At 38.0% G+C, this 280,314-nt stretch overlaps 2 protein-coding genes and 1 non-coding gene across 5 annotated transcripts; all 3 read right to left on the reverse strand.

The window, feature by feature from the left end:
* Window positions 1-28,084: 28,084 nt before the first annotated feature.
* On the reverse strand, window positions 28,085-161,725 carry PRMT3 (protein arginine methyltransferase 3). Of its 2 annotated transcripts, none has more exons than XM_027072993.2 (16): window positions 161,476-161,725; window positions 161,070-161,205; window positions 159,387-159,469; window positions 157,643-157,692; window positions 156,891-156,993; window positions 149,642-149,801; window positions 147,752-147,896; window positions 143,836-143,901; window positions 133,241-133,362; window positions 113,534-113,633; window positions 87,293-87,371; window positions 73,726-73,913; window positions 71,679-71,765; window positions 42,066-42,116; window positions 41,784-41,871; window positions 28,085-28,555 (listed from the first exon to the last, which is right to left on the reverse strand). In XM_027072993.2, the coding sequence occupies exons 1-16, from the start codon at window positions 161,501-161,503 to the stop codon at window positions 28,446-28,448; spliced, it is 1,596 nt and encodes a 531-aa protein (XP_026928794.1). In that variant the 5' UTR covers window positions 161,504-161,725; the 3' UTR covers window positions 28,085-28,445. The 2 variants fall into 2 exon arrangements, with proteins under 2 accessions (XP_026928794.1, XP_053059356.1); XM_053203381.1 differs by having other exon boundaries at window positions 161,070-161,228.
* A 2,759-nt stretch (window positions 161,726-164,484) lies between these two features.
* HTATIP2 (HIV-1 Tat interactive protein 2) lies at window positions 164,485-178,821 on the reverse strand. 2 transcript variants are annotated; one of them, XM_027072994.2, is made up of 6 exons: window positions 178,696-178,821; window positions 177,956-178,151; window positions 175,524-175,631; window positions 167,690-167,827; window positions 165,587-165,648; window positions 164,485-164,863 (listed from the first exon to the last, which is right to left on the reverse strand). In XM_027072994.2, the coding sequence occupies exons 2-6, from the start codon at window positions 178,148-178,150 to the stop codon at window positions 164,638-164,640; spliced, it is 729 nt and encodes a 242-aa protein (XP_026928795.1). In that variant the 5' UTR covers window position 178,151; window positions 178,696-178,821; the 3' UTR covers window positions 164,485-164,637. The 2 variants fall into 2 exon arrangements, with proteins under 2 accessions (XP_026928795.1, XP_014931609.2); XM_015076123.3 differs by lacking the exon at window positions 178,696-178,821 and adding an exon at window positions 178,493-178,665.
* Window positions 178,822-231,222: 52,401 nt separating this feature from the next.
* LOC113603512 (U6 spliceosomal RNA) lies at window positions 231,223-231,329 on the reverse strand. The gene has a single exon (XR_003425112.1). It is a non-coding gene; the product is annotated as a U6 spliceosomal RNA (small nuclear RNA).
* Window positions 231,330-280,314: the final 48,985 nt, after the last annotated feature.

Genomic DNA, 280,314 nt, shown 5'->3' on the forward strand with positions numbered 1-280,314 from the left:
GCAGAGGTGGGAAGCTGAAAACATTAATACTAGCTGACACAGGGGCTCCTGGGTGGTGGAGTCGGTTAAGCGTCTGACTCTTGATTTTGGCTCAGGTCATGATCTCAGGTTCCTGACATGGAGCCCAGCATCAGGCTCCGTGCTGCTTAGGATTCTCTCTCTCCCTTTTTCAGCCCCTCCCCCACTCATGCTCTTGCTTTCTCTCAAAAGTAAATAAACTTAAAAATTTTTGAAAAATACTAGCTGGTACAGTGTGCTTTCTAGCTGCCAGGAGCTCTTCTAAATACTTCCGTGCATTAACTTATTCAATCTTTATAATAGCCCTACTATTACTACCACCCCCATTGTAAAGATGAGAAAACTGAGGCATAAAGAGGTCATTCTCAGGTAACAAGTGGCAGAGCCATGACTTGGACCCAGACACTCTGGCTTCAGAGTGTATGCTCTTAACCATTATCTTATCCTTTTCAACACACATTCTTTCCCCACCTTGGAATATGCTTTTCTGCTCCAATCCTCCCGTTCCTCACACCCACACATGTTTTGGGAATCAGGTCCCAGATGAAATAGCATTTCATCACAGAGACCCTCTCAGACTCCCACCCTCGCTCGAGCCCCAGGTCAACTCACAGCATCCGAATTTTGTATTCACAAATCCTGATTGGTTATTTCCTCCTGGATTTCAGGGCATGGTGTATTTATCTCTGGACCCTCTGTAGCAACTAGTACAAGGTTCAGCATATAGTAGGTGCTCAAAACTTGGTTATAATGGAGTGCTCCCATGTCCTCAGACGCTAGCTGTTAATAATACTCACATCTGGTGATATGTCATTACTTGTGAAAATTGCTTGCATGAACTTGATCCAGCTATCCCACGTGTAGAAATTTACCCTAAGAAGATAATCATGCAAGTACAAAATAATGTTGATGCAAGTATTGTTGATAATGGCAAAAATCAGGAACATGGTGATCAAGGGAGGACTAGCTAAATAAATTATGTTCTCTCCACATAATGGAGTCCTATGCAGCCATTAAAAGGATAAGATAAGCAAAGCTATATTGGTGAGTGTTAAAAAAAAAAAAAAGCAGATTAACAGGCCACTTTACTGAGAGCTTATTGTCAGGCAACATGCTAAGCCCTTTTACATACGTTAGCTCATTCAGTCATCACAACAGTCCTATGAAATAGGTTTGATCCATTATAATCCCCGAGTTTATAGACAAGCAAACCAGAGCAAGTGGCTAAGCCAGATGTCAGCCCATGGCTATCTCCAGAGCTTGTAATCTGTATTACACTGTCTCTTTGATCCTGTTACGTAATACTGCATGAACCCTATGACAGAGACTGCCAGATACCTTTGGATATTCATTTCTCCTTTCTTTCATGGTAATAGGATTTTTAGCTGGGCATATGGCTGTCAAAAACAAGGACTACATTTCCCAATGCCCTTTGCAGCTATGTAACTTAGTTTGGGCCAATGGGATATAAGCAGAAATATTTGTATTCCTTTGGCCTCTCTCACAACCTCTCTTTTTTTGTTCCTTCCTCTGTTTTCTAGAATGCAGATGCTGTCCTCGGGACCATGAGGTGGAAGCCACATACAATACACCAACAAGACGGGATGAGCCGGGGTGACTGATAGCTGGGGAGAACCTTGCCAATCCTGAACCACCTATGCAGACTTCCTTGTGAGAGAGGAATGAGCTGGTCATGTTTGCATCATCATTATTTTGGTCGTCTGTCATTTGTAGGTGAATGTAACCTAACACATGCAAACATGTGGGTGTGCACACGCATACAGAAATTCCTTCAAGGATGTTCATCATGTTAACAGTGTTTCCCTCAGGATTGCAGGATTTGTACTGATTTTTACGTTATCTTCATAATCTCTGGGTACATGAGCCACTTCTTACAAAAGCAATAAATCAAAAGAAAAATATACCACAAACCCCACTACCTTCTGCCCTACAGTTTCAGTTCATTGGCCAGATTCTCACCTGCCCTCCCTCAGCCCATCTATAGCACTGTGTTTCTGGATGACTGCTCACCCTGGCTCTCTGGGGTGCACTTCTGGCTTGCCTGACATTAAGGTTCAAGCTTACATCTGCAAAAATGTATCTGCAGTACACTGTTTTGTTGGGAGGGGGAAGATTAGCTCCATGCTCTCTTCCTCCCTGGCCGGGGGGGGGGGGGGCGGAGGGAGGAAAACCAGAAAATCAAGACCATTAGTGCATCCAGAGAGACAACAGATGGAAATATATCTATAGTTCATTCATTTATTCAATAAATATTGATGGGAGGCATATATGTTCCCAGCTCTTCTAGATATGAGGATACAGCAGTAAATGTGAACTCTTTGTTTTCATGAAGCATACAGCCTAGAGGAAGGGACAATCAACAAGCAAGCATTTAGACGCCTCTGTGCTACCCTGCCTTGTTGCCTTGTTGAGCTGGTCTGTATCTGAACCCAGCTGTTAGTGATAGTTCCACTCCCCAGAAGATCTCAATGTATTATTGCCTTATTCATTCACTTGAAAGACATTTTCTGAGTGCCTAGAAGTGCCAGCCTGTAAACTGGTAATTTAAAGGCAAGCAAGACCATCTGTTTTCAAGATTTGGCCAATGTGGTAGGAGTGTCAGCACTATAAATGATTGCAACATAGTCAGACAGGAGTCAGATCCCATATAGGGTTCTGTCTGATATCAAAAGGAACTCTAAACCTTGCCTGGAGGAGGGGTACAAGGGCCATAACAGCTGAACCAAGTCCCAGTGAATGAAAATTACCAGGTATGTCTCAGGCCCAGTGAAATGATTCTCTCTGAAATGCAGACATCAGCACCAATAAAATGCTTGCAGCCCTTCATCTTTCAAGTATACCAGAGGTCTTGGCTATAGTCTGAAATGGGGTTCAGACATCTGTGAGATAAACAGATGAGTTGGGGTTCCTAATCCTGAAAAGTGGTTGTAGTTTAGGGGAAAAGTCAGGGTTGGGGAGGGGAGTAGGGTATCTTCCAGACTCTTGGTCCCCAGCCTGGTCCCAAAGACTTGTGTCTGAGCCGTACAGAGGACAGATGGAGGCTGGAGGAGCCATTTTCATGAGGGACTGTGTGAGACCTGGGGACTTTAGCGGCCTGCTGAAGTCATCTCGACAGGTGACGAAAGTTTCAGAGGGCATGTCCTTCTTCCCATATGTTCTTGTGGTTCCACTGAGGGAGCATTCCAGGAACAAAATGGTGCCTTCATTCCTTCGGGCTGAGGTCTGGGAACACCAGAACACAGTGCTTTAAGGAGGAATGCATCCTCACCAGGCACAGGCAGGACCGGAAGGGACAATATAGTGCCTTAAGTGGCTTCTCAGGCAGTGACCATCAGTGAGGGTCCTCGGGCAAAGAACACATGAGGGAGACTCATGCATGGAAACAAGTGAGCTGACCTTGAGGATTCCCAGAAATATTGCAGGACGAGGAAGGTGCTGGATTAGGGGGCTGAGCCTGAGGTCCTGTGCTGGAGACTGATATGTGACAGATACCTCTATCCCATTACGTCTTAGCCTGGGCTCCCTGAAGGTAGAGCCTGAGATAAAGGCCTACATGGAATTAGTTTATTTGGGAATGTGATCCCGAGAAGCAGGAGGGAGAGACAAGTGAAACATAGAAGGATCACTATAGAAGGATGTATTGTTGGGTCAGCCACCCCATGATGCATGGGAGCTTCTGTGAGTCCAGTGGCATCATCTCAGGACTGTCTGCCCAGGGAAGAAAGAGGAAAGCTTCAGTCCCCCATTGGTCACAGTGACCCATGGGTTTTAATTACCTAGCACTTCCAGCAACTTCTCAGGACTCTCACCCAGGGAGTCATAGAAGGCCTGGGGCAAGAGAGGTGGCCCAAGGGGAGGTACTGACAGATGCACCTGCTCAAAGCAGGCCAAAGTCTATGTTCAATTGGTCACCACACAGTGGCTGGAGTCCAAAGTGGGCTGGCGGGATCTGGAAGAGTAGAAAAGAGGTGCCCAAAACAGACACCCATGAGCCGGTGAGGCCTCTCTCGGATTTAGAGAAATTTCTAGAAACAAGCAAGAATAATGATACACTGTCATTGCTATTAATAAATAATAGCTAGTATTTACTGGACATGAATTACATGCTAAATCCTTATGGATAAATCATTTCACTTAACCTCACAATACTCTTTTGCCATATGTGTTATTATTGGTCTCTACCAGGCAGACAAGGAAATTGAGGCAGCGTGTCACCTCTTCAAGGTCATGCAGGTTGTAGGTAGTGGAGACATGCTGAATCCCCATAACAGAGTAGATAGGCAGCCTGGCTCTGGGGAGGGTCTTACGTTTCCCCCAGGCCCTTTGACCATCTGGTGCCTGGTGCCGATTGTAGTGGACTGCTCTCTGTCAGAGGCCTCTCTGTGTGAGCTTGTTCAAAGTCATGGTGGATGCATCAAGGACAGATTTAGAGTCACCTTCCTTGGGGTCTGAACACCTGGGCTGGGGCCTGGCTCCATCACTTGGCTACAGGGTGGTGGCATGGTATTGTCATTACACACCCCATCCCCTGCTCATGCCTCATTTCCTCAGCTTTAGACTGCCACATTTGTAAGATCACTTTTGGCTCTACAACTCACTGACATGAAAGGTAATTCACGTAGGTGGGTCCAAGATAGTTGCAGATGGAAATAAAGACCCTCTTAAGCAAGATGCAGAAAGCAAAGCCCTTAAAAGGAAAAGGATGATGAATTTGACTACTTCCAAATTAAAACTTCTCCATCCTAGAAGAGATATCCATAAACAAAAAGTTAAAATGAAAACACGTGGGCAAAAGTATTTGCAAAACACACAGAGACAAAAGATTCATGTTTACATAAGGAATGCCTCCAATCAATAAGAAAAAGTTAACCCAAAAGAAAGATGAGCAGATCATGACTAGGTGATTCATAGCTAAGATAATCAAGTAGACAGTTGGAATATGAAAATATGCTCAAATTCACTACCAATGAAGGGAATGAAGATTAAAACACAAATGGAATACTGTTTTCTCGCCCACCAGGATGGTGGCCCGAAAGACATTTGGGATTACCAATTATTGGCACATGTATAAGGAAGCCAGTGACCCCTGTGGGTGCGACTAGGGACCCAATCTGGCAATTATCTGTTAAAACGTGAAACAAATACTGGGCCTCAGTGGTTCTCCTTCCCAATACGTGCCTTCAAGGAGCACCCACACCTGCCTATGGGGAGGCACATGCAAGAATGTTCGCTCCAGCATTGCTTGTAGCTACTAAAAAACCAGAACAAAATTGCAACAAAATTGGCAGAAGAGGAAGCAGCTTAAATGTCTGTCTATAAATGAACTTCATTAGTTCTGTATTCTGCAGAAATATGCAAAAAGAAGAGCATGGTGGAGTTATGTACAGACATGAAAGAATCCATAGGACATACGAATGAGTGGGAAAAAAACAGTAAGTTGTGGAACAATGCAGAGTATGACACCTTCACAGGAAACCACAATCAATTGTTCCCATAGAAACTGCATACAAGAGGGTCTGAAAACATAAACGCCAATTGACAACATAAATTAGTTCTGGAGAAAGGAAGAGAAGAATGAGCACTGAGGAGGCTTTATCTCTACTGCTTTAGTTTGTTTAGAATGGCAATATATTCACGTATTTCTTGTATGATGTTGTTGTATTAAAATATATCAGTGTTGATGGTTGACAGTTTTTCCTTTCCCCAGCCTCCAAGGAACAGAATTCCTTTGCCATGAATGATAGGATCATCCCAAACCAACCCACTCCCCAGCCAGCACACCCCTCATCTGGGTCTGCGCCCACTGCCATGTTGGAGGTCAGGCACTCATCTTCCCCTTCAAAGGTTCCATTAGCGTTGTTTACAGGGCTTTGACATTTGTTCACCCAGACCTAACTGCGGGGCGAGGCTACAATTACAGTGGTGTTTTTTGTTTTTTCATTTTTCAATAAAGAGAAAGGTTGAACACGTAATGTTAACATTCAACCTGGTGTAAAAACATTTCAACCAAAAGACTTTGGAAATTGATTTTTGCGGTAAGCAACCTGGAAAACATTTGTTAGAAGTTGCTCGTGTTTAGTTCTGTTAGTTGGCAAGAGGTAGTATGGGTGTTAATTTACAGTAGTGCTTCTCAAAATGTGGCCCCAGATCAGCAGCATCAACATTACCTTGTAGGCCCCAGCCCAGACCCTCTTAATCAGAGGCTTTGTGGGCAAGGTGCAGCAGGGGGTGTATCAGCAAGCCCTCCACGTGACTCAGGTGCACACTCAAGTTTAAGAACCTATGATTTACGTGACCAAATATAAACTGCCTCTCATGGGGCGCCTGGGTGGCTCAGTTGATCATCTGACTCTTGATTTTTTCTCAAAATCTCATGGTTCATGGGTTCAAGCCCTATGTTGGGCTCTACACTGACAGTGCAAAGTCTTGTTGGGATTCTCTCTCTCTCCCTCTCTCTGCCCCTCCCCCCTCAACTAAATAAACTTTAACAAAATTTAAAAAAGTAAACTGCCTCTCAGAAAACTGGTCACACATCTGCAAAATAACAACCTGAACTAAATTGTTTAAATTTCTTTTCATCCCCAGATCTCATCTGAATCATCACTTTCTCTGGAAACATTTTCCAATTCTTTGTTTTCATAACCCCATGTCCCTCTTCACTCCACATTGATCACAGGTGCATTTTGCATTTATTTGTGTGATCTTTGTTCCCCACCACTGCCTCACACCATAATGTGATTGACTATACTACAGTGCCAGGCACACAGCAGACACATGATAGATATTTGTGAATGGGCCAATGAACATATCCTTCATAGACAGCTTTCACTGCCACAAACTGACTTTTCAACACATTTTTCACAAATCACTAATGAAGCTGTCTTCATCAAGATCATCACTATTTTTCCAGATCTGAAACGTTCATGATGTTTTAAACTTGTGACGTTTCATTCATCTGCAGGTGCCAGGCAGCTGCAAAGTCCTGTGGATTCCCGCATGGGAACGTCTCCCTGCCTGACCTTGCATCCCCACTGCCAGCCCCCTGGCCAAGCTCACGAGGGCACTCTGGGGCAGGGCAGGCAGTCTCTCAGTCCACTCTAACCGCCCCTCAGCCCACGTGGTCAATTTCCCTTAAACATCGTGTTTAGGGAAATTGTAGATTGCAACTACTAGTATCTGATTAGCAATTTACATTTTCCAAAGTGCTTTTACTTATATTAAAATGCTAGCAACCATTTATTGGTGACTTATGTGCCAGGCATTGAAGTGATTCTCATGACTATGAAGGAGGTATTTATTATTTATTCTATATTTTCATGGAAGGATAAAGCTAGGGTTAGAGGGGCCTGAGGAACTGGTGCACAATCACTCAGCTCCTAAGTGCAGAGATAGGTTTGCACCTTTGATTCTGGCTGATTCTCCGACCTATCCTCTGTGCTATCCTCCGCCTATTCTTTATCAACAGCCCCTCAAGTTGTAAGAGCTCAGGTATTTGGATTTCATACCTTGTGCCTCCTTGTCACTCCTCCCTTTCATTCCTTCTGCTCAAAGCCCTGCAATAAGAATAAGCATGTATACTGGAAGGAGGATGGGCTCTGGAGACAGACCTGGATTCAAATCCAAGCTGTGTGATCCAGAAAAAATTAGTTATCCTTGCTGAAACTGTTTCTTTTTCTGTGAAATGAAGAAAATTAAAATTATGACCTTATGGGGTTGCTACAAGGACCACATGAGATCCTTCACTTCCCAGCATACACAGGGTGAACACTAATCAATGCTATTATTATGTCGACATCTGAACTCTGTCCGCCTCTCAAAGGCTGCATGTAACCTGGGCTCCTCTTTCCCTAACTGCATTTCTCTTTATTCTAAAAAGACTCATCTTTTTATTCTCTCAGTACGTGTCATAATCACTACCATTGCCATGTTTCCAATTATAAAAAAAAAACCATGGATGCTCTTTGAAAAATAAAATCAATACACAAAACTCCAGAGAAAGGAAAAAAAAATCCTGATTCCCACCCTCGAGAAAGAACCATTGAAAAGCATCCTTTCTCACATCTGTATGTGTATAGTTGTGTAATTGTACCTAGATAGGTTGTGTTCTGAAATCTGATTTCTTTCACTTAACAATATTGAGTAGCCTTCTTTCCGTGCCAGTGAGCATAGATCGTACCATCATTTGTAACAGCTGCATAGGATGGTATTACATATATGCTCTGCTGATGGGCTGTATTGGTGAACTAACTGCTGCTTAACAAATCACCCTGCGATTGCAGTGACTTAAGAGTGATTTATATATAATGCATAATGTATATAATTATAACATATCCTATATAAATCCCACATATAGATACAGATGGATGCATACGCATGTTATATATGTATCACATGTCTAGGTTGGCTGGAATTTGGCTGACTAAAGCTGGCCTCAGCTGGGCAGTTCGGCTTCAGTTTGTAGCTGCACTGTCCATAGGGGCAAGAGTGGCTCTCCTCCACGTCTCTCATGCTCTTCCTGAAGGAAAGAATCCGCCCACGTGCCACTGAAAGCACACTACGTAGCCAAGTCCAAAGTCAAGAGATGGGGAAATAGACTTTGTGAGTACAGATTGTGGTGAAGAATTGAGGCCTATAGTTCAATCTACCACATACATAATTATTCTTGTTTCCAATTTTTTATAATTATGAGGCTCTTTGAACATATACTTCTGTTTACTCATCCAATTTTATCTTCTTGTGATAAATTTCTAAAGTCGAAGCTGTGTCAAAAGACATACACATTTCAAACATTGATTCATATTGTTTAAAACACTTTGTCAATGTTTATTTATTTTTGAGAGACAGAGACAGAGTGTGAGTAAGGAAGGGACAGAGAGAAAGGGAGATACAGAATGCGAAGCAGGCTCCAGGCTCTGAGCTGTCAGCACGGAGCCTGATGCAGGGCTCAAACCCAAGAACTGAGATCATGACCTGAGCCAAAGTCGGAAGCTTAACTGACTGAGCCACCCAGGCGCACCTGATTTGTATTGTTTAATAGTATTCCAAAAAGATTCCATAGTCTCTAATAATAGTCTAAGAGAGTGCTGGTTTTCTCACACTTTTGCCATTACTAGGTTTTGTCAATTAGAAAAAAAAAATCTGTCCCAATATAAGAACTATGATGCCTTAAGTTTATTACATTTCTTTGATTATTATTAGTGAGGTTAGAAATATTTTTATGTTGGTCTTTTAAGTATTTTTTGAGTGACCTCCTCATGCCCTTTGCCTATACTCACTCTTTTTCAAATAAAATAAGATTCCTAGAAAACTAAGTTGAAGTAAAAACTAGCTTCTCCCAACCCAGCTTTGTGGAATCTGTATGCTGTCACCTCATCACCATCCCCTTTACTCAGGCAGAATGCAGTTGACTAAGTTGGCAAGAAAGCAAAGCATCAGAGGGGTTCATGCCCTTCAGGTGACCGGGGAGAAGCCATGGATGTGACAGAGCTAGGAAGGCCAGAACCTGGAACCAGTCTTCTGTGAAGGGTGGCAGTCCCTGTTCCTGACAATGCTGACTCAGAAGGAAGAGGCCTGCTATAAAGTCACCATTATTTTCTTGATGGCAAGAGAAAATTCCCCTCTAATCAGTGTGACAGGATATCTAAGTGGTTTCTAATTAAGAGCATTTTAATTTAAATGTAAAATCTAAAATCACAGTCTGAGCTGGCAGCTTCTGGGAAGAAAATGACAAATCCTAAGTCCTTCTAGGGTGGCTAGAAATGCTTTGAACTCAGGCAAGAATGTCAAGAGATGTTTTCTTCCCCTTCTGTTGCCTTCTTCCATACCACTTGCTGGGAAACTTGAGAGGCGGGGTGATGGAGGATTTGGGGAGACGGGATTTGGCTGGAGGCCAAGGGCAGGAGAATAATGATAACCATGGCATGTACCCAGGTGGCACTTCTCAGGTGCCTGGCATTGCTCTAAGCACTTTACATATACGCTAACTCACTTCATCCTGGGGACGACCATATGAAATAGGAATTATTATTATAAGGAAACGAAGACAATTTATATTTGCCCAAAGACCTACAACTAGTAAATGGTGGAACTAGGATTCAAACTCAGGCTGTCTGGCTCCAGAGCTGGTGCTTTAATCACTTGGCTAGGAGTGCCCCAGATGTATAGCATGTCCCAAAGTGGATTCAAAGGAGCAACCATCCCGCAGGATGGTGAATGATGTCTCATGCAAAGGGAAACTTGGGGTTGAGGTTAATAGGTCTCTTTACTCCAGCACTTCTTAGGGACTACGATACACCAATCTAAATGGCAGATTTTCAAAAAAGCAAATCAGGGGCGCCTGGGTGGCCCCGTTGGGTAAGTGTCTGACTTCGGGTCAGGTCATGATCTAATGGTTCATGAGCTTAAGCCCCGCATCAGGCTGTCTGTCGTCAGCACAGAGCCCTCTTTGGATCCTGTTTCCCCCTCTCTCTCTGCCCTCCCTCCACTCATTCTCTCTCTCTCTCTCTCTCTCTCTCTCTCTCTCTCTCTCTCAAATAAATAAAAACTTAAAAAAAAAAAGCAAATCAACTATGCAGCACTTCCCAAACATATTTGACCTTTAAAATCTTGCTTCAGAAGAGATTTTAAAGAACTTGTATTCCACAGACCGCATGCTGTTAAACACTAGTACAGAGGGCTTTTGAGTCAGGCATACAGACTTGTGTCAGCTTGTGAGAGCCAGCTGTTAGATTTTCAGGTGATTGTGAAAGCCAGTGGCTCAACTCACTCATTGTTAAAAATTAAACTTACAATTGAATAAATTATATTACACAGGTAATGGTTACTCAAGACTTACCACTTCCTCATTATTTTACTACACTTTACTATAAACTAGGCTCTTAAGATTATGGCTATACATCTACTTAGATCATTGTGTCTAGATGGTAGAAATATTCTGGTGCTCTTGAGCATCTCTTCCCAGCTCCATGTTCACTGATGGCATGCTGGTAACTTGAAATTAGCTGCAGCAAGGGTATTGACAACACCAAAATCAACAAAGCCTCCACATCAGGGTTCTTTTGAGGGGAAGAGGTCTATTTTGGGAAGACTGGATGTTAAACATCTACCAGCACACCACTGGAGGCACATATGCTTAAAATGCTGACTTCACTGTTAAGTATGATCTGGGGAAAATGACTTTGTGCTTTTGAGCTTTGGTTTTCTATTCCTTAAGATTGTTGTGTGCGGACTTCAAGCTGTATTACAAAGCTGTAGTCATCAAGACAGTATAGTACTGGCATAAAAATGGACATGCAGATCAATGGAACAGAATAGAGAACCCAGAAATGGACCCACAAACGTATGGCTAACTAATCTTTGACAAAGCAGGAAAGAATATGCAATGGAATAAAGACAGTCTCTTCAAGTGGGAAAACTGGATAGCAATATGCAGAAAAATGAACCTGGACCACTTTCTTACACCATACACAAAAATAAACTCAAAATGGATGAAAGACCTAACTGTAAGACAGGAAGCCATCAAAATCCTCAGGGAGAAAGCAGGCAAAAACCTCTTTGACCTTGGCTGCAGCACCTTCTTACTCAACACGTCTCCAGAGGCAAGGGAAACAAAAGCAAAAATGAACTATTGAGACCTCATCAAAATAAAAAGCTTCTGCACAGTGAAGGAAACAATCAGCAAAACTAAAAGGCAACTGGCGGAGTGGGAGAAAGTGTTTGCAAACGACATATCAGATAAAGGGTTAGTACTCAAAATCTGTAAAGAACTTATCAAACTCAACACCCAAAGACCAAATAATCCGGCGAAGAAAGACATGAATAGACACTTCTCCAAAGAAGACATCCAGATAGCCAACCGACACATGAATAAATGCTCAACATCACTCATCAGCAGACAAATACAAATCAAAACCACAATGAGATACCACCTCACACCTGTCAGGATGGCTAACATGAACAACACAGGCAACAACAGATGTTGGCGAGGATGCGGAGAAAGAGGATCTCTTTTGCATTGCTGGTGGGAATGCAAACTGGTGCAGCCAGTCTGGAAAACAGTATGGAAGTTCCTCAAAAAATTAAAGACAGAACTACCCTACAACCCAGCAATTCCAATACTAGGTATTTATCCAAGGGATACAGGTATGCTGTTTTGAAGGGACACATGCACTCCAATGATTATAGCAGCACTATCAACAATAGTCAAAGTATGGAAAGATCCCAAATGTCCATCGATGGATAAAGTGATAAACAATGGAGTATTACTCAGCAATTAAAAAGAATGAAATCTTGCCATTTGCAACTACATGGATGGAACTGGAGAGTATTATACTAAGCAAAATTGGTCAGAGAAAGGCAAATACCATAGAACTTCACTCATATGAGGACTTTAAGATACAAAACAGATGAACATAAGGGAAGGGAAGCAAAAATAATATAAATACAGGGAGGGGGACAAAAACATAAGAGACTGTTAAATATGGAGAACAAACAGAGTGTTACTGGAGCGGTTGTGGGAGGGGAGTGAGCTAAACGGGTAAGGGGCATTAAGGAATCTACTCCTGAAATCATTGTTTCACTATATGATAACTAACTTGAATGTAAATTAAAGAAAATAAATTAAATAAAAAATTTCTAAATAAAATAATAAAAATTAAAAAATAGACACATTAAAAAAAAAGATTGTGCGGGTTACATAAACCAGACTGGATTAAAGCAGTGGCTGCCACATCTGACTACACACCAGAATTCCTACAGGTTCCTGATGCTATTCAAGACCTCCAGCAGAGAATCTCCTGGGATGATACCCAGAGATCTGCACTTTCTATAAAGCTCCCTGGAACATGCAGATCTGCATTTGGGGACAAGTGGTTAAAGCTACCAGTAAAGAAGCTTTCTGAACCGACAAGTTGTGAAGAGCCATGTATCTGTTCCAACTCCAGCATAAGCAGCAAGCACAAAATCAAAATTTCTTTTTCTGAAGTATGACTTGTTATGGGGCTGAGGCAGAGAAAGGGGGCCTACTCTCTCCAAAGCTATTTCATGTCTAGAATCCTCCAAAGGTAACTTGGCCACGATAGGACCATTTCCTTAGGCCATTTGAAGGATGTGGAAATAACTGAGTTTTGAAACTGCACTTCATAATGGTCTTTACCATCATGACTTTTTTTACCTGCCTTGCATCCACATCTGGACAGGAAGTCCAAGATACCAGGACTACTGCAGGCCCGCAAATCCTTATGCTCATCATCCGCACCTGCACGACGCCAACAGCAAAAGTGGATATACCATACCAGCCCCTTGGCCAGACATCCCAGACCCTGTTCCTTCTCTCTCTCCAGCCCTAAGCTGACTACCAAAGTCAGATTTGCTACCTATTTCATTTTTACTATATCTATTATACTATATATAAAAATATATTTTTTATAAAAATGTTTATATATATGTATATGTACATATATATACATATGTATATATGTATACACACACACACGGTGATAAAATCAAAGAGTACAAGAGATTATAAAAATAATAAAACAAGATTCCCTTGCTCCAGTCCTCTCCAACCCAACCCCTCCTCAGAACCAACCTCTTTAAATTTATTAAATAATTTGTTTAAAAATTTTCTTGTGGTCACTTTTGCCTTCCTAAATAATGTATTTATTATCCCTATTTTTTGATTCATTCATTTCAGACATCATCTGTTTCCTTTCTCTATGACAGAAGAGGATTTCACTTACTTCCACTGCCATAACCTTCCCAATTGCTCTAAACATTTTACACATATACTTTTATTGCTTGTTCCATCGACCCTAGATTGTTTCAAGTTATTTCATAAAAAGAATTTTAGAATTCCTAGCCTCTCCTCGGCTCTTCTGCACTCCACCCCAGACACCTCCCAGCTACTGTCTTGTCTTTCTACATTAAGACCAAATAGACTTCTGTGAGATGCAGTCTGTCTAGCCATGGCTGAGATTTTGAGATTAAGTGGCTACGGTCATTTTCCTGGCTCAGAATACTCAAGATTGCCATCAAATGTTGGTCACATAAAATGACAGCAAACAGAGAACATAATTTTGAATTCCCTCAGCTATCCTTTTGTCCATTTAAGGAAAAGATAGGCTCTCTCTCTTTTTTTTTTTTTTTTTTTTGCTCTGGATCACAGGAGTTATCTCATTAAACCAAACACCATATAGCAGCATGAAGAGCCAGGGCAGACAAAGGTGTAAGGGGAATAAATCTCATTAGGGTCCCAGCAGGAGCATCATTGGAGACACACACACTTATGAGAGAAAGACCTGGGGCTCCACTCATGTTCACATAGTCTCAGCTCCAGTTCTAAAAAGAAAACAACATATCCTGCTTGCTTTCTGAAAACACTTCAAAAGCACTCCTTAAACTATGCAAAAGGTTTTATTCTTTCAAAAACCTTTAGGAGAGAGATGGGAATAAAACCACCACTTTAAAAGAAATCCTTGCTGTCACTATTGCTATAAAACTTCATTAAGGTTTAAAAAAGTTTTCTGGTCAAGATTTCTCATTAAACTATTCCTAATTATTGATATTAGTTTATGTAGCCATGTGTTGAATAAATTTTTGGAATTACTCTTAATTTTTCCTCGTTTTCTTACCTATTAATAAGTGAAATAGGGGCGCCTGGGTGGCTCAGTCGGTTAAGCGTCAGACTTCCGGTCAGGTCATGAGCTCACGGTTCGTGCGTTCGAGCCCCGCGTCGGGCTTGTGCTGACAGTTCAGAGCCTGGAGCCTGCTTCGGATTCTGTGTCTCCCTCACTCTGTTCCTCCTCTGCTCTCACTCTGTCTCTCTCTCTCAAAAATAAATAAAAGATTAAAAAACTAAAATAAATAAGTGAAATAATATTATGTTTCAGAAATAATATATTTGATCTTTTTTTAAAGTTTATTTAGGGGCGCCTGGGTGGCGCAGTCGGTTGAGCGTCCGACTTCAGCCAGGTCACGATCTCGCGGTCCGTGAGTTCGAGCCCCGCGTCAGGCTCTGGGCTGATGGCTCAGAGCCTGGAGCCCCCAGAGCCTGGAGCCTGTTTCCGATTCTGTGTTTCCCTCTCTCTCTGCCCCTCCCCCGTTCATGCTCTGTCTCTCTCTGTCCCAAAAATAAATAAACGTTGAAAAAAAAAAGTTTATTTATTTTGAGAGAAAGAGAAAGCATGAGTGGGGGAGGGGCAGAGAGAGGAGGAGAGAGAGAATCCCAGGCAGGATTCACGCTGTCAGTGCAGAGCCCGATGGCCGGGGGTGGGGGTTCAGACTCATGAACCCGTGAAATCATGACCTGAGCTGAAGTCGAGACACTAAACCTACTGAGTCACCCGGGCGCATCCCCCACTTTTTAAATTTATTTATTTTGGGAGACAGAAAGCATGAGTGAGGGAGGGGCAGAGAGAGGGAGAGAATCTAGAAATAATACATTTGATTTTTTAAAGGAAGTTTAAACTATACCTATGAGTTTTCACACACTTAACTAATACAGCAGAATTAGCCTCTGCCAATATACCAAATTATCTACTTTTTGAAAAGGATCAACATGCAAGCAAATAAAAAAACATTTAAATTAGGGCACGTGGGAAACACAGGCTTCTGGCTATGGAATGAATAAGTCAGGAGAATAAACGGCACAGCATAAGAAACAGTCAATGATGCTGTTGGTGGTGAACACAGCATAATGTATAAGCTTGTGGAATCACCATGGTGTGCATCTGAAGCTAATGTAACATTGTGCGTCAACTATACTAAAAACCCCAAAGTCATTTAAACGTGTATATGCTGCCTAAATGAGCCACCCATATGCAAATTAAGGGTTTTTCTGTGGGCTCAAAACCGTTTGAGGTTTTAGGCTCTGAAGTTTTAAAACATCACTGTGGTTGAGAAAAAAGAAACATTTAAACGTGCACTACTGACACCTGAAAGGTTTCCTAATTCAGAGAAGCAAAATAAACTACTTCATAGATAATAAGTAATGGAAGAGGAAAAACTGCCATGGTATCACTGATTAAGTATAACAAATTACCAGCCTAGATTATTCGTCATTAGAGGCTGTATTCATTTTGTGAGAAGTGAGAGGATTAATTTTGAGAAATACCAAATAAAAGCTGTGCTGTCTAGTTAGCAATGAGTTTACAGCCTATTAGAAGTATGTGCAACACTCCCCCTGGCCCGGCCCGCCCCGCCCACCACAATGGAGTCCCAAACCCTTAGACACTTCGCTTCTGGTTCTTCTCCCCGACGTATCCATGTTGCAGGCTTATTTTTCGTGGGCTTTGCAACGAATATGCCAAAGAACTGAAGTCTCTGCGGTACCTCCCAGATAAGGCTGTAACCTCTGTAGGACTCAGCCAATGAGGAATCAGGGGAGGGACTTCGCCTAGGACATAAATTGCGTGCTGTAACTGCCCCCAGTGCGCTTGTCCATCACACACCTGCCGTTGCAAGAACATTGATTAAACCCTGGTTTCACTCAGAGTCTCCATGTTCGTCCTTTGATTGGGGGCAGTGGGCTTATTTCTCACAATTGCTTTCATTCAGCAGATAGAGGAGGGAGAAAGAAAAATAAGGATGAACTGATAAAACAGTATATTAGATGGCAATAAGTACCATGAGAAAAATGGAGGGAAGGGAATTGGGAGTGTGGGCATGTGTTTTTGCCAACTTTAAATTGGCCAGTGAGAGAAATCTTGTTGAGAAAGTGACTCTTAAGCCCAGACCTGAAGGAGATGAGGGAGTCAGGTGACCATCTGTGGGAAGAGCTTTCTAGGCAGAAGGAACAGCCTCAGATGGAAGTGTGCCCATCAAGAGTGAGGATGGACACGAAAGCCAGCAGGAATGGAGATGAATCAGTAGGGCTTTGTAGGTGAATGTATGGACTTCAGCTTTTACTCTGAGCAAGATGAGAAGCTTTTTAGAGTGTTTGAGTAAGTGAATAACAATCTGATTCCTCTTTTAAGAGGATTTCCTTGGCTGAAGTACTGGGGATAGGAGAGGGAAGGCTGAAATGGGTCAGAAGCAGAAAAGAGGCTCTTAAAAGAATCTAAGTCAGTGGTTCTCAAACTTTTTTGGTTTTAGGACCCCTTTACAAATTCTTAAAAATTATTAAGAACTCCAAAGAGCTTTTGCTCATGTGGGTTACGTCTATTGGTATTTTACCATAGTAGAAATTAAAACTGAGAAACATTTATATTTGGTTATTAATTCACTAAATAATAATAAACCCATGTTAACAGAAATAACATATTTTATGGAAATAAGTTTTCTATAAATTTTGTATTTTTCAAAACAAAAAATATTTAGTAACATTTTTACAAATCACCTTATTCTCTGGTTTAGTAGAATACACCCGGATTCTCATAGTTGCTTCTGCATTTAGTCTATTACAGTATGTTTTCTGGTTGAGGTATTTGTAACATTATGCATTTTGGGTGGGTGGAGGAATATTAGTTCACTGAGTTATGAAAATCTTTCAAATATTCACACATTTCATTACATAGTATCAAAACCCACAGATGTTATTACTACTTCTAATCAGGTTCAGGATATGCTACCCCAAAATGCAGCATCCTGGCATATTCAAGCTGAAGGAATTTGAGAAATGGCATGTGAAGGAAGAATTCTCCCTCCCTCCGTTTTTTCTATTTCATTAGTTCTGCTTGTGACTTGTTGCTTGTCAGTACACAGGTGAACCCAGTGTTCAACAGTGGTCATTAGAGCAAACATGTATTTCATCTGTTCTTATGATTTCTTCTTTCAGAAAAAAAACTGACTTTCCTCCAAAATAGGTCATAAAACCCTCATGTGAGAGGGGCTCTTCTGTCCTGGGAGAAAAGGAATATAGTATCTCCCAAAATGGAAGGAACACAGAAAAGATAGCCCTCAAACAAACAGGCCTTGCTAAGTTTCCCTAGTTAACTACACTTAGCTTATCTTTGTCCGATCACATCTTCCTACAACTTTCCTTTCTTCATCAAACCTCACACAAAAACCTCAGGTGTGTTTCTTTGGGTCTTCATTTACTTCCTTATGAAGGCTCCTGTGTCATGTAAAACTTACAGAGGCATACCTCAGAGGTATTGTGGGTTTAGTTCCAGGCCACTGCAATAAAGCGAGTCAAATGAATTTTTTGGTTTTCTGGTGCATATGTTATGTTTACACTCTACTGTAGTCTGTTAAGTGTGCAATAGCAGCATGTCTAATCCTTTTGCTGGTGGAGGGTTTTGCCATGATATTGATGGCTGCTGACTGATCAGGTTGTGGTTGCTTGAGGTTGGAGTGGCTGTGGCAATTTCTTAACTAAGACAACAATGACGTATGCCACATTGATTGACTCTTCCCTTTACAATTTTTCTGTAGTATGTGATGCTATGTGACAGCATTTTACCTATAGAACTTCTTTCAAAATCAAAGCTGATCCTCACAAATTCTGCTTTATCAGCTAACTTTATGTAATATTCTAAATCCTCTGTTGTCATTTCAACAATCTTTACCAGGACCAGATTCTATCTAAGAAACCCCTTTCTGTGCTCATCCATAAGACAGAAGTCCTCAGGGGCGCCTGAGTGGCTCAGTCGGTTAAGCATCCGACTTCAGTTCATGATCTCACGGTTTGTGAGTTCAAGCCCTGCATTGGGTTCTGTGCTGACAGCATGGAGCCTGGAGCCTACTTCGAGTTCTGTGTCCCTCCCTCTCTCTCTGCCCCTCCCCCACTCTTGCTTATACTCTGTCTCTCAAGAATAAATAAACATTTAAAAAAATTAAGAAGGAAGTCCTCAGCCTAAGTTTTAGAATGGATTTCAGCAAGTCACATTTTCAGACTCCACTTCTAATTTTGTTCTCTTGCTATTTCCACTACATCTGCAGTTACTTCCTCTTCTGAAGTTTTGAACTCCTCAAAATCATCCGTGAGGGTTGGAATCAACTTCTTCCAAACTCCTGTTCATGTTGACATTTTGACCTCTTCCTATGAATCACAAATGTTCTTATTAGCGTCTAGAATGGTGAATCCTTTCCAGGTTTTCAATATACTTTACCCAGATCATCAGAGGAATGACTATCGGTGGCAGCTAGAGCTGTACTGTATTTCTTAAATGAAATTTGAAAGTTGAAATTACTCCTTGACCCATGGGCTGCAGAAGGGATGCTGTGTTAGCAGGCATGAAAACAACATTCATCTCATTATAGATCTCCATCAGAGCTCTTGGGTGACCAGATGCATTGTCAATGAGCAGTAAAATTTTGAAATGAAGGTTTTTTTGAGCTGCACATCTCAACGGTGGGCTTAAAGTATTCAGTGAACCATGCTGTAAACAGATATGCTATCATCCAGGATTTGTTGTTGCAGTTACAGAACATGGGCAGAGTAGATTTAGCATAATTCTTTAGGCCCCTAAGATTTTCAGAATGGTTAAAGAACCCTAGCTTTAACTTAAAAGTCATCACCTGCATTAGCCCCCAGTAAGAGAGCCTGTCTTCTGAAGCTTTGAAGGCTGGCACTAACTTCTCTCTAGCTATGAAAGTCCTAGAAGGCATCTTTTTCCAATGGAAAGCTGTTTTGTCTGCACCGAAAATCTGTTTAGCAGTCACCTTCATTAACTAGCTAGATCTTCTGAATAACTTGTTGGAGCTTCTGCATCAGCACTTGCTGCTTCATCCTGCACTTTGATGTTATGGAGATGGCTTTTTCCCTTAAAACTCATTAACCAGCCTCTGCTGTTTTCAGGCTTTTCTTCTGCAGTGTCCTCACTTCTCTCAGCCTTCATAGTATTGAAGAGAGTTAGGGTCTTGCTCTGGATTAGCCGTTGGCTTAAAGGAATATTGCCTCTGGTTTAATATTCTATCTCGACCACTAAAGCTTCCTCCATATCAACAATAAGGCTGTTTCACTTTCTTACAATTTGTGTGTTCACTGGAGCAGCACTTTGAATTTCCTTCAAGAACTTTTGCTTTGCATGCACAACTTGGCTAACTGGTACAAGAGGCTTAGCTTTCAGCCTGTCCCTGCCTTAGACCTGCCTTCCTCACTAAGCATAATCATTTCTTGATTTTGATTTAAAGCAAGAAATGTGTGGCTTTTCCTTTCACTTCAACAATTAGAGGCTACTATAGGGTTATTAATTTGCCTCATTTCAATACTGTTGTTTTCAAAGGGAATAGAGGAGGCCCAAGGAGAGGGAGAGAGGGGAATGTCTAGTCAATGGAGGAGTAAGAAGAATCACACTTAAGCTCATTGTCTCATATGGGTGCAGTTTGTGGTGCCCCAAAACAATAACGGTAACACCAAATATCACTGATCACAGATCATTACAACAAATACAGTAACAATGACAAAGTTTGAAATATTGTGACAATTACTGAAATTACAGACACAAAGTGTCTGTGGGAAAATGGCACTGACCCACTTGCTCATCAATGCAGGGTTGCTGCAAACTTTCAGTTTGCGAAAAATCTGTGAAGCACAATAAAGCAAAATGCAGTAGGGGTGCCTGAGTGGCTCAGTAGGTTAAGCATCCGACTTCAGCTCAGGTTGTGATCTCGCAGTTCATGGGTTCGAGCCCCACGTCAGGCTCTGGTGTTGACAGCTCAGAACCTGGAGTCTGCTTCAGATTCTTTGTCTCCTTCTCTTTCTGCCCTTCCCTGTTCACGAGCTGTTTTTCTCTCTCTTTCAAAAATAAACATTTAAAAAAATTTTTTAGCAAAGTGTAATAAAACAAAGTATGTCTATGTTAAATAAATTTGTTAAGTTTTTCTCTTGTGAATTTGTCTTTTGTTACATGGGTCATAGTCAAGAACTTAAAAGTAGTCAAAAAAGGTATTTTTCTTCCCTTATACCATTTATCTTTAAGTCTTTAAGAACTGGGAAGCCCTCAAACTCATAAGGATAGATACAGGCTTTCTAAAATTACAATTTTAGCTTGAGAACTAGTATTTTATCATTAGCAACAAATTCTACCAGTTGTTTTCTTTGAAGTGATAAGCTCAATTTGTTCTTTTGCAGGACAATGTCTGCCATAGTTCGCCATTCTTTCAAATAAAAATAATATTAAATGAAAAAAATGGCTAATTTAGCTCACAAATCAATTGCACCAGTGCATTCCCTGGAGAAAAATATTGTATTTCAGCATGAAGCAGAAGTGTTTTATTAGTATCATACACAATATTAAAAAGACATGTACTCAAGGGTCAAGATCTAGTGAAATTAATACCACTTCACTGAGGACATTTTAGAGTATGTGTCAGGGAAGAATAAAATGATTACTTCAGTATAGTTTGATGCCTTGATTTGTGCTAAAGGTCCAGCACTATTATCCACAATTGCTTTTGCATCATTAGTGTAAATGCCAATACAGTGAAAAAGACAAACAATGTGTTAGTATTGTTGCAAAAATAGTTTTGAACTCCTGCAAGAGTTTTATTTTGGAGTCACTAGAGGTCTGCTGTCTACATTCTGAAAACTAATGACAAGGTGAAAGATGATGCTGGTTTGGACCAGCATGGCAGTAGCGAAACTGTTTTAGTTCTGGATAGATTTTAAAAGTAGATCCTCTAAGGTTTGCTGGCCAGCTTGGATGTGGAGTCAAAGAGAAAGGGGTTGAGGACCCTCATGTTTCTGGCCTGAGCTACTGAAATAAGAAATTCTAGTAAGTGAAGTAGAGAAAGATAGCAAGAGCAGGGTTTGGGGAAGATCAGAAATAGTTTGGGGAAATGCTAAGTTTGAGCTGCCCAGTAGACATGTCATGTAGGCAGCTGGATACAGTCTGCAGTGGAGGATAGATGGCTAGAGATACATTTAAGAGTCAACATCTAAGTATCTAAAGCCACAACACCGGATGAAATCACCAAGGGAGAGAAGATGGGCAGAAAAGAGATCCCAGGACAAAGGTGCCAATATTTAAAGGTGAAGAGGCGAGGAATAGCCAACAAAGGAAACCTGAAGAATGGTCAAGGAGGAAGGAGAGTGGGGAAGGCCAAGATCAATGTCTCCAGGAGTGTGATCATCAGCATCCAATACTGCCAGTAGCTCAAAACGAGGGCTGAGACTTGGTCACTGGATTTAGCAACATGTAGTTCACTGGTGACCTTGATAAGAGCAGTTTCAATGAAGTGGAGGCAGAAATCCTCATGAGAATGGGTTCAAAAAACAAGATCTGTACACAAATGTTCATAATCGCTACAGCCTGGAAACAATCTAAACGTTCATCAAGAGGTGGATGGATAAACAAAGGAGTAGAATTCCATTTATAAAATGGAATAATATTCAGTAATAAAAGGGAATGGACTGTTGACACACAACAGGATGAATCTCAAAAACTGTGCTAAAGGAAGCTGGAAATGAAAGAGTACATACTATATGACCCCATTTACATGAAGTTCTAAAACAGGCAAAACAAATTTATCTTTATGGAAATCGGATTAGTGTTTGGAAAAGGGAGTGGGAATAAATGTTGACTGCAAAGTAGCACAAGAAAACCTGTTGGTGTGAAGGAAGTGTTTTAAATATTAATAGGGGTGATGAGTACATGCATAAATTTGTCAAAAGTAATCATACCGTACACTTAATTTGGGTGCATTTTATTGTATATAAATGATACCCCAATACAGTTTAAAAAAATAATGGGAAGAGAGGCAACGCTGACAGTGAACATGGGCAAATCTTTTTTTAACTAAAAGCATTTTTAAAAAATGTTTGTTTTTTGAGAGAGACAGAGCGTGAGCAAGGAAGGGGCAGAGAGAGAGGGAGACACAAAATCTGAAGCTGGCTCCAGGTTCTGAGGTGTCAGCACAGAGCCTGATGCAGGACCCAGTCTCATGAACTGTGAGATCATGACCTGAGCCGAAGTTGGACGCTTAACTGACTGAGCCACCCAGGCACCCCATGGACAACTTTGAGTGGACTCAATGTAAAAGGAAAATTAGAAATGTGGCAATAGCAGAAAGGAGAAGTGGAGTTTTTTTTTTTTTTTTTTAACCTTAGGTGAAATAGCCCATTTGTAGGTTAATAAGAGTCAGGGAAGGAAATATGATAGAGGAGAGATGCTGAAACAATTAACTACTGAGAGAGTGGGATGTGGGACACAGGGAGAAGCTGGCTTTGGCTAGAAGTAGTATAAGTTCACTCAGCGGGAAGGCAGTATCTGGGCACAGGTAAATGTTGGCTGGGGGGTGTGCTATGGAAACCTGTGGAAGTTCTCAGATTGGTTCTATTTTCTCAGTAAAATAGGAAATAAGGACCTCAGCTGAAAGAATGAGGGAAGATGCTCTAGAGGTTGGAGGAGAGAAGGTATAAAATAATCATTGATGACAGTGTGAGACAAATGGACTAGGGAAATAAGGACGGACTCTGGACACTTGAGATTAGGGCTCATGAATTTAAGACTAGACCATCAACATGGTTGAGTGTTTTCTTCCAGTCTCACTGAGCTACACATGTGGAGTCATGCATTTGGATTTGAAGTGGAACTGTGGTATACCCACGAGTACAGAAAAGTGAAGGAGAGGCAAAGAAATTGCAGCTACGTGAAAGGGAGTGTTTATAATGAGGGACTATGGATTTTAAACTGATCCAAGAGGGAGGTGTAAACATGAAGAGGTGAGGGACAGTGAAAATGTGATAGGAATTAATGGATTTGGTCTTGATGGAGTTGAAGGATTGCTGAAATTCTCAAAAGAGAATGAGCTGAAAAGAGAAGTAGTTAGAATGATACTTAATGTGGAGATTTACAGGAGAGTTTGAGTTCTGGTATGGCCAGTTCCAGAGGACGATCATAGTGGTGAGAGGCTGAGGTAAGGTGGAGGGCAAGATCACTGGTTGAGATCAATGAGCCAAAAGGTCAGGGTATAAAAGGATCATCCACAGATCTTAAACTCACTGATTAAGCAGGAGCACTGTGTGGCAGTGTTGGCAGCTAAAACTTAAGGAATGGAGACTGATCTGGAGGTGGGGAGTCAATAGCAACAAAATAAAAGTGTTTGTGTTACAGTCTTGACAAGAGATAAAAATGAGAGGGGGTGGAAAGGACTCTGGGGGAGAATGATGTATAGCTGGCAACCAAAAGCACGGAAGTCACCTATCTCACACCCAAGTCTAGGGAGATTGGTGGTGTTGGAGAGGACAGTCGCAAAATGAGGTCCACAGGGTAAGCAATATCCTCAGAAGGGCAAGGGATTTTAAGAGAGAAAAGAGGAGATATACAGAACTGTAGTGGGGTAAGAAATGGGATGCAGAACAATCTGGGAGGCAGTGGCTTCATCTTCCTTGACTATTTAAGTTATTGTTGTTTTCATTTTAAACAATTACAATGAACTCAATGATAGACAATTTTTGTATATATTTAGCTACACTCTAGAGATAAATGAATGCTAACCATTCCACATCAGCCAAGGTGTTGCGGCAATATATGAAAACCGTTTATTTTGTAGGCTTTTTAAAAAAAATATTTTATTTTTGAGAGAGAGACAGAGTATGAGCAGGGGAGGTGCAGACAGATAGGGAGACACAGAATCTGAAGCAGGCTCCAAGCCCCAAGCTGTCAGCACAGAGCCCGACATGGGGCTCAAACCCAGGAATCGAGAGATCATGACCTGAGCTGAAGTCGGACGCTTAACCAACTGAGCCACCCAGGCAACCCCCCCCCCACTTTTTTTGCACCCAAAACTTTATTGGAAAGGACAAGTGAATTGCCAAGACACTTTAAAAGTACTTTGCTCATTCATCATTCTGCTTGGAAAAGTTCACCCTAACTTTATAGCAAGGAAAGAAACACAGAATCATTAAAAATACATGCACCTCCAAGGCAACATGGTCTCATTTGATAGGTGGGCAGGGACTTTACACACCTTCCCACGGGGCCTAGTGCATGGGAACTAGGAACACCACATTCTATGGTGAGAACCCAGCAAGGAAGACGCCAAGGCGTGCTGAAAAGTGCTGATATAAAGCAATTTTCCCAACTGTCTCTCCTAATGTCGGCAGCTGGTTTTGGATCCAGAGCCCTCTTAAAAACCCAGAGGTTAGCGAGATTCATAAAAGTCCTTCTTTATTAGTTGAGTTTGTAGCTGTGGGCGGGGTTCATCCATCTCTAACTTTGAAAAGTTCTTCTGTACCCTTTTCTGGTCTTATTAAAACTTTCTAAATAAAATTGATTATCAGCTATAAAGTTTTAGTGTATGGATTCCCTTTGCACAATTACAACTGTTACAATTCCAGACACCAGTCTCAAGTATGTAAATACACACACACACACACATTTTTTTTTTTTTTTAATTACGGTAAGTCTTTGTTAGTCCTCTAAGTCTCATAAATGAAGTACATCTAGTTGCTTTTAGCTCCATGTTTGTAAACACTGTAGTCTTCGTAATGTGCTCTATTGGGTGTATATTCTCTGCCATGGCCATTAATGAATCTTGTGAAGAAATATTCTTCCTTCAGAATTAGCTATCTCTGCTCCAATAAAACTTTATCAAACTGGGCAATGGGGTGGATTTGGCCCCAGGCTATAGTTTGCTAACCCTACGGCAGGTAATGCTTGACCTCAGCTATCTCACTGACCTTGCCTTTCATCATAGATTCAAACTCCATGACAGTATTGCATGCTTAATATGTTTTGGGGATATTCTCCACAGAAAAATCTGAATCCCTAGCTGTTTTGGGTGTGTGCTACAGCCCAGTAGCCTAAGTGATCATTTCTGGCATGGCTGGCAGGAGCTAAGTAATGTATCATCCGTATCATACTGTTTTAATCTCTCCTATTGAATATTCTTAGCAGTACTGTTAGCATACTTCCTTCACTTGATAGTATGATTGGTGAGATCGGTATGGGCTGATCTCAAGTCCTTTACTTCACACAATACGTTTTAGATATTTCATTTTAAACAGTGAGAAAGGTAGAATGCTGAAAGACACAGGTGGACCACCAGGTTAATCCAGATTAAGTGGTAAGAAAGCAATTAACTCTGTAGGACCAGAATTACTTGCCCTTCCCTTCAAACAGGGATTATTTCAAAGTGAAATGACAGTTTCCTAATTTATTTTAAAGTGTGTTCTTAGCAGTTGGGGCTACTTCTTGGACCACTTTGTGCAATGCTGTACGCCCTCAAGAGTTGTTTTGTTGAAACGGTCCTTCCAAATGCTTGTTCAGAAAATACTGTTCCACTGAACAGAGATGATGATTATATTTGGATGAACCCCACACATTACAACATAACAATGTTAATTTTCACAATGAAAAATAGGAGGAAAAATGTATCTTCTTAATTGAAATAAAATCTTTGCAACAAAGTAGTTTGCTATTCATAAATGTGCAGCTGTCACAGCATGAAAGGACACTGTATTTATCATTGTTAAAGAATATGAAGTACTTATTTTTCAAAGTACTTTGACAGCTGAAATTCCAATCAAAGAGCTAATATTTGGACTCTTGTATTCTCATAAAATGTTTAGGTACATGCATTAAAATGTTCTACCCTGAAAATGGAAACTGAAAAGAACAGAGATCTACCAACTGTGGTTGGGCTATTTATAACTGGGAGAAACTGAAGAGAGCCACTGGATGAAAATCCCATGTAAAACAAACAAGAGTTTTGAAAAAAAAAATTCATTGTTAAGAAATACTTTTTTTAAATAGTAAAAAAAAAAAAAAATGGTTATGCACTTACAAGAAAGAAAAACAAAGCAAAAAAAAAAAAAAAGATGGTTTTTGGTTACTTTAAACATCCATTAAATCTTATGGGGGCTTCCTTACTTTCATCACCCCAACACACTCAAATTTCTACATGAGGCCATTCCAGACAAAATTTGAAGTACTTTGAACTATACTATTAGCACCACACATTTCCAGTAATGTTCTGAATTCAAATGGTGAAAACAAGCTGGCTTGTTTAACCCAGTGAAAACAGAAATCATGCTTATGTAAGAAGACTTAAGAGACTATGTATGGTCTGAAATACATCATCTGAAGGTGTTAATTCTCCCATTGCTAGAACTCCAATTCTCTAATAAACACCAAAAGACAACTTTTTGATAGTTTTTGCTATATTAAACATTAAGTTTTGCTGAAATCTTCCCATGCATTCATGTACTTAAGGGTAGCATTGAAGTGACAGTTCCTAATCTAATGTAGACACCACATATTCCACGGAAGGGATCCTTGACTGCATAGTTATGATACTACCACCCAGCATTTACTGTCTTCTGTGTGCCACACACTGATCAAAGTAGTTGAAATGTATTAACTGATGAACTGGCACGTTATAGTGGGGGAGAGAGGTTAGGAACACGACTAAGATTACACAGCAAGTACGAGCGGGCACCAAAGCTTGAACCTAGGCACTGACTCCAGAGCTCATGATTCTCAACACTATGCTATGCTGCCTTGTGTGTGCCTTATTTTGAAAAAGAACCAGCTTTTGAACTGAAAAGAAACTGTGACCCAGCTGTCCTTAAATCCCTGTTTTCTTAAGGATGATTCCTTTAAGACTTGCTTTAAATGTTTCTGATTGTATAAAAGGCTTTAGTATGTTAAAATATCATTTTATAATGCTAGCGGTTATTGTATACATTCTATTGAATGTTTTCTACTCTGCACTTCAAACTGTGTAAATAGCTGTAAGCGACACAGTTGTACAGAGTGACAGAAGTATATTAACAGTTACATGTTTAACTTTGCACATAAATCTAGTTTGAAAAAGATATATTAGTAAATAAGTACTTATTCTTCCCAACCTTTGAAAACATACATGAAACCTAGGATAAATGTACTGAAATTAGACTTCCTGGGCAGCACTAGAAAACTATGTGTTTGCAAAGAGGAAAGCAGCTACGAAATGAGAAGTTCAGACCTAGAGGATAATCAACTAAGCTGTCCTTTAAATGTGATTTGTGTGACGCTCTTTTCCATATATCGGTCCCTTCCACTTGCTGATATTCTTTTAAACAATACAATTAAAAACTACTCCTCAGAGCAGAAATCTGCAATAAAATGTATAATAGCTTGTGTACAGTTGCTAGTTTAATAAAACATTATCCAAATAATCAGTTACTAGTGTTTAAAATTTATAGTAAGAAACATTAAAAACAACAAAAGAATATCTCTGTTCCAAATTTAGGCCTATTTAAATGATCTTCAATGCAGCTAAACTCAATGTAGGGGTTGTATCTAGTAAAATCTTGCTGACCAGACTCCTAAGACTGTGATTATGTAGGCAGTCCACTAGGATCAGTTGGTTCCCCTCAGCTGAATTATATTAGATTCCTACCATGTGTTTCTGGTACTGAGGAGAATCATTAGGGAAGGATCATCCACATGCTCAAACAAAGCCCCTCTCTCCACCCCCTACCCATGTCCCACCCTCCATAATAAAAACCGCAAGTTAGTTGTGCTTTTGTGGGCTTTTCACTGGAGACCGTAAGTTTGAGTTGAATTATTCAATGTGAGGGTCACAATGAGAGAACGTGGATCTTTCTTATTCTTGTGGACTGTGATCTTTCCTTTCAAGGCTTCACCTATAAAAGAAAGGCAAAATATGTGTTTGAGAATTCAAGGGATACAATCTAGCAGAAAAGTAATAATGTATACCTGGTACTTCTTTTTTTGTTGTTGTTGTGAGATGTTTCATTATTTAAAAAAAATTAACATTTAATTTTTAGGGCAATTTTATGTTTAATTTTTTAACAAAGTAGATCTACAATACAGGTACAGCAATATTTGGGGAAGTGAAATTTTTATAATAATAGCTCAAAGGATTGGAGCGTGTAAATGACAGTATCATACTGAAAGAGTCTTAAACTATAAATGAAATTGTGTAATAATGTGTGATGGTAGTCTGTGGTAAGCTACAGATGCATGCTGGAACTCTAGAGCAACAATTACAAAAACAAACCCAACACGTATAGTTAATCAGGCAAGGGTTTAGATAAAATGAAATAATAGAGAGTATTCAATCAAAAAAAAAATGCAAGAAGGAAAAGAGGAATAAATGACAGAGGGGATGAATAGAAAACAAATTAACAAATGACAGAATTAAATATATCACACATAATAACATTATATGGAAATGTGTTCAATATACTTTAAATAGAAAGACAGGGTCAAACTAAAGGAAGGAGAAAGATATTCTATATAAACATTAATCATAAAGAGTTTTAAATAGAAGTATTAATCTTAGACCAAGATGACTTCAGGAAAAAAAAAACATAACCAGAGATAAAGAGACACATTTAAAAATGATGTGTTCAATTCATAACTGAGACATAAGAAACTTTTATGTATGTATGATTACAGAGCTTCAAAATGCATGATGCAGAGCTGACAGAACCATAGGAAGAAAGTGATAATCCATAATTATCACTGGAAATTTCACCTCTCCTTTTCTAATAATTGCAATAACATTGCAGTAACAACTACACAGAAAACCAGAAAGTATATGGAAGACTTAACACCCTATTAACCAACTTGAGCTGGCTGACATCTACAGAACCAAGATCGATTACATCTATACATGCCAGGTCATAAAACAAATTTTAATACATTTAAACATAAAAATACTTGAATAATCCTAAACATTTAGGAATTAAAACAACAGACTTCTAAATATTCCATAAATCAAAATAAAAATCAGAAGGAAAATTAGGCAGCATTTAATCTGAATAATGAATCACAAAATACAAAAATATGTGACCTACAGCTCAAATAGTGCTTAGAGGAAAAATTTATAGCTTTAAATGTTCACATTAGAAAGCAAAGAAAACAAGCATAGAGGTCTTCACTGGTGAATTCTATCAAATGTTTAAGGAAAAATAATAACAAATTACATAAATTCTTAGAAAAAAGAAAGGAGGGAATACTCCTCAACACACCTTGGGAGGCAGCACCACCCTGATATTGAAACAAGATAAATTCATTACATTACAGCTAAATATCCCTCATAAACAAAGATTTAAACATCCTTTGAACAAAAGAGAAAAATCATATTACTGTCTCATAAAATATAGAAAAACCATCTGACAACATTAATTTGTAATAACTTTCAGCAAGCTAGCAATAGAAGGAATCTTCTTCAAGTTGATAAAGGGAATCTATGAGAAACTCCTGATAATATCATTCATAATGGTGAAGGACTGACTGCTTTCTTCCTAAGACTGCGACTGCGGTAAGGATGATCATTCTGACCACCTCTAATCAGTATTCTATTGGATGTACTAGTGAAGGTATTAAGGTGCGGGGGGAGGAATAAAAAAAGGATATAGATTGGAGAAAAAACAAAAGAAGCGAAACAGTCTTTATTTGCAGAACACATGATCTTACAGAAAATCCTAATATGCGGGATGCCTGGGTGGCTCAGTCGGTTGAGCGTCCAACTTCAGCTCAGGTCACCATCTCATGGCTTGGGGGTTTGAGCCCTGCATCGGGCTCTGGGCTGACAGCACAGAGCCTGCTTCAGATTCTGCGTCTCCCTCTCTCTCTCTGCAACCTCCCCCACCCCACCCCCGATTGTGCTTTGTCTCTCAAAAATAAATAAACATTTTTAAAAAATTAAAAAAAAAAAAGAAGATCCTAATATGCAAAAAAAGCTACTAGAACTGTAAGATGGCTTAGCAATCTTAGGATGTAAGGTTAATATAAAAAAATCACATTTCTATATGCTAGCAATGCAGAATTAGAAACTGAAATAAAAACCCACAAGAGCATTTACAATAGCATCAAAAAAAGCATATCATACTTAAAGATAAATGTAACATATGTGTACTATTTAGTCACATAAAACTATAAAATAGTGCTAAAGATGATCACTTTACAGTTGACCCTGGAACAAAACAAGTTTGAACTGCACAGGTCCACTTACATGTGGATCTTTTAAAAATAAATATAGTACAGTACTGTAAATGCATTTTCTTGTGATTTTCTTAACATGTTCTTTTATCTAGCTTACTTTATTGTAAGAATACAGTATATAATACATATACAAAAAAAGTATTAACTGGCTGTTTATGTTTTTGGAACGGCTTTTGGTCAACAGGAGGCTATCAGTAGTTGAGACTCTGGGGAGTCAGAAGTTATATGCAGATTTTCAACTGTATGGGGGGGGTTGGCCACATTGTTCAAGAGTCAACTATAAATGGAGGGATACATTTTGCTTGTGGATGAAAGACAAAAGACTGTGAAGATGTCAGTTCTCCTCAAAGTAATCTATAGATTCAACACAATTCCAATCAAAATCCTGGCAGGTTTTTTGTGTAGAACTTAACTAGATTTTAAAATGTATATGGAAATTTAAAGAATCTAGAATAGTGAGAACAATTTTGAAAAAAACCACAACAAAGTGGGAGCTCTTACATCATCTTATAAAGACAGTGTCTAACGGCCACAAAGATAGACACAAACCAATGGAACAAAACAGAGCTCAAAAATGGTCATATATATGTATGGTCAATTAATTTCTGACTAAGGAGCCAAGTGTTTAAATTGGAAGAGGACAGACTTTTCACGAAATGATGATGAAATAACCTAATATATGTTTGGGAAAAGATGAACTATGACTCTTAAAATTACCAGGAGATACATTCTAGACCTAAATGTACAAGGCAAAACTGTAACAGTTTTCGAAGAAACATGTAAGAAAGACTTAGGGTAGCAAAGATTTCTTAATTAGGACACAAAAGTACAAACTTCAAAAGATGTTAAGACAATGACAAGACATGCCAGGGATTGGGATAAAATATTAGCAACACATATATATGACAAAGAATTTGTACCCACATATATAAAGATTCTTTTAATTCAGTAAGTTGACAAACACCCGATTAAGAATGCAGCAAAACATTTTCACAGAAACCTCAACACCCACAAAATATACAAATGACCAATAAACGTATGAAAAGACGCTCAACATTGCCAGCCACCAGGCAAATGCTAATTAGAAGTACAGCTATTGCTCCACAGACAACAGAATGACTTCAGTTAAAATGACTGACCTTTCCTACAAGTGCTAATGAAAGGGCGGGCCTACGCCAGCCGACTCCATCTTGTTCTGTGTCCTTCACCTTGACCACACCTCCTCCCCTTGAGTAACCCCCCCCTCACCTGCCTAACAGGACTCGACCCTTCCCCAGGACCCTTCCCCAGCCAATCGGCTGAGGCCATAGCCATTACCTCACCAACTGCCCCCAGGCCCCAATAAAACCTTTGTCCTTTTGAAACTCGCTCTCTTTCCCTGGTATCTCACCGCTGCGTCTGTGCAGGTAGGGGACTGAGCTCGAGCTAGCTCGAATAAAGGCTCTTTGCTTTTGCATCGGACTCGGCTCCCTAGTGGTCTTTGGGGATCACGAATTCTGGGCATAACACTAACAAGGATGGCGAGCAGCTGAAATCACAATGGTGGTAGGACTGCTGAATAATGAGTGATTTTGAAAACATTTGCTAGTTTTTTATAAAGTTAAACATATATTTACCATTAAGACCCAATGATTCCACTTCTAGGTATTTACCCAAAAGAAATGAAAACCTCTGTCCACATGAAGAAATACTTTTACGTGAATGTTTGTAGCAACTTCATTCATAATGAACTTCATTCATTCATAATTCATAATGTTTCCTAACTGGAAACAATCCAAAGTCTAGTAGCAGGTGAATGTGTAAGTAAACTGTGGTGCTGCCATATAAAGGAATACTATTTGAGAATAAAAAGGAACAAACTACTGATACACAGACGTAGCTCAAATATGCTAACAAGCTGGAGTACATTCTGCAGAACTACTTTGATTGTAAAATTCTAAAAGAATACTAATACCTTAGTAGTAGTAATAATACTAATACATAGTGACAGAAAGCAGATAAATGGTTGTCTTGGTCTGGGGATTGGAGCTGGGATGACTAACCGCACAGGGGATCAAGGAAGAAACTTTTTGTATTGACGTCAATACTCGTTATCTTGATTAGACAAATGGTGCCTACCTTTGTCAGAACTCATCAAGGCATACAATAAAGATATATGAATTTTTATTATATGTGAATTATAGAATAAAACTGTTTAACCACTGTGGTGACTTAGGAATAAAGTGACTCATAGATAAATGGAATATAGTAGAGAAACCAAAAGATCCATTATCGCAATGTAGTACACAGTAAATACAGTAATACAATCTTTTTCAATAAGAAGCCGGTCAGAAACGAAAAGGAAAAGTTTGAAGATTTGATTACATAAAAGTAAAAACAAAATTCTATAAAATAAGATACTCTAAAGAAAGAAAAGCAACTTAAAACACTATTACTTTCACTTCTTTGAATCACAAATACTTAAAGTGAATTTTGATTTGATTCCTTAGGAAGAATGATCAGAAATGGAAAACCTTCATAGAAGGTATAAAGTATATTCCAGTTTTACATTCCTGCCACCTTTATCAACTCTAGGTGTTACGAGAAACCAAACAAAAGGGGAACCTGGCTGGCTCAGTCAGCTAAGTGTCCAACTTTGGCCCAGGTCGTGATCTCACAGTTTGTGAGTTCAAACCCTGTGTCGGGCTCTATGCTGACAGGTCAGAGCCTGGAGCCTGCTTCAGATTCTGTGTCTTCCTCTCTCCCTGCCCCTCCCCTGCTCATGCTCTATCTTTCAAAAATAAATAAACGTTAAAAAAAAAAAAAAAAAGAAACCAAATAAAAAATGAGTGAAAGAAAACAATAAAAATATTTTTGTTATTTAGATAAACAACCCCCAGAATCTGCCCGCTTTGTTTTGCATTTCAGTGATTATCAGTGATGAAGGGTATTATCTCAATTATTTCAAATGCTTAATCACCACACACAAAAAAATCCTTTGTGCATTCCTGTGAGTGGTTTTGTTGATATATATGAGGTATTGCTGCAATTATTTCTTTTTACTGCATGTCCTGCTGTTTCATTTAATTCAGAAATCTAGCACAAGTCAAAATAAACTAGTAATGGATACCTTCGTTACATTTTCACAAAAAAATTTAAGCATCAATATTAAACAAAACATCTGAATAATTAAAAAGTCTTAACAGTAACTGCCTTATAAGCTGATATGGTAATTTTAATGTCTTAAAATGAAATACAAGCAAGACAACTATTTCTCTAATAATCTTAATTTCAAAATGAGGGTGCAAACAGCACTTATTTAAGTTAATTAAATAGCACGAAGGGTCACGGTAATAAATACATAATTCACACTGCTGAACTCCCTTCAATTGTTTAGGCCTGACAAAAGTGCCAAGACAGTGGCTGTAATACGAGAATAGATCGTAGTCATTTATCAGTGTCAAATAGATATAAAATGACTGATGTTGTTAAGCATGCATACTGTGGTGAGAGCTGGAAAGGACACTCTGTGAAGCTGAGCTGTATCACCTTGTTTTTATCATCGGCAGACGGCTATTAGAACCACAAAGCAGTGTTGCGTTCAGTAAGGAACAAAATTGATTTCATTTCAATTCTGTTCTTGTGTTTTTTTAAAATTAATTTCTTCTAGAGCAATGAAATTTCATTTCCCCAGAAAGGAGAAAAACTTAAAAATCATTATTATCACTATTAAAGCTTAGAGGTAAAGAATGAAAGAAAAAAATAAATGGATTTTTCTATCATCAAGCTTACTAGATACATATAAAGAAAGAAAAATAAATAGACTGATTTTAGTCATGTTTTCAAAGCCAAATTACATGAAAAATATCTGTATTTTAAAAGTAAACAGTGCCATCATTGGCAGTGAAATGTACAAGTACTGTACATTTAATGCACAATAAAACTGCACATTAAAGCAAAGAGGAAAAACATGGTGAATTTAAAATTTAAAGCTAAGTGTTAAAAGTATTTATTCTGGGAGGCTAGTTTGTTACTCCCAGAATGCTGGAAGGGCTCAAATGTTGAGAACATTTTTTTTCTGAATTATTTTTAAATCTAGGTTGTAAATAAACACCAAAAACAAAAAATAAAAACAAACACAACAAAATAAAACAAATTAGGCTCATTACTTTATGTTCCATTTTGCTTTTGGCCAAATGCACAATTCTTAATCTAAGAAATTCCCTATTCACAATGCTTTTTCTTGCTTTCTAAATATCAAGGCTACCCTGAAGGGTAGAATTACCATTACCATTTACCATTCACTGAAGATATTTACTGAATGAGATTTACCATTACTGAAGACATCCACCCTCCCCCACCCCCAATCTAGGCAGCATAACTCTATAGGAATATTTATGTTTTTATTTTAAAAATATTATATTACTTTTTGGACACTAAGATAAGATTTACATATATAGTAAATCATTCTGATTAGACTCTTGGCTTTATTTAATTTTATCTAATAATTTTACAGCAGAATAATGAGTCAAAAACTACCTTTAGTTTAACTAAACCCAACTATAGAGAACTCTTCAGTCATGCCAAGGCAAATTTGAACACCAGCCTATTCAAGGGCAATAGTATGATGAAATTTTTAAGAACATCAGAGTTGACAAAATGGGACCACCAAATAAAAGTTAGTAAATGCCTTTGGCATGATATCACCAAGGTGATTAGAGGAAATTAAATTTCAATGACACTGCATATTACTATACTTATTTGTATATTTTGCAGAATATTTACAATATGGCAAATACTACATCAGATCAAAATGGAGAAAGACAAACAACTCATCTTCTATGAGGACCCTTTATCACAGCACACTGAGATGTGATAACACAGATGTATGCATGAAATGATCTAGCAGAACAAAGACAGCAATTAATTTTCTGAGGACAGTGAGTAAAGATTTACAAAACTAAGCTGGGCAATAAAGAGAAAATTGAAATTTATCAAGTGAAAGAGGTCAAAACAGCTTTCTAGGTAGACTATCTTAGACAAGACAAGGACTAAGAAAGAAAGTTAGCTAAAAAATGAGCAATGTGTCTAAGACCATATGAGCTGGAGCATATGATGTGTTTATTATGTGGGGCTGTAACAGAGTAGGGCTGGAAATGATGAAAAATGGTCAGATTGTAAAGGGCCATGGTAGGGAATTTGGGTATTATCCTGGAGATATTGACAATCCAGTGAGGGTTTTTGTTTAATTATTAACTTTAGTAAGGCATAATTTACAAACAGTAAAATGTGCATATTTTACATGTGCAGTTCAATGAGTTTTACCATTATCTCATCTTTGCGAACTTTTGCCTACTCCAAGTCTCAAAGATTATGTTATCTTCTAGAAATCTGGCAGTTTTACACTTTTATATTTAGGTTTATGACCCATGAAAGAGAGAGAGAGTTGGTTTTTATATAAGGTAAGCAATGAGATTTTTTTTCCTATACAAATATTTAGTTGTAAGCACTTCTTGAAAAGATTATCATTTTCCCATTGAATTACACTGACTCTTTGGAAAAATATAATTAACTATACAAAAGTGGGTCTATTTCTGGGTTCTCTATTTGTTACATCAATGTCTACATCTATCTACAGTATAATACATTACTGTCTGGCTTAATATAACTTTTTAGTAAGTTTAGAAATCACATAGTGTAAGGATTCCAATAGGATTTTTGGAAAATTGCTTGGCTACTCTAGGTCTTTTGAATTTGCACACAAATTTTAGAATCAGCCTATCAATTTCTACCATGCTAAATTCACTTACTAATTCTGGTAGGTTTTTTTTGGAGATTCCTTGGAATTTTCTGTGTATACAATCATGTTATCTGTATATAATGACACTTCAATTTCTTCCCTTCCAAGGGCTTTTAATTCTTTTTTCCTTCCTTATTGCACTGGCTAAGACCTCCAAAATAAGAGAATAGGAGTGATGAGAGCGAACATTCTTGCCCTATCCCAAACAGAGGGAAAACACTCAGTCTTGCTCCAGTCAGTATGATGCTAGCCATGGACTTTGTGTGGACACCTTTTATCAGGTTCAGCAAGTTCTCTTTTTATTTCTAGTACGAGTATTTATCATGAATAGATACTGAATTTTGTCAAATGCTTTTTTTGCATCCACTGATGTGACCATATGGTTTTTCTTCTTTAGATGGTTAGCATGGTTGACTGCATTAAAAGATTCTAAAGTATTAAAAAAATATTAAATTATTCAATCAGTCTTGTATTCCTGGACCAAATCCCACTTGGTCATAGTGTGCTGTTTTTTTTTTTTTTTTTAAATATATTGCTGGATTCAATTTGCTAGTATTTTGTTTAAAATTTGTGCATCTATATTCATGAGAGACACTGTTCTGTAGTTTAATTTTCTTGTACAATTTTTATCTAGTTTTTGGTGTCAAGGCCCTCATAAACTTAGTTCTCGTCTACTTTCTGGAAGACATTGTGTAGAATTGGTATTATTTCTATTTTAAGGGTTGGAAGAATTTGCAATGAAGCAATCTATACCTGGAGATGGATTTGAGGCTGGCCTCCTGTTTTTGTAAATAAAATTTAATGGGGCACAGCCATATGCACTCATTTACCTACTGTTCCCCACAGTTTAAGTTGTCTTTGGGTCCCCATTGCTGCCACTGTTACTTTTGCTACTACTGTGGGGTTAACTGGGGGTTGGTGTATGAGAGAACAGAGAGAAATAGAAAAGAAAAAGGAATTTCCTCCATTCTCTCTGAGCATTAATTAGAAGACCCTTTCCCCATTCCTTAAGTTAGAGTTAGAGGGCTCTGTTGGGAGTTCTTGCTGTGCGAATGCCCTCCTTTTGGGTTTCAGGCTGTCTGGAGTCCAGACTGGGGGATACTGGAAGCAAATAAATCATATATTTACCACCACTTCGGGGTACTCTGAATTCGGGTCTTCTCCAATTTATCTGCTATTATTTACTTTTCAGAGATGTCAAGTAGCTGTTCCATGCATTCTGGTATTGAAGTTGCATTCAGTGAAAGAGCTTATTTTCACTGCCATAAAAATCCTCTGTGCTCTACTCATTTGTATCCCTTGTCCCCGGTGACCACTGTTCTTTTCACTGTCTCCGTGGTTTTGCTTTTTTCAAAACGTCCTATAGGTGGAATCACACAGTAGGTAGCCTTTGCGGATTAGCTCCTTTCACTTAGTGATATGCATTTAAGATTCCTCCATATCATTTCATAGCTTGATAGTTTATTTCTTTTTAGCACTCAAAATATTCCATTGTGTGGGTGTGCAGACCATTCATTTTTAATATAGTTATTAATGTTGGAATTTAAGTCTACCATCATACCATTTGTTTTTTATTGGTCCACCTGGTTATATTTGTATCTTCTTTTTTCTCAAAATTCCATTTTATCTTCACTACTAGCTTATTAGCTATATTTTGTGGCTTAATTTAAATTTTCAATCTGTTCCTCTGGCATTTACAATGTACATATTTAATTTATCATAATTTACCATTAAATTGCTTCATGTACCATGTAGGAACTTAATGTATTTCCATTTTCTCATTAATGTCTTTGATCACTGCCATACATTTTATGTCTCCATGTTTTTAAAATTATTTATTTTTTTTTTAGAAAGAAAGCAAGAGGGGGGAGAGGGGCAGAGGGAGAGGGAGGAAGAGAGAGACAGAAAAAGAATGAGAATCTTAAGCAGGCTCCATGCTCAGCGCAGAGCATGATGTGGGGCTTGATCCCACGATCCTGGGATCATGACCTGAGCTGAAATCAAGAACTGAATGCTCGACTGAGCCACCCATGTGCCTCAGTCTATGTTTTGAAACCCATAGTACATTATTTTTGCTTTAAATAGTCAATTATCTTTTACCAAATTAAAAAAAATGAGAAAACAAAGTCTTTCTGATTGATGAAAAGTCACTGATGAAAAGTTTTTGCCATGATGAATTTCATGTTGTGCAATGTCTGAGTTTTTTGTTTTCCTTTGTTGCCATTAAAGTCACTTGGGTCCAGTTTTTTTTCTTTTAAGGCTTGTTTTTAAGCTTTGTTAAGGAGCATGCAGGTTAGCCTTTATTCTAGGGACAGTTTATTTCCACTATGAAGCTATGGACTCCCCACTCTTGCTGGTTGAAAGTCAAAACCCTAAACAGCCTCCTGTAAACTCTGGGAACTGTCTGGTTCACAGCTGCCCCAGATGTTCTGCCTAACCTCAGGCATTTCATCCTACACATATACATCTTAGTACTCATCCAAAACAGAAGGGGACATCATGTGTAGATTTCTGGAGCTCTTTTTCTGATTAATGTGTCCTTTTTAGTACTTGGCCCTGCAACTTCCAGCTTCTATTCATTGAGTACTACCACCAGAGGCTCAGCAGGGTTTAAAAAAAAAAAAAAAAAGTGTTATATTTCTTTGTATAATTGTTCCTTTATACTTCCATAGCTGCAATGACCACATTTTCCTCACTTTGAAATTTCCCTTTCAAGACTTTCCTGGTTGTACTTTAAAAGGGGATTCTAATATTTTTGATGTATTGGCCTTACTATTTAAATACAAGTACATATACAATAGCAGTGAAAGAAATATAGAATGTAGATGGTGCCAGAAGGAAACATTAAAATCACACACCTCCTTCATAGTATTCTAAAACAGCTGAAACAATTAGTCTAAGGATTACTAGGTAAAGCGTAGTTAGGATATCAAAATTTCACTAGACATCAAATAATATTTTGTTATAATTAGGTAGGAGAAAATGAAAATATGATCTTAAATCTCCTCTAAGATTAAAACATGAATGAATTAGTACTGTATTTAAAATTCTAGCATTAAGGGGTTCCCAGGTGGCTCAGTCAGTTAAGAGTCCGACTCTTGGTTTCAGCTGAGGTCATGATCTCACAGTTTGGGGGTTTGAGCCCCATGTTGGATTCTGCGCTGGCAGTGTGACGCCTCCTTGGGAATCTCTCTGCCCCATTCCCACTTGTGCTGTCTCTCTCTCTCAAAATGAATAAATAAACTTAAAAAAAAATAATACAATTCTAGCACTGAAACAATAAAATGGTTACAGTAAAGAAGAAAGCAACATTTTCAAGTTTCCAAATATCATCCAAATACCAAAGGTATATAAAAACCAACCAACCAAACAAAAAGAAAATGCAATAAAATTTCATTTGTGCTTGCTTCACTTGCTTTGCTGTGTTCAAGCTTTTTGGAGAAAGAGAAAATGATACTATCAAGGTGTTAATTCCATATCATTGCGATCTTAAAGTGAAAACAGGGCAACAAGGTGCTGCTTTACTCTAATAGTGTTTATTTGCATCTACTAAATTCAATTTATGCATCAACAATGAAATCAAAGCTAGAAATGAATTTTATGAAATTGTATTTTAAACATACAGAGAACAATATAATGACCACCCGGGACCCAACACTCGGCTTTGCCAAATCTTACCATCCTCCCACAGTTCCCTCAATTTCTAAAAGGAATGATTCAGATATATGGCACCGAACCCTCTTTATAGCCTTCCCTGATCCTACTTCTACCCTTCCCCAGAAGTGACCACTCACTGAATTCCGTAGTTATCATTTTTAAGTGTTGCTTCTTACTTTTACTATGTGTTGTGTGTATGTATAATTGTTTCACATGTTTTCAAGCTCCATATAAACAGTGCATTATAGGAATCCTGCAACTTCTTTTGTTTAAAGTTGCTTCTGACAGACACGCATATATGATTTATTACAGAGATTTTATTGTATGTAACTACCATATTTATCTTCAGTTAATGGACATTAAGGTTGCCTCCAACTGTTCACTTCTACAAACCATACTGTTGTCAAGATACTTGTACACAGGTTGTGGGGGAGACCCTTCAGAATACATGCCTAGGGAAGAAAACTGGCTGTAGTGATGGATACTTATACATCTATACTTCACTTGATGGCAGCAAACTGTTCTCTAAAGTTGTACCAATCATGACTATCAGCAGAAGAATTTAAAAGTTCCATTTGGCTGCATTATTGTCAGCACTCAGCATTGTTAAATTTTATGTGTTTTTTTCCTGTAGTGATGTTTAAAACAGAGTCTTTTACATAGTTTTACCTGGCCTCTCCTGAGTTACTAGTGATGTTGAGTATCTTTTCATCAAAGTTAGTTGTACGTACAGCTCTGTATGTACAGTTAGTTGTACATTCAGTTGTACATTCAGCTCTGTACACGAAGGAAGAAGATAGTCAGGAAGGTTTCAGTGAAAGTGGGACAGGACAACTTATATGTAATGAGTAATGTAAATAAAAGAAAAGATTCTATAATCAAATTCGAACTTGTGGAGTTAAGGGTGTAGGTATATCAGAACTATAGGTGCTCATCTAAGTGAAAAATCAATGAGGTGTAAAACAAAAGAATGTAGAATTGGACCAGTCCTTGAACACTTTAAGATTTGAGCAGGTGATGACAGTGGAGAGCATTCTAAACATATATATTGAATACAATAACTACTGAATGGCATTCTCTTTAATTTATACTTCACCTCTGTTGGTGATACTTCTCTTTAGTCACTTTGGAAACGAAAATATTTTTAGTTATAGTTGCAACTTAGGAAATACTACTTATTGCTTAAAGAAACGTTTTCTGAATTATTTGTGGTACTCAAAAGCCACATAGTAAGTCACATACATTTTAAATGGTGGGAACTAGATTTAAATAAGAGTTTTCTTTAAATTACTACTTTAATGAAATAACATGCCATCTAAAATTCATGTAGCTCTGAGAACATCTTATCTTAGATCTGTTGTTACTTAAATACAGTGGGCACACAAAAAATTGTGCGGAATGAAGGGATATTGTTAACTTCAAAATGAATAAGACATTTCTCCCCTTTTACTATTACTTCTCACCTGCTTTCACTGAAAATGGCTTTTCCAGTAGAAATACTGTTTGTTTCCAGTGTGTTTTGGCACTCTGGGGGCCCGTGGAGAACACAACCTGCATTGGTAGAGTTCAAAAGTACTGATGAAGTACAAGATTTTTAATATCATGCTACATTAATCTACGACATCAAATACAAACTCCAATTGCTTACAACATCAAAATGCTTATGATCAAACACCTGGGGGCACAAAAATAAAATAAATGTATTTCACATAATTAATTCTTACGAGAAAACTCAGGATACTTACCCTCCTGTGACAATTCTTCTCAAAATATATATCGAAGTAGCCAGCAATTGCCTGTTTTTAAGAAAAGAGATATAAATAATTATTAAACTAATTACATGACATAATAATTATTCAGTCTTTCAAGACTTGGCAAAAAGAGGGGAGCCTGGGTGGCTCAGTTGGTTGACCGTCCGACCCTTAACTTCAGCTCAGGTTGTGATCCCAGGGTAGCGGGAATGAGCCCTGTGTCAGGCTCCTCACTGAGCGTGGAGCCTGCTTGAGAGTCTCTCTCCCGCTCTGTCCCCTCCTCCATTCACATACTCTTAAAAACAAACAAACAAAACAAAACAAAACAAACTTAGCAAAAGAATCCATTTCAAAGACTAGATACTTCTTAAACTTATGATAGGTCACTATTTTTCCCGTAAAAGAAGTTACATGTAAAAATAAAGTAACGTAATTTGACTTTTCCCCACAGAAACAATATAATAAGAAGGGCAACAAGGCTAATCAAATAATCAACACATGTTTGATTAGAGAAATGACTGTGGTAGACTACTGAAAGGTGAGAGATTACACGAAGGAAGAAGGCTCAATCGGCCCCTAGCTGACCCACTGTCCCAAGGAGGCTGCTGAACAAGTTGAGCCATCTTGGACCCTTTTCGCTCCAGTCAAACCAGACAACTGCAGCAGCATGAGGGACCCAAGGAGGGACCGGCAGAAGAAATAGTAGATAAGTACAGTCTAGATTGCAGAATCATACACAAATAAATCCAAATGACTGTGATGTCAAGGCACTCAGTTTTAGGGTGGTTTGTTACACAGCAATAAACGTAATTTAAACATACTCTTGTATACAAAGATCTCATTTAATTTCTTCTGATCTTGTGCATCCAATCTTAAAGTACTATGACTATTTTTATGATGAAATCAATGGAATTTTTAAATGTCACTTTTTTTTCTGATGATAAAACATGTAATAGTATTCAAGTAAAACTTATGTTTAAGCATATACCCAAAGGAGAACCTCTGAAATAACTCTAAGGGTTACTGCAATAGTATAAAGAGGTCTCTAAAAGATGATTATTCAGATAAATATATATTTTTCATTTCTTTTTATTTAAAATTTAAGTGATACCATTTGTTTTTCTTTCACTAATAGACCTAGCATAATCTATTTTTAAAACCGGCATTAAAAAAAGCTTATAAAGTGTTAAAAACAGGACACTGATTACTAAAAAATCACTATAAAAATAATTTGTGTATCCTGCTGCTTTTGTTGAGAATGTGAAGTTAATTTATTGGTCTGTAAGGTTAATATGAACTGGGTCCAAAACCAGCTCACTATTCAATGTTGAGGTTCATTATATTTTAGATACCAAGAGGGAATCAAAATACTATTTATAATTCTGTCAAATAGATATAAATAAAGCAAACTAAACAAGTTAGTATAGAAAACTATGCAGTTAATCAGAACACATCTAAAACATAACTTTCTTCAGTTGATTTCCTCCACAGGTTAGTTCAAGTGTTTTCTTAAATTTATTCCTGTATGCCAGTCTTGTTCACCACTGTATCCTTAGTCCCTACAGCAGTGCCTGGCCCATAGTACACAGTAAATATTTGCTGAGAGAATGTGCTTATTATACACAGTACTTACCATATTATAGAGTTAGTTGTCCTACCAGACTGCAAACCATTTAAGAGGAAAGCCTATGTGTAACTCATACTGCTGTGCCCCTTACCTAGAACAAGTGTGTTAGATAACAGGTTCTCAATAAATTTTAATTAAAATTTTCAGTCTTCAGTTTCCTAAATATAGCTAGTCTTCTTCTGTAGTTGGGACACTTTATGAAATCAGTGAATAACTAAACTTAGAACTAATAATTTTAGACTCCAAAAAAAATGAAGAATGTGAGCTATGTATAGGGGAGGAGAGGATCCTCTAATTAATTCTATGCATGAACCTACAGAAGTTTCAACCTAACCTCTGAACTATGCAGGCTAGATCCAAATCAACATAACAAAGGCTGAGGGAATGGAACTAAAACCTGAATCACTAGCACAGGTCTCAGGATTAACTCTGAATAAAATGTGCATGGGAAAACCTTAAGTCAACAGGTAAAGATCTAGAGGACAAAACAAAGATTTGAAAAACCTGTACAAGTCAGACGATCCCTGAACAGCTTATGTGCAGGAGAGACCCAAAACAGCATAGCCAATGTTCAGAGAATAAAACTGAGATGTGAACCACCATCTACCCAGGCATTGTTGACAGAATTCATGTTTTGACTTTAACTGGTATGATTGCCTGCTTACACCAAACACTATTTTCCAGATGATTATAACATGACTGAGATTACACACAGCATAGCATGCACATCTAGAACATAATCCAAAATTACTCAACATACAAAGAACCAGGAAAATGTAGCTAACTTTCAAGAGAAAAGATGCCAACTCTGAGATGACCCTGAGTCCTAGGAGACAAAGATCTTAAGGCAGGAATTGTAACTATGCTGTTTTGAAGGAATAGAAATGACGTTATAGAAAACACACTGAAATGGAAGTGAAAAACAGGAATTCTCAGTAGAGAAATAGAAACCTCCCCCACCCCCCAAAAAACCCAAACCTAATGGAAATTTTAGAATTAAAAAATGCAATAACTGAAACAAACTCCCTGGACTGAATTGCAGAATGGAGATTACAGAGGAAAAAAAAAAAAAATCAGTGAATTTGAGGACCGATCAATAGAAAGTATCTAATTTGAAAAACCAGAGGTGGGGGTGCCTGGGTGGTTCAGTTGGTTAAGTGTCCAACTCTTGATTCTGGCTCAGGTCATGATCTTGTGAGAGAATCCCAATTGGGATTCTCTCTCTCTCTCTCTCTCTCTCCCTCTGACCCTTCACTGCTCGTGTGCTTTCCCTCTCTCTCTCTCAAAAAAGGGAAAAAAAAGGGGAAAAAGATTAAAAAAAAATGCAAGAGCGTCAGGGACCCGTGGATCTAACATATATGTAATTGGAAATTCAGATTGAAAAGAAAAAAATATTGGAGCAGGAAAGACTTTTAAACATTCTTTATCTGGCAAAATTATCCTTCAGAAATGAAGGCAAAATAAACACATTTTCTAGTAAAGGAAAACTAAAAGAATTCATTGCCAAAGGAGTTTTCAGAAGACATGTTAAATAAGGCAGTTCTTCAGGCTAATGAGCAACAGTACGGGGAGGAAACCTGAAACATCAAAAATAACAGAAAAGCAATAGAAATGATAAATAGCTGGGTAAATACAAAAGACTACCTTTTCCCCCTGAATTCCTTTAAAATACTTATGATTGTTTAAGGCAAAATTGTATCATCTGGTAGTATTTTTTCCATGTATGCTTATGTAATCAAAAAGACCAGGGCAGGGGGTTGGGGTTAGAAGGAGGAAGAGTAAAATTACACCAACATATATAAGTGTTTATAAAATCTGCAACTGAAGAAGGCTTTTTAAGCATCACACACAGGCAGAAACTAATATAATGGAAATTTAAAACTTTGGTATCAAAACCAAAATGAGATACTACCTTACATCTGTCAAAATCGCTAGAATACAAAACACAAGAAATAGTAAGTGTTGATGGCAGTGTGAAGAAAAAGGAACCCTTGTGCTCTGTTGGTGGGAATGTAAACTAGTGCAGACACTGTGGAAAACAATACGGAAGTTCTTCAAAAAGTTAAAAATAGAAATACTATATGATTCAGTAATTCCACTACTGGGTATTTACCCATGAAAACAAAATATTAATTTGAAAAGATATATGCACCTGTGGTTATGCAGCATTATTTACAATAGCCAAGATATGGAAGCAACCTAAAATGTCCATCAACAGATGAATGGATAAAAAGGATGTGTATATTTACAACAGAATATTACTCTGCCATAAAAAAGAATGAAATCTAGGGGCGCCTGGGTGGCTTAATCAGGTTAGATGTCCAACTTTTGATTTCGGCTTGGGTCATGATCTCACAGTTCGTGGGTTTAAGGCCAATGTCAGGCTCCATGCTGACCATGTGGAACCTGCTTGGGATTCTCTCTCTCCCTCTCTCTCTCTGCCCCACACCCTACCACGTGCTCTCTCTCAAAATAAATTAAAAAAAAAAAAAAGAAATCTTGCCATTCACAACAACATGGATGGACATAGAGGGTATTATTCTAAGTGAAGTAAGTCAAAGAAACACAAACACCACATGATTTCACTTATATGTAGAATCTAAAAAACAGACAAACAAAACAACCCAGACTATTAAATACAGAGAATAAACTGGCAGTTGTTGCAGGAGAGGTGGGAGGAGGTGGGTAAAACAGATAAAGGGATCAAGAGGTACAAACTTCCAGTATAAAATAAATAAGTCATGGAGATGAAAAGTAGAGCATAGAAGATATAGTCAATAATATTGTAACAATGTTCTATGGTGACAAATGGTAGCTACATTCATCACAGCGAGCACTGAGTAATGTATAGCATTGTTGAGCCATTATGTTGTACCCCCAAAACTAATATGACACTTTATGTTAATTATACTTCAATAAAAAAATAATAAAATTTTAGCGTAAAAATTAAAAGCTGAATAAATCTGAGAACATTTGCAATATATATTACAAAGAGTCACTGTCCTTTGTACATTAAGCTACTACAAAATTAGTAAGAATATGTCAAAAACTAAGACAAAGCAGGAAATTTATAAAAGAAAAATCAAATAATAAAGCATATATAAAAAATATTTGACCTACTTAGAAAAAAAAGTAAATTAAAACAACCAGATACAGGGGCGCCTGGCTGGTTCAGTCGGTTAAGCGTCCGACTTCAGTTCAGGTCATGATCTTGCGGTCCGTGAGTTCGAGGCCCGCGTCAGGCTCTGTGCTGACCGCTTAGAGCCTGGAGCCTGTTTCGGATTCTGTGTCTCCCTCTCTCTCTGACCCTCCCCCATTCATGCTCTGTCTCTCTCTGTCTCAAAAATAAATAAACGTTAAAAAAAATTAAAAACAAAACAAAACAACCAGATACAGTTTTCTCTGATAATGATGAGGAAAACAAATTTTTAATAATATCCACAGTAAATGGGGAAAGTAGCATTCATACTGGGAGAACAAACTGAAATAACCTTTCTAGAGAGAACTCAGTTAGCAATACATATTAAAAGGCAAGACATTTGCATTAAAAAGAAGTCAGACACAAAATATATGATTCTATCCATATACAGAAAATTCAAAAATAGTATGACTAACTTACAGTGTTGTAAGTCAGGATAGTAGTTGCCCTTGCAACAGCAATAGAAACTGGAAAGACTCAGATGGAGGGCTCCTGGCTGCTGGTAATATTCTGTTTCTCCAGCTGAGTGCTGGGTACATGGTAGGCATTCACTTTGTTCAATTTTTTCAAACTACATTTAAGATTTGTGGACTTTTCTGTTGTGTATGTATGTGTTGTAGACTCAATCAAATGCATATACTCACTGACTCAGTAATTCTAAACTTAAAAAAAAATTCCATGGAAATTATCAAGTATGCTTGCAAAGATTTAGCCACAAGAGGCCAATTTTAGCCTAAATTTTCAATAACAGGTCACCAGTTAATAAATCATAATACTTCCATATCATGGAATATTTGTCCATCAAAAGTAATCTTGTAGGTAAATATTTATCGATTTGGATATTAGGTAAAAAGAATAGTACATGTATTATGGGCACTTATTATATATTATACAAACGTAAGTATTTATGTACATGTCTGAAAAGATATTCACCAAGCTACTGAAAGTGGATGACAGATTTGGGAAGTTCATATTCTTAATCCTTATCTATAATTTACACTTCCCCCCCAAAAAATAAACAGCTTCTGTGATAATAATAAATCATTTTTGAGCTAAATGGTCTACAGTACTGCATGAAGATGCACTCAATTCAACTATTACCTTTGTATCAGTTCCCTTATTGACACCCAAAAACTACTCATATCTGCACTCCCAGGGCTACGGCAGTATCTAATACGTAACAGGAACTACATGAATTTGAAAATAAAGACAATTTCCCCAATTACAATACAATAACATTTCTATAATAATAACAATATACATGATCAGAAAATGTGACCTAAGTCTGAAATGTATAAAACACACAAAGTAAAACATCCTATATTTAACTCTGGTAAAAGACAGACTGGCAATATTATTATGGTAGAACAATTGCAATTACAATACACTACAGGTCATAACAAAGAGAAGAGGTTGATGCATGACTTTACAGTGAAATTAAAAAGTCAAAATATTTGTGAATACAAAGATAATTTAAACTGTCTTCCAATCCTCAAACTGCACTACCTATGAAATTTAGTTCAAAATCAAAAAAGAAACTAACTTTCCCCTAACCCCCCAAAAATACAGTGAAAGAGATACTACATAGTTTGGCGTAACAAGAAAACAGGTTTTATGTCTCAAGATGAATAAATAGAAATGAAAAGCATAAATTCATTTTGGTTTTGAGAATTTGGCAGGGATCTATGACAAAGATAGATCTGAAATCACATCTAGCTTACAGTTCCCTTTGAAATGGAGTTTCTTCAACTCCTCAAGCAGATTTACCTTCCTAATGATGTCTGGTGGAGGGTAGTATTAAAATCAGTTCCATAGCATACATTAAGCAGAACCATGAGAAGTTAGGAAGAAATTCACCTATGATAAAAAATTATGTGCAAATAATCTATCTACTCATCAGGCTTTGAACATTCCCCTAACTGAGCAAGTAGAAAATTCTTGCTCTGAAAAAACCAAAGGGAATTTCTGATTTTAAAATGGGTGTTAACCCTCAAATAGAATGCCACTTAAATAAAGGGAAAGGGCTCCCTCTACCACCATGTCCCCCCACTCCCCCCCGCCACTTTATAAGTGCTCCTTAATAATTAAAATAGGTATTAGAAAAAAGAGGAAAAAATCTTAAACTTGAATCACAGTCCTAAAACCCAACTGAACCATGATTAGTGTTTTTATTTCTGCAAAGCCATTATAACCAAATACGGCAGCTGACTTGAAGACAAAGTTATTTCTTTTGCTGCAGAATGTAAACATGCCACACTATTTTTCAATTAGTTTCACCACCTTGTTACCAGCACTTTGACAGACTATCTCTAGGTCATTCAAATGTTAATTTCAATGAACTTACACTCTCTCTGTTAAAGTCATTCAAATGTAAGAATAAACAACAACCACAGGAAATTGAAAATGATGACTAATAGGCGATGGTTATAAATAACTGGAGCACAGCTTGACACGTGCTTGAAAAAGATCAGATAGGTTATAAGGCCTGAGCACAGAATAAATTTCTCTTTTGTTCCACATGTATATCTTGTCAGGAGCAAAGGGAGCTGCTGAGGGGAAAAATAAGCATTAAAATAAAATATCTGTAGGAGTTGGGTTAATCCTCGGAGACAAGGTCACAGTTAAATAAATAAAATTTCACTGAATTGTACCACTGTCAGAAAAATTTTAGTTAAAACGTCCTTAGACTGAGAGATAGGAGAATCTGTGCTAATTAACAAGAAGGATAACAGAAGAAAACAGAATAAAAGGAAAATACATGCACATACGGTAAACTTCTGGGCAGTTTGATCACATTTGTAATTTGGTGGGAATCCTCCACAATTCATTTGAAGTATATACACGAAAATAATTCAGGCAGATAGCTTTGTTGTGCATCTTAAACATTCCTAAGCATTAGAATACGGTTTTTCAAAATGAGGTCTTTGTTCTTCTTTGTGGGTTTCACAAAAAGGAAGAAAAGAACTGACAATATTTGTAAACTGAGTATTTAAAAATCTGTTTTAAGCCACATTTTGTTTGTTTATCCTATATACACAAAGGTAGATGCAGTTCATTTTACACATGCTCGTTTGAAGAACAATGACTTGGAATAAAAATAAATTATTTTCTCATATATTTTCGTGTAGTGAGTATTTCTTTAAAGAAAACGTATCGTGTGTATGTAACAGGATGGCAGCCAATGAAATAAGACCAGACTAGACCTTATGAGGAAGAAGGAAATTAAAAATTATCATTATCACTATCACCTGCAGGGAGTAATTTATCATTTCTGTTCTTCATTGGTATCATGTTCCAACAGCGTGTGGTTACAGCAGATACAATTAGGCAGCTGGCCACAGAAGTAGGAGGATAATGTGCTTTTGATGGAGTTTATCCAAGCATGGAGATAGAGTGTTTGTAATCCATGCAGCAGAATCACTATGACAAAAATACAATTCATTTTTTGTTGGAGTATTTCTTTCAAAATCTTAATACAGAACTCAAAAGCCTACTGATGATGAGTCTGAAACAAGTAAAGAAAGAGTAAGAAGATAATGCCTACGAATGATTACACAGCTTACATTAGTGTATACAAACGAGATGAAAATACAAACATAAACCATGCAAGCTGCTGCATAAAGACTACAAACATTGCTAGTAATAACTGGTAATTAAACTAAGAAGATGTAATCAATCAATATGAAAATTATACATTATGATTTTATCACAATATTAACTATAGCTTAAATTATGGACTCTTTCTTCTTCAATTAATTTTCTATTTTATCCCAAGAGAAAATTTGCATCTTTCTTTTCTTTCATGATTCCTCTAGGGAACAATACACATTAAGTGCCATATAACTCTCAAGGGATACTGCCAAATTGAGTAGCGTTTAGAAATAGACCAAGCAATATGGGAAGTAGCAAAACAGACGATAGGTCTAAAAATATTTTTAAAAAGGTACCTTTACTGAAAACCTTAATGTAATTAATTTTTGATCTACATACAATAGTCCCAGATTATAACTGAAATTTCTTTTAAATTTACTTAGTCTGCTTCCCTTGTAATTTCAAACTTGCTTATTAAAGTGACTTTAGGGGGCAGAAGGGATCACCTCTTTAGAGCCTAGAATAAAAGTACTTTCCCTCTGACATTTCATAAATTGATATTTGACATGTCCTAACTGCTCTACATTTCTTCCTAGCTATAAACACAAGATACTGTTTTGTACACTCGAAACTCACTGACATTTATTAACATTTTCATTTTTAAAAAGCTTTTGTCTTACTTTTTTAATGTCTATTTTTGAGAGAGAGAGAGGAAGAGAGGGAGAAAAGAGAGAACGAGCAGGGAAGGGGGAGAGAGACAGGGAGACACAGAATCCCAAGCAGGTTCCAGGCTCTGAGCTGTCAGCACAAAGACTGGTGGGGGGCTCGAACCCACGAACCATGAGATCATGACCTGAGCCCAAGTCAGACGCTTAACCGGCTGAGCCACCCAGGCGTCCCCTATGCATTTAGTTTTTTTTAGATTGCACATATATAAATGATAGCATGCAGCTTGTCTTTGTCTGACTTCTTTCATTTAGTGTAGTTCCCTCAAGGAGTATCCATGTTGTTGAAAATGGCAATATTTCCTTCATTTTATGGCTGAATAATATAGTCCATTATGTGTGGACACACACACACCCCCCCATATCTTTTTTATCAATTCATCTATCGATGGACACTTAGGTTGCTCCCATAGTTTGGCTGGTGTGAATAACACTGCAAAAAATATGGTAGTGCATCTATCTCTTTGAGATCCTGTTTTCATTTCCTTTGGACAGATATTCAGAAGTGGGATTGCTGGATCATATGCTCGTTCTATTTTCTTTTAAAGTTTTTGTTTTTTATTCATTTTGAGAAAGAAATAGAGAGCAAGCAGTGGAGGGGCAAAGAGAGAGGGAGACAGACAGAATGCCAAGCAGGCCCTGCGCTGCCAGCACCTTAACCAATGAACCTGAAGTTAAGATCATGACCTGAGCCAAAATCAAGAGTCAGATGCTTAACTAAGACACACAGGTGCCTGTTAGTTCTATTTTTAATTTTCTGAGGTACCTCCATAACTGTTTTCCATAGTGGCTATACTAATTTACATTTCCACCAAAAGTGCACAAGGGTTTCCTTTTCTCTACACCCTCACCAACACTTGTTACCTCACTACTATACTGATTTTTAAGAACACAGATTCATTTTCCTGATTATATACTTCAGCATAAATGGAATCATACATCAGGTAGTGCTTGTCACTGGCTACTTTCCTTGTTGCTTTTTTAGATTCACTTATACTGTTGTGTATTACTTAAACTGTTATATGGCTGTAAGGCATATGTGACTATACAGTTTATTTATCCAGTCTACGATTGACAGGCACTAAGTAATTTTAAGTCGGGGCTTTTATGAGTAGAGCTATGAACATTCTCTTATGACTATGTCTTTTGGTGAACATATGTATTAACTGTTGTTGGGTATACACCTAACAGTGGAACTACTGGTATGTGCGTACGTACCATTTTTGTTAATCTTTATTTTTTCCTATATACTGGCCTTCCATTGGGGTCGTTCTCTGTTTGCCTGAATACCTATTCGTATCTCCTGAGTATAGTATAGGTTAGTACAGGTTGTCTGGGACAAACTGTCTTTCCCTCTTTTTATCTGTTCATCTGAAATTTTTTAAATTTCAGATTCATTCTTTTTTTTAATCTTTTTTTTTTTTTATGTTTATTTTTGAGAGAGAGAGAGGGAGGGAGACACAGAATCCAAAGCAGGCTCCAGCCTGCCCAACGTGGGGCTTGAGCCCACAAACCGCCAGATCATGACCTGAGTTAAAGTCGGATGCTTAACCAGCTGAGCCACCCAGGCACCCCTTTTATCTTTTTGAAAAATATTTATTTATTTTTGAGAGAGCGAGCACGCAAGTGGGGGAGGGACAAAGAGAGGGGGACAGAGGATCCAAAGCAGACTCTGAGCTGACAGCAGCAAGCCAAATGTGGGGCCTGAACTCACAAACCGTGGGATCATGACCTGAGCTGAAGTTGGACGCTCAACCAAATGAGCCACACAGGTGCCCCCAGATTCATTCTAAAAGATATTTTAGTTGTGTAAAATTCAGGGTTGGCAGCTATTTTCTTTTAGTACACTGAGAATATCATCACTGTATTATCTTTTTAATTCTGTTGTTTCTGTTAAGATAACATTTATTGGTCTATTTACTGCTCCCTTGAAGATAATTCCAGCACTCTACTCATAGCCCCACTGACTGCTTTTAAGATTTTCTCCTTGGGGCATCTGGTAGCTCAGTTGGTTAAGCACCTGACTTCAGCAAAGGTCGTGATCTCACATTTCGTGAATTTGAGCCCCGCATGGGGCTCTGCGGTGATGGGGCAGAGCTTGCTTGGATCCTCTGTCTCTCTTGCTCTCTGCCCCTCCCCTGTGCGTGCGCTCTCTCTCAAAAATAAATAAACATTAAAAAGAAAATTTTTTTTCTCCTTGAATTCTATACTGTTACTAGGATGTCCTAAGTGTAGGTTTTTTTCTTCCTCTTTCTGATACAATTCACATATCATAAAATTCTATTTCAGTAAGCTGTATAATTCAGTTTTTAAAGAATAGTCAGACTTGTGCAACAATCTAATTTCAGAACATTTTTATTACCCCAAAAAGATATCCTGTATCCCCTTCTAATCCCAGCCCTCTCTACAGATTTGCCTATTCTGAACATTTAACATAAATGGAATCCTTCTGTAGTTAGCACTTGCACTTAACATACCGTTTTCAAGCCTCATCTGTGTAGTATTATGTACTAGAACCTATTTTGTTTTATGGCCAGATATTACTTCACTGTATGGATATAGCACATTTTGTTTATTCATTCTTCAGGGGATGGACATCTGGTTTGTTTCTACTTTTTAGCTATTATGAATAACGCTGCGATAAGCATTGATGTACAAGCGTTTGTGTGGACATATGTTTTCATTTCTCTTGGGTATATACCTAGAAGTGGTAAAATCAGTCTTATTCATAAACACAAAATGGATTAAAGACCTAAATGTGAGACCTGAAACCATAAAATTTTTAGAAGAAAACATAGGCAGTAATTTCTCTGAATCAGCTGTATAAACATTTTTGTTTCTATGTCTCCTCTGGCAAAGAAAACAAAAGCAGAATTAAACTATTGGGACTACACCAACATAAAAAGCTTTTGCACAGTAAAGGAAACCATCAACAAAACAAAAAGACAACCTGCTGAATAGGAGAAAATATTTACAAATGATATATCTGATAAGGGCTTCAAATCCAAAATATGTAAAGAACTAATGCAACTGAATACCAACCCCCTCCCCCACCCCAAATAATCTGATTAAAAATGGGCAGAGGACCTGAACAGACATCTTTCCAAAGATGACACACAGACGGCCAACAAACACATGAAAAGATATGCAACATCACGAATCATCAGGGAAAAATAAACTAAAACCATAATGAGATATCACTTTCTACCTGTCAGAATGGCTAAAATAAAAACACAAGAAATAGCAAGTGCTGGTGAGGATGTGGAGAAAAAGGAACACTTGTGCACTGTTGGGGATGCAAACTGGTGCAGCCACTGTGGAAAACAGTATGGAGGCTCCTCAAAAAATTAAAAATAGAATTTCCATATTATCTAGTAACTCTACTACTGGGTATTTACCCAAAGAATACGAAAACACTAATTTGAAAATATACACGGACCCCTATGTTCACTGCAGCATTATATACAATAGGCAAGATACGGTAACAGCTCAAGTGTCCATCCATAGATGAGTGGATAAAGAAGACGTGGTTTACATATATAATGGAATATTACTCAGCCATAAAAAGGAATGAAATCTTGACATTTGCAACAATATGGATGGATCTAGAGGGTATAATGTTAAGTGAAATAAGTCAGAGAAAGACAAATACCATAGGATTTCATTAATATGTTGAAGTTAAAAAACAAAACAAAGAAAAAAAGAGACCAAAAAAGCCAGACTCCTAAATACAGAGAACAAACTGGTGGTTGTCAGAGGGGAGGTGAAGGTGGGGGGAAGTTGGGTGAAATAAAAGGGATTACGAGTACACTGATCTTGATGAGCACTGAGTAATGTACAGAACTGCCAAATCACTATACTGTACACATGAAACTAATGTAACACTGTATGTTATCATACTTAAATAAAAACAAAATTGGGAAAAAAAGAATCTTATTCAAGTTATGTTGTGCTCCTTGAGTTGTAGCTCAGTGTCTGTCATCTGTTTTAGAAAATCCTCAGCCATTATCTCTTGAAATACTATTTGAAATATTCTCACCTCCTTTCCTTTGGTACTCCCATTTAAACTTATATTAGACCTTTTCTTGTATGCTCTGTATCTCTTGCCCCTCCCAAACCTTCATCCTTGTATCTTTCCATGCTTCCTTTTGGATATTTCTTTCTGACTTAAAATCCAGTTCAATAAACCTCTCTACACCAGTGTGTTAAGATCTGCTGCTAAATTCATGTTAAGTTCAGTTTCAGAATATCTGTTTGACTTTTTCAAATCTGCTATACTGCTTTTTAAATGTTTCTAACTCTTTGCTTGAAATTTGCACTTTCTTTTGTCCTTCAACTTAGTTGCACAGTTATTTTTATTTTTCGTTTTTTAAAGTAGGTTCCACGCCCAACATGGGGCTTGAACTCAAGACCCTAAGATTAAGAGCTGAATGCTCTACTGACTGAGCTAGCCAGGCACCCCACATAGTTATCTTTAAAGTCCATACCTGATACCTGGAGCACCTGGAGCTCTGTTTTCATTGCTTACTATTTCAGCTGGTTGTCTTGTGGCCTTGGGTGACTGATTACCTTTGATTATGCTCTGAACATTATGGCTGAAGCACTGTAGAAATAATTTAAGACCTATTATAATAATCTTCTAAAAAGAATTAGCTTGTGCAAGGAATCTAGGAGTGCTAGCAAACACTGAGATCATCTTAAATCTAATAATGGGGTTTGAGAATTTCCTGGGCCACCCAGATGATTTGAAGCTAGGCTGCAGTCCATGCAAAGGTTTATTTATCTCTAATTTTACTCTATTCTTCGGTGCAGTCTTTCAGGGTCACGTTGCAAACACTGAGAAATTGTAAAGGCCCTATTTTTATATTCTGATCCATGTGAGGCTATCAAAGGGCTACATAAGTCTTTTAACTGCTTCTTCTGAATTAGTAAATGCCTATGAGGCAAAAGCAGTACCAAACGTCAGTCTCATTTCTTTGGATTTTCTTCTTTTCTGAGTCTTAGCTTGGTAATGCTTTACTATCTTTGTGATGCCTTCAAACAGACAGTGTTTTATGTATTTTCTTTAGCTTCTGTAGTTGTTCTAGCAAAAGGGTCACTCCATTTTGTGTAGTCCACCATCACAGGAGGCAGATTCATTATTGCATTATTTCTTCCTACCTAAGGCTCCTGGCCTGTAACACTCTCCTCCATTCCCTAAACTAGCTTCTTCTCACTTACTATGTCTCCATTTAAATGTTACTTCCTCTGGGCAGTCTTCCCTAATCCCACAGAATAGATGTTTCTGCACTACCTGTAATAACACTTCCCATGCTGATAATGCTTTTTGTTTAATTACAGACCCTAATAGGACCTTAAGGGCAGTCTCACTATGTCTGTGCTCACTTCCGTGTCCTCACCGCCCAAGCTCAATGCCTCGACATTCTACCTCAACAGTGAAGACAACTGTGCAGTTACAAAGGCATGAAAGAGTGTGGGATGTGCAGGGACTATAGGAAATTAATAACGATTCACTAATTGAGTGAACCAAAAAATAAATGATGAAACGACATAATATGCTCAACTCCTATCAACCTTTGGGAAAAGAAAATCATGACGCTTTACCTCTTATAACTTCCTATTTTTTAAAATTCTAAAGTGGTATTAGATGTCAACTACTTTTGAGAAACAACCCTTGATGTCTGTACCAACAATTACTCACTCTCTACTAATCTAGTGCTATAGTATTAGGAAGGCTTCCTGAAAGAAGCCACACCTAAAGTATAATCTTAAATATGAGTAGGATTATTGAGGAAAAGTAGGTAGGAGTACACCAGGCCAAGGGCATCTTTTACATGCCTCTATTATTAAATTCTCTCATAGAATCCCGTATTACAATGATCTATTTATATGTTGGCCTCTCCTACTAAACAAAGGTCTTCGGGGTCAGAGATTATATTCTGTGTGATATTCACAGTGCCTAACACACAAGTCTGCTTAAATGAAAAGCTGTCTTGGGAAGTATTTTGTGTGTGTGTGCTTGCCACTTAAAAACTCCTGCAGCCCATTGCTTCTCTAGATTTCTGTTACCTGTTTCCTGATATATCATCAGTTTCTCACTATTTTATATCAGTGCTTATTATTTCCTTATATTCCTTTGAAATTTCCTTATATTCCATTAAAAGGCAGCATGCTTTCCCTAGAAACCATCGCCTAAAGGCTCTTTGGCCCATTCCTAATTCCTCAAATGGCAGAAAATACTACCAGAGGTAAGTAAATGTTATACATTTTAAGAACAAAATAGAAAATATACTGAATTTAAAAATCAATGCAGAAGAAAAAGGATACTAGTCTTGTGACAGCTGAAGAGTTTTAAAACTGAAAAATATTAATTCACTTTTGTGGCTAGGTGATCAAGTTCTACCAAATGCTACTTGTCTTTACAAGCCTTTTGTTTTACAAATGAAGGGACGGAACACTGAAAGAAATTCTGACAGAAAGTGTAAAGGGGTAGGCAGAAGATGTGATATACTTTACTTTCCAGAAACGAACAAGATATTTTCTCTTTTGAAACGTTGAGGTAAAAAGATGGTTTCCACTTCATCATGTGAGCCTTACTAAAAAAAGTATCCAGCATCTGAAGTGAGATCTAAAAACCTGGTAGCATTCATTTATGTGTGTCCTTTGAGGCTACAGTTTTTCAAAAAAGTTAATTGTACCAGTTGTCTTAAGTTCTGCCTTTATATTTGTAACTTCAGTGGGGTTTGTTTGTTTTGACTGCTACCTCTGCACACTGCTGGGTGAGACAATGACATACATCTCTGGGGCCCCAGGACTCACTCTGGCCCATCCTATATCCATGGGGTTGGATGATGAATGAAAGGATGAGGAGGAAAAGAGAAAAAGAAATCAGATGGAACACGATGGTACAGCCTTTGGGGACAGCCAGGACATATCACTTATTAAATAAAGCAAAGGGTATTCTGTAATAGTTATGTCACTGTCTTTGTGATCTAGAAATTTAAAATGTGACTCTTTGTAAAACTGCAGGTAGAAAAGAAGAGATTTTGCTTTGAGAAGCAGCTGGTATGCATAAATGAAGCATTCTGAAAAAAGGTCTCATTTCTCCAATACCTTAGCCATTCTGGTATATGGACAGATTAAAGAGTTTTCATTGCATTACCTTTGCCTGTAAAGAAACCAGTCTTAGTGAGGTGGTACTTCTAGCCAGATTAATCATGCTTACTCAATCCTGATGGAAAAAGTAAATTCCATCTATCAATTCTCACAATCTGAAATCCCCCTTACCAAATGGATGTTAAAAATAGGGGCACCTGGGTGGCTCAGTCAGTTAAGTATCCCAAAGCATTAGGTGCTTTAGGATTTTTAGAATTTCTGAATGCCAATATTCACGATGGCTTCTGCCAGAGCACAAGTCAAAGGAAATCTGAACTGAGAAAGATTACTTCCTTGTAGGTTATTACTCCAGGGATAACTGCCTGAATCAAAGAGGAAAATACCTGGTCAAACTCATTTACTATCACAGTCTAATAATGCTAATTGGCAGCCTCTAAGATAAGTCCAAGGAGAACTCCCCTGACATGTCTAATCAAGAGTCCACTATTATTGATTATTTGATAAATAAACCATTTTTATGCTTATTGCTGTGCCTGAGATAACTATTTCAGTCCTGCTTGAGTGTGATTATTTCTCTCAGATTTATTCTGCCTCTTGGCATTAATGATTTCAAGCATGACCCTATTCCCATCTAGAATTAAATTATGATTGTAATACAGCTTAAGAATTTCAACACTCTACTCAAATTATATTTTAGAACAATATGATGTGCTAATCCTTTTATAATATAACTCAACTGGCAGATTTAAAATCACCGTTAATGAATTTTTTAAAATGCCAACTCAGAGGCACTATTTATTCCATGGCTTTCAAAGGAGGATCAAGCAGAGGAATTTCTATCCACTCTAAGGACAAGTTATATTACTCAACTTCAGAGTTTTTTAATTTGTGGACTTTGGCATCCTCTTTGAGTAGGTTTAAATAATGTTTTAATACTGCAGGTGTTTCCCTCTACTCAATGAACATACACCTCGAAGTTAATAAGAAGTGGGAAATGTGTCTTTTTAAAAAATTACGTTTTCTTGCACCTGGGTGGCTCAGTCGGTTAAGTGTCCAACTCTTGATTTCGGCTCAGGTCATGGTCTCATGGTCGTGAGATTGAGCCCAGCACATAGCTCCGTGCTGGGTGTGGAGCCTGCTTATGATATTCTCCCTCTCTCTCCTCTGCCTCTCCCTTGTTCATGTGTGCTCGCTCTCTCTCTCAAAAAAACAAACAAACAAAAAAAATTCTTTTCTTATGTTTTCAAGGAGAGAGTACAGAAATAGATAGAAAAGCAACTAAACACGGAAAATGAGTTGAAGAAATCCAGATTTTAAAAAGGCTAAAATCCTCTGGGGTCCAATTCAGAAGCCTAGACTCTGTGGTTGGGAAAGATGAAAGATAAGGGCAGGGGAGCAGAATCAAGTGAAAGTATCCAAAATTTTATAGGCAATGCGTAGGGTATACCTGGACTTATATCAAATCTAAACAATATTAGAACTAGATAGAATATGATACAACACTTCCTTTTATAGGACAGTCCTATATTACATACAGAATTAGTCACATAATGGGAAAATCTCAGGTAATTTAAATTACTCTGGAGAATGCTTAATAAAGTTTTATACTAGAGACTCATGTATAAATCAACCCTCAGTAAGTTCAATACAACCAGTTCTCCTGGCAATGGCACAAATCACCATTTCTTTGGCTGGGCTCCAGAGGAAGTAGATGGCTTGTAATAGAGTGCCATGTTGTATTAAAACAAATACTTTTAGAGGTAAGAATCACATACACTCCACCAAGATGCTCATACTAGAGAAAGACTTGGAAGCTGATAATAACCGAAGAAATGGCAGATGTGTTTTCCACACTGTCCTCATTTGGGGGTACATGTTCACTAAATAAAATGGAAGGTAGAATCATCTGTGCCATTTAGACCATTATTTCTCTCTTGGGCTCTCTCTCTCTCTCTTTTTTAACCTTAATAGTTTATTTGGATCAAGTTATATTTACACAAGCTGCTACTCCACTGGATTTGCTAAACAAACAAACAAACTAAAAAACATTTTAGAGCCCATTAACTTCATGAAGTTGCACAAGTTAAAAAATACATCCTAAGTTCAAGAGCAATTTATGTAATTTTATAATTGCTTTTCAATGCTTTGTTAAACAGTGTCATTATAGTTGAGGGATATTTTCAAAACATCTTCCCACAAAACATCCTTTGGTTCTATTCTCATCCATCATTTCTGGACCAAGTGTGCCATAAGTCAGACCTGACAAGACAAGCCATAAATGAGTATCCCAATTCTCTACTGGATATCACTACTTGGATATCTTAAAGATATTTCAAATTCAACATATAATAATTGAGCTCTGATCCTCAACCTCTAACCCTGTTCTTCCAGTTTCCTTTGTCTTAAAAGAGAGTACCATCACTCTTCAAAATGTAAAAGGAAGAAACCTTAGAGTTACCACTGTCATCTCCTTTCCTCATCCTCCATTACCTATTCCATTCTCAAGTCCTGTCAATTTCACCTTCCAGATCACTCTTGAATAAGTCTACTTTTCTTCATCTCCACTAAAATTGCCTTTTGTAAAGCACTGCCATTTCTTGCCTGAGCTACTATAACAGCCTACCCACAGGTGTCTCACATCCATCTTGATCTCCATTTTTTCTCTATGTTCCAGCCACGATCTTTCCCAAGTGCCCTTCAGATACATCACTCTCTGCTAAAAAACTTTGATTATTTCCCACTAGTCTAAGGAAAAGGCCCAATAGCACAAGGTGCTAATGACCCAGACAGCTCTCCACCCTCCGTAAATACCATGGTCTCCATGTTCCAGCCTGGGCTTCTTTCACCAGCCCTTTCATTCATTATGCTTCTGACACTAGATGCCCTTCTTTTGGTTTCTTTTTTATAAACTTTTTAATTTAAATATTACATACATGCAAAAGATACAGACATTTAAATCTAATGTAAGAATTATTTTCTATTCTGAAAAAAAGTTTTACTGAAGTACACAAGTATATAATACACAACACACATGTATAAAAGTGAGCAAATCATTGTGATTTAGCTCAGTAAGCTTATACAAAGTGAGTACACTCAACCACTACTCAGACCAAGATACAAACCCCAGGGGGAGCCTGGGTGGCTCAGTTGGTTAAGTGCCCGACGTCAGTTCAGGTCATGATCTCACCGTTCATGAGTCTGAGCCCCATGTTGGGTTCTGTGCTGGCAGCTCAGAGCCTGGAGCCTGCTTCGGATTCTGTGTCTCTGTCTCTCTCTGACCCTTCCCTACTTGTGCACAGTTTCTCTTTCTCTCTCAAAAATAACTAAACATTAAAAAAAATTTTTAAAGGAAAAAAAAAGATACCCCAGACCTTTATCATTCTCTTTCCAATGATTAAGTACTCCCTACATTTTTATCACTACATTATTAGTTTAGCTTGTTTTACAAATTTAAATATTGAAACTTTTCTGTATCTGGCTTTTTCTTTCATGAAAAATTCATCCATGTTGTAATGTAATCCAAGATCATCTTTTTTCATTGATGTATACCACTCCACAAATATACCACATTTATTTATCCATTTTACTACTGACAATGTTTACCTTGTTTTCAGTTTGGTATTATAATGAAGTATACTGCAATGGACACTTGTGTACATGTCTTTTGGTAAACATATGAACACATCTCTAAGAGTGAAGACCTAAGAGTGAAATGGTTAAGCCATAGAATAAGCACCTGTTCAGCTTTGGTAGCTGTAGCAAGGAGCTGAGATGTATGGAAACAATTGAGCACAGTGCCCTTGCCTCATCACTCTTATGCATTTCTTAGAATGCAGTCATTAGTGTGATTCTTTCTTTCTTTCTTTTAAATTTTTTTTTAATTAGTTTTCTTTATTTTTGAGAGGCAGAGAGAGACTGAGTGCGTGGGGGGGAGGGGCAGAGAGAGAGGGAGACACAGAATTGGAAGCAAGCTCCGGGCTCTGAGCTGTCAGCACAGAGCCCGATGCGGGGCCTGAACTCACGAACTGTGAGATCATGACCTGAGCCGAAGTCAGACGCTTAACCGACTGAGCCACCCAGGCGCCCCTAGTGTGATTCTTTAAAAACATCCATGTATGAAAATTTTCAAGCATATATACAATTGTAGAACCTCTGAGTACCTATCCTCTATATTCAAGCTACCAGTATTTGGCACATTTACTTCATCTATTCTTCCTCCACCTCCTTTTTTGCTGAGCTGTTTTTGAAACAAATGCCTGATAAGTCATTTCTCCCTTACATATGTACTTCAGTTTATATCTCTGAAAAATATGGACATTTCTTATAAAACTAGAATGCCCTTATTACACGTAACATAAGGTGAATTTAAATATGTTTCCCTCATTTATGCTTCGTAAACTGTTTTGGCTTATTATTATATTCCCAATGCCTCGTAGCTCTTAGCACATAATACTACTCAAAAACAGTTTCTGGGACTACGTGAAGAGATTTAAGTATCCTCACCACCATCTAAAACTAACTACAAAGGTTCAGGTTTCAGAGAAGAGTACAAAGTTCAGGACCATGCCTTAGATCATATGGTCATTTATATCAGGAGAAACCTAGAACTGACTGTAGAGATGGAATCACATAATTACAAATGTTCTCCCCTGCACATAAAATTTACTTAATTAAGCCTATTAAAATATATACCAGATGTGCCACTAGAATCTATGATGCAAGTTCAAAACAAATCTTACTATTTCTAAGCAGCACAGATGTGTTTTAATAATTAGTTTCTCTAGCTGATTAGCTTTGCAAGGTCAAAATTAGGTCAATTTACACCTAAAAGTACTAAGAACTGATTTAAAACCCAAGAATGAGTTTGGAATTAGCAGGTTTCTACTGTCAGAGATTTTTCAAGAGCCTTGAAAGAAGATTTAAATACACAATTACAAAGAAATAGGTTCATCTAAAGTTTTTCTGTAAGCTATTAGAAAAACTTAAAGCTTAATTAAAAAGTAAAATAACAAAAGAGTACTATTCAGTAAGGAAACACTGAAGTTTGAATTTTAAACATTTTAAAGTTTTATTTAATAACACTTGCATTGATAGGGGTGCCTGGGTGGCTTAGTTGGTTAAGCGTCTGACTCTTGGTTTTGGCTCAGGTCATGAACCCAGAGTTGTGGGCTTGAGTCCCACATTGGGTTCCACATTGAGCATGGAGCCTGCTTAAGATTCTCTTTCTCCCTCAGTCTCTCTCCCCTGCTTGCTCACTCACTCTTTATCAAAATAAAATAATAAAATAAAATTAAATTAAATTAAATTAAAAAAAGTTTTTAAAAATAACACTTGCATTAGCCTTAAAAACCTTTAACCCAGAGAAGAAAGCAGGAAAAGACCTCTCTGACCTCAGCCGTAGCAATCTCTTATTTGACACATCCCCAAAGGCAAGGGAATTAAAAGCAAAAATGAATTACTGGGACCTTATGAAGATAAAAAGCTTCTGCACAGCAAAGGAAACAACCAACAAAACTAAAAGGCAACCAACGGAATGGGCAAAGATATTTGCAAATGACATATCGGACAAAGGGCTAGTATCCAAAATCTATAAAGAGCTCACCAAACTCCACACCCGAAAAAGAAATAACCCAGTGAAGAAATGGGCACAAAACATGAATAGACACTTCTCTAAAGAAGACATCCGGATGGCCAACAGGCACATGAAAAGATGCTCAATGTCGCTCCTTATCAGGGAAATACAAATCAAAACCACACTCAGATATCACCTCATGCCAGTCAGAGTGGCCAAAATGAACAAATCAGGAGACTATAGATGCTGGAGAGGATGTGGAGAAATGGGAACCCTCTTGCACTGTTGGTGGGAATGCAAATTGGTGCAGCCACTCTGGAAAACAGTGTGGAGGTTCCTCAGAAAATTAAAAATAGACCTACCCTATGACCCAGCAATAGCACTGCTAGGAATTTACCCAAGGGATTCAGCAGTACTAATGCATAGGGGCACTTGTACCCCAATGTTTATAGCAGCACTCTCAACAATAGCCAAATTACGGAAAGAGCCTAAATGTCCATCAACTGATGAATGGATAAAGAAATTATGGTTTATATACACAATGGAGTACTACATGGCAATGAGAAAGAACGAAATATGGCCCTTTGTAGCAACGAGGATGGAACTGGAGAGTGTGATGCTAAGTGAAATAAGCCATACAGAGAAAGACAGATACCATATGGTTTCACTCTTATGTGGATCCTGAGAAACTTAACAGAAACCCATGGGGGAGGGGAAGGAAAAAAAAAAAAAAAGAGGTTAGAGTGGAGAGAGCCAAAGCATAAGACACTCTTAAAAACTGAGAACAGGGGCGCCTGGGTGGAGCAGTCGGTTAAGCGTCCGACTTCAGCCAGGTCACGATCTCGCGGTCCGTGAGTTCGAGCCCCGCCTCAGGCTCTGGGCTGATGGCTCGGAGCCTGGAGCCTGTTTCCGATTCTGTGTCTCTCTCTCTGCCCCTCCCCCGTTCATGCTCTGTCTCTCTCTGTCCCCAAAATAAATAAACGTTGAAAAAAAAAATAAAAAAAAAAATTACGTTAAAAAAAAAACTGAGAACAAACTGAGGGTTGATCGGGGGTGGGAGGGAGGGGGGGGTGGGTGATGGGTACTGAGGAGGGCACCTTCTGGGATGAGCACTGGGTGTTGTATGGAAACCAATTTGACAATAAATTTCATATATTGAAAAAAAAATAAATAAATAAATACAATTAGTATCCTAAAAAAACAAAACAAAACAAAAATCCTTTAACACAAAGACTTGTTTTGACTCCATTGAAAGCGAAATATCAGTGCCTCTTAAATATATCTTTCTACCATTTATCAAGTATTTCATTTAAAAACAAAAAAGGGAAAAAACCAAAATGAGAATTGGGAAGCAACACACGATTTATTTTTAGTTCATGAATTTGTTTATGTTCATTTTCTTTTCTTAACTTCCAAAACTCTTCAATATGTAGGCCCAGATTTTCCAGACGGCTTTTAAAAACAACACATACTTCTGTTTCTACTTAGGATTTAGAGGTTTGCAAAAGATCCTCACTATGACATAACAATAACAAAAAAAATGCATTGGCAAAGCTAAATCATCATATTTTTCATTAACCATCGAAAAGCCGTGGATGCAAAGAAGTCTAGGTAAAGTATTTTCAGAGAGGAATGAGCCAGCTCTCCTAGTTGAGGAGAGAGAAGCAGTGGCTTCCATACTTAATGGCATTTACGCAATGCTAGGCCCTGGGTGGGAAAAGGAGCAAAAATACCAGAGGCACAGCAACTTAGCTGGGACAAGGGGAACCCAACCAATTTTAATGGGCAGGTCTGAGCTAGCATGGTGCACTAGAAACTGGAAGCCTGAAAGGCAGAGCTAGCAAACCAAGAAGGTGGATGAAGCTGGTGGTGGTGCTGCAAAGCTGGCAGAGGTTTTCTTGCAATGCTTGGATCACAAAGCCAAAATCATCTGCAACCACACAATTCACTGTCACCATTAACATGATATTACCATTCAACTCCTGCTATTCCAGAAACTCTTGCCCAGGAAGACGAGGTAGTTTCAGGCACCTCAAGAAAACCTGTTTATATGAACAACAGACCTTTCAACTAATCCTGAGAGCAAATACCCTCTTCTTAGGAAGAGGCGGCTCAACTAGACTTTATTCTTCAAGATTCACTTTGAAACTCACCTCTCACTGGGTCTACCAATTCTTAGCAAGGCCATGAGCCATGCCAAATCCATGTCAGGACCTTTCCTCTCCCTGGTAAACCCTTGCTCTGCATTGAGAGATCCACTGCAAATCAGATTTCTCAAACCTCATAAATATCCTGACTTTGTCTTCCTCCCTAAACTCAGCTGTATTTCAATGGCCTTCCCAGGAAGTTCGTGAGAGGAAGGGGCCTGATCCTGTGCCCAAGATTTTGGAAATTAACTGCAGTGATACCCAGCCCTAACCAAGCTCAATTCCAGATTAGATGAAAGGATCAGCCCCACCCCCCAACAATCCTAGCTGCCAGACAGAAATAAGTGGAAGACCTTCTAGAAGAAAATATTACCTATCTTAGTCTGTACTGTCCTTTCCTATAGTGACTACCACAAAATATAAAATTATGAAATATAAGAAGAAACAGCAAAATGTGACCCATAATCAAAAGAAAAAAAGCCACAGAAGTAGAATCACAGTTGGCTCAGGGAAGTAGCAAATGGACCTTAAAAGAATGATAAGTATGTTAAGGAAACATATCAACTGTATCAAATATCAATATCAACATATCAATCTTTACATGTCAAAGATTTATGTGAGTACGTAACCTGAAAAAATCATCCTAAAGTTTTCATTTTTAAAGTAAACAAGTCATTTGTATACAAAAGGCAAGATGAAAAGTCATTTAATGTATACTAGGGTTATGAAAAAGGATGCTTGGCTGTAACTTTAAGGAGCTTATAAAGACAGATGCCAATATAAATGCTGCTGGGATACGAGGGAGAGAATATTACACAATTACAAAAAAGACATTGAAAATAAACTAGAACTCACAACATAAACCATATTAGTTCTAAATTGTATGGCCTTAAACCATTTGCTTTTGAACACTTACAAACTTTCCATAAAATTATGGGCCTTACTGTTTATTTACTACAAGGTTAGGCAGGCTGCTATGATAGAAAGTCAGTTGCTAACTAAAGTTTATATCCCATCATAAAAGCAAAGGCAATGTGGCCTAAACTGTCAATAATATCAGGATACATAAAAAATGCTCAGAAAATTGCTATGTATGTGCTACTAGTATTCAGTGGAAAATTATCCTGTAACCAAGACCCAAGACATTTACGTATGAATATCATATCATGTTAAATTCCCCCCAAAACACAAAAACCGGTTTGTTAATGCAAAACACTACAATAAAACTGCTATCAAATTTCTTCTGTGGTATGTGTATGTGCCTGTGTGTGTTGGTGGTGAAGACCACAAAGAAAAGATGTTTTCTATTAAGGGTTCTAAGAAACTTGAGAAAGCCATCTAAAAACACTATCAGTCTACAGCACACATGCTTTTGAAATTAAATGCAAAGGGGGTGTTCTTAGCATCTTGTTAGTTTGAAAAATCCAATTTCCTCTAATATTTTAATTAGGCTACAATTTTGGAATCTCATTAGAAATACATGGTTATGCATTTATTTAAAATGGGCTTAACTACTCGGAGAGATCATCCATCTTACTTTCTGGCTATGCATTCAAGTTTTAAGCCCAAGAAAAGAAGTATGTATTACGTTTGAAGGTTTGTACTTAGCAGTATAAAACCAGATAAATTTTTCTTCATTCTATCTAAAAAAGCCACATCTCTTCCCTCCCCAAAGTAACTCTTTCCATCTTTTTTGCCAGGCATCGCTTTTCTTTAGTATTTTCACTAACTCTTCTTATAATATAAAGGAGAAACAAAGTTCCAATTAGGCACGCATCCTTTTTAATACCTTTGTTATGGATTATTCCCAAGTAACCAGGGGAATAATCTATCTATTCAAAAGTAGCCTTAGAGACTAAGCTTGCATAATAGCTCCAGATGGTTGGTAGCAAAAGAGTATAAGGAGCTGGCACCACCTCAAAGAACAGAAGATAGTTGGAGTAGATATGGATGGATAGTTGGGACTCTACAAATAATGAAAACGTAATAAAGGCACCAAAGGCCACAAAACCTTACTCGTGCCAGGCTCGTGTTAGGATAAGCATGCTGGGAAGGAAGGAAAGTTCCCAAGACATGTAGATGCTTGACCAAATAATGATACATTTACTCTGAAAGAGTGAAGAAAAAATTTCCAAAGATCTACTTTTTCTCTGCAGCAAAGAGGACGATGGGATATGTGACTTATTTTATCATATAAATCTGTCAGCCCTATCTCTGAGGAAGAGTGCATTTTGATCACACTCTCCTTCTCTCTCCCTTCCAAGAACTGCTAGACTACAGGCTGAGAATCACATTTTTCATATCTGTTTTATATGCAACACGGTGTAGATTTTACAGATCTGTTTCAAATGCAACATGCTACTTGGAATGCTTCCACATGTGGAATATCTCATTCCTAAGTTTCTTTATGTTCTTTAATAGTTTGTACAATCCCACCAAGGTGGTCTTCTGGGGTCAAGATATTTCAAAAGCAAAACATAGTGATTTATTTTTCTCCATCCATAAAATAGGAATATAAGTACCCACCTCAAATGGTTATGAAGAAGACCAAATGAAATAATGTTTTTAAAGTGATTAGCACATTGCCTGACATGCGAGTGTTCAAGGACTTAGACATTATCACCAAGACAGTTTATATTGACTAATTATTGACAGAATAATCTCAGCAGGGTTAACACTGAGTAAGTACTAGAATTTATATGTTTGGTACCTGGCATGCATCTAATACATATCATTTGAAACTATACATTCCTCTCAAGGTGAATTACAGACTATGTTTTCAGCAGTGATCAGACATATACAAGTCCACTCCAATCTTCTGCCACTTTCTCATTTCCAGACTTTTACATTAAAATCATTCAGGCAAGTTGGAAATAAAAATATAAATCTAAAAGGTTCTTTACAGATATAAGAGAACAGTTTATTTTTTATTCATTTTTCTTATGGAACACTGTACAGGAACAAATGCAGCAAATACATATTTGATAGATTCCTTAATACAAAAGTTTTGATTACAATCTTTGTGTTAAACAGACTTTACCAGCTTTTTTTCATGTTTTATTTCTATTTTACTCTTTTAAATATACGGAATAAAACAAAGATAATTAACAGATACATCTAAGTTCTTTCAACATAAAGTTTCTTGTACTCTATGGCAAATAATAGGAATAGAAAATAATTCTATATATGCATTGTGAAACTCTTTCTGTAGCATTAACACTACTGCAGCTAAAACTACTTTCTAAGGCTTTTTAATTGCTAGGGTACAACATGACCTATGTGTAGCCAAACAGATATGTTGACTGAAGATCTGTAAGGAGGAACTGGACAGCATGAGCTGGGCCGGGGGCACAGGAACAGGATGATAGTGAAGAGTTTTATTCACCTGGGATTGACAGTGGTGGCTACCACTTACTGAGTGGGCCAGGGGCACTAGGGCTTACAGGGCCTGAAGTGGCGGGGGCAGCTTTGTAGCAGGCTAATTCTCAGATGTGGTTTCAGAGTATTTTCTACTGAGGCACCTGGGTGGCTCAGTTGGTTAAGCATCTGGCTCTTGGTTTTGGCTCAGGTCATGATCTTACAGTGGTTCAGGAGTTCAAGCCCCTGTAACGAGCCCTGCTCTGGAGCCTACCTAGGATTTGCAAGATCTCCCTCTCTTGCCCTGCTTGTGCATGTGCTCGCGCGCTCTCTCTCTCTCAAAATAAATAAATAAACATAAAAAAAGAGTATTTTCTAGAAGTTCAAAACACAGTGTATTCCTTTACCTCTTCCAATGTGTCTGGGAATGATGTTATTTGACTCTTTAGTAAATCCCCTTCTGCTTTAACGAGTGATTTGGACTTTGTTGTCTGAAACTAAGAACACTGACCAATAACCCAAAAAATAGACAACATTTTAAAAAACTCAATAAACTCATCTGTCTACATAATGTTAAAAAATATGCACAACTGAAAACAGCTTTTGAGGTCTTCACTACAGTTTTACATTTGCTCTACTTTGATTCATGCAAAGGACACTGAAAGTAGATTTGAAATAATATTATTTAATAATATTGGTAATATGGCATTTTCTATCTAAGAATTCCTTTACAGATAGATCAAATGTCATTAATCTAGAGGTCTTTTTTTTTTTTTAACTCTCACGGATCACTAACATCAAAACACAGGGTAAATCTACGAGTTAAAGCCTTTAGCCTATAATGTCAATTGACCAAATCATTTTAGTTACTAAAACGGACAATTAGAAAATCTGAGAGAAATGAATGAGAAGAATGAAATTTTGTTTTTATCAGTTAAATGAACATAATGATTGCCCCCAAATCATAAATCTGTAATCTAGATATTTACCTTTTAAAATTGTAAAACCAACTTTAACAAAAAGAATTCCTCAAAACATCAAAGCACACTGTTAAACTCATTTGGATGTAAAATAATTATTGGATCAAAATAAACTGAGACAATTTTTAAAAAGCCGTAAAATATTTTATGTGTCAATGGTTCAAAAAATCAAGTTTAAGACTCAAAGTTAACAGAACTATAATCTGTTTCACACAGTTCCTAACTATACAGTTTTCAGTGAATTTTTGTTTTGACAGACAGAGAACGAGTGGGGAGGTGGCAGAGAAAGAGGGAGACAGAGGATCCAAAGCAGGCTCTGCACTGACAGCAGAGAGCCCAATGTGGGGCTCGAACTCACAAGCCGTGAGGTCATGATCTGAGCTAAAGTTGGATGCTTAACTGACTAAGACCCACAGGCGCCCCCAAAATTTTAATTTTGTATAGGTATGATTATTTCAAAACCTATACAATTTTTAAAATAATATATCAATATCGCCTATGTGAATTCATACTTTTTTAAGTAAAGGCCCACATTTTATTAATATTCTGAGTCTCCTGGAAAAAACAAATACTGTTATCTTAGTATTAATATACATTTACAAATTATTTAAGAAAAATATTTATATATTTTAATAACCCTTCTGGCTGCTTTTTAGGTGCTTCTACATATATTAACTCATTAATCTGTTTAATTAGTTTTTAAGATAGAAATTATTACCATTTTTCTTAAAGCAGTTGAGTAGTCTGAGGTATAGATTACTTAGGTAATTTAAATAAAGTAACAAACTAGTGAGTGGCAGAACCAAATGTGCATCCATATTTGTCTAACTTTTCTTATGCCCATACTTGTTCTGTTACACCATGATGCTTCTTTAAGGAAAGGTAAATCATCAGTTTATTATGTTTCACACAGGAATATAAAATATTATACCAAATAAACGTATTTTACTTCCATCTACATTGAGTGTTAAGAGTTATTAAGAGTTGTATGACATGAACTTCTGTCTATGAAGATAAAGATGCGTGTTCTCAATTAGTTACATGAGAGCCAATAAAGAAGAGTCTATAAAAAAATCATTATGCAAACATGACTTTCTCCTCTGAACTAAACTAACTTTTTTGAAGTCTACTGACCTATCAAAACAGATCTGTTCAATATCCTAACAAAGGCAAAGATAGACTGTCAAAGGCAATAGTCTTTTCCATTTATCACAAGTCTGGTAATTAATTCATTAGCCTGCCAATCAACTGTACTGCTAGTGAAATTTGTGAGAGTAGAATGAAATAGCTTACCGTGCACATGGATGTCTTTGTAATTTTCAGGGTAAAATCCGAAGAAAACTCCAAAGCTGAGACAGAGGTTGTATGGCAATCTATTTGCTACCCATTAAAAAAGAGTAGAGGGAAGAATTTACTAAAATCGTGAAAACAAAACCAAAACAAACAGATAAATATTACTTCTTTTTTATGCAAAAAGAATTACTGTAAACAGATGTTTTGCAAGGTTTAATCATTCAAACCTCACTTCTGGGATTGTTTGCAAATTTAAGGGCTACTAGCACTATCATTTAGTTAATTTTTATTTAAACCAAATTAGTATTTTTAGTTAGACTTCTTGTAAGAATACTATATATCAAATCATGGCTCTGATGTGCTGTTAAAGTTTTTCTAAGATACATTCAAATACTTTTAAATACAAATTTTTTCCTGTGCTCCAACTAAAATCATTTTGTATACAACCAGTGGTACACATTTGCTATAAATTATGCATGATAAGAGTCAACATTTTCATAGGAAATGCCAACTTGAAAACATATGGTAATGAAAAGGATAAGGTGTTTTAGAATTCTATTTTGTAATTGGATTTGAAGTTTGTTAGATATTAGGAAAACGGTAACAGTTATAACCAACGAGCCAAACCAATTATGAAGGTTCCACTCAGGAAAAAAATGGCCAAAGAGCCTCATGTTCCTGTTCTGCCCTAGTTCAAGCCCTTCTTCACTTGACTATGGGGAGCGGACGGAGACAAGCCAGGGCAGTGAAACCAGAAGGGATGCTGTGGAGGCCTGACTTGCCATGAGCAGATTATGACACAGCATACACCATGCACAGGACTATATACTTGAGGCATCACCCTCTTTAAGAGAGCTTCAGAAAATTTAAAAGAAGTTACAGTTTGGTTGCCTGTTACTTGTAGAGGACTGTGGAACAGGGAACAAAATATATTTACTTAAACAAATAAATGATTAATATTTAAAAAACAAAGAGAAAGGGTATGTGTACCTTTTAAACATCTTTGTTTCCAGTCTAAAAACTTCTATTTCAACTATTTATTCATAGTAGTCTTTGGCATTAAACAGAGAGATCACTGGAGACAAAAATTAGCCCCTCCCCCTAACAACTCTCCTTTTTGCTTAGCCTTGAGGCTGAGTTGGCTATAACTGTACACTCCTACCCTGAACCAAAAAATCCAAATAAATCTCTTACTATCAGCGTACCACAGCATTGAACAATCCTATAATCATTAGCCAGGCTATAGTTTTTTTTCTTAAAAGCTGAAAGCAATTTTAATCAGCTTGCTCTTGTTGAGAAACTTTACATGGTTATTACTCTCTGCCAACTTTAAATATTTTACCTATTAAGAAAATTAACAAATATTTACTGAATATCCATTTTACACAGAGTACAATTATTGATGCTATGAAAGTAACAGTGTGACTATGAAAAGCAGACGATGTTCTGAACCTAAAACTGAACTATATTCATTTATATCTAATTGAAGCAATATGACTTTTCACTGAAAATTTACTGTTTAACCCATGTAAATTTGACACAGCAAAATTCACAATAAAACTAGAGACTGACACTGTGAATAATAAGATTTTAAAACAGAAAAGGAATTAACCGAGAAATCTGAAGACAGCTGGACTTTAGTTTCATAGGCAAATTCACTGTTATTACTTAATCTGAAAAAGTGGAAGAAACGTGAATGTGGGAAGTTAAGCTGTATAGAATATATGATATGAATGAATAATCTGGCTGTAAATGAGAAACCAGAATAAGGCCAGGGAGGTGGTAATGAAGCAGAAATGACTTTTTGTCTGTAAGCCCCTCAGTATAAGGAATTTCAATACAAACAGAAGTGATCCCAAAGGCTGATATAATCAACTCGTAAATATTATAACCTCAAGGTACATTAGACTGATTAATATAGGAAGAATAATCATAGTTTTGAAGGTCCAAACATAATATCAATATATTAATTTCGAATACTGAACTCATAAATGAAAACTAATAAAAACGGCAAGTCTGTTAAAATAAAATTGGTAAAAACACCTACCTTAATACTACAAGCATCGGAAATAATAGTCATTGGATCTAAAACTTCCACAACAGCTTCTGGAATAACTGCTTTCTTCATACAGGACATGTTGAAGCCATAAACATTATCCCAGAAAGCAATTCTATCAGCATGTTTATTCATATCACTTACTGCCACAAGGCTAATAGTGCAAATATCAGGGTACACTGTAACAGATAAAATACCCAACAATTTACCATTATCTCCCTTTATGGCAAGATATACTTTAAAAGGCTAAGTATAAACACCAAAATCATCAGTATGAATTATCAGCAATTGATTACTAGCGGTGGGGTATTAACATAGGTGTAGATCAGGGAAAACAACCAAGTTCCATCTTGTAATCTCTAAAAAAAAAATTCTGTTATGGCAATGGCAAAATTAAAATAAGGTTCCTATTACAATAGTTAAAACAAGATGGCAGAATTAAATAAACATGAAAAGAACAAATTTATTAACATTAAACTTACAATATGCTGACTTTAAAAAGATACTAAATCTTTATACATTACTCTGAAACATACAGAAAGAGACATCATTTAAAAATATATGGGACATGTAAAAAACATTATGATGGAATTTTACAGTTGTACAGAAGACCAGTTTATATTAACCTCTCTTATTTATTAAAAAAGGAAATATTTATGAGCATCAAGAATGTGCCAGATAAGTTATTCTAATTTATAGACTGTGGATCCATATCCATGTCCCTACTATCAAGAAACTTGTATTTAGACAATTTTGATAAATAAATGGACAATTATTCATGATGTAATAAATACTAAGAAAGGGGAAGTATAAGGTACGGGGAAGCTCACAGCAAAAATAGTTAATTCATATTTGGCTATCGCAGGGGTGCAGGGATATTATGTAAAATAAGAACTGAAAACCACATAAGTTAGGAGTGGGGGTGGGAAGCAGTGTTCTAGGTAGAGCAAGCAGTGTGCATATAGGGTCACAATTAATATATGCTCTAGTTTAAGAGAAAGAGACATAAGGCTACGAAGATAATAAGGGAGCAAAGAAAACATAGCTGGATAAACCATGTTAGTAAAATGGATTTTATCCTAAGAATAATAACAAGCCTGTGAAAAATTTTACATAGGGTAGAAACTTGAGCAGATGTTGGTTTTGGAAAAGCCAGATGGAATATAATGTGGGGAATGAATGGAGGTGCAAGATTAAGACAGAGACAGAATAAGAGATAGTTGTAATAGCCCAGGCGATCTGAAGTAGAGTGACAACTGTGGGAATGGAAAGGGGTAGATACATACAGCTGACCCTTGAACAACAAGGGTTTGAACTGCGCGGATCCACTTCTACATGGGTTTTTTTTGATAAATACAGTATTGTAGTGTAAATGTGTTTTCTCTTTCTTATGATTTTATTAATAACATTTTCTTTTCTCTAGCTTATTTTATTGTAAGAATACAGTATATAATACACATATCACACAAAACACATGTTAATCGACTATATTATTGGCAAGGCTTCCATCAACAGTAGGCTATGAGTAGTTAAGTTCTGGGGGAGTCAAAAGTTACACAGATTTTTGACTACACAGGGGGTGGGGCAGTTAATGCCCCTCACTCCAACATTGTTCAAGGGATCAATTGCATATTCAAGGGATATCTAGGAGGAAGAGCTCACAGGTTTTTAGTTTTAGTAGCTGGGCAGATTGTAGTAGTAACCATTACATTAGTGAATAAATAAGGTCAGATTCAAGAGGAATATGAAAGTCCAATGCTATGGGACAAATGGGTAAAAGTATCCAATAAGCAATTGAAAAGATGGGCCTGAAATTCAAGAGATGATCTGGGTTCAAGATATAAATTTGGGACCATCATCATATAAAGCGAAGTGTAAGTTATGCGAGCTCATGAGGTCATCTAGGGAGAGTACATAATACATACCAGAATTTAAGGTACGTATAGAAGAAAAGGAGACTGGTAATAAACAGCTGAGAAGCTGGGGCCACTGAAGTAGGAAGAAAACCAAGAGAGTAAGTGTTAAGAGAAGGGAGGGAAGAGAGTAATTCAGGAAGAAACTCTATTCCAAGAGTTAAAAAGTCTGTATAACACCAAATTTAAAAAATAATATTGATTTGATTTTTTTCTCTGATAAGTAAATAACAAAGTTAACTTTGTCCTTCAAGTAAGATTCAGGGGATTCATGAATTAAAATATAAATCAAATTTTCTTATATCAATAAACTGAAAGCAAGTACGTATGTACCAAAGAAATGCACAAAAATAATTTCATGATTATTAACCAGCCTTCGGATTTAAACAACAGAGAAATAACCCCTCCCTCCCCCTAAATTTTGTTTCTATCCACAGACTTAGGAATTTATTATTCAATGACAGCAGCATTAAATTATCTTCCAAATAAAGCCCATGATAAGAGCTGTTGGCATCAAAGCAACTGCTCCTTTCAAGCCTGACGTGAGACATCCAGACAAAATACTTGGTGCTATGTCACTGCGAAGTTTCTCAAGTCATCTGCAAGGGGGCATGGGAGTTAGATGTGACAGCTGACTGGGCTCCAGCCGACTGCCATGTAAGGTGAGTTACTTCTACTCTCCTCCTTCACAGACATGGTGAGCCTCTTGACTGGGTTTAAATTCCTGATAATACAAATTCTTCAAAGAATCTGACTTTTTGTTGAATATGCTGAACCAGTAAGACTATCAGCTACGTGGAAGTATGTTTACTTTCTCAAACCAGGTCCTTATATGAGAAACAATGAAGAGTTCAAATTTTACAGCAACTTTAGATATTTGGCAACTTCTTTAGATATCCTTTGGTGGACTTAATATGACAATCATACAAGTTTCCCACATTTTGCCCTGTAATTTTATACTTAAATAGGAATATAATAAGGGCACAGATCAGGGATCAGCAAACATTTTCTATAAAGTAACTATTTCAGGTTCTGTGGGCCATATGGTCTTTGTTGAAACTATTCATCTCTGCTGCTATACTGTGAAAGCAGCCCCAGATAATATGTAAATAAATGAGCTTGGCTATGTTCCAATAAAACTTTATCTACAAAAACAGGCAGCAGGCCAGATATGGATACCACTGATATAGACGTGGGAGAAATGGATGAGGGAGGTCATTATCAGGGCCACCATATTGTAAACCTTCAGGGAGTGTCATTCACACTATAGTCTATGGGAAACTGAATAGCCTTTGGAGTCGTGCAGTGCACAGACATTCAAATCACTACAGCCCACAGAGTTCTTCTATTTCAGGTATTATTAAAATCTTAGTGAAAAAATTTTAAATATCTTAAGTCTCTATATCAAGGCTGGCAAATTGTGGCTCATGGGTCAAATTCAACCCCCTGGCTGTTTTTGTAAACAGTTTAGTGGAATAGTGCCACCCTCATTTATTTCCCTATGGTCTATGGCTACACAGTGTTCTAGTAGCAAAGTTGAGTAGTTGAGACAGTGACTGTATGGCTTACGAAGCTGCAAATATATTATCTGGCCTTTTGTAGAAAAGTTTGCTGACCTCAGGCTCTGTATCAAGCAATAGGATATACTAGCAATACTACTGAGAAGTAAGGATAACTTTTTCATAAGGAAGAACTAGAATTTACCCCAATAAACTTGCAAATGTTTAAAAAATATTTTGGAACTAAGAAGAAGTAAAGAGAAATATGATTTTACTTTTCCTAGTATTGAGGTATATTTTTCAAGCTAATTATATTTCACAAAGGTACAGAAAAAATGTTTTTTGTATTTGTTAGCATTTGGAAATGAAATTATTTTTAATATTTGTTAGTAAGAGCTATGAATATTCATAAAGGACCTGTAATCAATGTTATAGGTCAATCTAGTTCCATATCCACCTCCTCACAGCTGTCTAAAATTTTGGGCCACCTGCCAGAATCCTGACTAACCCTTACCTTCACATCCTGACCCATTTGTCATTTGATTTTTGTCAGATAGAAGCATAATTGAATAATTACTCCTTCTTGTAGGTGAAATTAACAAAGTGCTGATTGGACAAAGCACCCTCTTACCAGACCATTTATAAATTCATGGCTTTGACATCTGTGTCCTTCTCGATTCACTGCCCAGAATTCATTTGTCACTAGAACAGCTCACATGGTGAACAGATAAAGATGGGAAATCCTTTATCCCTTAGAAATGCCTCAAAAACTTTGGGACACTAAAGGATAAGACTGAGATGCGTAAAGAAACAATTCCTAGTAAGCACTGGCATCACTGCATATATATTAAAACCAGAGAGTAAAAAGGTTTAGAAGGATAATAAGTCAAAAATAAACTATTCTTTTCACAATATACATCAACAACATGGAGAAAGATTTTAGTAAACTAACGGTCAATGACAAAATGATTGATATCCATCAAGGGACGTATACTACTAAGTTACTAAATGAGCAAATATCCTGGAGTTGAATAAGCTTAGAAATAAATTTCTAATTTATATAATATGGATATCTACATCCTAGCTTAGCTAGGCTAAAATGTAGCTGCAATATGCATTGAAAAATTATGTACTGAAAAAAGTAGAAAACAGTACTACTGTAGTATCACTGGACAAAAGAAAAGTAACAAATGTGAAAAACACAGATCTGAAGAGGAGGAAGTAGTGTATTATGGAAATACTAAAGGAAACCTCCAAACACTATGAACCATGGTCAGTGGCTGATTATGCTGAGATAAGCTATGTGAAAATCAAGTCTGAATAGTATGATGCCCAAATTCATTTTGAAACTTTTATAAGGTATAAACCTAACACTAACTTCATTTTACTAGCTATAGCTCATTTTACTATAAATCTACAGTTTACCAGATGTAACTCAGGAGAATTCACCTTTATTGAGCAACTACTTCATTTGAAGCATCTCATTTAGACTTTTGTCTGATTCTTTAAAGCTAGATCATAATCTTCATTTTACAGATAAGAAAAGTAAAGTTCCAAGGGGTAAAGTAATTTGCCCAAATTACTGGTCTTAATCAGCTAACTAGATAACAAGTCATCTGACAAAGGTGGGTCAATTTATGGTCTAACTGCAAGATCTATATGCTTTCCATTATGCATGATGCTACATTTTATGCTTTTCAAATGGAAGAAAGGGAAAGAGGAACCCTATTTTCCTTAGGTAAATGGATACTAGTTGGAAGAGAAAGAGGAAGGAGAAAGGAGTTGAAAAAGATTGGAGATTAATAAAATTTCAGGGCAAAGTGAAGAAAACGGAAACGTTCAGCTTTACTTATTCGAGCTGAGTTAAGGAAGGAAATCATGGGGCAGAAAGAAACACCAAAAAGGAAAGCAAACAAGTAGAAATGAGGGAACAGTGAATAAGCTGTACAGTTCAGCTTTCCACATACAGAAGGAAATATAAGGAAGATAAAGCAGCAAATCCAGACTTTGTAACAGAAGCAATTTTCTTAATTTCTTATTAGCATAGGTTAGGTTTCCAATGCAAATTCCAATGCAAAACCTTCAAGACAGATCTATTGTGGACCAATATATATTATGTATCTGCCACTCTATTTTGCTGCCCCCTTGTAAACTATTTGTGAAATTCTCTATGTTACAAGGCAGGGCCAGCTTTACCCCACAGAAGCTGAAAACGACAGAAGCTTGCTTTCCCTCTCTCCCTTGCAGGTTAGGCATGCACACATGACCTATGTCCACTAATGATAAGCACCTAAAGTTCTGGCTACTTTTCAGAGGCAGCAATACCTTCTGTTGGTAAGATCAGCAATGTAATATGTCAGCTAGTGCCCAATATCAGGGTAGTGGTATCACTTCTAAACTAGTCCTGTAACATAATTTTGGACATTACTCCTGGCTGCATAACCTTCCAGCCTGGTTTTCTAGTTCTCATAAAAACTTAGTAACCTACCCTACCTATCCTTTTAATAAAGTCCTTCCTTCTCTGTTGAATAGCCAGGGTAGATTTCTATTTCTTCCAACAATACCTTTGATTGATAGAAAGGAAAATGTATATTTTAAATAAATTTTTAAAACAAGACTTTCCTCCTACTTTTTGGTTCAAAAGCATCTTGATGTGGGGCCTGAACAGCCACATTTTTAACAAAAAGACCCCAGTGACGGTGATGGTCTGTCAAGAAGAGAAAACAGTGAGTTTGGAACTGGCTGCCTTAGTAATTGCGCATTCTACTGGATGCAATCCTCAACTCCCTAATGTTGATAATTACAACTCAAAGATGTATATTCTGAAGAACCCCATAAGAAATGTGAATTTAGTCCTGTGAGGGGGAAAAATCTTTCATTTTGCTTGTAATAAAAGGCAATGAAAACATTTTTTTCTAGTAATATGGAAGAAGACATCTCCTTTGATGAGCCCCTAACATTTCTATGCAACAATTATGATTTTACAAAACTATTACCAGTTTTGAGGAAGTTGCAAAGAAATGAATTATTTCTATGTGCTCCTATCAGACCACAATTTTAGTCTGACCCATTCCTGAGAATGTCAACCCTGATTAATGATGAAGGTGGAGACTGGTAGGCTTCTGGGCTGAAATTTACTCTTTTTGTAATTAGTAGATACTGTGTAGGGAGGTTCTTTGAAAATAGGTAAATATTCCAATCTTAATCAAACTTTCAGATTCTTTCTTTCTTTCTTTCTTTCTTTCTTTCTTTCTTTCTTTCTTTCTTCCTTCCTTCCTTCCTTCCTTCCTTCCTTCCTTCCTTCCTTCCTTCCTTTCTTTCTTTATATCTCAATAGACTTGTTTCCTATTTTATTCAAAGAGTTATGGCACCCCATCCTGCCCCCCAAATTTAAGGTAGCAAGTATGGAATGGTAGAAGTAAAAAACTGTCTCTACTTGCAAACAACATGAATGGTCACATAGAAAAACTTAAGGAATTTATTAAACAACTACTAGAATTATCATGTAAACTTAGCAAGGTCATAGGATACAAGGTTAATAAACAAAAGTCAATTGTATTTTTATACTTGCGGTAGCCAACTGAAAAATGAAATTTTAAAAATTTCCACTTGTAAGAATGACAAAAAATTGTAAATACCTAAGAATAAACTTAACAGAAGATGTGCAAGATCTCTATATTGCAAATTAGAAAATATTGCCAAGAGAAATTAAAGACTTAGAAAAAACAAAAGGTATACTGTGTTTATGGTTTCAAAGGTTCAACACTGTTAAGATGCTGATTATTCTCAAGTTGATCTATTCATTTAAGTCAATCCTACCACAATGCTAGCAATCTCTTTAAAATTGACAGACTGACAGATTCAAATTGATAAGATTCTAAAATTTAGTTTTAGGGGAGCCTAGGTGGTGCAGTTGGTTAAGTGTCCGACACTTAGTTTCAGTTCAGGTCATGATCTCACTCATGGTTTGTGAGCTTGAGCCCTGTGTTAGGCTCTGTGCTGACAGCATGGAGCCTTCCTGGGATTCTCTCTCTCCCTCTCTCTCTGCCCTTCCCCAGCTCGCTCTCTCTCTCTCTGTCTCTGTCTCTCTCTCTCAAAATAAATAAAAACTTTAAAAATATATATTAAAAATAAAATAAATTTTTTTAAACACACACACACACACACACACACACTGCCACATTGCCAAAACAAATTACAATAATTAAGATAGCATGCTAATTGGTGGAAAGAGAGACTTACAGATCAAATGAACAGAATACAAAAACACACCCACATATATGTGGCCAATTAATTTTCTACAAAGATGCTAAGCAACTTATGGGAAAGGATAGTCATTTCAACAAAGAAATGACTAGAAAATATTAACATCCATCCTTACTGTGTACCATACAGAAAGATTATTTTGAAATGAATCATAGACCTAAACGTAAAAAGTTGTAACTTCAAGAAAAACACAGGAATATTCTATGCAAAAAGACAAAGATTTCTTATATTGGATATTTTTCTTAATATGACAAGAGACTGAGCACATATTTAAAAGAGTCAACTGTATTTCCTTTTCTGGGAGCTGCCATTCAATTCTTTGCCCAACTTTTTTTTTTAATGTTTATTCATGTTTTGAGAGACAAAGACAGAGACAGAGCATGAGCGGGAGAGGGGCAGAGAGAGGAAGAAACAGAATCCAAAGCAGGCTCCAGGCTCTGAGCTTCTTGAACCCACGAACCACGAGATCATGACCTGAGCCAAAGTCAGATGCTTAACCAAATGAGCCACCCATGTGTCCCTGCCCAACTTTCTATCCAGTCTGTGGTCAGACCAATTTTTTCAGTTTGTACCTTCTTTTGTAACTTTCCATATGGCATATGCTGCCACTTAGAAATTTATTTATTTAGATATAACCGAATTTATCAATTTCTCTTTTAATACACGCATCTGAATGAAGTTCTTATTTACAAAGCCTCTCTCCCCAAGTTTATAAAGAAATAATATGCCTATGTCTCCTAGTATTTTTATCCTTTCTTTTTTGCACTTAACCTTGACTCATTTAATATTTACAGTGTGTGACTTTTTGTGTAGACTTATTACTTTATAATTAATTGTGTGGATTAAACATTACTTTTTCATTTTTTCTTATTTTTTTTAACACAGAGGGCTACCCAACTCTCTCAACATAATTTACTACAGTAAACTATTTCCTTAATTATATGAGATGCCATATATTGCTGGATTTATACCAGGATTCTCAATTCTGTTCAACTTATCTGTCCATTCAAGAATGAAATAAGGGGCGCCTGGGTGGCTCAGTCAGTTGAGCGTCCGAATTCAGCTCAGGTCACGATCTCACGGTTCGTGAGTTCGAGCCCCGCATCAGGCTCTGGGCTGATGGCTCAGAGCCTGGAGCCTGCTTCCGATTCTGTGTCTCCCTCTCTCTCTGCCCCTCCCCCATTCATGCTCTGTCTCTCTCTGTCTCAAAAATAAATAAACATTAAAAAAAAAAAAGAATGAAATAAACATTGTTTTAATTATTGAGGCTTTGTAATATGTTTTATATTTGGTAGCACTAGTCTGCTAGTCTGGTACCCTTCTATCTCAGTTTTCTTGCCATTAAAAAGTTTAAAAAGCCTAATTAAAAAAGAAAAAAAACCTGTATGTTGGAATTACCATTTTATAAAATTTATCCTATAAAAAATATCGAATACAGACAAAATTGAAAAAGCATAATTAACTCTCATGTACTTATTATCTGTCTTCAACAAATGTCAATGTTTTTGGATTACACATTTTCAATTAATTTTGGGAAAACTGGTATCTTTATGGCACTTGTTCTCTCCTTCCAAGAATATGGTCTATCTTTCCACTTATTTATCTTCTTTCTGTCCTTTAGTAGTAATGCTGTTTGCATATAAATTTTGCTTATTTCTAATTATGTTATTTTGTAACTCAATAATGTACTAAATTTTTATTGTTATCATTTTTCAGTTGATTCACTTGAGGTGCCTACTTTGAATCATAGAATCTACAAATAATATTAGTTTTATCTCCCTTTTTATTTATCTTCTATGTTCTTTCTCTTTTCTAGTAGCACCGACTAGTACCTCTGATAAAATATTAAGTAATGGTATAATATGAAGTAAATGGTATAATAGTGGCCATCCAAATCTTGTTTTGACTATAGGGCAAATGTTTTTAGTATCTCCCCATTAAACATGATGCAGGCTTTCAGTTGAAACAATATACTTTATCATGTAAGCTAGGGTCCAGCTATTCTTATTTTCTCATAAAAAAGACAAGAACGTAAATTGTATTTTGTCAAAAACCTTTTTAGTATCTATGAATATGGGCATGATTTTATGCCTTAGCTCTAAGCTTTATTCATATGATTGATTATATAATATTTTGTTCCAGTTCCTGTTGTCTGGTATCAATACCATGACTGCTACTTTCATTTTGGAGGGATTTGCTCACTGAATTATCTTTTTTCATCCTTTTAACTTTTCCAAATGATCTTGTTTTAAGTGTGACTCTATAAAGCATACAGAATTAGGGTTTTTTGTTTTGTTTTTTTTTTTTTGGTGGTCCAATCTGAAGTTTTTTTTCTTTGAATAGGTCAGTTTAACCCTAATTTACATTTATTGATAGGACATTTTTTGTTGTTGTTGTTCATACTCCACCATTTTATGTTATCTTTTCTGTATCTTTAGTTTTTGTTTTGTTTTGTTTTTAAGTAGTTGACTACATGGTCTTTTTGACTTCTTCCTAAGTATTAGTTCTTCTATTTAAGAATTTCTGTGTTTTTGTTTTAGTAGTAGCTAACTTTGTAATTACATTATAAAATACATTTTGTTCTCTATTTTCAGCACTATTTAATCTCCTATCATGAGTAATCATAAAATTAGTATATTTCTTTATTCTTCCTTCCTTGTTTTTCATTATAATTTTTTTTAATTAAAAGAGAGATGTATTGATAATACTAACAGCAAATACAGAGGTGGGCACAGAGTTAGTACACAGCTTTAATACGTTTTTTTGAAAAGTTAGAAATCAAAACATGTCATAATTCAATTGACCTGAAGGTGGGAAATGCCACTTCACTTTTTTCTTTTTAAACATCACTTTTATTAAGGTATAATTCACATGCAGTAATAAAACTCACTCTTTTTTGGCCTTTTTGGTGTATAGTTCTACGTGATTTGATAAATACAGTCACCACCACAATCAAGATATAGACAGAATCTATGGTCACAAACCTCAATGGTAAATTTTAATCAATAGTATTATTTTAACATTAACTTTGTAATGCTAAATGTGCTTATAATTCTATTACTTGATTCGTCAGCTTTAAATGAGATTCAATGAATTCCTATCAAAGATAAAGCAACTCAAGTATATATACTTCCTACCACCTGCCTTCTGCATTCTCTTTCCAATTTTTGTAAGATGCAGCATTTGACACTGTTAGAGTATAAAATATTTACATCCTTTGTAGTTATCCTAAAACACACATTTGTTTTTGTCTTAATTCTAATTGTAAAAATATGCATTGGTCATAGCAAATCATTTTCTCCTCCCCTCCCCAAGTTTTTATTTAAATTCCAGCTAGTTAACATACAATGCAATATTAGTTTCAGGTATAGAATTTGGTGATTCACCACTTATATAAAACAGCTGGTGCTCATCACAAATGTCCTCCTTAATACCCATTACCTATTTAATGTATCTTCCTTCCCTCTGATAATAAATCATCTTCTTAAGTTTTCCTCTTCATCTATAAGTTGGTTGAATGTAAAACACTACAATTTCTGACATACAACTCGTGCTTACTAAATCTTAGCTAAAAACAGAAGTAGTCTTTAGTAAACCCATTTTCATTAACTTTATAAAACTATTTTTATTAATAGCAATAGCAGTAAATGAATACCTCCAAAATACTACAGAATTTGCTTGTCAATGGCAATAACAGGGAGAATAAATACTCACTACTGGCTGACTGTGTTTTATACTCCATACCATTATATATATAGTGAGACATACACTGAACCTAAAGTCATGTAAAAATAAACTGTGGTTTCTTTATGCTTATATGAAATTTTAATATTTTCCCTCTCTCATAATTCAATAACTCTTTCCAAAGTCTTTGCACTACTAATTGCTTAGTAAATCTTTCCTTCAGAAAAACATAAAGAAAACTTTCCTTGCAACAGAAAAACAAGCACAATACATGACTGGTGATATTCAGGAAGGCACACTCAAACACAAAACACGCTAACTAGGCTACCTCATGTTACTCATTTCTGACTTTTCCTTCTTTTCTCTTAATTCTGTTAACAAGCAACATTCACTAGCACTGCCTAGGCAGTTGAATGCTGACCTGTCTTCAATATGCCTCCAGATTACCTCAATGTTAATATTAGCTATATAAAAATACAAAAAGAACTAGAGTTAGGAGCCTTCACTTCATTCCTGATGGTGGAAAATACTCTGCTATTGTTTCCTCAACTATAACCTCATTATATTCATGCTGTAAGTTCTTAATGAATTTCACCAAGAAGTCAATTTAAATGTATTAAATTGCTGTCAGTCCTTCAGTAAGATCAATGAATACCATTCAGGGAGGTATGGAAACTGAATCTTCCCTAGAACATCAAAACAAGAATCAGATTTAATAAAGTGCATTTTAATAGGGAAATAAAAAGGGATGCTGAAAAGAACATGAATATTGGAATTGACAGATCGCGATTTAAAAAAAAAAAAGTCAAGGCTTGACCACTTAATATGTATCCTCTAGGACACCTTTGGCTGTTGTGAAGACTACATTATGTAATAACATAAAAAAAAGTATAGTATTTGGCAGCTGGTAGACAATCCACAAATGGTAGATAATATTAGTTTCAGTCATTAAGTATAACAGTCATTTTAAAAAAAGCCACTGAAATTATAGAATATATCAGATATAGCTAATTTTTGTAGGGTAAAGTATATCTAAAAATTCTAGCCAGATTCATGGCAGAGATCAGGAACACATCTTGAAATGCTTGCAGAAAATATAGTGATAAAATAAATGAGAGCATTTTGAAAAAGAAAGGCAATCCATTTAAAAGCTATTATAAAAGAATTCTATTGTGCTGGAGAATTTTCTGTGCTTCATGTTTTGGTCTCACTGATTTTTACTGTATCATAATCGCCAAAGTGATTTCATAGAATATGGATGGGCAGGAGGCATAAGTATGATTAAGTGCTTTATGTCACTAGTTCAAAATGTCTCATTTTCATCTACTTTTATATAACAATTTTATCAACTGTACTCTGACTGTGGAAACCATTTGATGATATTGACATTTTGGAGAAAGTGAAGGTACAGGGAGAGGTGAATAAAGGGAGACAGATGCTATTCAATTCAGTTTTAATGATTTGATTCAATAAACTTACATGATGCTCCATCTACGTTCCAGGAGCTGTGGAGCTCGTTGAAGAATCAAAGATGAACAAAACATAATCCCTGCTCTGAAAGGGACTGTTTGTATATAACTGTTCACAGCAGAAGGCTTATAAAAACACAATTTCACTTTGTGTATACAGAATTAATATAAGAAAGATTTCCAAATTTATTGGGATCCAATAAAAATACTGATAAAAAATCTAATATATAAAGTATAAAAATACTGTTTGGATATGCTACACTTTAAAAACTTAGAAACCAGTCGGTTTTTAAATGTTCTCATTAAAACACAGAGATGACAGGTTTATATATTTAGTGAAGTCATGGAAAATTTGCCAGTAAAGTGTGTAATTTCCAACCTAGTATGAAATACTCTATTAGAAAAAAAAAAACTAAATGTCATAAGGATTAAGAATCAAAAGGAGTTTGTTAGATTTTTATTTCAATTATCAAATAGTTTCTAAATCTAGTCCTTAGTATTTTTTGAAAAAGCACTCTTGAGAATACCATTAACTTAGAGTCCTGCATATCTTCTATAATGTTCTACTATCAACAGTAAACGACTGCCTTCAAGCTTCAGCTAATTGAAACATCTTTCATTTCTATTGGGAACTTTCTCCGTCATGCATAGTTTATTTGAAATCCAAAGGTTCACTTGGTTCTGCCAGACTAAAATTACATTATTAAAACTAGAATTTTATACTCACCCGATCCTCCTTTTGCCAAGTATTTGTTCTTTGCATAAAGGACAGAATCTAACATAGACTCAAAAAGAAGAAAATAGCCCTGCATAAAAAAATGAAAAAAAAAAAGGATTTTAGAAATGCACAATCAACATCTTCATATGTAGAACATTTTAAATATCTGGGCTACTCTTTTTATAAAAGGCATTTTTTTTGTCTCTGCCATATACTTTTCTGCAAAGTTTGAAATTACTTTTTGCATTAAATTCTCCAAGTAATTATAACGTGGACACAGAAAGTTTATTATGGTTGAATGTACTGAACCTTCTTTATCTGTGCTTCCACTTTCTAGACTATTTATTTCTTCCTCATTAAAAGGAAAGTCTGAGACAGAAATTGTTAAAATACCCTCTAACTCCCCTTAGAGTATTGCAATATTAATAATCTAGACAGTGATTCTCAACTAAATTTTGTCCCCGTCTCCCCCCACCCACCCCCCCCCCCCCCCGCAGGACATCTGGCAACGTCTAGTGCCATTTTTGATTGTCACAACTTGGCGGGGTCGGGGGAAGGTAGGATGCTACTGGCATCTAATAGGTAAAGCCAAGAGATGCTGACAAACAGGCTACAACATGCACAGGAAGCCCTCACAACACACTGTCCCACCCCAAAAGTTGATAGGGCTAAGGTTAAGAAATCCTAGTCTAAAACACCATTTTCCAAAGAGCTTCCTGTCCAGTGACTTTCTCTGGAAGAGAAGGGAGGGAATCTTTAAGAAACACAGATGCTTCAATAGTTCTGGAAACTGTTAAAGAAATTTGTTGAACATACCTTAACCATGTGTTACCCACTTTTTGACTACAAACCTTTTTTTTTCACGTATTACACCTATCAACACCTTGCACAACTAGTGTTGTTCTATGTTCATGGACTACAGCTCTGGAGTACTCCAGATTTTAGAGACCAGTAATGCCTCTGCTATGAAAGGACAATTTCAGTACAGGTGAAAAGAAAATTTACCACTACTGGTATCATGAGTGAAGGGTAGATGTCAGCTTGAGTCAGTCCTTCTCCTTCTAGAGGCCACCGCCCCCACCCCCACACCGCCCCACTACCCCGGGGCGGCAGGGACAGTCAAGGGCTCAGCACAGTGCTTAGCACATAAAACACTTTATTACTGCTTAGAGTGAAACAACATGAATTCTGCCCTAATGACAGCATTCTAAATCAAAACTGCTCTTACTTCATTTGTTCTGTGCACAAATAACTGACAGGATAAATACAATATTCTTTAACCATGTGAGCAAAGACTTTTTAAAGGGGTCTCGAGAACAAGAAAAACCTGCACACCTGGGATGGATAATCTTCACAAAAGATTAATAAACAGCACATTTAAACCTATAGAATATATAGCGCTCAAGCCTGAATCACTTAAAACAACCTAATTAAACTGACACCAGCAACTCTACATTGATGTTTACCCGCTCCCAGCAACACACCAATTCACTGAGAAGAAAATGCTTGCCTACAAAAAAAAGACTAAGCAACAAAGCTCTTTTATTAATGTGTTAACGTTAGGAAAATTAAGGACTTGGTGAAAACTGTTCTTCTGGCTAGAGTATTTCAGTAATACGTCTGACTGTTACAAGTTAGTTCCCTATTAATATCATCTGTGTACTCAAAGAACAGGGAACTTTTGGAAGTCAACTAAGAAATCTTTATCAATCTAACATAATTCATGCAGATCAATGCACACAGATGCTTATAAATAAGCACTCCACTGCTGATTAAAGCAAATTATAATTTATGCCAAGGAATTATTAAAAAAGAAGTCTTCTATTTACCTTATGGGAAAAAGATCAGCTGGTAAAACATGTTAATAGGTGAGGTGAAAAATTGTCCGTATTTGTAAGATTATTGCATATTAAAACATTAAAATAAATAAAATAAATTCACATATTGGTAAAAATTATTCATTATAGTCTAGTCTTCTTTGGAAGGGGGTAAAAAAAATTAGTTTGTCATTGATTTGGCAGTGTGTCAAACTGTTTCTAGTATTTACTTTCGAACTGGTTGGCAAAATCTAAGTACTTTACTTCCCTATGTCCAAACTCTGTCTTAATTCCATGTACTACAAACAAACCAAAAGTCTTCTCCATCAGTAACTGAAAGTAGCTCCTTCTAACAACATGCTTATTTACTGCATTTATGACAAAGTTATTATTAGCCATCCACCAGAGATTAAATTGCAGCATATTTTAAACTGGTGCTGCAGTCAATACTAACAGTGTAGTGGCAAAGAGGGTACACTTCAGGATTTAAATCCCAGAGAAATTCTTTTCTCTATGTGACCTTGGACAAGTTAAATTAACATCATCGTGTCTCAGTTTCTTCATCTGTAAAGTGACAACTATGGTATTCTACTTTATATTGGCTCCTGTGGGGATTAAATATGTTAATACATGTAAAAGGTTGGAAAAATAAATCTTATTTATTTAGCTAAAAAATTAAGAGCTATTTAAGAACATATTTGTAAAGGCTAATCAATTTTTTTAAATTATGGGTTTTTTAAAATTTATTTTTGAGCGAGACAGAGAGAGTGTGTGCGTGCAGGGGAGGGGCAGAAAGAGAGGGAGACCGAGAATTCCAAGCAGGTTCCGTGCTGTCAGCGCAGAGCCCGATGTGGGGCTTGACCACACAAACTATGAGATCATGACCTGAACTAAAACCAAGAGTCGGACACACAACAGACTGAGACACCCAGCGCCCCTAAAATTATGTTTAATAAATTAGAGAATAAAGGCTTATCAGTCTGTTCAGAATCATATGCTTATTCAATGGTCCTATATTACTATCCATGAGTCAGAACAGAAATTCCTGTCTTTGCTTTTTCAGGGATCTATGAATCATTTCAGAGATCTTGTATCATTTCTTTTCTCAGACCAGGCTAGACTATGCATATCTGTGAACATACAAAAAAAAAAATAAATAAATAAATAAAACGCTCAAAATTTCTATACAATTAAGAAACAGAATTTTAAAACCCAGTAAAAATAATTTGGCCACATTCACCAAATTAGTGCCATGGAATTCCTACTTTAAGATTCTTCTCACAAAGATAATCACAGGGATTTTTCCCCCTAGGCAAAAACAAAAACAAACACAAAACAGTTACTTCAAACTTTGGTATTTATACTTATGACTCTCCCATATGTCTTATTCTATTGAAAATAACAAACATTAGGGGTGCCTGGGTGGCTTAGTCAGTTAAGTATCCAACTCTTGATTCCGGCTCAGGTCCTGATCTCACAGTTCATGAGATTGAGCCTGAGTTGGACTCTGTACTGACAGCACAGAGCCTGCTTGGGATTCCCTGCTTCCCCTCCCCCCACTTCTGTCTCTCAAAATAAATAAACATTAAAAAATAATAATAATATGGGGTGCCTGGGTGGCTCAGTTGGTTAAGTGTCTGACTTTAGCTGGGTTTTAGCCCTGTGTCAGGCTCTGTGCTGACAGCTCAGAGCCTGGAGCCTGCTTTGGGTTCTTTGTCTCCCTCTCTCCCTCCCCCTCCCCTGCTTGTGCTCTGCCTCTGTCTCTCTCTCTCAAAAATAAATAAACAGTAAAAAATAAATAAATAAATAAATAAATAAAATAACAAACATCAATAAGCATTTTTCCACATACCCTATAATGATTACCTTAGCAAAGCTTAAAATTCTGATCAAACAGTAAGAGATAGTTTCAAAAGTTCTAACTATTCAAATAACCTAATTTTCACATTATAGAAATCAGCACTAGACAGGTTAAACGATTTAAGTCATATGATCAGATGAATAATACCATACAAATTTTAGCTCCCCTTATAAAACACTGGCTTTAAGATTCAATTCCTACTGTTGTTAAACTCAAGCGCAAACAAAAGAAAGAAGACAATCATTCTTGGCAGTAAAAATATCCTTTTCTAAAAGCCATGCTTTTCCTTCCCATTTTTTCAGACAGTCATCATTATTAGGTCTGAGAATTTCTGAAAGCAGATGATGAAACACTTTTGTTGATACAGGTAAAGGATTTAGCACAGTGTTTGGCATAGGGTTAACACATAAAACCTATAAAAGGATGTATCACATGATTCTTTAGTTTGGCAGAAGGCACTATGTGGAGTCAGCTACCATGTGGTAGAACTGGGCTAAAATGGCTAGAAGCAGAAGGCTAAACCAAGTCTTTCTTCTTTCATTGTTCCCATTTTTATCTTTTTCTCTCTTCATTGGTATACAATTAAAAATGGTATTCTGAATCTATTTCTGGTATGTTTTTCACTTCAGCATCAAGGTATGCTTATGTAAGTATATGATGAGGCTTCTATTCTGTCAAAATAGCTTATAAACCTTAAGTTAAAGAACAGCTGAACTAGTAAATTAACAGAAAAGTATTCCTTCGAACCAACAACAGATTATACATTTCTTCATATTTAACGTACCTCCTAAATATGCTACTCAAAGGAGACTGACCATTTTACTGGCCATTCATTTCACTTAGTAGTCAGATTTCTGCTCAAGTATTACCTCCTCAGAAAGGTTTTTCCTGATATCTCCAAGTAAAATATCATCTTTTTCCTCCTCTGAGCTCTATCTCTTTACCCTACTTGGTATTTCTTTGTGGCACTCATGAATTAAAATGTTGTGTATTTTTGTGTTTAACTTCTGACTAAAATTAAAATGTAAGCTCCAAGAGGTGCAAGAACTCTATCTATCTATCTATCTATCTATCTATCTATCTATCCAGCTATCTATCTATCTATCTATTTTTATTTTTGAGAGAGAGAAACCGAGAATGAGCGGGGCAGGGAGAGAGAAGGAGGCACAGAATCTGAAGCAGGCTCCAGGCTCCAGCTGTCAGCATAGAGCCCAATGCAGGGCTCGAACTCATGAACTGTGAGAACATGACCTGAGCCGAAGTCGGACGCTTAACCAACTGAGCCACCCAGGCGCCTCTATCTATATTGTTTGAAGTTATATTACTAAGGCTACAAATGTGGCTGGTAGACAGAAGTAACTCAGTAAGGAATTTTTGAATGAATAAAAGAATCAGAGTTACTAATATCATACATCATTATATTTGTTAAAATGAAACTATCTGCTTTTTGCTATTTTTCTGGTACAAAATAAAACTGGTTATTTTAAAATGCTATTTTGCTTTCAAATTAAATTTCTCAAATAGTAATAGTAGTGATAGTGCTTTTTATTGTATTAAGTATCTTTATAAGGATTAACTTATTTAATTCTTCCCTAAAGCACATTTTATTGTTATTTCCATTTAACTGATAAGGCTTACAATGTTGAGTAACTTAAAAAAAAAAAGTTAATAGTTACAGAAACATCTGAATGAGCCAGAATTTGAACCTTGGTCTAACTGCAGAGTATGTTCTGTATAACTATTCTATGATGCTTCTTAAACTGATTTACCTAATTGAAAATAAGATTTAGTATTTACAAGGACTCAAGTGTTTTGAAATGAAAAATTTCCCACAGAGCATATTAAACAAGATTAGAATTTATAATAGATATATGATTTATAATATTTCAAAGTGATAACTTGGTTGGCAACTGGCTCTTAGCCACTGTCCATTATGAAAATTGTTTGGAAAATCAATGCAAACATTAGAATATATGTAGAACCGATACATGATGTCTATGAGAAAAATACATTTAGCTTAAAATATTAGCAGATGAAAAGATTCATATATGTATTGCTAACTGTTGACTTTTCCCTCATCTTTCCACTTTGCTAAACTTCATTCTACTATAGGCTCCCTATGTGATAGAATAGCCTTTAATTTCCTGGGAACTGTCCTTGGTTCTGAACCAAGTCATTTATTACTGATATCAGAAGGCGCTGCTCCAAATGCCCGGCTCATCTGCAGTGTAATTCAGACTGTAATTTCACAGGCTGCTGCCTCACCTGTAGGGGTGCCATCTGGAAGAGAATTATACCCAATATTTTCTCCCATGATGCTCATGGGGCACTCTTCTTTCCAAACTGACATTTACTTTTTAAAATTAAAATTTGCATTTACACTTCAAAAATTAATTACTACAAAAGGAACACACAGGATTAAATCTGGGTCTAAGATATTGACACTGTTCATTGAAATGGGATTCTTATTTTTAAAATGCTTGCTCATATCTTGGATACTTAATGGTAAAAGAAACGTGATACCTTCAGTCTAAGGTCTTCTCTAATTTTTTTTTTCATGCAAGTAACTGAATTACAGATATACTCCTAGGCAGAATTAACTTATTAAAAAAAAAAGAGGCAGGAGAGATCACAAATAAAATGAAGAGTTAATCTAGGAAGTCAAGTGACAAATACTCAATAATTGAATTTATCTAAAGATAAAAGTACAAGATTACTTCTAACAAGTAAGTATGGCTATCAAATCTAAACCCCAATTTTTAGTATATTTCTGAAGCATAATAAATATTTATGACATCTTTTTCCAATACTACTCTCAATTCTGTTAAGTTTACTGTAGACAGAGTTGTTATCAATGGTACTGGGACTATTAGTTTGTTGTTAATTGAAAACAGTACTTTTAAGAAAAAAAATACAAATACATATATAGTTTTGTTTATTAATACTCTTTGAGGGTGAATCTATGAATTAGAATCTTCACAATCTTCCTTGCATAAACCATATTCATAATGGATTGTAAGTAATCTCCAGTTTTGGCTATTTTAAAATAGAAAAAATAATCTAAGAGTACTTGGCAAGTGGAGAATCTCTGAATACAGTGACTCCCACCTTCCTGCTTCTAGTCTTTCACAACTGATTTGTTACTACTTTATTCAACAGGAATATTTTTTAAAATCTTGTTCAAAACCTTATATTAACTGACATAGTTAATATTAACTGATATTACATAAAGAAGCAGGGAAACAAACACAATAAGCTCTTGGTAAACATGTAATACAACTAATAGGAGCAAAACAAGAGCAGCACAATAAAAGGTAATTTATCAGCTTTAAGTGTTCAGTTAGGTATGGAATTTAGCACCTTACACAAAAAAAGAATTCAGAACATCATTAATTTGATGAACTAAACACAGGCTGGTAAAGAAATGTCTATTGTATATTCATGTGACAAAATGTATTAAGGAAAATTTTCTCTTATGTCCCATACTAGGTCAGGTGGGCTTTATAATATAATGTCGTTTAGAGATTGAATTATTATCAATGCATAGATATGAGAACTTTAAAGCAAGGGTTCTCAACCTTGGCACTGTTGACAGATTTTGGGCCAGATAATACTTTATTGTAGATGCAATCCTGTCCATTGTATGACGTTTGGCAGTACCCCTGGCTCCTACCTACCAAAACCACCGGCACTCCCCTCCTGTCTCTCTCCCTCACAAACCTCACATTGTAAAAACTTAAGATGTTTCCAGACATTTCTCATTGCCAAAATATCCCCAGGTGGGTAAAACTGGACACCCCTCACCACTGAGAACCATTGCTCTAGAAATATCAAAAAAAGTAATTAGATAAGTATTTTCTCCTAATCTACAGTGCTCTCTGCTAAAAATGTGCCAAACTTAAGTTTTTACAAGATATGATGTAACTTCTATTTATTTCACTGTTACATTCATAATAGTCTTACACACTGAATACCTGAACTGTGAAGTTTTTTCAATGATTCCCCAGTCTATCCCTTGACTCTTTTAATTTAAAATGTGCTAATGCTAATGAATTTATCACAAATGTGATAATGAAATTATATGAGATTTAAAAAATTATGTATAAAATCATTTTGGGTAAGGTACTTTCCTTACTGACAGCTCTAAAATCACTGAGAGAGATATTATGCTTACACACTTGGCAAATAAAAGGTAGCTGTTGATATTAAGCAACAAGAATATCTGTATCCTTTACATTAAGTTACTACAGAATGGGTAGGAAAAATAATGTTTGAACATGTATGCACACATGCGCGCGCACACACACAGATATCTTCTCGATGTTTTGTGTCTAGCTAAGAAATTTCTTAAAGCAGAATTTCTGGATTAAAGGGCAGGCACATTTAGGTTCTGATCTGTATCAGGGTGCCTGGGTGGCTCAGTTGGTTAAACATTTGACTCCAGCTCAGGTCATGATCTCACTTCAAACTCTGCGTCGGGCTCTCTGCGGTCAGCTCGGAGCCCACTTCAGATCCTCTGTCTCCTTCTCTCTCTACCCCTCCCCCACTCTCTCTTTCTTTCTCTCAAAAATAAACGTTAAAAAAAAAAAAAGATTTTGATCCATATCATCAAGCTGCCTCCAGAAAGACTGACAATTTTTATCCTCACAACTGTGTAACTGAATTAAAGACTTATATGTGGATAAAAAAGAGATAAAGTTCGTAGACAATATTTTCATATTCTGGAGTGGGGTGGGGGAGAGAACTAACTATAAAGAAAAAGACCAATAAGTTTGACTAGATTAAAATTCAGAACCTGTGTTCATCAAAAAACATAAAAAGAATTAAAAGGCAAATCCAAGTTTGAAAAGATATCAAACACACACACACACACACACAACCCCTTTACCTGCCAAAAGAAAACTAATCATTAAGAAAAACACAGGCAATTCAAAGGAAAATGGACAAAAGAATTATACACAATTTCTTCACAAGATAGGAAGTCCAAATAGTCAATAATCATATGTAGAGATGGTACATATGGTAATGATGAACTTCATTAGTAATTCAAACACAATGAGAAACTACTACTGATAACAGAGCGGCAAGAATTATGAAGTCATACAATGTTCAGTGTTGACAAGTATATGGAGTAATAAAGAAAAATTTTACTACTTTGGAAAAGTTTGGCATTATCTAATAATGCAGAAGAGCAGTGCACCCTGTTATCTAGCAATTCTACTTAAAAAAATTTTTTTTTAAAAAGTTTATTCATTTTTGAGAGGCAGAGTCAGACAGAGCACAAGTGGGGAGGGGTAAAAAGAGAGGGAGACAGAGAATTGGAAGCAGGCTCCAGGCTCTGAGCTGTCAGCACAGACCCTGACATGGGGCTCCAACCCACGAACTGTGAGATCATGACCTGAGCCAAAGTCGGACGTTTAACCAACCGAGCCACCCAGGTGCCCCTAGCAATTCTACTTCTAAAAAAGCACACTCGACTGTAATATCATACATGTACAAGTATACTATAACATTATTATTCGTCATTGTAAAAGAAATGGAAATGATCCAGTACCCACCAACTTCAGAATAATAAACACACTGTTGTATATTCACACAGGACAATATATAGAAATGAAAATGAACAAATTATGCATACTGGCAATATTGATGAAAGTGGCAAAAATGTAAAGAAAAGCAAGGAAATGATCACCATAGAGGTCAGGTGAGTGGTAACCTCTCTGGGGTAGGAAAGAAGTTGTAACAGATATAATTAAAAGATAAAAAGATACTGAAAAGACATTTGAAAAAATATATAAGAAAGACATTTGAAGATGAAATTAGAATATAAAGATATCTAAAGAAAGGTGAAAAGATACTTGGCAGCTGCTTTCTATATTTGGATCTGACTGGTGATTATACAGGTGTTCATTACGTAACTATTTCTTACACTGTAAGCTTAGCGAACCTTCTGTGTATGTTATATTTCACAACTTATTAAAAGAAAGATTTACATGCCTAGTTATATAACATGCAATAGTCTGGGAGAAAGCAAAAGGAACACATACTCAAATCTGTTTATAAATGCTTAGAACACATCTGGAATAGTACACAATTAATTAGAAAAATGCTAAAGTAAATTAAAGGACCAAGAATATTATCAGGGACAAAGAACAATACTTCATAATTATAAAGAAGCCAAACCTTATCAACAATACATAACAATTCTAATGTATATATATGTACCCCAAAACCACATAAAAATATCTGAAGCAAAAACTGACACAAGTGAAAAGAGAAACAACTCCTGAAGTACAGGTAAAAACTGTATTATTCTTTTAATAGTTAACAGAACAAGTAGACTTAAAATAGTAAGCATTTAAAAGACGTGAATCATACTATCAACCAACTTGATCCAATTGACAATTGTGTAACAGTCCATTCAATGACAGCAGAATCCACATTCACTCAAATTAATGTGGAACATTCAACAAAATAGACCATATTCTGGGCCATAAAGCAAGTCTGAACAAATTTAATGGAATGATAAAATACACAGTATGTCCTTTGATATCAACCAAATTAAATCATAAACGAGTAAAAGAAAGATACCTAAAAAAACCTGCCAAACACTTAGAAATTACACAACATACTTCGAAATAATTCATTGATCAAAGCAGAGATCCCTGGGTAATATTTTGAGTTGAATAAAAAAAATCATGGGATAAAGCTACAACAGTCATAATGGGAAATTTATTTAAGAGATGAAAAAAGCAAAGTGTAGAACAATATGCAAAATATGCTTACCCTACCCTAAATTTAAGGGTGGGGTTTGTCAGGTATTTTGTTCACTGTTTTATCCTACCTAGAACAGTGCCGGGCACCTAGAAGCCACACAATATTTGTTCACGGAATGAGTGTGCCAGAAATACACATTTTATAACTTATTATAATGTCTCAGGAAGGATACACTAGAAACTGGTAACAAATTTTGTTGGGGGATTCCGTGTAGGTCCTGAGTGGTAAAGACAAGATGAAATTTGGAACTTGTATGTATTATTAGTCAAAAATAAATAATAAAATTTTACATGTATATAACAAATAATTTGTCAGAGCAGCTATTTCATTATTTTACCTGATCACTATCTTCCATACAAGAGGAATAATTCTAGTAGCTACCATTTATTTAAAAAATTTTTTTAATGTTTATTTATTTTTGAGAGAGAGAGAGAGACAGAGCATAAGCAGGGAAGGGACAGAGACAGAGACACAGAATCTGAAGCAGGCTCCAGGCTTGAGCTGTCAGCACACAGCCTGATGCTGGGGCTCGAACCCACGAGCCATGAGATCATGACCTGAGTCGAAGTCGGACGCTTAACCAACTGAGCCACCCAGGCTCCCCACTACCATTTATTCATTTATTTTTTAATTTAATTTTTTATTTTTTAAAATTTACATCCAAATTAGTTAGCATATAGTGCGACAACGATTTCAGGAGTAGATTCCTTAGTGCCCCTTATCTATTTAGCCCATCCCCCCTCCCACAACCCCTCCAGTAACCCTCAGTTTGTTCTCCATATTTATGAGTCTCTTCTGTTTTGTCCCCCTCCCTGTTTTTTTTTTTGTTTCCCTTCCCTTATGTTCATCTGTTTTGTCTCTTAATGTCCTCATATGAGTGAAGTCATAATGATTTTCATCTTTCTCTGACTAATTTCACTTAGCATAATGCCCTCCAGTTCCATCCACGTAGTTGCAAATGGCCAAGATTTCATTCTTTTTGATTGCCGAGTAATACTCCATTGTGTGTGTGTGTGTGTGTGTGTGTGTATATATATATATATATATATATATACACCACTTCTTCTTTATACATTCATCCTTTGATGGACATTTGGGCTCTTTCCATACTTTGGCTATTGTTGATAGTGCTGCTATAAACATGGGGGTGCATGTGTTCCTTCGAAACAGCACACGTGTATCCCGTGGATAAATGCCTAGTAGTGCAGTTGTTGGGTCATAGGGTGTTCTGTTTTTAGTTTTCTGAGGAACCTCCATACCGTTTTCCAGAGAGGTTGCACCAGCTTGCATTCCCATCCCCACTACCATTTATTAAGCAACTATTATGTGCTTGCTACTCCCCTGCAGGATTACTTCCTGCCTCTTCTCATACCTTACAACATATAGTTGTAATAATTCTTTATGCATTCTCTTCTAAAGTTTGAAAAACTTTTTATCAGTTTAAAAGTCTTTCTCCCACTAGATGGCACTCTCATTTAATGAACAAAAGACTGACAGTTAAATTGGTTCTTTTCTTCAAATTGCAGCAAATGGTCCAATAAGCATATCAAAAGCAAAACTGAATCATCTCAAGATCTTTCCATAGGCACACGTGGGTCTCCCCCTTACTCCAGAGTTACAGAATTGGTTTCCCAGGATAAGGGTAGAATATCCATATTAATTTTTATTAAAAAAAATTATTTTAAAGTAATCTCTACACCTAACATGGGGCTTGAACTCACAACCCCGAGATCAAGAGTTGCTGTACCGACTGAGCCAGCCAGGCACCCCAATGCATACTGATTTTTAAAAGTGTTCCTAATCCCCATGCCAGATGAAAAAAATCTTTAATTATAACTGGATAGTCAACTTTAAAAATTGCAACTAAAATATTAACTAGCATTTTTATTAAAGAAAATTACATTAAAGTGTGTGTGTGTGTGTGTATATATATATATATATATATGTATGTACATATATATATATATACACATATAACAATGTATAAAGTATGCTATCTTTTGCATATAAGACATAAGGGTAAAAATATAAATAGATACATAGCTACTATTTTTAAAAATAAGTTAAAAGCTTTAAAAAGGTTATCTATTCACTTAGGGACAAAAGAAATGGAACCACATAATTTCCTCATAATTAAAACATAACAATTAAACTAAACAAAGGAAAAAGCAATTCCCCAAATTGGAGAAAAAGGAAATAAATAAGTCTGGTTGTATGTCAAGTTGGTTACATAACCAGTGAAAGTAATTCCTTCAAATGACTTTCAAACACAATATTTAGATTGGACATTTCTCATGAGATGTATTCTAGAACAAAATATAAAAGACCTTCAACTGCATTTAGAAGCCTTACTGTTTAGTAGTAAAGTTGGTGTAAAATTTGTGAAACCATAATAAAGCAAATAAATAATTAGAATTATCTTAGGAATCAAGATTTTCTGCATGGAAAAAATACAACTATAAAACTAAAAACTTCAAGTAAAAATTCTATAATCTTAAATTGGAAAAATCATTATAAACTCATATTTTTTATATTAAAAAATAGCTACATCTGTCCACTAAAAGACACACACAAGCAATGACATTCCAATGACAGTTCATTAATCTGAAAATGGTAAATAGAAAAGATTGAGAATTTATCCTAATTTTCCTATATAAACTATAGTTCATAACCAAATATTTGATGAGAGAATATACTTAAGGAATAATTTCGGCTAACACATGGAGAACAAATGATACATATAAAATATCAAAATTTTGCAACTTTTAATGAAATAATGAATCCAAGAAATCATTTTCACTGGCTTCTAAAACCATTAGGTAGGTTTATAATGAACAGATTAGGCTGACAACTCCAAAAGCCACTTATCAACCTTAATATAATAGAAAGAGACATTAAGAGTCCCTTGATTCAATGCAAGAGAAACAAACTACCACCACCCTCCATGAAGTATTCTAGAAAACACACACACACAACTTTAATTTGTTAATCCATTTCTAGACCTCCTCGTATTTATGGTTTACAAGAAATACAAGGGATAGAAAAACATTGTAAATGACACCATGAGGATGCAATCATCAAAATCTAGAACATGGAAAACCCTACAGGACAACAGACCCAGTGTCTTCAAAAAATGGCAAGAAAAAAAGAAGAGGTGAACCTATAGACTATAGATTTTACACTTGATACCAAAAGCATGATCCATAAAATACAAATGAATAAACACCGACTTCACCAAAATGAAAAATTTCTGTTCTGTGAAAGGCCTTGTTAGGGGACTGGCTAAAGACTGGAAAAAATATTTGCAAACCACATATCGAATAAAGAACTCACAAAAAAGAACTATCAAACTTGGCAGTAAATCAACAGTCCAATTAGAAAATGAGCAAAAGACACAAATAGATATTTTACTGAATAAAAGATACAGAAGGCAAATATGTATATGACAAGATGTTTAACATCATTAGCCATTAGGGAAATGCAAATTAAAATCACATGAGATATCACTACATACCTATCAGAATGGCTTCAACAAAAAACAGTGACAATATACAATGTTGGCAAGAATGTAGATGGATGTTGCCACTGGAACAGTCATATTGGTGGTAAGAATATAAAATGGTACAGCCCCTCTAGAAAACAGTTTGGCAATTTCTTATGGAATTAAATATGCAATTACCATATGACTAGCTATTGTACTCTTGAGCATATGAGAGAAATGAAAACTTATGTTTACACAAAATTATATACACAAATGTTCATACAGCTTTATTTGTAATAGCCCCAAACTGGATATTCTTCAAAAGTTAAGTGGTTAAAATACTCTGGTATATCCATACCATGGAATACTACTCAGAAACTAGGGAGACTATTGATATGTACAATAATTTGGATGAATCTCCAGGGAATTAAGCTAAGTGAAAAAAGCCAATCCAAAAAGGTCACATCCTATATGATTCCATTTCATTCTTGAAATGACAAAATTATAGAAATTGAGAACAGATTGGTGGTTGCTAGAGGTCAAGGCTGGGGACGGGAAGAGGGAAGTGTGTATGGCCATAAAAGGATAACAGGAGGGTTCCTTGTACCAACGAAACTGTTCTGTATCTAAATGGTATCAAAATCAATATTCTGGTTGTGCTGCTTCACCATAGTTAAGATGTTATCATTGAGAGAAACTGGGTAAATAGTACAAGGCATCTCTCTGTATTATTTCTTACCACTGCATGTGATAACCTACAATTATCTCAAAATAAAAAGTTTAATCAAAAAGATTTATGAAACAAATTAATCAAATTCAACATGTACACAGAACCCAGATCCTGATTCAAACAAATCAAAAGTAAAAATATATATAAAATTCATGCAACAATCAGGGAAATGAGAACAGACTGAATATTAAGAATATTTTTAAGGGGCGCCTGGGTGGCTCAGTTAGTTAGGCATCCAACTTCAGCTCAGGTCATGATCTCATGGTTTGTGGGTTCGAGCCCTGCATCGGGCTCTGTGCTGACAGCTCAGAGCCTGGAGCTTGCTTTGGATTCTGTGTCTCCCTCTCTCTCTGCCCCTCTCCTGCTCACACTCTGTTTCTGTCTCTCAAAAATAAATAAGTGTTAAAAAAATTTTTTAAAGAATATTTTTATAATATGGAATTGTGGCTACATTGGTAATTTTGTTAGGTTCAGTAATATAATGAATAAAGGCATAATAAGCACACACTTTTATAAGTACTTATCAGTTAAAGATAGCAAAAAAATATATAATAGCGCAAAGATAAATAAAACAAAAATTACAAACACTGATGATTGTTGAGGCAGAGTGATAGGTACAATTGTTCACTGAAACATTCATTCTAAATTTTTCACATTGGAAAATATCCCTAATAAAGTGTTTTTAAAAATCAAAAACAGTAAGTAACAGTGGTCTGCATATGTATATGTCCCAGGTACAAAGCAAAAACAAATACAAATCATTTGGGGTAAAACCCAAGCATCAAAGAATTTTTCACAGATAAAATAAAAGCCTTAGAACAATATATAGCAGAATATCAAACAGCACTAAACACTCAAATAAACAAGTTCTAAGCACCATGAATAAAGGCTAGTAGAAACAACAATCAGCAAAAGCAGATGTGCAAACTCTCTGCTACTGTTTATGATTCATGAGCTTAAAAGTGGCTTGAAGATCATAACAAGCAAGCAAAATTTTAAAAGACTCTAAGAGAATTCCTACAAGTGAAAAAAGATTAATTGAAATTTTGAAAACTCAATAGATGAGTTTAACTGATAATTAGAAAGAGTTTCAGAAAAAATTAGTGAATTGGTAGACTGAACTGAAGAAGTTATCTGGAATGCAACCCCAAAAGTCAAAACAATAGAAAATGCAAAGTCGTGTAAGAGGTATAGAAGATAGAGAAGTCTAATAAATGTGTGATAGCAATCCTAGAAAGATTTATTAAATAAGATACAAAAACTCAAATGATAAAAGAATTCTGACAACACATTAAATGTTAAGAATGTCTATTCATCAAATCACATCAAAAAAAATAGTGCAATGACAAGCCACATGCTGCTAACAAACAAGTGACAGACAATTATCAAGACAAGCTAGGTTATCCTACATTCACAAACAATATCCAAATTATCACTTAAAACAAAAAAAGATTTATTTCTTACATCACAGGCTGACAAGAGTCATTGCTTATTATAATTACCCAGGAGTCAGGCTGACAGAAGGTTCATATTAATAAATGCTTCCACAATCACTGATGCAAAGAAAGGGGATGTGGCAAATTGTGTACTGGCTGTTAAACATTCTGTCTGTATACGACTTTCACTGTCCAAAGTAATTCACAGGGCCACATCTAACTTCAAAGAAGATAGAGTAAAATTCTAATATGTGCCCAGAAACCAGGAGAGGCAGAAGACAGGAGAAGAGCTCTAATAAATTGGCAACTAGAATAAATAAGGAACTCTTTTCAAAAAATAATAAAAAGATAAAAAGCCGCAAGAGAAACACAGGCAAAAGAAATTGGCTGAAAATGCCAAAATGAGCCATGCACACATTGTTCTTAAACATTATTAAGTATTTGAATTATGTACTCCCTCTGAAATTCTTATATAAAATTGCACTCCAGAATTTCCCTCTGAATACAAAATGAAATAGAAAAAACTAGCAATTGAAATAGTCAAAGTATTTATTATTTTTTATCTTGGGAACATGCCTGTAATGCATTAGCTGTATCTTCATGGATATATACAAGATGAGATCTCTGTCTCTGCAATGTCTTAGCAATTGCCTGTGATGTCCATCACATTCTCGCTTAATGCTTATTTAATAAGAAAAGTGTGTTCATTCTCTTCTAAAACACAGTAGTCACATAGAACTGAACAAGAAAAGAGGAAATAACACCAAAACTAATATCCATAAGAAAAAAAATACAAAATGTTTGCTCTTCAGGGCTTATTGGTTCTGTAATAAGGGTTCCTTAGAGCACTTAGTCAACTTATGTGGAGGGCAAAAGTGCCAATGCCTTTATTTTTCTAATGGTAAATTATCTCTCAAATATGATAGTACTGGTGTGTTTCTTCTTTAATAATAGCATGAAGAATAATAATTCAAGAAAAAAGTAATAGTTAGAACTATTTTTAGAAATCACTTGAATGTGGGATTCAGCTAAATCAGTACTTACAAATACTGGCCTTGGGGCGCCTGGGTGGTTCAGTCAGTTGAGCTTCTGACTTGATTTCGACTCAAGTAATGATCCCAGCATCGGGAGATAGAGCTCCGCACCTCAGGCTCTGCACTGAGCATTAAGCCTGCTTAGGATTCTTTCTCTCTCTCTCCCTCTGCCTCTCTCCCCCATTCACACTCACACTTTCTCTCAAATAAATAAAATGAAAAAAAGTATATATATAAAAAAGAAATATTGGCTTCAAATGCCAAATATTAGAAAAAGAAAAGCTGAAAATCAATGATCTAAGCTTCCACTTTAAAAAATGTTTTTAAATGTTTTTATTTATTTTTGAGAGAGAGAGAGAGAGAGAGAGAGCGAGAGCATGGGCAAGTGGAGGAGGGGCAGAGAGAGGGAGAGAGAGAAACAGAATCCAAAGCAGGCTCCGGGCTTGGAGCTGTCAGTACAGAGCCCAACATGGGGCTCAAACTCATGAACCACAAGATCATAACCTGAGCCGAAGTTGTATGCTTAACTGACTGAGCCAACCACACGCCCTTAAGCTTCCATTTCAAGAAGCTAGAAAAAGAGCGGCAAATCAAACTCTAAGAGAAAATAAGGAAATAATAAAGATTGAAGTGGAAATCAGTACAAAAGAAAACAAATGTTGGTAAAGAAAAATCAACAAAGCCACAATTTGGGTTCTTTGAAAAGAGCAGTAAGGGACAAACCCTTAGCAAAACTGATCAAGACAAATTACATATTATTTCCTAATAACAGGGAATAGATTAAGCCTTGGGTTTGTCTCTGGTCATGGTACTTTTATTGGATAGTAGCACATATTAATAAAAGTAAGTAAGTAATAAAAGTCTTCCTGAAGACTGAATTCCAGGAAAGGTCAGCTAGCCTCACATTCACTCAACTTCAAGTTACTTTAAATTGGGTATTCCCAAATAAATATTCTAGTATTAAAAAAGGATAGAGGGAAGAGAATGGAAAATGGAGCAGACCAAATCAATGTATCACCACTACTGAAAAATTTACTCGAAGTAAGTAATCTACCAAGAACAGGTCAGAAAAACCATTCATAAGAACAGATCAACATTTACTGTAACTAACTCCTACCCTAAAATTCTCGCTTAACCTAAATAAACAATGACTTCATAGTCCTGCCATCTAAAGTTTGCCAATTTGGAGACTCTATTATAGATAGTATAACATGTGAAAGATCTATACTCAAAGAAAACCAAAGAGGACAATTATCTTCAGCAAGCCCTTTTGAGTCAGTTTCAAAAAGAACTGTAAGTCATGGTTTCTTAAACTTGTCCCTTGAAGTATCTCTAAAGGCAAAGGAGAATGAACTGAAATTCCCAAGGAACTAGGAAGGACTTACTAAAATCAGCACAGCAAGGGCTCAAATAGCTATGAAGGCTAATATTTTATCATAAAATTTTGTGAGAATTTTATATTCCACTCCAAAAATATATAAATAATGCTTTTTCCTCCCAAATCTTCACACCATATCTAACCTGTTACTGCTCAAACACATGATTGGCAGCTATCTAAATCCAGATGCAAGTACAGGAACAAGTTTTCTTTACTACAAATTGGTAGCATTTAAAGGATTACTCAAGTCTTGTGAATCGAATTATTTGTTCATGGATAATTTTTAAATAGAACCACTTCATATTAATCATCATAATTACAACTGCCAACTCAGTTACATAGGAAAATCTGTGTTTACATTAAATGCCCAAATATCTGAAAATGCGTATTGTAAATTTTAGGAGCTTTCTTTCATTATGAGGTAGAAGTAAACAGTATTACTGACAAATTCATAAACTGATACATAATTTCAGAGTTTGAGATCAAAACTAACAAACAGTTCATGTTCTCCGACTAGCTTGAGAAATTTTCATAAGGGCAACTGACTCATATTCCTGAATAACTTATCCTCTTTATCTTCATAATCAGGGTAATTTACTTAATGAACAAAAAGATTTACTAAAAAAGCAATTCATAACAGGCCATAATAGAAGCACCTAAAATGGAATATGGCAAAGGGAATTACATAGGGCCAAAAAAGCAAATAAATACAATCAAATCAATCACACATGATGCACTGAATCTCTTGGCAAGGACAATCTCCAGAAATTTGATGACAATAATACAAAACACCTAAAATAAAATTTCCCTATAACACATAATTGTTTCAATAGAGACGACTTTGCTTAAAGCACTAAATATTTTTACTTAGATTTGGTATCAAGCATAGGAAAAAAAAGAGCATATATTTGAATAATGTACGTTACTAAACTTGTTTATGTACCTGCAACTATAAAATAGCCTGAGTTCCACTTTAAGGATTTCTCAAAGGGTTACATGCTTTCTATAGATACCAAGGTCCTACTATTATAAAATATTCCCCTTGCGAGAGTATGAAATAAAATGGCTGCAGAGTGCGATCTGAATTCTAATTTAAACAAATATTACTATTCAATAAAGGAGAGGCTGGGGAGTAGTTAAGAGCTCAGATAAGTGTAAATATTATAAAACTAAAATAATTATACATAAGGGACATATTCTTAATTACATTTTTATTCTCTTAGTTTTCATTTTATTCTCAATGCAGATGTCAGCATATCTATGAAAAAAAATCTGATAAACCACAATTTTCCTTTCATTGTTCATTGTTAATACTTATAGTACTAAAAAATATTACTGTAAAATGTGCATTTTATACTTTTCCTTAAAATACTACATATTGTCAGTATTGCCTAGAAATTGTATACTAGGACAAACAGAAATTTGCATGAAACATACATATAATTTTAATTAACATTAAGAAAATACTAAAAGTATCCCAAGCCCTAATAATCCACATCTATCAGTTTATTTTCATACTTCTTTGCACTAATTATAGGCAGGGTCAAGGAGTAAATGCTAGCCATGAAAACAGAGGGTCATGTGCTTTAACAAAGGGCTCATAAACCAAGGGGAAAGCACCAAAGAATGTTCTTCAGCCATGTCCCTGTCATATGCTACCTCCCTGCCTTCATGTGCTGTACAGAAAATTATAAATAAGATCATATCTGTGGCCAGTGAATTTCTATGTGGGAAAGTTCTCTCATGTACATTCTGTCATCATTCACTAATGCAATACCCTGTGATAAAATCTGGCCGTACCAAATAAATCCTGGCTTCCCATCTTGAGAGAATGGAAAAAGGTACATGAACAATTAATTACAATACCTGTGAAAACCGGAAAATAGAAGCTTAAAATGAAGAATAAAAGAGAGAGAAAAGAGATTTTATATGTGATCAAAGAACAAATCAGAAAGCCTCATGGGGGTGGTGTCTGAGATGAGTCTTAAAAGAACTACTAAGAGTCTGCCAGACAGGGAAGATACAACACATTAAGAAAAATAAGACAATTTGCTAACACGTATTTTGTTCTCACTAATCATCATTATCTTCCATTAAGGGACAAACTGTTTCTGCTAGAAATACACTAACAAAAACACGATAATAGAAATAGGGGCTCAGTCAGTTGAGCGTCTGACTTTGGCTCAGGTCATGATCTCACAGTTCATGGGTTTGAGCCCCATATTGCACTTTGCACTGCCTGTGTGAAGAATGCTTCAGGTTATCTGTCTCATTCTCTCTCTGCGCCTCCCCTCTCATGCACTCTGTCTCTCAAAAATAAATGAACATTTAAAAACAAGAAAGAGAAATAAAAGACATTAAAACAACAATAATCTCTGTCATCAAAAGAACATTTTGAAGAGTCCATTTTATGTAACTTTGTCATTTATTTTTTTTTAATTTGGTGATATTTTTATTATTCATTTTTATTTTTATTAATTTTTTTTAAGTACCACAAATCCTGCAATGAAAAGGTGTCTTTTTCTCTAATGGAACAATAAAGGAACAAAAAAATGCAAGAAAAAAATGTTTAAGTGGTATAGAGTTAGGGAGGAAGTATATTTCTTATCTTGAACCACTGAACATTTGAAATTATTTTAGAAAAAAATTTTTTAACATTTATTTATTTTTGAGAGACAGAGAACGAGCAGGGGAAGGGCAGAGAGAGAGAGACAGGGAGACACAGAATCTGAAGCAGGCTCCAGGTTCTGAGCTGTCAGCACAGAGCCTGACCTGGGGGCTCTAACCCACTTACCAAGAGATCAGGACCTGAGCTGAAGCTGGATGCTTTATCAATGGAGCCACCCAGGCACCCCCAAAAAATATTTTTAGTAAGTAAACAATACATACTAAATTTGTAAAATTTAGTTAGCTTAAAGTTTTCAGAGTAATATATGTAAAAGAAGAAAAATATAAGAGTTTTTAAAAATTCTTAAATTTGGGTCATAAGCATATTTCTTGCCAAAAGAAGAAAGGCAAAAGTGCACCTGTATAAGTGAAAATTTGTGTTGTTAAAAACAGATCAGGAAAGGCCACCTATCCTCATGGCAGTTGGCTGAAATAGCATGGCTTCACTGTCAGACTAAAGTCAACAAAAACATCTCAACATCCACCAGTTTAAAATGTGACCTGTGACAGGCTTCATGGTCAGTTTAAGATGGTTGATAAGCCAAATCACAGCCATGTTTTCTAAATGATATCCTGAAACGCTATTCATCAACTATAAAGAGTATTAAATGTGAATAAAAGATATCCCATCACATGGGTGTAGGTTTGGGAATGCATATTACACAGATACACTCATGCTGGTGAAGGGAGGGAAGTTAATTCTTTAAATTTCAAGGACAAATCCAAGAAGTAGAAATTTTAGGTAGCTTCTGTGAAAAGCAGTCCTAGATAGAAACATTACAAGGGACTTCAGACAATGTGAATGTATGTCATGAATGATCATGACAATGAAATATAAAGTTCACCTAATGTGTAATTCTGCTGATAATCCTGATGACAGAAAAAAACAAAGGTGCAGACAAGAATCATCATAGGCAACAGTACCATATGATGTGAGGATCTTATCTATGTATTCCTAAGGAGGTCATAATGAAAACATAGATGGAAAACAGCAACACCAAATGAGTCAATCGGGCTTAACTGGTTTGTAGCACAGAATTGGGGACGTTTACTTTGAATAGTTTTTGTTTTTTTTTTTTTTTAAGTTTATTTTTGAGAGACAGAGAGACAGAGAGCAGGCATGTGGGGGTGGGGCAGAGAGAGAGGGAAAGTGATGATCCAAAGCGGGCTCCGTGCTGACAGCAGAGAGCTGATGTGGGGGTCGAGCTCACCAACAGTGAGATCATGACCTGAGCTGAAGTCAGACGCTTAACTGAGTGAGCCATCCAGGCACCCCACTTTGAACAGTTTTATTAGGCAGTCAGAAATAAGATGTCACAATGAATGGCTCTATAGGTACAGTAAAACATGAAAAATGAAAAGAGATACTCATAGGAATAAATATTAACATTTTGTAGAGATTAAACTGATTTAAATGATATTTACTTAATATCAGTTATTTAACTAATAATTTTATCAAATAGAAATCCCATTCAATAAAAATCAAAATGTAAAATTCAAGGGAAGCCTAAATCTGGAAATTCATAAACATAAGAGGCAAGTGATAGTTTATTAAATAATATGCCAACAGCAATGACCTGGCTTTTAAAATTACAGTCTTAACTAAGAACATCTTCCAAAATAAAGGCAAAGTTCATGAATAGCTGTAGACAAAAAGCATATCTAGATTAACATGGAATACTTAGTGGACCACAGGAGAAGAGAACAGATGGACATCTCTGCAATACAGGATGCCTACGGTGCCATACTGCATTACAAGTCCATTAAACATCTGTGCCCAACTATGTAGGGTATATTCCTTTTTTGTCCATCCTTGTTGAAAATACTTTTAAAAATGGACAAAAAAATGTAAGCTGTGGCTCAAAATTGTGTTTTTTTCTAGATTTTTGCATCCTTACCACTATATGTAAGAAAAAAAAATCAAAGACAGGATTCTATGCAGTATATTTTAATTTTAAAATGCTGGTTCATGAAAATGTGGCTTTAAAATGCATTTAAAATAGTCAGCCATTTACCATTTGCCCCTCATTTCAGCCCAAGTAGGAATATGTGAAAAATGTTGGATATTTTAGAAAGCATACCCGCTCCTTGTTTCATTACATACTTGGAATTTTCCAGCTACTCAACTCAGAAATCCTATTAGAACTACCCAAGTTAGGAGGCAGTTTACAGGATTTAGAAGGTACTATAAATGATATTGCCAATCCACAAAGTTGTCTCAAAACTTTCCAGCACAAGCCTACTTAAAAAGCTTAATGCAAATCTCACTAGAGAAATAAGGCTGTCCAAAGTTGATTGCCTTAGAATAACTGCCATAAATTAGTGTCTAATGCTCCACCCAATGCAATTAACACAATCTGCTAGACTTCAGTTCCACTGATGCTTAAAAGGAGGGTAGACGGTAAGATAATGCAAACTCAAGTTACACCTTTGTGAAGAGGAGTAACGTAAGTTCTTACTTAATTAACATTTCCTGAATACACTGATTTACTTCCCTGAGTGAAGGGCTTCTGAAAGCAAGTGGTCCCAAACAACTGGCTTACATTTTAGGTTCTATTGACTGAGTATTATTTGTGTTACAAACACAAAGAGATTACACCTGACCAATCTTCCAAAATGAAAGGTACCCTTTACATCAATTAAGTCTAGGAGAGCAGAAACCACAGGCTATGAAAATAGAGAAAAATTAACGCAGGAAGTTGGTTACACAAACGAAGTCATCAAGAAGGAAGTGAGACAACTGGACATCAATGACACCAGGAAATAACTAACACTCCTAGGCTAGAGAGATGGAAGGAAGAAGCAGTGCTGAGTCCAGGGTGAGTCACACAGTGGACACTGGGATTATGACATACCTGTCCAGCGGGAATTGAAGTCACAAGAGAAATAGCTTCTGTCAGCAATATAACTAGAGGCAAACAGAAGCAGAGAAATGCCCTGGCTTCTCCCTTTCTGAAATCTTCCATGTTTCCCAAACCCTGTGGAAGACAGCTGTCCCTGAAGCCTAGAAACTGTGGCCTGCAGCGTTAGCCCTCATTCAGTACAGAAGCAAGCAAGAGAAGAGTGTAAAATGCATCTGAGGGCAAACAAGTTCAAGACCAGTATACCTTTTCAATAAAATTCATATTGTAAATGTGACGATCTTATAAGTTCACTCAGTCAAGCCAATTTTTTGTTATTATGCCAACAGGCTCTAAGATTTCAACTGAATATTAATATTTCTAGATCATATTTTCAGATTTTAAAATGAAAATCCCTAGAATATCAGTATCTATAACTAAAATTCTGCTAGGTAGGGCAAGAATTATTCAAATAGTTATAGCCAGATATATAAAAAATGTTCAACTGAGGGGACAAGAATTTTAGTAAAGTCTATCTTTTAGTTTGTTTATAGCCTAATTTAGAATAATTTAAGAGATGCATTTTCTAAGAAAAGTAAAACGGTCCTTGGAAAAATAAGGATGTCAGCCAACATTTAGTATACAGTATTTTAAATTATTGCTGTGTAACTGTTTCTAATGTGCTTTCTCCAAAGAACCTTTTTGTTATCCTTAAGGAGATGCTGGGTTTTTATTTATTTTTTAAAATATTTTTGTATTCTATACCTTGAGATTTAATTTATTTGAGAGAGAGAAAGAAAGAGAGAGAGAAAGCAAGCACGAGTGGGGAAGGGGCAGAGGGAGAGGATCTTAAGTAGGCTCCACATTCAGTGCAGAGCAGAGCACCTTCAAGGGCTTGATCAAGATATGAGCAGAAATCAAGAGTTGGACACTTAACCCACTGAGCCATCCAAGCCCTAGCACACCTTGGATTTTTAATTACATGAACTAAATCCATACCTTTTTATTCAATTCATTAAAAAAAATCAGTGTTGATACAAATTCTTTACTATAAGACACTATGATTAAGAATTATTAAAAGCCGGGGCGTCTAGGTGGCTCAGTGGGTTAAGTGTCCAACTTTGGCTCAGGTCATGATCTCACGATTCGTGAGTTCGAGCCCTGTGTCGAGCCCAGCTCGGTGCTGACAACTTGGAGCCTGAAGACCGCTTCCAGATTCTGTGTCTCCCTCTCTCTCTGCCCCTCCTCTGCTCATGCTCTGTCTCTGTCTCTCAAAAATAAATAAATGTTAAAAAAAAAAAAAAGAATTATTAAAAGCCAATGCTAGGATAAAAAAATTAATATACTTTTTCATGTACAAAAGAGTAACTACCAACAACAGTGACCATCACTGACTCGAGTGAAATTTACTAATACATTAAATCTGCACATTTCAAAAGCTCCCTGAAATTCCTGCTAAAATATTGCTATAATTGTTACTGTTTATTCAAAATTTATACATAATTATAAATCAGAATGAATTCTTTTCAAAATTTTTAGATAAATTGATTTAGTGAAAATATATGCATCATATAATTTTTAAGTCTTAAAACCTCTCCAAATGGTTAGGAAATCTTTATCTATAAATACTAACTTGTCTTCATCAAATTGGCATATCAACAAGTCAAATCATCTGTTAAATACCATTAGTTTCACTTTATATACCTTTAAAAATAAACATTCTGTGCTTAACTTACAATTTCAAAAGCAAATTCTAAAGCTATATGACGTATCTTGATATTATTATCTTAATAATGCTAGTAAGTTCTATTTTTTGTGATAAAGAACACTGATTACATGACCAGACATAAGAAAGCACATTCAGTATGACAGCAATAGTGGCAACATCCTGTTAATTTTGACGAAACAGCACGAGTAAGTTATTACTAGTCCTCAGAGGCTTTTTAGCAAACATATCACGTCTTTACAAATTTAGAAAGTAGAAAAACAATAATTCTTTATAATGATTTTACAAGTAAAGAAGCTAATTTTCTCTTTTTAAAAAGATTATGAATGGTCAGTAAACAAGTGCCGTATCAGAATAAACTACCATAAAAAGATTGTAGCTGTTTTTAAAATAATCCCACCACTCTGCCAGTTGTCAAACAGAATTTAATGCAGAAAAACTACTTCCTCCCTGTTTTCTTTTTTTTAAAACCAATAAAAGTAGTTTTTTCTGCAAACACTTACCATCCACTCAGATATAATAACATCCACTTTTTCTACAGGAAGGCAAACTTCTTCAATCTTTCCTTTAATTAGTATAACAGTATCTTCAAGTTTATTTAGTCTGAAAATTATCACAATGAATTAAATTAGTACATTAAACAGATTCAGAAAACTAGTCAAATTACATAATTTCTTGGCAACTATTCGTATTCAAACTTTGTTTCATATTCAAAGTTTGGTTATTCCCTGGGCATTAGAATTACTTTTGATCACTACATGAATGTCCAAGAATGTTTCTCATTAATATGGCAATACTCTGAACAAATATTTAAAACTATAGCCTGAAAGGAAATTTGAATTTTATCAAGAAGACATGTCAATAAAATTACTGTGTTTTTTTTAAGGGAGGGGAGGAGAGAGACGTATAAACCAGACGACAAAAGTATATTTTAAAGGCAAGTAGTGTGTCACAGTGGAGAAAGAACTAGGAGCCAAAAGCTCTTTCTCTGAACTCCAGATCCTCTAGTAATTGTCAGCTAAGTGGTCTTCACCAATTTTAGTATATGTGCTGCCGAAGCAAGCACTAAGCGATCTTCACCAAATTATATCATAATCTCCCTAAGCCTGTGTGCTCATGTGTAAAAGAGGATGATACTTGCTCTACTTCATAGCCTATTATGAGAATCAAGGATTTGTGAAAGCAGCACATACATCCTCAGCACATATTTTCTCAAAATATGTGCTGCATAAAACCTGAATATCTACTACAATCTTAAATTATTTAACCTTGTCGAGTGATATTCATTAGGTATTTTTATATGCTCAATCTAAGACTAGCATATATTTTTCATCCTCCTTTTGCAATTTGAAATAAACAACAGAGTTAAGGAGATTATTTTAAAAAGCTAAAAGCAAACTACAAAGTTGTTATCTAGTTAAATAAATAAGCTCTCAATCCTCAGAGGATGTACATCTCAACTACAAAGGATTTTTTTCTGCTAACAAAGGATAGGGTCTTTCCTCAAACTCATTGACATATTTACATAAAATTAAATGCATTCATTTTAAGGGTAAATTTTGTTGAATTTTAAAACATAGATACTTGAACAATCACTATCATCAATATATAGAACATTTCTATCTCCTCAAAAATATTCATTAGCACCCCCTTCCCAGAAAATCATCCTGAAGAAGCAACCACTGATTTTCTTTCTTTCACTACATATTAGATTTGTGTTTTGTAGAGTCTCATATAAATGGAATCATAGCAAATGTACCTTTCTATGTCTGGTTTCTTTCAATAAACATACTTCTTAGATTCATGCATACTTTTGTGTATATCAGTAGTTCATTCTTTATTGTTGCTAAGTAGTATTCCACTGCATGGATAAAACAATTTTATTTATCCACACGTGGATGGAACTCTGGATTATTTCCAGCTTTGGGCTATAATGAATAATGCTACCATAAACATTGTGTACAAGTAAAATTGTTCCGTCAAATGAAAGTGTCTATGTAGCTTTTAAAGAAACTGTCAATCTGTTTTACAAAGTACATATAAATTTTTAAATTCCACCAGCAATATATATGTACATTCTTACTGTGTCACATCCTTGTCAGCACTTAGTATTATTAAGCTTTTAGATTTTATCTGTGTGATGAGATCTCATGGTTACCAACTGCATTTTTCTAATGACCAAGCATTTTTTTCATGTGCTTATTGGCCATATTCCCACATCACCTGTTGTTCCAATTTTTTGCCCATTTAAAAAATTGGATCTGCTGTATTCTTATTATTGCATTTTAAGAGTTCTTGACATATTCTAGATAAAAACTCTGTGAGATATATTCATAGTGAATAATTTCTAACATACTGTGGCTTTTTCATTTTTTAAAAAAATTTTATGTTTTATTTTTGAGAGAGAGAGAGTGCGTGTGAGCGGGGGAGGGGCAGAGAGCGAGAGAGGAGTCACAGGATCCGAAACAGGCTCCAGGCTCTGTGCTGTTAGCACAGAGCCCAATGGAGGCTCAAACTCATGAACTGGGAGATCATGACCTGAACCGAAGTTGGCGCTTAACTGACTGAGCCACCCAGACGCCCCAGGCTTTTTCATTTTTTAATGGCATATTTTGAAGAGCTTGTTTTTGATTTTGATGATGACCAATTAACCATTTTTTTTTCTTTTGTGGTTCATTTTTGCCTTCACCAAATCTTTTCACCTGTATTTTCTTTTAACATTTTTGTTTCCGTTTGAGTTAATTTTTCCATATGCTATCATTTTCATTTTTTCCCCATATCAATACCTATTGATATGGTGTTGGAAATCTCTCACAAGGGATAGTTTCAACTTTCTTGAAGAAAAAGTATCACTAACCCATAGGATTATTTTGGTATCCTTGTCAAAAATCAATTAACCATATATGTGTAAGTTTATTTCTGGACTTCCAATTCCGCCCCACCATTTAGATAAGCATCCTTATGCCAATAGAACACTTTCTTGATTACTATAGCTTTTCATTAAGTAATAAAATCTGACAGTGTACATCTTTCAACTTTATTCTTCCTTAAGAAAATTCTTTTGGCTATTCTGGGTCATTTGCGCTTCTATATAAATTTTAGCATCAGCTCTTGGTAATGTAATGTACTTTTCAGTGTTGATATCTTAGACATACTTTGTTAAATTTATCCCTACATGTTTGATGATTTTGGTTGTATTCTAAACAGTGTATATTTTTTAGTTTCAATTTCTAGTTGTTTGTGGCTACTAATAAAGAGAAGTATAATTAATTTTCATGTTTTGACCTTAAATCCCATGACTGTGATAAAGGTTTTAGTTTTAGCAGTTTTAATGGCTATTTTATAGATATCTTTAAAAAAAAATATTTTACTCATTTCTTTTTATAGTTAACACAGTATTATATTAGTTTCAGGTGTGAAATATAGTGATTTATTTTCTAGATTTCTTAGGACTTTACATGTACATGATCATGTCATCTGGAAGTAATGACAGTTTTACTTCCTTCACATCTTTTATTTCCCTTTCTTGGTTTATCGCACTTATTAGATTCCCTAAGACAACAGTGAATAGAAGTGGTGGGAGTGGACATCCCTTGTTTTGCTTCCAATTATAGGGGGAAAACATTCATTAAGTATTATTAAATATGACACTACTTATCTTTACCAGGTGAGAAAGCTCCCTTCTTTCCTAGTTTGCTGAGTTTTCCTTATGAATGATTTTCAAATTCTGACAAATAGTTTTTCTGCATCTATTAAGATGATTCTATAGTTTTCTTTTCTTTTCTGTTAATATGATAAATTATACTAATTTTCAAATATTATGCCTATCTTGCCTTTCTAGGATTAACTTCACTTGGTCATAGCTTATTATCCTATTTATATATTACTAGATTCCATTTGCTAATTTTTTTATTTAAAATATTTCCACCTCCTAGACTTACCACGGTGATTATTTTGTAATGTATATAAATGTCTAATGTGATTATTTTATAATGTATATAAATCACTAAGTTGTCCACCTGAAACTAATGTAATATTGTATATTAGCTTTTTCAATTAAAAAATGTTTCCATCTATGTTCATACTGTCTGTGGTTTACTTTTCTTGGAAACTCTGTTCAGCTTTAGTATCACTGTGATGCCAGCCTTATAAAATATGTTGCAAAAGATTCTGTCCACTTCTAACAGTTTAGTATTACTTCTTCATTAAATGTTATGTTTGTTATTTGAGACTGGAGTTTAATTTGTGGGAAGGATTAGAACTACCAACTCATTTTCTTTACTAGATCTAGAGATATTCAGAATTTCTAGTTTTTCTTTAATCAATTTTGATAACTTTCATTTTTCAGACAATTTCTCCATTTTAAACTGTCACATTTATTGGCATAAAGGTGTTCACAATATTCCTCTATTATTCTTTTTATCTATAGGATCTGTAGAGATTTCCCCTTCAATCCTAATATTGGTAATTTGTATCTTCCCTTTTGTTAATTCTAGTTAAAAGTTTATCAATTCTTTTTTAAATTAACTTTATATTCATTAATTTTCTCTATTGTTTTGTACTGCACTGATTTCTGTTCTTTACCTTTTTTCTCAGGTACATTTAACTTTTCTTTTTCTCTACCGTATCTTTTCAAAAATTTTAAAAGTTTTTTTTTTATTTTAGAGAGAGAGAGACAGGGAGAGCACAAGAGTGTGCATGAGCAGGGGAGAAAGGCAGAGGAAGAGAAAATCTTAAGCAGACTCCATGCTCAGTGCAGACCCTGACACAGGGCTTGATCCCATAATCCTGGGATCATGACCTACGCTGAAATCAAGAGTAAGACACTCAACCGAGCCACCCAGGTGCTCCTCTACCATATCTTAAGATGGAAGCTTGGGTCATGGATTTTATTTATTTATATATTTTTAACGTTTATTATTTTTGAGAGAGAGAGAGAGAAGCAGGGAAGCGACAGAGAAAGAGGGAGACACAGAATCGGGAGCAGGTTCCAGGCTCTGAGCGGTCAGCACAGAGCCCCACGTGGGGCTCGAACTCACAGACCACTAGATCATGACCTGACCTTAAGTCGGCCAGTTAACAAACAGAGCCACCCAAGCAATGGGTCATGGATTTTAAATGTTTGTTTGTTTGTTTCCCAACATAAGCATTTAAAACCATAAGAGACTCTTAAAAACTGAGAATAAACTGAGGGTTGATGGGGGGGTGGGAGGGAGAGGAAAGTCAGTGATGGGCACTGAGGAGGGCACCTGTTGGGATGAGCACTGGGTGTTGCATGGAAACCAATTTGATAGTAAATTTCATATTAAAAAAAAAACTTTAGATTTCCTTCTGAGTATGGCATTAGCTGTTTACCACAAATTTTGATACACTGTGCTTTTAGTTCAGTTCAAAATATTTTCTAAAATCTTTCCCTTGTTATTTCTTCTTTCAACCATGGGTTACTCAGAAGTATGTTATTTGCTGAATATTTTGGAATATACCAGATATCTTTGTTATGGATTTATAATTTAATTTCAGTAAGCTCAGAAGCTCTGTCTGTAAGGTTTAAATATTTTTCAACTTACTGAGACTTCTTTTATTGTCCTACAAGTAATCTATCTTGATGAATATTCTATGTACACTTAAAAAGTGCTATTTTTGGATAAAGTGTTATATAAATGTCAATTAGGTCTTCCATACTGCTATTAATTTTGTATCTAACTTGTTTTACCAATTATTGACAGAAAAGTATTGATATCTCCTAGCATGATTATAAACTTGTCTATTTCCCCTTTAATTTCTGTTTTTGCTCCCTGTATTCTAAAGACTTTATTAGATGATTATAGGTTTAGTATTATTATATATTCTTGATTATTTGATTCCTTTATAATTATGAAATATCCTTCTTTATTCCTGATAATGTTTCCTTTGTATGATATTTATATATTCACTTCAACTTTTTAAATGATTTTGTGTTTTCGTAACATATCTTTCTCCATTCTTTTACTTTCAGCCTATGGTATTTTTATATTTAGACTGGATTTTTTTGAAGACAAAAAACAGATGGGTCTTACTTTTTATCTGGTCTAATGATCTCTTTTAACTGGATTTTTAGAACAAGGATTGGAAAATTATGGCCTTTTTCCCTAGCCTATGACCATTTTTGTGTAGTCTGCGGGCTTAAGCACTGTAAAGAAAGAGGAAGCATCAGCAGCACAAGTGACAAAGACCACAGATGTCCCACAAAGTTTAAAATATTTACTATTTGGCCATTTACAGAAAAAGCAAGCCAACACTTGCTTTAGAACACTACAGAGGGGCGCCTGGGTGGCTCAGTTCAGTTAAGTGTCTGACTCTTGATTTCGGCTTGGGTCATGATTTCGTGGTCTCATGAGTTTGAGCCCCACATAGGCTCTGCACTGACAGCATGGAGCCTGCTTGAGATTCTCCCTTTTTCACTCCCCCTCCCCCACTGGCTCTCTCCCTCCCTCTCTCAAAATAAATAAACTTCAAGGAAAAAAAACCACTACAGAAGCATAGCTGGACAAAGAATAATGAGAACATGTAGAATAGAATTAAATGAGGTTGCAGAAAGAGAAGAAATAAAAGGAACAGAAAAATATTTGAAGAGATAAAGTATGAGAATTTTCCAGAACTGATAAAAAGAATTAAGCCACAGGCAAATGCAAAGGATCTCCAAAAGACTATTTTTTTTAGATCCATATATTACATAATGTACAACTCCAAAAAATCAAACAAAGAAAAAACCTTCAACAAAGACAGATTACCTCCAATAAAATAACAATTACTGTGACAGGTGACTTCTTAATAACAAAAGCAGACGCCAGAAGGCAATGAAATGATATTACCAATGAATTAGAGCAAAGGTGGGCAAACTTTTTATTAAACTGCCAAATAATAAATATTTTAGACTTTCAGACCATATGGTTTCTGCTGCAACTATTCAAATGCTATTGCTGGATGAGAACAGCCATAGACAATATGTAAACAAAAGGGTATGGCTGTGTCCTAACTTTATTTACAAAACAAATGGCTGGTCCATGGCTAAAGTTTATTGACTTCCATATTAGCGCATTATCACCACCAACCTAAGGTCTCCATGCAGAGAAAAACACCTCCAAGACAGAGCAAAATACATTTTCGAATGAACTAACATCATTGTTGTTTGGCTATGGGCATAAATGCACAATGAAAAAAATGTTAAAGAATTAGTTCAGGAAGAAGGAAAATGATCCAAGATAGTGAAATATGAAGGAATAAGAAAAGAGGACGGACATATATGGGTGAGTGAATACAAAGGATCAGACTGTGAAATCTAACTCACATGAACCCACAGATTTTATCCAAGGTCAAGCTTTACAAACAATTTTAAAAATAAGGGCAATTAAATGGTCCAGAGTAATCAGGGAGAAGTCTGGGACATTAAAGATAAAGGCAGCTGCTTAGGTCTTTCCTTCTCTATGTCAGGCATGTACTCTACTCTGTCACCCAGAGTAGACATGGTCTTTAAGTAAGAGGCTGCTCTCCATGTACCAGATCGCTCCCTACTTGTGAATCACTTGATTGCTAATATCTTTGAAATTATTAATGAAGCTTAATACTGGGTAACATCCCTGGGTAATCAGGTTTGTGGGAGTCTGACTGGAAAATCTGTTAGCTCAGGGTGATGTTATTAGGAGGACTCTCATACAGATCCATGAATCACAAAGGCTTAGGGTACTTTTCAAAGCCAGAAAAAGGAGGAGACTAAAAAAAAAAAAAAAAAAAAACACAAAAAAATCAGGAGGATATAGTCCTGGGATGGTTACCTAGACATCTTTGGTCTGAAATGGGAAAACTTAAGACTCTGACAAACTGGCCACTAGCCTGACAGGGATCAGTAGGCAGAGGGGAAGATAGTGAAAACTTCTATTGTCTAGCTGTTACTAGCATGTTTGATAAATGCCAACCCTTTTAGAGAGGAGATAATGGCAAGAGAAAAAATATAAGAACAGTTTTTCCTCTCATTGGAAGGCCTTCTTGTGCTTATATGGCTACTCTGGGGAGATGAAGTATCCACTAAGAAAGTAATGAACTTAAGGCTATAGGTTATCCCAAAGATACTATAGGTAGGTGGAGGTCAAGGTCAGAGAACGCCTGAGTGCTGAGAGTATTCTGTGAAAGAAATAGCGTATTTCTTGTCTGGTATTTCACAAACACATACCAGAAAAGCCTGGTGAATCATTATTGGCATGGACAATCAGAAGGATGCATCACTTATTTTACATACAACAGAGTATAATTACTTGGGTTGATGATAGATCTATCCCTATGTGGCAACAAACAGGTGCTACAACAGGCAACAAATAAACTGGGTGAAAACTGGTCTACAGCTGTGCTTACCTCCAAGAAGGTAACTGCTCTGCCCTCTTCCCAATGCACAGATAGTCCTCTAGAGCAGAAGGAATACTGTGAGTGCAAATAAACTTAGACTGGCTTTGCAAAAACAATATAATTGAATGCTATTAACAGAGATGATGATAGATGTGGGACTCAGTGACTCTTCATTCTTGACCATTTTATGTAACCTTGATACGTAATCAAGAGGGAGTATCTGATTACCTTATTTAATTACCAAGAATGGGACTGCCTGATGTTCTTGACATACAAAAGAAAGGGAGCATCAGTAAGAGAAAAAAAAGATGGAAGAAACAAACACCAGCTCATTGAGAAAAGTAGTTTCAATGGCTTTTGAAAAACAGTGGAGGAATTAGATGAGGTCTTTATTGAGGAGTTATTAACAAACTTTGTAGAGGATGGTTCAAATCATGGTAGGGTTGTTAGGGTCTTTACAGGCTTATTCTTAGCAGAAATTATTCCAGAAAATGTTATAATGTTACAGATACAGAATGTTACAGAAATGTAAGGCAATGAGATAGTGACCAAGGTCAGAAGGTAGACTGGGGAAGAAGTTAAAACAGCTGACTCATGACTCATGCACAGTGTTTACTGGGGGATATTCATCCCCTGGGTGAATTTTCCATTAAAAGTGACTTAATGTCCTTGCATTGTCTGGGAGGCTAGAAATATTAACAATATACTTTGATATATTTTAATTTTTAATGTCTATTTTATGTTCCTTATAGAAATAAAATTGATTTTTATGTATTAATTGTGTATTCAGCACCTTGATAATTTTATTATTGGAATTATTTATAGTTTATTTCTGAAGTTCACATTTGCAAACATATTGTTAATGAGTAAGGATTGTTTTCTTTCTTCATTTCCAATTCTTATAGCTTTCTTTTTATTGCCTTGCTGTACTGGGATCTTCTTTACAGTATTAAATTGAAGAGGTGATGGCAGTTATCTCTGGCCTGTTCCTGAACTTAAAGCAAATGCTTTCAAAGCTTCATCAAGATATTGGCTGTAGATTTCTTTTTGTTTGTCTGTGTGTTTTGAGATACTATATATCATGTTAGAACATTGATTTTTAGCTCTAGTTTCCTAAGAATTTTAATACATTGATGTACTGAGTGGACATGGAATCTTATCAAACCTTTTTTTCTGCATCTGTTGAGATGATCTCAATAGATTGTTCTGGTTGATTTTCTTGTACTTAACCAACCTTGTATTCCTGGGATAAACTTTACCTTCCAATATATTGCTCAATTAGTTTTCTAACATTTTGATGAAGATTTTTGCATAAATGTTCACGAATGAGTAACCTGTAATTTTCTGTTCTATTGCCTCAGTAGAATTTTGGTATAAAGGTTATACTGCCCTCATATATGGATGCTTGATTCCTGACAAAGATGAATGACACTGCAAAGTGGAAAGGAAAGAACAGTCTCTGTCATAAGCAAGACTGGAACAACCAAGTCATATGAAAAGGTTATAAAAAAAAGGAATAAACTGGATCCCTACTTCATGCCATATACTAAAACAATGCCCAATACGATGCCTAAATGCAAAAAAACCCACAACTATAAAGCATTTACAACAGAATATAAAAGAATTATCTCCACTTGATCTTAGCCAAAAGGCCGAGAAGCGAATAAAAGAATATCTCAATAAGGTTTTGAACCCAACTCACAAATAGTGGCCTTAAACAAGAATGTTGCTACGTGAAAACTGAGAACATCAGTACCTCAAGACACTATGAAAGAGTAAAAAGCCAAGCAAGAAAGAAAGAAGACATTTGCATTACATAAAACCTATAAATAAATAAAACTTTTGACTATATAAAGATCGCCTACAGATAAATTAGAAAAAGATTCAACTTAACAAAAATATGATAAAGATATAAACAGGTTATTTCACAGAAAAGGAAACTCCAAGGGCCAATATTCACATAAAAAGGTGCTCAGCCTCATTAATAATCACAGAAATGCAAATTTAAATTGCAATGAGGTGCTATAAGACCACCTGGAAAAATTTTTTTAAGGATAAGACAATGCCAACCAGAACTGTTATGTACAAAAAGTTCGTAACAGAATTGTTCATAATAGATTGGAAAACCCAAAATATGTCCATCAAGAACAGATCAGATAAATTGTGATATATTCATTAGTGGCTTTCTTTACAATAATAAACATGAATGAACTACAGTTAGACATAACATGAATGAACACTAAAAATAATGTTGAGCAAAACAAGCTAGACAAAAAGAATGCCTGACATATCATTTCATTTATTTAAAAATCAAAGTTTAGTAAACTAAACTATCTTAAATGGATGGCCATATAAGTGGCTAAAGTGTAAAGCAAACAAAGTGATTAACCATCAAAGTCAGGACAGGAGTAACCTTAATCAGGATGGGCAGCATCTGACTAAAAAAGGGCAATACAGGTGGGTGGGATTCGAAAGTGAGGTAATATTCTATTTCTTATTATTTTGTGCATACTTATGTATATTATAACATTACTTATGGTTTATGAACTTTTAATATGTATGTTATATTTCACACAAAAGTAAAGGATGCTTACATCATATTTAGGTTTTATCAAAGAAATAATAAAATTCTTCTTGATAGAACTGCTGTAGTTGCTTACTATTTACTGAAATATTTATTAAGGCTCTAAGAATTACAAACACTTCAAAGGAAACAAAAAGTGAGCTTCTTAAAAGAGCAAAATGTTCCCATTGCCTAGAAATACCTTCGGAATGCTAACGCTGCTAACGCTGAAACAAGATGTGTTTTGTAAGAGGCCATCTGCTCAGGCTGTTTATTGTCTGCTACAAGTCATAATCCTACTTGCATCAGTAATTACTTGTTCAAATATAAATATAACAGGAAAGATTAAGATTTCAGGCAATACACACACACAAAAAGACAAAGGCCATAATTCCCAGTAATTCTGTATTAAACAGCTCAACACAGATATCATTCACACAGATAACCTCTTTCATGGGACTGTTCATCTTAATCACCACCTGATTTCCCATTCATGAAAAAAACTATACATTTTACTTACTTTTTCTCAAGTGGCTACTCACTAAACCTTTCTTCAGCAAAAAAGCATTCCAATGAATTCTATCTCTAGAATTACTTGCTCAAAAACTAGCATAGCTTTAATCTACAGAAATATAACATTGTAATAAAAAGGGTATTTTAAGTATGTCTCTTAACTAATCCAATAAGCACTGAAATCATCTATTTTTCTGAGTGAAAATTTTGTTAGGAAATAAGACAGGAAAGTATAGGAAATAAGACAGGAATAAGACAGGAAAGTATAGTCTTTTCAGCTTTTTCTAGCTGAAAAGTAGCAATTTAACTTTTATTTCATGATATAGGAACATGAGCAAGATTAATTCTTAGACTGAGCATACAGAGATCAAAGACACAGTCGATACACTTAGGAACATGGTCTAAGGGAGACAGAACAGTAAACAGCATAGGGTACCACAGTAGCTTATATAAAAAGCCCTTAAGTGAGAGACATTTGAGTTTAACTAGGAAAAGACAGAGCACCCATGAAGACGTATATGGGTATGGGGATAAGGAAGTGCATACATCTTTGTGTGCACAAACTGCCTCTGTGTGTGTGTGTGTGTGTGTGTGTGTGTGTGTGTGTGTGTGAGAATGGAAGAGAAATGGCAAATTTGAAGAGCTATAAATAGTTCACAGTATGATTAGAGCAACAAAAGGTATATAGTGACAGGCTTGGGAGATAAAGGTGATATTAAAGAGTCTCGATTTTATTCCAAGACAATAAAGAGTCATTTCAGGATTTTTAAAATGGGAAACATAGGATCAAATGTGTAATGTACTTCTGCAAATGTGACTCAAAGACCTGGTCTAGGTCCAAAGAAGAGCATGGTCTAGTAGAGAAATGGACATGTAAGCAGAATAAAGTATGGTAGTTCATGCAATGAATATCTAGTCAAATAAGTGGCATTTAAAGTTTGTGACAAAATAATTATAAAGTTCCTCTAGAAGAATACATAAGTACTAGAGAAGGGCAGGGAGGGAATACCCTCATATAAAAATACACACGGTATATTACTTTGCTTTCATTTCACTATGACATCCAAGGGCAAATACTTCTCTTTAGTTCCCAAAGCAAACTGACAATAAATTAATATAAAATACAATAAAAAAATTATAAATGCATAAGGATTTTAGAAGGTGATATCAAAAGCAAAGATTCTGATAATTTCATGGGAGAAAAGGGGGGATTAAATTACATTGGTAAAACTGATGGATCCAGTGCTCAGTGCACCTATCAGAGAAAATTAGAGTGGAGGTAGAAGCCATTCTTCACAACACAAACCCCTCGAGTCAAGAGGTATACAAAGTGGAAGTAACAAGAGCCTGAAAAATCAATGGAAGAAAGGGAGCTTCCCCTCCAATCCCATCAGAGACAAAACATATACCAGTTACCTTTATTAAAAAAACCTAATTCTCCATTCATAAATGCAAATAAAAAAACAAGGATTCTCAAACATATGAGACAAAGGGCAGATTAAGTACATCTCATGAAAAACAAACACTACGAGGTTGATCATTTCAAATGCAAGGCCCAGACACAAAGCCAAAATAAAGCTACTCAATGAATTCCATCCGTCCCGAATGTACCATTTGTGATTACAGATGTGCAGCTGTGGAATTACTAACATTGAGAACATTTATTGTTTAAAACGAGAAATAACTCAACTTCTAATACAATGAAAAAAAAAAGATGAAAAGAATCATCTGGATTCAAGCAGAGACAATGGGTTTTCAGGTTTGATGATGATTTACCTGGCTTTCATGTTCAATGTTCTGGGTCTTAAAAGTTCATGGATTTATGAATTCATTCATTAAATAAGTATTTAAATTGAATACCTATTATGTGTCATGTTACACTTCCAGGTGGTTGGGACACATCAATGAACAAAACAGAGAAAAATTCCTGTCTAACCTTGAGGAGCTGATACTCTGGTAAGCTTCCATTTCTATGTATTTCATCTCCTGTGACCTAAGGCTTTAAAAAGCCTTACCAAAATATCGATAGTGATCTCTCATACTAGGATCACAGGTAATCTTAGTTTCTTTTTTATCCTCTCTTATGTGTTCCCAACACAAAATACATCCTTCCCCCACTGCCCCTTTCCTTTTTACTTAAAGGGGAGGAGAATTGAGCAGGGAAATCAGTCTGGCTGTCCTGGAGACAATGGATGACAGCTGCTGGGAGGCAAAGAGGAAGTACAAATAACCAAGCCAGTTACATGCAGCTGTATTAATTTAGGTGAGAAAAGTAAAAATGTGAATTAAGACAGATTTAAGAACCTCAATGGCAGACAAGGGACGGATCAAGACACACTGGGGATTCTTAATCAACAGGACTCTTCCCAATAGGTATGTTGGTAAAAAAGAAACAAAGGTCAAGTATGAATCCTAGGTTTACAATTTTTACGTGTGAGAAAAGAGTCAATGCAGGTCTATTCCCTTAGTTCTTACTTATCTCTGTAACCATAGCAGTAATTCTTGGCCAAACTCTAACAAAACAACTGAACATTCACATAGTTACTGGGTAATGATACTATTCTATATGCGCAAAGCCACGGACCAAGCTAAACAAGGATGACAGCATGTTTAAAACAAACATGAATGTTCCTGATGGGCACCTGGTGTCTGACATGCATGTACACCATGGCGGGTCACATAGCAGGTGCTCGTATGATCAGCTCTTTTTGAGAACTACGGGCTGTAAGACTCAAGCAAAATTCCTTGGGTAGAGACATCTCACATGTGTCTTTGAGTTTTGCATCCAGGGAGAAAAGTACATTTTGTGTGACTCTTGCAAAGAAAGGATTACCTGGGAGCCTGTACATGACTTACAACTGATAGATATCTTTTTCTTGCTGTCCCTGGACTGTGGCTTTTGCTGTAACAAATCTTAGCTGTGGATACAACTTTATATTAAGCTTTGTTCTTCCAGTGAACCACTGAACTAGCGGGTAGTTGTGAGATCCCAAGCCAGGAGCACTGAGTGGACAGGAAATGAAGGGTTTAGTGGGGTGGGAGAAGAAATGAATTTAGTTTCCTTGTAAAGTGTCTTGATCACGTTCACTACCTTTAGTAGAATTCTGGTTTTTTTTTTAGCAGCAAATGTTTTTCACCATTTCAGCCTCATCAGCAGCTCAAAGTTCTCTTCAGCTTTAACTTACTCTTCTATGTTATTTCCATCAAATTTAGAAACAAAATATGAAGGAACATCCCTTACTTCAAGAATTTTTCCTGGTACATTTTGTGATCTTGTTCCAAATCTGACATAGTGGGGTCATCACTATCTTCAAAATCATTATGTTAAATTTGTTCTTCTCAAAGACCTGTACTAAGCATCTACTATGATTCAGACATTTTGCTAGGTGTTAGGGATAAAAAGATTGAGAAGATATAGCTCCCATCCTAGAATCTAGAGGACACTTACATAAACATGACAACAGATCAATTATTCTCTAGGCTTTTCTTAATGTTTCATTTCTAACAGTATTCTAGATACAGGCAATATAAAAGATTGCATCTTTAATGTCACAGTGAGATTGAAAGTATTGCACTGCAGCTGTACGATGGATCAGCCTTCTCATGAAAGCTCCTCTGCAATAACATTCAGCATCTGAATAATGAGCTATTCCATGGCTGAGGCAATGAGAAGCCGAAGGCAGCCAGAGTAATGGTAAAAGTATTACCAGAAGCTACCCCTGCTTCCTGAGGGCGAACACAGCATACGACTGTCTGCCACTGAATAGCTTTCCTATCCTTAGGTAAGTTTGTTTCTAAAATGATCATTCACTGCAGAGTTTCAAGTATGACAGTACAGATAAGAAACAATTTCTCATTCCCTCCATGTATCACTTTGAGTTCTATTTGCCCCTGTAATGTAACAGCTCTGAAAACCTATATTTGATTTTATTCAAGTCTGCAACCTCAAAACTGCAAGCCTAACCTTAAGCCCTAATATATACATATATCTATATATTACATATAAGCCCTAATATGTATGTCAGTTTACATTAAAATCAATATTTACTCCATTCTAAACTCATTTCTTTAAAACATGAGGTCTCTCTTTTAAATTAAAAAAAAAGAGAGATACAAATTATTTTATCATTTTGAACACAATTCAAGGACTGTAAACTAAGTATATTTAAAAGTAAGGAAAAATGCATTTACAAGTGTCTCTCTGACTCTTAAAAACTGAGAGCAAACTGAGGGTTGATGGGGGTGGGAGGGAGGGGGGGTGGGTGATGGGTATTGAGGACGGCACCTTTTGGGATGAGCACTGGGTGTTGTATGGAAACCAATTTGACAATAAATTTCATATATTGGAAAAATAAATAAATAAATAAAGTGTCTCTCTTTTAGAATTTAAAGTACTTTTTTATAGATGTAAGCTTACAGAGTTTTACAGAAATTCTGCTGTGTACACATTTCTGACAAAGAAGCCTCAGAAGAGCCAAAGACAACTCACAGCCTGCTAACTGGAAGAGCTGTTTTCACTGACTGATGATAGTTCCAGAAAGCCTCAATATACAACACAGACAAATATAAGAGAAGTTGAGAGTAGATTTCAAGGAAAGAGAGTCAGTGCAGAAAAGAAACTGGCCAAATCTGGAAGTTTTATGGCACAGAAGAGTAGAGACTGTGAGCAACTGAAAAAATGTAGAAAAGAGAGCTATCATATTTTGGGGGGACAACTACAATAAATGATTATTTTTATTTATTATTATAATATTATTATTATGTTTTTAGATTCTATTTTTTCAAGCATCTCTACACCCAATGTGGGGCTCAAACCTACAACCCTGAGATCAAGGGCCACATGCTCCACTGACTGAACCAGCTAGGCACCCCAAATGATTATTTTAGAAACATAACCAACAAACATAAAATATTATTTGGGGTGCTGGTGCCAAGATAAATATACCACTATTACTACTAATTAATATGATTACAATCACTGCTAAAATTTAATAAGCAGCACATGCCAGACACTTTGCAAAGTACCATAAATGGATTCAGTCCTTATAACAGTCTTAGGAGATAGATATCACCATCAACCTCATTTTATAAATGAAGAAACCAGAGACTAAAGAAGTTAAGTACTTTTCCCATTATCAAGTAGCTAGTTAATCAAAAAGCCAAAATCAGAAATCAAGTCATGTGATTACAGATGCTGAGAGGAATATGCTATACTCCTCTTCAACTGGTAGAATAATGAGCCAGTAAATTGTGGGAATATTAACAGTAAACTGTTTCCTGCATATCCTTTTAGAGAGACATTCATGAACAGAAGAACAAAAGTTATTTCACCCAAGTATAAATTTCAAATTTTTAAATGGAAGACAAGGGAGAGATGCTTATAGACACTATGGAAGTAACTTTTTCACAATATAAAACAGGCAATGGATAATATCTCTGAAGAAATGGTATAATGTTGGCTTATCCAAAACAAAACTAATCTAAAGCAAAAAGGTTGGATTTTCACACTCTATAGATTCTTTTTTAAAATTTTTTTGACGGAGAGAGCGAGTGCACACACGAGTGGGGGAGGGGCAGAGAGGGAGAGAGAGAATCCCAAGTAGGCTCCATGCTGTCAGCACAGAGCCTGACATGGGACTCAAACTCATGAACCATGAGACATATCATGACCTGAGCTGAAATCAAGAGTGAGATGCTTAACTGACTGAGGTACCCAGGTATCCCTCAAACTCTACAGATTCTAAGTAAAGCAAACTATTGACTGCAACTAACACATGCCCTGTAAGTAGTTAAAGGGAGATACAGCACAGTAAATTGACTGTGAGAATGAAGATGGAGTCAGGCTGCCTGGGAGCTAATGCTGGCTCCACTACAAATAAGGAGAGTAACTTAATCTTTGTGCCTCAATTTCTTAATCTCTATAATAAGAATAATAATATATTGTAATTATATCTACCGCAAAAGAAATTCAATAGAGAGTACTAAATTAACGTTAGCAATTTTTATTGTTAAAATGAAGCACCTAAAATTGAGTACTAAGTTATTTTCAATAAATGCTCTTACGCAAAAGTTCCACACACAGCAGCACTAAATTTTATACACAATGAATATGAATGTAATCACTATATAGAGATATTTCTAAAAAGTCAGTAGGAATTTTATGTGAAATAAAATGAAACAAAACAAAACAAAATAAAATGAGTGTTATTACTATCCTTTTCCTTTTCTTCCATAAAGAAATTAAAATGAGAACACATCTAGTCTCACTTCATAGAAATTAAAAATGACAAGTAAATGGACATGATCTTTTATAAGATAAAGCTTCTAATAGAAATGTCTTACGAGGGTGCCTGAGTGGCTCAGTCGGGTGAACATCCAACTCTTGATTTCGGCTCAGGTCATGATTTCACAGTTGTGGGGTCAAACCCCAGGTGGGGCTCTGCACCAGGCATAGAGCCTACTTGAGATGCTCTCTCCCTTTCCCCCTCCCCCATTTGCACTTCCTCTCTCAAAAAAAAAAAAAAAAGAAAGAAATATCTTACCATAATCTTACTATCCACAATAAATGTTTGATAATTCTTCTAAAACAATATCTTCTTTAGTGTTTTTCATATTTGTATGGCAAAGCACAAGCAAGTGTAGGTACTCTTTATGGAACCTCAAAAATGATGAAGATGTCCATATGGTACCATAAGAACTAGGAAAAACTTTACCAGATTACAGAGTTGCGACACATATGCACATTCTCCAATATGAAAATCATAACCACAGAGGCGCCTGAGTGGTTCAGTGGGTTAGGCATCCAATTCTTGATTTCGGCTCAGGTCATGATCCCAGGTTTGTGGGATGGAGCCCCATGTCAGGCTCTGTGCTGACAGTGCAGAGCCTGTTTAGGATTATCCCTCTCCCTCTCCCTCTCTCTCTGCTCCACCCCTGCTCTCTCTCTCCCTCTCTCTCTCAAAATAAATAAATGAACTTAAAAAAAAAGAAAATCATAACCACAAACCTAGATCTATGAAAAATCCAAGCAAGATCAATGTAATTTTTTCATTAACATTAATTTGGCGCTTGTTAATAATAATAGTAGGTAACTTTCAAATACCTATTATGTGCCAAGCAATGTGCCAAAGAGATATTTATATGTATATCTCACTTCTAACTGGTAAGTGAGACAGTACAGATTCAAACCAATCCTGACTCAAACCTTATACTCTTAACCACAACACTATACTTCTACATTATGCAATAATATCTAAAAACTTAAACATCTTAATTATACTTAAGATGTTTACATATATTTTATGCTAACAAGGAAGAATTAACATTAATCAATTTTAAGAACAGAACATAAGTATCAATGGGAGGACCACTTAAGAACTTGGGCATTAAATGTATGCATGGTGATTAGAGTTAATAATATTGTATTTATATACTTGAAGGTTGCTAAGAGCATAGCTCTTAAATATTCTCACCACAAAAAAAAAAAAGAAAAAAAAGAAATGGTAATTATGTGATGCAATTGAAGGGTTAGCTAATGCTATGGTGATAATCATACTAATACATAAAAATATCAATGCAACACAATGTGTATCTTAAACTAATACAATGCTATGTGTCAATTATATCTCAATAAAGCTGGGGGGAAAGAGAATTACTGAGAAGCTCCTATTAGTGATTTACTCTGAAAATTACTCCTAAGTTCCAAATGTAAGGTGCTTTTAAGTACACAGCTAAAGATATCTAGTTCTACAAGCTGTAGTTCAAATAAAGGCCTTCTTACTATGACATAAGCCAGTCATAAAAATCAATCCTTGATTGATTAACCTAACTCCTCAGAAGTAGGAGATACTCTACTTATTTTAATTTTGAGGCACAAAGGTTAGTGCTATAAAAAATGATACCCCCGGGCGCCTGGGTGGCTCAGTCGGTTAAACGTCTGACTTCAGCTCAGGTCACGATCTCACGGTGCGTGAGTTCGAGCCCTGCGTCGGGCTCTGGGCTGACCGCTCAGAGCCTGGAGCCTGCTTCCGATTCTGTGTCTCCCTCTCTCTCTGCCCCTCCCCCATTCATGCTCTGTCTCTCTCTGTCTCAAAAATAAATAAACGTTAAAAAAAATTAAAAAAAAAAAAAAAAGATACCCCTTGGTCTTTAGTCTGACTGATATTTGCTAAAGGAAACATAACTGAAATATTCAGTTTTGTAGAGTCTTCTAACAATTACTACGCTTATGTCAATAATTTCTAATTTTGTATTACTATTTTGGTTTAATTTTTTTTTTTTTATTTGAGAGAGAGAGAGAAAGGAAGAGAAATCATGTGCGGGCACGAATGGGGGAGATGGGCAGAGGAAGAGAGAGAATCTTAAGCAGGCTCCACGCTAGGTGCAGAGCTCAATGGGGAGCACTATCCCATGACCCTGGGATCATGACCTGAGCCAATATCAAGAGTTGGACGCTCAACGGACCAAACCACCCAGGCACCCCTCTAATTCTGCATTATTATAATTAGCATATTTATAGCTATAACTGGAAAGACAGGAAATTATATAAAAGTAATTCCCATCAACGAGAACTGTGAAGAGATTATTCATAGTTTAAACATGTCTGGCTCAATATAACCTAAAATCCTATTATTTTGGAATGAATTTTTACTAAAAGACAAATGTCTTGAGTCTGCATTAGACAGCTATTAAAGACAAGAAGACCTGTTAATCATCATGTTTAAAAATAATCTTAAATCAAGCCTCAAAATACATCTACCTTATGATATCCATTGCCTGGTAAAGTATTTCAGATTGATCAACTCCAAGAACCTTCTTTGCCCCAGCTTTAGCTGCAAACATAGAGAGAATTCCAGTTCCACAGCCAACATCCAAAACTACCTGGTAAAATTTAAAAAAAAAAGGTATTATTGAAAAGGTCTAATATTTTAAGTTCTAATCACATATTATGATGTTTCTGGCAAGTAATTGATCACAATATTTTTTTGAAAATTTTAAAATGTATTTTATGTATTTTTGAGAGACAGAGAGACAGAGAGCAAGCAGGAGAGGGGCAGAGAGGGCCAGGGAGACAGAATCCAAAACAGGCTTCAGGCTCTGAGCTGTCAGCAAAGAGCCCAACAAGGGGCTCGAACTCGTGAACCGTGAGATCATGACCTGAGCCGAAGCTTAACTGACTGAGCCACTCAGACACTCCCACTGACCACAATATTTTAAAATTTTACTGATCAATTATGGTAGTGATTTCTATTTGAAGAAGCTGAAGATATCACTACAATGAGTTGTTTTAAATTCTTCTTCTTCTTTTTTTAAACATAAGCTCTATGCCCAGCATGGGGCTTGAACTTATGACCCCAAGATCAAGAATCCAATGCTTTACCGACTGAGCTGGCCAGGTACATACACCAAGTTGTTTGCACCCCAACTTGTTTTAAATTCCTAACAGTCTTTTTGGCCATACTGGCCATATTCTGCTACAATCAGATGCAACAATGTAAATTAAGAGATGTTTTACACAAAATAAGCAATTTCTACAGACTTAACAGGGAAGTATTCTCTATTTTTTTTTACAAACTTTTTTTTTACATTTATTTTTGAGAGACAGAGAGACAGAGCACAAGTGGGAGGGGGGCAGAGAGAGAATGAGACACAGAATCTGAAGCAGGCTCCAGGCTCTGAGCTGTCAGCACACAGCCCAATGTGGGGCTCGCTCACAAACTGTGAGGTCATGACCTGACTTGAAGTCAGTCGCTTAACCGACTGAGCTCCCCAGGTGCGCCATAATATTCTCTATTTTTAATTTCCCCATTGCATGCATGCTCTAATTTAGGCTTAGTAGTTCTAAACTGTAGCAGAAATAAATTTCTCCAAGTTTGAAAGACAAGAATTAAGTTTAGCAGGAGAGCATCATCCAATACAACTAAAAAATGCTTATAAAAGAATCCTAGATGTAGAATATTGCCATATCCCCTCCATTTCCAAAATTAAATATCCAACTCACTTAAATAATACAGGTACAATAAAAACAAACTGGCTTCTAGAATTCAGCCATTTAAGAATATAAGTTTTTAAAAATAATACTCATTATCAATGGTGAAGGTAAAAAGAATCAAAGTTTAAGATGATGTTGGGGACAGGTAAAAAGCAATTATTTCCAAATCAAGAATTGCATGCTATTTCCAATATAGTATAGTGAAACCTGCTCCATTCAAAGTAAAAAACAAAAACAAATTACTGAGGAAACATATTAAACAAAATAGTCAGAGATACAGTATTTTCTGTGAAATGACTGCAATCTGCACTGCCTTAAATCTTTCAATATCAATGGCCTAAACTCCTATGTACTTATCTCAAAAAATGAAATTGTTTCAGTATTCTCCTATAAATATTTGCTGAGCATCACTAAGTGCAATCATGATCACAGTGATGGGGTACAGCAACAAACAAGACCAAGTTTCTGTCTTAATGGAGCTACAGACAATGAATAAATAAATACAAAACAAGGTTAGCCAGTAGTGTTATAAAGAAAAATCAAGCCCCAGAATAGAAGTTAGAGCAGAGAAGAGGGGATACATACTTTAAGCATTTAAAATAGGTCTGTGAATACACCTCTGATATATGTGGGCTGAGAACTGAATGAAATAAAGGAATATGCCATGTAGAGATCTGGAGGAGTTTCTTCTAAGCAATGGAGGAAATTAACAGCAAAACATAAGATTCCAGGCAAAGCAAGAAGACCAATGTGGCTGAGCTGTGTGAGAAAAGGTTGCTCGATAGTGAGGTAAAGGTTAAGCAGAGGCCAGATCACACAGAACCTTTGGATTTTATTCTGAGTAATGGGAAGCTACTGTAAGAACAACAGAACTAGAATTAAAAATCTATCAAACTGTTCAACATTACTTTATTCTTCAGCTTGGTAATATAGGCCACATAGTTTAACATCAAAAACTGTATTTCTTATTTATCCTTCAAGAGAATTTTCGTGTAAAGATGATGTAACACATTTTTTCCGTCCCTTCTTTACATAAACAGAAGCATATTATGCCACTGCACTTGCTACACACTGCTTTTTGTATTTAGCAATGTAATGTAGGGATCTTTCCGTATCAGTTTACAGAACTTCTTTCTCTCGTATGGTTGTAAAGGATTCAGTATTATGGCTACACCATAATCTATTGATTTAGTTCTCTACTGATAGACATTTAGGTAGTTTTGAAATTTTACTATGACAATCATTACTGTAAATATAGCTTTATATCTAACCCCATTCACACATAAGTAAATCTACCAAATACATTTCTAGAAGTGAAAATACTGTGTCAAGAGAGAATATGCATATTTATAATTGTGCCAGACATGACCAAACTACCTTCCATAGGGCAGTTCTGCTCATGAGGGCCCTACCCAGCAATGTTTAAGTGTTGATATTCTTACAGGTGAGACTAGCCTATGGACCATATAATCAAACTTTTGGCTTTTTGCCAATTTTGCAAGTACAAAATTATGATACACTGGCATAGTTATAACATGCATTTCCACTATCATGAGGTTTAGCACCATTCCTTATGTTGTAGAGCCATCTGTAGTTCTTTTTATGTAAAGTGTCTACTTATATTCTTTATTTTTCCAGTGAGCTTTTTCTTATGAAATTTTGAATCAAAATTTTCTTATCAAATAACAGTTCTTTGTAAGTGAAGAAGATGACACCTCTATAATATAACCTGCAAGGTTTCTCTCAGCATATATTTTTGTGTTTCAATTCTGCTTATAGTGATTTTGGCTATGCAGAAATTCTTTACTTACAGTGAAACTCATTAATCATTTCTTTTATGGCTTCCTGCTGGATTTTGATTATAATTAGACTGACCTTCCCCATATTCTCTCCTATTTCATTCTATTTTATCCTCATACATTCTCTTCTAGTACATTTATGGTTTCATTAACATACTTTTTTTTTTAGTTTATTTAGTTTTGAGGATGGTATTAGAAGGATCTTTTTTTTTTTTTTGTACATGAATGTTCATTAACAACTTTATTTTTAAAACCCAAAAACTAAAATAAAATCTTAAATTTTCATCAACAACTGAATAGATTAAAAAATGATTATATATGTACACAAGGGCATACAATCTTTTTCTGTAAAGAGACAAATAAAACATATTATCAGTGTTCTGGGCCATATAGTCTCTACTCAGTTCTGCTGTTGTAGCATGAAAGTGACTGTAAACAATAATATAAGCAGATAGGGATGGTCAGATTTGGCCAACAACAAGCTGAAGTTGGCCAACTGAATTGCCAAGGCTGGATGTATATACAATGAACTGCTACTCAGCAATAAAAAGAAACACACTATTGATGCATGTAATAACATGGATTAATCTTAATTATGCTGAATAAAAAAGAAAACATACTATATAATTTCATTTATAAAATCCTACACTTCGTAAACCAATCTATAGTGACATAAGGTTTATCAATGGTAATTGTAGCTTGGTTAAAAAAATTACTTCGATATGGTTCCTTCAGTTCTTTCAACATATTTATAATATTTGATTTAAAGTCTTTGGTAAACCCAACATCTGGGACAGTTTTTTTAAAAATATAATTTATTGTCAAACTGGCTTACATACAACACCCAGTGTTCATCCTAACAATTGCCCTCATCAATGCCCATCACCCACTTTCCCCTCTCCCCCACCCCCCATCAACCCTGTTTGTTCTCTGTATTTAAGTCTCTTATGGTTTGCCTCCTTCCCTCTCTGTAACTATTGTTTTTTCCCCTTCCCTTCCCCCATGGTCTTGTTAAGTTTCTCAAGATCCACATATGAGTAAAAACACATGGTATCTGTCTTTCTCTGACTTATTTCTTTTAGCATGACACCCTCTAATTCCATCCACATTGCTGCAAATGGCATGACTTTCTTCTTTCTCATTGCCAAGTAGTATTACCCATTCGTCAGTTGATGGAGGCTCTTCCACAATTTAGGCTCTTTCCACAATTTGGCTATTGTTGAAAGTGCTGCTATAAACACTGAAGTACAAGTGCCCCTATGCATCAGCACTCCTGTATCCCCTGGGTAAATTCCTGGCAGTGCTATTGCTGGGTCATACGGTAGATCTACTTTTAATTTTTTGAGGAATCTCCACACTGTTTTCCAGAGCGGTTGCACTAGTTTGCATTCTCACCAACAGCGCAAGAGGATTCCCATTTCTCCACATCCTAGAAGTGAGGATTTGGGGGAGGTAATTAGGTCATCAGGGCAAAGCCCTCATGAAAGGAATTAGTACCCTCATAAAAGGGGCCCAGAAGATTCCTCTCTGGAGGAAGGCATGTCTATGCCTATGGTGAACTACAACACAAACCTTCACCACAATCAGTTAGTGCCATGATTCTGGATTTCCCAGACTTTTAACTGTGAAAAATCAATTTAAAAGTTTTTAATTATAAGTCACTAAGTTCATGGTATTTTTGTTGTAGCAACACAAATGCACAGGGATCTTGAACATTAAGTAAAATTTCTGTACATACTTTGGTCTACTTTTGGATTTTTATTTTGCTCCATTAATTTATATAATCATGTGCCAGTAACTATTGTAATTACAGAAGCTTTACAGAATGTTTTAGTATCTAAAAAGGTTGGTCCAGACTCTAGTCCATGCTCACTGCAAAATTTTTTTCACAATGTTTCTGGAAAATTTTGTATATTTATTTTTTCATAAGAACAAGAGAATCAACTTATCTAGGCTTTTTAAAAAGTCTTAGTATTTTTATGGGGATTGAACTAAAGTTATAAGTTGATACAGGGAAAATGGATAATTTTGAGTTTTCCTATTTAAGAAGATGGTAAAATTTTCAATTTGTTTAAATCATCTATAATATTCTTCAGGTTTAAAAAAGAAAATTCTTTTTCATGTAAGTCCTACACGTTATTTAAGTTTGTTCCTATGCGTTTTATCTTCTATATTGTTTACTATTGTAAGTGAAGTCCTTCAATCCATTATGTCTTGAAAATATAATTTACAGAACTGACTGCAGAAGAGAGAAAATCTAGTAAACAGCCTGATTTCTATTGAAGAAATAAAGTTGTTGAAAGGCTACCACTGTGTCTCCTATCCTGTGCCCCTCCAAGAAGGACAAGGCCCAGATGCTTTCATAGGGACAATTTGTTTCCTGCACATGTGGCCTGTCTGAGAGAGTCAACATATTTTAAGGTAAGTACTTTTACATACAAAAAAAGTTAAGAATTTTAAGACAGAAACTATGTATCATTGCAAACAAAAAGGAAACATTTTGTTATGTTACCAATAAAATGTGTTAACCATATCAGCAAGAAAATATTGTAATAGATAGTATGTATGCTTAGAGTATGGTTATGGTACATTATTCTGAAATATTATATGGCTAAAATAAAAATGGAAAAATATATACAACACAATTGTAAGTGATAAGTTTCCAGAAACTTTCACTGAAATAAGATATCTGCAAAATTAAAAAATTAAAACTAAATGGTCAGTGTGGAATTTAGAGATCTGATACTATAATATTTGGCAAAGGTGACTGGGAATATCAGCACTCACATACTGTTTATGGAAAGACAAGCTAGCAGCACTAACTCCATCCAAGGTATAAATTACCTTTTTTTAAAAAGTAATTTATTTATTTATTTTGAGAGAGAGACCACACAAGTGGGGGAGGGGCAGAGAGAGAGAGGAAGAGAGAAAATCCCAAGCAGGCCCCACTGCACACTGAGCCTGACACAGGGCTCATCCTCAGGACTGTGAGATCATGACCTGAGCCAAAATCAAGAGTCAGATGTTTAATTGACTGAACCACCCATGCACTCAATAAATTACTTTTTTGACCCAGGAAGTCCACTGTTAGGATTTTACCTTATTACTGGACTCTCACATGTATTTAAAACATTTTAAATATTTTATATTTTTATATGCATTGTTTCTAATATTAAAAATTAAAACTTACAGACATTCTTACATTGGACAAATGAGCCATTAAAAGAATGATAAGGAAACATCTCTAAGAAAAATTGCTGAGTAAGAAAGCTAATAGAGAAGAATGTATGTCATGTACTTCAATTAGAGTATGTGTTCTTTTGTAACATGTACATATATACATACACACACATATATATAATTTATATACATATGCATATATATAAAAGTCTTATTCAGTCCTCATCTTGCACATGAGGAAAGTGAGAGAGCTTTAGAGAGAGAAGGTAATAGGTCCCAGATAATATAGCTGGTAATTTGTAAAGCTGGCATGCAAACAAAGGTCAATCTGCTTCTAAAGCATATATTTAAAATATACTTTTAATTATACATTAATGATATGTTACATCTAGCTCAAAATTAGGTAATTAGGTAAGAAACTAAAACTTAACAGAATCAAAGGAAGGCAGAAATGACAAACCAGCATTATTTTATAAAATAATGAAGTAATTTGAGTCACTTCTTCTAAAAAAAAAAAAAAAGAAAAGAAAGGAACAAAGAAAAAAGAAAAAAAGTGACTCTATTTAACTGTGGATAATAACCAAAAGCATAGAGAAGGCACCTAACTGTGAATTTCTTCAATGTACTGCAAATACAAATTAATTATGAGTGGGTGATAACACGGTTAAATGCCACCCAAAGTTAAATTAAATCTGAAAAACCATATGGCCTCCACAGGAGCTTTGTGAATCGAAACCATATTCAGAAAGAAATGAAGGAGGGGCAGTGCCTGGGTGGCTCAGTCGGTTGAGCTTCCAACTCTTGATTTTGGCTCCGGTGGATCACAATTTCACGGTTGGCTGGATCGAGCCCCGCAGTCGGGCTCTGCACTGACAGTGCAAAGCCTGCTTGGGATTTTCTCTCCATCCCCCTCTCTCTGCTCCTCCCCTGCTCGTGTGCACACACACACTTTCTCTCTCAAAATAAATAAACTTAAAAAAAAAAAAGAAACCAAGGAAAGGAAGCAGGAAGCGAGGGATGGAGGAAGAAGAGAAGGAAAGGCAGAAGAAACAGTTTTAAATATTAGTACTTTTTTGAAAAATAAATCTCTACTATGCACTACATAATATAATATAGAAGCTAGTGTATGAAGTTTGACTACCTGATGAGGAATAAAAGCAAATAAAAACAATGATAATAAAACTCAGGATAACAAGTCATTTCATAAATTTTTAAAAAGAATTAAATAATCTTCTGTCATGGCACACAGAAATCATATAACCTATATATAAAAGATAATGTGAATTAAAGCATAACTAATGCATCTCACCCTAATTACTCATTCTAACATAATGATGTTTTAAGTGTAGTGGCACAGGGTTAAAGGCACTCAACAAGGAGTAAGTTGTTTTTGTTTTAGTTGCCTGTGTTAGGGCAAGTCAATTAACCTACTAACCTCAAATACCTACATGTGCAAAAGAAGATAAATATTTGCCCTGCCCAGTTACAAGTTATTGTATACTAATAATGAGACAACATGTTTGAAAGCAATCTATAAATTATCAAGTGCTATTTAAATATATGGTAGTAGATTTTCTAATTCTGTAGCCATAGCATAATACAGTATCCCACATCATCTAAAAATATGAAAGCTCTAGATTATTTAATATTAATAATTACAGAAGATTAAACCCTGAAAGTATTTTACGGAATTAAAAATTGATAGGTATAATATTTTACATTATAATACATGTTTGAGAAGTTGTAAGTGCCAAGCAAAACTAATAACACATAGATAACTTACATGAAAGTATTTTAGACAAGTGCTAAGGAAAAGTGCTCCCAACTTATTTATTAGCTGTGTCCTGACTTTGGCAGAGTTAATGTCTTCAGTAAGAGCAGTAAGTAAAATGCGTCAAGAGCCCGACGCAGGGCTCGGGGCTTGAAATCACAAACCATGAGATCATGACCTGAGCCAAGATCAACTGTCAGATACTTAACTGACTGAGCCACCCAGACACCCCCTATACGTAACATTTCTATAATACTGTTGCAAATAAAAAACTAGAAGCAGAAAGTAACTATGTATATAAATTGATAAATCTAATAAGATATATTCTATATACACAGAAATATTCAGAATTATTTAATTTCTCAATGATTAATCTTCTGATTACAGATATTTGTGGTTTCTCGGGGTGCCTGGGTGGCTCAGTCGATTAAGCGTCCAACTTTGGCTCAGGTCGTGATCTTGCAGTCTGTGAGTTTGAGTCCTGTGTCAGGCTCTGTGCTGACAGCTCATAACCTGGAGCCGTCTTCAGATTCTGTGTCTCCCTCTCTCTCTGCCCCTCCCCCACTCACGCTCGCACGCTCTCTCAAAAATAAACATTAAAAAAATTTTTTTTTTTAAATTTGTGCCTTTTCAGTATATTCTTACATATTATAGGACAAAAGTCTATTCAGAAGCATACTGAAAAAGAAACTTCAACTTAATTTTACTTAATGAATTCATATTGTATTCATATCAAAAAGTATTAAGAAAAGATGGCTCAAAGACCATGATTTTACAATTTAAAAAAATCATAAAAGTTTTGAACCAAAGGGGTTAAAATGATTTCATTTTACAGATGAGGCCTAAAGAGATCCACTGCTTGTCTAAAATTATTATATATCTGGTTCCTGAGAAGCCAAGCAGGATTAAAAATGCCCAGACCAGTACATGCTTAATTTCTCCACAACATATTAATGAAAAAATAAAATAAAAATCTGGACATAATCTAACTATAAATATAAAGTGAAAATTTTAATGGTAATATATTTGTTTAGCTGGAAACAAAGTGGGTTTTTAGACATGTAAGATAAAATGTTCCAGCACTTGGGTATAAATGTAAGAGCCAACTATAAAAAAATTCTTAGTCTCTGCTGTAATAACATATAAAAAGCATACAAAAAAGCTGAATACAAAGAACTGATAAAAACTAAGATTTTAAAAATAAAATCACCTATTTATCTATAGAGGGGATCAGCAAATACAAAGAAACACATACCATCATAAACCTCTCATGTTAGGTAATGCTTTGTTGGCCAAGAGAGCAGAGTACCATATAAATTTCAGCTGTCGGGGCACCTGGGTAGCTCAGTCGGTTAAGCCTCCAACTTCTGCTCAGGTCATGATCTCGCAGTTTGTGGGTTTGAGCCCCATGTCAGGGGCTGTGCTGACAGCTGTCTGTCCTGACAGCTCAGAGCCTGAAGCCTGCTTCAGATTCTGTGTTTCCCTCTCTCTCTTCCCCTCCCCAGTTCATGCTCTATCTCCAAAATAAACATTAAAATTAAAAAAAAAAAAAAAAAAAAAAGAAAAAAAACACACAAATTTCAGTTAACTCAGCTAAGTCATAAGTGAAACACTGCTCTTGGGAAATAGATAATGGAAAATGAAAAGCCTATCCATATTATATTCCAAAGAATATAAGAATCAAGAAAAGAAATTTTTCAAAATATAAAAACTGTTAGTCATTGCTGCAATATCATGTGAAGCTTATGAAAGAGCTTGGAGAAGTACCTTCTAAAGTGAAGGTGAAGAAGGAATTATGAAAAGCTGATATGTTATCAATATACATGTTCTTGATGTGGAAAGAGTGGAGGAAATTCGCAAAGATATACATGTGGCAGAGATGATATCTGACTAAATTAGTGGACTAATTTCCAATAAGGAAGAACAGAAAACCTGAACTTTTAGGTCAACATGCCATCGTAGAAAGGGAGGGAAGGAGCAGGTGAAGTGAAGAAGAAAAAATGAACACAATTCACAGGGAGGAAAAATAAATGACACAAATGTCAAACAGACACACACACACTGTGTGAAATTTCATCTTTGACATAACCTGAAAGAGTATTAAGACTAATGGTAAGATATAACGTGTCTCATAAAGGAGTAAATGAGATCTGAAAAGAAAGCACGTAAGTCCTACCTTACAATATTTGCCCCTACTTATTAATAATAACTTCCTAAAATTATTATTTTTTTAACTAATTAACACAAACTAGAGTAATCATTAAAAGTACGCTTTGGTATGGGGCTCATCTGATACATTGGAAATTCATAGGCATCATAGTAAATCAAAAATATGGTTTCAGCAACAGAATCTGGATAAGCAAAGTTTAACTAAAACCACATCACTGTAATTAATGAATTTCAATTTAAAAAATCAGTATACTGAATGACAGCACTGATGAGCATGCCTGCTATCAGTATCCTGCACCACAGAGCAGCATCGTAAGTCTTCCATGAAATAAAGCCAGAGTGCGCTGAATCAACTGCTATCACAGCGATGACCCAAGAGGGGACTTCTACTACCCAAGATCCACATGAAATGTGGCTACAATTCTGTAACCTGTACTACTCACCTTGTCTTTGAAGATATGTGGATTTTGGTATATAAAATCTCGGTAACTTTCTGTTCGCACTTTGTCCTAGAGGGGAGAGAAAAACATTCTGTTTACAGGATAGACTAAAAATATAAAACGTTTTAGGAAGCTATTTGTTATTTTATCACAAATTGCTAATTTCCAAAGTTATTTTTTGCTTGGAAAGCCAAGCTTAATTTTTTTGTCCTAAAAGAAAACAATAAAAAAACAGAAATACCAACAACACCCAAAGAACATGTTTCAGAAGATCACTAAAAGTCAAACAGGATCGAAGTTCTTAAAAGATGTATACATTTTTTGTCTTGACATGCATTGTCATTATAAGACTTCAACTAATAATTAAAGCTAATAGAAGATGAACATGATGTCTTGCTCCTTTCAATAGAGGCTGACTCCTTGTAGTAGAGGGACACTGCTATGTTAAATGTTAAAATGCTGTATCAAAACATGGGAGAAAAATATCCAACACAGATAAATGTAAAACTTACAGTTACATACAAAAAATGAATTTACACTGAGTATGGTTATTCTAAGAAAGTCTACCGATCAGCACCTATCTGATTTATAATCCTGTTTTGTTTATAGAAATGTCTGTTGTAGGAAACGATGCTTAAAAGCCTGTAATTCTGAAGATAAATCATTGGAGCCCTGCAGCCCACATTTATGAGCCTTCTCCACTCTGAAGTCTCACATGACCTGTACCTAAGACAGGCATCGAATGTGAACATTTAGTTTCGCTCATGAAAAGAGCAGATTCCCTTTTAAATTACTTCAGTTGAGACCTACAAAGACAGCGAATTAAGCAGGAAGGGGCTCTGCTCCCAAGTAAATAAAATGAGCACAATAAAAAGAGGTCAGCAATTCCAGTTTGGGGTTTCACACCAGGTAAAAAGAAATGTTACACTAAGTGCTACAATATCAAAATTTTGGCAATACATATACTTCAAAAAACATTTTTAAGCCAATACCGGGAAATTTTTTATTAAAAAAATATAAAGAAGTTCTCAGATTAAAAGCCATGTAGTTTTTACTTCATTACAGGATATAAAAATGGGGAGGTGCACAATTAAAATTCTGTGTTTTCTGTTGGAATTCTAATTGCTTCACAAACAAAAATTTTAAATCAGGTTTATTAAACCTTTCCCTGAAGTTATTTTAAGAATTACTGAGAGAATCTAATGTTTAAATAAACTCACACATGTTAAATAATGAAAAGTCTCTTTAACAAAAATATACCATTCCATACATCTTTGGGTCATTTTTATACTCTCCATACACTACAAGCGGTGATTTTCTGCTGCGTGAACATCAGCCCATCAGCTCTCGCCAATCACACCGCCTCACCACTACTCCAACTTCGTCACTCGCACCCCAACTCCTGTCCTAAATCCGTGCACCACTGCTCCCGCAACTGCAGTCCTTCGTCTCCTCCATGCCGGGCTCATCCTACAGATTCATGTGCTTTTGTTCACATGCTCACCCTGCTGCAATAAAATTCAAAGTATACCAAACACGGTGCCTTGGACATAGCAGAGCTTCAATTTAATAACTGAAAAAAAAATCCAGTGAACATGAAAATGCAAGAAATAAAAGACTAGCACTCCTAACCACTTCTAAGAATGTATTCTCAGAAAAGACTAACACTTCAATACAGAATAATGCAATAAACAGAAATTTTAAAAATTACTGTTTTCAACAACCTATTAAAACTAAGAAACACACAAGAAAAATAGAATTACTAAGAAGCAAAACAATCTTTTAAGACTAGTCAAGTCCCATGGAATTATTCCTACAAATATAAAAAAAAATATTAAAAATGAGACTACGGAAGAGTTATATAGCATAAATTTCATGTACATATAAACAGCAGTGTGTTTCAAATGGATAGGCTGATGAAGGGGGAGGGACTGCACAAGTCAGCTGCAGACACCATGAGAAGAATGCGGTAAAGAAAAGTTATTTAATGGTACTATGAGCTGTGATAAACGTCCACCAGGATGAACAGTATTTTTCTTGGAAAAAAAGAGTGATGCATCTCAGACTTACAACATTAGTCAACAATGACTTCAGAAAGATAAAGTGGTGAAGGATTTTGTAAGTTCATGTAATCCATCCCTCCACTGACTGTATCTCTGGAATTCAAAACCATTATCTTCATCTGAACTCCAGAAAGTAAGATCACAAAGTACCTTTCTTTATAATTATAATCACAGCATATGCCAAAACAGTGTCATTGAACTATCTGAGGCTAAGCAACCAAAAATCGAAATACTATTCCTATAAAAGCAAGGCCAGTTCTGAGCATTAAGATAAGTTGTATACGTGTTTCTCCGTTCTAAGTTCTTTATAAAGATCAAGTGAGATCTAGTAGCACAACATTAAATAGATTATGTGTGCTAAAAAATGTTTTAATAAGAAACAAAATATTACTCGATACACAGAACATTTCCTGCTCATCCACAGCACATAGCTTAGCAAAATATAAAAAATCCTCTAGTTACGGACATACAGCTACAAATGTCCACAACAGACATTTGGAAGTAAGTACTCAAACTGGACTTCCCTGATGACTGTACCTAGGACACTTTTATGTACTACCTACTTGAAGTCTCAGTAATCTTATCTGTCAGAAAATCCAACACAATTTCCATACCACAGACATTAAAGGTTCATGGCATTTAAATTGATGGGGTGATTTAAAATGACAAACATGGGCTTAAGTGAATTCCTTAAAAAGAAAAATTCTAGATGCGGTAAAATTAATTTTAACAAAGGAAACAGAGCAAATCAATTTTTTTTTAAACAAACTCACTCTGGACTTAAAATAACATCATTTATAAGATAACTGTTATTTGTAATGCTATGCCATAACTCAAGTGACAACAAGAAGTACAACCGTGACATGTCATTGGTAAAGAAATGACATGACACTACTTTAAAAGACCCCAAGTAGTTACAATTACTATTAATCAGCAGACCTCCACTCTGTGATCTTGCAAATCTGACTCAATAAATACATACATGTTATTAAATATCCCTGGTTATTTTAAATGCATAGCTGTCAGGGGAACATGGTCTTAGGGCTTCCATAAAATAAAACAATCTTGTGTGGAAGGATTTACGAATGAATTTTTTGCTGGCTGGTTTTAAGAAAAGGTAGTGGCCTCCAAAAATGCACAGAGATGAACATCTAACATTTTCAATAAATTTTTTACATTCCAATGTTTGTTTTACTATAAATACTTTTAGTTTCAATGCATTAAAAAATTACACCTTACTATTTTACAATCTATAATACATGATACAATGCATAATTGCCAGGTACAGCTAGAAATCTACTTATATTTTACATGGGTTTTATCATTATAAAAATTAAAACCAACCAAATTTAAAAACCTGATTTGATCAATTTAGGAAATTGATTTCAAATGTAAAAAAGTTATGCCATGACAACTGTGAGAATTATTTCTTAACTTTGTACCAAAGAATTATTTGCTCAAACTGAGGTCAATATTACCATATAACATACTAAAATTAATCATTCCCTTTGTACATTAAAAGGCAAATATATAACTTATTTGTTCCTATTTAACAGTTGCTCCTGAGAAGACAAAAATCAGCAGCAGTTGTTTTTTTCCGATGTTCTATTTCAAGCAAAAGATTTCCTAATAAAGATTAATAATGATCTTCAATAGAATTTACAGTGACTGTGATGCTCCTGTAGCCTTTTGAACCCAAGATGTGCTATTAAGCACCAAAGAGATTTAACAAGCAGTTCAAACAAAACAAAACAAAACAAAAAATGACCAGTTCTCCTATAGCATATGTATTAAGAACTTGTTTTATTCTATTTTTCCTTTAGTATGGACTTGGTACTTTTGTGCTCTTCTCTAACCTTTAGCATTTCTTCATGTATCCCATAATGCCCGTATGAGCTGAAATAAACACCATCCTCATCTTCCTGGAGGTCTGCAATGGCAGTAGTAGATGACGAGCAGGTTCTGACATCTGCGTTCATCACAAAATCCTGAGCAAATTGTCTGTAATCAATTTGAAATAGACCCTTGAGACAGGTTTATTGGACCGTGAAAAAAGGAAAGGCTAGAGGTTGAGGGAGAGGAATGGGGAGGGAGTGGGGCGTGCAGTGTGATGAGCCTTCTAACTCCATTCTATCTTAAGCAACTGAAAGCTCCCCCTGCTGGATCTCAAGCAATGGCATATGCAAACCCGGTTGTAAACATTCCTTCTGCAAACCACAAAAACACTGCCAACTGCAGATTAGAGCTGTTTCGACTGAACAAAAGCACATTGTCTTTATTCAACTTTATTATTTCTATTGTTCTAAAATCTTATTGTAGCAGCTGAATCAATGTGGTTTATTTCAACACTATTAATATTCTTTAAAACCATATTATGTATGTCATGGAAAGGTAGTAAGGGCAGAAAGTTGACCCAAATGGAGAATTATTTACATACACCACCACCATGCACTCCAGCTCTAAAACTCAGTTCTCTCTCTGATCACAATACATTAAGAATCTATAATGGGGCGCCTGGGTGGCCCAGTCAGTTGAGCATCTGACTCTTGATTTCAGCTCAGGTCATAATCTCACGGTTCCTGAGTTCAAGCCCCCACATCGAGCTCTGCACTGCTAGCACGAAGCCTGCTTGAAATTCTCTGTCTCCCTCTCTCTCTGCACACCCCCCCCCCCACAGGTATGCATGGGCTCTCTCACTCTCTCTCAAAAATAAACAAACATAAAAAAAAAGAATCTATATGTATATAATGGGGGAGAGTTGTTGTTGGTTACTGGATTACCCAGCATATAATCTCAAAAGCAGGGAAAGAGAACCACAATCACCTATACTATCTTCCCTATTGAACATTCTAGCAAACCATCAAATGGGTACTGAGGGAATGGCAACCAACTTACAAATCCAATAGCTAACACTATACTTGGTAGGAATGCAGAATCTCAGGCCCTGTTTCAGATCTCTGACTCAGAACCTACAGTTTAACGAATTCCCAGGTGATTCATATGCACATTAAATTCTGTGTATTGCCAGTAGAAAGCTAATTTACCCACTGAAGAAAATCATCCTATGTATCTGGTTTCTTTCTTTCTTTTTTTTTTTTAATTATTTTTAATATTTACTTATTTTTGAGAAAGAGAGAGAGACAGAGCATGAGCAGGGGACAATGGGCAGAGAGACAGAGGGAGACACAGAATCCGAAGCAGACTCCAGGTTTTGAGCTGTCAGCACAGAGCCCGATGCGGGGCTCGAACTCAAGAACCATGAGATCATAACCTGAGCCACCCAGGCTCCCGGTGGTTTTCTAATTAAATACTACCTAATTATACTTTGATTCTTTAAAAACAAAAATTTCAACACTGTATTTTCCCCAAACCTAAAAAATATTAATCACTTCCCTTTAAAAGCCTAGGAGAGAAAAAGTAAAATGGAGAAATCTATTAGATATAGAGTAATTCAAAGAACAAACGTTCTCAAGAGGGTAACACTCCCAGAAAAATTACCATTAGTACAAAAGTAATTATAAAGAAGTATGTGAGAACAGGTAAAACCACAGAATTTTATGTTCATCAACTATATCTATAACATATTAAAATGTTGCATATCATTAAAATTAATTTAAAATAAATTTAAAGTTAGATACCTACATTGTGCTTTCCAATATACAAAATGTTTTACCATATTCCACTTTATAAGTCGTATTACTTTCGGAATCTAAATAACAAATTTTCTGTTAAGACTGATAAATTACTTCATTCTTTGCAGATCCTCACGTGCTCTAGCTAATGCAGCTTCAGCAGACAGTGCTCTGGCTTCCATATGTTTCAATTTTTCAACAACAGATGTATTGTCACTGAGTCCATTGGGGTATGAGAATGGGAGTGACACCGGTTCATAAAGATCTTCTACGTCTAAGGAAGGAATGGACGTTATTATTAAGCTATCTTCTAACAATGAAGCAAATACAAACATGTTAACTCAGAATAAATATATTCTGAGGGCCTGTTATGCAGCCAGCTGAGAAAAACTTGTAAAAGTACTTTTAATTAAATAAATATTTAATACTGAAGCTGCTTCCATTTAAATTTAAAGAGCATGCTATTAAAGTTTTTCATTAGGTAGCTAAGTTAACCACATATAAAAGTGTTAATTATACTGAACCAAACCCAGAAAGAAACAAAAAGGCATTAATTATACTGAACCAAACCCAAGAAGAAACAAAAAAGTGGAAGGAAACAGCTCTAATATGTACTTATCACCGTATTTCTTTCAAGTACACATACTACATTTCATTTCTCCTCAAAACAAACCTAGGATATAAATATTTCTATTTTAGGGCATGGGAAAATAAATTTCAGAGAAATTAAGTGACTAGCCCAAAGTCATTTGAACGTTTCATAAAAAAACTAATACGATTCCCACCATGCCTGCCCTCCTAGCTCACGTTCTTGCCACTACACATGGTTCCTTCTCAGACCCTGAGTCTTTATTTATAGAATAACAGGTCTTATACATTTACATATTCACTAAGGACACTATGCACATAAAGAATTCTATATACTCAGGTAAGTTTTTCATCCTGCGTAAGGGGTAGTGCAATCTATACACTGAGGTCTTATTGCTGATATTGAATATCCTGATTCCTAACATTATTAAAAATTCTTGGTTTAAATTTAGTTTCACTATGTATAATTATTAACTTCCACTGTAGAACTAATAACTCTGCAAAAAGAGGTTAACACATGGAGCTAGTGAGTGTTATAAAATCCCATGTCTATTTACCAGTCCAATTAACTTTCAGATCAACATAAAGCAATAAAAGCAATGAAGATACATCTTCTCTTCAGTATAGCACTGCGAGAAATATGGCTTTTTTTCTTATCGCCAGCTGTTAGCGGTGACACTTCTTTAGAGTTGGGACAAAATAACCAAGCTTAACAAATACACGAGAGGGGTGCCCGGGTGGCTCAGCCGGTTAAGCATCCGACTCTTGATTTCAGCTCAGATCATGATCTCACAGTCATAAGAAAGAGCCCTGTGTTGGGCTCCATGCTAAGCGTGGAGCCTGCTTGGGATTCTCTCTCTCTCTCTCTCTCTCTCTCTCTCTCTCTCTCTCTCTCAAAAAATAAAGATTAAAAAAAAAAAGGGAAACAAGTACATTAGAATATTATAACTTAGACACTAGAGCCTAAGTTCAACTTCTTATAAAAACAGTATAGCAGTATACCACTAAACTCTAATCCATCTGGCAGAATACTGAGTCATTTGTTTTAAAAAACTATAGATTCGTTCACTATTTAATTCACCAAAAATTAACGAGAGCAACAAAGTATGTCCAAACTATTTAAGGACAGCACCATATTTTCTACTTTGTACTACAACTTTCACTGTGTATCTCATTTTCAAACTTCAAGGGGCGCCTGGGTGGCTCAGACGGTTAAGTGCCTGACTTCAGCTCAGGTCATGATCTCACGGTTCATGGGTTCAAGCTCCTCATCGGGCTCTGTGCTGACAGCTCAGAGCCTGGAGCCTGCTTTGGATTCTGTGTGTGTGTGTCTCTCTCTCTGCCCCCTCCCCCACTGTGTTCTGTCTTTCTGTCTCTGTCTCTCAAAAGTAAACATTAAAAAAAAAAAAACAAAAACAAAAACTTCTACACAGTTTGCCAGCCAAGCTGTTAGTTTAAGTTACAGATTAGAACTGATTAAAGGAATTGATTTCTTTGTTTTAGCAAGTTTCTGTTTTGCCTTTTGCTGCAATGAAAGGCAAAGTAAAAACTTTCAACACTAGTAATACATAGACAACCATATACTAAAGCTTAAATGTTGAAAAGGAGGAAGGATTCAGTAAACATTAAGATCCATAACTACAATTTATCAAAACAGTCTAATTCAAAGTCTTAAACCATATTCAGGAAGATGAATTTCCGCATCTACATTCTGTCTTAGGAGGTTCAAATCACCTACATTCTGTCTTAGGAGGTTCATTTTGGCAGCTGAGAACTACCACAAAGGATGGTCAATTTGTCAAGACGACATAACAATTATAAATGAGTATAAACCTCACAAAAGCAAAAACTGATAGAATTAAAAGGAAAAAACAGACAATTCTTCAATCACAGAAATGTAAATACACCTCTATCAACAACTGATGAATTAGATTAGAAAAATCCAAAAATACATAGAAGTCAGAACTAAAATAATCAGCACCTTGAACGAATTATTTTTAGAATCCTGCACCCAAGAACTGTACCGGACACTTTTCGTAGAGTACCGATCACTAATTTTGTAGTTTGTCCGTCAACCTGGCTTTGTCTGATGTTTTTTCATTAGCGGAATAAAGTTACACATGCTTGGCAAGAACAGCAGAAAAATGATGTTGTGTTCTGAGTGCATTTTACCAAGGGATTTCTCGGTGTCAGTATGACTCATTAATGATGATGTTAACCTTGATCACTTGGCTGTGGTAGTGTCTGCTGGAAAAGCTAACATCTCCTTTGTACTTAAATTTCTTGAGGGAGATACTCTGAACCTGTTTCACCTTAAATTTCTGCCCACTAATCTTAGCATCCATTGGTGGATACTTTCTGCAAATTATTACTGTGGTGTTTGCCTAACAGTGATTTTCTATTTCTCTCTTCTCTTCCACATTAATGAAAATTTTACTCTAAGATCAAGCTGTTCCTTCTCCATTTATTTGATTGACTATGTCATTATGGATTCATGAATATTTATTCTATCCTGTGGATTAAAACCCAATAGTATCACTTTCTGTGTTGCTCAAATTACTCCAGCTTTGACCATTAGGATTCCTTCAGGTTGGCTCCGGTATTCTTTTGTTAAGTCCCCTCCTCCCCCACCTTTTTTTTTTTTTTTTAATTTTTTTTAACGTTTTATTTATTTTTGAGACAGAGAGAGACAGAGCATGAACAGGGGAGGGTCAGCGAGAGGGAGACACAGAATCTGAAACAGGCTCTAGGCTCTGAGCTGTCAGCACAGAGCCCGACGCGGGGCTCGAACTCACGGACCGCGAGATCATCACCTGCGCTGAAGTCGGCCGCTTAACCGACTGAGCCACCCAGGCGCCCTGCCACCACCTTTTCTTTTTAAGTACGTCCTTAATTTGTGGCACAAGCTTTCCCAGACTCATCCTGTATCATCCTGCCCCATCCAAGGAATCACTCACTTCTCTAAAGAGCCTTGGTTCCTTTTACTGGATAATGGTGTTAAAATCTGGGCAGTAAGTGTGCTCATTGCTACTGGGGTTTTTCTAGGCTCTTTCAACAGAGCTAGGAAATACATGTGTCTATACTAACCCGCACATGCACACACATCTATATTTTTGTATTTATCTGAATATATATTAAAAAGTGTGGAATTTATACTGATACTTCTGATTCCAATCTATCACCATAGGACTTATTTTATCCTTCCCTATTTCCTTATTTGAAACCTCCTTCTCTAACAGTGAAAACCTAGCTCTTATTATCCATAATATATTTACTTACTTGTCCATGCTGTTACATACAGAAAGTAGTGCCAGAATTGCTAATCCATATTCTGCGAGAAACACCTTTACTTAGATTACAGCATTTATGTAGTTCTTTTTACCTATAGCCTCAGCACAATATCCAGTCAAGATTTCAGTTACTCACACAGTTCTTTTCTTCCCTACCCACTTCAGCTATTACATTATTCCTCTGTAATATAGTTAAGTTCATTTGTTAGTGTTTGTATTCCATTTTGCACCCCCCGTATCCTCACACACACATCCAGGATGCTTTGTTGTTGTTGTTGTTGTTGTTGTTTTACACAAAGGCTAGGAGAAATATTCCCACAGTTCTAAGAGTTGGAGCTATACAAAAAGGTATCCTCAGAGAAGTGTCACTCCCTCATTATCCCTGTAACCTCAATCCCATTATGCCTTTCTTCCCATCCCTGTCCCACTAAGCCCCGTAAGTAACTACTCTCTCTAGTTTCTAGTTTCTCCTTCCTGTATTTCTTTCAACAAACGAACAGACACATGTACTTTCTCAAATCCCTTTCTTTCTTACATGAACAGAGTATCATACCATAGATACTCCTTTGAGCTCTGCCTTTTCTCGTTTCACGGTATGTCTTGGATATCACTCTATCAGTTCAGAGATCTCCGTGGTTTTTAATAGATGTATACTACTCCACAGTGTGGACACACCATAGCCTACTCTATCACTCTCCTATGTACGGGGATTTAAGTTGTTGTCAATATTTGGAAATTATCATGCTGTATTGAATAATCTTGTGTATATGTCTTTTCAGGCTGTTGGAGGTATACCTTCATGACAGATTATTATCAGAGAAACTGCTGTATTAAAAAGTAAGTACATATGTAGTTTGGTGAGGTGTTGCCAAACGCGCATTCTACTGGCAATGTATCTCCACAACGCTGACAACAGAAATGTTGTCATACTTCAAAAATATTTACCAGTCTGACAGGTGAGAAATGGTATCTCACTGTTGGGCAATTTTTGAACCTTTCTGGGTGAACTGTCTAATCATGTAATTTTCCCCATTGTTCTATCAAGAGATCTTTGTCTCTCAGTGGTTAAGAGTTCTTTATATAAAAGAATATTAACCCTTTGTAGAGTATGTTTCAAATATTACACAGTACTTAAAAAAATAACTCATTTTATTTACTCACATTTCATTAGTTTTTCCCTAATGTCCCCTTTCTGTCCAAGATCCTATCCAGGATACTTCAGCATATTCAATTGTCAGGTCTCCTTAAGCCTGTCTTCAGCAATGACAGTTTCTCAGACGCTCCTTGTTTTTGATGACCTTGACAGTTTTGAGGAGTACTGGTCAGTTAGTTTGGACAATGACACTTACTTTGTGTGTCTGATGGTTTTTCATGGTCAGAATGAGGTTATCAGTTTTGGGGAGAAAGACCAGAGGGAAAGTACCATTCTCATGACATCATATAAAGAGCTCACACTATCAACATGGTTTATCGCTGATGTGATTATCTGGCTATGGTAGTGTTTGCCAGGTTTATCCCTTGTAAAGTTACTGTTCTTCCCTTATACTTTCATTGCTTATTTTCTTAGTCATCTTTATTAATTTAGCATCTTTACATCCTCAAAGCCTAATACTTAACAGATGCTCAATAAATATTTACTGAAAGGCAGTGGAAGTGAAATAGTCAATCATCAAGCTTGGCGCCAGAAGAATCACGACCTTCTCTTCCATCCTGCTCCACCAATGGCTAGGAGCACAGACAGAGAACACAGGCAGTGCACTCAAGGGCATGCCTGGTTCAAATTCTCCTTTTTTAACTAGGTCTCTTTAAGTGTTCCAGATCACAGTCATGACTTCATCCAAACTCCTGGAGGCCTTAGTTATTTACTAACAACAATAAATTCTCCTTTATTAAGCACTTGCCCTCTGACAGGTACTGTGCTAATACACATTATCTTTGCAACAATTTTATAAGGTTAGGGCTCATTATCACCTTTTTTACAAGTTAAGGCTGAAAGAAATTAACTTTATATACCATTGGAGAGTTAGATTCACTACTGATCTGTACCCACAGTGACCAGCATACAACACTCAATATTTGTTGATCTGAATAATCTCTTCCTCTTCTGAACTGTACTACCTTTTCTACTTCTCATGAAACTTACCATATTTGACCTTATACTATAATACATGACAGACATTTAAAAACAAAGCACTCTTATTAAGATTGCAGACTCCCTATGGGAAGGATTCCCTTATTCATGTTTCTACTACATTTAACATACTACTTTCATCCTGTGAGTGCTCAATGAATGACTTTGAATTTAGAAAGTCATAAAGAACACTTAGTGGGCACTTGTCATTTATTAAGGAGATCACTTTGGTCACTCTGGGGAGAAATGAGATTAAAGAGAATTTGTAAAAACAGGAAAGAATCAACCTGGGACTCAACAAATTTTAGAACTAGAAAGAATATCAGAAATCTGGTCTGGGTTCTTCATTTTATACATGAAGACTTAAAAACAGAAAGCTCTGTCCAGGGTCACATAGTTCCTGACTCCTACATTAAGGTCCTTAATACGACACTGTACCACCACACAACCAAATGATGGTACTACTCAAGGAAATGAGTAGTTTTCCACAGTTCTCACTATTCAGAGAACTTCTCAAATACACACTGTTAAACTACTATATGTGAAGGTACATGTCTGTTTAGATTGGTCTTACTGGTCTGAAAAGAGCAAACCCTCTACCTCACCTTACTGATACAAGAAACATAGAAGCAAATATAAACAAGGGGAAAAAACATAAATCATTAACCCTGGTAAGTTAGAACATTCAAGTATCTGTAAGAAGCCAACAGAATTTTCATAAGATCCCTGTTCAATAAGGAATGGTCAACGCACAGAGCAAGTAACTAAGTAAGAAAGCTACAGTCAGGAGATGAGAGTGGCCCTGCCCCAAGGAAGGCTGTAGAGTTAGTGCATGTAGGCAAGCCCAAGGAAATGAGTGGAATCTGTTCTGCATCAAAATAAAATCTCAGTAAACTGGATGTCTTAAGAAAAGTCAATTATCAGACTTAAATATGTCAGACAGAAGCAGCAAATATTGTCTGCTTTAAAATTATTTTGAATCAGTAGATTTTAAAATTATGGTTAATTTAAAATAAATTAAAAGTTTAATTAATTTTAGCAAACTAAATTAAAATTTTAGTCAATTTTAGTAGACTAAAAAGTAGCCTACAATTAAAAATTATTCTCTCAAGTCTCCCTATGTTTCAGAACGTCTTGTATACAATGTTTAAACAAGCTCCTATTTCTAAATTTCTCTCTGGTAATGATCAGTGTGACTAGCAGTTCTTAAAGTTAACTTTCCTATTGAGACCAACTACCTGGTGAATTCTTCAGAGAATTAAGGAGGTAATATATTTTCCTAGAACACTTTTAACCACCATTTTGCCATTACAAATGACCCTACATTAAAGTAGATACTGTAAGTTCATCTTACCAAATTGAAGTAATAGGTCATCTTCTAATACTGGCTTCAAATACTCTTCTTTCTCCCAAGGCACTGGGTTGTATATGGAATTCATATACTCAACTGTAGGATTCTGGATATAAAATTAATTGCATGTTTTTTCATTGTATATAATCACAAACCACCCCTAGCACAAACTAGGAAAATTAAGTAAAAAAAAAAGGAACCATGTCTACCTTATGTAAAACCTCTATTTACAGAGTCTATGTTCACCTCTCACTTCATTAACTTGATTAGATGACTGCTTACATTAATATGCAATATGGTTTCAATATTGGATTCAATATTGTTTGGATTTGAAGGAAGTGGCAACATAAACATTCATTTGAATAGAAGAGAAAAAAGGACAAAGTATTTGAAAAATAGAAAAGACAACCACAGTACTTGGAATCACACTAGAAATTATTTCTGATCTTAGAGAAATATTGTGTATCAGTATTTCCCATTATTTGACACTCAATTACTTTTTCACATAACAACAATTCACCTCCTAGACACAGTTAAAAATGAAACGTTACTAAGCATGGTGTGTATTCATTTACTTGGTGCTGCATGTTGGACAAGTTCCTAACGTCCACGATTCCCCCAATGTGATGACTGCTAAATCTAAAACAGTTTCTCATTTAGCAGTTCTTTGTATTTTTCTAAAACCAGGGCATCATTAGTCACTGTGGTGTTTCTTTTGTTTCCAAACGAAATTATAAATTAAGCTACCAACTTACCTTAAGTCTAATAAAATTTATTAGTTTAATGTAGCCATAAAATTCCAGTCCTAAAAGGGAAAAAAAAGAGAATTCATCTATTTTCATATAAAAGGAGTTTGTCTAATTGACCTGTTCTATAGAGGTTAAATAATAAAATGTTTCTGTCCTCTAAACTACAACTTACATATTTTGAATTTCTTAAGAACTAGAAATAGTAACTTTAATACTTCTGAATATCTGAAGAAACAGCCATATGGATGACAATTTTTAATGTTTTTCTTGCATTTCTAAAAAGTAGGAAATTAATTTTTAGAATTCAAATCCTCATTTGTAAAAACAACACAAATCAGGAAAATTTGGTTGTAGATTTTAACAACTATTTGACAGTTGATATTATAGCCAAAAGTTTTAAATCCCCTATTTTTAGGGTGCCTACCAAATTATAATTTTGTCAGACATGGAGTATACAAAGTGAAATAGCTTTTATATTAAGTTAAATGATGTAAGTTAAAAAACAATAAGGCTTGTTCTCTGGTTCTCTTCTTTCCGGAAATGAAGCAGGATTTAAAGCAAGGAAGAGCAATAGAATGTCCAACCAACTGGGCATTATTTGTCATGAATAATGTTGTTATGAGAAATATAACAGCGTTAAAAATGTTTAGATGCATAATAGCATACAAAAACCTCTATTAAATGAAGAAAATTACAAAATTATTTTTAAAAACGTAACTATTTTTGAGAGAGAGAGAGCATGCACAAGCAGGGGAGGGGCAGAGAAAGAGATACAGAGACACAGAATCCGGAGCAGGCTCCAGGGTCTGAGCTGCCAGCACAGAGCCCAATGTGGGGCTTGAGCTCACAAACCTGAGCTGAAGTCAGACGCTTAACCAAAGGAGCCACCCAGGCATACCTCAAAATTATATTTAAAGTATGATTCCAATTCAGTTTTAAAATGCACATAAAGGGACACACTGACAGTGCAGAGCCTGCTTGGGATTCTCTCCCTCTCTCTCTGCTCCTCCCCCACTCGTGCACACGCTCTCTCTCTCAAATAAATAAACATTAAAAAATGCACATAAAAAAACAAATGAGAATAAGTCATTCATGTCTTACAAAAGCAGTTGCAGCTGAATTTATGATTTATAAATGTATCACATGCTTAATGTCTTTTCTAGTTGATAGTAAATGCAGGGACTAAAAAAACAATTCTGTATTTAATTTTAGTGGAATAGTGTAGCACTTCTGCATCCATTTAAAGAAGTAGAAAACTTTCATTATAAAGGAAGCATGTGTAAATGCAAATTTCAAAAGAATCATCATCTAAGTATTTTGCTTACCACCTTAACTTCATCATTCCTTTTTCTATACTCTTACCAAACTCAACTTTGTAAGCCCTGAAGTTCATGTTATGCTTTGACCTGGTGAGCTTTTTCCATAACGACCACCACCCTTTCCAAAGCCCACTTCTGTCCTTGCTCTCCCTAGTTCTAATACGATAAAAATGCAATCACATGCCAACGTTGTTTTTTCCTTTTTAGTTGTGAAGTCAATACAAGCTTAAATACAGTGAATCTTATCTAGAAGAATGACTTATAATTAGTCCTTCTTCAAAGGCCACTTGTCAAAAAAACTTCATTAGATAGGCTGCTCCTATATGTTTTCACCATATTGAACTTGTAGAGGAAAGGAAAGTTCTGGAAGAATACAAAGTTTGAACTTAAATTTCACAACAACAATTTCCTTTATTCTAAAAAATACTCACCATGTTTATGGACCATGTTATCAATATTAAATTGATGCTCAGACTTACAATGTGAAAATGTTTCTTCAGCAGATGTAAATAACCTGAAAAATCAAGTGACAGCTTTATGAAACAGTCCCCTCAAAAGTCTAAATATGGATTTCATGTAAAATATATACCCCCTTCTGGTGGTTTCTAAGAAAAAAACAAACGTACCTGTACATGAGAGGAACCCAGCACCACTACAGGGAATTAGAACTTCTGAGTCCCATTTGACACCCCTAACAACCTTTTTAAATGTCAAAGTTAATTTATTTGCCAAATAATAGCACTGAGATGATCAGAAGGCTTTTAAGGAAGAGAACTCCCTTTGATAGATTCTATTTCCCTCAAGACATGAAAATTCCCTACAGAAGATTCTTTTCTCCTCTCTGTCAGTGCTGCTTCCAGAGGCTTTGAACTGCAACAGCTCAAACTGCTTTTAGAAATAAAGCATAACATGTAATTTTTACAGCTGGCATATTCCCAAAGTGCCATATTTCAAAGGTAATCTTGTAGTGTTCTGAAAGTACTTGTGTTACGGACATTGTGAGGACCAGGCCTCTTTATGATGTGACCTGCGAAACTGAAGGACACTTAAGATAGAAATATACAGCAGAGAAGCTGCATACTTCTGAGCGCCTAGCACAAATGCAGCAAGTAGTTTACAACCGATGTTTACCTTGCTGTGCTTATATACAGCCTATCACAGAGAAGTACATCCCTGATGCTCAATAAATATTATTTTATGACAACTAAAGTAAACGTAGACATTCTGTACCTACGCAAATGAGGCTACATGTGAGAACAATGACGAATCAAGAGGAGCTAATACACCACCAATCAGCACCATGCCCAGATTTATGGGAAACTGGCAAATGTTTACTAAAGTAATACTGGCCAATGCCAAGCCACTTGCCCAGAAAGTCGGCCAAAGTCAAAGCTTACTGAGACGAATAGGCAGAACTTTAAGTGCAAAGTATAGGGATTTGGATATAAGAAAACCACAGCATTGTGACCTTGAACAAGTTATTGAAACTGCAGTCTCTTTTTCCCTAAGTGAAAAATGCATCAATTCCTTTCTCTTCCATAGGTGGGGAGCCCCTACCTAGGAAAGATGGTTCTTTGGACAGTTCAAATGGAAATAATGCTGTAACTTGAGAAGCTCTGCTGTAACTTGAGTAGCTCTCTACTTATAAATGAATTATAGAATGGTAAAACTGGAAGGGACCCAAGCAATTATCTAGTTTAGTGACTCCCAAACGGGTTATTCATTAGAATAACCTCAGAAAATGTCTTTATAAAAATAGGAAATTTCTAGATCCCATGACTGATTTAGAAGTGCTGTGGTGCAGAGTTCAGTACCTTTTTAAAGTCTCAGGCGAGACTTTAAAGGGTGCTCAACTAGATTTGGGAACCATAGATTCTGTCCAAACCCTCTTATTTCACACAAGGGGAAACTGAGGTTGTCGAAGAGAACTAGTATAACCTGCCTTCCAGTTCATGGCTCTCTCTCTATAGCTACTGTGCTTCTGCCTTCTCAACAAACCATCACTCCACTGGTTCAAGGATTTGAGGGCAGGCCGCTCGGGTTCGACTGCGGACCACAGGTACCCACAGGGCCCGGCACCCTGGGGGTGACGCCTGGCACTGGGGTGGACGAACCTGTCACAGAACAGACAGGGCGTCTGCTGCTTGTCGTGGGGGAGATCAGCATCGTCCTCATCCTCCCAGGCGGCCTCGTCACCGCTGTCGGACAGCTCTGGCAGGTCGTCTTCGTCCTCCATAGCACCCCGGCCGCCTAGCACACGCAAACAATTAGCCCTGCCCGAGACGGACACCAGTGCTAGCAGGGCACACGTGAAGCAGAGGTGGGGGGGGGGGGTGATGCTGCCCCCGCCCCGCTCCCCGCGGCCCTTGCCGGCGCACCTCCTTCACCCTCCCTGCCAGGCCCCACCGTCCGGCCCCGCGTCCAGGGGACGCAGCGGGATAGGAGGGTCTTTCTCCCGCCCCGCGGCGGCGCGGCCTTCGGGCTGGGCGAACCGGGTGCTAAGGGACCAGGAATACCCACCCGCAGCGCCCGACGCTAACGAGCACATGGCTGTATTGCCCCGGAACCCCGCGCGCCTGGGGGCGGGGACCTGGCTGGGCAGCGTGCGCGCAGCCGCTTCCGAGCTCTCCGGGCCCGGAAAACCGGGAACGAGCGCCAGCGCGCGGCAGGGCCCAGAGTTGGGGAGGCTCCCGGTCGCCTGGAAACCCGAGAGCGCGCGCGTGGGCTCGGGAGCGCTTCCGGCCCCGAGGCCACGGTTGTTGGTCACGTGAGTTGGGTGGGCGGGGCGAGAGCCCGAGCTCCGCCTCCTGCAGCCTCCGGTTGACGTAGTGCGTGCAGAGTAAGCGCTGAAGCGGGGATTGAACGTCGCAGGCTTTGACGTGACTTTGTCTCCTCCTCGCGCTGCGGCGGGTCTTAGCGGGAGGTTCTCACTCGCGCCCCCGAGCCCGGAGGCGGAGAGACGCTACAGCTGTTTTGCAGCGGGCACCGCGCCCTCTGTGCGTCCCTTATTCTAGGAACCAGCAGTTAGTGGAGGAGCGGCCCGCTTGGGGCGCCCTCTGGTGGCGGAGGCGGCGGAGCGCAGGCAAGAGCCTGGGCCTCCACTCTAATTCCTGAGCTACCTGATCTCCTGCAGCAGGGTGCAGCAGGGTGGGGAGAGGGAACTACAGGAGGCATTGTGGGTGTACAAGAGCCTACGTAGGGACCAAAGCCTGGCGCCGTTTTAAGGATTTTAGTCTTTAAAGTGCAGTGGTTAAGTGAGAGCACAGACTCCTGAGCCGACCTACTCAGTCTGAATCCTACTTCGTCACTTTGTTACTGTGGTCTTGGGCAAGATCAAGACCTCTCACCGCCGCCACTTCCTCAACTACAAAACGGGGATAGTGACTTCACTAGCCACAAAACTACTGTAGGAATAAAATGACTTGATACATGTAAAGTGCTTAGACATAAGTGTTAGCTTGTCCTGAACAATGGGAAGCAGCTGACCCTGTCGGTTACGCGAAGGAGAGATGCTCTTCCATACGTTTAGAAAGTAATGTTACGGCCACTATGTGGGAGGAACACAAACGTTCTCCTACCTCATGCCATTTTTCCTCCTTCTGAGCATATACTCAAGCCACAGAATGCTTTGTCAGGTGGGAGTTGACAGCAGTCACTTCTGTAGGGAATTGTCGCAGGCTTCTAGTCCCAGAGGCTAGCACGTTTATCCCATTAAATGTACTACCTTGGCTTGGGCGTAATCCTGACTTCCATCTCAACTCAACCCTTCACTCTGGGTCCCACCCTCCAGCCTCTGATTTAGAGCTAATGAGGCCTTTGCTAAGAATACTCTACAAATACAAACCACCATTTCTAAAAGTTTCCACTGCCATTCCAGCAGCCCCCACTTAGTTCCTTTCTTAGCACCTACCATTTGCTTGTTTTGTTTTCTGTTTTTTTGTCTTACCCCCAGCACTGTGTATGAACGTAAGGGCCTTGTCTCTTTGCTTTCATTTCTCTGGCACATAAACATGGTTTAACTCCTAATAGGTATTCATTAAATTTGCTGAATGAAAATGATGCCCTGTATTGCTAAACTCTTATGAATGTATTCCTCTCCTAGAGGACAGTATCTATCAAATATTGGTTTCCTACAGACCTCAGTATATCCTCATAGGGTCCCCTCATTTCATGCCTCCCTTCTTGGAGCCCACGCTTGTTATCACCCAAACCACAGGCTCTTCAGAGTCCAGCCCCAAAGGAACCCCGCCAGGTAGGAGGAAGATGTTCCCTCTCCTTTCTGAAGTCCACATCCTAAGACCCTACCCCATCCTAAAATACGTCTCTTTCCTAGGTGACTGAGAATGGGAATGTCCAGTCCATTCTACAGATATACCCTCCCAATTAAAGGGGATAGCCTTTATCCTCTGGTGTTCACTGAAGCTTGAAAGGTACCTGGCGTCCCCTAGACCCCGTAAAAATTGAATCACTCAAATCACTTTGTTTCCCTCAGCACAGAAGTTAAAACAAATTTCACCACTACCCTTTGTTCCTGGATGGAAATTAACACTGTGTACTCTTCTTGACTTTGACCCTTCCTTCTGCATCTTTCTGTCTTTGTCCATAGTTTTTAAAGTGTGCACCTTGACATACATTTCTACTGGCTATGTGAACATTTTATGGTGAATTACTACAGGGATCCTAGACCGTATAAAAGAAACCACATATTTCAATTTTATTCATCCATAGCATGTACTAATCCAGTCACAATTAATGGAACTTCCTGGAAATACACAGATACTGGAGGCTTTTATAGAGCGGTTACAAATACAAGCTATGCAGTCAGGCTGACTTGGGTTAGAATCCTGGCTCTGCCATTTCCTAGCTTCAGGTCTTCAGCTTCAGACTTTGGGGCAAGGTGCTTAACCACAGTGAGGCTCAGTTTCTCCATCTAAGATATGGGGATAATACTCAAACCTATAAGGATTATAAGGATTGTTGGAGGGTTACAAGACACATAGCATATGTAAAGGCTGGCACTTGATAAATACTAACCAGTATTCTACCACCCAACTGACCAAAATGCTACATATTTCCACTAATACTTGGACATTTCCTAACCATAAAAGAGGCACCCAGGACTTGTTCATTTGTTTTCCTTCCTATGTTTAACTTCCCCATGATTATACAAGCGCAGTTATGTAATAACTTTTATTACATATTCTAAAGAAGTAGTAAGGCACAATGTTCCTTTACACAAATACAGCAGTCAGCACCAGGTAACTAAGAAACACAAATATGACAATTTTGGAACAGAACTCCCCTGCAAAATATGAAAGGTCTGTACTGCTGCTCTGACTGCAGACAAGCCTTTCAAAGCAGGCCTCCCCACCAGTGGCACCAGAACCACCAGGGGAAGCTAAAACAAATCAACAGATCGCTGTGCTCACACCCTGAAGATTCTGATTCAGAGGTTGAGGCACAGCCTGTGAATCTACTTTTGAAAAGCTCCCTGGGTGACGCACATATACGGACAAACAGGCTCTGCACTGCTGATGCAGAACACAATAATTTTTTTATTGGATCTGGCAGCTGAGAATAGTGAAACCGCAGTTAAGACACACTGACTTCTTTTAGACACCGAGAGTACCAATTAGGTGGCGAGTGTTGCATTTTACAGAGGGAAGCATTTCTCCAGCGTGGTCACGGCTCGAGAGAGTCATTGGCTTTTCCCAGGTCATGGATGGCGTTATTATCCAGCAGTTCCTTCTTCTTGCCACTTGGGTTCACTGCGTTGTTCAGCATTGCCCTAACCACAGTCGCCACCGGCACAGAGTGCCCACTGGCCCAAGATTCTGGTAAGGAGCCAAAGAACTTCCTAACCAACCATTCACCTGGACGAGATTCTTGCCTATCACACAAGAGAACTCTAAAGGGAAAAAGAAAAACCGAGGAAGAGATGGTTTATTGTATTCAGACCATAGAGGGTGTTATGAACTGAACAGTGCCCATGCCCTGCCCCAAATTCATGTTTAAGCTCTAACAGCCAGTGTGGCTGTATTTGAAAACAGTGCACTTATGAGGGTAATTAAGGTTAAACCAGGTCATAAGGGTAAGACCCTGATCTGATAGGACTGGTATCCTTACAGAAGAGGGAGAGATAGCAGAGATCTCTCCATGTGCACACGAGGGAAAGACCACGTCAGGCCATCTACAAACCAGGAAGAGAGGCCTCACCAGACAGTAATTCTGATGGCACCTTGATTTTGCACTTCTAGCCTCCAGAATTGTGAGACAATAAATCTCTGTTGCTTAAGCCTCCCAGTCTGTGGTGTTATTCTGTCATGGCAGCCTGAACAGATTAATCCAATGGGTAAAAGATATTTTGTTTGATGAATGAAGAGGACTTTTTTTTTTTTTTTTTTAAGGCAGCAAAAGCTACCCAGGAAATTCCAGACTACTCTGAACCTGGCACTACCAAACTGTCCACCCTTTCCTCCAAAGCCAAAGGTATGTTCTTCAGAGAAGCAATCTATCTCCAGCCAGCTTCTTTCATATCTTCGAGAGCTTAGTTGTCAGCCTCTTCAAATGAAAAACTAACTTCTAGGGAAGAATGAACAGCAGCATACTCGTGGGCAGGATGAATGCTTACCCAGGCCTAAACACAGAGTAACGTTCGAATTGTAATTCTTCAACCCTAGCTTCCACTTCTCCCTGTTAATAAAAACCAAATTTTAGCGTTTAATCAAGAAGACCAATGCATCATAATGCTTAAGAGGGAATACCTTGGGGTTTTGAAGATAATCTGCTTCTGGAGGTCGAATAACTATAAATATCCTTATCCAGAATTTTAGATTCTGGGAAGTTAAGGAAGAGATCATTTAATCTTCATAGGCAGTAGAGAGTTCAAAAAGATGTACTGAATGAGAGGATGGCTGCATGGTCAGCCTGGCCTCTCGTGTGACTGATTTTAAAATAGATCCAGAGGGTAAGTAACATGTTAGGCGTTCAACCATCAATGAATAACCTCCCCTTAGTCTAGAATTAATGTCGCAGGCTGATGAACATCAACCTTTTTTGGTTTCCAGGTAGTTCCAGTAAAGTCAGAAGACCCACTGATCCTCTACATTACTGTCTTCCTAACAAATCCCATCAAATTTCAAGAGACAGTGAGATTACATCTACATGATGGCTTTCAATTAAATTTATTAAACAAACTATGAATTTTCATGCCAGCATCTCTATGAACAGAAATGCCAGAGGAGCTCAGGCCATGGGAACGTCTAAAGGCCGTGTGGATTCAGTGGCATGAATTCCCCCTCTTTCTTGGCCTGTTCATACCATTCACTCGGCACCTAACCTGACGCATCACATAATCTTGGGTAGTTTTAAACACTTTTGTAAAATTAATGTTTTTGACTATATTTACAGAGCTCTGCCACCTTCACCACCATGTAAGTTTAGAATTTTTTCATCACCTTCCCCCCCAGAAAAGCCCCACACCAACCAGCATTCACTCCCATCCCCTTCCCACAAGCTCTATCCAACCACTAATCTTTCTGTCTCTATAGATTTGTCTATTCTGGGTATTTCATATACATGGAACCATACAAGTTGTGGCTTTTTGTGACCAGCCCCTCATAAAGTTTTCAACGTCCACCCATGTTATAGCATGTGTCATGCCTTTTTTATAGTTGAATAATACTCTTTTGTTTGTATATACCACATTTTATTCTTCCATTCATCAGCTGATGGGCATTTGGGTTGTTCACGCTCTGGCTATTATGAAAAATGCTTCTATGAACATTCACATGCAAGTGTTTATGTGGACAAATCCCTTAGTTTTTACAAAGGTATGTTTTGTCTCTATCTGCAGCGTGCATAAAAGAGTTAAGATAGCAGGCTGAGACTCTACTATCTTAGAAAGGCCCACTTGACCTTTGGCTTGTGTCTAGGAACTTGGATTTCAGGAGTGTCCCTGTCATTACCCAACCGGTAGGGTAGTTTATAGTGCCTAAACTGCTTGTACAAACAATGTGGTTTATGCTGAACACTTGGTTTCCTTCTGGAAGTTTATAATTTTTTCCAGGCTCAGGGTGCCAATGTGACTGACCCCATAAAAACTCTCAACTCCTGGGGTCAGAACGTTTTCTCTCATATTCTCAACACGCACTGCGGCAAAATTAAGCCTGTGCGACTACTGCGAAAGGACTCTTGGAAGCCTGTGCCTATTTCCTCTGGACTTCACCCCATTCATCCTTCCCTGTTTACTGCCTTTGCTTTCCCTGTAATAAATTGTGGCTGTGAGTGTAACTATATGCTGAGGCCTGTGAGAACTTCTCTCAATTTGCCAAACTGGGGGCTAGCCTTTGGGATCCCCGAACAAGAAACCTTGAGGGCAAGAGCCATACCCAATAATAAAATATCACCTACTCAGGAACAGTTTAAGAATCACTGCCTCGAAGTCTCTTCTCATGCTAAGATTCCATGTTAATATTCAAGACCAGAGCTGCTACATCTTATTTCATAATTACCAGATACTCCACAGGGGGAAAGACACTGGGAATTATCTTTCCAATCACTCCTGTTTATTAAACATACCTGTGCAAAAAACAGTCCCTGTCATTATTTAAAAAAAAAAAAAGAATCTAATGCATTTAATGCCTTTCTGTATTATTTATAATTTTACGTTATTTAGTATTGCCAATTAACCAGGGTTCTCCAAAATATATGAAAGACAGAAATGTGCACAAACCTTAACTTGCAGATATAAAAAATTGCTCGACTTATCAGCTCCTTTAGAGGACAGCAAGTTAAAATGTTTGCAGCCTCCAGCTTTTGCCAGCTCCGCAGACTTGAGGACATAATCTCGATCGACACGAACAAATCCTTCCTGAGGGTGAAAAGGATGGGAGTTATTTCCAAAAAGCTGTGAGTTCATCTTAAAGATTACTATTCAGGTTGGGTGGCAGGCCAGGAGGCCTGCAGGGGAATGGGGATCTAAATAAAATGCAACCAAGCATAGACCCTGGGAAAAACTCCAAATATGATCCTCAAGATAGACGGACCAGCTTTAGCAGCGAGGCCAGTGAGAAAATAAGGACGGTGACATGGAAACACAGACACCAAACAAATCTGCAAGGAGCAAAAGGAACAGTAAGGTCAGGCTGAGAAACTGCTTTAACTCACACATTTCTCTGTCTTTTAATAACTTTACAAGCTTACAACCCTCTCTCTCTTTTCTCTGTTTTGTCTGTGTCAGGTTTAACGTACAGGGTCTGAAGGCACAGCCGAGAACACTATCTGGGCACTACCAGAACAAAGTCTACTTAATTTCCAATTATTGTATATGTTTTACATCATACTTTACATATTAATGAAGAGTGAATCCTCAAATTGTTTTACTGAGAGGTATATGATCGGGAATGTTTGGGGGCCCCCAGTCTAGACTCAGTCTGGTGAGGGCAGTGGCGGGGTCTTTCTTCTTAATTCGTATCTCAGCATCGGTGTGTGCCTGGCACACAAGAGGTACTCTAAAAATATCTGAATGAACAAATACAATCCAACAAAAGAAGAGAAAAGGCAAATCCAATTAGAGAGAAAAAAAAAAGAAGAACTAAGTAGCAATAAAGGAGGAAGGGGAAGCATGGTGCAAACAACAGAACGGAAACTCACTTCCAGGGCCTAACTAACGGAAGGTCACATGCCGGTACCCAAAACACAGAATTCCATGAAGTAACGGCTTCTCAGGACCAGGATGCTGGCATCCTCGATCTCCACACGGCTGGACAGGAGTCTAAAGCCTAGTGAAGCTGAACTTCATACACACCCACAACTCTATGATGAGGTTTTCTATAATGACAGTTCCAAATCTGAAGACCATATTACTACTCTGGTGATTTTTTTTATTTTAACTAAAAATTTTCCCTGTAGTAGTTTTGGATCCTACATGTTTTATTTCGTAAGGAGATGTTTGTCTTGCACCTCAGGAAGCATCACGTCCAACCCCATCATCATGGAGATGTGAAAACAAGGGCCGGGGTCTGGTGAACTTCCTTCTAAGAAGAGAAAGCTGAGAGTGGAATGCAAATTCTTGACTCTGAGTGGTGTCTCCATTGTATCCATCTTCCTTCTTATCTCACACTGCCTCTAGCTAATGACAATGACTAATTCATAACCGGGAGGGGGGGGGGAAGGGGGAGGAGAATAATGGCCCCTCAAAGATGTCCATGTCCCGACCCCCATACCTGTGAATATGTTAGGTTACACGGCAAAGGAGAATTCAGGCTGCAGGTGGAATTAAAGTTGCTAATCAGCTGACCTTAAAATAAGATTATTCTGTATTATCTAACTGGGCCCAATTAGTCACAAGAGTCCTTAGAGGTGGAAAAAGGAAGCAGAGAAATGTGAGGAGCACTCAGTCCCCTGTTGCTGGCCCTGAAGATGGAGGGAGGGGACGGTGAAGCAAGGCATGCAGGCAGCCTCTAGAAGCTGGAAAAGGTAAAGAAATGGATTTCTCCCCAGAGCCTCCAGAAGGGAACACAGCCCACTCGACACCTTGATTTTATCCCAGCGAAATCTGCGTCAGATTTCTAACTTAGAGACCTGCAAGATGATACATTTATGTGGTCCTAAGTCACTAAAGTTGAGGCAATTGGTGACAGCAGCAATAGGAAACTAAGAGATTTCAGTTTGAAAACAACAGGCCCAAGCAAACTTTTCCAACTTTGTATAAAAACAGATCGTAAAGGTGAACACGTGAATATAGAGCTCGATGAATTTTCATAAACTGAACATCTTCTGCAACCAGCTCCCAGATCGAGAACTAGAACATCACCCCTCCCCCAAAAGCCTCTCCTGTCCTTGGTCATCACTGACAGTACATTTCCAACTACATCCACTACCTGCAGGGCAGGGCTACGTTTCTGCCTCATTCGAGACAACAGAAACTTCACTCGGTCCCCACACGTCATCACCATCTCCTTCTGTGTTGTACACTTGCACTTTCATTCCTCACAGCACACTCCCCTACACACTCATTCCAACTCACGATGCTGCTCTTTTACACCAGTATGAAGCAAACTGAGTTTACGACTCAGCTCATCCTGAGAGAGGGATGGGATTCCCTTCAGGGCCAGTCTCCGAATTGAGATTTTACATGTGCTGAGCGTGTGCCAAGAAAAATAATCCAAAGCTACAAAGAAAAATTCTAAAGCCCTCGGCTCCTCTTCCACATCTATTTCTTCCCCTCAACCCCACTCCCCAAACTCTGATTTCAATAACAGGTTCGTTATTCACAATGAAATTACAGAGTGGACTAGTGGAATAAATTCCTTTTTGTCTTTTCAGTTGTTTTAGCACTATTGCTTGGGAGCGTTATCATAGCTGTCGCTGCTAAAATGCTTTCTCTTCCATCGGCTTCTGTAAAAATAAAGGAAAGATTCAGCCAATCACAAGTGCCTGGACCGACGCTGTTTCTCTCGCTTAATCCAGGGCCAGTAAAGGGATAATTTGATTAAACTGAGACCCTAATTTATTTGGCTTTAGTTCTGGATCAACCTCTCCTTAATAGAGTGCTGCCGTCTCCAATTGTTAGATGAAAATTAGAGTGACATAAATGCCATGGGACTTTTTCAATCTGATTAGTCCGCTAAAGCACATCAATACCACCCCAGCCATCACACTCTGGCGTCCTTCCTTTCACTGGCCCGGCGAACAACTGACAACCACTCCTTGCAGGACGAGCACCCACGCTGCCGCAGAGACCCCCACGCTTAGCCCGTCATCCCTGCTCAATGGGCCCTGTTGACAAGGTGCCCATACCTTTCTCCATTGCTGTTCTCTGGACAAAGCTAAAGATTGTTTTATTAGCAATCAATGGCTGTTAATCCAAAATGATTTCACAAATCCTCTGAGCCCTCAAGCTGATTATAAATACGCATTTTTCCAAGCCCACAAATTTTGAATTTCACTTCCCCCGCCCTGATGCATGGCCTTTTAGCTGTGAATGAAACTCAAAAGCAAAGGAGTCAGCGGCTTTCAAGGACTTAGAAACCAAACTTAAACGTGGATCCTGGTGACAGACTCGGAGATACCAACCCACACTAATTTTCTCTGGAGTGAGGAAGATTCCATGTAGAGACAGGAGGAAACTATCTTTGAAATCTTAATAACATCCTTTCTGGTTCTCTAACTGCACAAATAAAAAAAAAATAGGAGAAACAAGCTAAAACAAGCTACTTCATATCCAAGAAACACAATTTTTGGAAAAACAGTGCAGGAGAAAAAGATATCTCTTCTGAGAGCATTTACATCCATTCTGTTATAGCCAGTGTGCCTTACTTTATGCTAGAAAAAAGAATTGATCAAATAAGTTCCCGCTATAAATTTCCTTTCCCAGCACCTGCTCAAAAGAATAAGCACAATGTAATACAACTCGGCAGACATATCTTCACAGGCTCCACAAACATCCAGGGAGACATATTCTCCAATGACTCTTTGAATCGTATTAAAATCCAAAGCTACTAAGTATTTCTTCTCATTTTCTTTACACATGTCTCAAAAGTGGGAACACTGTGACTTAAGATACAACTCGTCCTACCAAGGTATTTCAGCGCTGACTGGCATGGTCAACGAGCCTGCCACAACAATTCAACATCTGGGGCCTCCTTCTCCAAGGAGGGAGGATCTATCATCCTGTAAAGGGGCCCACTTAGCCATATTCCTGCTTCAGATTCTTTCTCCTTTACTCCCTTTGCAATCCAGCCCATAAAATTAGACTAAAAAACAGAGATGCTGACAGACAACAAATGGCATAATCTGAACCCCGTCTGTTTGTGTCCTGGAGGGCATCTCTGTATTTGATGCACAGCGCACGGGAACCAAGATCTTGGTTAGAGAAAAAGCTCTGGAGAAAAAAATAAAAATCAAACAGGTACTGAGATTCCTGAGTTCATCTCTACGTTCTCACAAAATGTTTCCAGTTGGGGCATTCTTCTTTCTGTGTGATGGAAGTCAAAGAATTCTGCAGACCAAAGGGTCTCAGTGGTCACCTCCTTCTCATTACCAACGAGGAGGCAGTGGCCCATGGGAGCTAACCAGGACACCCATGGCTATTTGGTATCCAGAGCCTCGAACCAGCGGGGGCCCTATCACTTCACGAGCACCCTCTCAGGCATCAAATTAAACAGTACAGATTACGACAGGAGTCAGAGAGCCTTTCCTATAAAGGATGAGATCGCAAAAATTGTCAGATTTGCAGGCTTATGTTAAGTTACACAGCTCTGCCAGCAGGGCACAACAGCAGCCACAGACAATACATTAGGTAATGAGAACAGCTGTGTTCCAGTAAAACTTTACTCGTGGATAATGAGATCTGAATTTCTTATATTTTCACGTCATGACGTATTATTCCCCTTTTGGGTTTTTTTTAGTCATTTTAAAATACAAAAACATTCTTAGCTAAATGGGCTGTAGAAAAACAGGAGGGCTGGATGTGACCCACAGTCTGTGGTCTGCAACCTGGATTAAAAGAACGTATCATTAGAATCAGAAGCCAGGAGACTCTAACAATGCCTAATAAACGTTACAATCGTTCCATGAATCACATTAAGGGCATTGTGCATTCAACAGGATCCAAGAACCTGGACCGCGAGGAAACAAATGAAGAGGTGAAACCATATTACACCACCTCAAACTCACTAACCACATCCTTCCCTTAATACACATAAGGGGAAAGCACTACTCCCAGTGACATCTGTGAGTTTTTGCTCCACAGCCCAGGCCAATGTAGATCTGGGTTTCAAAGGGTATTTCAACCTTCACTAGCACACGAGTTATGTATTAAAGCAAGGTGAAGGCCACCTGGGGACTACAGCACCTAGAAAAGCAGGCTCCTGAAAGCAGGTCCAACAAGAAGAGGAAGGTTGGCTCGCATCACAATCTCCCAAGGAGCTTGCTAAAAATAAGTTGCCAAGCTTCCAACCTTAGAAATTCTAATCCAGCAGATCTGGGCGGGGGCCAAGTAAGGAAGCCGCTGCACCGATGAGACAAATGGGGCTTGTGAAGGTGAAAAAGAAGATCAGCACCTAACACGACTAAAGGAAATGGTTATCCAAACAGCTGACGAGGCTAACAGACCTATCCCTAGCTCCAGTTTCAAGAGAAATCTGGGTTGACTGAATTTTATGGGTTGGAATGTTCTCCCCCAAATTCCTGTGCTGAAGTCGTACCCTCCAGTACCTCAGAATGCGACCTTATTTGGAAACAGGGTCGTTCCTGACATTATTAGTTGAGGTGAGGTCATATTGGGTCGGGTGGTTCTTAATCCAATTGGACTATTGTTGTAAAAAGGAGCAATTTGGACACAGCCACACACGCACACAGGAAAAACGCCAACTGAAGAGACACCCAGAGAACACAGTCATCTATGAGTCAAGGAGAGAAGCCTGGAAAAGTTCCCTCCCTCACAGCCATCAGGGTAACCAAACTTGCCAACACCTGGATCTCAGACTTCTAGCCTCCAGAGCTGTGAGACACTACATTTCTGTTGTTTATGCCACCCTGGTTATGGCACCTTGTTATGAGAGCCACAGCAAATTCAGACACTGAAGATCAGAAGAGGGTAAGATGGCTACTCAAAGTGTCAACAATGAATGAGACAGAAACCATGAGTTTCTTGGAGTTTCTCTGATGGAAAGTCATATTGCCGAGGAAAAATGTGGGGTGTTCTAGTTACCAAACAGCTACAGAATGACACTAGGCTTGCATTGGCTTTACAGTATTCACCTGATGAGCTCTTTTTCTATAGAGAGGGCTGCCAACTCATAATTCGGAGTAGGGTGAGCTTGGAAATCCACAATCTCCCTTCAGACAACTATTATTACCCAGCCACTTGTGAACTGTCACCTCTTTTAAATTACCTAAAGTTGTCACAACCCCCAAACTTTATATTGCATCCAATCTAAATTAGTTTCACATTAGAAAAAAAAAAGACTTTCTGGAGGAAACGTCAACTTACTTGCTGCCACTATCCTCTTGAACCATTTAAACCCCAACTCATTTCTGAGATTATAGCTGGCTTAGCAGTTATTTCTCTTGCTTCCCCACCAATACTTTTCAAACTGATTTTGGAGAACAAAAGGTATCGAGTAGCCTGAGGGTGGGATGGGGTGGGGGGAGGGGAACCAACTCCATCTAAAAAAATATTCTGGATAGGGAAGACACCCGATTCCTCTGATTAAAACTGCTTTACGTGATTTGAATACATCAAAACAATTTAGACTTTTTCCTGGAGCATCCTATAATGAGATTTGCCTTGTGTCATGAATATCAACTGCTCCATACCTAATGCAGTGTTTTTTATTTTGCTGAGTCACCACCAAAATCAGGTTGGCACTTGAGACAGTTCAACCTGCAATGCACTAGAACAAAAGTTCTTCAATGCTCTCAGAGGGCACACTGCTTGTGACTGGCCCTGGGAGAGAAAAGCCTGCACCAGCTGCTGAGCAGGAACATGACCCTTTCTAGGAGACATAATCTGCCCATTCCCGGGAAAGTCCAATTTCTCTATAATCCATACTTTCCAGCACAGAGCTCAAACCCAGCTGGGTTCCAAGTGGACATAACAGAACTGCAAAAATTTGGAAATACATCCTTACCGAAAGCATAAATAGAATTATTATTTGGATCACCAGCAGGCCCAGAGAAACACATCTGAGCTAAACCCCTTAGCTGGTATAAACCAAGAGTTCTTAGTCATGCGCTCTCCTAATGGTGCTGATGCGTGGGCCTGTGTATAAATCTATGATAAGCCCCCATAGCAGCATTGTGGTCCTGCATATTTAATAGATACATTTAGCTCCAGCAATCTTCTGCCAGAGGGATAAACTATAGTCAAGGTATATATCAAAATGTATTAACACCTGCCCAGAATCTACATAGTAAGCAATGACTTCTAACCAGGTAGTAAACTATGACTTCTGGACAGAGGCCGATGCAATTTAGAATACCATTAAAAAGAAAATAAAACATGGATTAGAACAGTTCTGCGTCAGTTAAGGCTGAATCACCACTGGGGTTGAATCATCGCCGAAGGCTGAGTCATCACCAAAGGCTAGCTGAATCGTGCCTCTGTTCTGACGTCCTATGTCGGAAGTTTAAAGCTTGAAACTAGGTTGAAAATAGGTTCCAGCAAATCATTCATGTGAGAGAGAACGCTTTAAGTTTAAAACATTTATAAAGAAAAAAAAAAAAGTTTACTGCCAACAGCATGAGCCAGTTACTTTTACTCAGACATAATGGTTTGCCTTCATCAGGGGATGTGGTGACAGCAACATTTGCAAGAGGCAAGACCTTGTAAATATTTACGACATCTCTCACCACGAGGACTGAACTCAAGGATTACTTTGAAGGAAAGATGAATTTATCAGTACTATCCAAAGAATAGTAAAAGCTAGGGCAGCCTATGAAATCTTAAATGATAAGAGTTTATTTACATTTAAGCACCACAAACATAAAGAAAAAGAGGAAGAATGGAATCTTTGACGTTACTGGCCGGCAAAAGGTTAAGGAGTCTATTTCTTCCTTACCGCCCCAGCTTTTTTTCTGGTGGTACCCAGGCAACAGAATCCAACATCATGACCTTGAAAGGCAGAAGCATAGTCATCCAACTTTTCAAAGTCCACCACTTCTTGATTCTAGACGACAAGGACAAAGCTGTATATAACTTGATGTTATTAAACGACAGAGGAAAATACCCCTCTAGATTTAAAGAATAAGTTACAGAACATTATTGAAGAGGCTGCCCGCTTACCATTAAATTTTGCGAGCTCTCTGCTCTGGCATCTCTTTCTCTTGCCAGTCTCCTTCTATCTTTTCCATGTTAGACTATTTAGCAGGGCAGATTCCTAGGTACGGAAATTGCGATGCCGCATAGTATTTCTTTTACTTAGTAAGAAACCTCTGAAAGGGCCAGAGCGGCACTGGTACAGAGTGGCAGAAAGCTGGGGCATTAGACATTAAGCATGGACACATTTAGTACTTTATACAGAATTAATAAGGTACTGGGTAGTTTTTAAGACCTATGACCACAGGATTGTTACAGATACTATTTATAAAATTGATACTTTGCCGGGAGAAAAACCGAGTTTAGTAACATAATAGAAATTCAATTAAGGAAAATGCATAATCATATTTTTTAAAAATTTTGCAAGCTCATTTTCTCCCACTAAAAAGTTATTAATCTGAATTCAAAATCAACAATGCACTTAGATGTCCACAGTATATATAATTGGACTATAAGTGATCCCTAGATCTCTAAAGTCAAGTTCAATTATCATTTTCTCTCTGGAAAAATAAAAGACCTGTCTATACCACCAGAAGGGATACCAGTGAGGTATAATTTCAGGGCAAGGAACGGTGTTTGGAACCTCAAAGACCCAGGTTTGACTCGAGCCTGCTACTTACTAAGCCTATGATTTTGGCCAAGTTATTTACCATGTGCCTGTTTTTCCACCAATAAAATGTGAATGATAATCTTTCCTTCAGTCCAATTCATGAACCACCTATTTTAGAATAGGCCAGTGAGTGTTTGATAGAAAGGCTTCTTCTTAGGTGTTGCACCGATACTTCTGAAGCAGAAAATGCCCTTGTAATAAGCACCCTCAGTAATTTTCATGCTCACTCAGGTTTAAGAACCTTCATGAAACCTCATAAATTTGTTGTGAAACCTAAAAAAGAAAGATTGAGGGATGCCTGGGTGGCTTAGTTGGTTAGGCATCAGATTTTGGCTTGGGTCATGATTTCGTGGTTTGTGGATTCGGTTTGTGGGTTCAAGCTCCGCATAGGGCTCTCTGCTGTCAGCCCACTTAGGATCCTCTGCCCTCCTCTCTTTTCCCCTCCCTAACTTGTGTGTGCACCCTCTCTGTCAAAATAAATAAAGACTGGGAAAAAAAAAAAAAAGATTGAGAAGTTCCCATCACCCAGGAGTTCAAATAAAATGTAGTTTTCCTTCCCTAGTAACAACTCTTTCAAAAGGATTTTCAGGGCACTATGTGCAATGCTGAAGAAAAGTATGTTCGCATTAAGTGCATAACCAAAAGATGTGCCACCAGAACTCATTTATCAAAGCACAGAACTCAATTTCCGTTTTTAATTACCAGGAGTATTTGACATATTCCATGAAGGCAGACTATGAAAACTACTTATTACCTAAGTCTGAGCAAAGATGTCCATTTTAAATAGAAAAGTCCTGGTGGACATAAGCTCTATGCAAAATGACTGACCGTGGGTATTCAGGGGGTTAAGAACATGTATAGTGAGACACTTGTTACCTAGAATATTCCACCTGTGAAGCCGATGGGACCAAGTTCTGTAGTTGTGGGGTCTCAGAATTACATTATAGTTTAATCTGCCACAGTTCACAACTCCCTTTAAATGAGGAAAGGAATCTCTACAAAGCTCAGACTTCAAATATTTAGGGGAATCTGGCATGTATCATTTGGCTAACCATGTAAGCGTGGCAGTGCAGAAAATATTCCACTTACATCCACAAGGCTGCAGCCCTGGGAAGTTAAGAGGGCAATCTTATAAGTGAATAACCGCACCTTTCATTGCCATAAACTCTGCTTGCAATTCACTGATATCAGCATTGAGTGGACAGGTAAACAAGACAAGCAAAGTGGTTTAGAAAATTGCCCCAGGTTGCTTCTAGAACCCAGCTTGAATGGCCCTGAAAATGTGCTCTTCTCTGTCCCCCCAGGCCCCATTACAATCCAGGCCGGCCTTACAGGAGTCTAGATTGAAAGAAGGGCTTTGCCCAAGGTCACACAGTGAGTGGGTAGGCTGACCTGGGCTTAAAACCGCGACAAAACTTCCAGAAAGGGCTCTCACAGACCATTCTTGGCCACATTCTGATCACCTCTACCACTGCACAGGCAATGTTCAGCCTTTAGGCTTAAAAATATGTTCACTCCGCAGAATCGCTGCAAATACATTTTTGAGTCCCAGCTAAAATACCCACCACATTTTTATAAGCTTCCTCATCGAAGGTGAGCTTTCTCCGGCCAATGAGCGTGACTTTGGAAAACAGGTTCTGTTCCAAGATTTCTTTTAAGAGCACTCTGCCGGTTTCCCCGCTGGCCCCCAGAATAAAGACAGATTTATTCTGCATCCTGAAGTCTTCCCGAAGCTTCGGCAGCGCCTCAGTCTCAGCCATGCTACAGAAATAACATCGACAGATGTGGTCTTGGGATGTTTAAAGGATGGCCCTTGCTTATCCTGGGGAACAATGGTGGTTTATTTGTTCTAGAAAACAGTATTATTTTTCTCCGCAGTCTGGGCCCAGGGGAAAGTGCTGAATCACCTGCAGGGCGTGGCGCCCTGGCCGTCCTGGCACCTGAGTAAATCTACTGCTCGGAAGGGGCCCAAAGGAGAATGCGCCCAGGTGCCACGGCACCCATGGGCCTGGTTCTCCACCGGTACCTCCGGTTCCAACCCCTTCTTCCTCCGCCCACTGGGATGCAGGGGCCTAGCTCGGTCCCCTGCACGGAGGGGTTACCTGGAGCCGGCCCCCGGCCCCGCGTCCTCAAGCCACAGCAGGAGCAAGGCGGCCAGCAGTGCCGCCGCCGCCGCGCTTAGCGCCGCGGGCCCGGGATTCAGGGAATCCCCCCTTCCCCGCGGATCCGCGTCCCCTCGCCCCATTCGGCGGATGCCCCTCCCAAGCGCGCGCGGGGGTCGCGGACGGCCGAAGCGCGCGCCTACCCGACTACGTCTTCCGGTGACTTAGCAGAGCCGCTGCCTCGCCCCGCCCGGGGGGGCGGGGCCTGGGGGGAGGGCGCGGGGCGGACCGCGAACACGTGCGCAGCGCGGCTGGGTGGGAAGCTTGGAGACCGTTTCCTAAATGTCAGCCTTCGCCTGCATCCTTTTTTCGACCTTCGTTGCGCCGCCTAGGCTAAGGTCGCCCTCATCCAAGGCCTCGGCCAGTAGACGCGACCTTCGCTGGTCTCTTTCTAAAACGTGTCATTTCAGTCGTGTATTGGACATCTCTATCTCGAATTCACCATGACAAAACCTTAACCGTTCCCATCCAACCACCCCAAACCGAAATTAAACAAACCTCCTTGCCTCCCTTGGGTCTTGCTTTGCCTATACATTCTCACATCCTCACCCCTCCTCTCTCAAGTCAGAAATTTGGGCTGTCCCCTTTGACTCCTTTTTCCTGGCCTTTCCACCGTCCAGATTAATCTCCAAGTCCTGCCATCCTATCAGCCTTTCAGACATTTCTCTTGTGTAATTCTCGCACCAGAGCTCACCAGTAAAACTGGTTTCCCTACCCAGGTCCCAGATTGTGAGCCAGGGTGATCTTCCACACCTGATCCCATGGTTCACTCTCCCAGATCAGTGGTGTTTAGAACATAACAATCTACATTGGGCCTGCCCTGGATCTTGAAGTCCTTGTCAGGAATTAGAATCACAAGTAGGAATCTGAACAACAGAGATAGACTGCGTTGTAAACGTTGGTTATTCTGGGCTGCCCAGCATTCAAACTCTATCCCTATTTTTGGGAGTTCCAAAGTAAGTGGGACACAGGACCCCACCTCCCCCTCTAGAAGCCAAGTGAACCATGTGTTCCCTCACAACTCCTTGTGAATTGTTATATATAGGTGAGACCTAGGCTCAGCTCATCAGACACTGCCATCCAGGTTTTCACTTCTGGGGGAGTGAAAATAGATGCAGTGGAAGCCTCAGATAGGGTTCGACTGGGCGAACCAGCCATAGGATAAGGGCATCATCCTCTGATCTGTCAGAGAGCTGATGGTGTGATCCTTTCCGTGTTAATTCCTGCCTGTTTACAGAGCCTGTTCTTTATAGTTTGCTATTCTTCCTGTAATTTCGTTTTCTGCTTCAGCTAGCCAGAGCTACTTCTCTTGCTTGCAATAAAAAACCTTGAATGATACAAAGCAGAGTGATTTGTTCCCCACTGACCTGTCACAGTGTTTGCACCCTTCCCTTTGGGCTCCTAAAGCTTTTCCACTAAAATGCAATTTAAAATCTTGTCAACTAGCACTGTCTCAAGAATTTATTCATCATATCTCTTGCAGAGATTAATTGTCCCCAATGTCCATTCTCCCCTTTCTTGTTTTTAGTTGTGGCATAATTGCTACACAATAAAAGGCACAGGTCCTAAAGGTTCAGTTCCATGATTTTAGACAATTATATATACACCTAGGTAACCCACCCAAAACAAGATATAGAACATTTCTGTCAACCTGGAAAGCACCTTCATTCTTTTTTCTAGGCAATCCCTCCCCATCCCAGAAGCAACCATTTTCTGATCTCTGTTGATACAGATTACTTTGGCTGTTACAGAACTTCATTAAATAAAACCATACAGCATATACTCTTTTGTGCCCCAAGTTTTTCTGCTCAACATAATGTTCTTAAGACTCATCCCTGTTGTTTGTAGGGCTGCATTATGACCTCCGTGGGCCCTTGGGACTTCATGGGCCCCTTTCTTCATAAAAAATGAAGTTAAAAAATTATATTTTATAACTGTGTTACTATAAAAACAAACATATCCATATTATATATTAATAAAATGTTTTCTTCAGCCTGAAAGTTCATTTTTTCCTCCTGATTTTAAAGAAATTTAAAGAAATTTAAATTTAGATTTGTATCAGTACTTTGTTCCTCTGTTGCTGAGTGGCATTCCATTGCATGAATATCCCACAACATGTTCCATCATTCTCCTGTGGGTGGACATTTGGTTTGTTTCCTGGTTTGCGCTCTTATGAATAAGACGTGTATGAGCACTCTTGTACCAGTCATTTTGTGGGAATATGTTTTCATAACTTTTAGGTAAATACCTACAAGAGGAAGGACCAAAGCGTTTGCTAAGGTTCACATACCATTTTCTTCTCCTACCCACTTGGTATCATTGAACTTTTTAATTTTAGTCATTTAGTGGATGTTGAATGATCAAAGGGCTCCTCGTCTTTCTTTGAGCAATAGGGCTCTAAGTTATATCTGACCACACGGCTGTCCATTTAGATTCTATATTTCCTGGTATCACTTGCAAGACAATATGACCATGTGACAATGTTTTAGCCAATGAACCTCAAGCAGAGATAATATGTACATATTTGAATCAGATTTTAATAAGGAAGTTACCTACTTTCCCTTCATTTTCCCTTTCCTCCTATCATTAGGCCAGAATGTGAATGTGGTAATAGTGGGCCAGCTCTGGTCCTGGGAAGAAAAATACCCTAGGAGATGGCTGAGCAAGAAGTTAGAACCTGAGTCCCTGGATGACTTCAAAGAACAGAGACACTTACCTACCCTGGACTGCCTGCCCATCTGTGGGCAATGGGAGAGAAGTACACTAAAGTCATGTTGGAGCTACCATAATTTTGTTTCAGCAGCTTAGCCAGCATTTGCCCTATATAAAATCCTTTTAGTCAATCTTGTCAATGGATATTTACTGATTATTTAATGTGAGGTAAATACTGTGCTAGGCACTATGGATTTTTCCAAGATGAATCAGATACCAGATAAATTTACTCTCACCTGAGGCGGCAAGTCATGAATACTTCGGGAGCTAAATAGAAGTACATGTAACCTTATCAAGCATCCCCAAACCTTCATAGGGTAGCACATGCTAAATGCCAAATGAGTATACACACAAGAAATGGAAACTCAGAGAAAGACAAACCCATGACTTGTCTTCTCTGACAGTTGGCTAGCATCAAGGCCCTGCGATAATGTGACATGTCCTAGGCTACTAGGGCAATAGGGTAACAAACGATTATGGCAAATAGGAAAAGAAAGGCATAAGGGAAGGAGGGAAAAAGGAACATAGAAAAATCTCAGGCCAGAAGACCTACCTGATAAGTCCAGGTTTGATATCCACCTTTAACTTAAGTGAAGTTTCTTCATTTATCTTGGCCTCCATTTTGTTATCTGTAAAATGGGAACCATTTTATTATGTTCATTTTGCTCCAAAGAACAGAGACACATGCATGAAAACTTGAGTAAAGATGGTGAATATTATAAGGATACACAAATTGTGTAAGGGAGACAGAATCTCAGAGAAATCTGAAAATAGGTTCTTCTGTAGGATTGGGCCTCATGGAGATGGAATGGGAAGGCAGTTCTGTATTTAGGTCAAATGGAGGGGCTTTAGGATTGGGGATCCATGCATCTTCACTTTAGAGCTATATTTTTAGTTACACCTTAATTAACACTCTTTCCATTTCAAGCAATTGAAATACCAACTGAAAATGTTTTAAACAAAAAAGAAAATATACTGGCTCATGCAATTGAAAAATTAGTGGGTGTGACAGCTTCAGACATAACCGGAGTCAGGCCCTGGCCAACAGGGCCAGGATTCAGTCCCTTTGGCTCCCTTGGCTCTGGTCTCCTTCATGTTGATCTTCTCTCATATGCCACAAGATGACCTGAAGGTTGTGAGCAGCTCCAGTCCTTTACCCAGGTCAAAGATAGGAAAGATAATGGCACTTCAAGTGGGTAATCTAGGGTAAGTGTACTAAATGGATGGTGTTTGAAAGATCAAAGGTGGGGGAGGGGATAAGTTACCAAAACTTAGACAGGACTGTCTCATAGGAGCTGTGATCTTCAGTCGAAGAGACCCCCACCAAGGAGAAGTCAGGGGAATAATACCCCAACCTCTCTCTTCTCCCTCCCTTTGATCTCTTGCTGGTACTTCTAATTGGCTGAACTCAACTAGAAGTTAGGGGAACTTATATTGTGCAGACCAGGTTTCTTCAGGGCATAGAGCAGGGGGAAGAAATGAGGAGAGTGGTTCATTCAAGACATCAAGTGCAACATCCCAGATTCAAGTCTAGCAGAAAAGGGCACAATTGTAAGCCAAAGTCCCAAGCTGTGTCTCCTTCATTCGGATTATATCCTGATCATCCCTGTAACTGAGGGAATGAAGCCTGGATGGGGCTAACTCATTCCACACATCTGGGAGTAGGGGAGGAGGTAGAGCCCCCAAGGAAAGTAGGGGTCACTATTACAAAAAGAAAGAAGCATGGATGTTAAATGGCATCTAAAGTGGCCATACTTCTCCATTTGTTATCCCATTTATACTTAAATATCTATACTGGATTTTTTTTTTTTTTTTTTTTTTTTTTTTTTTTTTTTTGCAAAGGAGACCTATAAATAAATACAGCATGACTGAGACATGTGGTTGGGCCAGAAAGGCAGGGTAGAGGCAGGGGTAGGTTTTGGTAGAGGTAGGTTTTAGAAGAAAATCTGGTAATATTCCCCTATCACAGGACAAATGTAACCATTAATTGCATTCAACAACTTAGGTAGCTGATTTAGTTTATCTATGATGTTCTTGACAGTGATTTTTTTTTTCCCCTTTGGAAGTTGTGGGAGCTGAGAGCTGCTGGCATACGTGCCTATGTTTCCTGCCTCCGTGCTAATTTGTTTTTCATTTTAGAGGTGGAAGAACTGAGTCACATATCTGTTAAATATTTTATCTAAGATCAGAGTTAATCAGGACAAGTACCTAGATATCCAAGTCAATGACAAAATATCTACGGCAATTCTGGGATCTTTTCCATGAAAGCATAGTGCCTCTTAAATTAGCTGATTGTCCCATATTTGTTGTATTATTCAAATTCCCTAGCATTTTGGGGTGTGTCCTCTCAGTGATCTATGTTGAGGGAAGGTAGGTGGAAGTGTGGCTGGTTTTGAGGGGCCAAAAAAGCAATTCGGCTGAAATAGAAGGACAAAAGCATGGGGCAGGGGTGGGGGAGATGACACTGGAGAGGCAGGTGTCCAGGCTATTATGGGAAGACCTCATAAGATAAATTAACATGTGTAATTACTATTTAATTTTTAAAATTTACTAACTTGATCTCTTTTCATTGTATATTCAATGGTTTCTTCAATTTAAGGTAGTGGCATATTACTTTAATTACTATTAGTACATTTTTTAGTACTTATTACTGCTGATACATTTCATATAGCATGTAAAAATGGGAAAATTTTAAAATTTCTTAAAAAAGAGTTGCTTGATGAGCTCTACATTTAGTGGATGAAGATGAAGCCGGAAGTAGTTGCAGAAAAGGAATAAAGACAGAAGAAGGCTTGTGGTTGAAGCCCTTGCCAGAATAATCTATGGCATGAAGGTGTGAACCAGAAAATCACTGCAGGAAAGAGGAGGAAGTAATGCATATGAAAAAGTTTATAAAATAACTATCATCCTTGGTATATACACTGACACCCAGCTTATATACACTGACTGGCTGTATACATTTGGTGAAGTCTCTGGTTGTCATTTCCTCATCTATAAATGGGACAGGGTGGGTAATGGCAAAACCAGTTTATTGTGCAGCTTCATGGCAAATTTCAAGTTAGGACGTGGGAGGGCAGTACAGGCTAGTAGTTAAGTGTATATGCCATGGCATCAGTGCACCTGGTTTAAAATCCCGGCTCTGCCACCAGCTAGCTGAGGGACTTTCAGCAAGTTCCTTAGACTTTCTATTCCTTGGTTTTTCCATCTGTAAAGCATGAATGATAATAATGACCTATGGTGGAGGTTTTGTTGTGGGGTTAAGTGAGACGATCCAAATAAACCACTTAGTGGAGCATCTGGGTGGCCCAGTCGGTTGAGTGTCGGACTTTGGCTCAAGTCATAGTCTCATGGTTCATGAGTTTGAGCCTCACATCAGCGCAGAGCCAGCTTCAGATCCTCTGTCACCGTCTCTCTGCCCCTCCCCTTCTTATTCTCATTCTCTCTCTCTCAAATAAACAGTAAAAAAAAAAAAAAAAAGCACTTAGTATGTAGCATGTAGCAAGCACTGAATAAACGTCTTATTACAAGGAAGAACTTTGTAAACTTTGTCAAAAAAAAAAAGAATCTAAGTACTATGACCGTGACTTGCAATTCTGACTATACGGAAACATCTCTTGAAGCTTCAGAAAAATGAATATGTCTGGGCCTCGCCCTACACCTACTGAATCAAGATCTATAGTTGTTTTTTTGTAATGTTTATTTTTGCGAGAGGGATAGAGAGAGACAGAGCATGAGCAGGGGAGGGGCAGAGAGAGAGGGAGACACAGAATCCAAAGCAGGCTCCAGGCTCTGAACTGTTAGCACAGAGCCCAATGCAGGACTCAAACTCACAAACCGGGAGATCATGACCTGAGCCAAAGTCAGATGCTTAACCAACTGAGCCACCCAGTCGCCCCAAGATCTACAGTTTTTAAAGCTCCTCAGATGAATCTGCTGCACAAAGGAGAAATTTACCCTGGCAGGACATGTTATTAGGATCCATTTCCAATAATATCCATAAGAAGAACAAACACAGTCTTTAAGGAGACGATTAAGGGACCTGAAGCATCCTGAGCTTAACCTCTCCTTTTAAAAAGGTGTATGCTAATTATATGTCAAGTACCATTAATCACTTTATATGTATTGATTCATTTAATACCCACAACATCCTTATGAAGTAGGAATTTTTGTTTTTACAGATAAGGAAACTAAGGCACAGAGAGGTTAAGCAGCTCACCAAAAGCCACCCAGCTAAAAAGTGGCAGGGAGCACCAGTATTGGAAGGGCAGTCTTCTGGCTTGAACAACTACATCAAACGGATTCTCTCAAAGTTATAGTGTCTCTCACGCATGTAACCTCTCTAAACCTCATTTTCCCTATCTGTAAAGTGTAACATTACTTCATAGGGGACTTGTGAAAATGAAGGGAGAGATTATATGTAGAGTACTTAGCAATGTATTTAGAATTTACTAAGCACCAAATGGAAGTCAGCCATTATTACTCATAATTTTAATATACTTATCATTAATTATTCAGTTACATGGAAATATAATGCAGGTTCCAGCTTAAGTCTAAGAATCTTAAGGGTCTGAGCCTATTTTCCTGCTGCTGAAGCAGGACACCTGATTCAAGGCAACGTGGGACCTGTTACTTGCATTAACTTCTGAACCTCTGTTCCTTTCCGGCACTCACGTGTAAGGGTCCTTCGGTGCGCAGGAGGACTTGAAGAGGTACAAGGCCCATTTTGTTAGCAGCAACACAACAAGCTCTGTTCTTCAGTGCCTTCACCGAGGGACAAGCAGTGCTGCTCTGAGCGCCCCTTTAAGTAAAGGGAAAATGAATGGAGAGCAGGTGCGTCTTCTTCCAAAGAGAACTTCCCTCAGCTTTAACCTCTCAAGGAATTCAGATTGTTGGCCTGAGGAAAAGGAACAGAAAGAGAGAGAGAGGCCAATGAGAACAGTCTTGCCAGACAACACACATGACACACACTTCTTATAAATGCCTTTTATAGGCTGTGTGAGTCTCTAAGAAGAGGAGCTGAAGCAAAGTCAAGTTGATAAGGTCAATCACAGCCTAGTGGGACTGGCGAAACCCAGGTCACATAATATTTTACAATTACTGGCACAGGCACTGGTAGAGTAGCGTGCTGAGAAAGAAAACAAAAGTGTGATCTGTAAGGCCGTGTGTGCACGATGCAGAAGACAAACCCACCTTCAGTTTCATGCCTCCTCAGCTCCAGCTGGCATCAGCGGCCTCAATTAGTTTCTACCACAAAGCACCAGGGGGCGCCACAGAAGGCAGAAACTTTTGTTCAGAGACCACCCACCCCCCCCAACAACCCTCAGTGTTAGAAAATGCTCTCTGATCTTTATGTATGTATAAGGATGCTTATTATTAGTTCTTTTGATTTTTTTTTAAAAAATGAAACGACTGTGTGCCTAAGTTCACTGGCTAATACTTTTGGGCGAGGTGTGTAGCTCACAAATGAAAAAGCTAAAATAAGTAAGCAGTGTTGGAGAAAGCAGAAGTAAAGGAGATTGCAGGTGATGAGTTAATTCATTTGTCAAACGTCTATTAGCTGCTTTCTGTGTGCCTGCCGGTTGGATGCTGTCAGTACCGCAATAAGTGAACACATGATTTCCCACTGAACCCATTAGTAATTCACAAGTCAAAATTTTCATAATGCTATTTGGAACCCTCCTTATCCCCTTCATCTATTCATCATTAAATGTCTTCACAGGAAGTGTATGGAAGGGATAAGCACAAAGCCCTTGGAGTAAGACAGCTGGGTTCTATTCCTAGTTCTGCCACTTTCCAGCTATTAACCTCTCTGGGCCCTCCTTTCGTCACTTGTGAACTGGGGTGGTTACAGTACCTACCTCATTGGGTGTTGTGCTTGGAACTGTGTCATGTTTAAGAGCTCAGTGTCTATTCATTCACATTCAGATATTACCCATCCTTGGGAGTCCAGCTGAAATCACAGATGGAGAGATTAGGTCCTAAGGCATTTTTTGATATAATTAGGCAAGCAAATAAATTCCCTTTTGTTTCAATCAAGTAAGTGGGTCACTGAAAGAATCCTGACTGATACGGCAGCTATATCTATTAATTTTTAATTTTTAAGTGTTTATTTACTTTTGAGAGAAAGAGAAAGAGAGAGACAGAGCATGATCAGGGGAAGGGCAGAGGGAGAAGGAGACATAGAATCCAAAGCAGGCTCCAGGCTCTGAGCTGTCAGCACAGAGCCCAACGCGGGGCTCGAACTCACAGACCGCGAGAACATGACCTGGACTGAAATCGGACACTTAACCAACTGAGCCACCCAGGCCCCCCTATATTTATTAATTTTTAAACTTGTGTCAGTTTCTATGCAAAACGCTCTACATATCTTTTAATTCTCATCAGAGCTCTATGAGGTAGAGATGAGATAGGTAGAGAGATATTATTCTCATTTTACAGATGAAACTGAGAGTAAAAACCATTAAGTAGCCTACGTAAGGTCATGTAACTAATAAATGGAAGAATCAAAATCTGAATCCATTTCTAGTCCTACTGTTATTACAAAATTGATATTCCCAGAAATGACAAAAAATATGCACTGGTGCAACATGTTTAGAAAGCATGACTTCAGTCATTTGAGGCTGCATGTAACAGGCACATTTCCACATCACTAGAACGTTTACTGACTTTTCCTTTCCCTGAGTATGGGTCAAGGTCACTTTCAGAGCCCCCAGATTTATCCCTCTACCTACTATGCTCTCCTATTTAGTAACTGCCTTACTAGAATGAACAGTCTATGAAGGCAGGACTTTGTGTTGCTCGCTGTTGTATCCCCAACATCTAGGATGATGCCTGACACAATATAGGTACTAAATAAATGTTTTCTGAATGAATGAATGAGCAAATGTGGGTTAGCTTTCTTTGACCACATTGGACAACTTGGAGACTAGATTATTTGAGAACATTACACATTTGACAACATTGGTCAAAAATCCCTTTTTGTTTATTTCTTCTATATTGTCACATTGTAGGAGCTAAACATGCATGCACGAGCACACACACACACACACACACACACACAATGACTCATAGATACTTCAACTCTATCCTTAAAAGGAAATCCTTTCCTGCAGATTCCACAGCAGGATCCTGCGAGTTCCTGGTTAGTACATTGGAACTGAATGTGAGTGTTCCTAAACTCTGTTCTAGGTTCCATTGGCCCCAGTACAGAGCCTAAAAGATCTGGGGTCTCATCCTAGCCTTGCTAAGGCTGATCCTTTAGCTTCACTGAACCTCAGTTTCCTCAGGTGTAAAATAGGAATGATCTCTCAGCTTTTTGTGAGGATCAAACTGTATGGTTATGAAAAGGCTGAAAAACCAAGCAAGATATATAAAGGAAGACATAAATTTAATATATACCATTGCTGGGTAAAAGAAGTTTAAAAAAAATCTCCTTTTGATGACTGAATTCCTTATAGTGATTGACTTGTGAAGGTAGCATAGGATTTGGCCAAATGCAAATTGGAAGTAATTTAGACAAATCTGATTTGGAAGAAAGCAATTAGGTTGAAATGAATTGAGTCATAGGACAATTTGGCCAAAATAATAGTTTGGTGAGAAGACTTATTTTTCTCAGTTATTGGTTTTACAAAAATTGGTTGTTTTGGTTTACTTTGGGGAGAGAGGTTTTTTGTTTTTTGGGTTTTTTTTTTAACATCTTTTAGCATTTTTGTCATTTTGAAGAATTTCTGTTTCTTTTCTTTTTCTATTAGGTCATTTTAAGTACTCCTTTGAGTTGGGTTTTTCATCAGTTTGGTCATTTGTTAAATGTGTTTCCTCTCAGGAGATCTGTTTAGCATTGATTAATTATTTATAACCGGGAATTCATAATTGAGTAATTATAAAAATGAATTGTCAGAACATAGTCAACTTCTTAGCTCAATCAATATTGCAGTTTCCCTTTCAAACATCTGAGCTCTGAGAAACTGGCTATTTTTGGGTCTTTTTACCACTTTTATGCAATTTACTGTTAAGAGAGAGCAATGAAGGGGAGAAAATCTTGAGTGCAGGGGAGGAAGCATTCAGGATTTCAGTGTGGACAAAGACACCATTATCTGCTAAGAGCCTTCTAAAACCTCAATTTAAATTTAAAACTAGAGGGCAAACTCAACGGTTGAAGTGCAAAAGGAAAGATTGGGTGGGAGAGAGGCAGAGAGAGGTATTTACTTGTCTTGATGTTGTAAATGCAGACAAAAACACAAGAGGGCAGTGCAGTGCTAAATATCTCAGAGCTGACTGCAAAGACTTATAGACAAACAGGCCATTAGGAAAGAAAAAAGTCAGACTCCTAGAAATAGAGAGTGGGATGGTGTTTGTCAGGGGCTGGGAAGTGGGGGAAGTAGGGAAAGTTGATAAAAGGGTACACACTTTCTGTAAAATGGATGCCTTGGGACACAGGATTCTTGGGAGGATTAAATAAATGCATGAGAAGCGCTTGGGACAATATAGCAGCAGCATGACTGATTATTATTATCGCCAAATTTTATTTTCACAACACTTACCATTTCTGAACAAAACAAGTAATACACAATCTGATTACAACAGCAGACAGTTCATTTTCATCCTCATCCTGGGTGAAAAGTGTAATTGTGTTAGGCCTGCCACGTTCATTTTCAGGCTGAAAAACCATGTAATGACTATGGAGATCAGTATAACTCATTTGAATATAGAAATTAGAGTTCTTGCAGAGACACAGCCGATGAAAAGGTCCTATTATATATATTAAAATGTTGTTATAGAGAGGTTTATGAGGGGCACCTGGTTGGCTCAGTCGGTAGAACATGTGACTCTTAATTTCAGGGTCGTGAGTTTGAGCCCCATGGTGCGTGTTGAGATTACTTAAAAATAAAATCTTAAAAACACCACCACCACCAACAACAACAAAGAAAGGTTTCTGAGTAGAGCCAAGCAAGCCAAGAATTCATAATCCCATTTTTCTTGTCAAATCCCAATATCTGATTTAATAACAGTAGTAACGATAATGTTAGTGCTTATTTTTCCAAGCCTTCGTTGGTAAAAAGAATTCACCTGGGCATGCAACAGCCATCCTGCCATGATGTCAATCACAATAAATTACTGAGCTATGGATAAATCACTCAGCAAAAAAATGTTGGTTGGTGAGAGTTTTAGGAAAGGAGCATCAATGACCAGGAGTCACTGAAGCTCCCTTGTCCCCTGGCGATTATTGCATGAGAGTCTAACATTTAATAGCAGTAAATATTCTGCAGGTTCAGAGAGATTTCTACTATCATTACTGGCCTGGACAAATTCAGGCTGAATCAAGAATTCATTCGGGAATTAAAAAGTGGAAAGGCTTAAGTTTATTTTCAAATTTGTACATAAACAAAAGGAAGAGTGCAAAGTTAGCTGCTAGTATTTTGGGGTTTTGTTGTTGTTGATGATCTGAAATACTCTCCCTATAAGCATTTTAAAAAATCTTACTTTTTAATTAAAATGTAGCATCCTGCCTTATATCCTTTTTGGTACAAATGCAACCACACGTAAATGAATGAAATGAAATGCAAACATAGTAATTAACTTTTAAGATAAATATGTGCTTGTTGTGTTAAAATAATTTTACATGCTTATGAAGATAAAACACCCAAAACTCAAGCATTTATTTGAAGATGACATAATTTGGGCAATGTCCTTCTTTTGCTAATATAACAAAACAAAATCTCCCCACATCTATGTTAGATTGGAGATGATTCACCACCCTCCCCTGTAACTTAAAAGCATCAGCTTTAATTAGCTCTCCTTATTACAAAATCATCATTCAGTTTTCCAATAGTGTACAAAAATGGATATCAAAAGCAATATCTTAAATTTATTGTGCTTTTGTAATGAAATGCACACTGCAACTATCTGAGTTGCAAGGACTATGTAGATAGGACTATACAACACAAAGCAAAAATATGTTCTTTGTAGGAAAACTAGTGATTTAAGTCAAACCTAGTCTAATTCTAAGAGAGTGATGCTTATAAACTTGGATAACTATGATTAGTGTCCACAATAATGACTTGATCTGTCAGCCAAATTCTTCAATTTAAAGCTGGATAGCCCTTTCCCTTAGAACTGCATGCAGGAGACCACATACTTCCGACAGGGCCAACATGAATTCATTTGGTTGGTATTACTCTTTCCTGGGATAAGATGGACTGCCAGAGAACATTAGTTCATTCTGCGGTCATGGTTCAAAAGTGAACCTAACTGTTAGCAAAACATGCTAACTGCCAGAAACAGATGCTTTAATATGGGTAAGTCATTCCTGACAATGTAATCAAAGCTCTTGGAATGAAGATGTACCCTTGAACTGTGGATTCCAGAATTCCAGAATTTAAGAGTTGGAGGAATTTTTAAGCCATTTAGTTCTTCCTGCAGCCTCTTTTGGATTAAGGTGGAGATTCTTCCGACTTTGTAAAACTCCCCAGGATTCTATTCCTATCTTACTAACTGATTCTATGTGCTTACTAACACAAATGTTTAAGTCCTTCCCTGGAGTCCAGAGTGAATCCGGTATGCATGTAGAAAGCACACTGAACTTGGAATCAAAAGATCTGGACTTGACACTTTTTATTTTATTTTATTTTATTTTATTTTATTTTATTTTATTGTATTTTATTTTATTGTATTTTATTGTATTATATTGTATCTTATTAATGTTTATTTATTTTTGAGAGAGAGAGAAACAGAGCTTGAGCAGGGGAGGGGCACAGGGAGAGGGAGACACAGAATCTGAAGCAGCCTCCAGGCTCTGAGCTGTCAGCACAGAGCCCGACGCGGGGCTTGAACTCATGAATTGTGAGATCATGACCTGAGCCTAAGTCAGACACTTAACCAACTGAGTCACTCAGGTGCACTGACACTTTCTATTTGATCTTCAGCAAATCCTTTATCCTTTCTGGAGTTCAGTTTCCTCATCTGTAAAGTAAAGCTAATAATCCTTACCTAGCTCAAAGGAGGTTGTGGGAATCAAATGGGCTAAGGTATGTGACAACACACAGTAATTATAAAACTGCAGACATTTAGGAAGTTTATAAATAAGTAAAGATTTAGGGTTTATATCTTAAATAATTATGCTACTCGGAATTTTGGTTATGATTGTTCTCAAGCTACACTAGACATACCACTCACTCAGGGATCTGACACTTAGACTTAAATTTTATAAAAGTTCCACATCCATCCACTGCTCTTAGACTCTTTGTAAGCAGTCTATGAACTGTAAGAATTACACAAATTAAGCTGTTACCAAAATGACTACTACTATTATACGAAGAGCCAGTGAGCCACCTGTTTAAGAAAAGCCTGAGGCTAGATTGTCTAATAAGGTCTGGGTTGAGGGATTTCTTCTTGGAACCTATAAAGCATATCCTTTATGAATAAATGTAGCTTCCAAGGAATTTGACCATCCAGAGAATCACACAGCCCTAACATGCTAGTCAGCATCCCCAAAGTCAAAGGCCCATATTGACAAGCAAAGTAGCAGGGAAAATATCTGCCATTTGCATTGTGCTTTCCAGTTTTCTATGCTCTTCCATATGCTACAAATCAAATGTGTATATGACTCTCATTATGGGAACACTCCCAGTAATTTGAGAAGTGGCAACAAAAGTAAGGAAGGAAATAGCATGAGTTAAACCACTTAAATATCTTGAAGTCAAACTGGAATATAGATTAAATACACAGATGTATACTAAGTTGAGCTATGACACTAATATCAATCAAAATATAAAGCTGTGCCATTTATACAGTGGAGTGAGGATTTGTACCCACTCAGCATTTATTTTCTCCCCTCCCCCCCCCCCCAATTTCCTAACTTTCCTTTGGGAAAACATTACTCATTTTCTAGCATCTATGTACTTTTGGTAGTATTGACCTCATCTTTTGGTCTTAGGGTTGGCCCTGAATTCTCCGGGGCAATCTGAATAATCCTGACCTCTGTCATTATTCAGGATTAGTCCGCTCCCAAGAAAACCTAAAAGTTTCGTTTGAAGGATACAGGAAGCATCTTTTCCTCCCAGGATGTGAATGAGAAAGTCCATAGCCCAGCATACTGCTGGAAGCCATTGTAAAACTAAGAATGAAGCCAACCCAGTGATAAATACTCAGAAGAGCAGAGCAGAGAAGCATGGAGAAAAGAGGTGGAGCCCAATCCATCTCAGGGTTTTTCAGTTATGAAAGCCAATACCTTCTCTCTGTATTTAAGCTACTTTGAAATTGATTTTCTGTCCTTGCCACACAAATCATCCTAAATGATATATTTAATAAAGTACTTTCTCATTCTATATTCTATGGCTGGACCCTCACAATGACTTGGTAGAGTGGGTCTTAGTGTCATCTCCCTTTTACAGAAGAGGAAAGAAGTCTCAGGTTTGTGAACTGCCTAAGGTCTGTCCATACCATGTAAGTGTTAGAGCCGGAAATGGAATCAGGTGTTCTAGTCTAAAATAATTGCTTTTGAGTCGAACACGTCATGTTGAAATGCCAACCTCTGGGCAGATTTTTGAACTTTTATGACTTAGGCAACATACAAGATTTTGTAATTATTAATATTACTAAAATGGGGTAGGCACATATTATACAATCTAAAATCCCTATCTTTGGTCCTCGGGAGTGCTTGGATTCCTTAATTTTTAAATCTTTTTTGCCATATGGATCCTAATCTGTGGTCTGAGTATGCTGGAATTTTTCTTGAGTGTCATGCAGTTCTTGCTCTGCACTGTAAAAGAAGAAATATTGGTCTTAAATTATATGAAAGTTGGGTTATAAACATCTCATGGTTAGTGCTACTAGCACTGATGCTAAAAGCATCCCGTAGAATCTTCAAATTGCTGTCAGCCTCAAAGCATTATTCTTTGGAGACAAAGTGGGACCTTCTATTAACCTGCTGTTAGTTTTTCAGCATTTCACTCAAAGGCCCACTCTCCAATGTCATGGATGTAGAGTCTCATTATAAAAGAAAGGCTCAATTGATATCCATTCATTCATTCATTCATTCAGCAAACATTTACTGAGGACAAACTATGTGTCAGAAACTACTGGAACTCAGTTACGCATTTGAATAAACCAGTTTATTCTACCCCTGGGTTTACCTGTCCTTTTAATTCAGTTAACCAATAACTAGCAATCTTCTAGGTTGAGCATCTTCTAGGGAATGTGAGGGATTCAAGATGTGGTCTTTGAGAAACTCACAATCGAGTTGGAGAAAAAAAAAGAAAAACATTGAAACATAAAACTATATAAGAACAACTAAATTATATGTAACACTGAATCTGTTTCCAATTGGTAGCCACATAATGAATATCAGAGTGGGCCCAGTTTTTAGAAAAGACTTCAGGAAGATAATGGAACACAAAATGAGTATGAGTAGGAGCAAAAATCCTATTTTCCTTAATAGAGGGTCCCTAAGCCTCTAGAAGACCTATCTCCATGGATCTAGCTCCAAATTATGCTTGATGTAAGCAAAGATTCCAGATTTTTAAAAAAGCTGTTTTCATCATCTGATAATAGGACTACAACTAAAACTGTCTTCATGGGTGGTTGTGATTAACCAATCATATGTATGAGATGAAAGTGTTTTCATATCAGTTAGGATGCTTTCAGTTGTAAGTAACAGAAAACCAATTTTAGTGTTGGCTTAAATAATACAAGGAATGTATTATTTTAACTCCATAGATGGATTGAGCTTTAGGCACAGCTTGATTAGGGCTCTACCTTTCTTTCTGAATTTCTCTGATTTCTCCTTCTTTCTGTAATGGTTTCATCTTCAGACGGGCTTTCCACGTTTTTCAGAGTATGATCCTGAGGTCACCCTCATCAAAATCTCCTATTGAGGTAGAATCCGGGGATGTAGGGTGGGGAGGGAGTATCCATGAAGTTTATGTCTTAATAATATTTCAGATAACTCTTAAGCATACTAAAGACTGGGAACCATTGGATAGCCCTGAAAGAGCAAGGTTGGAAGAACATAGTCTATTCCAGATTTTCCTGTCACAACCTTTAATGACTATAAGGCTGTAAGCTAACTACTTGGTAAAGCACAAGTCCATTTATTCTTATTCCAAAGGTACTCAGAGAGAAAGAGGTCTGAGACTCATGTTTATACATGATACTCTATAAACAAGAGCTCAGGTCTCTTGCCTGTATCTGTCCCTTCGAACATTTAATACATACACCACTTTCTTCACATGGGAGTCTATAGAGGAAGAGGCAGATGGAAAGTGAACTTACAGAGAATATCATTAAAATTTTTTTATTGCAACAATGAAAACAGACTCTGGCCATATTAGGGAAAAAAGAAGTCCATTAAGTAGACACTAGGTACTCACAGAATTGACAGGAGGCTGAGGGACCAGGCTTGGAGACAATGAAGAAAGCATGACATACCTGGAAGGTTAAGCATCGGGATCGGCCACACCAACAGTCAAGCCAAAGTCGGTGAAATCTAGCACTTTGGACTTCTGGGGTAGGAACTAGCTACTACCTCCTACCAAGACTACACAAAAAAGAGAAGTATCCAGAAAGGAAATAAGAAGTGGGACTACCTACAATTCAATAGCAAAAAAACCCCAAGTAACCTGATTAATACATGGGTAAAGGACGTGGATAGACATTTCTCCAAAGACAATATATGAAATGGCCACTGATGCATGAATATGTGCTCAACATCACTAACATCATGCAAATGCAAATCAAAACCACAATGACATATCACCTCACACCATTTAGGAGAGCTATTATTAAAAAAAAAAAAAAAAGATAAGCATGGGCGAGGATGTGAAGAAATTGGAACCCTTGTACAATGTTGGTGGGAATGCAAAATGGTGCAACTCCTAAGGAAAACAGTATAGAGATTCCTCAAATAATTAAAAATTAAATTACCATATTATCTAGCAATTCTACTTCTGGGTATATATACAAAAGAATTGCAATCAGCAAATGAATGGATAAAAAAATGTGGCATATACACACAATGAAATACTCTTCTGCCTTAAAAAAGAAGGAAATCCTACCGCTTGCAATAATATGGATTAACCTGGAAGACATCACTGGAGGTGAAATAAGCCAATCTCAGAAAGACAAATACCTAGGATTCCACTTACATGAACAGTCAGACTTATAAAAGCGGAGTAGAATGGTGGTTGCCAGGAGCTATACAAGATGAATAAGTTCTAAAGTTCTGCTGTACGACATCGTGCCTATAGTTAGCCTGGTATTGTGCGCTTGAAGATTTATTAAATGGGTGCATCTCGCATTAAGCATTCTTACCAGGATGGACACAAAAGAAAAAAGGAGGACACAAAAAACCTTTTGAAGGTGAAGGTTACGTTTATTACCTTCATTGTGGTGTTAGTTCCATCACATATGTCTAAACTCATCAAATTGTATATGTTAAATACGTGCAGTTTTTGTGTATGAATTATATCTCAATACAAGGCATTTTTAAAACGTAGTGGGACTAATGGGACAAATAGTGGCAATTGCCCAGTACAGGGGCTTCTACACTAAAGCATGTTCCAAAGACAACTGAGCTTGCCATCTGAAAAAGCCACCTACCCCACCACCCGGGGACTGAAAGGTAGCATGATATGGGCAGTCAGACAGCACCACTGATGAGTACCAAGACGAGACCTAACGAAGTTCCAAATTCTCATTTGTCTCATTTGTGTGACATGCAGGGTGTCTGAGGAATGGCTCAGGAAAGGTCCGATGGGTAGGGCTGTTTTCCCCTTCCCTGTGGTATTTATTTCTGGGATTCACATTTACTTCCAGTGAGACTAAAATTCAGAACTCGGGAGTTTTCATAGAACCCTAACAGCTCCACTCTGTAAAAATGGTTAGATCAAACAGCACGTTGGTTTGAGAATGCTTTTGCTTTGGACACCCTTCTTCAAAGCCTGGTATGCAAAGTAGATAAAAGTACACTGCTGTGATTAAAGCCGGGTGCAGCCCTGAGCCACCTGTGTAGCTTCCCCTACTTCATCCACATCCTCCCTGCCCCCGCCCGACAAGCCCCTCCAGGTACCTGTGCAACACTGTGTCATCTATTGCTGCAATAAAGCTGCATCATAAACCATTCCCCAAACTCAATGATTTGTAACAGAGGGCATTTATTTGATCTCTTATGGTTCTGCGGAATGCATGGGGTCTTGCGTGGATTAGGCAAAGAAAGCGTTACTGTTTAGGGCTTAACAGAATGCAAGCAGACCCTGCCACCTTAGTATATATTGTAAATCCTTCCATTGATGACACCCTCCTTTGGGGTCCTCTTCCTCCACTCCTGTTTCCATCAAATTCTACAAATTTATACATTGTCTACTCAGTGCTTGGCCCTACTCTGGATGCTTGAGAAGCAGAATTCAACCTATGGTGGGAGTTTTTGTCACTAATTTACACTAAAGTGTGAATGACTATTGGATCTGTTTTCCTTATAACTAGTAGGACTTATAACCACAGAGAGCACAGATATCCAGGTGAATGAAGGCAGTAGGGCCATTTTGGGCAGAAGGGCAGGGCACAAACAGGGTTGCTGAGGGCTGCCTCTGCCTATTTTGCAAAAATCTGTGTCTTATACTTTTTAAAAAACATATTTCCCAGGACCCCTAACACAGAGCTGTATATTCAGTCCATGCTCAGTAAATACTTCACTAATTTTTTCATTTGATGAATATTCACGTACCTGCTATCTCCCAGGCAGCAGGTACTTGTCAACTGATTGATCTGTCTAGCAAAACAACAACTCCAAGAGATCATCAACATTTTTCTTGACTCACTATTTCTGAAAGGCACTGGTACCATAGGTCCAACAGGACAGGTTAGAGAGCCAGGCTCTGTGAACTATAGAGTATCACACAGATAATTAGGGATTTCCATTATTATCAACATCATTATGGAGCAGATTTGAGAGGTTCGAAATATGATCCTTGCTTCAGTTTCCAGAAGTCTAGAGCCTTGTGTTGATGAGGAAGGAACTCCAAAACTATTTTTTGAGCATTTGATCTTTTACTATATTCCCCAGACACTATGGTAGCTGCCGAGGATACAGCAGCGAACAAGATATTGCATTCGGTGTCCTCACGGAATTTACAATCCAGCAGGCTGAGGGCTGAGAGCCATGTGGTGATTATAATTTCCTCCCAGGCCTGTGCTAGGGGTACAAAGATTAAAAAAAATAAAATAAAGGAGAACAACCACAACTCCTCCTTGCTGACAGGCTACTCACAAACACATAAATAAGCAGCTAGAATGACATACTAAAATTATCATCATCCAACATGTACTGGGACAGCTACAGGCACAGAGGAGGCTGCTGTTATTTCTTTATTTTTTAATGTTATTTGTTTGTTTGTTTGTTTGTTTGAGAGAGAGAGACAAAGAGAGAGAGAGAGGCAGGCAGAGCATGAGCAGGGCAGGGGCAGAGAGAGAGAGAGAGAGAAAAAGAGAGAGAGACGGAGACACAGAATCCCAACCCGAGATGCCAGCACAGAGCCTGACGTGGGACTCAAACCCACAAACCTGTGAGATCGTGACCTGAGCCGAAGTCTGATGCTTAACTGACTGAAGCACCCTGGTGCCCCCACTGCTGTTACTTCTAATTGAAGAGAGGGTGTCAGAGGAAGCTCCAAGGAAACAGTGACATGGGCTGAGCTTTGTCAGAAGCTGAGTTCATCAGACGGATCTGCGAATGTTAAGACTTGATCCTTATGGTTAATGCTGTAGCATTCAAAATATCGAGCTTCAGAAGACACTCATGAAACAGAAACTACTGCAGCAAGGTGGATTTAGGCTTAATTTGGCTCATTTATATGTGCAGTTATTTAAAAATTAGTTCTCCCCTGATTTTGTTAAAATGTCCCCGGTGAGACCTTGTCATCAGTAACATACCACTGTGAGATCAGGGATTTGTTGACAAGTGTGGTTGACAGTCCACTTATTTTCCTTTTTTAACTTTTTCTCTCCTAGACAATGTTTACCAACCTGAACAATGGAAAAGCAGAGAGAATGTGAAGGAGAGGGAAAGGAGAGAGAGAGAGGGAGGGAGGGAGGAGAGGGGGAAGGAGGGAAGGGAGAGTAAAGGAAGGAAGGCGGAAGGGAAGGAAGGGAGGGATGGTGGAAAGGAGGGAAAGAAGGAAGGGATAGAGATTATTCCAGGGACATGTTGATTTGGAGATTAGAATCCAGTGCAAAAGAGACACTAGTTTTAGGGGCACCTGGGTGGCTGTCTGTTGAGCATCCAACTTCGGCTCAGGTCATGATCTCATGGTTCTTGAGTTCCAGCAGGCTCTGTGCTGTCAGTGGGGAACCACTTCAGATCCTCTGTCCCCCTCACCCGCTGGCTCCTTCTCTGTATCTCTCTCTCTAAAATAAATAAGCATTAAAAAAGAGAGAGAGTTTTAAAAAGGAACAACGTGGCCCAGCACCAAATAAGATGTGAGACAAGAAGGTTAAAAGAGTCAAAAGAGGGGCGCCTGGGTGGCTCATTCGGTTAAGAGTCTGACTTCGGCTCAGGTCATGATCTCATGATCCATGAGTTGGAGCCCCGCGTCAGGCTTTGTGCTGACAGCTCAGAGCCTGGAGCCTGCTTCAGATTCTGTGCACCCTCTCTCTGACCCTCCTCCGTTCATGCTCTGTCTCTCTCTGTCTCAAAAATAAATAAATGTTAAAAAAAAAAAATTTAAAAAAAAAGTCAAAATAATAACAACCAAATAAGCAGCTGAAAACAACCTGGCAGGAGTAAGTGAGAAAAGAAAGGCGATGGAGCAGTACCGAGTGGAGGTGACCTAATTCCAAAAACAGGCAGACTAGGCTGTTGCTCTACTTACTAGAAAAAAGGGGTAAAAAGCACGTAAAATTTTACCCTGTGCACAAAATCACCTAAAAATAAAGATTGCTTCAGCAGAGGGAAAGCAGTTAAAAATTGGCTGTTTGCAGAGAAAGAAAATGATCATTTCATATCCGGTGCAAAGTGAGCAGGCTGAAAACGGTCTTCCAAAGCCAGCTGAGCGCTGGAAAGCAGACCAGGGTAGTTTCCCGTCATTCTATTGAGTCTTTGACCCAGAGCTATTTCCCACTTTGATGGTGATTCCTATTTGTCCCCAGCTTGGGTTCCACTAAGAATCCCTTTTCAGCTATTTTGCAAGAGAACAGTTGGAATAGATTCCCAGGGAAGATGATGAGGCCATCCTATTTCTGATTGCTATGGCTGACTCCTAGAAAGTTCCAACCCTTGAAATGTTTGGATCCCAGGCAGCTGCACATGGCTTGATTTTCAAATGGAGTCCTGGGACCGTCACTTCCCAGGGGATTTTCCCCTTAAGCTGCAAAGCGACAGGCGTCAAATGATACCCATCCTGACATGGGGAGCCCAGGGAGAATTTTTACGTTTCACAGCTGAACCAAACTTCACAATGCGCCAGGGAAGAATTGGTAAAAGGTTGAGCTAGAGCGACAGTCTTCAAATTGGAATACTAATGATGACCTTTAATGAAGCCTGACAGTACAATCTGTTTCTCATTGTTGCTTAAGTGCCAGCTCCCAGGCTCACCCTGGCTTTCAAGGAAGGGACAGACTGGGATAAATGGACCCTGCTGGTGAGCAGGCCTGAGCACAGCTGATCTTTCAGCCGGGATTAAATTAATTAAAGTGATTCTCCCAGCCAAAGAATTAGTCTTTTTATCTGTCATTATTGTATTGTTTATTAATCTCCAATGGAGGCTAATTGGTATCTGAGCTTTTGGGGATGAGGGATCTTGCAGTGATAGGGATGAAATTGTTCTCATTTGGAATGGGGAGAACAGGAAGGGTTGTCTTAGTTCTAGATGTGAAACGAGCTTGTTAATTTAAGACCTTCATCAAAAGACTACAACAGCCCAAGGCAAGAACAGTAAGGCAAAATGAACCTATATGGAAAAAGGTTTAGCTGTGTTGGCTTTGCCCCAGATTAGTAATCAATAGAATAGTAACTAAGAAACCTACTGAAGCCATGGCATTGTGCCAGGGAATTAGAGGGACCCATTCATATGCCGTGGCTCCTTAAATAGGGTGCACTTTAGTTAATGAGATGCCTGAGTCCCAGGCCCCAGAGGAATCTGGAAAAAAAACTTGAATACTCTTATAGTTCAAACTCTCAATTTAACAGATAATAAGGAAATTGCAATCAGTAGTGATGAAGTCTATCAAAACTGGGATCTTTCTTAAAGTGGGAAAAACATACCAGGCCAGGCTTGGAACATCCAGATGTCGGCCGGGTTCAAAGGGAATACGGTCCCTCTTTCTTCTCTGCTTTCAGTTCTACTCTCAGGATGAACTTGGAGGGATGACCCCCAGAGGGGATCTTGGGTCTGGTAAGAGCTGGGAGGAGTATATGCCTCAGGCGTCTTGAGACATCCTCGCCAGGAAAAGAGAGAAACAAAGCTCTGTTTGTATTAGTAAAGGCTTTTTAGTTTGCAAGTGACAGAAATTCAACTGTCTTTTGCCTCGTGGCCACTCCAGGAAGGTATATTCTGGGGGAATTCCTGTTCTGAGGGCTGTACTGCTTTAGCAGTTCTCTCTACTGGTTTCAATTCTGGCATCTAGGGATTGCAAACGAAGCTGATCGATTTCAAGACATTATTTTGCAAGCTTGTGATCTCTCTGGCAACAACAACCCTTGAAATCAGGGTAGGCTGCTAGACTGTGAGTATTCTGTTAGTGGCAGTGGAGTAAGGTCCAAAGCCAGAAATCCTGTTTCTAACCCCTGAATAGAGACACCAGTCTTGTGGTTTGGGTCTCCTAGCAAGAATCTTGCCACTCTATTTCCCACCCTGATCACCAGGTGTCACCTTGGTGGCAAGCAAGCAAAATAATATCCTCAGGTAGGAAATAGTGCATGATCTCTTGCCTCCAGGCCACGTCCCAATGGATGGCTGTCTACGAGAGCCAGATAGGGATTACACAGCCGCACGTGTTTAGGAGCAACAGAGAGGGTCAGGCTTCCCTGTTGCATGGTTATACTGAGGTCCCAATATTATTTTCTCTTCTATATTCTGTCTCCTTCCTCTGTTTGTACTATCCATAGGATTGCTAAAGGATTTAGGTTTTTTCCAACTCAAGGAGAAACAACCATCCCGAATTGTTGGCCACAGCAGAAAGAGTATCTCAGTAATGCCCCTTTGTTGCTGGTGCTCGCTTGGTATATGTTGGAAACTTACAAGGGCTCAGCCCTGTGGTGGAAACCTCCAACCACACCTGTGAAGCTCACCTGGTAAAGGGTGGGGAAAATCCCAGGAGCTTCACACTGCAGGGGCCACTTCCAGTGCTGCTGCTGCCACTGAAGAGGAGGGGCGACCTGCTGGCTCTCATCTGGAGGGGGAGAGTCAAAAGACCTGTGTCTCACAGGACTCCCCTCTCTAAGTCATCTGGTTACAAAGCACGGGCTTTTCTTAAAGCTTTTTCTGTCGGCACCCACTTGTAGTTTTAGGGTAAAGGCTGCCCTAGGGCCTGAGACAGGATATCTAGGAGAGGAAAGAGAAGCAGTCTAGGAGGTCCACTGCTGGGTTGTCCCTCAAACAATGGGTTTCCTGACACGGTCCCCTGCGCCATCCCCCTTCCAGAGTCCTCTGATGGTTGCTTCACACATTCTATACAGGGTTTTAGTTGTAGCCAATGGAAGCAGTGGAGTGAAGTATGCGTTTTCCATCCTGATCAAAACTCCTCTGTGTCTTTTTAACGTGTCTCCATTATTCTTTGAACATATCCTTGCTTTCTGATTCAACAAGATACTCTGGACCATATCTTCCTTGCCCTTGCCCTTGAATCAATCATTTCTCGAAGGAGCTCTGTGGTCCCTTTTAGTAGAGAATGGTATTCAAGACCCAAGATCTGGGCACTAGATCACTGTGCTTTTGGGTTTTGCTTCTTCTAGGCCCTTTCCTGCTCCAGGTTCTCTCGGTAGTGAAACTTTAAAAGAAGAAGCCACAGAGCCACAGAGCCTATTTAAATTCATCATTAAAATAAGTAAAATTAAAAGTTCAATACTTGAGTTGCACTAACCACATTTCAAGTGCTCAAGAGCCACATGAGGACAGTGACAACCACAGAGAATATTACCAAGATGGAACACTTTTATCATTGCTGTGCCGATGTAGTAATTTCAGCCAAAAGGGTCTGCATTATCTATATTGTTTGTGAACATAAAGCATAAAACCTACATCAATGTTTTCATAATATCTAGTTATTAGAGTAAATATACAACATCACCTATAACAGGCATAGCATACAACCCAGGATTTGCTTTAGAGCAAAAGGATGATCAATACCTTCAAACAATCAAGTTGCTTTGCGGCTAGCAGTTTATCTATTTAGTCAGCATTAGCTCTCAAAGAAGAACAGGGATTATAACTGAGCATCTTCTTAAGAATGCAGTCCAACCATTTTCTTACACCACACACAAAAATAAACTCGGAATGGATTCAAGACCTATATGTGAGACATTAAACTATAAAGCTCCTAGCAGAAAACATAGGCAGTAATTTCTTTGACTTTGGCCTTAGCAACATTCTTCTAGATATGTCTCAGGCAAGGGTAACAAACACAAAAATAAATTATTGGGTTTACGTCAAATTAAAGGTTTTGCACAGCAAATATTTATATTTATCATCATTTGTAAATGATATAATTATATGAGATAATGTACATATATAAGCTTAATATAAGACTTATAAGAGCTTAATATAAGATTTGGCACAAACAGTAAGTCCCTGTTACATTTTAGCCTTTGATTCCTTTTTTTTTAAATGGAAGTTTAGTTTCTGAGTGCAAGTATATTTCTCTTTCTCCTTCTCTTATGCTGATGAATAGTAATTCCACAACTATATGGAGCCCTTTTTGTAAGCTCTCTGCATATATTATCTCATTTAAGCCTCAAATAACTCAGGGAGGTAAGTACCGCTAGATTAAATAACTTGCCTGGATCACATAGTTTCCAAGTAGTTGAGGACAGATTTTGTGCATGTAGTCTGTCTCTAGAGCCAGGACTCCTAATCCCCGTGTGAGAAATTCCAAAACAAGTTGCAAAATACTTTCACACCAATTTATTATGTGAAAAGGTTCAGAAAATACTGATCCCTAACTATAAAATCTTGTACCTCATAAGACACACCTAGCACTCCAATACCTAGTGAAAAGAGAGGTTGGGGACACAGACTCAGAAACAATGTTGATGATTAACGGTGACGAAAATGATAGTACACACACATACAGTACTTATTTTGTATCAGATACTGTCCCTAGCACTTTATGTATTCTAACTCATTCAATTCACTTCAAGGTAAGTACTATTATTATACCCATTTTTCAGAACAGGAAATGAAGCAGAGCGGTTCAGTGACTTACTCAACGCTACGTACAACAAGTTTGGAATCTGGGATTTGAGCTCAGGTAGTCTGACTCAGAGTCCACGCTCCTACCCCCCATATCATATTGTCCCAAATGTGGCTATTATATGGCTGGTGATGTCTGTTATTAGAGAAACCATCCAGCCATGCCTACCACTACCATGACGAACTTAAAAATTACTAAAAATTGAGGCTACAAAGTCTTTAGCCTTATCTGAAGAGAAGCATATAAATAGAAAAATTTAAAGAGTAAATCCAGCTGCTGCGGGTATTCTATTCCCATAGGCTACTGGAATTCTTATTCTCCACCACCCCTCTCCCACATTCGCTTATTATTTCTTTATCATGCACATAAACACACACACACACACACACACACACACAGTTCCTTCAGAAAAACTCAACCATTATGTTTGTCTTTCTGAATTATTCTGACTCTTCGCACTTGAGACTTGTAGCTCCTTGAGTTGCAATATGCCTGAAACAAAAGAGGAGATCAGTTGAAACACATGAGTGGATTTTCTTAGAAAATTGCATGCTTCCATCACAGGGCTGATGTGAGGATCAAAGTGAGAATGTGCGTGATCTCGCTTTGAAAATCCTGAAGGCCTTCAGAAATGTAAGGGATCGTTATTGTCACCACCCTAAAAACAAAACCCCAAGCTCTCTTCCCAAAACAATTCCCCCAAACTCAATAATCAATGGGACGGCAGAGTTGTGGTTCGCAGTCTTTCTTTATATTGTGTTGGACTTGAGGGTTTTGGTGGGTTTTTTCATAGCCATTAATATTTGTTTCCCTGGGGCTGCACAAGGCTTACACAAGCTCTTGGAGACTGTGCAGTAAGATTCATTTATGAATTGGCCAACAGATGACACATTTTTTTTCAAGGAAATTTGCATTTGTCATTGCAATAATTGAATTCACTGCTCAACACATGAATAAATTCCTCAAAGAAGTCTTTGTGTTGTGCTTGGGATTAAGAGTACTTCTTTCTGTCAAAGCAAGGCAAATTCTGCCTGAAATGAGTTTCTTTTTGCAGCACAAAAAAAAGTGACTTGGTGAAAGGATGTTAAGACAATCCTTTGCATATGATGACCTCCGTTGAACTAACTTGCCCTATGGCATGAGTAAAGTCAGAACATTTCCCTTGCCCTTAGTTTTCCTAACTACAGAATGGGAGAGTGGCCTAGGATTTTGTGATTTCTTCAGACTCTAATATTTTATCATTCTATGATTCTTCTCTTCCGAGGTGCCCAAAAAATTAAATGCAGCACACCTAGTCCTAACAATAGAAAAACCTTAATGCTCCAGGAGTAAATGTGAGACTTATTTCATCCTACCTGCATTATAATCAAAAGTATGTACCTCTAACTTTATAGTTAACAAGGTGTTTTCACATATATTATTTCATTTGATCCCTACCATAAATCTTTGAAGTAGCAATTTTTATTCAATTGTACAGATGATGAAATTGAAACTCAGAGGGAGTTGTTAAAAGTCTCTTCAAAAATTCCACACTTAATAAATGGTGAGCCCAGGACTCAAAAAGTAGGTCTGGAGGAGTATAATTTCACCTACTACTCCATGATGCCTGACAACTTATTATAGGAGGAGATTTTTATTCCCTCCTTATGGATTGCAGATGTCGGTACTGAAAATTAGGCCGGTGACGCATATATTCTTGCATGAAAAGATGGTGAGAAACTGGCTGAGCAAGAAAGTTTAAATCTTATTGAGCCTATTTCACAAGCATTGTAAAGGCAAAAACTCCCACAAAAAACTCAAATGCTGTATCTCAACATCCACTCACTTATTCATTCATCCATGAGTTCAGCACGTATTTGTCCAGCATTTAACTATTGCTGGACTTGGTGTTAGGAGACATGGCATTATTCAAGCCAAAGTTCCTACTCTTCCAAAATGCATACACAACAGGAAAAACAGACAGATAGGAATTGTTATGATTCTTCTGCGAGGAAATATTTAGGGTGCCGTAGGAGCATAGAGAACAAGCACGTGACTGTCTGGAGCCTTCACAAAGGACTTAATGTTCAAACTGAGAACTGGAGGAAGAACAGACCACTGCTAACATAAAACAAGAGGGAGATGTTCTACACAGAAAGAACAGCATGTGCAAAGGCAACCCTTGGTTTTACTTTAAAAAAATTTTTTTAAGTTTATTTTTGAGACAGAGAGAGAGAGAGAGACAGACAGAGCATGAGTGGGGGAGGGGCAGAGAGAGAGGGAGACACAGAATCCAAAGCGGGCTCCAGGCTCTGAGCTGTCAGCACAGTGCCTGACACAGGGCTCGAGCCCACAAGCTATGAGATCATGACCGAGCCGAAGTCGGACACTTAACCGACTGAACTACCCAGGCACCCCTCCTTGCTTTTACTTTTTAAAAGTTACCCCCTCTTTCAAAAACAATGTTAAGATTGTTAAGCACAAAAATGATATGAGTATGTTGGGCCAAATGAAATGATATAAAGGTCTATATAAAAATAAGTTAATATTCTCTCTCCAATCCTCATGCCATTTCTACCAAACCAATATGAATTGCTCTTGTGTAGAATACTCTACCTCCTTCCTGTTGTTCTGCTTTGTGTAGCTAATTTGTTTTAAAATGCTTAAAACCAGACAATGTGACATTAACGTGTATTAGTTGGTTTAAGTCACAAGCCAAGAAAAGTCTGTTGCTTCAATTCAGATGTGGCTCCTATAAACTGCATCAGTAATCCTCATCTTTGACAAGGCAAAGACATTTTGCTGATTAGTATAGTGGATGTTAGAAATGGGTTTTTCACAGGTGAAATTTGTAGCTTGTTTGCATGATAGATGTTTAAAATGGGTTTCCATTGGTGAAATTGGTGGTATTCAATGACTTACCTCAACTCTTTTAAGAGCCACTCCACTTCCATGCATGGATAAGGTTTAAAAGTCTAGCAAAGTCTGTATAGCCTGCTCCTTTACAGATGGTGTCTAAGACTTGATCCTAAAGGGTCCTGGTCCAGTTTGGGAGGATTTCTGATGGCCTGATATAGACCATAAAGGGAGCAGAATCCTGCTCCTGCCATATTATCACATCGGGCTCAAGGGAACCTGTCATGCAGGATGTTAAGTAAAACAACTGAAGGATCGAGCTCGACTTAATTGAGCTTCCATAACTGGTGATGTGAAATGAACTGTGTGTGCTTGCTGGCTATGAATGTCCATACATGTAGTGGGATTGAGTTTGAGACTCGCTAACTAAACCTACCTAAAACTTTTAAGGTTAATATTATTTACCAATATGACCCTAAAAGTGGCGCATAACTAAATTGGCTTAGACAAGTTGATAGTATACACAGATACACCCCCCCCCACACACACACTCGTAAAATTTTATAAAGTAAAAACGTACCATACCAGATTCACTTCTCTCTCTTTTTTTCATTTAATAAATACATCGTGGTTCATCTGGGTTGAGAGATAAAGATACCATGTAATTTGTTTAGAAACTGAAAATATTCTATAGATATTCTAAAAATATTTATTTTACCATTTGCTAGATACCACTACTAATGAATACTTTTCAGTTTTGTTTTATTTTTATTTCTACGATTATAAGCATTGCTATAGTAAGCACTCTTGAACTCAGAACGTTATTTTTAATGTTTTTATTTTTACGGAATATATTTTTTAAATAGGATTGCTAGAGCTAATGGAAATTTCATATATTAAAATGAAGTATATTTTAATATATATTGCCAGATTACTTTCCAAAAAGGTTGTAGTAATAGACAGATTACCCACATCCCATTAATTTATGGGAGTAACAGTTTTCTAGCATCTTCTCCAATTCACAACGATATTGCTCTTTTTATGTTTTGCCAGTTTGATGGGTCAAAATGATACTTCATTATTACTGTATTTGGTATCTCCCTGATTGCTGAGGTTAAGTGTTTTTTTCTTGTGTTTCGGGACTTTTGGATTTCCTCTTATGTGAATTTCCTGTTTATACTATTTGCCCAATTCTAAGGTTTGCTTTTAAGATTTATGGGAGAACATAGTATAGTAGAAATATTAAGCTTTGTTTGCCATGTATTTCATATTTTTTCCTAGGCTACCACTGCTTTTTAAATTTTGTCATGGTATATCTGTCATATAAAAAACATCTCTCTTTTGTTATAGCTTCTGGGTTTCCTGTGAATAGGAACATTTCCAACCAAACAGGTTTCTACAAATATTTTTCTAAAATTATAATTTTATTTTAGGGGACCCTGGGTGGCTTTGTCAGTTAAGCATCCAACTTTGGCTTAGGTCATGATCTCATGGTTCATGAGTTCGATCCCCGCGTCGGGTTCTGTGCTGACAGCTCAGAGCCTGGAGCCTGCTTTGGATTCTGGGTCTCCCTCTCTCTCTGCCCCTTCTGTGCTTGTGCTCTGCTTCTCAAAAACAAATAAACGTTAAAAAAATTTTTTTTAAGTAAAAATAAAATTATAATTTTATTTTCAAACATTGAAATGTTTAATCCACCTATAATTTTTATATAAGGTGTGAGTTAAGGGGGTCTTTTTCTTCTCGAAAGGTAGTCAATACCATTTATAAAATGAAACATTTATTTTTCCTAAAATAGAATGCCATGTCTCATATCTTAAGTTCTCAATGCATTAGATCTTTTTTGAGATTTTTTATTTGGCTCCAATGCTTTATTTTTCTTTTATTTTTCTATGCTCTTGCCAGTCCTATACTGTGAGAGCAGTAGACTTATGGTAAGTCCTACTTTCCTTGGCTGGTTGTTATTTAATAAGAAAAATGAATTAATCAAGTGAAACAGCAAATTATTTAAATTTTAAAAGTGTATTATTCAAATGAAAAAAGGAAATGGAAACAGGCAAGTCAGTTTTACCTAACTGAGCGACTTTGGAAATTTCCACTGCTTCTCTCACTGTTAGTTTGCTCGTCTGAAAACTTGGCATTTAGAATCGCCACCTACCCCACAGGTTTACTGTAAGTAGCTAAGGAAGCTTGACATAGAAAATAATTTTGAATTCCAAATGGTGTCACAAATGTCAATTATAGTTATTAATATGTGTTGAAATACATGGGATACCTCTTTATGGACTATGTTTGGATCTGTAAGCATGATCTGTAACCATTTTACCAAGTGTCATGAGCCTGCTCTCATTTCTCATTGTCAGAATAGAGGAATGGTCTACAAGGCATTAGAATCACATGTGCTGTCAAAGCCCTGGCCAACTAATTGGAAAGAACTACAGAAAACAAATGCCGATGATGAACAATGCCGGGTGGAAAAGCTGCCTCCCCAAATCCCGAGGTTAAATAGACTTAAGAATCCCATGTTGTGGCCTTGCCTGGGGAGGATTCTAAGAGGATCATTCCCCCATGGCAGCCTGGGTAAAGGGTGAAAGGTTAACAGGCCAATCCCAGGACAAGGTGTCAGCCCAAATTAGGTGTTTAGAACATTTGCTGAAGGACTTAACTCTGCTGAGTTCTTTATTTCCAACAGAAAAAGTATTTAGCGAACAACCAAAAAAAGACTTTTGTAAGGAAGAATTCAAGAAATCTAGTTGGGTCCTCTCTTCTCCAAGGGAACCAAAAACGTTAAAAATTTCACCCCTATTTCAAGGAGACAATTAAACATAAAAAATGATAAAGCTTGTTTTTGTTCTGAGTTCTCAGCATCAATTGGCACAATTCCCTGTTGAACAACTTTCACTTGGAATTACTCTCCCACTGAGGCCAAGCAGAACTTCCAAGAAGTACCTACAATTGCCTGGTACTCTGGCATCTAAATACCTCCAATATCTTTTCTACATTTTAGGACTATGAATTCTCCAGTGAAATCCAGGCTTGGGGAAAGGGCAGGAAGAAGGAGACCATTTTAGAGCTGGAGGAAAGAAGAGTGTAATTGGACACCTGTCCCCACCCCCTAACCCCACGCACTCCAAAGGCCAGAAGAATTTTCTTCAGTCATCCTGCAAAGTACTTAAGCACTGCCTTTGGCTATGTTGTTATCCAAAGATGGAATTCTAGAGCAATGAGATCATGTGCCTGGAAAATGACATTTTTGAAGGGAGAAAAAAGCATTTCTTCAGGCATTTGTACAACATACTCTGAAAAGGTCCCTGGTCAATTTCACCTAGCACCAGAATTCTCATATCACCTCCCTGAGTTCTGAAGGTGTTGGCATAGATAGAACACACAGAATCACATTAGTGAATCCATAGGAAACTGACACCAATCAAATAAGAGTTTTCCTTGATTTTGCAGTGACAGGGCAGAACATTTTAAAAACCAAAGTTTTTGTACATGACACTAACTCCAAACTCTATAAAGTACAAAATTTAGAGAATTTAGTGTATGGATCCAGACAAAAGGTAAAAGGGGGAGGGGCAGTGGTGGTGGCAAATACTCAGTTTACAGAAGGAACTGCAAATAGAATTCTTTCAGACTGCAAGGTGCCTTAATGTATACAGGAAACAAAAAGGTGAGTCGTGTACCTTCTGTGTAAGCTAAAATAAAATGCCTCAAAGGTAAACAACAAGCCTGAAACCCCAACCCTTAGCAACATGAAATTCTTCTCATCTCTGGCCTCTTGTAACCAAGTGCACATTTTCAAAAGATGGCTGATGGAGATCGAGGTGCTATTTGTAGAAGATGGAACAAAGCTATCTCTCCTGGAGAGCCATCCCAGATGATCTCACACATTCCTAGCTGCTTCTCCCTGTATTGCTGCCTGTGGGTACCTCCATGGAGCATTTCTGTCTCAGTATCCTGCCTGCGACCCTTCAGGGGGCTTTGGGCTTTGTTTCCCTGTACCTGGTCAAGGGCCCAGGACATACTAGTTTTCAAGTAGAGAACTGAAGGGACACCATTTTAGAAAGGTTTTGTCTCTGCTGTTTTTCTGCTAGACCCCATTTACTCACGTTCCATATTTTGCCTCTGAATAAGCCAAAGAAGCTATGTTCCCATTTAAGGGGGAAGCAAGAAAGTTAATCATTTTCTGACTTTTGTCCTGAGCCCCAAATACCTGTTAACACCTAAGAAGAGCCAGATCCTAAACATGTTCCAAGATGTTAGCTTCAAGCAAACCTCAGCTAACATTGGCATCAATACCCCTACCTTCAGCAATTTGCCTGACACCTTTGATAGGACCCTACCCTAAATTCCCAAAAGAACACCTACCCTGGACCCCTTTCCAATATAAATCCCTAACCCCAAGCAACAATGAGACTTTCTTCTCTCCTTTCCTAGTCTCCCACACGCTCCATCTACTATTCTGTCACTCATACTATTCAATAAACTGTTCCCACTTTCTCTGGCTTGCGTTTGATTTCTATCCTGTGTGAAGCCAAGGACACCTCTTGGCTGGTCCTGTGGGACCCTCCCCTGGGTTCTCGGACCTGGCTGGCCTGCATCAGTTTAATTAAATTTTGTCAAATAAAGTAAGCAAGGAGGAGGAGGCCCTCATTAGCCCTGAACTCTGAGAAAGGTGGGTGCAGGGGCTGCATTTATCCAACAAGTATTGATTCAATACCTGCGACTTACCAGACACTGTGCTAGGTGCTGGGATAAAGACAAGTAAAACTACCTTCAGGCAGTTTATAATGGACTAGAAATGGACGAGATTATAGTGAAGCCAACATGAGTTACAGCACTGGAAATGATGAAGCAACATGGAGAAAATACAACGCAAAGAGGAAGGGGATGTCCCGCCAGAGAAAGGAGGTTTGAATCCTTCCTCAATGTCATTCACGAGCTGGTTAACTTGATAACCAATTCGTATTAGTCGAACCTCTAATTATGTCATGTAACCTCTGCGTCAAAGTCTGAATAATACCCACTTTGTTAAGTACCTTTAAGAATCAACAAGATAAAGCATGTTATAACATCTAGCAATCTCTGGCAGGGAGCAGGCATTCAGGTGTGTCCATTTTCTCTTTGCCTTACTGAAAAGTAAGGGTAGGATATAAAATTATTTCCAGCCTATGATGACAACTACATAATAATTATGTATGTGTGGGGGCCAACACTGAGAGAGACCATGAAAGAAATAATAAAAACTGTGTGGAGGGGGATTAGAGGTAATTTGTCTTTCTTTCCTCCCCCCTTGACCTGAGGCTTTTTATTATGTCTCACTGATCCTTGCAAAATAAATAAGAGTTATAATTTTTAAAAGTCCAACATATCGTGGGGCACCTGGGTGGCTCAGTCGGTTAGGCGTCCGACTCTTAATTTCGGCTCAGGTCGTAATCTCATGGCTTGTGGGTTCAAGCCCCACACGGGGCTCTGCGCTGACCGTGCAGAGCCTGCTTGGAATTCGCTCTCTCCCCTGTCTCTCTGCCCCTACCACGCTTGCTCTCTCCCTCTCTCTCTCCCTCTCTCTCTCAAAATAAATAAACTTAAAAAAAAAAAAAAAGTCCAACGTATTGTAAGATTGTTCCCAGGAGAGTAAGAGATACTCCTTATGACAACAGGCATGTAAATTTACTATTTTCCAGAAAAGATAGTTTGTAGAAAATCAACTCATAACATGTAATGGTCTTTCTTCACTAACAGAACATTAGAGAACTCTTAAAGAGATCTAAAATTCTCTAAGCCTGATTTTGCCCTTTACACAAGCCCTTCTTTTCTTTCTGTTTGTGCCAAAGATCACTTGCATTTCAAAAACCCTTGGACCAAAGAGAACCCTCACAGAGCATGGAGAAATCCCCAGTTTTGCCCAGTAGAGAGAATGTACCCATGAGTGTACCCATCTTCCCCTTGGTTCTCAGGTTCACACATCATAAGGACTAGGAAGATAACATCAACACAGGGGTTGGGGAGTGTAAGACCACAGAGAATGATGGGGCCTGGAACAAGACAGTTGTCAAATTCTAAACTTTCAAACCACAGTGTCAGCTAAAGAAAACTTCTGAAACTGGACTCTCACTCATCAGCCTTTTGCCCGTGGATAAATGTGCTAAGACCCCTGGGGTCAGAGTGATCTTTCTAAGTTGTAGATCAGGTCATGATCCTGCTTAAAGGCTTCCTGTGGCTCCTGGATGCCACAAAATATGTAGGGAGGGGACAAGGCCCCCACCTACTCCTGCAGCTTTAGAAGCTGTCTTTGCCCCAGCTTGCTCCCCTCCTGCCACACACACACCTCATGCCCCGTGGTGCTGACTCTCCCACGGAAGGCCAAGTACATGTCCTCTTGGCTTTGCACTTCTTGTTTGATCTCTCCTTCCCATCACCTTCATCAAGCAAACTCCTACTCCTTGTTTATGACAAAAAGTACTGTTCATTAGACCAATGGTTCTTAAACTTTTGGTCTTGGGACCCCTGGTCACTCTTACAAGTTATTGAGAATGACAAAGGTTTTTGTTGGTAAGGGTTATATATCTCTTGAGACTTGCAGTATGAGAAGTTAAAACTGAAAAGCTTAAAAATATTTATTCACTAAAAGAAACATAATGCATCCGGGGGCCCTGGGTAGCTCAGTTGGTTAACTGTCCGACTTCAGCTCAGGTCATGATCTCACAGTCTGTGAGTTCAAGCCCTACATCAGGTTCTGTGCTGACAGCTCAGAGCCTGGAGCCTGCTTTGGATTCTGGGTCTCCCTCTCTCTCTGTCCTCCCCTGCATTCTCGCATGCGCACGCTCTCTCTCTCAAAAATAAACATTAAAAAAAATAAAAAATAAAATGTTTACTAAAGAAAATATAGCAATAATTAATTTTAAAAATGAAGTTTCAGGGTTTTTTTTTTTTTTTTTTTTGGATCCTATAAGTGTGTTCCATGATGGTGATATTTGGTTTGGGCCAGATATCGATGTTACACTAGACCTTTTAGCATTTGATATTTGTCAATCTCTTATTGCTTATTGCTTTACCACATATATTGCTTATCTTTGTTCTTTAACTGAACTTTCTGTAAATGATATTGACTGTACATAGTCTCCTGGGCTTGCTTTTTTTTCATTGAACATTATATTTGAGATTTGTTTTCTTTACTGCATCATATTTTATGCATATGCCTCAATTTCTCCACTCTGTCAGTAGACATTGGTGTTGTTTCTTGTTTTGTGTTTTACTATTATCAGTAAAACTTTTCTGAATATTAAAAAATTTTAAATAAAAGCAAAATACATAGCATTTTTTTTAATGAAAGTAACTATTTTCCAAAACAAAACATGTTTGGTAAAAGAGCGTGGCTTTGTTTCACATTTTTGCAAATCCTGTTAGCGTGTGGCTCAGTAGAGGACAGGTGCATTCTCCTATCTGCCTCTGCACTTGGTCTGTTGGGATACATTGTTTTGGTTGCAGTGTATGAAGACTATCTAGCCTCACAGATATGTGGCTGGGTGAAAAAATGAGCATTTTAATAAACATTTCATGTGACTGGGTTTTATTCTTCAACATTATACCTAAAGTAAACAAGCAGTAATTTCTTCTTTCTCTTAAAAAAATTTTTTTAATGTTTATTTATTTTTGAGAGAGAGACAGAGAGAGCCAGGGAGGGACAGAGGGGGGGAAGGGGACAGAGAATCCAAAACAGGCTCCAGGCTCTGAGCTGTCAGCACAGAGCCCGATGCGGGGCCTGAACTCTGGAAGCGCAAGATCATGACCTGAGTTGAAGTCGGGTGCTTAACCGACTGAGCCACCTAGGCGCCCCAACAAGCAGTAATTTCTTAAAGGTTAGAGTTGCTACATGAAATTTGAAACTGTTTTAATGGGATTTTCAAACCCCTTGGTCTATCTGGCACTCTGAATGGATTTTTTTTAATCCATGCCTGATTTTATAACATCGCGCACTGATCATTTGGAAAATATCGGTTCACTCAGGCAGATCTTCCAAATGTTGACATATTTCATGATACAACTTTGAAATATCACTTGCACTAATATCACTACTAATCTCATATAAGTCTTTATATTGGGATGTGTCAAATTCACGACGGGGGGAGACAGCTTTCTAAGGTTTTAATTTTTGCTTGAAATCTCAAATTTTACCATCAGCAACAGATACGGTGAGTTGTAATGACAGATCCATCTCATTCATTTGCAAGAAAATGTCTGTCAAACAACCAGGTCTGAATAAGCATAGCTTGTCACTCTTTCAAGTCAAAATGGCATTTCATGAGAAAGCAGTTAGTTCAGTTCAGAACTTAAACAAGCACTCAGTTCTTGCCTTGTAATCATCATGTTTTGGTGTGAGGACATGCTTTATATGCACTTCCTCAGTCGTCACACGCAATATTAAAAAGACATGCATTCAAGGGTCAAGGTTTGATAAAATTAATGATTTTTACTGCTTCATCAAGGAAATTCTTAAGAGAGGCTGGAATTTTTTTTGTTTTCCTGCAAGCGAGTGGCAGGAGAACACAGAGACTGTAACAGCGTTGATCTGGGCTAAGCGTCCAGTTACACCACCATTGTTTCTGCACCAACGGGGCAAATGTCAACCTGGGAAACAAAGGCAAATAGCATCTTAGCATAAAGTAAAAATTTTCTGAGACCTCACAGACTCACGCTGAATGACTGTGCAAGACTATAAGTAACATGGGGGCAAGGCCTGTGTCCAGTGGGGTGCTGGAGCCACCTCATGGCTCGCGAGAGCTGACTCGTTAACTTTTTGAGAATTCTCTGCAAGACGCTCGACGTCACATTGGCCATTTGGTGTGATCCAGGGTAGGAGCATTTACTCCAAAGAAATCAGTGGACTCATGAATTAGGGCCTTTTTTTTCCTCTTCTAGAGAGCTGATTGTTAAACATGTCTATGTCCCTATTTCTTTGTGAATCAAAGTAAGTGGAGAATGATGTTGAGTCAGACTCCCTCTCACTGCTCCCCGGCAGTTTCTCAGGCCCTTCCCCCCGTGGGGAAAGAAAAAAGCCCCTACCAGAGGCCACTCTGATGTCGCTGTGTATGCCTAAACACCCAATGGCCGGATTTATTAACTTCATATCTTTAGCAAGGAGTTCATGTGAGACCTACCACAGGCCTAAAGATGGCTCCTGCTGGGCCCCCAGGATGAGGACAAATGTTTAGGCTAAGAGTGCAAGCGCAGCATGAATAGACCTAAATTAGGCCGGGCCTAATAACCCGTTTACTAACACCTGTATTAGTCCTCTATCACTAGGGGTGAACTGCTGTCGGACAAGCCATAATCCCATAAGCTTTTCATTTGCATATCCCTCATTAGCTGATTAAAACCTGCAGAAGGCAGGTTTCTACAGCTGGTGGGCCCATTCCTTCACACTGTCTGCCTGGGTGGTTTGGGTAATGAAGTCATGTGGGTGGATGTGAGGTTTATATGTATGGAAGGGATTAAGAGTATTAGGATTTGTGTGAGCTGATGTTGCCATATTCTCTCTACTGGAACCCAGTAATTGGATGGGAGGAGAAATGGCAGACCCATTAGTTTTGTCTGTTTACTCAGGAGCAGGGTGCTAGAGATTCAATTTTGCTTTCTTTGGCTCCCTCGCCTTTGTGCAGCGGGCCCGCTTTGTCTCCTCTGGCCCTGAGCACCTCCAAACACCAGCCTTGCTAAGGCGATTCAGCCACAAAGGAGAGACATCGGTGCCTAGGGGCCCAACGAGGAGAAAACGCAGCCCCGACTCAAGTACTACTTGAAGGCAGTCCCATCCTGCTAGTCCAATCCTGGGATACAGAGCAAGAGATAATTGAAATTTATCAACACTTCTGGGGTCCTTTTTTGATTATTTTATTAGTTCTCCACGTTTGGGATTAACAATCCTCAGCATCAAACGCACCGCAGGCTCCTTACTTGGGAAATGAATGGTTAGACATTTCGGAGTCTTAACAAAGCAATTGTATTTGCCGGGTTTGCATAATTTTAATAGACGAAACATAGCACGAAGAAAAAAAATCCATTTCCTGTGCTGTTTGTACAGCTGGAGACAGAGCTCCTTGTGCCTGATGATGTAAGAGATGCGCCATTGTCTCGCTCCTAACCCCGACAATGCGGTCCCACTAATGTCGTTAACAAAACCGGACCAGGCAATTCTGAAAACTTTGAAGCTGAACATTGTCTCCAAAGTGTATGGGGCACCACAGACGGAACGATGTTTATTCATCAGCAGTGCTGGGGTTTGCGAAGCTGAGAGATAACTGGCACCAGGAAAGAGTGAAGAAGGGGAATGTGGACGGATCACAAGGCCAGAGTTTGAAGCCAGGGAATACAGAAGGGAAACGCGGACGAAGAATTTTATTTTTCCTCCATAAAAATATTGGAGAAGTATAGGAGGATATTTCAACTCACTTCGATTCTCGGTGGGTTGATTTTATATTTTTAGTTTTCTTTATTAAAAGCCACAGCCCCTGCACACACACCCCAAATTCTGATGTGAAATGGACAGTGCAAATACTTTTTATCAATTGTTGAAATATTCCATTTCAATTAGGTTTATGCTTCTGAATGTCTTTACCGAAGGAACACATTAAAATATCCACCAAATGCAAGTCTGAGTGTCTGAGTTTGGTCATTTACAGGGTTTTTAGTGAAATTGGCTAGTGGGATTCAGGGATTCAAATGAGACCCCTATAAGCAACAGAGAGAGATTCGGCAAGACCAGTTGTTATAAAAGGCTTCCCACTGTAAAGTCAAATCTTTAAAAACAAAATGAAAAACCAAGCTAGCAAGCCAGAAAAACAGATGAATAAAAACACCACATCATAATCATCCTATGGGCACATTGATGTCCAGCCTGCAAAACAAAGATTTCCATTTCTATCTCCCTCTGCCTTTATTATTTTAATTACTTTGTCCGCTCCTGGTAAGATTTTAGTAAAAGCGGTTGGATCAACCGTGTTGGATGCTCAATTTAGCTAACATTTTTGAGCCCCCACCCTCTGCTGTGCTTAAATTAGTTAGCAAAGACATTCACTCGACAAATCATGCATAGTTTCAACCACAATTGGGCATTACCAGCATGCATTAAAGGAAATATAGTTAGGAAAGATAGTAAGGAAAAGAGAAGAGGAAAAGTTTTAACCTGGTTCATATGATCCATGATGCCAGAGATTCGTCCAATCTCGAGAACACAAAGAATGTTAAGGGTCCTCAAATCCAACCATGCAACCGAGGCTCTGAATCCCCTCTTAGCAAAAATTCAATATACCCCCTTCCTTGTCTAGGCACTTGTGACCTACCATGTCCTTACATTTTTGTAATCCGAATCTACAAATTGATCTTCTAGCCACTTTGCATCCCTCTAAAGCTTGTCTTTGCATAATATATTCCTCATGGGGAAAAAACTTAACATTGTTTGAGTACTTCCTTATACATGGCAAACATACAGTCTCCTGTGGAGTGGGAAAAATTCGTCTCACTTATAAGTAATGACATTGAGGTCAGTGAGGCTAAGCAGCCTACCCAAGGACACACAGCCTTTAAGCAGATCAACCTCCTGTTACATAACAAATCACTCCAAACCTCATGGTTGAAAACAACAGCCATTTTATTACCTCTCATGATTCTGTGGTTTGGCTCGGAGGTTATGCTGCTCTGGGCCGGTGTGCCTGGGGCTAGATGGTCTAAGATGGTCTCACTTACAGGGCTGGTCCTCTCTCCACATCATCCCTAAGGAGGCTAATGCCAATCTGTTCAGATAGTGGCAGCCTTTCAAGACGGTGCGAACAGAAACTACAAGGCCTACTGAGGTCCAGGCTCAGAACTCATTCTGTTGATCGAAGCAAGTCACAAAGTCAGCCCAGGCTCAATGGGTGGGCAAATAGAGTCTGACTCTTAATGGGAAGAGCTATAAAGAATTGTTGATCATTTGCAATTGAACACATGGTCTGTGATCTATGCCTTTAACTCTAGAGCCAGACAGTCTTTGTTTAAATCTTGGCTTTGCTAGGTGTTAGCTGTGATGCCTTGGGAAATGTAAGTGACCTCTTGTTGTCTGTCTCCTCATCTGTAAAATGAGGATAATACCAGGACTTTCCTAGAAGGGCAATTATGAGGATTAAGTGAGTAGATATATATAAAGCACTTAGAATACTGCCTGGTACAGAGTCTGCACGAGTATTAATAATGATTGTTATTGCTGTTGTTCATAATCCACATGTTGTACTGCTATCTCAATATGTGCTAAAGTTTAATATGTGCTAAGAGCTGGAGACACAAAACAAAGGGGTTGGTGGGAGAGATTTAATATTCATTTCCCACCTCTTTATGTAGGCTCCATGTTGGGTGCTTTACAGAGAGGTTTTCATTTGATTCTGAAAAGAATTTGGTAGTTTAGGTGTCATTCTCTCTGGCAACAGATCTCTTTTCTCAAAAAGCTCAGATTCTAGAGTGAGAAATATTACCCAAAAAATGTCATTTGTTTGGTTATTTCACAAGATACTGCTATGCATTACTAACTCGCTGGAGCTCAATAGCATTTTGTCATCCCTATTAAGCTCTGAAGACACTGGTGTGCTGAGAAGTTAAGCCTTGGAGAAGTCCAAAGCTAGCAGGGAGAAGAGCATGGATTAGGACTGGTGATTCAGGCACTCCGTTATAAGCTTTTCCACAATGTCTCAGTGTCTCACTTACTTAGATAAGTAATTGTCGTGTGAGGAAGAAAAAGATGCCCAGAAATTGCTAAGAAAAACTTGGCTAGAAGAAGACAGAGCCAAGTGAAGCAGAAGATGGCTGCCATTGGCACATTCCACACCCTGGCATAACACTTGCAGTTGTTTGCTGAGATCATGCTTGGATGTGGTGTGCCTACTGAGAAGATCTGACAGCACTAATGGACCATGGCCTTCTTAGGCCTAGAGTCATGGAGGCCAGTTCATAAAAGGAAATACTTCCATGGCCAGCTTGGACTGTAATCATCTCACAAATGCAAAGCATTAACCAAAGACTAGGATGGTCATGACCGGAACAGCTTGTAAAAGACTGGGGATCTTCCATGAAATCTAGGATTGCTATAGCTCCAAGGCCAGGGCTGACTGGCACATGTGGGCTCCTTTTGCACATTGGAGGGAATCGAGAAATGCCATCAGAAAGAGCAGGGTTGCAGTCAGACAGACCTGGTTTTTGATCCTGGTGGGATGGTCATGCACTGGGCAAGTCCTTCACTTTGTGAATCTTGATTTCCTCTTCAGTAATAAGAGTACCTTTAGATGGCTGATGTGTATGGAGTATGTGAAATCCTGCACATGAAATGCTGAACACTGAGCCAGGTGCATGGTAAACTCTTCTTATGGGTGAGGGATGAATTGATAATATCAGAGTGAGGAGCCTAGGCAGCACCAAATCCTGCCCTGCAATCTCCCCTCCTTTTGAGGGAGCTAAACACGTGAAGAACAAAAGCAGATGGAAATCAAAGTTCCCTTTTTGGCATTAGCTGTTGGCACACCCTTGTTCTGAGTTTCGGAAAAGCTTTGGTGGAGCACATGGTTTCAGCTTGACAACCAGGTAGAACGTTTGCACTCTCCTCCCAAAATTCAACCTGAGAATCATCTACCTTCAAGGGGATTCACAGGAAAAGGAAGTAAAAAAAAAAAATCAGAAAAGAAAAAGGAAAAGTTGTCTGGGTTTGGAAAGAAGAAAAAGGGAGGAAAAAATAAAGGAAGCAGCAGCAGAGGAAGGAGGGGTGGGGCGGAAAAGGAAGAAAAAGAGAGATGATTGGGTCCACACTGATGTGCCAGGCCCTGTCTACATCTGCTTATCACACAAAGGTAACAGGAAATGGTAGCACTGTTTTTTGTTTTTTTAAAGATTTATTTATTTTTGAGAGTGAGAGAGAGCGCAATGGGGAAGGAACAGAGAGAGAGAGGGACAGAGGATCTGAAGTGGGCTCTGCTGAAAGCAGCGAGCCAGATGTGGGTTCGAACTGATGAAGCATGAGATTATGACACGAGCTGAAGTCAGATGCTCCACCTGCTGCCCCAACGGTAGCAGTGTTTTAGCATAGTGACCTTGTCTGTTGACAGCCATGGCCCATTCAATGTTTTAGATTCTTGTTATTCGTTTAGCGATTCTTCTTCCCTTGACAGGGGTCATGGAAGATGATGAGTGGAGGTAGGCATTGGGAGACAAGGCTGGAGACTCACCTACCTTATAGCACCCAATGTACTGTAACTGTAATCACTGTCATTGATGTTGTTGCCATTGTTACATTCCTGTCTTCACTATCAATGAAAAGGAAATTGAATAGGAAGACTAAGGTTCCTTTCAGTTCTGGATTAATGATAGTAATATTTTAGAAAAACTGTAAATAAATAAAAACCCATAAAACAAAATATTTATTTCCTAGTGATACACTGAGAGATAGCATGGCATAAAAATAGAACAGAGAATCATACTTGGGCATATTATTTAACCTCTCTGAGTCTTAGGTTCCTGATCTGTAAATAAGAACAAATGATAACTATCTCCCAAATTTGGGAGAATGAATGGGCTAATGTAGAATAAAGCTTTATATGTGGCCAAGATTCAAGATATGGTTGTTAATTATTATTATTAAATACATGGTTTGATATATTCTCAAATATATGGCTTTATTTTATCATCAATTCAGATCTTCATTATGCTATTCGATGTACTCCTAATTTTCAGCTTTAATTTTATTATTTCTTACATATCATGAGCCCATGTCCAAGTGGAGCACAACTGTAGAAGCAGCATCAGATTCAGATTCAGTAAGAACTAGAATTGAATCTAAGATCTTCAGTGTTATGGTTTTGTGACTTGGAACAAATCATCTACCTTCTCTGAACACCTAGGTGATAATTCCGTGGCCAAACTTCCAGTTGTAAGAATGGGAGAAGATATTTGCAAATGACATATCAGATAAAGGGTTAGTATCCAAAATCTATAAAGAACTTATCAAACTCAACACCCAAAAAACAAATAATCCAGTGAAAAAATGGGCAAAAGACAGGAACAGACACTTCTCCAAAGAAGACATCCAGATGGCCAACTGACACATGAAAAAATGCTCAACATCACTCATCATCAGGGAAATACAAATCAAAACCACAATGAAATACCACCTTACACCTGTCAGAATGGCTAACATTAACAACTCAGGCAACAAAAGATGTTGGCGAGGATGCACAGAAAGAGGATCTCTTCTGCATTGTTGGTGGGAATGCAAGCTGGTGTAGCCACTCTGGAAAACAGTATGAAGGTTCCTCAAAAAACTAAAAACAAAACTACCCTATGACCCAGCAATTTCACTACTAGGCATTTATCCACGAGATACAGGTGTGCTGTTTTGAAGGGACACATGCACCCCCATGTTTATAGCAGTACTATCAACAATAGACAAAGTCTGGAAAGAGCCCAAATGTCCATCAATGGATGAATGGATAAAGAAAATGTGGTGTGTATACACACACACACACACACACACACACACACACACACACACACACACACACAATGGAGTATTACTCGGCAATCAAAAAGAACGAAATCTTGCCATTTGCAACTACGTGGATAGAACTGGAGGGTATTATGCTAAGTGAAATTAATCAGTCAGAGAAAGACAAAAATCATATGACTTCACTCATATGAGGACTTTAAGAGACAAAACAGATGAACATAAGGGAAAGGAAATAAAAAATATATAAAAACGGGGGGGGACAAAACAGAAGAAACTCATAAATATGGAGAACAAACTGAGGATTACTGGAGGGGTTGTGAGAGGGGGGATGGGCTAAATGGGTAAGGGGCACTAAGGAATCTACTCCTGAAATCATTGTTACACTATATGCTAATTTGGATGTAAATTTTAAAAAATAAAAAACAAAAAAAAAAACCTTCCAGTTGTCAACCCCAGGATCTATGCTCTTCCTTTTTATCTGAGCATGTTGCTGCCTGATTAGAAGACTACATTTCCCAACATCTTCTGCAGCTAGCTGTGGGTCACATGACTAAATTGGGCCAGTAAGATTTAGGTAGAAGTGTCCCATACCTTTCTTTAATCTTTCCTATTTCCTGGAACAAAGGCATGATGGCTAGAACTCAACAAACTCCTTGGCCCCTGAGGAAGACTGAACAGAGAGCTGGAGGAGCCTAAATCCTGAGACAGTGGGTCTCCTGTGCCAGCCCTGCAAAGACTACCTCTGAATAACCTTATGAATAATTAAAAATAATCCACCTCTTTAAGCTAATTTTATTTTGAGTTTTCTGCCAGCTGTGGCCAAACCCATGTAAGATAATGAATGTTAAAATGTTTGGCACATTGTAGGCCCTCAATAATTGTAGTTCCTTGTCTTCTCCTTCCATCAAGTTCATTCTTCTTACAAAAGCCAGAGAGCCTTTCTTGAATTCAAATATTAAACAACAATGTCCACAGATATGCCCATGTTATCTCCATTTAAAAGTCATTGGAAGGGTCATGATGAAGGTCAGACGAAATAATTCTGTAAGAGTACCTTGTATATTGTAAAACTCCATCTAAACAGGAGGCATCAAGACATCTTCTCAGTATGGCTGTAACTCCTCTGACCAGCCCTGTTCCTTCTCTCTTCTCCTGCCCATTCCAACCTCCCCTTCCAGGCGTCTCATTTTCTAGCTATACCAAATTGAACACAAGTTTTGACTCTTTCTACTTGTGGCAGAGAAGAGTAAGCATAAACCCCAGGAATATCTGGGGAGAAAGCCTGAAGCAGACTTATAGAAAAGCCCAGAATTTCTTGGAAGCATTAGATTTGATTTCAAAAAATTAATTTGAATTTTCATTCTCCTTTACTATATACTTGTGTTTACATTAATAAAACCAAACTATGTAAATCACTCACCCTTGAGTAGACTGTGGTTTTGAGAATTCCTCACATACAGAACTGGGAAGGAAGGCCACATTTGTCATATCTGTGTTTTTTGTGTTGGTTTTTTTTCTGCCAGAAATGTCTTTCCTTGACTTTCTCCCTCCTACCCTCCTCTGTAAACATGTTCTTGATTCCTTCAAGCAGACTGAGTCACTCTCTGGCATGTTGTACATCCCTCCACTATACTACTTAAGGGTAGTATTATATCTAAACTAGTTTGGGGGTGGGGTGTTGGGAGTGTCTCTCTCATTAGTCTATAACACCCTCAGGGAAATGACTGCAATTTTGTACCATCAGCACCACTACAACCACCATACCCCCATACCTAGTATGGCCTAGCACTGTGCCTAGTCCATAATAGATGCTTGTTCAAGATTAGATGGAGTGAACAAACTAATGAATGTTCAAATAAAGTCAAAAGGAGAGGCATCTTTGTGGACCTTAAACCTCCAATTTCATACCCATGCACTATCTAGTTTGGCTTAGGTCAATGCCGGCTGTGATTTCCTCCATGTATATAGCTTAGTACACTTCTAAAATGGACCCTGAACTCTTCTGCATGTACAATGGAAAGATAAAGGCAACCACCTCCAACTCAAGTCAGCCTAGCCAGGAAAATCCACTGCCAATGTCCCAGTGGTGTCCGAAATGTCAATACTATGAAGGTTGACGCTAAGCTCCACACACCCCCACATTATCAAATGCCCGTTTGCTTCATGTTTTGTCTGGTCTGTCAGCACCATTTACTGCTGAGCAGGTCCCTTATCTTTATTGATCACTTAATTTATCTTTTCTTAACTTCCCTTGCACCGTCTGGTGCCGTGTGTCCGTCTGTTGAGGCTGTCATGACTGGTTTGCTCTTGAAATAATAGGGGCAGCAGGTGGTGTGACTAAGTCGACCCTTCGCAGAATGGGGGACCATTCCCAGTCCCTGTCTCAACCTGCCAGTGTGTCTACACCCTCCCAGCTGTTCCACATTAAAGCAGTCAACTGTGACTTTACAGTCCGAGTTTTACACAACTGTTTTACAAACCGGGAAGAAGGTCTTTTGTCACAAATCCTTTGTCAAGCAGTAGAATGGGGGGAGAGAAAGCCAGTTCTGAGACTTGGTGCATTTTAATGACTATGCAGATAGATGCATACTCCTTTGCTTTGGTAAAAGGGGTGTGAGTTGGGGGTGGGAGGCTGGCTGGGAGGAGAGAGCAAATGGACTCCTTGCTCTTGGGACACTTTAGTAAGAGGAGCAACTGTTCTTTCAACACTAGCTTCAGCTTCAAACACTCCACTTCATGAAAACCTTCGTTCCTCTTGTAAAGTGAGAATAAGGGCAATCAGTAGAGCCCTATGTCCCAGGGTCAGTACTCTGGGGGCAAGTTGTTGTGCAATTGAGAAAACAGCAAGAAAATGATGCCTTTGGGACTCGACAGCCAAGTGCCTTTATGACTTGGGACTTGTAATCACATGTGAGAAGCAAAGAGACAAAATGAAAAGAGTACAGAGTTTTGAGTCATACAGATCCCAGCTCCAAAGTTCAGTGACTCTGACATATGTCACTGTTGACAATATGGTATCTTCAAATTCCTATTTCTTAATACAGAAATCTTTGTTATGATATTCATATCTATTAACCAGAAGGTGATTAATCAAAACCTTTAAATAATGAAAATCCACATCTCTCTTTCTTTCTTTTCACACACACACACACACACACACACACACACACACACACACACACACCTTCACTTTGACTATAAGCTAAAAGGCAAGGGAAAGATAATTTAAACTTACTATTGTGAAAAGAATACATTAGGCTAAGAGTCAAGAACTCTTTCATTCTCTTTGTTAACACTAACAAGCTGGTTGAGTTTATGCATAGCACTTAAGCACTGTGAGTTTAGTTAGGAAACTATTAAATATAATTGATTTTTAAGGTGGGCAAATCAGGGAAGTGGATGTAATAGGAGAGTAACAAGGCAAGTGGAATCATTGTCTCTCTCCTTATTTATATAGGTTTGTGGAGACAGAATTTCTACTTTCTTTTGGATATTAGAATGACAGTTAGTCCTTCCTCCTAATGGCTACTCCCTAAGGTGGGAGAGGGCTAGAGTCTGATTCCTTACAGCTATTTCTCTCTCCTGGGGGTGTGTGAGGCATTAAAGTTGCTGTTTCCACAAGGCCTGTCTCTTTCTCCTTCTGGGTAGCTGGCCCACAGGTTACAGGTGCAATAGTCTCCTTCCAGCCCTCACCACTTAATCCATGTGGTGAGCAAACCTGGGTTAGAGCCCAGGTTCTATTATCTAAAGCAGAGATACTCAAATGTGACCTGCTGACCAAAATGATTATGACCAATCAATGATAAGTAATGCAGACATTGTCATTAAGCATTTAGAAATTGTCAATTCAACCTAGACTGGGTAAAATAAAAAGCATGAAACAAGTTCATTTTTCACATTCATGTCGCCAAGAGGAAAATAGATAGCACTAAACGTTTATATTGGAAAACAAGTAAGTCTTTTAATCAATAATCTAAGATTCCATTTATGAAATTAAAAAAAAAGAAATCAAATTAAAACCAAAGCAAGCAAAGGGAAGGACATAATAAAAGCAGAAATCAATAAAATATGAAAAATAGAGAAAAATCAATGAAGCTAAAAGTTATTCTTTGAAAAGATCAATAAAATTGATAAACTTCTAGCCATGCTGATCACGAAAAAAAAAAGAGGGAAGACACAAATTACCACCATTAGCAATGAAAGAGAGGATGTCAATATAAGCCCTACAGAAACTAAAATTATAATAAGATAATATTGTAAACATCTTTATACCAATGAATTGATAGCTTAGGAAAAATGGACAAATTCCTTGAAAGATACAAACTACTTCAGGCCTAGATGGGTTCACTGGTGAACATTTAAGGAAGAAATATGCCAACTTTGTACAAATGTGTACATAAAATAGAAGAAAACATTTCCCAAGTCATTTTATGAAGCCAGCATCATCCTAATAGCAAACACAGAGGAAGACATTATAGGAAGAGAATCTTATGAATCCTAACACAGAAATCCTTAATAAAATTTTGTCAAATTGAATCTATCAACATATAAAAGATTATATAACACAATCAAATTGAGGTTGTCCCCAAAATATTTGGGGACATTCAAATATTTAGGTTCATTCAATATTTGAAAGTTAACCAATCATGTCAATGAACTAAAAACAAAATGCTGTGCGCTCACATCAATAGATGCAAGAAAAAAATTGACAAAATCCAACATCCATTCATGATACCATTTTCAGCAAGCTAGAAATGGAAAGGCACTGCCTCAACCTTATAAAGGCCATCTATGAAAACCTATAGCTAATGTTATACTTAGTGGTAAGAAACTGAAATGCTTTTCTCTTTAAAATCAAAGAAGCAAGGAAGTTTACTCTTACTACCCTTATTCATCATTATACTGGAGATTGTAACTAATGCAAAGATGCAAGAAAAAGAAATAAAATAATTGTAAAGGAAGAAATAAAACTATTTGCAGACAACATGATCATTTAAGTAGAAAATCCCACATAATCTACTTTTTTTAATGGTACTAGAATAGGTGAGTTTGGCAAGGCTGCAGTCTGCAAGTCAATATACAAAAATCAATTATTTCTATCTACTAGCAATGAAAAATCAGAAATTAAATTTTTAAATGCTATTTGCAATAGCATCAAAAAAGTGAAATAAATATAACCAAATATGTGCAAGATTTATGTGCTGAAAACTTCAAAACACTGATGAAAGAAATTGAATACCTACATAAACAGATATACTACATTCATGGATTGCAAGACCCAATACTGGGAAGATGTCAACTTTCCTCAAATTGATCTATATATCTGAATCAATCTCAATCAAAATTCCAGTAGGATATTTTGCAGAAATTACAAGTCAAAAGCTTATTCTAAAATTAATATAGAAAATCTAGTACCTAAAATAGCCAAAACAACTTTGAAAAAATAGAACATCAACTGATTTCAAGGAACCTTCGTGCACTATTGGCAGAAATATAAATTAGTACAGCCACTATAAAAAAAGTATGGAGCTTCCTAGAAAAATTAAAAATAAAAATACCATATGATCCAATAAATCTATTATTGGGTATTTACCCAAAGAAAACGAAAACACTAATTCAAGAAGACAAATGCACCACTATATTTATTGCAGCATTATTTACAATAGCCAAGATATGGAAGCAACCTAATTGTCTATCAGTAGATGAATGAATGGACACCTGGGTGGCTCAGTCAGTTCAGTGTCTGACTCTTGATTTCAGCTGAGGTCATGATCCCAGGGTTGTGGGATCAAGCCCCACGTTGGCTGCATGCTGAGCATGGACTCTGCTTAAGATTCTCTCTCTCTCTCTCTCTCTCTCTCTCTCTCTCTCTCTCCCTCTCTCTCTCTGTCTCTCCCCCTTCCTCCCTCCCTCCCTCTCCTCCTCTCCCCAACTCACACACATACTCTCTCTCTCCTTCTCAAAAAAAATAAATAAAAAGAATGGATAAGGAAAATACAGCATATATAAACAATGAAATATTACAGTCTTAAAAGGGATGAAATTGTGTCATTTGAGACAACATGAATGGACCTAAAGGGTATTATGCTAAGTGAAATAAGTCAGAATGAGAAAGACAAATACTATATGATTCCATTCATAAGTGCAGTCTAAAACAAACAAACAAATGAATAACCAAACAAAAAGCAGAATCAGACCTATAAATACAGAGAACAATCTGATGGTTGCCAGAGGGAAGGGGGTGGGAGAATAGGCAAAATGGGTAAAGGGTGAGGGAGATACGGCCTTCCACTTATGGAATAAGTAAGTCACAGCAATAAAATGCATAGCATAAGAAATATAGTCATGATATTATAATAGGGGTGGAATGGGATAGATGGTAGCTACACTTGTGGTGAACATAGCACAATATAAAAACTTGTTACATCACTAAGTGGTACACCTGAAACTAAGGTAACATTGTGCATCAACTATACTTAAAAAAAAAAAAAAGACTTACTCTAATGCTACACTAATAAAGACAGTGAGATATTCCAGTAGATAAAGACATATAGATCAATAAAACAGAATAGAGGGTCCACAAATATGTCACAGATCTAGTCAACTGATTTTTGACAAAGGTTTCCATATATTTCAATGGACAGAGTATAATCTTTTGAGGAAATGGTGATGGATAAATGGAACATTTATATGCCAAAAAAATTGAAATTAAATAAAATCTCAATTTTATTCACCACATATACAAAAGTTAACCAAAAATGGTCAGAGACCTAAATGTAAAGCCCAAAACTATAAAATTCATGGGAAAAAAATCTTTATGATTTTATATTTAAGCAAATATTTCTTAAATTTGAGACACATAAAAAGTCGACAAAATGGACTTAGTAAAAAATTTAAATTTCTGTTCTTTCAAAGACATTACTAAGAAAATAAAAAATCAAACTACAAAGAGAAAATATCTGCAAAAAAAATTGATAAAGGGCTTACTTTCAGAATGTCTAAAGAACTCTTTATAACTCAGTAATAAGAAAAAACTGTTAATGTTTATTTATTTTTGAGAGAGAGACAGAGACAGAGCACGAACAGGGGAGGGGCAGAGAGAGAGGGAGACACTGAATCTGAAGCAGGCTCCAGGCTCTGAGCTGTCAGCAAAGAGCCTGACACAGGGCTCGAACCCACGAACCGCAAGATCGTGACCTGAGCTGAAGTTGGAGGCTTAACTGACTGAGCCACCGAGGTGCCCTAGAAAATAATGTAATTAGCAAAAAATCTGAACATCCACATCACCAAAAGAGAGATTTGGATGGCCAATAAGCACATGTAAACATGCTAACATCTTTAGGGAAACGCAAATTAAAGCTACAATGAGATACCACTTATTAGAATGGCCATAAGGAAAGAAAGCTAGACAACAGGAAGCACAAGTGAGGATGTGAAGCAAATGGAACTCTCATACATTGCTGGTGGATGTATACAATAGTACAGTCACTTTGGAAAACAATTTGATATCTTCTAATAAAGTTAAAAATGTACTTACCAAATGACCCAGAAATTCCACTCCTAGCTATTTACCCAAAAGGAATGAAGACACACGTACAAACAAAACCTATAGGTGACTGTTGCTGGCAACTTCACTCATAGTCACTAAAAATTAGAAATAACCCAAATGTTTATCAACTGGTGAATGGATAAACAAAGTTTGTTAAATCCAGCTACTCAACAATGAAAACTACTACTCAACAATGAAAATGAATGAATGACTGATACATGTAATGACACCATGAATCACAAAAGCATTATGCTGAGTCAAAGAAGTCAGAGACCAAAGGCTATGTGCTATATGGTTCCATTTATATGACTTTTTATTACTTGTTCTGTTATTGTTTCTGGAGATTTTCTCTGTTCCTTTCTTGTCTTTGTCACTTTTGTCTCTCCTTTCCCTTCAAAGAATCCCCTTTAATATTAATATGACTTTTGGGGTGCCTGGGTGGCTCAGTTGGTTAAGCGTCCAACTTTGGCTCAGGTCATGATCTCATGGTTCGTGGATTCAAGCCCCGCATCGGGTTCTGTGCTGACAGCTCAGAGCCTGAAGCCTGCTTCAGATTCTGTGTCTCCCCAGCTCTCTGCCCCTCCCCTGCTTGTGCTTTGTCTCTCTCTCTCAAAAATAAAAAAATGTTAAAAAAAATTTTTTTTTAATTTATATGACTTTAAAAAAAATACGGAATGCTTCACAAATTTGTGTGTCATCCTTGCTCAGGGGCCAAGCTCATCTTTTCTGTATCATTCCAATTTTAGTATATGTGTTGCCAAAATGAGCACTATATGATATTTTTTAAAAGGCAAAACTATAAGGAACAGGTTCAGAGTTGTCAGGGGCTAGCATGAGGTAACATTTTGGAGATAACCGGACTATTTTATGTCTAGAGTGGTTGGTGTTTACGTGACTGCATATATCGCAAAACTCATTGAGTTATACATCTAAAAGGGGTGAATTTTACTCTATGTAAATTATACCTCAACAAACCTGATTCCTTTTTTTAGAGTGTCATGACTTATGCCTCCTATAAAAGAGTTTGAAACAAAACCACTATGAAAACTGAGAACAAACTGAGGGTTGATGGGGGGTGGGAGGGAGGGGAGGGTGGGTGATGGGTATTGAGGAGGGCACCTTTTGGGATGAGCACTGGGTGTTGTATGGAAACCAATTTGACAATAAACTTCATATATTGAAAAAAAAACAAAAAAAAAACCCCAAAAAACAAAAACAAAAAAAAAAGAAAGAAAACCACTATGTGAGATAAGTGTACCTCTTAAGGAACAGGTATGCTCCTGCATTTAAACTATTCCAGAGAACAGAAAACCATGAAGACTTTCCTAATGTTACAACATGAATATAGTTCAAAACTGATAGCACATCTTAACAGATAGCAATTAAAAAAAATGCCAGGGTTAGGATTATAGATATAAATATATCAGATGAAATAACAGCAAACCTATTGGGCATATTTTTTTTTCATTTTTAAAACTTATTTTAAAGATTAAAAAATTTTTTAATGTTTATTTTTGAGAGAGAGTGAGAGAGAAAGACAGAGCACAAGTGGGGGAGGGGCAGAGAGAGAGGGAGACACAGAATCTGAAGCAGGCTCCAGGCTCTGAGCTATTAGTACAGAGCCAGATGAGGTGCTTGAACCCACCAACTGTGAGATCATGACCTCAGTCAAAGTCAGATGTTTAACCAACTGAGCCACTCAGGTGCCCTAAAACTTATTTGAGAGAGAGAGAGAGAGAGAGAGAGAGAGAGAGAGAGCAAGCTGGGGAGGAGGGAGAGGGAGAGGGAGAGAGAGAGGGAGAGGGAGAGAGAGAGGGAGAGGGAGAGAGAGAGGGAGAGGGAGAGAGAGAGAGAGAATCCCAAGCAGGCTCCATGATCAGTGTGGAGCCTGACGCAGGGCTTGATCCCATGACTCTGAGATCATGACCTGAGCCAAAATCAAGAGTGGGATGCTCAACCCACAGAACCACGCAGGAGTCCCTATTTAAGCAAAATTGAAAAAAAAATTTTTTTTGATGTTTATTTTATTTTTTGAGAGAGACAGAGACAGAGTGTGAGCAAGGGAAGAGCAGAGAGAAAGGAAGACAGAATCTGGAGCAGCCTCCAGGCTCTGAGCGAGCTGTCAGCACAGAGCCTGATGTGGGGCTTGAACTCACAAACTGAGAGATCATGACCTGAGCCAAAGTCAGAGGCTGGGTGGGGTGGGGATGGGTTAAATAGGTGATGGGGACTAAGGAGGGCACCCATCATGATGAGCACTGGGTGGTGTATGTAAGTGATGAATTGCTAAATTCTACACCTGAAACTAATATGACACAGTATGTTAACTATACTGGAATTAAAATAAGTAAACTAAAATAACTATAAAACTTTACTGAAGCACATAAATTAAAACTTGAGTAAATGCTGAGACCTAACATGTCCTTCAGTGACAAGACTGATTATTATAAAGATGTAAATTCTTTTCAGACTAATTTATAAATTTAATGAATTTTCAATAAAAATTCCAACTGAATATTTTAAAACCCAAATATAATTTTAAGTACATCCAGAACATTAAGGTCTGAGAATAGTCTAGAACTTTTTGAAAGGTATCACAAACAGTTTAAAAGGACACAGAGTTTGTCATCCTAGGTATTAGATACTAGAACATATTAGAAAACTAAGTCAAAATGTTAATAGTGATTTTACTCTCATTTTTGTCTAAATTATCTAAATTTTCTAAAGTCAAAAATTTCATTCTAAATTGGTTCTTTAGCACAGATAGTTCTAGAAGTACCATTCTAGAGGCAGGCGTAGAGGCCCATCTGTGTGTGTGTGTGTGTGTGTGTGTGTGTGTGTGTGTGTGTGTGTGTATTCCCTTATAACTGCTTTGGGTCTCTGTCCATCCTGCAGACCTAATCTTCTCTTCATAAGCAGGTAACAATTTTAGAAATTCCACTGGATCTCGAGTACAAAAGTATTTTCCAATACAGCTCTACTGGCAATCTATGACTAATTCTCAACTCTTTCTGAAATTGGCAGGGCAGGGGATATGATTGAACACATCAAACTTTAACACGAAGATCCTTCCAGTTTTAATACCCTAAGATTCTACCAAGGGTTTATTTAAAACAAACAAACAATCAACCAATGCTTGGGGTGTTTGCCAGAGTCAATGCACGAGAAATCTCCTTACTCTAGTCCTTTTCACCATCGTGGACACTTCCCTTCAACCTCACCAGTGGTTATAGATACCTACCTACTCTTTACCAGGCCCCTGCTCATATAATAGCTCTATAACAGGGACGATGAACAAGGTAAAATCTGTGTCCTCCAAGAATGTATAGCTTATTTTATGATAAGAACTGTTCTTCAAAATGGTGATTTCAAAGCCAGTGAGATCAAAAATGGTCAAAAAACATTCAACTGGGTTTTCTTCCTTAGGTAACAGGCAATTAGATAATAAGCTTGATTTTGATAAACCACTGTTTTATCCTATTGTCTTGTGATTTTGCTTAAAATTCTTCTGTATTTACTTACATCTTTACTTAGAGGTTCTTCAGCCAAAATAATACACACAGCATTAATTTCCTCCGGTTTGTTGACACTTTCAAATGGTGGAATATAAGGTGTATATAGAGATCCTACCTTCCAGTCTTTTTCTCTGCTGAAACATGAAGGCCAGGACCTTAAGAGATAATGATCTAAATGATTTTCATTTTGAAACTAATTGTTTAAAACCCAACCATCAGTAAAAAACTTCTTTCTGGATTTTTTTTTTTCTTTTAGAATAAGGTCTGACTTCCCTGATAAATCCATGTATTTCCATTAATTAGAAATTAGGATTTATATAATTTATCATATTTCCCTTTGGTTTAAGCCAAAAGTTATGTCTCTAGTTTATAATTACTTAATCTTTCCTTTATATGATCTTTAAAAAATCTGTCTTGCAACTTTATTTAAGCTCAGAACTTCTGTGGAAGTTGGCAGGTATACAACTCAAAAGCAGACTGATTAAATTAATATTGGCTGTTTAAGAACGGGTTCTATTAGATCCTTTCTCTATTTTCACTACTATTTTGTTTAATTACTTACCTCTTAAGGTCTTCCAAGAGCCTAGATGTATTTCTTTCAATGAAATCCACGTAATGATGTAATCAGGTAGAAATATTTATTACAGTAAAATTGGATATTGTTTATATTCCCTCCTAATGAAATCAAGGATGACTTATTAGGATGCTGAAAAAAAAAAGACTTTTTTTTAAAGCAAAAATTAAAAATTGCACAAGCAGCTAAATCCAGGTAGTGGGGAATCCTATTCCCTAAGAAAATCCCAGTGTAAACATCTGAAATGAGTCTTTAAGAACAAAAATCCAAAATAATATACAAGGTATTTGGGCAACATGAATGATAAGCAACACATTTTCTTAAGGAGAGCATCAAAAATTTCAACCTATGATCAAACTCTGGGGTTCAGGTTTACTGTGGAATACAAGCTTCATCAAAGATGATCCTATTTCCACTATCTCTTATACCCCTGCATCAGCAATAAAACAATGTGAGCAAGCAACTGAAGTGCCTGCCATCACATTCTGAAAGTTGGACTGTTTCTAAACATCTTCATTTAAAAGTTCTCTAGCTTGGTGTTATTTACTGTGGTCAGGCGATCAAATAGCAGGGTCTCTCACCTCAGGGACCCAGGGCGTAAATTAGAGAGAAAGCACAAGTGAACGGAGTTTGGTGGTCATTTGAGACCCTGATGGACATTTGTCTACCTCACAAAAGCCTCTGTACAATTGGGCTCAATTTGTCACAACTGACAGTTTCTGCTCTAAAGAGGCCCAGATGTTATAGTTTTTCTCATTCCATTTTCTCAGTTTGGAACAGGGGGACAAAATTCACACAGCAGAGTTAATCCTTCCAAGCAATCTGTACAGCCCCAAACAGGCACCTTTTCTACCTCTTTTTTCCTATCTCCCTGATGTTCTGATATGTTTCCTTAGGGAGAGAGAAGTTGCCCCTCAGTCATTGCCAGATCTAAGCAGCAGGAGACCTACAGGAACACAATCATTTCATGAGCCATTAGAAGGATCTAATAAATGCAAGCTGAGAGAACATCCCCACAGAAGTCTCTGAGCTTCTGGAAGGCAGAGCCCAGCCTACTCATTGCTGTATCCCCTGCCACAATGCCCAACTTGGCATCTCAGAATAGGTCCTCCATAAATGTTACATAGGATTGACAGAGGAGTTGACATGTCACCTTATATGTCAATGAGCTTACCTCATTCAAGTCCCCCTTACGCTAGTTTCAAAGAAAGCCCAATTTCTAATCAGATATCTACAGCAGAGCAACGAGAATGTACAACTCCAATTGTTTCTTGTGGCAAAACTCATTGAACTCCTGTGTTTTCTGTTTGTTCCCAGAAAAACGACTGAAGAAAACAAAAATTGTGGTGTAGGCACCTTGCAGTGAGTACAGTTTCCATATAATTGTCTTAAGAGTAATTGAATCTGTCCTTTAACAACTCACAAATTATCTCCTGACAAGTTGAAATAATAGACCTTTTTGTTAAAAGGAGAAAGCTTGTGGAGACCAAAGGTTAAACAGGTCTTTTCATCATGATAAATCACTGGTTAATGAGGTCACTATTGTTGGGTATTATGACCATTCCCTTTAATGCCATTACCTCCTGGTTGTAAAGCTGACACTACTAATGGTCTGCATTCTTTGAACTTCTCCACAATATTGACTGGCTTCTCTGAGCAGATGTTCCTTGGATGAGATTGTGAGAGGGACTACAATTCTTAATCACGGAAAGAGTTTCAAGCAAGCTTCTGGAATCCAGACGGTCTAGGCATTTGCAGAAAGGCAGTAAGACATAGCAGAAAAAAACAAGGACACAGCTTTAACTCTGTGGTAATAACACCAATGTGCCATGAGAACCCGGCAATGTAAGGGGACAACTAGCACTGAGAGCTTAATGGTCATTATTTAGAAGTAAAGTGATAAATGTAACTAATATTTTATTACCTCTTACACATCACAATGGGATACACTATCTCACTTCATCCTTATGAAAACTCTGTAAGTTGCAAAATTATTATCACTTTTAGATAAAGAGGCTGCAGAGAAATTATTTTCCTAGGTCCTGCAGATACTAGATGGTAAGGAAACACTGACTTCAAACTTCATGCTCTCCCATACAGCCACTGCCACCAGGAGAAGAAATTAACCAATTATGCATCAGACTGTGTAGTATTAACAGCCACTTCAGAGAGTTCTCTCACAAATGCCAGTTCCACGACGGAGTAGTTCTTCCTCTGCATTTGATGACTGAACAGAAATACAGATATCTACTTTTCACAATAGAGAGATTTTAGAGATCAATGACACGAACGAATGTATCATCCATATCAAAATTGCAATAGCATTCTCAGGGCAGAATGGCTTCCTGGGTGCATCTGCAATTTTTGAATCACCAGATTTCCCTTCCTTTATTCTTGTTGTTTTTGTGTTGTGTTGTGTTGTTGCTTTGTTTTGTTTTGTTAACCAGGGTCCAAACATTTTTAAATGAATTAATAATCCAGATATATTGCTGATATGAAGTCAAATTTGTGAGATACACGTGATTAGTATTGTGTAGGCAAGACATGCGGATATTTTGGCATGAATTATGCATTGTATACAACACCTACAGTCTACTGCCTTTGTGAAAGAAATCAGCGGAGGGATGCAATCGCCATCACTCAAGTGCTAACAGTAGGCACACAATAAATAGTTGAGCTAAACCGAAAAACATTTGTATGAATTCATACCATTTTTGTTTCATAAAAATTGGAATCACTAAAATAAGGTAATGTTTTACTCTTCGACTTGCTATGAAAGAACTGTTCTCATAGTGGAATGAATGTGGAATGGCCAAAGTTTGCTGCCTTTTGTCCCCAGTAAGTGATCACATCCACCACTTTAGCCAACCTTTGCTGCGTCAACCTTGAGTCCAGCCAAAACAGCATGGGTTTGTGTCACTTTTGAAAGGACACTGACGATTCAGAGAAGGGGGAAAGAACATTTTTAAAAAAGGGAGAAAGGGGCGCCTGGGTGGCGTAGTCGGTTAAGCGTCCAACTTCAGCCAGGTCACGATCTCGCGGTCCGGGAGTTCGAGCCCCGCGTCAGGCTCTGGGCTGATGGCTCAGAGCCTGGAGCCTGTTTCCGATTCTGTGTCTCCCTCTCTCTCTGCCCCTCCCCCGTTCATGCTCTGTCTCTCTCTGTCCCAAAAATAAATAAACGTTAAAAAAAAAAAAAAAGGGAGAAAGCAAGAGAATCCTCTGTATCCAACATACTGGACTCTCACTAAAGACAGAGACTATATCTTATGCACTTTTGTACCTGGCAGATAGAAGGCATCCAATACATGTCTGTTGAATTCATTAAATAAATACATAAAGACACAAATGCATGAATGAAAACTTCACATATACACTATAGACGATGGCTTAAGGACTTTAGACTTTATTTTCCAAAGGTGGCTCATTTCACTACTTCATTTGTTATCACAGTTTCCATGGGTCCATTAGGTGGGGAATCATCCTGCCTATTTTGAAAGATGAAGAAATGGACCCACAGACACCAAATGGCCTAACAGTGAAATAGTAATGTCAACAAGACTTTGTCCCATTTTTTAAAACTGTAAAAGGGAAAATTGATCAAGTTAATGCAAGAGACAGTCTTGGTTGTGTGCATTCCTGCAAAGAGGAAAGGGGTTTCTATTCTTGGAAAAAGAGTTAAAATCTTTCCTTTTGCACAACAAAGAATGAAACCTGGTATTGAAACATTAAGTTAATCTCTCAAGTGCTTTGTCTCTGTACCACCAAAGACTGAAATGGGGGGAAAATTCTGGAAGTCTGGACTCTCATATCAAAGCCCTAATAATTAGCTCTTTTTCACTTTTTTTGAGAACACAACCCTGGAACCACAGGGGGGATTAGGCAAATGTTAATTAGCAGGGCTTAATGTCCAAACCAAAGCTCAGACCAGACCTATTCAGCATTCAGATGAAATCTGAAAAAAAGTCAGGAAGACTTTGCAATGCTTTGCAATATATGAATATTAAGTCCTGTATCGGTAAAATAGATATTCTGCTTAATTTCATTTTTCAACACATCTCGGTGTCACAAAGAGTCTAAATTGGAGATTAAACCCATTCTTTTACTTTACAGAGCCTCAGTCACCAAATAAACTTTAAAAAAGTGATTCCAAGAAGCTTGGGACAGGTCAGTAGACAGATATAGTGAGAGGATGCCAATTTCCATTTCACTTCAACAACAGTCTTGTATGGTGTAAGGTTTGGCCAGTACAGTTATTCCTATATTAGATGAAGAAACTGAGGTTCTCAGAGGTAAAATGGGTCTAGGACATAAAACTACTAAAGAAAGACTCTTGCCTCTCTGCTTGTATGACTAGGGGACTTTTCCTGTCAACAGCTCAGTTTAGCGGTCAGCAGTATGCGGTTTCTGATGTCTGCAATGCCTTAAAATACCTTGGTGTAATTGTGTGATAGTATGGTTGGGCTGGGTGGCTCTCATTGGTGACATGAGAGGCATTCAAGTCACAGGGATGGACTAAAACAGGTTAGGATCCCACCCCAACTTTGTGTGAACCAGGTGTTAAGAGTCTACTGAGGCTATATGCAACCCCTTAGGAATGGCACTCGTGGTTTGACCTTTAATTGGGCCTGCATCCAGCCACTGCTTTAGGAGGGTCTCTGGTTGTGTGATGCTAACTAGAAGGCAGAGAACATTACCCGGAAATGCTGCGGTGTCTACTGCAAGTGAATCTTTCATGCAAGTTATGGTTGGAATACCTGACAGAACAGATAGCTGGCACTTAATCAAGCCCACAGGACACAGTATAGAAACCACATACAACTGCTAATAAATGTCTGTATGTGTGCAGAGTTTAGTCTAAGACTTACCTTCATTACAATCTTGTAACAGGGTTTGGGAGAAAAGCTAACTTACCCACCACTAACTACAACTATCTACCAAAACGAACCTGAGTTATTCATGGAGCAATTGGGTTAGGTCAATTCATAACAATAGGCATTAGTGTGAGCCAGACATGGGTTCAAGTCCAGCTTTGCAAATTAGTCACTGAACCACAGCTGTGGTGTTCTTGGTGATATTTCAGGCTCTGTGGTTCTTTGATTGCACATGAGCTCTGGGTTAGGATTTCTGCTAATGACCTGGACAGTCACTTCACTCTGCATTTTAGTTTTCCCATCTATGAAATGCAGGTAATAATTCTGTCTACCTCATAGCATTGTTGTGGAGATTAAAAAAGATAATTATGCTAAGTTACATCGGTGCTTAACATAAAGTAAGTGCTCAGTACATGTGACCTGCTGGTAATTACTGTTGTAATTTCAAATATCCCAATTCTTCCACTTCATCTAAGATATGCTGTCTCCTGGAGGGAAAGGAGAGATTCTGCCCAGAGGAGAAGCTAGGCTCTACTGGAAGGCCTCAGCTCGTAGTTTTCTGTGAGTTGAATCATGCCCCACCCACAGCCAGCTGGCTGAGCAGCCATTCTGGCTGAAAGTTCTATAGACTTCGGTGCTCCTGATCCCACTGTTTCTATCTGGGTGGCTTAGGAGAGAAAGGAAACAGTAGAGTTCAGGATGCAAAGGCACCCCCCAGAGTTAGGCAGGTGAACAAAACAGCATATTACCCACGTAGGCTCCTTGGGTTTCTCCTACAGTGCAGGAATGTATTTATAGAAAAAAAAAAAGGCATCTCTTTGATTGATACTTCATTTCAAACGACTGTAGCAGATATTTGCCATTGTTTTTGGCTAGTAAGCACCAACCTCCCTGCCTTCATGGTCTTAGTATGAGGGTCAACTCTGCGTCCCACAGCAGTAACTGACAAATCAGACAGGCCCTCACGCTACATGACCAATGTTCCCATGGGGCCTCAGACACTCGGGGATGTATTCACACCTGCAGCAGCATTGACATCCAGGATCCCCATGAGACTGTTGCTGTGTCATGATCTTAGTACCATTTCTTGCTGCATAACCCTTTTCCTGAACCTAGTCCCCCAACTTGCCCATCAGTTTGGTAATCTATCTTGTTCATTACCTCTTTGGATTAAGTTTTCCAGAGATACTTTCTGTGGCTTACAGGCAAAAGCCCAGGCTGATTTATCAAACTATTTCTGGCACCCCCTGATGCCCAAGGCATAGGGATAAACACTAAAGGAGCAAAACAAAGCAATCCAAACACCTGAGAAACTTGCCTTTGAGGAGGGGTAGAAGACAGGTACACAACCCATCAGACCCCCCCTGACTCACTGCTGTGGTCACTTAGTGCCTACCTTCAGCCATAATGTTGCCCTAGTCAATAGGATAACTTCTGATTTCATATTCATTATATTCCCAGTGTTTAGCACAGAGCTTGGCAGGGAGATGGTTTCAGTATATGTTTGCTGAAGAAGTAAATAAATAAATGAAAGAATATATTATAATGATCTGATAGTATAGGAAGGCAGGATCAACGCTCAACTTTTCTCCCTTTGTTTATCAATTTTTAAAATAATGAGTTGGTTCCTTAAGATTTTCCAAAGATCACAAATGAAGCTCTATTTTGGAATCTTCTGATAAGCACTCTGAATTATGAATTTCATTGTATTTAATGTGTTCAACCCATTGTCGCTATTAGACTCATTGATATTCAAATCGTGCCAACTTAGGTCAGTAGAAGACTCTTCAAGTTAGCCTAATTAAATGGCTGCGGAAAATTTAAGAATGCATTTGAAAGTCAAGGCAAGGTGGTGTTTGAGAGTCAGATCAGCAACTGTTTAAAATTTCTTTTTAGTATTCTGTATTTTTTAACATTAAAGATGTTCTATTTTTATTCTTAAGAAAGTTATAAAAGTTGCTCTGTGTTCAGCCTGGTGAACGGTACTTGTGAGTGTCTATATCTGTGTCTGTCTTAGTGTCATACTTTGCCCGCTAGAGGGTCTTTTTCCCAGACAATTCCTTTGCAGATCATGGCAACTGCAAGTATTGGGTAGTCCTAAGCTATATCCATGAAACAACACAAATGACAATCAATCACATAGGCACAATGAGAGCTCTAAGACAGTGCCACTGGGGTTGAAGGAGTGTAAGTTAATTAAAGTGTAAGTTAATTAAACAAGGGGACCATTAGATTCTGGTGGGTTCTAATGCAATGGGAGTGTATATATACAAACCAAAATCTAAGTGATCAGCAGGACGCGCGGTGAGCCCAGCATCCTCCTACGCCGCCATCTTCCCAGGATCCTCTATACAAACCAAAATCTAACCCTATTAACGACTTACGGTTCTGGCATCAAAACCTAAGGACAATCAATCACCAACAGCGACCTGGGCTTTGAACTACAGCCGATCAAATAATTTCCTGGCTTCGCTTGTAACTCTTCTCTGTAAAAGTCTTTCCCTTAGCTCCTATGGTAGAGCACTCCTAACCACTTCTGGTCTAGTGTAGTCCAACTAGAGTCACTGTTTTCTCAGATAAACTCTTAAAAATTTTAATAAGCCTCAGTTTATCTTTTTTTCAAGTTTTTAAACATGTTTATTTATTTTTCAGAGAAAGAGAGACAGAGCATGAGCAGGGAAGGGGCAGAGAGAGAGGGAGACACAGAATCTGAAGCAGGCTCCAGGCTCTGAGCTGTCAGCACAGAGCCTGACATGGGGCTCAAACTCACGAGCTGTGAGATCATGATCTGCCAAAGTCTGCCGCCCAACCAGCTGAGCCACCCAGGCACCCTGTAAGCCTCAGTTTATCTTTAAACAGGATGGAAAGACCACATCCTTTCTGAGATAAGAAATCAGGAAAGGGGAACCTGTATGGCTCAGCTGGTTAAGCGTCCGACTCTTGGTTTCTGGTCAGGTCATGACCTCCCAGTGCGTGGGATGGAGCCCCATGTCAGGTTCTGTGCTGACAGTGTGGGGTTGCTTGGGATTCTCTCCCCCCTCTCTGCCTCTCTAAACAAAAACCAACAAACAAACAAAACAAAGAGGAAAAACTGGTGGGGATGGGGGTTGACTCAGAACATGAAGAAAATGAGTATGATTGTGGCAGATGAGGTAGATAAAGTAGATGAACAAAAGGCAACCACAGAGGTAGGAGAGCAGCGCGATCAAGGGCAAAGCATGAAATCCGATGGGTTCGTAGACTGCTCAGCAGGAACATGAGGGCATAGGAGGCTTGTAGGGCATCTAGGAGGTTGGGGACACATTGTGAAGGACAGAAAGTACCCACCAGAGTATGTGTAAGTGTTTCGCTTTTTCAAAGGACTGGCCTTATTCTAGAAGCCTTCCCTATATAGTTGCCTCTTGTAGGTCTGGTTAATGTAGCCTTTTTTCTACTCTCCTTTGCCTCTGACATTGGAGATGGTTCCCCTCTAACTGCAATACAGATTATCCTCTCCTCAAAAAGGTGAGTATATTAGTTTCATTTCCACTGTGACACTGCCCACAAATCCATAGACCCCAAGTTGGAGAACAAAATAAAGAGATTGCCAGGCCAGGCCAGGAGGGTTCTGTCACGTTCTCCACTGCCTGCACACATTCCTGACCAAGGCCCCACCAGCTGTGTGCCTCTGCTGAAGAATGCGGCTGCACAGCCTCCGCTCATTTATCAGGTTTCCAAGTGAAAGAAGTAAAATTTGTAAAAAATGCTCATTTCATGTACACTGATTAGCATAAAATTGCTCCTTTGTCTCAGCTGCTAGAAAGGACAAGGGCATGGAGACTCCTGCCTGGAGAGATTCTCCTTCTCCCTTCCTCTGCCCTGAGCACAACAGGCCAGGCCACACAAGGACCCCAGGGAACCAGGATCAGGCAGACTTCAAACTGTAAACACCAAGGGGAGAGCGTTCTGGCCCCAACCTCCTTTATGGCTGGGTTTAAGTATGAAACAGGACATGTTTAAGTATGAAACAGGCCGGACACCTGGACAGGACAGAAAATACACCTCCCTAAAGTGCAATTTCTACTCTTGTTCAAGAGTTGAAAGTTAAGACAGGAGACACTTCATTTACTCATTTATTCTTTTGCTACTTATGCACTGGCTACTATGTTCTGGACATTTGCTAAGTACTGATTTTTCCAGAACCCTGGACTCTGAGAAAGAGATGGGAAACAGCAAATCAAGCCATTGTTTTTTGAAGAAGAACTTGGAACAATTCACCAGCCCCATGATACTGAGATCCAAATACATATACTTGATTTCCAAGACGCATAATTTTCTACCTTTAATATTGTTCCAATAGGGATAAGCCACTTATAAATGGCAGGAAATTTTCTTTCTTGGTGGTATATAAAATAATGGTGTGGATAACAGTTGAGGGTAACTTGGATTGGCAAAAAAACTCCCAGTGAAAGTCAATGACAAAATGTTTGAAATTGATAAACAAAGAAAAAAACCTCTTGTACTGGCAAACTCTGCTCATTTTGAAGGCATTTCCCTCCCCATCCCAACCCACCAAAGAAATATCTTCCGGGAGGTGGATTTTGTTTTATCAGTCTGAATATGAGATTGTGTACTAGTTCACAGTCTGAATATGAGAGTACCTGGCTCCTAGCCAAACAGTATGGAAACAGACTCAACTTTGGGCAGACAGACTTGGTTCTAAATTGTATTTGTAATATTTACTATCCACTTTCTGGGTTTGTTGTTGTTGCTGCTGTTGTTGTTGTTTTGAAAGTAGGCTTCATGATCAGTATGGAGCCCAGTGTGGGGCTTGAACCCACGATCCTGAAATCGAGACCTGAGCTGAGATCAAGAGTTGGATGCTTAATGAGAAAGAATGAAATCATGCCATTTGCAGCAATGTGGATGGAACTGGAAGGTATTATGCTGAGTGAAATAAGCCAGTCAGAGAAGGACAGATCATATGTTTTCACTCATATGTAGATCTTGACAAACTTAACAGAAGACCATGGGGGAAGGGAAGGGGAAAAAGTTACAAACAGAGAGGGAGGGAGGCAAACCACAAGAGACTCTTAAATACAGAGAACAAACTGAGGGTGGATGGGGGGTGGGGAAGAGGGGGAAATGGGTGATGGGCATGGAGGAGGGCACTTGTTGGGATGAGCACTGGGTGTTGTATGTAAGCCAATTTGACAATAAATTATATTCATAAAAAAAAAAAAAAAAGAGTTGGATGCTTAACTGACTGAGCTGCCAGGCATCTCTTGCTTTCTGTTTTGAAGCCTCACTTACCTGATCTGTAAAAGGTAGATTACAACATTTCCTTCCCAGAAGTTGTGGGGTTAAATGAGATAAAGCATGGCACATAGGAGATGCTCGATAAATGCTATTTCTCTTTTTATATAGAATTATTTGTTATACTGGACAGATAGCTAAACAAAAATAAATACAACTCATTCAATCTGCAAAACTTGCCCATCAGGTAAGGAACTGGTAATCTGAACAAGGTCACACACCTGGTGAAAGAGACATAGCTGGGGTTTCCAGTCTAGTGCCCTACTTTCTATACAACAGTCAACTCCATCAAAATACTCATCACAGGCCCCAAGCCCCACACTCTGGGTCCTGAAGAGCCACAACCCATTGAAAGGACAAAGCTCAGAATAAACAAATCCAGAGAACATCAAAATGGGCTAGGGTACTTATAAGACATTGACTGATTCTAGTGAACATCTGTGTGAGTTATTGTGTCAAAAATGCAGGGGTCATAATTAGCTCTGATATGATCCAATGCCTGCGACCCTCTTCCACTGACATCCTCTGGGGGCCACCAGTTCTGGCCCAACACAGCTGCTCTGCTACCCCAGTTTGAAGCTATATTGACACAGCCATTTTCATGGTAGGCCTGTTGTAAATTTGTTGTTACATGCTGCGTCTGCCCCAAATTGCACGGTGTACGTAAATTTTTGTGTGTGTGGCGGGCCTGGCACGGGGGTTGGGGGGGTACCGGGGCTGAATGGAGCGTGTGATGGGGCAACCCGCAGGAGACCTAACCCTGATAAATTGTTTACTTGTTAGTGATGGGGCTCAAGAGTGGGCCGGGGGGCTGCAGGCTCAGCGGGACAGACGTAGAAGGTGGACCCACGCCAATTACCAGCCATTGTGGCGTCCCACCCCATGATTGACACCAATGTCTCCCCTCTCACCATGGGTCCTTTTACTATCCCGGACCCAACACAAGCCCCACTGTGCTAATACCATGGTGTCTTCAATTTCCTCTGCTGCCAGCAAAAATTAACCTAGGTCTCCGGCCTGTAGAAAACCTAAGGCCTTTATTTTATCATGCATTTTCCCCCAGTTTTTCAAGGATGAGTTAAAAAATAGAGGTTGCTAAGGCCAGTTGGGCAACAAAGGAAGCAAAGGGACAAACATTATCTTTGGATGACTGACTTCAAAGTTAATGATCTTCCCCACTGAATTGTGCCCTCCACTCCTCAATGAGGCCTATGCCATCAGATAAAGAAGCGCTTCTTTAATCCACTAACACTTCTTTGTCCCTTTGTGGCAAAATGATCATTTCATCAGTTTTGGGTACTCTCTGCTCGGAGAGTTTTTAGCCTGAGTGATTCAGAGCAGGAGAGACAGAGAAGGGTATTTCTCTACTTCATTTTTCCTCAAGTGACGGCTGAATAACTATGCAAAAAAATTAAGGCATAATGACCCAGCAACAGTGACAAAACCTAATTAGTCACGGAGGCCACTGGGTAATGAGCCGCAAAACCTGGCTCTTGAGTGTGTAATAACTGTATTTTTCTCCATTTCTTCCCCTTTAGTCACAGCCTTGTGTGGCATTTTTAACAAACTAAAATGGCACCAGATGCAACAGGGTTCAGACATTTTAACTTGAATTAAGAAACCATATGTTCCGATAAGTCATGGTCTCTTCTTTCCCACAGACTAGGTCCTCCATCTGTGAGGTAACACTCCGGTGGCGAGGGAATGATGGCCATCGGGATGGTAACCCCACAAAGGTGACTGCGTGTTGGGGTTGGGAGTGGGGCCTCCAGAACTCTCCCTAGACAAAGATTCCGGTTCCCGCAGGCAGCCTGGACATTCCAGATGTGGGGCCCAGACACGCTCCCTGAGCACAGTAAGACTGAGAAGCTGAAGTAGGAAGAGAAGGCGGGAGGGGGTAGAGATGGGAAGGACTCTGTCCAAATAAGAGAGTCTGGAATGCTGAGCATTGCCTGTACCCATTTATGACAATGTTATCCACTTTCAAGTGGCTTAAGGCACACGTTAACCACGTCTGAGATTCACAAAAACCTTGTGTAGGGTACAGGATAGGCCTTATTACCTCCAGCTTTTTAAGGTGAAGCAACCGATAGGAAATTGCCCATCGTCCGAGTTAGAAATGCAGAAATCAAGATTGGAAGCCACATCTATGTTATTCTGTTATTCCGGTATGTCTCTGATGTTTGTTGTCATTATTTTACTGTTTATAGATTTCCTCTTAAAATTAGAAAGTTTTTAAAAGGTAGAAAGTTTACAGATCACATGTAGTTTGGCATGATATCTCTCTTCACCCCTGCCCAGGGTGTGCCCTTGGTCCTGCTCGAAGTTTAATGTGAGAGGTTTCCAATCTCAGTCCAGGGAGACACTGCCCCACAGAGTTAATCTGTATTCCTCCTTTGTTTTCTGTGAATATCGTCTTATTTCTGGCTGTCACCAACTGTGGGGCTGTGATTGGGCTTATGAAACAGCAGGTATTATGATCTTTGTTCTGTGAGAGACAGGAAGGCTGGCTGACTTTCCTTTTATTCCTCTCCGTACCTAGCAGACCAAGAAAAAGTCTCCCCAGGATGAATCTAGCTCCCCCTAGACTTCAGTAAGGACCTCATTTCCTCCTGAGCCTCTGGCCATGGAACCACATGAGAGAATCTTGAATGCAGAATCCCATATGGAATATGGGGTAAGAATTAGCCAGAGAACGCAGACACAGGTTTGGACAAAGACGACCACTTCCTTGGGGAATTTTAAAACAGCATGCATTAAAAAAGAAAATCCAGCACCGATTTTCTCCTTGTAACAGGAACAACACATAAAATGGAAAAAAACAGGACTGGCTATGCCAGTCAGGGATTTATAAAACATAAATTATATTTTTAACTCCCCATATAATTCTGACACAGCAAGGCCTGGTGTCTGGGACTGTGTAATGTGACAGCTCTTTGTCTCTCTAATCCAGGACCAGCTGCATAATTTGCTGGGCCCAGGGCAAGATAAAAATGTGGGGGCCTTTGTTTAAATATGATGAATTTCAAGATAGCTAGAGCAGGGCATTAGACCAAGTGCAGGGCCCTTCCAAGCACAGGGTCCTGTATAACTGCACAGGTCACAAACCCATTAAGCCAGCCACGCAAAGAGAGCTACTGCATCAGGATTGTGTAGTAAAGGCACACACTAGACCACTATGAACAGAGAAGGCCGCCCAGCATTATTCCACCTTCTCACTGCTAACTGTTCAGAGTTGACTCTTTCTTGTCTAAACTTTGAACTTGAGAAAGTCTACTTTGGCATCTCAGAAGTACTGTATGGAAAATGGGGAGTCTCACCATGCAGACAATGCCATTTCTTCTTGACTCTTCTCCAAACTTTCATCTATTCTCGTCCGGGCAAGCTTGGCTGCTCTGTTCATTGGGCCTTTTCCTGCACTCAAGTCAAGTCATTATCCTCTTTTTATATACTGCACTTCGTGCCCTTGTGAACCTGTTGAAAAATAGTGAAAGAGAGTTGAAAAGTACCACTGGCTCCTAAAAATAGTGCTGACTAGGAGGCAGAAAGGGGGAACTCCGGTTTTATTCAGTGCTAAAGATAACACCACCAGAATGATAGACTCCTCCGAATTGTTTGTCCCCACTGGCCATTGTCCCCTGAGCACTGAATGAGCCTCTTAGCAGCTCATGAGGGCCTGTCACAGGTAGGCACCCAACAGGGATAATTCCCAGCCTATGCTTGACTGCCCCTTTATAGACACTCACTCATGGTTCTGAAAGGGCTCAGACACTGTTGAATAAACTCCTACTCGCTTCCATAAACTTTTTCTCCCACTGAATTTTCCGGGGATGTGAGCAGCTTCCCAGCCTCGCCGGAGGATGCTTCTGAATGCACTCCTGTTCTGAATCAAAGCCTGACAGCCAAGCCTCTTTCCAAAACAAGAGAAAAAAAAAAACTGGGCCGTCAGTCCCCAGGAGGAATCTGTGCTTTCTTCTGCAGGTGAAGGCCAACTCCCAGTGGCTCAGACCTTCTTCCTGTTCTTCTTATGGGTTTATTTATTTGAGTTGTAGGAGACTTTTTTTTTTTTTTCTGTAAAGGGAAAAAGCCTCTGTCTGTTGTCTGAGCCCTGTCTCTTTTGGTTTCGAGAAAGAAGGGCATCCCTATAGGGCATAGAGTCTCTGGGGGCATGTTTGTTCAGAGAGTCCTAGAAGAGCGTGAGCTTTAGAGCTGCACCAAGCTGGATTTGAATACAAGCTCTACCTCTCCCTGGGCCTTGGGCAAGTCATCTGACTTTCAGAGCCATGGCTTTCTCAACTATAAAATACAATTAACCCCTCTCTCTTTTCAAAGGGTAAAATAGATCATCTATGTGAAGCATTTAGTAAGATGCTCAGTACGAGAGAGAGCTCAATAAAAAGGTAGATTTCATTACTAATTATTACTCTGTTCTTCTTACAGTCTTTTTTGGATTTATCAGACTCTTAGGAGCCCCTTTAAACCAGTCTTTGGCTTCTGAAGGATATTCACCCACCTGCTATTCAGATCTCTCTAATCTGGCTTCTCAGTAAAGGAGACAATACTCCGTCCGTAACGCTTATAACCCAACTCTTTAAAATGTCCTAGGTAGATGCACATGGATATATTTCCCCATCCAAATAATTAGAGTAGAAATCCCTGGGACCCCAAAGGACTGTTTTAAGGTCACCGAGGCAACAGGCATAAGAGTATCTAGGAAGGAAATCATCTGAGATTTTTATTATTGTTTTTTTTATTATGTACTCCTTGCTCTCCTTTGATTTCATTGGGTGAAATAAACAAAATGAATGCTCTGTTCTCCTCTTCCACAAAGACTGAAAGATCCTTTGAAAGATCCTTTTAGCCAGAAAGAGGCAAATGAGTCTAAGCATGGTAGTGGCACCTCGTCCTTCCCTTTCCCCCAGCATGTCCCTGGAACATCACTGATACCATGTGCAGACTTCAAGGAGATCCATCTCTGAGATCTCAATTCTGAAATACCAAGCAAGCACTTCCTTGATGAAACCAGAAAGGATTGAATCCCCATGCTGATTGGTATGTGGATCTTCAAAAAACCAGTAGGGTTGGAGGCTAGAGAGGAGGCTGCCCCACTGAGCACATTAGGATTTTTTCTCTAATAAGAATCAACATATTCGTGCATGATTCTAGTTATTCCCCCTTTCGGATTAGTGCAAAGTTCCCTAAGGCAAAGCACTACCAGGATTTCTAGGAAGTCAAACCGGCATGAAACTTGGTCCTTGTCCTCCCAGGGGTCATGGCCCTGCTTCTCGGTCCTCTCCTCTCCCAACACTATAATGTTAACATCCCCTTTACTGTACTGAAATATAGATATTATCACATATGATATAATCTACCGGCATATATCATCTCAGAAAAAGCAATGTATGCCCTATCAGTAATACAAAGGAGAAATAAAAAGAAAAGAATTTGTAATAGGACAACATGTATTTTAATATGTGAATACTTGAAGTAGGTTATGCTAGTCATTAAGAGAGGTCAGAAGTTTTCATCCACATATAGAATTGCTGTAAATGGAATAGCTATAAAAGCTGACTGTAATGTAATAGCTGTATTTTGTTGGAGACTCAAATACCACAAGCAGTGTTGCCATCAGTAGATGTAATTTTCTGAAATGGTGAAAAATTCTTGGCCAAAGGCCAAGCTAAACAAAGTATAATCATCCTCTCCCCCCCCCCCCCCCCAAAATGGTCCCTGCACTCCTGGAAAATTTCTATATGTTAAAACTGCATAGAAATTACTTAAAGTCTATATTTAAAGCAGAGTTAGGTTTGAGCCTTATGGATAATTATAAACAAGTCTTTAACTTTGGATGTCTAATAGAACATAGGAAAGTCTTACGGGCTATGGGATAATTCTTCATCATTGCCTGGGACTGTCCTGTGCACTGCCCTCCACAATAAATAATAATGCTCCTCTCCAGCTAATGTGATGATCAATCCCCACATGCATACATTTCCAAAATGCCTCCTTGGGACAGAGCCACATCCGTTGAAAACCACTAACTTAGAGTTCAGTTGAGGGGCATAAATTCACACCCCAAAAAACAATCAACAGTATCATCTACTCAGTGTCAAATCAGTCATTCAGAATAGACATCAGCTACTATTCAAAAGAGGGCAAGAAAACCATGCGTTCAAGTCCCCAGGAAGTTCTTCATAACTAAGTATAGTTTCAGAAGAAGTATAGACTTTGAAGTCAGATGGGCCCTGGGTTCAGAATCCCAACTTTGACGCTTATTCCTTGGGTGCATTTGGGTAGGTAATTTAACTTCTCCAAGTTTTCTTTTGTCTACCTATAGAATGAGAGTGAGAGTAACAACACCTACTTTGAAAGATATGGAGAAATAATTAAATTATATACATATATATGTGTGTGTGTGTGTGTGTGTGTGTGTATATATATATATACATATATACATAAACATATATACATATATAAAGTATCAAGAGAATACCTAGTTTGTGGCTGATGCCAAATAAATATTAACTGTCATTGGTTATAAAGAAAGTAAGTTCAGCCTGTCTTTGAAGGACGGCAGGAGTGGGGGAAGGGAAGGTAGGCACAGTATGAACACAGACCTGGAGGCAGGAATATGCATGGTGGGTATTTGGGTGCAAAGCAAATACTTCAGTTAGGCTGGCAAAGAGGGTGACAGTGGGTGGCATGATTGGCAGGGCGGACACATTCAGGAGTGTGAAGCCTTGGATGCTTGGCTAAGAAGGTTGTCATTTGTTCTTGTTGGTGAAGAGAGTAGTCAATGAACATGGAACAGTCCTAGATACAACTGAGGTTAGAGCCAATAGCAGGCAAGGTCTTCTCTAAACAGGCATGTTCTGTACCATGTACTTCTCACACTGCTCTCTATACCTCAGCTGACATGAGCTGAAGTCAGTTTGGGTTTGAGGGCAGCCTGTCCATAACCTGTGATTTATGCTTTAACAGCCTGCAGCAAAATTAAGCTGAGCTAATCAGATTCTTCTTTGGGGAATTTGAAAAGAACAAGACACTAACGGCTAGAGCTGAGCAGAGAAATCTCAAGGCAGACCAGGGGCCGGGGTATCCACTTGGGACCATGGGCACACTGAAGTTAGGAGGAAGCCAGTTGACAGACAGCTGGGAGACTGGATTAGACATAAACAGGAGTAGCAACTTCATTATGAGAAACCACATGGCCCATGAGAGAGACATAGAGAACAGATACCCATGATACAGGTAGTTTTCTGGTTCCAGATTCAGTTTATGCGCATCCTTACAAAAACCCCCCTTTCCTTAAGGTTAGTTGAGTGGATTTATCATCCTACATAACCAAACATCTCTAAGCATGGTAGTGTTTCTCTCCCCTGGAAGTTCCCGGAAAAAGTGATTCCAATCCTTTGAAAAGTCTTGATGCACATCAATATCTCAACTTTGGATGCAGTCTAGTTGTAGAGGGGATATGCCAAGTTAAAATCCAGGAAACCATAAGAAAGACAAAGATTGGATTCTGATCCAAGAATGTGATAGTAAGCCTTATGTTTAACTTCCCTTCTCACGACAAAATTTCTACTAAAATTATCAAAGAAAATCAACTGTTATGAGGAAAAATCCATTTTATCCATGGAAACTAGGGAATGGTGCCACTCACATGTCAACAATTTTAAAGAATTTCTGCAGACTGCAGTGTAAGCAGTACCATATTTCTGGAGGGACTAACAATATGCCATGTGGGAAAAAAGACTGCCTGAGTTATAAAGGAAGAAACCTCTATGGACCCAGACAACAGTCCCTAACTTGCATCATTTCTTGGGGAAATCAGTGAAGGGACAAATTTCAAGCTTTTTAAGCTGCAGAAGGAGAGAGTGCTATCATCCAAAAGAATCAGGAGCCCTGCTGCAGGAGACCATACCTGACATGGATGGATGGTCTGTCAGAACACCCAGAAGAACCCGCCCTAGGTGGCTCCTAGCAAGAGTGGTCCTGTAAGGAAGAGAAAAGAATGCGGCGAGGTAAATTCAGACAACTACATCCAAGGAAAAAAGCAACTCACACACACAATTACATATCCCTGCTTTGACACCTCTGATGGCTGGCTACTTCCTTCTGTCCCATCAGGTGACGGTGTCTCTAATCAGTGAAAGATGGACAGAGACCAATGGGTTGCCCTTCACAGCCATTCTCCTCCTCTTCCTAAGTAATGACATGTTTACTGGGATGGATGGCTGTTTAGAATAAAAAGAGCATTTCCCAGCCTTCCTTACAGTTAGAATTTAGTCATGTGGCTAAGGTCTGGCCAATGGGGTGTAAGTGGGAGTATCACATGGCAACTTCCATAAACCTCTGCCAGTCTCTTTTTTCTCCTTTCTTCTATCTGCTACTGGGAATGTGGGTGTGACAGCTGCAAATCTATGTTGGGCCATGAAAATAAGGAACACACCTTTATGGTGCTACAAGGAGCTACAAGGAGCCTGTATCCCTGAGGACTTGGAGAGGGCTGCCTCTCCACCCCTAGACTGATTACGTCCGAATTTTTATATAAGACAGAAACAAATTTCTATCTCATTTAAAATACTGTTATTTCATATCTCTAATACAGCCCAACCTAATTCTAACTGATTCAAAGAGTAAAACTATAGTAACTCTGAAGTGTGCACTTTCCCCTTCATCTGAGCTTAAAGAGCTATATAAAGGTCACACATAATTCATCACAGAACGTTCAATACTGGACAAATACTTTCCACTATAAACATGAGCAAAAGGAGAGACTTCCTTGCGTACACAGGAACATTCAGCAATTCAAAAGAAAGGGCCAATAAAGGGATGAGAAAATGTGGAGCCCTAAGAAACAAAGGAGAATTACAGAAACCAACTCAGCTTGTACTGTCAGTAAGCTCTAGAAGCTACTGCATCTATAACACAGGATGAAACCTGCAACAAAAAGAAAAGAATGTATGTACAGGAAAGTTTTCTCAAATGAAGAAAGTATGACTAATGAACTTTAGAATGCAGCGAAGGCAATAAACAACAGACTGAATACTGCAGAAACCTGGGCGTCCCTGGTTGCCCACGTTGCACATTCCAAGCTTTTATTTTTCTTCCTCATGCACAGTCTGTCCCACTCTTTCCAGCATCTGACATCACCATTTTCATGAATAGTTAAGTCTATTAGGTGTGAAATCTCTGCAACTTTTCTCTGTACACATACACCCAATTCCTACCTACCTGCACTCTCACCTAAAAATCTTCGAATCTAAGAGGAAAATGTTTATTTTCCTGTACTTTAATGCCGGTCTTTTCATCTCTAACCTTGATCCCCCCCTTTTCTGATTTGCCTAAGATCAGGACTTCTTTCTTCCTCTGTCTCCTACATCATTACCCTTTCATTCTTTGCCGAGTCCTTCGGTGCAGATTACAAATGTGTTCAAATCACCCATCTTTTTAAAAATCCTGCAATTCTTTATCCTTCACTAGTGCCACATCACCTATCATCTCCTGTCCCAGACATGGTGCCCAAAAGAATAGATGACACTACCTCCATTTTCTCATTTCCCAAGCACTGTTCCTTAAATAAGTTGCTTAAACAAGCTGTTAAGTGAATTGGTTTTCCCTGTAGCAAAATATATTTATTGTAGAAAATTTGAAAAATGTAAAAAGATACATCAAATAAAAATCATCCATAGATTTATGATTCAGTGACAATTACTGTGACTATTTTGGAGATTTTTCTATGCATCTAGTCTTTATATAGTAGAATATAAAATTGAATTCTACTGTAATTATAGTGTTATAGGCCTTTTATCACTTTATGTAATACTTTGTAATTTTTCTATATCATCTTATTTAGTCCAAAAACATATTTATTTAAACAAAAACTTGTACACAAATGTTCATGGCAGCACTATTCACACAGCTAAAAGTATAAGTAACTCAAATATCCATCAACTGATGAATCAATAAACAAAATGTGCTATAGCCACACAATGGAATATTATTTATCCATAAAAAGGAATGAAATGCATATACATGATACATTAATAAATCTTGAAAACATTGTATTAAGTGAAAGAAAGAAGCCAGGCACAAAAGCCACATATTGTATGATTCTATATGTATGAAATGCCCAGAATAGGGGAATCCACAGAGAAGAAAGTAAATTAGTGGTTGCCAGAGGCTTGGGGAAGAAGGGCTGGGGTGATATGTTTAACAGGTAGGGAGTTTCCTTTTAGGATAATGAAAATACTCCAGAACTAGATGATGGAAATGATGGCACAACATTGTGAATGTAATAAGTGGCATTGAATTATGCATCTTAAAATGGCTAAAATAGTCCATTTTAAGGTTATATATATTTTACCACAATTTATAAAAGTGATAATAATTGCAAAAAATTACATTGTGTGGCCATGCCATAATTTATTTACTGATTCTTTTATTGTATAATATTTGAGTTATTTTAAGTTTTGCTTTTAACTCAATATTAAAATAGTTATTTTATCATTAATCTGACTCAGAATGTGATAAATGACAGTTGGCTTGATATACATTTTAAAAATTAGATTAAAGTATTAATCTATTCTTAGTATTCTGACCAGAAATTTTAATCAGAAATTAGTCCTGAATTTTATCAAGCGCCTTTTCAACATTCATTGATTGAGATAATGATATTTTTTGTTTTGCCATAATAACCTCTACTTATATATTAGAGCAGACTGTTCTTGATTCCTGTTATACATCTTACTTGGTCAAAAGGTACTACTGAATTCAGTGTAATAGCATTTTTTCCCACCCATATTCATAAATGAGAAGATCCATAGCAGTGTTTCCATGCTGGTGCCTTGGAATATCTGCAGAACATCAAATACATTTGGAAAACATTTGGGGAAAGGCCTTTAGCAGGGTGTCTTTACAGCAGGAATCCCAGAGCCTTTAATATGCAAACATGCATTGTGAATCTCCAAGGCAAAGATCTGAGAATTTCCCACATTTATCTGACCACAGGACACATTTTTCAGGTCACACGTATTACTGGAACAGTGTTCATAATGTGGAAGTGTGTTGCCTATAATACCATTGGGAAATTCCAGCTGTATTTTTCTTGTGGGATAAATTTGTATATATTAACACTTTGTTTGCTTCAAAAACTAAAATTGGACACCACTTTATATTTTCCTGTGCTTTGAAACATATGTATTTTTACTCTCTCTCTCATGATTTTCCTGAGGCTTGTCTTTTTTATTGATTTTATCCAAGAACTACTGCATGATAACTGTCAATTCAGTCTCTCTCTTCTCTAATTCAGTGACTTCTTTTCTTATCTGCATTATTTCCTTCTGTATCATCTAGTATCCTATCAGGAAAATAGAAACCACAACAGTATGTGAACAGAGAAAATGGATCATAAGGAATCAGTTATACTTATTTAAGTATGCAAAGACTTACAAGGTAGAGGGGCCTCTGAGGTGGCACAGAGCCAGTAAATACAAACAGCAGCTGCCAGTCCCCAGGGGAGCAAAGGCAGAGTTTGAGGTTTTAGAACCTGGAGTCTTAGAGGAGAGAACCCTGGAAAGTTGGGACCTGGTCTCTGAGGAGGGGCAGTTATCTGCGGGTACAAGGATCTTTGAGGCGTCATGATGAGGCTGGCTCTGGGAGGGTGGACAGAAGCAGGAAACGGGACCCAATGTAGCCTCCATGCTGAAGAAACATTGTGAGACGATAGAGAAGCAGCAAGCAACAGCAGAAGCACATCACTTCCTCCTCCTCCAGCTTTCCAATCTCTCTCCAATTCCTCCTATGAGGTATCCACTAGCAGAAGAGGAATGTGGTTTCCAGAATCCAGGCCCAGCATCACAGAGCAGGGAATAGCAGGATGAGTGTGGAGCTGAGAGATGGGAGCTTGACGGCCAGTGTGCCTTCCTTTGCTCTCATGTCTGAATGCTGCTTCCTTTTCTCCTCCTCCTTCTCTGCATATTTTGTTCCTGAGATATAATTCACATGCCATGAAATTCACCTCCCTGCTTTTTTCCACCACTCATCTCCCCTCTGGCAACCACCAGTTCACTCTCTGTATTTAAGAGTCTGTCTCTTTTTCCTTTGTTCCTTTGTTTTGTTTCGTAAATTCTACATATGAGTGAAATCATATGGTGTTTGTCTTTCTCTGAGTTATTTCACTTAGCATAACACGCCTTAGGTCCATCCATGTTCTTGCAAATGGCAAGATCTCGTTCTTTTTTTATGGCTGAATAATATTCTATTATATTTATATACATACACCACATCTTCTTTATCCATTCATCTAATGATAAATATTTGGGTTGCTTCCATATCTTCATGATTGTAAATAATGTTGCAATAAACATAGGAATGCATATGTCTTTTCAAATTAGTGTTTTTGTTTCCTTTGGATAAATACCCAGTAGTGGAATTACTGAATCACATTGTAATTCTTTTTTAATTTTTTGAGGAAGCTCCATACTGTTTTCCATAGTGGCTGCCTCAGTTTGCATTCCCACCAGCAATGCATAACGGTTCCTTTTTCTCTACATCTTTGCCAACACTTGTTATTTCTTGTCTTTTGAGTCTAGCTATTCTGACAGCTGTAAGGTGCTATCTCATTGCGCTTTTGATTTGCATTTCCCTGATTATTAGTGATGTTGAGCATCTTTTCATGTGTCTTTTGGTCATTTGCATGTCTTCTTTGGAAAAATGTCTATTCGGGTTCCCTGCCCATTTTTTAATCAGATGGCTTATTTTTTTGGTGTTAAGTTGTGTAAGTTCTTTATATAGTTTTACACTTGATCTTAGCCAAAAGGCTGAGAAGTGATAGTTCTTTATATAGTTTTATATTTTCTTCTCAAACTATTCCAAAAAGAAAAAAAAAAAAAGATGAATGACAGCTTCCAAATTCATTCTACAAGGCTAGAATTACCCTTATACCAAAACCAGATAAGATAAAGACACTACAAAAAAAGAAAACTACAGGTCAATATCACTGATGAACACAGATAAAGAAATCCTCAACAAAATATTAGGAAGCTGAATCCAACAATACATTTAAAAATCACTCACCATGACCAAGTGCAATTTATTCCAGGGTGGTTCAATATTCACAAATTAATCAAAGTGATACACCATACTAACAAGAAACAGGATAAAAACCATATGGTTATCACAATAGATTCAGAAAAAGCATTTGACAACGTACAACATCCATTCATGATAAAAACTCTCAACAAAGTAGGTTTAGAGGAAACATCCTCAACATAATAAAGGCCATATCTGAAAAACCTGCTGCCAACATCATGCTCAATAGGGAAAAACTGAAAGTTTTTCCTCTAAGATAAGGACCAAGATAAGGATGTCCCCTCTTACCACTCTTATTCAACATAGTACTGGAAGTCCTAGCCACAGCAATCAGACAAGGAGGAGGAGGAGAAATAAAAGGCATTCAAATCTGTAAGGAAGAAATAAAACTTTCATTATTTGCAGATCACATGATACTGTATACAGAAAACCCAAAACTCTACCAAAAAACTGCTAGAACCGATAAATGAATTCAGTAAGGTCGCAGGATACAAAATCCATATATAGAAAGCTGTTGCATTTTTATATACTAATAATAAACTAGCAGAAAGAGAAATTAAGAAAACAATCCTAATTATGATTGCATCGGAAAGAATAAAATACCTAGGAATAAACTTAACAAAGAAAGTAGAAGACCCGTACTCTGAAAATTTACCCTTTTAAAGTGAACAATTCAGTGATTTTTACTATATTCATGATGTTGTGCAACCATCACTTCTATCTAATTCTAGAAATTTTTTATCATTCCCCAAAGAAACCTCATACCTATTAGTCACTCTGCATTCCTCACTGCCCCAGCCCCTGGCAACCATTAATATACTATCCGTCTCTATAGGCTTATCTTTTTGTACATTTCCTATAAATGGAATCATCCAACATATGACCCTTTGTGTCTTGTGTCTTTCACTCAGCATAATGTTTTCAAGGCTCATCCACATTGTAACATGTATTTAGTACTTCATTCTTTTCCTGCCCAAATAATATTCCGTTATGTGAATATACCACATTTTATTTATTCATACATCAATTGATGGACTTTTGGATTGTTACCATTTTTTTAGCAATTATGAATATTGCTACTATGAATATTCACATACAAGTTTTTGTGAGAGCAATTCTGTTGTGTATATAATCTTTCACTTATTTTCTTAATATAATTTTTTTAATGTTTATTTATTTTTGAGAGACAGAGAGAGACAGAGTGTGAGCTGGGAAGGGGCAGACAGAGGGGGAGACACAGAATCCAAAGAAGGCTCCAGGCTCTGAGTTGCTAGCACAGAACCTGATGCAGGGTTCGAACCCATGAACTGTGAGATCGTGACCTGAGCTGAAGTCAGATTCTTAACCAACTGAGACAGCCAGGTACCCCAGTCTTTCATTTATTCTTAAACATAATGTTCCATTTAATTATTAGTTATATTTAAAAGCTGATACCTCTAAGCTCATCAGTGTTGCTGCAGGTACAGCTTTTCTGCATCTGATAGTGTCTGATATTCAGTGTTTTCACTTATGCCACTTCCTAAACAATTGTTAAAGCTTTGATTCTTTTTTTCTTTCACCCACTGGTTGTTTAGAAGAGTATTTTATTTTATTTTATTTTTTATGTTTATTTATTTTTGAGAGAGAGAGACAGAGAGCGTGAGTGGGAGAGGGACAGAGAGAGGGGGAGACACTGTATCTGAAGCAGGCTCCAGGCTCTGGAGTTGTCAGCACAGAGCTTGACACAGAGCTCGAACCCATGAACAGCGTGATCATGACCTGAGCCGAAGCCGGATGCTTAACCAACTGAGCCACCCATGCACCCTCAGAAGAGTATTTTAAATTGTATACTTAAATTTTGTTTCAATTACAGAGGGCATTTAATGTTCTTAGAACATGCTGAGGCTTTCAGTGTGGACTAACATATTTTCAATGTTTTATATGAGTGATCCATGACTGCTTAAAAAGCTCTGTTATATACATTTTTCTAATTACATTCTGCAAACTGTCCTTTCTGTCTACTTGATATTGGATAATGATAACATCTTTCACAATAATTTTGTCTCTGTCGATTTCTCTTTATATTTCACACAATTTTGGCTTTATACATTTTTGATACTTCATTAGTTGACCCATAAAAGTTCTATTGATTCTCTCTTGTGAATTAAACTTCTTATCAATATAACTTCTACTATTTACTTTATTAAGGATTTTCTTTTACCATGAGGATACTCCAGACAAGAGAGTGTGCATGCCTTTATTAGTTATCTTTTCTACCTTTGCAGTTGTTTTCAGTACGAATACTGAACTGTTTTTTTATGGCAATCATTCAGCATTGATTCCAAGTATAATTTTGTCCCAAAATATTGCATGTACTGTCTCAGTCAGAGTGTCTAAAACACAGATGTATTTATTCTTCGAGGAAAAGATAGTGGAGTGATAATGTTTGGACAATGGTTCCCTAATACAAACCAAAAATACCAAATATTTACTGAGCACTATCTACCCCTAAAATATGCCATTATTATATGATTGCTCTCACAAAAACCCTACTTATATCAGATAACATAATCCTCACAAAAAGATGGTGATCTTAACCACTTCATTCCCTAACTCTGCACACCTCACCACCATGTTTCTTTCTTTGGCAGTGTCTCTTTCCACACCCCTGCCGGGAAGTCAAGTTCATATATAATGTGACATCCCTCCCGTGCCACAGCTGATGGGAATGGGGCTGGCTCGACATCTGAACCAGGGCATCAATCCATAGATTAGGCTGAATCACTTCTATATTTTGACCAAGAGACACAGAGACATTAGAAAATTGTGGGCACTTGTGTGACAAGTTTACATGGAGTTTGCTGGGCATCCATCTCCAACCACATGAATGCTGACAATGCAGTCTGTGGGATTTTGAACCAAATGCCCAGGGAGAAGTTGTGTCAGAGATCATGTATCTCCTAAAGGAGAAGGAGATAGAAAGACAGCTATCTGATCAATTTCCAGTTCCTCTGGGGCTGAGCTGTACTTCCTATATTTTGTTACTGTGAGATTTCCTTGCCTCCTTATTATAATCTCCCTTTAACTTGCACTAGTTTGGGGGGCCTTCTGTTTTCTTGGATGAGCTCTGCTTAAAATGGGGCCCAATTAGATGCATATTTATCTAGGTGAGATATAGTGGCTGAGATACTGAGACTGTATTTTCCAAAGAGGGACATGGTAACATCTCCTATACCATATACTCTTCTAGAACCTTGCTGTTTTCAGCTAACAGGTGAAATCTATGTCCTCTCCCCCTCAGTATGGGTGGGTCTTGGTGACTGCTCTTACCAATACTGTACTATGGAAATGACACTATGTGAATTCCAAGGCCAGGTCGTAAAAGTGTCTTGTCCTCTTGGGATACTTGCTCTTGGAACCCAACTCCATGTTGTAAGGAAGCTGAAGCAGTTAGCAGACAGGCCCATGCCGAGGAACACGGACGGCTCCAGCCTATACCCCAGATGCACTCCCACCTGACAACCAGCATCAACTTGCCAGCCAAGCAAATGAGCCATTTGAAAAGGAATCTTCCAGTTCTGAGCTAAGTTACCCCCACGGATACCACATGAATCATAGACAGAGCTGTTCTACGAGGACCTGCCCTAATTGCCAGATTCTTTTTTTTTTTTAATGTTTATTTATTTTTGAGAGAGAGACAGAGCACAAGTAGGGGAGGGGCAGAGAGAGATGGAGACAGAGTCTGAAGCAGGCTCCAGGTTCTGAGCTGTCAGCACAGAGCCTGACATGGGGCTCGAACTCAGGGACCATGAGATCATGACCTGAGCCCAAGTCAGACGCTCAACTGACTGAGCCACCCAGGTGCCTCATTTTTTCCTCCTCTTAATGCACAGTTATTCCTTAGCAGGGACCTAGAAAACTGGACATGGAGAAGGAGGTTGTAAGATGGGAAGGCAGAGAACAAAGAGAAAAAAGTCCACCTTATAGTGGCTCACATCAAGTGCATGTTGACACCTAAAGGGCAATTTACCAAAGAAACAAAGGGAAAAGGGAAGAAAGATTGGAGAAGAGGAAGACTGGAGCTTATTTCCCTGTGCTCATCAGCAGATGCTCCATGAGTGGCTTGGAGGAGGTGAAGGAGGCAGCGAAGGGAAATACAAGACGTGGACATGAACTGTAAACCCCTACAGAGGGTCTCCCCTGCCTTTTTCATTCATTATTGTATCCACAATGCCAGTTACATAGTAGTTGCTCAATAAATGTTTTAAATTAAATTAAAACACGGAAATTTCATCGTGCTCTAGCCACAGTATTTGCTTGTAAAGAACAGAAACCCCACCAAATTAGTTTAAGTAAAAGTGAGTTTAGTGTGAGGATAAAGGGGAGTTTCCCATAACCAAGCTTCTGAAGTATAGCAGGGTCTTAGGAGAACAGAAAAAATATCCACTCTTTCCCCTTACCTGAAGCCATGTGGATTTCTACCTTGGCTTCTTTGTCCATATCTCATCTACTCTTTCTCTATAAATTAGTTTCCTCTGTCAAGCTTTTAGTTTATATTCTCCCCAAATCCCATGTGCCTGCAGCTCCAATGACCAGCACTGACTACTGGCTCAATCTCCACCTACATTTCAAACTTGCAGGAGAGAAACCCTAAATGGCTAATCTTGGGCCAGGTATGTACATCAGTCTAAGTACTTGTGACCAGGCTGGATTCACACAGTTCTTTGGGCTTCCTCTTATAAACTGTGAGGGAGCTAGGTTTTCTAAGATGGGGGAAATGGTGATGCTGTGACATGGGTAAACACAGAGTTAAGGGCATGGTCTTCCAACCTTCAAAGCTTTGGGCCACAGTCCATGGTCCTACGAAAATGTCTTTAGGATATAAAACACCACCATTTCCATCGGAATACCACCAGCAGTCTTCTAATCATTGGCATCACCTCCCATGGGTACTCTCAGACTATTAGGGCCTACAGTCAGCCAACGACCAAGATCAGAGTCCCTCCCTGAGGGAGAAGTGCAATTCCTTGCTGAACTTTCTAGGACTTCTAACAACGTCTAACAGCATGCATAGAAGCAGGTAGGGACCAGTGTGTTTATTTGGATTAATCTGCTGTGTTGAGGCAGAAAAGAGAGTGGCAGCTATCTGAAGAATACCCACGTAAGGCTGATGGTCTGGAAGGGCCTCCGACGCCGCGAGGGTCCCCTAGTGGCCTGAAGGGGGCAAGGCTACCACCCATGCTCCATCTTAGTCTTGGGGAGTAGCTCACAGCAAAGACCAGCCGCTTAATTATTTTTTACTCTTTGGGCCACATGCAAAAGAACACATATTAAGTTACAGAGTTAGACCTAGAAAAAGAATGACCTAAATATAATACATTCTAATCCTTGCTTGCATATATTGTTCTGATAAAAGGGGATCAAGGCTGAAGTGGAATAGTTTTTAAAATTACATTTCTTTTATTCTGGTATTCTATACTGTGTTCTAATTAGTGTGATGATAGAAGCCTCAGAAGCCATAATGTAGACTAAATTTACAAAACGATTTATTAGTGAAAGCTCCTAAATGCCAAGTTAATAGCCTATTCGTTCTAAAAACGTCTATACATAATCTGTTATTCTGTTTCTTAAAAAAGACACACACACACACACACACACACACACACACACACACACACAAAGCCCACAAAAATCAGATCAACTCCAGTTCTTGCCTCAAAATACTTTTTTTTTTAAGAAATTCTTTTTTAAATCTTTGAAGATCCAGGCTGTTGGTTAACTGAGAGCGCCTGGGTTGATTGACAGTATCTGTCAGAGGCAATGAACTCCACTTCAACGTTGCCTTTATGCTGGTGTGTCAAGTTGTTCAACTGTGACCCTTCCATCTGTTCCAGCTAATCTGAAAGTCATTTAGACCCGCTTCCCCATTCATTTGAAACACAGCACATTCTCCTGTTAACACACATATGCAAAGTTGTCCCCTGTCAGCAACCTATGGGTTTTTTTTTTTGAAAAGTCTCACTTACAACATCTGTATAAACATTTACACAACAGAAAATCCATTTAGTGACCATTACTGCCTCCCTAACTTACTTTTTCAGGCATTTCTCAGTATAGGGTCATTTTGAACAGACATTGAGAAGTTACTGCCCCAATTTGGTTTTTAAGCAGGAATGATCACTTGGCTTTGACATGTCAAAAAAAATCTTTCTGTGTTGTATCTCAAGACTTCTTGAGAATTCAGTCTTACTTGCCGGGATTCAGTTAAAACTGAGAATGCTTGCATACTCCTTGTTTTTAAGCGAGTTTGGAAGGATGTAGTGAAGTTCATCTGATCTACCGAATAGACTCTCTGGGATGGGGCTCTGCGAATCTGCATATTCAAAAGCCCCCCAAGGGATTTTTGAAAATCAACAGGTCTGGTTAGTTACACTTTACTAAGGTGCCTTATACTGCATGATTCTACTTTCTTGTTTGTATGACTCATATGATCCTATTAAATAAAAGTACTTAGTGAAATGTAAAAAAACAACCAAACAAACAAAATGTAAGAACACAAATAAAGAAAACAGAAAAGCTTACTTGACTGAGTTACATAAATGTTTCTTTGCTTTATGTGTGAACTGGAACTACATTTAAATGTGAAACAACAGGAATACGCAAACTATGCTAAATGAATTAAGACCTCCTTTGGTCCAGAACTTTAAATTTGTTTTGCTTTATTTTAAACTGGTTTCTTCTCTATACTCTGTTCAGATCCTACTGCATTTCTCAGGTGTGGCCTCAACCATGACATTGAAGCTCTGTGGGATCTTGAATGAATTAATTCTCCTCTGTGAGATGTGGTTTGTATGATAGAGTTAGAGAAGATGATCTCTGAAGTCCCTTCCAGCACCGACATTGTCTGGGCATTTCAAACAAGTTCTAAATATCCTTCCCTCTCTGATAAAATTATCTCCAGCCCAGAATATTCATTATCTCCAACCATAAACATTTGGGGGCCCATGGAAGTACCAGCTGATCAGAGTATTTTAGGAAAGTATTTCTGAAGTATAAGAGCTTAAGGAACCACTCTTTATGACATGTTCCTAAAATTTTCATTTATACCTCCAGCTCCAATAATTTTTTTCTCACAAAACATTCCACTCTCTCCTTTGAGGTTATATTTCCAATCTTCAAAGCTTGTTTTTATCACATGCATTGTATTTGTCCTTCCATTTCACCATCTCCTATTCTCTTTTAATTGAGATAGAATTGACATGTTGTTATAACATTATAGTAATTTCACATGTATAAGCATAATGATTCACTATTTTGCATATACTGTGAAATGATCACCACAATAAATATAGTTAACATCCATGGTTACCCACAGTCAGAGACAAAATTTTGTCTTGTGATGAGAACCTTCAAAATTTACCCTGCTGTTCATTTTTGTATCTAGCCCTCTTGCTGTGGTCAAAAGGACGTGTAACACTCCTGCTGAGGTGTAAGACCTTGAACAAACCATTTAATCTTCTCAAGCTTTAGTTCTTTCGTTTGTAAAATGGAAATAATATCTCCTTGAGTACAAAAGGAAATAAGTCTTAAGTACAAAAGGAGACAAGTGAGAAGTGCTTTCTAAACTGTAACTTACAGAGATGCCATTATTGCTATCTTTCTTGTAATTATTATTGCTGCTGCTACTGCTGCTCGTAAATTGGTCCTTTCCTTTAACACTATCGTAAATACAGTGCTATCTGAAAAATTATTGCTTGGGACAAGTATGGAGAAAATAAAAGTATTGTAGACATGTGTATCAAAAGCCTCAAAAACATTCATAACTTTTGGCATAATAATTTTACTTCTAAGAATGTATCAAAATATATATCCTATCTTTTGTAAAAGGAAGTCCATCAAAGTAGTTTTTGCAGTAGCCCATTATCAACACCAGTCCAATGTCCATGAGTACATTATTTCTAGTCATCACTGAGATACTCTGTAGCCACTCAAAATAGTATTTTGGAATAGTACTTAATGACTGGGAAAATGCTCACAATACATAACAAGGAGCAAAAATAAAGCATGATGCACACTTGGATTCCAGTATTATTTCAATGTCATGGTGCAATATGTTGTCTAAATATGTCTTAAACAACAAAAAAAGATATAGTGAAGTATTTACAATGTCAACAATGGGAGTACAGACAACTTATGTTTTCTATTCGTCTCTGTGTTTTCTAAGCCTTTTTTGTAAAAAATGTATTATTTTTTAAAACTGCAACACAATCCTCCCTTCCCAAGTTTCAAACTATATGTTCAGTCATCCACCAAACAGTTATTGAGTGCCTCCTGTGTGTCTTTGCCCTCTGTTGGACATGATAGCATGGTGTTAGGCTTTAATTAAGGAGCTGATAGTCTAGAAGGAGAAATTGGTTCTTATACAGAGAAAAACAGTAATGAAAAATGGGTCTTAGAATATACAAATGCTTTGTCATAGAAATTAAGAGAGGAAGTTTCTCTGAAGATGTAACAGTTATCTTCTCTGAAGATAAACAGTTTGTTTATTAAATCCTACAAGAACTGTTACTGAGGTGATAAGCAGTCCATAGGAATATTTTAATCTGAATAGAGGCTTCATAGACTATTTCTTCTCATCAGGAAATAGAGAGTATTTCAGCTTAGTTTTTATTTACTCTAATGCACTTGTCAAATTAAGCCCCAGCCCATATTTGCCTAAAGAATGATAAAATTTAACTTCTCAGCAATCCACTGTTTAGAGGTGAGATAACCCAAGAAAGAATCTGAAGAGACTTCAAATAGCACGAGACCACCAAAATCATACGAGGGCACCTGGATTCATCTAGTTACTCTCAGAGTCCCCTAAACTCAGGAATACAACTCTAAATAGGCAGGAGCTAATGTAAGGAGAAAAAGAACACTTTCTATCCAGTCCAGGATCCTCTACCTAAGGGAGAAAATAAATAAAATATAGTTGGAGCCTGTGACACTGGAACCATAGTAGAAACACAAATGATCCACAGAGCTGTCCTACCATCCATCTTCTGCAGCATCATATTTTATTTGTGATTAGACTGGAGTTAGAATATTCCAATATTCTAGATGAGCACTAGAATAGATGAGCACATCTACGTCTAAAGCACGATGGGTCATGAACTTCCATTGCCTACAGTGGCCAAGCAGGTATAGAGATGTGTGGACTGGAGTGATACAAAACACTGATACGGCAGTGCCACAATAAATTGGGAGAGTATGTGCCTCACCTAATGCCATACTATTTAAAATATAAAAAGCACCATGCCAGACCAATAATTTTACATCTGTAGGCTAGATTTGCCTCTCTATCCTGTAGCCAATCTGTGCCCTGTGCAGAAAGGCACAGGGAGAAGTGTATCTATCAGCCTGTTATTCATGGTTCTGGATAAAAGCCATTAGTTTCCCCACCAATTCTAGTATCTGTTCCTGGAAATGATTCCTCCTCAATGAGGAACCTAGAATAAAGAGAAGCTGAGAGATAGCCCCATGTGACCAGAGAGTCAGGCAGAGCATAAGCCTTAACCAGAGGAATGTAAATGATGAGATAAATCACAACAATCTTGGAAACAAGTTTGGTGTAGTTGAGGACAGAAATCTAACCCTGCTTCCCTTGGCTTTGTTCGCCATGGAATCTGCTGGACATAAAAACAAATTGAAAAACAAATTTTAAATTCTTAATAGTATATTAGCAATCATGTTATAAATGGGGAAACCAAGACTCAGAGTCAAAGTAAGGTCATAAAACAAATCACTGGCAGAGAACTTGATCTGACTCTCAGTTTTGTACCCTTCTTAGGCATGGTGTTTTACCCATCACTGATATTGTTTCCTATCCTCCATTTACATAACATCTCTCTAAATAAGACTTACCGTGCAAGTACTTTATGTATGCTTTTTTAAATGTGTTATCTTATAAAAGTATACTGCATTATCTAATCATCACCATGATACTCTAAAGGAGGTATGAGTATCCCTGTTTTACAGATGTTAACTTAGAGATTCAGAGAGCAACTAACCCAAGATGACAGAGCTCATTAGCAGAAATAAGATGTAACCCAAGTAATGGCTGGCTTTAAGTTACTCTCCTGTGCAATACTCACCTCTTCTTGGTTAGATACATTCTAAAAGTCACCTGAGTGGTTGGCCTGCTGAAGTCTTCTGAAACTGTGGACAGAAAAAGAGGGCTCACAGCTGACCATCAGGAGCACTCCCAGATTTAAGTCCATGTAGAAAGGAACTATTTTCCAAAGGTTATATACTCAGGGCTTCCTGGGATATAATTTTTCTCCCAGGTTTATTGAGGTATAGTTGACAAATAAAATTGTGTATATTTAAGGTGTACAATATGATTTAATATGTATACATTATGAATGATTTCCACAACTAAGTTAGTTAACACATCCATCACCTCTCATAGTACCATCTGAATGTGTATGCATGTGTGTGCATGTGTATGTGTGATGGGAACACTTAAGATTTACTCTCTTAGCGATACATTATTATTAACTATTGTCACCATGAGGTACATTGGATCCCTAGAACTTATTCATCTTATAACTGGAAGTTTACATCCTTTGACAAATACCTCCCCATTTCCCCCACCACTCAACCGCTGGCGACTAACTACTCCATCCTCTGGTTCTGAGTTCATTTTTTTTTTTTTTTAATTCCACATATAAATGAGATCATACAGTATTTCTCTTTCTGTGTCTGGCTTATTTCACTTAGAATACTACTCTCCAGTTTCATCCATGTTGTCCTAAATGGCAAAATTTCCTTCTTTTCTATGATTGAACAATATTTCATTATGTATATATCACATTTTCTTCTTTCTTTAAATATAATCTATTGTCAAATTGGTTTCCATACAGTACCTACTGCTCATCCCAACAAGTGCTGTTCTCAATGCCCATCACCCACTTTCCCCTCTCCCCCACCCCCCATTAACCCTCAGTTTGTTCTCTGTATTTAAGAGTCTCTAATGGTTTGCCTCCCTCCCTCTCTGTAACTTTTTTCCCCTTTCCCCTCCCCCATGGTCTTCTGTTAAGTTTCTCAAGATCCACATATGAGTGAAAACATACGGTATCTGTCTTTCTCTGACTGACTTACTTCACTCAGCATAACACCCTCCAGTTTCATCCACATTGCTGCAAATGGCCAGATTTCATGGCTTCTCATTGCCAAGTAGTATTCCATTGTATATATAAACCACATCTTCTGTATCCATTCATCAGTTGATGGACACTTAAGCTCTTTCCCATAATTTGGCTATTGTTGAAAGTGCTGCTATAAACATTGGGGTACAAGTGCCCCTAGGCATAAGCATTCCTGTATCCCTTGGGTAAATTCCTAGCAGTGCTATTGCAGGGTCATAAGGTAGTTCTATTTTTAATTTTTTGAGAAATCTCCACACTGTTTTCCAGAGCAGCTGCACCAGTTTGCATTCCCACCAACAGTGCAAGAGGGTTCCCATTTCTCCACAGCCTCACCAGCATTTATAGTCTCCTGATTTGTTCATTTTAGCCACTCTGACCAGTGTGAGATGGTATCTCAGTGTGGCTTTGATCTGTATTTCCCTGATGATGAGTGACGTTGAGCATTGTTTCGTGTGTCTGTTGGCCGTCTGGATGTATTCTTTGGAGAAATGTCTCTTCATGTCTTCTGCATATTTCTTCATTGGATTATTTGTTTTTTGGGTGTTATGTATCACATTTTCTTTATGCATTCATCTGCTAACAAACACAGGTTGTTTCCATATCTTGGCTACTGTGAATAATGCTGCAATGAACATGGGAATAAAAATATCTCTTCGTGAGACTGATTTCATTTCCTTTGAATATATAACCAGAAGTGAAATTGCTGGATCGTATGGTAATTCTATTTTTAATTTCTTGAAGATACTCTATACTGTTTTCCAAATTGGCTGTACCAATTTACTTCCCCACAAATAATGTATAATGGGTTCCCTTTTCTTCATATCCTCACCAACACTTGTTATTACCTTTTGTCTTTTTGATAACAGTCATCCTAACCAGTGTGAAGTCACATCTCATTGTGGTTGTAATTTGCATTTTCCTGATAATTAGTGATGGTGAGCATCTTTTCATGTACCTATTGGCCATCTATATGTTTTTCTTTTGGAAAAATGGCTATTCAGGCCCTTTGCCCACTTTTTATTTTATTTTATTCTATTTTTTATTTAAAAATTTTTTTAAACGTATATTTATTTTTGAGAGAGAGAGAGAGAGAGCGAGCGAGCATGATCAGGGAGGGACAGAGAGGGAGACACAGAATCCAAAGTAGGTTCCAGTCTCTGAGCTGTCAGCACAGAACCCAATGTGGGGCTCAAAGCTATGAACTGTGAGATCATGACCTGAGTTGAAGTCAGATGCTTAACTGACTAAGCCACCCAAGCACCCCTGCCCGCTTTTTAATTGAATCATTTGTTTTCTGTTATTGAACCGTATGAATTTTTATATATTTTATATAATAACCCCTTATCAGATCTGCAGTTTTTAAATATTTTCTCCTATTCTCTAGGTTGCCTCTTATTTTGCTGATTAGTTCTTTTGCTATACAGAAGCTTTTTGGTTTGATGTTTATTTTTGCTTTTGTTGCCTGTGCTTTTGGTGTCATATCCAAAAAATCACTGCCAAGACTAATGGCAAGGAGCTTTTTCCCTATGGTTTCTTCTAGGAGTTTTATGATTTCAGGTAGTACATTCAAATCTTTAATTAATTTCAAGTTAAGTCTTGAGTATGGTGTAAGATAAGTGTCCAATTTTATTCACTTGTATGTGGATCCCTGGGATGGATGCCGGGATGGCTCAATATATGCAAAGCAATAAATGTGATACATCACATTAACAGAAGGAGGGATAAAAATCATAGTATTATTATCTCGATGCAAAAAAAGCATTTGATAAAATTCAATATCCGTTCATGATAAAAACTCTCAACATTTAAGTGTAGAAGAAATGTACCTCAACATAATAAAGGTTATATATGACAAGTCCACAGCTAACACTTATTTAACAGTGAAAGATTGAAAGAAAGCTTTTCTTCTAAGATCAGGAAAAAGACAAGGGTACCCACCCTTACCAATTCTATTCAGTGCAGTATTAGCAGTGTTATCCAGAGCAGTTAGGCAAGAAAAAGAAATAAAAGGCATAAAATTTGGAAAGGAAGTTGCCTCTGTTTGCAGATAACATGCTCTTTCATATAGAAAGTCCTAAAGATTCCACTAAAAATTTGTTAGAATAAACAAATTAGATGAAGTTGCAGAATACAAAATCAACATATAAAAATCAGTTGTATTTCTAGACACTAACAATAAACTAACCAACAAAGAAATTAAGAAAAAAAAATCCCACTTATGATTGCATCAAAAGAATAAAATACTTAGGAATTAATTGAACCAAAGTTGTAGAAGATATAAACATTGAAAACTATGTATAAGACTTTGATGAAAGAAACTGAAGAAGACTTGAAGAAATGGAAAGGCCCTGTGTTCATGAATTAGAAAAATTAATATTATTAAATGTCCATACTACTCAAAGTGATTTACAGATTCAATGTAATCCCTATCCAAACTCCTATGGCATTTTTCACAGAAAAAAAAAAAAAAAATCCTAAAATCCCTATGGAACCTCAAAAGCCAAAGCAATCTCAAGAAAGAAAAAGATGGAGGGGCACCTGGGTGGCTTGGTCGGTCAAGTGTCCGTCTTCGGCTCAGGTCATGATCTCGCGGTCCATGAGTTCGAGCCCCGCGTCGGGCTCTGTGCTGGCAGCTCAGAGCCTGAAGCCTGTTTCAGATTCTGTGTCTCCCTCTCTCTCTGACCCTCCCCCGTTCATGCTCTGTCTCTCTCTGTCTCAAAAATAAACAAACGTTAAAAAAAATTTTTTTTGAAAGAAAGAAAAAGATGGAGGCATCACACTTCCTGGTTTCAAACTATATTAAAAAGCTATAGTAATCAACACAGTATGGGACTGGCACAGAAACAGACACACAGACCAACAGAACAGGAGAGCCCAGAAATAAACCCGTGCATACATGGCCAACTAATATTTGACGAGGGAGTCAAGAACACTCACTGGGGAAAGGATTGTCTCTGTATTTTTTAAAGATGATTTAATGTTTATTTTATTTTTCAGAGAGAGAGAGCAGGGCAGGGGCAGAGAGAGAGGGGGGGACACAGAATCCGAAGCAGGCTCCAGACTCTGAGCTGTCAGCACAGAGCCCGATGCAGGGCTTGAACCCATGAACCATAAGATCATGACCTAAGCCAAAGTTGGACGCTCAACTGACTGAGTCACCCAGACACCCAGGACGGTGTCTTTAATAAATGATTGGGGAAACTGGGGTGTGATCTTAAGGGCCAGGGAAGGACACTGTCTCAAACTTACCACACCCAACTACTCACTCATGCTTTGAATTCCTTAGCCTGAACCAGCTTTCCAGAACAAAAGAACAGGCTTTAAATTTATGTCTCTGAGGGCGTTAGCACAGAGGTTGCTCATTCTAATGCTGAGGAACAAGACAGACCGGTATACTTCTGCCAGCAAACAGGCTTTGATGAGCTGGGGAAGGAGAGAGGGAGTGTGGAGCTGCTAAGGCGGGCATGGACATCAGAGCACTCCAAATTGCTGTCATTTCATCTCACTGCCCCAGAGACAGCACAGTAAGGGCTCTGTCAATACCGGCTGAATTGAGTGGAATTGCACTGGGTTTATTCACAATAGTATAATTACGACAGTCTGGCTTCTGACTATTGTCCTGGCATAATTATTCATAGCAGCCCTTGTACCCTCACACTGCCCCAGGTTGGATAATACATTGTATGCTCAGGAGCTCTAGGGCCCATGGACCATAGAAGCAGGGCAGCCCCAGGCAATGTCAAGATGGTCTCTGGTTGAATCTCAGCCTCTTTCTAACTAGACTCTGCTTAGGGGACAGTGAGCCAGCCAGAAAGACAAACCAGCAATCAGCCAGGTGGAAGAAAGGTTCTATTCATTATTTGCCACTAGGTCCTATATGTGGCCTTAGTGGACACTTATTGCTTTTATCTATCTGTCGTTCATTCCCACACCTTCTGGAAATGCTCCTCACTGTGCTTAGGAAAACTCACTCCTATTACTATTAAGCCACAGGGCCTTGGGCATAAACACGTGCTCCAGGCTGGTCAGTCGCAGCATTTCAAATCCTTGGTCACAGGGTTTGGTTCAGGGATAGGCATGTGACCTAAGCCCGGCCAATTATAGTTCAATACTGGATTGTCCACATTTGAAAAAAATTTTCTGTGCTACAAGGATGCCAGACAACCTTGAAAATCAATTCCAAAATATTCTGGAACCTGGCTGAACCGCTGAGAAGTTAAGTGGAAGCCTGGTGTCATTGCAAAGCCGGGCCAAGAATGGAGTCAACACAGAGGAAAGGCAGAACAGAGAATGGGAAAGAAAGAGATGAATCCTAAGGACAATGTTTAAATTCCTGTGTCCAGTGACCCAAAGCTAGTATTGCTCTAAGTTTTTTAGTTAGGGGTGATAAACTAGTAATTTCTTCCCCCTCCCCCCGCTTAATCCAATATAAACTGGATTTCTATCTTGTGGAAAACAACAGTGACAATCCTGGCTAATATCAAGACATTAACCCAAAAAAGTCACCTTTTTACTTAAGAAACTTGAGAACAGATGCTAAGAAAGAAGAGTCACAGAACCTCGCCTTGAGCCATGTCCTCGTAGAAGCTCATTCGGAGCTGAGTAGTCTCTACAGTATTCCTGCCCAGGCTGTTTGAACTCTTCCTATGATGGAAAACTCACTTCTGGAAGTATCCTTGTCAGACATTCCTGCTGAGGTGAAATCTCTCCCTCTGCACCTTCTATAAATAGACTGAGTCAGTCCACTGCAGCCACACAGAACAAGCCTGCTTGCTCTTCCTTATGTGATGCTTCAGATACCTGAAGACAGATCTCTTTTCCCTCAGAGACAGCCTTTCCCAGAGCCTCTATCAGTGTTCGGACTCCTCTGGAGGTCTCACCAAATACACTCCCACGCTGTTAATTATAATCATAACCATAGTGGCCAAGAGAGATTAAGTATTTACTATTAGCCAGGCATTGTGCTAAATTCTTGCCACAAGCTTTATCTCATTTAAGCTTTATCACATTTAATCCTCACAACAACCCTCTACAAGACAGGCACTTTAATTATCTCCATTTTACAGATGGGAAAATGGAGGCTTATAAGAATTGAATTCATACTACATTCACCACTACATAATACTGCTTTTATGCCTGGGGCAAGGGGCCTTATACGGCACATAGGAACTTGGGTTATAACTCTGCATCATATTACATTTGTACAGATAGTTACACAATAGCAATACAATATCTATGAAGAAACACTTTTCTACTGTTTAAAACCACCAAATTTGTGGTAATTTGTTACAGTGGCCACAGGAAGCTAATGTAACTGCTGAGTCATTTTGGATCCTAACTCCCTCTACCAATGATTAAATTATTCTCCCAACCTTAAGCTTGCAGCAATGTAAAAAAAAAAAAAAAAAAAAAAAAAAAAAAAAATCACACCCTCTACATGTATAATCATGTAACTGCTAAAATGTAGACCAAACACAGGATTCATCGATGTCATTGTCAGAGTGGGACTCTTGTCCCACAAAGGCAATTACCAGACAAAGGACTTTGTGGTTTAGTAAGGAAGTTTGGGAAACACTGAGTTGAAAATAGTTTTTTTTAAGTTTATTTATGTATTTTGCAGGGAGAGGGGCAGAGAGAGAGGAAGAGAGAGAATCCCAAGCAGGCTCCAAGCTGTTAGCTCCCAACGTGAGGCTTGAACTCAACATACTGTATTTTTGTGAAGTTTCTTTACTACAGGACCTCTCAGAGCCTTTAATATGCTAATGGACACTGTGAATCTCCAAGCAGGATGTGGTCTTTACCAAGCTTGTTTGATTGTAATCATTCTACACAGCTATCCCCCCTCCAGGGAATACACTTCTAAGGACAAGTACTGAAAAGAGTACAGTTAGAAGGAAAATGTCTAGCCCAACCACCTCAGGGCCCTGATGGTAACAGTGAAGTCCAGACCAGTTGCTCTGCCAAAATCCCACTGCCTACAGTGGCACGTTCAGTGTTATAACCCAGGCCTCCCCACATTCTGTCCAGTATTCCTTCTACAAGACATGCTGAACATCTAAAAATAAAGCACTGAATGTCATCTTTAAAATCAAGGCGTTGGTAAAATGAATAAAGTTTTACACCATAAGATGGCCGACGGGGCTAAAACAAGCTCTGGTCTCTAGCTTGGAGACCCCTCTTCCGGGTTCTTCTTGCCCTGTTTGCCACGCGCGCGAAAACCCACCACAGATAGGGAAGCTGACAACTATAAATTACACTTCCCCCCTTCATTCGGAGCTCAGAGCTTTGGAGAAACGGTCTCCTCTGAGCCCGCCAGTGTTAAATAAATCTCCGATCCACCAAGATCTCCAAGTGCGGCTTGGTTTTTCCGCCAGCGTTCCAGCCTCGTTCCGTAACAAAGGGAGGAGGGTTCTCCAAAGACAACTTTATTGAAAGGAACATTTTCTGCAGTGAGTTAACAGCTTATAGAATGCAGCAATGAGATATGAGGAAAGGTGGATTTTTTCCTATCTTTTGTTATTGGCATTGACCCTGAAGGCCCTCAGTCCTCCCCAGAAGCTTAAGGGGCTTAGATCAAGGGCAGATTTTGAAATTGAATTTATTCAGATTAAGCAAAACCTTCAGTGAGAGGATTTACTCTCCACAAGCTGTTGCCAGGTCGGGGCTGTCCAGGCCAGGCCCATTTTCCTGAGCCACAGTCAGACTCGTTCCCAAGTTGCTGGCAGTGTCCTGGCAGCCAGTTTCCTGGGACATTAAACATTCACAGCCTCCTCAGCCTCCTGGATCCTTCTCTATTTCTCTGATATTTTTTATGCAGGCTTCTGGTAGGCTGCAGGTTTTCTAACAATTGTATAAGGAGATGATCCTAGGGAACACAGCCAGAGATTCAGAGTCTAGAACAATAGTCCTTCCTTATCAGTTAGCATCTGACAAATCATAATGAGATTGTTCCTGGCAAAGAGGACATTTTGCCATAATACTCTAGAAGACAGGGAGCCGTTGGGAGCCCAGGGTTAAAAGAAGCTGTTTGTCTGGGGGTTTTGCTTTTAATGGTTTAAAGCTCTGGTTTGCCAGATGCTACTTTTACTTCCCAAATCTGAGAAACTGCCACTGATTTTGAGAGATGGATGTGACAGGGATAATAGTTGCAAAGATGTCTCTCAAAGTGGGTGTTCTGCTTCTGGGACACAACATGATCAATCCTCTATTTCAAATGTGCTCTGCCTCAAACAATGAGTTTCTCTCAGTATTCGGAAAGCCTCGAGTCTCAAGCTTTTCTCTTTTGTGTCTGTATTGTAAAAAGAGCTTTTATGCTTTTTTTTCTTATAAAAAGTAATATATATATTTAGAAATGTTAAAAGAGAAACACGAATAAGGAAATAAAAATCTATAGTCTCACCTCTAAGAGATAGAGGTCATTAACATTTTAGGCTCCAAGTCCTTTTACTTATGATTATGATTATGATTAGTGTTCCATGTCCTTTTACAGTCATTTTTTTTTAATTTTACATATTTATTTATTTTTGAGAGAGAGAGAGAGTGTGAGCAGGGGAGGGGCAGAGAGACAGGGAGATACAGAATCCGAAGCAGGCTCCAGGCTCTGAGCTGTCAGCACAGAGCCCGACGCAGGGCTCGAACTCACAGACAGTGAGATCATGACCTGAGCCGAAGTCAGACGGTTAACTGACTGAGCCACCCAGGCGCCCCTACAGTCATTTTTAAATACCATGACAGGATGTTGGTGAGTACAGACGTGGAGGTTGGTCCCTCTAATCCCTGCAAGATGGAAGGCAGTTCAGCGCTGTGTCAAGCACAAAAAGAATTGCCAATAATTTCTTGAGCTACTGTTTCCAGGAAATCTTAGTTTGTCAAGTTGGATGGAGTCTGAGAACCCACTGAATAGGTGAGAAAACCAAGCACCAGAGAGTGACTGCCTTCCCCGTAACACCTGACATCTCAGAGGGAGAAGAGGGACCAAGAAAACCATCTTCTGGTTCTCATTTTAGTGTTTTTTTCCTATCACTATACCAGTTGTCTCATTATAGAAAGAATTATACTAATAAAATTCAATTTGAGTAAGAACATTTGGCTATGCCAGAACTCAAAGTACAAGGGCTTTTTATGTACTAATTATTTGGCATTATGGACAAAGAATCACATAAATACAAATTTCCAAACTACTAAGAGCCAGCTTTTTAAGCACAAAGACTTTTAGTTTAATTTTAACCAATTTCAGTGGAAATTATCTTAAATGTGCCTTTTTAAATACAGGCACATTTAATCACACTTAATCTTGTCTTGACTCAAAGTCATAATTATGAGCATCAGTTTCTAGTCTGTGCTGTAATACAGTGAGACCTTCTGGGGTTGGTAATTGTAAAACCCTGAATGGCTCCAGACTGCTAAGCTTTCATAGTTTTATGTTTGCTTTATATGGATTTTCTGTCTCCTCCTTCACAATCAAGCTGTCAGCTATTATTTCTTGCTGTTCCCAATATGTCTGAGACCCTCTCCTCATTTGTTTCCCATCTGCTATGCTGTTTTTAATCTATTGTGTGCTGGGCAGCAGATATCCATGTTTGTTAGAAGTATTTGTAATATAAGAGTAAATGGGCTCTGAGTGAGTACTGAGGGGCTCTCAGTCATAAAGCTAGTGAGCAGACTTATGGACATTTATTTTGATTGCTCAAAAGCCCTTTTAATTTTGTTTTCTCTTTAGATTGGCAAATAAATAATGCCTGAATAAATGATACAGCACAGTACTTTAATAAAGTAGATATAAACAGACATGAAGAATTCAGATATCTCTTGCTCATTTATGCACATCAGCCTTTTCTTGAGAAGACATCTAAATCTCTAAGCAAGAGTGGATTCTGGGTTCTTAAGTTATTGCTTTCATTTTTTTTTAAATTTCTAAAATCACTTTCCAGGGGCACATGGGTGGCTTAGTCAATTGAGTGTCTGACTTCAGCTCAGGTCACGATCTCACGGTTTGTGAGTTTAAGCCCTGCACCGGGCTCACTGCTGTCAGCGCAGAGCCTGCTTCCGATTCTGTGTCTCCCTCTCTCTCTGCTCCTCCCCTGCTCACTCTTTCTCAAAAATAAATAAACCTTTGAAAAAATAAAATAAAATAAAATAAAATAAAATAAAATAAAATAAAATAAAATAAAATAAAATCACTTTCCAACATAAAATTGGTCCTCCCTAAAGGAGAACGTACAGAAATATGGCCGTGGCTCCATTTGTGAGGGCCTGGCAAGTGGAGGGGACAGTCTCCTGTCTCAGGGTTGCTTTTGCCCGGCAGCTGCAACCCACCCCGCCCCCCCGCTCGGAAGTACAAAAGTTGCCAACACTGTCACTTCTTCACTTGTTGCTTGTGTATTTTTGGAAAGATTAAAACAAATGTCCCTTCTTCCAAACTCCACAATTCTTTTCAATGATCAGTAAGACTGATTTTCCTAGTCTGTCACAATGTTTTCTCCCAGATTCTAGACTTCTAGGAATAAACCAAAACCTCACCAAGAATAAACAAGTACACGAGATGGACTAGTAAACAGCTAACGTCCAAGCTCACGTGATGCTGAAATCATTTTTAAAGCTACCATTAGGGATGGTGCTGTGGGAGCGGCATGGGCTGTAAAAGCCAAGCGATTTGCAAACGTATGCCAAGACGGGGAATTACTCAATGCAAACACCTGCTACGGAGTGATTATCAAATTATCCACAGCGTAACTATGACCCTGCAAGTTGACTTTCCTTCCCCCCCCACCCCCACCCCCTCCATGGTCTTTTGTATTTACCAGTAAACACCCACAAATCCCGCACTCTGCTAAACCAAAAGGCCAAATTAAGCAACTCACACAGGAGTTAATGAGGGGTTGTAATAACACCAGCCCGGCAACATCTGAACGAGGCATTAACAATTTGCTCAGGACTTCCACACACGGGATCTCACTTGTGGCTTGAAATCACTGCCACACTAAGACTGTGCCCTGGGAAAGTCACTACCAATGAGTTTCCCCGAAGAATGTGCAAAACTATAAAATTAAAAGTAAGGTTAAACTATAACCCCAAGATACCCTTCTATTTCATCCCACCGCCCCCCCCCCACCTTTCTTTCCAGCTGTCAGTTTTTAAAGTGTATGTTTTAATTTTCCACGGTTGACCACATCCAAAGCTGTTTTAAGGGGCATGGGATTCTATTCTTCTCTAAAATCTATATGCAGCCGTGCATTGCCACAGCTGGCTCTGGTAACACTTGCAAATTCTAACTTACTATCTAAGACTATTTCTAAGGCTATTGTGAGTGACATTAGGCCCGTTTCTGGCAAGAAATCCTCTAGTTATAATGTAGACCATCTTAAATGGTCTTTTTGTGATCATGGTCTCTACCCTTAAACAAATGCAGGGCATATTTTCCCTGATGGGTGTCCCAAGGAGAGCTTGGGAAGAAATCATCATTATCAAGGCGGTTCACCCAGACACACAGACTTGCTTGTTACCGTATTTAAAGAAGTGGCCACAAAGAAATAGTCATTGGATTTACAATAGGGGAAACCTAGTATGCATTTCCAAGGAATCACATTTTGGGGAGAATTACAGAATAATTACACATATGCTTAGATCACGAGCATTCAATGAAGCGGACAGTATTTTGAGGATTTAAGATGTTGGTGTTGTGGTCGTCTCTAAGAAACCGGGATAATTCAGACATTCAAATGCAAAACTGCACCATTTGGAGAGTGTAATGCGGTCTGTTCTGGTCACTGTTACAAATTCGGAAAGGATTCCCTGGCTGCAGACATTAGAGGCACTTAATACTTAAATCTGTTTCCAAATGTAAAGCATAGAACAAAAGTGCTGGGCATTAATGAAACGTATCCTAACACTGGTGTGCTGACACATTTCATTAAAGTGTCACTTTGGGAGAGTAAAAAATAATGACAAGAGCTTTGCAGTGTGCAACTTGATAAGGTCCTCAGATGAAATATCATTAACTAATAACACATTAAACATCCATTTTAACACTATCAGGGTTTTCAGATTGGGCTTGAATTAATTTCATGCCTAGGATGTTGACTATAACCAATTACTATAAATGAGTCTCTTTTATAGGTCTAAATACTGATTGTTTATTCATGTTAGTTTTATTTTGACTGCCAGGAAATCGAGTATAATTGAAAGTTGTTGCAATTATCTTAAGAAAAAATACTTTAAAAATATCAATCCTCACT

This window comes from Acinonyx jubatus, chromosome D1, assembly GCF_027475565.1.
Source record: "Acinonyx jubatus isolate Ajub_Pintada_27869175 chromosome D1, VMU_Ajub_asm_v1.0, whole genome shotgun sequence".
Taxonomy (NCBI): Eukaryota; Metazoa; Chordata; class Mammalia; order Carnivora; family Felidae; genus Acinonyx; species Acinonyx jubatus.

Excerpts from the sequence above, each read along its gene's own strand:
- PRMT3 (XM_027072993.2), bottom strand. The coding sequence starts at position 161,503 with ATGTGCTCGTTAGCGTCGGGCGCTGCGG. Across the intron at positions 42,117-71,678 it reads CAAAGACATCCATGTGCACG|GCAATTGCTGGCTACTTCGA; the intron begins GTAAGCTATTTC and ends TCTTAAAAACAG. Across the intron at positions 41,872-42,065 it reads AGAAGAATTGTCACAGGAGG|GTTGTGTTCTCCACGGGCCC; the intron begins GTAAGTATCCTG and ends CTACCAATGCAG.
- HTATIP2 (XM_015076123.3), bottom strand. The coding sequence starts at position 178,635 with ATGGGGCGAGGGGACGCGGATCCGCGGGGAAGGGGGGATTCCCTGAAT. Across the intron at positions 167,828-175,523 it reads CCAGAAAAAAAGCTGGGGCG|GAAGGATTTGTTCGTGTCGA; the intron begins GTAAGGAAGAAA and ends TTTCACCCTCAG. Across the intron at positions 165,649-167,689 it reads TTTTATATCTGCAAGTTAAG|GGAGAAGTGGAAGCTAGGGT; the intron begins GTTTGTGCACAT and ends TTTTATTAACAG.